Genomic DNA, 251,933 nt, shown 5'->3' with positions numbered 1-251,933 from the left:
TGTCTGTCAGCAGTTTCAGTCCTTTGAGTCATGGACTCCTTGCATACGTTTATCTTGTATTGCTTTCTCCAAAACTGAAAAGCTACTTACCATCCCACAACAGAACATAGGCAGTATGGACAACTCTAATGAGTCTTAAGATGCATACTGGTTGCGTTATATAAAGGAGAAAATTTAATAAGTGATTATCTTTTGTCTTCCTCTCAAAGAAGGCCCAGGAATTGATATCCAAGTAGCTAAATGTAATACCACACTTCTAAATGACATGACATAAAATATGTGTTTCAGATTGCAAGAGAATTCATCTTCCCTCTTGGACATTAACAAAAATATTTTAATTTTAAGTAGGAAGGATCACGGTCCATTAGAATTTCTTTTTTTCTTGAACTAGCTTATAAAATGCTAATTGTTGAACTGGGTGTGGTGGTATCCACCTTTAATTCCAGTACTTGGGAGGCATAAACGCCTCAAACCTCTGAGTTTGAGGTCAGCCTGGTCTACATAGTAAGTTCCAGGACAGACAGGACTACATAGTGAGTCAAAAAAAAAAAAAAAAAAAAAAAAAAAAAAAAAAAAAAAAAAAAAAAAAACCAAAGCAAACCAAAGTAAAGCAAAAACCCAAACCACCACTATCATAAGCACCAAGTTAACTGCTGACTTGAGGTACAGTGTTAACAACAAGCTCAGCTCATGCACCCCACTTCTGGTCATTTTTTTTTCTTTGAGACAGAGTTTTGCTATATAGCCCAGGCTAGCCTTGAATGCAGGGAACTCCTATCTCTATCTCCCAAGTTCTGGGATTAGAGAAACATGACCCAGAAATTTGGTCATGTTTAAAGTCAAGTCAAGGAACAAGGTATCACACCCTTTTAGGCTTATAAAAGAGGACATTTTGGTCCAGTGTGCTCTAATGCTAGTCTTGTTTTTGCTTTAGCTCCTTTTCCTGTTGCTAACTCTTGAAGCGCTGAGTTTCTCCATCTTTCTGATTATCTTTGGATTTGAGTATTTCCTGACATTCACACATCTGCTCCCCCTTTAAGGCAGTGGTTCTCAACCTTTCTAATGCTGTGACCTTTTTATATAGTTCCTCATGTTGTGGTGACCCAATCATAAAATTATGTTCACCTCTACTTCATAACTGTAATTTTGCTCCTGCTATGAATTGTAATGTAAATATCTATGTCTTCCTATGTTCTCAGGTCACCTGAGACCCTAAGGGTAAAAGAGTTGTTTGATCCTCAGAGGGGTTGCAACTCACAGCTCAGAATCACTACCCTGAGGATTTAGTCCTCTTGCTTCGATCATCTTCCAGTCTTTCCATATTTTCTGTGACCTAATTGATGTTTCAAGCAGAGATCAACTCTGATATTTGACCCTTGACCCTTGAGTAGGGAGCAAACACTAGTGTAAGGTTACAACAACACTGGAGAGATTAGGAACAACATGATCTATTCTCTGGGCATACACAGCCTCTTCCCTGCCCTCTCACCCTGTACTCACTGCCTTTCCATGGACCGGAAACTCCCAGCTTCGCAGGACTGTCCTTTCTGTTTTTTTTTTTTTTCCTTTTTCCTGACAACTTTATCAGAAAGCCCAAGTTGTCAACAAGCCTGAGAGCCCTGCAGTATTCTATTTCCTGCAGAGTGCTGATGTGTGGCATGAACTCCAAGGCAGCTGTCACCACACCCTCTCCCTGTCACTTGCTGAGAGCGGCGACTCGGCATGCGACAGGAGTTAATCACTCCCACTTTTCACCAGAGCAGCTCCCTATGCTTGTTCAGCCCCTGGTCATTCATGCTCCACAGATAAGTGATAGCCATAGCCACAGCTGGAACGTGGGCATGTTTCCAGAGTGGCCAGATATAGCCCATTATCACCACAGCTACAGTGCGTGGGCTCATTGAGAAGTTACTGGACACTTTATCAATGAGGGATGTGAGCCCAGGAACACTGGTGCTGGGTTTCCTGAGAAGGAATGGAGGTGAAGATGACGTCTCCTGAGATAGCACCAGCTGCTTATCTGACACGTTTGTCAAGCGTCAATGCGTGGTCATCCCAGGTAGAGACACACTACAAAATGCCTAGCCTGGAAGATGGTGGAGGACTTACAAATGGAGAAAATGAGACCCACGATAGGGTCAGAGTGGACCAAGGTCATATAGGGAGACTGTGACAGAAGCTCTGACTTCCATAAAGCAAGATCAAGACCCTGTGCCCTTTGTGAGCTGTACTGAACTTTATGTGGAAAGAAAGGGTGTTTGAGGTTTGCCCTGTTAACTTGACAAAGCCTAGCATCACACGAGAAGGGAGTCATGACTGAAGGATTACTCAAATCAGATGGACCTATATATAGCATGTTTGCCAGGGCTTGTCTTGATTTTTAACTGATGTACAAGGGCCTGCCCACTGTGGGTGGCACCATTCCTAAGCAGGTGGTCCTGGGTTGTATAAGGAAGCTAGCTGAGCTGGGCCTGAGAGCAAGCTGATAAATGGCACACTCTGTGGTTTCTCCTTCAAGTTTCTTTTTGAGTTCCTGCCTTGACATCCCAAAATGATGGACTGTGATCTGGAAGGATAAACTAAACATGAACCCTTTTCTCCTCCAAGTCAGTTTTGTTCAGAGTATTTCATCACAGCAACAGGATGAATCCAGGATGAGGGTCTTCACTGCTTTGTACAAAGGCATATGGAAGAGTCAGGAAGGACATAGTGGGGAGCTGTGCTTCAGAACCCCAGTTCAAACCTCCAACTGTTGGGTGGTGTCTTGACCATATCCCTGAAGTCCATTTGGATATGATTATATACTTCATCAGTATTCAGTGAGCAACCCTCATTCATTCCTTCAGTGGGCTTGCTTCAGCCTTAGGGACCAGAGAGGACCTACAGTTAGTTTGACTTTTACAGAACTCTTGTTCTGAATGGGAAGGTGGAGCATGAGTAAATGAATAGAGAGAGTATCAGATGGGGGATAGATTCCAGGGTGTTCTGAGGATCCAGGATAAAGGCACTCAACAGAGGCATTGTGGGCTGGAGAGATGGAGAGATGGTTAAGAACACTGACTGTTTTTCCAGAGGTCCTGAGTTCAATTCCCAGCAACCCCATGGTGGTTCACAACTGTCTGTAATGGGATCTGATGCCCTCTTCTGGTGTGTCGGAAGACAGTGACAGTGTATTCACATAAAATAAATTTTGAGAGAGAGAGAAATAGAGAGAGAAATATATATCTCTCTCTCTATATATATATGTATATATATATATAGAGAGAGAGAGAGAGAAAGGTGTAGTGTACCAGCTACTTCCTGATGCTATCTGCAGGAAGTACTATGGGCAGGAAATGCAGTCGTGAAAAAGCCCTGGGATAGAGAGAACTTGGTATGTATTGGGGGACATTCTCAGAAGCCTGAGGAACTGTAGCTGAGGAGGGAGGAGGAGAGCGGGAAAGGAGCTCAGACAGTCATGCAAGGTTGTGTGCATCCTTGCTGGAACCTTTGATTTGCTCAGCATACATGAAAGAAATCACTAGTGTTTCCTGGGTCAGGAAATGAGGCAAACTGTGGTGTCTTTTGAATGAATTCAACTATTTGCCCATAGATCAGGGGGGAGAGAAGTGAGATGACCTGTGGAGAACCGATGGGCTTTTTAAAAGGTCACATGGGCTGCAAGGTTGAGATGAGGAGGGGTGGGCAGAAACAGACCACTGCCTGTCATGCCGATGGGCCAGATATGGGGAGGATATCAAAAGGTCATCAAGCCTGAGCTTGTAGACAGAGTTTTTATTTGCTGAGCCAGGGAAAATGGCAGGAGGAGAACACAGGGTGGGAGAAGGAATCAGAACTTTGATTTGTGTGATAGCTGGAATATGGAATGACCCCTCTAGACCATATACAGAAGGTTTGGTCCCCACCCCATGGTGCCGCTGGGTGTGGCAGGGAAACATTAGGATACAGGGCCTGGTAGAAGGAAGGTTGGTCATGCAGGAAGTGCCCTTGAAGGAGCTCCTGGGATCCTGGCTCCTTCCAATCTCTTTTAGCTTCCAGCAGCAGCCATGCTGTGAGCATCCTTGCCCCATCCCGTCATGCTCATGTGTCTCTTACTGAGCTTTTCTGACTTGTCTTAAGCCCCAGAGCAGCATTGCCAGCTGAGCACAGTTCCAAACCTTGGAGGCTGTCCTTTTTCATAAGTTGTCTCAGGTGTGCAGCCACAGTAGCCCTTGGGACAGGAGGAGCCAGACAGATCTATGATGCTTCAAGGCAAAAGGCTCAGGGATGTGTTCTGGGAGTGGTCAGCCAACTGGAAACATCTAAACTTTCTACACCAGAGCCCCATGAGGGGCAATGAGTGTGTCAGATGTCAGAGGAGTGACTGGGACTCAGCCTGGAGGCCCCCAACATTCAGAGATCAAGGCAGTGAGGATGCTGGCACAAAAGGGCGAGGCATGTTCAGTGAAGGATGTCAAGCCCAGGGAAGTCATCTTTAGATGGGCTGACAGTGCTTCAGAAAGGAGGGAGCTGGAAGCTAACCGACCAAGAAAAAGGCTGGTGTCCCGAGGAACATATGTGTCTCTCAGCTTAGCATACACAAGGCCCTAGATGAATCGACAGTGCAGTTTAACTTAAAAGGAGAGGAAAATGAAAGAGAGAGATAACAAAGAATGACATGGGCGTGGATTTAACTTTGGTGGCATGGTAGCGGGAATGTCTGTGAGACCAGGGCGAAAACAGTCAGAGATGGGGACTCACAGCAGCTCTTTTAAGACATTTGATATCACAAGGGGAAAAAAAAATGAGGAACAAGCTAGGATTACAAAAAGAAGGCAGTCTCCTTATCCCTGGAAATGCCCCTCCCCACCCATCATATCAGACTCTAAAGAGCAGGCCGTGAGCTTGGCAGGGTCCACACCTCCTGCCTTTCAACACTCCCTGCCTCAACACCTCCACCCATTGGCCTCAGACACCTTCAGGACCTGTTTCAACATTTCTGTGTAGCCCAAGTGGCAGAAAGATAATCAGTGCACACACCAGGAATACACCCCAGAAAACGCACACGCAGAGTGTGATGGGGGAACGGAGGAGGCTGAGGTCAGTGACTGCAGAGAACTGGACCCTACAGAATGGAGGTGTCAGCCCTTCAAATGCCCACTCCCTAGGGTTGAGATGAATGGAGAACTCTAGAGGGAGGGAGATGAGGCACAGTATGCTCTAGTCTGGGCTCCCCAAGAGGCAGACAACCAGCCAGGGATTTCATTATATAGCTTATTTCATGCCAAGACAAACGTGTAGAAGAATGGGGCTGAGATAAAGAAGAGAAGGAGCGGAGAAAGCTTGTGTGAACACACACGTTTCCTCAGTGTGCTACGGGAGCCAGCGTGGAACACCCTGGTGTTCCTCCTGAGGCAGGCAGTGAGGGCTGCCAGTATGGTAGATGTTCACTTGGCAATTCTAGACTGCCGTACCTGTTCGTAGAGCAGGTCTCAGCAGCCAGAGGAGGCTCTGGCAGACAGGGTGGGCTGGTTTGCATGGAAATGGAGAGACCTAGGAGGTATGGGCTGGACACTGGAGCCAGTGATGTGCTAGTGCACACTTGCAATTTCAGGACACAGGAAGGAGAGGCAGGAGGATTTAATTAAGGCCAGCCTTGTCTACATGAGACCCAGCCCTCAAAATGACAAAACAGGAGAGTTCAGAGACCCAGCTGCCACCCACTGCTACACAGGCTCTGAGTGCTCCCGCAGTTCCTGGTGTTCATTGTTGAGCTCCTGTTACTTGGACTGCACACAGTGGCCCCTACTCTAGGGGCATAGCGAGTCTTAGTCTGTGCAGGCCTGAGCTCCTGATCCCACTCTCTGCTTGGATGGCAGTTATTTCGTTGTCCATAGTTGTCATCACCGGTCAGAGAAATATCCAGAAGAGCCCCCCACTGGGTCCCTTGAGTTCTGAGCATGTAATCCCATAACCAGCCAATTTCCTCATGATGACAACACTCCATTGTCCCCACTGCTATGTTGGCACAATGGGCCTAATCTGATAAGGTTAGGCTTAAATTCATGTATTCCTGATTCTCATCTTTCTTCTCCTTATATCTACATCTCTCTCTCTCTCTCTCTCTCTCTCTCTCTCTCTCTCTCTCTCTCTCTCTCTCTCCCTCCCTCATTCCCTCCTACACCCCTCTTTCTCATACACACACACACACACACACACACACACACACATACACGCGAGGACGTGGAGACTACTAGTTCAGAACCTAATGTTCCAGGACGCCTGCAGTGAGTGATGACAGCCCCACCTCTCCTTTCTCTCCTTGGTTCTTCATAGTCCCAGCACCAGCTGTGAAGTGCAGATCACATCTTAAAGGACAGAGTCCCAGAGGAAGAACTACAGAGAAGGGGACTACAGAGAAGGGGACTTCATAAGCCTGTGGTCTACAGACAGGGCCAGTGAACTGGTAGAAGCTTCCAGAATTTTACTAGAACTGGAAAACTAAAAGGTCACAAGAATCATGAGAATTCTTAATTAAGCACAACTGAAAAATATAAACCCTGTAAAATCTTAACATTAGAACTTTGTGGTATTTGAACCCCAACATCTCCCCAGCTATCAACCACTCCCATGCCTAGTGCAGGAGCCCAGTGCCCAGGGGAGGAAACATGGCTGTCAGAGAACCCTATCATCCTGCTCTGGCCTGCTGCCCATTCCCTCGAGGGCCAGGCTCACTACTGAGCTTTCTCCAGGAAGAGGCTGAGTCAGCTTCCCAGGTGCCATATTTTAAACAATGCAAGGCAAATGTATTGCTTCTATAAGTCCAGCAGAAAATGCCTGGAGCAAGCTAGAGACAGACCAGATTGGCACCCGCTGAGAGATAAAGGCTTATTCTTCGGCTATGCATTTCTCAGAGCTTCAGAAGGCTCAATGGGCGTTCTCTCTTCTGGCTGACCTTGTGGTCCTCCACAAACAGGAAGTGAAGACAGGTAACATTATAAAACAATAAAGACACGTACCAGCATGCATATGGTTCACTTGCAAACACTGTTTTGTTTTTTTTGTTTTTTTTGTTTTTTGTTTTTTGTTTTTTGTTCCAGACTAAGTGTATAAGTGTGGGTTAAACTCACTGGCTGTGGGCTGGAGGGAAGGCTCAGTGGTTAAGAGCACTGGCTGCTCTTGCAGAAGACGTGGATTTGCTAGCAGCTCACAACCATCTGTAACTCCAGTTCTAGGGGATCCAGCCTCCTGACCTCTGTGGATACTGCATGCGTATGGTGCAGGCATACATGGAGGCAAACCCCTGCCCCAATTACATTTTTAAAAAATAATAAAAACCCAATCACTGGCTGCCTGCCAGGCTAACAGAATGAGCTCCTCGGAGGCTGTGGGAATCAAAGAACATGATGAGCACAAGTTTAATTCAGAAAAAGGGACCAAGGAGAACAACAGAATGGTCACAGCACGTGGCACTGAGCAGCACTGGTGAGCATCAAATGATATGATTTTCAGAGTTGTAATATTAGAATATTAAAAAAAAATTCAGCCAGGCATGGTGGCATAGCCCTTTAGCCCCAGCATTTGGGAGGCAGAGGCAGGGGTATCTCTGTGAGTTCCAGGCTAGCCTGGTCTACATAATGAATTCCAAGCCAATAAGAGTTACACAGAAAGAGCTACACATGGAAGCCAGTTTGCACCCTAGAGACATTACTAGAAGCGGTCCACATGGAGTCAGGTGTGGTGGTACAGGCCTTTCAGCTTAGCAATTGGGGAGCTGAGACTGGAGGATCAAGGGTTTGAGATTTGAAAATGGCCAGGCTGGTCTACTCAGCATGATACATCTTTTTTTTTTCTTTTTTAATGCATGTGGAGAGCCGGAGAAATGGCTCAGTTAACACATACACTGGCCCAGTGGAGGACTGGAGTCTGTTTCCCAGCTCACAATCACCTGTAACTCCAGCTCTAGAGACCCAGTGTTCTCTTCTGGCCTCTGTGGACATCTTCACTCCTGCACAGACCCACCCACAGAACGCACACATGTACACAATTAAACATAAAACAAGTCTGGTTTGTTTGCTTTGTTTGTTTTTTTGTTTCTGAAGATAGGGTTTCTCCTTGTAACCCCAACAGTCCCGAAACTTGCTCTGTAGACCAGGCTGGACCTGAACTCACACCTGCCTCTGCCTCACGAGTGCTGGGATCAAAGGCATGAGCCACCACTACCTGGCTAAAATAAGTCTTTTTTTTTTTTTTTTTAAGTTGTGAGGAAAGCAAAAAATCTGGGTTTAGTAAGCAAGACTGTATGTAGGTAGCTTATATGCAAAAGCCGAGGGCAGTACTTCTCTAAGACAGGGATTGACATGATACCAAAGCCAGGTTCAGACATCACAAACTGCGGACTAGCATCCTCATGGGTAAAAAATGTAACAATACCTTCCACAAATTACTCACACAGGGATCATAACCAGGTAGGATTTCCTTTATGAATGCAAGGATGGTTCAATACACAAACGTTAGTCAACGAGATAGATGAACTACCCTGGTTATCTGATACTTTACAGCACTACTGTTACAGCACCTTCCCACGATCACTCATTCACAGTATCCCTCCCGGACTCTGGCAATTTCCTTTTCCCTACACTCTGAACTATCTGGTCACATTTAATTTTAATTTTAATCTATTTGAAGATAGATTTAAATTTAAAATAAAACACAAAAACTGTGATCATCTCAATTTCTGGAAAAAAAGAACTTGATAAAACTATTCCCTTTTCGTGTGTGTGCGTGTGTGTGCGTGTGTGTGTGTGTGTGTGTGTGTATGTATGTGTGTGTATCACTTGACAGACTAGTAATAAAAAGGAAATTCTTCACCTAAGTGGTGCATAGAATGATTCAGAGTTTGAGTGATGTGTAGTGGTGAAAAGCTGACCCGTCCATCCCTTGAGGTCATGACCCAAGGATGTTTTTCCTTCACTGCTCCTATTCAGCATTGTATCACAAACTCCACCCTGGGCCATTAGGCAAGAAAAGGAAATGAGAAAGTACTTCCCAAGGTGATCAACAGATCAAGTGTAGTCCCTACCAATGACCTGTTTTTGCAGAAGCAGGTGAACAGATCCTAAAATTCCTGTAGAATTAATTGCAAGAGACCCTGGGTAGCAAGGGTAATGTTGAAAAGCATATATGAAGTTGGAGGGCTTGCATTTCCAAATGTCAAAACTGAATGCAATGGTCCAGTAATGCAACGGTCCACAATAGACTGTGATGGGTGTGAGGGTGGGTGTGTAAAGCAAGGGGACAGAGCCTAGAGAGCAACAACAAATCCAGACTGCATCTACATTTAACTGGTTTTCAGCAAGGGTGTTGAGATTTTTGTTTTCTTTTAAAATCATGTTAATTTTCATTTATATGTATGACTGTTTCCCTGTGTGTACCACATGTATGCCTGGAGCCTGCAGAGGGTATCAGAAGAGGGTATCAGATGTCCTGGAACTGGAGTTATAGATGGTTGTGAGCCACTGTGTGTGCTGGGAAATGAACCCAGGTCCTCTGCTCTCTACTACGGAGCCAGCTCTCCAATCCTAGTCATGACTTTTTAATTGAAAAAGAACAGTCTGCTCCAGGTAATGGGAAGAGCCCATGTGGAAGAATGAAGTTGGGTCCATGCATTGCACAGTGTTAGGGACTGCACTCAATATGCGCCAGATACCTTAGCATAAGGGCTGACTGAAATGCTCACACAGTTAAACAAAGGCGCCATCCTGGGTTTGGCCATAGTTTCTGATACCATGACCAAGGGCAGACAGTGAAAGAAATGCAGGCAAGCTGGACAAAAAGGTAACCGATATCTAGGAGAAATCACAGGCAACTCTCATTCCATATAAGGGATTGATATCTGGAATATGTAAAGAACGAAAACAGAAGAACAAACCAACTCCAAACACGAGCTAAGAATAAGCTGGGTGTGCTGCGTGCCTTCAGACCCAGCACTTGGGAGGTGGAGGCAGAGGATCCTTTCAGCCTGCAAATGAGTCCAGAGCCAGCCTTCAGTACTTGCAATACTGTCTCAAAAGAGCAGAGTGGTGGTATATGCCTGTAATCCCAGCTCTGGAGGTGGAGGCAGGAGAATCAGAATTTATTCTCAGCTGCATAGCATGTTTCAGACCAGACCTACATAAGGCTTTTGCCAAAAAAATAAATAAATAAAAGGCAGGGGTGAGGTGGGGTGGGGCTGGAGAGACGGCTCAGTGGTTGAGTGCTCAATGCTCTTACAGAGGATCTGAGCTCAGTTCTCAGCACCCTTTGTGGGTGGCTCACAACTGCTTGTACCTTCGCCTCTAGTGGCCAATCAATCTACAGGCAGCCAGGGATCAGTTAATCCTAGGACTGTAGTAAGACCTTTGGGAAAGCTGGCTAAGATACAGGATGTCCAGCCATTGCTGCTGAAACTATTATGCCACTAGGGGGTTAGAGAACCTCTCTCAGGGGAGTTAGGAGTCTTGTGAGCACAGCCAGGGAAAGCAAGTTAGTTACCTGGGCACTTGGGCACTTGGGCACAGCCACACCTGAAGTAAGAACCAGAATTTTTTTTTTTTTTTTACCTTAAGTTTGTCTATTCAAGGTTTTTTTTTTTTGGTTTGTTTTTTGTTTTGTTTTTTTTTTTTTTTTAATTGGGGGGTTGGGAATGGGTAGTGGTGGATGCCTTTAATTCTAGAGGCAGGGCTATGTGAGTTCCAGGACAGCCTGGTCTACATAGGGACAGCCTGGGTTATGCAGTGAAACGCATAGATAGATAGATAGATAGATAGATAGATAGATAGATAGATAGATAAAGTCTGGATTAAAGTAATCTGCTCATCTCCATACCTGCTATTGGCCTTGACTCTCATTAAAGTTATGTTTTTTTCTCAGTGCTCTCAAGGCTGAGGTATGAGGAACACATACACACATGCACACACGCACGCACAGCCCTTCACCTTCTCAATGAAGCCTCCAGCATCTTGTGGCTTATCTTTACACAGGTTATACCTCCTCTGTCCTGTCTGCTGTATTCCGATCTGCACTGGGCTTCCTGCTCAAACTTGCCCAGGGTTGTGAGAGCAAGCCTCACAGCATCACTGAAAAGCTTCACCCTAAACCAGAAGCTGTTTAGTCTCCATGTTCCCCATGAAGGGATCATGACAAAAACCCTTGAAGTGTGCGATGCCAGGGAGATTATATATATATATATGTATATATATATATATATATATATATATATTGCATTTATTATCCCCTTCCATACATTGGCATCCTTTGAGATCAAGTCTTTTGGCCTGTATGTCAAAAGCACACAGCCCGAGGCTTCAGACTCAAGGCCCACACACCCAGCTCCCCTCTTCTACTCCTTGAAGATGCCTTGTGGAAAAGAAGCCACAGCTGTGCCTTTTCTTCCCCCACGGAGAGGGAAGTTCTCCTGGGAGGAACCGGAGTTGCCTGGTTCACAGTTATCTTTTCGGTATAATAAACTTTAGAATCAGTTTGTCTAGTGCAGTAAAATCCTGGGTCATTAGGCGCTTTGCCATTGCTTGGCTATCTCTCCAATAACTCTTTGCCAACCTTAGCTGGGAGCGGCTGCCGATAAGAGCACTGAACCCAGAGCTTGGAAACACGGAGTCCTAGGCCCAGGTTGGCCATTAACTATGGACGACTCCAGGTCTCCACCTCCTGTCTCCGAGTGCCTTTCACCACATCTTGGATATATCAGTAGAGTCTCAGTAGAGTGGTATTTCTCATTATTTTCCAGTAGGCATATACTTTTTAGAAATTAAAATTAAAAAAAAGGCAAAAGTGACACCCTTTCATACCCACCGGTCACGCAAACATGGTTCCTCATTATGGGCCTTGGGTTCTTAGTTTCTGCTGATAATATCAGATAGGAAGTCACAGCACAGTGCAGGTCCCATGCTTCCCTAACAGAGAAAGCTTGCCCAGTACTGTGTCTTGGAAAGTGTCTTTGTAAAACAGGCTTTGGGGAATATTAGGTTCAGGATCTGTAGACAATTATCAACTTGAAGGTGTTCTTTTCCTTTATGAGTATATGTATACATGCTCTGTGTGTGTATGTGTGTGTGTGTGTGTGTTTGTGTGGGTGTGTGTGTGTGTGCACACGTGCTCAGAGGCCAAAGAGGGCATTGAATTCACTGGAGCTAGAATTACAGGTCATTATGAGCTACCTGATATGGACTTTGGGAACTAAACTTGAGTCCTCTAGACTCAAGTGTAATAAGTGTTCTTAACCACTGAGCCATCTCTCCAGCCCATAAGAAATTATCATTCACAATGTATGGGTTTTTATTGTTGTTGTTTGTTTGTTCATATTTATAGTCTTTTAGTTTATGTGTTTGAAATGTTTGTATACACCTGTATGTGTGCCACATGCATACAATAGCCAAGAAGGACAAAAGAAGTCTCCTTGGGCTTGGAATTACAGACAGTTGTGAGCCTCCATGCAGGTGCTGGGAACTGAACTTGGACCTTCTGCAAGAACAGCAGGTGCCTTTAACCACTGAGCCAGCTCTCCGGCTCTAAGGGAGTGTTGCTTTGACTTAAGACTGTGAGATTCAGAAAATGCATTCAGGATTCTGAACAACAGAGTTTCATGGTCAGTAAAGTTTAGAAGAAGTTCAGTTGCAATTTACAGAAGGCCACTTTGTAGAAATGAGAGTCCCCATGTGGACAAGAGAGCAGAGCTTTGGTCAACAGCCAGTCAATGACTCAGAGCCAGATTGGGCAGTTCTGAGCTGAAATGGGTCTGCCCTTGTCTGGTTGTGCTGGGCAGTTGCTGCAGTGTGCCTGGGCTGTCCTAGACTTACTTACATACTTTTCTTTATTTTGAAACTCTTTAGGTTTCCCGTCTGGTAGCACCAAAATGCAAAAAGCCTATTAATAAAGTTCTGTGGAGACTCTAGACGCAGAAAACTAATCCCACATTGTCCCTGAGAAAGGTAAGAAGCAGAATGAACTAACAGTCATTTTCTTGCACATGCCAGAGAGAAAACTAATTAATTCCTTAGCAACCCTTATGATCAATCATAAAAAAAAATGTGATTGACGCCTGTGTGTGGCACATTCTGTACTATCTTAATCTGGCAGAGATTAAAAATGCCCATGGAAAAAGAACAAATAGATCCACCTTCTTTTCTCTTTTTCACACTTTTTTTTTTGAGACTTACAGAGTCTTACTCTGTAGCCTAGGCTAGCCTCAAACTCATGGCAGCCTTCTGCTTAGCATCCTCCTGAATGCTGGGATTACAGATGTTACCACACTCATATCAATATCCTCATAGTCTACCACTGTGCTCATATATGGGTTTCATATACGGGTTCATCCACCATACATCGATGAGGCCTCCTGTGGCTGAAATCTATAGCCAGAATGATCTCATAGGCCACTGGAATTCCTTTCAGATTTCAGAGTCATTGGTACACACAGCCCTGCCTGATGAGAGATATTTGTTCAAATGCATAGAGGGTATCTACCCTTCTGCTATGGTCGGAATGCCTATCAAAAACTCACTCATTTACTAGCTAGCATAAGAAGACTGAGAACTGGGACCTTTAAAAGGTGCCAGGGATTGATGATGAAGTAATGTGAGTAGGTTAATTCTCACAGGATGGACCTGCCAGGGGTGCAGTCTCTTGTTCTTCCATCCTGGGCATGCTCGCTGTCAGTCCACCTTGTGCACTTGCCAGATGGTGCCTCCGTGGTTTGGAATTTTCCAGTTTGGAATCTGGAGACAAACTTTTGGTTTATAAGTTACCGAGTCTGTGGCATTCTGTAATAGTAGCAGAAATTGGACTGAATCTCTGTGATTCTCATTCCAGTCTCTCTCTCTCTCTCTCTCTCTCTCTCTCTCTCTCTCTGTGTGTGTGTGTGTGTGTGTGTGAGAGAGAGAGAGAGAGAGAGAGAGAGAGAGTCTGTGAATTTCTCATGCCCCAAATCCTTTGTCCTCATGCCCTGCAGCAGGGGGGAGGCACCTTTAGTTGTGTGTGTGGCATCAAGAGATTAAGTTGGAGGATCTCACCTACTTGAACTACATACAGAGCATCTCCTGCCAGTTTGCTCCTTTGCAGTCTGAGGTCAGGAGATTCTGGAAGGGGGATCTTCCTGTCAGCCACTATCCTGGCTCACTGGCAGGTGACGTCATCAGAACAGCCTCTCCTCTGGGGAGCCATCAGTGAGCTGTGCTTCCAACAATAATGCTGTGTTCTTCTCTCCCCCTCCTCAGCTCTGAACATTGTGGCCATTAAAAATAATGGAGCTGTGACATTTTTTTCTCTAGAATAACAAAACTTTGTTAATGTGTCTCTTTTATTCACACACTCTCTGCCACACATTCCTGTAAAGACCGTCCTTCAAATGCCCACAGAAAATGCATTTTCAATTCTTAACATAATTAGCTGGCTTCCTGAAGGAGGGAGAGCAGCATTTATGGGCATAGATAAATCATATCCTTGGCCAAGTACCCTCTTCGGGAACTCAGGGCAATCTCAGGACATGGCTCCTTGTGTAGTCTCAGACACCCCTGCACAGAGATCCGAAGGTCACCGAGCAAGTCCAAGGCAAGGCACGCACTAAACCCCAGGAATCTCAGACCTCCCAGTGCGGTAATTGATCTTCCAAGACAAACATTTGTCTTGCTAACTGTAGTCCTTGCTTTGGAGGCTGAAGATTATAGAGGGGGTAGGGGCTGGTTATGAGTGTAGAGATTAATTGGCAGAGAAAGCTTTCAAACTTCTAGGGAGGGACAAGATCAATGAGCTGAAGAGAAATAAAACATCTTTTTAAGAAATATCCTGTTCTCTTACATTGTTTCAATTCTTCATGCTCAGTTTCTTCTGGAGACATTTTTTTTTTTTTTGAAGTGGGTTTTTGTTTTGTTACTTTGTTTTTCCTTTTTGTTGTTATTGGGTTTTTTCCCCCCTGCCAAGGTTATTTGATTGCATCTCCAACTTAGATTACTTCTTGGGTTGAATTTGACCGTTGCTCAAGCAGAGCAGTCTCGGGTTTATCTAAAGAAAACCGGCCTGAAGGCTGTGGAGTAATGAGAAACACAACCAGAAAGAGCCGAGATCCCGCACGTTCCCTCTCTGCCAGAAGGGTACGGTAGAGGACAAAGGCTGAGGTCGTGGGACACTGGTGGGCTTGTAAGCTCTGAGGGGAGCCACCTGGCACTTGAGCACACTCTGCTCCACTGCTTCTAGTCTTTAGGGTAGCATCTCACCTGCAGTGTAGAGAGCCAAGCAGCTTCCCAGCCCAGCTGTGTATTTGCTACGTGATGCTAGCCAGTTAAGCAACTAAGTCCTAGTGTTTCTCAGCCAAGCTCCTGTTAACGTGCCAAGCTCCTTAGGGACCAGACCCTGGGTTCCCAGTGCTCAATAGGTAGGTGCTCAGTGCCTATCAGCTCATCGAGAATGAACTGAATTCAACGTTGTCAGAGGGGTTGTAGGATCAGGGAGAGGGTTATATGAGAAAGGAAGAGTTAAAGCGGAGGCCCAAGCCAGGCATGGTGGCATGTGCCTATGTGTGCTTGGAGGCTAAGGCAGGGTGAGCTACTGAACTTGACCTCTGCCCAGGCAGCATAGAGAGGTCCCCGGAACTCCACTGAAGCACTCACATCCTCAGATTCTTCATTTCATTGTCAGACCAGGAAAGAGCCTGGCTGTTGGACCCGGAGCTGTTTGTCCTGCAGATGGGGAAACGGGTTCTTCATTTATCGTTCCACATGTATCCATGAGGCGCCTGCGGTCTGAAGGACGCATCAGATGGAGACATTCTCCATGCTTAGGAAGTTTACATTCTGGCGGGAGGAGACCCTAAACACGGAGACAGATATATATAAACAGAGATGGTTTACAACACAGAGTGCTGGGAGAAGACGAAACAGGTGATGTGGGCCGGCAACACGGCTCAGCAGTAAAGGTGGCTGCTGATAAGCCTGAGGACCTAGCCTCGATCCCTAGAACACACATATTGGAAAAAGTCTGACTCCTACGAGTAGTCCCCCTCAACCCCCCCCCCCCCCACACACACACACATAGAAAGACAGAGGGGGAGATAGACAGAGAGAGACAGAGAGAAAGAGAGACAGAGACAGAAACAGAATTAAATACATGTGAAAAGAAAAATAGATGATGGGGCCTGGGAGTGGTGGGAGTGGAGTGGTATGGCGGGCTGGAGGAGTGGCCAGGTAGGACCTCTCTGTGGAAGCCTTCCCACTTGGGTTTTGATTGACAGTTCTGAAGGATTCAGGTGAGATTATACCTGTTTTGGAAGGAGACCCACCAGAGTGATATGGAATCAGCAGTGTGCAGTGGCAGGAGGCACATGGTGCTGATTTGTGGGATAGCTGGGTTAAGGAGGACTCCACCTCGCTGGTCTACTCTGCCATCGGTCTCCTCTCAGTAGTGACTATGTCGCTTGTTGGGAGAAGAGGTGGCGTTTTTACCATCCATCTATTTGGGCCCTAATTCATTTTTACCATTCATGGGCAATTGCCTTTATCTTTGCTTCTCCTTGGTAGTTGTGGGTTAGCCAGCTTTCTGTCACCTGAAAAAATATCTGAGAAGAAAGGATAATTTTAGCTCATGGCTTCAGAAGTGAAAGTCCATGATCACTTGGCCCCTATTGCTTTGGGCCCATTGTAAGCTATGATCTCATGGAGGAGGCATGTGGCACAGACAACCCGTTTGCCTGCTCCACGGTAGAAAGAAAGCAGAGGGATGGGCCAGGTCCCAACGTCACGCCCTCACTTTACTAGGTTCTTCCCAATGGGTCTTGCTTCCTAGAGTTCCCACGGCCACCCAATGGCACCGTAATCTAAGGCCAAGCCCCTTACCCACATGGGTTTTGGGTGCCCTAAGGCTCACTGAACCAAATCTCTACTCTAGAAGTTGGTATTTTACTGTGAGAAGGAGTTTTTGTGTTCACACTTCTTTCTATAATCATCTTATAACTACAAAATCACAGATTCACACATTAATAGTTTGTATCACTACAATCAGATTCATCTAAAATCAGACCACTCTTTAAACTGGCTTCTGGAGCTGGCATCACCCTCATTTTTGAAGTTTCCTTGCTTTGTGTGTATGTAGGTGTGCACACACGTGTGTGCATGTGTACAGATACACTTACTTGCAGGCGGGTATGGAGAGGCCAGAGGATAACCTCAAATGATATCCTCAGGCACAGCCTGCTCACCTATTTTTGAGACATTCCCTCACAGGCTAGGAACTCCCCAAGTTGGTTACGCTGGTTCACCAGGGAGCCCTAGGGATCCAGCTGTCTCCGTTTACCCATCACTAGGATTACAAGCGCACGCCACCATGTCCAGCCTTTTAGAGTGAATACAGGGATCAGATTTAAGTCTTAGTGCTTACAGGGCCATGCACTTTGCTGACTGGGCTACATCCGCAGGTTTTCCCCTGCTCTCTGACGTAGTAGGATGTTTCAAGATTCTCTGGTTCTTTCTTTGCCTCAGCCCTGGCCTGAGCCTTTTCTCTACCAAGCCTGAGCCTTTCAGTGTGCAAAGATAATTAAGATGTGAGACCCAGGCAGGCCAGGCTCTTCTCCCAGTGTTTCATGGCTTCTGAGTCCCTCAAGACAGGGATGAGAGACATCTCAATTCCTAACATGTATGAATCACCAAGAACAGTTGATCCAACAGGTCTTGTTTGCTAGTGGGGATGGCACTGGGAATCTGAACTCTGACAGCTTCGGGGAATTCTTGTGCTCCCGACCCACAAGACAGGTTGAACATGAAGGATGGAAGCCAGTACTTCTCAGAACCTGGTAGGCATGTCACCTCAGAGCTTGTTTAAATGTGTGCTCCTGACTCTATACCCCAAATTGCTCATTTGGTATCTTAGGAATTGGGAAGGAGGTCTTGCTTTGCTATTGTTCTAAGCACATTGAGTTTCTAACACATCTCCAGGTACTGTTGCTGCTTCTACTGACCTGAGATTGCATTTTGAAAAACACTCATCCAGACATTGGCTCTGAAAGCGGCTACACACTAGACTTCTTAGAGGAGATGTTTTACTCTTTTGTTTGTTTGTGTTTAAATATCAACCCAGAAGGCTCTAGAAACTGTGACTTAGTTGGTGTAGGATATTTTGATCATCAAGAATTTTATGAACTTGGCAAGTGGGGCTGTTGCTCAGCACAACTGGAGATGATTCTAAGGGGAGGGAGGGTCCAGTGGGAAGGGACTTAGGAGGCACTGAGCCTGACCTGTGTGAGGAATAGCAAAGCAGCCAGTGGGTTTGGTTTGAAGGAGGAGAGGAAGGTGAGAAAGGCAGGTGGGGTAAGAGGTGGGTGAGATGGGCCATGTATCTGAATGCTGCTCCAGTGGTCTGGGGAGCCTGGGGGTCGGCAGCAAGCTGGGCCTTCTGTCTGGAGAGTCTTTACTCCAGTCAATCCGAGGCCAGCTATCTTTTTACCAATCTTGGATTCTCCCTAGCGATGTGCGGCTGTGATGAAGGATGAAGGTGCTCCACTGTTGCAGGATATTTGATCACAGTGTGAACCCTGAGATTGTTTTGTTCACTGGAAAAACCCGTTTCTAGTTGTAGTGTGGCTCGATCTTAGTACACACCTTTAATTCTAAACAACGAAGAGAAAGTTAGTTTGTAGAAGGAAGCACCCATATTTGAAAGTGAGAATGAGAAGGTAAAGACAGAATGAGCCAGAGAATGAGAAGGAGCCAGAAGATTAGAACAGATTGCTAGAGTTAGTTTGAGGCCGAGTAGGGCAATTCAGTCAGAGACCAAGAGAAGCCAGATTCAATCAGTCAGCTTGGAGAGGAGTTTGAGCCAGAACAGCTGAGTTGAACCAGTCAGCCAGAGCTCAAAAAGAAATAGAAACAGTGAATTTGTTCAGCAGTAAGTTTCAGAAGCTGAGACATTCTAGGCCTAGCTAAGATTGTATGGTTGCTAGAAGCTTCTAGGATTAGGCCTAGGTTAGCAGATTGAGGCAGTAGGCCTTGGAGACAACAATTAGTACAGGTAAATAAAAGTTCCTTTTACACGCCACAGCTTTCTTCTCATATTTTGAATACTGCCCATGGATTTGAAACCTTTGAAAAAGAAGTCTAGACAAAGTAATAAAGTACTGTGTTGTGGAACAGGGACTTGGCAGGTAGGGGACATCTTCAGTCATTCACAACAATGTGAGTGCTTCTACTTATACATTGTTAAGATGGTACATTTTATCTTATGCTGTGTGTGTATATATGTATGTGCACATTGGTAAAATGGTGTGTGTGTATGTGTGTTTGTGTGTATTGTGAGAATACAGGTGCAGGCCACCAGAGCACATGAAATAAATAGTTTGGGACAACTATTTACTTTGACAGAATGATTCCTTACATGAAGTTCTACACGTGGCTTACCTACAAAGCAGGGCATCTGGGCTCCAAAGACATGATTGTTTGACATGCAGCATGGCAGAAACATCAGCCCGAAGAGCAAGGCCGGCTGCTTTGATCCCTCCTGCAATGGCTCTGCCCTCTAAGGATATCGTGCAATCCAGTGTGCTTGAACTAAACCCGAGTGTTGCCACACAATTCTCTCCACATCTATTTTGACTCTGGCAGTTGCTAACCTTGCTTCTAGGAAAAGGTGGGGGTGGGGACCCCTGTTGGTGAGACTCTACTGTTCTGAGCATGTGAGAGCGCTGGCTGAGCGGAGGCAGGGATGAGCTGCTCCTGGGTAGCTTTCAGCAACACTCCTGGGCCCTGATAGTTGGCAGAGGCCTGGCACCAGCTCTGTCACCCTGCCGTGAGGATGACCTGCCCTTTCCCTCCGTTATTTGAGCTCTGGGCCAGAGCTGATGGTGATGTCATCGTCTTGTGATGTTGTTAGGTGACCTTGGTCATGAGGCTGGTTCTGCTTGTTTCTCTCACACCTGACAACTGAGATGAGAAAAGCATTGCTGGGAACCAAAGAGGGAAAGACGGAGGACCCTGCAAGGGAGAACTCTGCCAATCCCCAAACCCTAAGCACAACTGCCTTGGATCCAACCTAGTTTCTAGTGGTTCTAGGCCTGGAAAAGCTGTAAAGGAAAAAGAGAAGAAGACATCAGTGAGGGCTGGGCGCAGTTCAGTAACAAAGCACTTGGCTAGCTCCTATCTTATGAAGGAAGAAACTGGATTGAAGGGACTGAGTCTAGTGTTCAGCTAGTTGTAAATGCAAGGTTTCTTGTCTCCTCATCTGTATCCTTACCTTGTAATACAAATGATGGCTCTCGGGTATCTTTCAATCTCTCTAAACCTGTTGAATCAATAACAAAGTGCCCTTAGGTTGGGAGGACAGCACAAATGAGGACATTCAGGCTGACAGCAGGAACAAGAATCTGCTCAGTAAGATGGCAAAGTCTGGCCTTGAACTCCCTGCCCCACAAAGCTCAGCTCCACCAGCGAGATACACCCAGGACCAGAGTGCTGGGGAAACCATCTTGCCTAGACTGTGTGTGCTCTTGTGGATGGTTCCAGCTCAGCATCACAGGAGCCGCCACTGTTAGGATACTTTGCCTGAAAACGGTCTCCTGGGGCTGTGGAGCATGTGATGTTGTCTGTCCTGTGCTTCTGGAAGCACGGTTGGATTTTCACATAGTTTGCATTTAAGGAATTAAATGGCACAGTTTGCCATCTAATATGTTGACAATGAACCGAGACAAACTGAAAGGGAATAGTGAAGAGTGTAGCACCCTCTAGTGTCAAAACAAGCTCTTGACTGATCCTGGAAACTTGAATAAGAGCAACAGACCTGGTATGCTACATAGTAGGTTGTGGTGATGGCTGTGTGCTTCACAAGCAACAAGAAAAGATTTTAAGTTTTCACCAGAAATAAACTAAATTTAATTATTCTAAAATACATGTTTGGAGATAAACATTTATATTCACTAAGATCCCACCCAATGTGTACCTGTTTACTTATGTGTGCCTATTTTATGTGCTTGTCTATTGAGATTAAGATCTTGATTCATAGCCCTTGGCTGGCCTAGAACTTGTAATCCTCAGCCCCTTGACTGCTGAGATTACAGTTATCCACCACAATGCCAAGCTCCAGTGTTTAGCTTTTATGTACCAGCTAAAAATACATTTAATTGAGGAAGGAAAAAAAAAAAGACATACAAGTTTAGGTGAATTCTCTTAGAAGTACTCTTCATTTCCCCTTGTGTGAGCAAGTGAGACCCAGGAATGGGGGGAAGCTTGCCAAAAGCCACAAAGCGTGTTGGTGACAGAGTCAAGACTGGCAGGTTTGTTACCCACCTCTGCTTTCTCCAGGAGGCATTTACTCCATAGCGAGCACGGACGGAAGACTGGGTCTCATTTAGCCCAACAGCAGCTGCTCACTCAGAAGGAAGAATCCTACCAAAGGGGAAAAGGAGGGGAGGTGGCTGGCATGTGATCTGAAGGGACCACAGCCCTCAGACTATACACTCTATTCAGGGGCTGCGGAGCTGTGTGAACAGCCCTGCTGCAGCTGAGCCCCACAGTGCCCTGGTTCCATTTCAGAGTGCTATTTGTTGGGTGCTGTGACCTAGGCAGGTCTCTTCCACTCCCTAGGTCTTTGTATTCCCACTGTGAGATCAAAGTACTGAGTGAAGTCAGGCTTTCTCACTTTGTTGAATGCCCAACTAGACGCAGAATTCTCTAGCACTGGCCTCTTTGCTGACCTTCAGCCAGGGTGGTAGTGGTGGTGAGGGATCCTCACTGCTCTGACAGATCCTCACAGAGCCTATCATCCTGAGAGACAGACTCCCTTAAGATGCTCTGCCTCCTTCTCCCTCCCTTCCTTGCTTCAGGCCCTTAGTTGGTCCTGTTGCAGATCCTGGCACATGGTAAACATCTTTGTTCCTCTCTGGTGTGGAGTATGTGTTCACGTGTGTGTGTGTGTGTGTGTGTGTGTGTGCTTGCTTGGAGAGGTCAGAGGTTTATGTTTTATCATTCTCCACCTTATTTTTTGAGACAGGGTCTCTCACTGAACCTGAGGCTTACTGTCTCAGCAAAACTAGCTAGCCAGCAAGCTCTGCTGACCTTCCAGGGCTGGCTTTGCAGGTTCGTTCCGACATACCTTGCTTTTCACATGGGTGCTAGGATCTGACCTTAGATCCTCATGTCCGCTTGGCAAAAAAACACTGAGCTATTTTCTCAGCCCTTGCAAAGTACATTTTAACTGGACAAATCAAAATATTTCAAAGCCAGGTTGCCCTGAAAACGACTTAGGGAGACGGCGTAGAGCAGCTGGACTAAGGCAGCTTAAAGGAGTGACTTCTGTCCACTGCTCATGACCTCTCTGTGCTGCTTCCAACCTGGGGACAATTCCTGGGCTGCTCATGTAGACACTCGTTAGTCCTCACAGCTGACCTTAGGGCACTTCATCTGCTTAGCTGGCACATGGCACAGCTGTGCTTTGTAGCTTGGTTATCTGGCTCCATGATACTGCAAGATCCCCTTGCAACTGTGGGAACTTTCCCAACCCACAAAGGACAACTGGGGGGCTCCTGGCAACACCTCACCCTGGATGTCCATGGCACAGGAAGTGGATGGGAAGAATACCAAGAAAAGAATCCCTCAGGGGTAATCAATATCAGAAACCACAGTGGGGCATGCTGTATCCACACCCATGAAACTTAAACTTCAGCCAAGAAAATAAGAATCGACATGCTCTGTTTGAGTGGAGCAACAGGCCTGCAGGAGTTGAAAACATCGGGCCTTGTAGTCCTCATTTCTTGGTGTTTTCCATGTAAACTGATGCCTGGCTAGGTGCCCGCAGCTGGCGCCTGCTGGTAGTCTCAGGCACATGGTGGCAGAAGATGGCTGAGGGGTGAAAGGAGGTAAGCCTTGCTGAGTTGTGGGGACCCCAGTATTGAAGAATGATGTCCACAGCTTGCCTCTCCAAAGTACCACTGGCCCCTTCTGCCTGCAATGCACAGCATAGCACTGCAGGCCCGGTATCATTTAATCTTCACCCATTCAGCATTGCTGGAGGACAAGCTGTTGGCCAGGCCTCAGCCTGGGGTTGTGAAAACAAGCAGTCACTTGTCTGATGGGACTGTGTTCAACTCTAAGTTCTCAGAAGCAGAGGAGCCAATACCTATATCTGGCTTAGGAACCCGACCCAGTGCTGCAGCAGGACTCTACAGGTACCCTCCTCCCCACCACCCCCCACTCCCCGGGTCCTGCTGCCACCATGCTGCCCAGTCTGTTACTGAACAAGCCTAAGCTTTGCCCACCTTGATTTCTTGAGAGGCTCCAGAGCTTCTGATGAGATTTCACAGCAATAGCCTGAGGTGTGTCCCAAGAAATCTGTCACTACTAATTTCAGCAACTTATAACTGACTTATCTATAGAACAGGCCTTCTTTGCCTCTGGCAGTGTCTCATTTTGGCTGCCAATGAGAGAGGTGGGGAGCATCCTGCTCAGGCCCGGCTCACTGAAGCCTCCATTCTCACAGCTGGATGAACAGCCTACGGTTGAGCACAAGATGTTTGAATCTGCCATAGGGAAGTGCTTGCCCTGAGCTCAATAAAGAGCCAAGTGACAGGGCTACCCACAGTGCTTACTTTCCTTAAACAACAGAAATTCTCTGCGTTTGGGGCAAGCCAGGATGGCTTCTTCGTTTCCAGTGGTGTGTGTGTGTTCATCACAGGTAAGCTTTGCTCACTGCTAGTAGCTGCTCACAGGATGGGACAGCAATGGCCGAGTATTACCCCTGAAGAGTAAATTAGAGGTCATGGGAAATATGGCTGATACCTCGTATTGGGGCAGATCTTTGAAATTTACTGCTTAAAACTGTCACTTGTAGCTAATGATTATAGATTAACATTAGTCAAGTTACTTGGATTTCAAATAAAGCACACTGCAAATATAGCTTGGTCTTTGTGAGAAGCAATCACCATTCCGAATTATCTCTTTCATGAAATAACCAACCCAGGAATGAAGGTGTGGCATTTGCTATGCCCATCTAGTTGACAAGAAGCAACTTACAGAAGGGTTTACTTTGGCTTACACTTTGAGGGTACATTACTCAAGTAGGGAAGGCACTGTGGGGGGGGGGGGCTCAGCTGTGATGGCAGGAGCATGGTGCACTTGTTTACATCTGGGGGGTCAGGAAGCAGACAGAACAGGATGCAGGGTTGGACTATAAATATAAAACCTTAAGGTCACCCCTCAATTACCCCATAAAGGTTTCATAGCTTCCCAAACAGCAGCACCAGCCGGGGGCCAAGCACTGAAACACCCGAGGCTTTGGCGGACAGTCCATATTGTAACCATCACAGACGGTGTGCTACAGAAACCACTCTTACTAATTCCAGCAAGCATGGCATATCCAGCTGAGTGTTCTCTGACCATAAGTCTAAGACATCCTTGCTAGGAACCCTTTGCCGTAAGGCCTAGACAGTACCACTTCAAACCAATAGTGGTAGCCCTGGTATGGGGGTCAGCGGCAGGAGGTCTGCTTGAGTCCCAAACCTGAAGAAGCTGCCAACCTTACAAACCCGTTTGCTCCTTTTAAGACTGTGGGACTTCTGAGGACTATGATAGAGGCTTTGCCAGAGGCATGCTAGTCGGTGAGTTAGTGAGGGCCATTGCTGCTAGAATTTGGCTAAGCTGTCTACTCAGGAAGGGGATCTCAAGGAATGACTACTTGACACAGTCAAAATCCCCAGTCCTATGTTTCCCACAGTGAACAGGACATCACCCAGCACAGCTAAAGCCTAAGGACAGTGTCAGGGTGGTCAGGGCCAAGGGAGGGTTCTGCCCCACCTACTCACTGAAGACCAAACTTCTATCAGCTCAGCCACACTTGTTTTTCTCTTCTCTAACTTGTAGGAACAGGTACAATAATGAAAACAGAGACTCTTCAACACAATGTCGGCTCAGAGCACATGAGCAAACTGCACTTGACTGGATTAGCGAACTCAGCACATTTATAGACATGTCCCCCAGTGTGGCTTGTCTACAGTTTTCTTTTTGTGGTGCTGGGGACCACGGCCCTAACACATCCAGGCTGAGGGCCACAGCCCTTGCTCTATTTTCTCTATTTCACAACAGGGTAACCACCAAGTGTTGGCCCTGTGTTCTTGTGATTCTATGTGAAGCGTAGGCTGGCTGAAGCCGGAATGGAAGTAGCTTTGCTTTCACTGCTTCCTGCTCAGACTCCCCATGTCCTTGTCACTGGCGGCCTATGAGCCAGGACTGGAAGACAGTTTCTTCAGAGTCACACAAGTCATGTTTTGCATTTACCCAGTAGGTTGACAGCTGGGGTCACGTGCCTCCCTTGTCTAGTTCTTACTGGGTGCTACCTGAGCTTTTGGGGCCCCTAAGACAGGTAAGGATATTTGCAATGGCCTCCCACCCCAGAATTGCTAGAACAGCACTCCCTCAGATAAGGGCAGGGCAGACTGGCCACTCTCCTTCCTCACACCCAACACGATGCCCTAGACATGGGAGACACACTGAACACACCAGGTAAAAACTTGAGAATCCACAAGACACATTAAAAAAAAAAGTAATAAAAAAGGAAACATCAAATTTAATTTAAAGAAAAACAACCTGAAAGTAACTGCAAGAACAATGGGCAAACCAACTCCTGAAAAGAGCAAGACGGTCACACTGACTGGAGGGCTGGAGAAAGGGACAGGTCATTTAGCTGGAGAGCTTGTGAGTTGCTTGCAAATGAACTTCTTCGAGGGTAGAGTGATCCTGGGGTCATTTCTGACTATCAGGATTCGTGTGAGCGTCTCTCTCTGGGAGTGTCCTGTACATCTCAAGAGGCAAAGTCTCCACTTTCCTACACAGGATCCATCTTTTGTCTCAGCCAACTCTCAATGGAGGGGCGACTAGAACGACGCCATCTCCCCGGACGAAGAGCATAGGGATGTTTCGTTTTGTGGACTGGAGGAGAACAAAAGGGAAAGGCAGGATCAGGGTAAGCAGTCTGAGTGCCTGTTTCCTGGGTGACCGCAGCAGGGACCACTGCGCACCGAGACCCACTCTTCTCTCGCTGTGCACTGCTAGAGTGCACTTTCCAGGCTTCTTTGTGACCAGACCCGGACACAAGGTAGATGGTTTTGTGTTATTTTTTTGAGATGGGGTCCGTCTTGCTGTGTAGCCCATGTTAGTCTGAAATTCCTAATTCCTATACCTCTCACACCTCAACCACAAGTGCTGGATTATTATTAAGATTTATTTTCACTGTGTGTGTGTGTGTGTGTGTGTGTGTGTGTGTGTGTGTGTGTGTGTGTGACTTTTCTGGCACTTGGGTTCTTGTATGTACATGATACACATGAACTCAGATGCACACATACATATAAAAATTAGATAAATGTAAAATAAAAACAAGTCAGACATTATGGCTCATGACTGTAATGCTAGCACGGAGAAGGCTAAGGCAGGCAGGTCTCCATGAATTCAAGTACAACTCAGCTACATGGCACATTTCAAAACTGCCTGTGTTATAAGTAAAGACTGTCCCAAAACACATATTAAAAGGAGAAAAGCAGCAGCAAGTGCTCTTGGCCTCCGAGCCGCCTCTCCAGCCTAGGTGCTGGGACTGCAGGAGTTTGCCACTATGCCTGGTTTTGAACTGACTGGGGGAGAGGGTGCTGGGGATTGAATTCTTTCACATTCTGAGCGAATGCGTTACTACTGAGTTACATCCTCAGCTATGGCGGAATTTTAGCCATGGATTTCAAGAGTGACTTCCTTTGAGTGTCAATGGGTAGTCACTGTTTACCAATGGATGGACCCTGTACACTGAGATCTCAAGGAACAGGAGGGTAGAAGTTTAATGTCCCCAACTTAGCACTATGCTGACTGTAGGCCAGGCCTCAGCCTCCAGTGAGCCCAGTCATCACACCTGCTTCTCTGTACTCCTGGGGGTGCGAATGGGGAACACAATTTCCAAGGCTTTAGCTCAGTGGTCAGGCTTTGGGCAGTCAGCAAACATGGTGCATCTGGAGTCATCACTAAGCCTTGGTAAAATGTTAGCAGAACCTGGAGCCAAAAACCTCCTGAGCCTATAGACTGTGGAGACGAAGGCTGGAAAAAGCCAGATGTTTGTAAGTGCTCTGGTGTGACAGATACATTCAACAGGGCAGTACAAAAATGAGATCAGGCAAGAACTGGCTAGTTATCAGGAAGACAAAAAGAAACAAAGCCAGATGCTTTTAAGCCCAACTATGTAAGTACAAAAGAAGCTGTGATGAATAAGCTTTTCAGTTAAAACCACTCTGTCCTCAGGCAAAGACCATGCAGCTGCTGAAGGGTAGGGTTAATCAGGGTGGTCTGAGAGAGACGCTGTCTCCTTGGTTTCCAAAAGGTCTGTAATTATGTGAGGACTGGTGCTTTAGGATGAGGTCAAGATGGTTCTGCTACAAAGAGGCCATCACCAAGAGCAACCTGTCAGTTAACCACACTGTGGGCTATATGGTGAAGGAAGGGGATGAACATGATGGACAGCAGGAAAAGTGGGCTAGAGCCAAAACACTTTAGCAATCAACAAGAGCAATACTCTAACTGTGGTGGACCGAGAACCAAAAGAACAGGGCCAACCACTTTCTGTCTTCCTATTAGCTAGTTGGTCTCAATCCAGTCACTCAGGAGTTAATCATAAACACCGTGAGGGGAAAACTCTGGGAATCCTAGTGGTCTGTAGGCCCCTTCCTATTTTGGAAATGTTCCTGTTCATTAGTTATGTCAGCTGAGAGAGGGCAAAACATACAACGGGCCAAGGGGAAGCTGCTGTCTGGTTTCCCATCTCAAAGGTAACGAGCGATATAAGGCAGCAATGTCGTGTTCTCCACAGTGCTGCATGATAAGGACTGTAGATACTACCTACAGCACCAGTCTGTCCTGCCTCTGTGTGTAGTCAAGGCACATGACACATTCGTAGAGACCATGAAGAGATGCTCAGCAGTTAAGAGCATCGGCCACTCTTCCTGAGAACCCAGGTTCAATTCCCAGCATTCACAGGGTGGCTCGTGACTGTTTATAACTCTAATTGCAAGGAATCTGATGACCTCCTCTGGCCTCCTTGGACACCAGGCATGCACATGGTACACAGACATACACAGACATCCAGACACATAAATTTTAAATTTAAAAAGAAAAGAAACTATTGCATTTGTGGGCTTGGTGTGGTGGCACAAGCTTTTAATCCCAGCACTCATGAGGCAAAGGCTCAGACCAATTCAGCTGACAGGAAAGGGCACTGTCAAACTCTTGAGCTGCCTCTAGGCTGTGCAGTGTGTGCCAGGTTCCAGCTTTGTGAGCTGTCACCCATGTTGGGGCAGGCTTTAGTGATACAGCTGTCTTTAAGATCAGTGTTAAAAACAGGTTGTGTGACTCCAAAAACACTTGCATTTTAGTTATACAATCTATTAACCGTTCCTAAGTAGGTGCCAGAACATAATGGGCTTTCCACAAATATGTGTTAAGCTGTTGCATGTTGAGAACTGACATTGTCAAAGCAAAGACTTGCAGGACTCACTTTATATATCTCTTCATATGTCTCCTCATCAATCTCTATCGTTGTCACAGTTTCTTCTACATCTCCCAGGATCATATTTAAATGTTGATCATAAGCCTGAAGTGGGAGGGTGAGATATGAGAAACAAGTAACATGGCTCAAAAGATACAAGTGGATTTTAAGTAACAGGTTCAATACTTACACCCAAAATTTTACATGCAAATAACAAACACCCTCTGTGCTAGCCTATCATGTCTTTACAAGCCATTCCCAGTGACAATACTGCTTATGATAAAAAGTGAGTCCACTCAATGCAACCCAAGAACACTTAAGCATCGCCTTCACTTGTTACCCAAGGCGGTCCCACCAGTCACAATAGTTTATTATGAAAAAACAGCAAATTCTGTCAGACTTCTTTTGAGATACTAAGCAGCATAAAGTCCTGTCACTTGCTGTGTGATAGGACCATGGTTCTCAAGCAAGGACACTGTCATTCGATGCTCACAACAAAACAGGTGCAGCAAAATTTGACCCATTTTTGTGGACATGGGTATGTGTGTGGTGTACATGTGTACTACATGTTTACATGTGTGTGGATGCCAGAGGTTGAAGCTGAATGCCTTCCTCAGTTGCTCCCCACATAATGTGTTAAGATGGTGCCTCTCGGTCGAACATAAGAGCTTGCTGACTGTCTAGCTAGCCAGCTTGCTTTGGTGTTTCCACAGGTGCTGGGGAGCTAAACTCTAGTCCTTACACTTTACCCACCAACCATCTGTCCCACCTCCACTTTGCCCATTTATAACTTATCCAGAATTTAACGTGCTTTGGCATCTGTGGGCTCAATCAGGAAGGATTTCAACCGCAGTGTTCAGTGCAATCTCCAAAGTTCATTCCTTTTACTAAACAGCAAACCTCCTGGGGCTTGTTCAGAACCCACTGCATGTTCTTCTAACAAAGTGCTAAGCGCTTTTGCCTGCTCATATCAAGATTAAAAATAGCCTAACAGCCACACTGGGAAGGAACTGCTTGGCAGCTACACAAATGAGCAACTCATCTGGAGAGCAGGGAGGAAACAGAAAGCTGGGCCGTTACTGCAGAGGTAAGAGCTGCAGACAACTCCAAGTTAGAGGCCACAGTCTGGCCTGGGGATCATTCCGTGCACCAGAGTGCCATGCAATTTAGCATCATCCCACATTTCTCACCAAACTGACACTGCTGTTCCCACAAGGCCAGCTTGTAGATCAATTCTTTATCCTTGGGTTTCATGAAAGAACATGAATTTCTAAGACTGAGACTGAAGTGGGATGGCCTGGTCCCCTACAGTGGCTCTGTCACTGTCAGTAGAGGGTTGTTTCTAATTTCTAAGCCTGAACTAAAAGACTTATTTCAATTCCTGTTGTAAACAAACAGCCCTGAGGGAAGTAACAAGAGGAGACAAAACCTTAAGTACACAATGATGGGACCAATTCCTCAGACATATAAATGTGCACAAGCAATATCTGTGAAAGTACCCATTGCAGCTTTATAGCTGGGGGGGGGGGGGGAGACTGAAGTCTGACACAGAATCCTGTATCCTGTGGCGTTGTGTCAGCTGTGTAATTATTCCACACAAAAAACATGTGAAAAAAGTGTGTACATATGAGACAAGGTTTCACTATGTAGGCCAGACTGGCCTCAAATATATGATCGTCCTGCCTTGGTCCTCTAAGTACTGGAACCATGGCACATGCCTCCGTTCCTCACTAGGCTCCCCTTCAGACACAGGTGGCATATACACATGCAGACGACTATGCAGCCAACTTTGAACAGTGGTCAGACATAGAGAAAAATGGAACTTCGCCTTTAATTTTACCCATTTCTATGAAGTTGTTTTTGTTTTTGTTTTTTTTTTTTTGGGTAGTGCTAGGGTAGGGGCTTTGCCGCATGCTAGGCAAACTATCTCTAGCCTGCTATTTAATTCTTTTCATGACAAAACAGAGCTTTATATGTCAAAAGCTAAAATACCCTATCCAATAACTTTAAAAAATCCAGGACAATGCCAAGAATGAAGAGCATGTCTGTAATCCCAGCTCTCAGGAGAGAGGCAGAGGGAGCTGGAGTTTGAAGCTAGCCAGGTTTTCTAGTATGACCTTGTCTAAACCCAAGAGAACAAACAAGTTTATTCATAAATAAGCAGAAGACAAAACTGAAGGAAACGAAAGTGTTCTCTATGGTTGGAGAGATGCTCAAGCTAAGAGCACTGGATTCCTGAACAGGACCTGAGCGTATCAGGCAGCTCACAACAGTCTGTAACTCTAGCTCCAGGGGATCAGATGCCTTGTTCTGTCTCACCGGAGTCCCACCCCTCTCTAAAAAACCATTCTGGTTAAGGAAAACATATTTTAAAAGTGAATAGAAGGATTTTCCAATTCCCAAAAGAAATTCAAAAAAGTAAGTTTACACTGCAGTTCTAATTTGTAAGGAGGTAGGATGCAGCCTCTGGCTCTGAGATGTTTTAACAGACTTACGTGTAGTCTGCCTCGAAGCTCTCGGTCATTTCTCATTTTCACATAAATTCGCTCATCCAGGCTGAGCCTGATCAGATCCAGGGGCTCCTCTACGGTATTGGTGGTCTGTTGCTGAGGAAAGGCAAAGGCTTACTCATAGGATACAGAGGCCGGGTGGTGTTTCAATCACTGGTCAGCTGAGAGAGCAGCATGTGGGTGCTAGTACACAACCAGGGTTGTCTCCAAGATCAGCAAGCGCTCTTATCTGCCAAGCCACCTCTCCAGCCCCAATAAATCCCCATTAAGGAACTTACACTCTAGTTGTGGAAGAAACACTTTAAATAAATACATATTTAAAACAACATGCTCTGGAGAGAAACACAGTAGGGTAGCACGTACGTACGTACATACGTGTGTGTGTGTGTGTGTGTGTGTGTGTGTGCAGGGGCTATACATATTTAAAACAACATGCTCTGGAGAGAAACACAGTAGGGTAGCACGTACGTACGTGTGTGTGTGTGTGTGTGTGTGTGTGTGTGTGTGTGTGTGCAGGGGCTGTGTGTGCATGTGAGGGTGTGAAAGACATTTTGGTGGCCAAGGTACACCAGCTACCTAAGAAATAGGGAAGGGTAGGTGCAGAGGCCCGTAGGCCCTTCTGTTGGCCTGTGTACCAGATCTTTGCTTGTTTTCTTCATACTCCATCTCTAGCAGTTTCTCCATCTCCTAGAACTGCACCTTTCCTCTGACCTCCCCTCGTAATTCACTCCAAGGGAACCACTGCCTGTGCCCCCCGTGTTCACTCGGATTGCTAAACTGGTGTCCTGCTACGACCTCCCGCTTTCTGTCGGAATCCCGACAGCTAGCTCCCAGAGATGGGCATCTCCAGCCGCCTGCATTCATTCTACAGAGAAAGGGCGACGACGAGCGCGATGGGTAGACGGGCGGGTTGAGAAACTCTGGGCCTACGGAGGTTTCAGGAGCAGGCCCGGCTACGGAAGGCCGTGGTGACTCGGAAAAAAAGAAAAGGGCCATCCCACGGGAAGCGTGGAAAAAGCGAGAAGCGAAAGCATTTCCTCTTCGAACGCCTCAGGTCAAACTTACCTGATCTACGTCGTCCGCCATGTTTCAAACGCTGCGCCCTTTCCACCTCTCGCGGGAACAGGAACTCAGAAACCTTAGGCCGCCACGCACTGAAGGCGAACTATATTATTTTTGTCCCTTCGCGCCCTCGTAGTTTGCATGGGGGCGGGGCTTCCTTCGAGGGCGTGGTCCTACCCTGGGCTGGGGGCGCGGCCAGGCGTGGCCCGCCTCCGGGCGGGGCGGGCACGCGGAGACCTGCGGCGTCCTGCGCGGTAGTCCCGAGGAACGCCTCTGGCTAGCATGGCCCCAAAGCGCACCGCAGACGGAAGGCGGCGGAAGCGGGGCCAGAAAACCGAGGACAACAAAGTAGCCCGGCACGAGGAGAGCGTTGCGGGTGAGAGGCCGAGTCTGCAACATGCCAGGCAGTGGTGGCTGAGGCTGGTGCGGGCGGCGGAGCGGATCTGCGCCTGTGGCAAGGTCTCCACGGCCGGGTGCGCGGCGTCCCCGAGGGCCTCTGCTATCAGCCTTAAACCCCTCTGTTAACCATTAGAGCCAAGTTCAGCCTCTAAGCAAGTGTTGAAGGCTGAGCAGCAGAAAGCTTCGCAGTTACCAGGTGTCTCAAGGAGACCCCAAAACCAAGACGGAGGGAGACTCTAGTGCGTGCGAGATCTCTCTCCAAATTCCCGACTGCCATCCAGTGTAACTCCAGAGTTTAGGATGTGCTTTGTTGTTGTTGCTTTGTTTTTCCGGACAAGGTTTCTCTGTGTAGCCCTGGCTGTTCTGGATCTTACTTTGTAGACCGGGTTGGCCTCAAACTCAAGAGATCCACCTGTCTCTGCCTCCCTAGAGCTAGGATTAACCCGTGTCTGCCACTGCGCCCTGGCTAGAATGCGCTTCTTACCTAGATCTTGAACAAAGCAAAACTTCCATCTTCCCTCTTAAACAAATCCATCCTCCAGTTGTTCCATTTCAATAAATCACACCTTTTCTTAACTGCCAGTTCGGCAGCAAGTCCAGTCAGCTTCGGAACCAATGAAATCTGTACCTAATTCTCTTTAATTTTATAGCTGGAGATCCTGTCCACAATTGAGTAAGTGAACTTCACGTTGCTTCTTTTCTGGCTTCCTCTCATCTGTCTGCCTCAGGTCATCATCTAGCAGCCAAACGGATGTAGAACAACAAAACCTCATGCCTCTGTCTTCTTATCTAAAACCCCCTCAGACTTGCGCTCTGCAAGTATAGCATCTTCCTCACTTAGCTGGTTTCCTACAGGATTTAGAGGCTGTCACAATTCTGTCTCCTTTCCAAATATTCTTGTTTTGATTTTTTCCTGTTTATTTTAAACAGCAGGCTGGCCTAGAAATCTGGATCTTTCCGTTTCAGATATTCTTATTTTGATTTTTTTTTTTCCTGTTTATTTAAACAGCTGGCTGGTCTAGAAGTCTGACTTCCGGTCTAATCCTCCTGATCACAGGGATTGCAGATGCCTGGTTCTTTAGTGACCTGCTTTCTGCTCTTTAGATATGCTGTATATTTATCTGGAGGCTGGCCTTTGGTGTTTCTTTGGCTTAGAATGTTCATCATGGATATTTGATGGGGCTAATTTCTTCTCTGCTTCAGGTCTAAGACACTCACTCCATGATCATCATAAAGTAGTCATTCCTGGGAACCAACTACCACAGAATCCCAGTTACTGCCCTGTCAACCTCTTATTCTTCAGTGATCTTCTTATCTGATTGTCTGAGGAAAAAAATGTAACCTTCATAAAACCAAGTCTCATTTCCCTCAATATCCTGTTTTGTTCTTCCTCTTTTTTTTTCTTTCCCTGAAAAAAAATTCTACTTTATTATCTTTTATTTTATGGGTATGGGTGTTTGCCTGCATGCATGTCAGTGCACCATGTGTGAGTTGTGCCTGCAGAGGCTAGATGAGGTGTTGGGTCCCCCAGAACTGGATTTGGGAGCTGCAGTGTGGGTGCTGGGAATTGAACCTGGGTTCTCTTGAAGAGGCAGCAAGTGCTCAGGTGTAAAATGCATGCTGCGAGAGAAGGGAGAACTAGACCTTTTAAAGTAACTAGGTAGAAAGCGGGACTAGTTCAGTGACCCTCACCCCACCCACCCTGTGCCGCCCACTGCCCTGGAATCTGATTACATAGAGGTCATAGCTTCACTGTCCACTAGGAGATGCTGATATTTGCTAAGCTTCAGAGGAGCGGGCTTACTCCATGCTTAAGAAGCTTCAGCTTATTCACTGGCTCATTGCTTCTTGAGTGTCTGCTAGGAGGTTAGGTAGCTTCTACACAGCGGATTTGAAGAGCACCCCTGTGCATGCAAAGGAAGATGAGGCTTGGCACTTTTTGTCCTTGGCTGGCAACAAAGAACATCATACTCACCTTGCTGCTGAGTGGGCGGCTCCTCTTCATTTTTTACCCCCCTCTGTATTATCTTCATTGGGAAATTTATTAGTTTCTCTATTATTTATTCAGGGATTCCCAGCCACTGCCCAAAGTCCTGGGAATATACTAGTAAATGAAGCAGGCAGAGTTCCTGCTGGTAGGATGCTGAGATTCTTGGGGAAGGCAAGTCAGGTGAACATGACAAGATTTTAAAAAGAGAGAATGAAAAGCAAATTCACATGGTGGGGAGTAAATCTGGTTGCTCTAATCAGACTGCCACCAGTATGAGGAAGAAGCTGTCAGTACCGGGTATTATAACCAGTTACTATGTTAATTTTGAGCTCTTCATAAGGAGTTCGGTGGCATGGGGTTGGGGTAGGTAAGTATTCCTATGCAGAGAAAACAGGATGCTGAAAGACTCGTGGCTAGACTCAGAATGAAGAGGTGAGTGCTGGGACTTGAGGTGACCGAAGGGCAAGGACCTCAGCCTGGAGATCATGCTAAGGAATTTGAATTCATCCTAAGGGTCTTGGGAGAAGGTGCTTGCCCTTAAGTCTCAGTAGCTGAATGACCAAGCCACAGTGGTAATTCTGGAACTGTTGAAGTGACATTGAGTTCAAGGAGACTGGTTAGGTATGTTAGATAGCTCTCAGGTTTGGAAACTTATCTGGATATTGTTTGAGAGGCTTCCTTCCCCCGTTGTGTCCTGCAGAAAATAAACACAGCAAAGAATACTGAAAAGCCACCTGTTTCTGTCTTCTAGTGATTACTGCTGCAGAATGATGGTCGATTTCCTTGCTGTGTATTCCATACTCAGCAAAAACAACACTTCATGTTCATATCATGTCATGATTCTTTATTTTAATAATGATTTAATTAAATCAGGCATGGAGGTGCACCCTTAATCCCAGCACTGAGAAGGCAGAGGCAGGTGGATCTCTATGAATTCACGGACAGCCTGGTCTCCATAGTGAGTGCCAGGCCAGTCAGGGCTACACAGGAAGACTCTGCATTAATAACAACACAATGTTATATGTCATAGGGTGATTTAATCATTTCATAGCAGGCTATTCAGGGTTGTTTGGTTTGGCTTGGCGTAGTTTATTTTTTTGAGACAGAATCTTTGCTTTGTAGCCCAGGCTGGCCTATAACTTTTGGGAATCATTTTTCCTCACTCTCCTAGTGCTTGACTCACAGGTGAATACCACCAGGCTCCCCTGGGTATTCAGAGTTTTGATACTTTAAGTGTGCCGGATAGTTTTATATCAAATTGACACAAGCTAAAGTCATGGGAGAGGAGGGAAACTCAATTAAGTGTCTGCATAAGATCCAGTCGTAGGCAGACTTATAAGTCATTTTCGTAATTAGTGATAGATGTGGGAGGGCCCAGAATTATGGGTGGGGTTATCCCTGGGCTAGTGGTCCTGACATCTACAGGACTGAGCAAAACATGGGGAGCAACCCTGTAAACAGCACCCCTCCATGGCTTTTGCATCAGCTCCTGCCTCCAGGTTCCTGCCTTCAGGTTCCTGCCTCCAGGTTCCTTGAGTGGTGAACAATGCTGTGGAAATATAAGGCAAACAAACCCTTTCCTCCCCAAGTTGCTTTGGTCATAGTGTTTTGTCGCAGCAGTAGAAACCCTAAGGATAATAAGTATAATGTAATTCTTTTCCGTTACATCCTCCACCTTTTCAAACACAGAACCAAACTCTGTGCCTTTCAAATGACAAATTTGCTACTGCTTAGGACACTATTTTCTCAGTGTTTTGTTTGCCATTGTATCTAAATGTTTAAAACCTGGAAATTGCTGAGGCAGGAGAATCACCACAAGTTCTAGACCCTGTCTTTGAAATTAAAAAAAAAAAAAAAGAAAGAAAACAAAACAAGAATTAGTGTTTTATCTAGCATAAAAACAAATGTTTGTCTCATGTGAATTTTAGTTTAATTAAATTACTGTTTCATTTAAATCTAACCAAAGAGTCTTTGCCTCCCCCACAAACAAAACTATATTTTCTGAGAAGATAAATACGTACCCAAACAGTCAGCAAGACAAACAGTGAACGATAGAAATGGGTTGATTTAATAATTCAGCACTCCCTTTTGGAGTCTTCGCCAACCCCCACCCTGTTTTCAGGACAGGGCTTCTCTGTGTAGCCCTAGCTGTTTGAAACTCTCTCTTACAAGTCTACAGACTGGACTGGCCTCGAATCTGCAGTGACCCACCTGCCTCTGCTTCCCTAGTGCTGGGACTAAAGACATGCCACCATCACCCATACCTCTTTGGAGTCTTAAAGCTCATCTATCTTCCCAAAGTCAACTGTGGCAGGGTTATGGGAAGCGGAGTTTCTCCTTGGATTCGTTGATAATTTGCACCTGTAAAGTTGATGCAGATGTTTCAAAAGTCGAAAACCTTTTGGTATCTGAGCACTGGAATTGAGGCCAAGCAGCTGAGAAACATCCACAGCCCTCTCCCGACTCTGGAGCCTGCCGAGGCTGTTGACTTAACGGGCACGATCTAGGTTAGATCAGCAGCGTGCTTTGAGCAGAGTTTGGTGTAAAATATGGCAGAAACACAGTAGTAGGAATAAAGTGCAAAGAGGTTTGTGACCCGGAAGCATCTCACCTGAGAGTAGTAGATTCTGATAGGCCTTGGCAGGTGGGTGGTGGGCAAGGTGCGGATGAGTGGATTCAGGCATTTCCTTTAAGGTTGGAATTTAGAGTTTTAGTCACAGGGTGGTTTCAGTTTTAGACGTACAGCAAGAAAGGGGAGTGATCTGGGGGTGTAGCATGATGGCGGTGCTTCCCTACTCTGCAGATCAAGGTTTTGCGTTTGATCTGTAGTTTTCATTGTGACCATGGCGAAGGCTCCGTGTGAAAGGCTGAGCACTGGGTGCTGCCTAGGCACAGGCTGGTGAGCAGGTGACAGACGGGTGACAGAGCCCTGGTTGTGAGGAGACTATGAGCCTTTTCCTGACCCTTGCCCATAAGTCACACCGCCTCCACCTTCCCACCCGCCCTTCACATCTTGCCCTGTGTTGTCACCCAGATGACTTTGAAGATGAGAAGCAGAAACCCCGAAGGAAGAGCTCTTTCCCGAAAGTCTCTCAAGGAAAGAGGAAGAGGGGCTGCAGTGATCCAGGGGACCCCACAAATGGTGCAGCAAAAAAGAAAGTGGCCAAAGCCACTGCTAAATCCAAGAATCTCAAGGTTCTGAAGGAGGAAGCACTCAGCGACGGGGATGACTTCCGGTGAGACGCTCAGGCCCGGAGCCCAGAGACGAAGTGACTCCTTGCTCTCTAAGGGGATGGGGGAGGGGGAGGTTGTTAAGCCTTGCCAGACAGAGCCAGGCCAGCAGGAGCTGGAGGCCTCAGTTTCTGATGAGTTCAATGGCAGCTCACATATAGTCATTTATTCATGGTTTCACAGCTAGCTAGAAGCACACTCGGCCGTCAAATTCAGGGTTCCCGATTCTTGGTCTGGTGTTGTTTCAACTTCACAGACACTTAGCAGAGAGGCAGGAGAGACTTCTGCCATCTGGAAATTGGAACTGGCAACTCATGCTCCGTTGGATTTTGAGCGTTCACTGGGCACATTCTTGTCCCCTGCTGCCCTACTTAGTTTTATGTTTTTGTTTTCTTATAGTTTAGTGGATCAAACCAAAGGCTTCCTGCATTGTGAGTGAGCACCGAGCACTGAACCCCACCTTCAGCCCCCCTCTTCCTTCCATCTGGAGTATTTTCTTCCCCTCTCGTACTGTGTCTGAAGCCAGTGGCTCTGTTTTTTTTTTGTTTGTTTGTTTGTTTCGTTTTGTTTTTGTTTTTGACAGATTCTTGGATTTTTTTTTTTTGCTCCTGTTTCCTGCTGCTGCTGCTTCTGCTGCAGCAGAGTGTGCTATGTCCACCTGGATGATAGTTCTCTATGACAGTGCAAGCTACTCAGGTTTTGCCACCCTCTAGGGTGCTCACACTTCTTGGGCCTCAGCTACAACTGTGAGCTTCATTCATGTTCACAGGGCCTTCGTTCGCGTTCATCTAGGGTGGGCCTGTAGTTTGCCTTAATGGCAGCTGGATATCCTTATTTCAGGATGAGAGACAGTGAACTACCCAACCTAAGCAAGCTGGAGGGTAGGTGAATAGAGGAAGCCGAACTTGCCATTGATGATGGGAGGGCAGTCCAGCAGAGGGCAGTAGTGGGCCAGGGGAAGCGGCTGGACTCTCCACCGTGGCTCCTATGCCTCCTGGTTGCAAGTAGCAAACAAAAACAAAAGTGGAGGTCTTTTTTGAGCTTTATTGGAGCTCAGGACTGAGATGGTCCTAAAATGTCTGTGCTAAAAATCTTGGCTGTTTCCTCTAGATACCAAGTATCCGAACATTTACAAAGGCCAAAGTAACCCAGAACTGTCAACAGGATTTGGGGTTTATATATGACTCTGCAGACACATGTCAGGGTCCTGGCAGCTGTTTACCTCACACCTCACTGTCTGTCGAGCTACTTGTCTGCATGGGTTTCCCTATCAGCAGCTGCCCAGCCTGGACCTGCTTACAGGTTCTTGTGCGATCACACCTGACTTGCCATGTTTGAGGTGTGGCAGCTTCAGTGTCCTTGGGCTACATTTTCTTATGGGAGAAAAGCATTCTCTGAGTTGGGTCTCTGGCAACTCCGGCTCTGCTGGTGTGAGCTTTTTTTTCCCCTCCCTGGCCTCCAGCTCCGTGCTAGTGTACCTAGTTACCTCAGCAGTCCAAGACTTCTGGGATCATGTGATTGCTTTAATTTTGCCCTCACCTTTTCAAGGCACAGCAGTTTTGTTTTGTTTGTGTTTTTGCTTTGTTTTTGATTTTTTTGTTTTTTGCTTTTCACATGGATTGTGAGTTAATAGGTTCTGGGTTTGTTTTGAGAAACAAACTAAGCAAGCTTAGTTGCCAGGGTAACCTTACACTGGAGCTCTTCCCACTTCACGTCTTGAGACTTTTGCGAGCCAGCTGTCCGTCATTTTCATGGATGTGGTTGCAATAAACAGTCAATAGGAGAAGGACTCCTGGAGGTTTGCTTAGCCTGAGTGTGACACTAGGATATGTATGTGAGCCTTCTGTGTCTTTGATCCATATACAGGGACTCACCAGCTGACTGCAAGAAGGCAAAGAAACACCCAAAAAGCAAGGTGGTGGACCAAGGCACTGATGAAGATGACAGTGAGGATGACTGGGAGGAGGTGGAAGGTGAAGTTCTCTTGTTTTCTAAACATTGGTTCTGAGTTTGCTGTTTGGAGCTAAGTCACATGTTGCAATCTTTGTTGTTTCTTTGTAACAAAGACCATCTTGAGATAAGTTACAGTAGGGACTTGATAGAAGCAATACCGAGGAAGAGTGCATCCAGAGGGGCTGTGGAGTCCTAACTTCAGCCCAGTGCCGCCCCACATAGCTGTTTGCTTGCCTGAGGCAGGTTTTTTCACAGGCAGCATTCTGCAAATCGCATGCAGCTGTGAGTTGTGCCTAGTCAGGCTGCAGGATTTGGGGAGGAAGTCTGTAAATGCTGTAGGCCTGAGCCTCAGGTCCACACCCTGAGAGTGGTACTAATGATTCCTTCTGTGGGGCATGCTTTCCCCCAGCCTTTTATTTGACAAGGTTCAAATCTACCAAGAAATGAGAGTAGTCTGATACCTGGTCCTTTATATTGAATGTTTCTTTCTCTATGTAGTCCCAAAGCTTGGCTTTTGAATATTTGAGCAAGCCTTTACTAAGAAGGTAGTGGTGTCTTATCTGACAAAGCAACCTCATCACACCCCAAACATGAAAAACAACCCTCAGTTGTTAAAAAAAAAGTCTTTATATCTCGCTTGCTTTCTTTTTCTCTTTCTAACCCAGGTCCCATGGTTGTTATGAGTTTGTACATGTCTTTTAATCTAAAGCCCCCACCATGTACTACCTTTATTAATTCCTTATGGTGCCTTAGGAATGCTAGGAGGGTGCTCTGCCACAGAACTACGACTCCTATGCCTTGCTTTTTTGGTTTGGTTTTTAAAGTGTGTGTGTGTTTTATGTACATATGTGTGAAAGTTTATGAGTTTTATGTATGTGTCTGTGTCTGTGTATGGTGTTGATCAGAGGACAACTCTCAAGAGTTCTTTTCTGTCACCTTGTGGGATCCAGCCCCAAAGTCAGGACCTCAGGTTGTGTATAGTCTTGCCGGCCTCCAGGCCGTGGTTTGTTTGTTTTTTTTAAGATGAGGCCTCTATTATTGAACTTGCTATGTAGCCCAGGCTGCCCTGGGATGTAGGGCCTCTGGTCTCACTGCTGAGTGCTGGGATCACAGATGTGTGCTACCAGAGCAGGCACTGTCTTTTTTCCTCTTTGTAGAGCAATGCCTGCTTTGAAAAGTCCTGGCCTCTTGCTTTTTAGAATATCTGGTTTTATCAGATAAACAATCAGGAGTCTCAGGGCTTCCTTGTCTACTCCTGATCTTGTTTCCCCAGCAGAACCCTGATTTTGTCCTATATATTACCTCATTATTGTTAACTTTAACTTAGGTGTATAAGTGTTTTGCCTGCATATATGTCTGTACCATGTGCCTGGTACCCATGGAGGCCAGAAGAGGGTGTTGAGTCCTCTGGGACTAGAGTTAATAGCTGTGAGTCACCTTGTGAGTGCTGGGAATTGAACCCAGGCCCTCTGTAGTCAGGGCTCTAAGCCACTGAGGCAAATTTCCAGCCCCAATTATTACTAACCACCTTTAAAATTACCGTTGATAGAGCTTACTGAACCTGTGCTGGACATGGGAGAAAATTCTGCCACCTCACCGTCTGACATGCCTGTGAAGGCGGTGGAGATTGAAATTGAAACACCACAGCAGGCGAAAGAACGGGAAAGAAGGTAGGCTGGGCTCTGCTTCTGGGCCCCTGACCTGAAAATAGGCAGCAGACACACGGAGAAAGCCTTTGCATGTCAGCCTGGTCTGGAGCCACAGGGGAGAGCGTGGGTCTGCAGTGGAACTGATGGAGACACCTGGATGTCCCTGCTGGGTGGGAGATAGAGGTGCATGACACAAACTGAGCACCTGTTTATCTCTGACTACCTGACCCTAGAGCAGGAGTATAAATGAGAGGCTCAGAGAGCATGTGTGACAGTCCAGGAGTCACCTAGCCAGTGAGTGGAGGACCCAAGACCTGAATTCCCGCTGGCTGACACAGCACTTATGCTTTCCCTACCACGAATCTACAAGGCTTGAGATATGCCCACTGTGGAAGGAGCACCCACCCTGCTCCACTGTAGTCTCCTGATGGCCTAGGAAAATGGAGCAGCGAAGCTCGCTAAGGAGGTCACTTCAATGGGAGACATTGTGTGTTTTAGGAAGTGCAAGGTTTTCCTGTAGGTTGATGGGCCAGGGTGAAAGATTTTGCAGAACAGTCATGTAAATGTCTTCTTTAATTTAGCGTCTGTGTGACGGTTTGAGGAGGAAGTCAGTGGTTAAGATTCTGAAGCAAGGGAGTTTGAGGCCTGTGGGTGAGGCACAGCATGCTGGGAGGGGTTGGAGGATGTATTGCCCAAGAGCAGATTACAGATGGGAGCTGCTGCATCTAGGGGCTGCACAGAGACCTGTGAGCAGGTTTGCAGATGAGAAGTGCTACATCCGTCATAGCTGCAGAGATGGACCAGACTAGGGCAAGAGGGAATGAGCAAAAGACAGCCATGTGGACAGAGAAACCTCAACCCTCCAGACTGGAGTGTTTACTACATAGAGGTGATCAGGGAGGCAGGGCTATTACACAGAGATAAACGAGGAGGAAGGGTCTATGGTGTACAGCTGGGTGAAGAGAACAGGTTTAGGTCATCTCAGTAGGAGCAGTCTCTGGAGGGGAGCATTCCTGAGGCTGTAAACATGGTGCAGAGCTATGGTCGACATTTTTTTACGTACACTATTAACATCCATACTTGAACCCAAGAGGAAAGTGAAGCCTTTCCCATTTCTTTGAGCCTCATGGGCAAGGGGAGGCTTTGCCATTTTCCCATGAGTCTGAGGCTATGGGACCCTTGGCATGGCCATGCCTGTGTCAACAACACACATTTCACTCAGACATCACTCTTCTCCCCACAGAGAAGGAGCAAATGGTGGTTGCTTGTTGATTTGGCTGAGTTAGCACAGCCTTGTGTAGGAACCCAGGGAAGTGATCCCCATGTCATGGTGAGGAGTTACGGATTCCCAATTCAATCTTGGGTCTCTCACTGTGTGTTTCAGTGAGAAGATAAAGATGGAGTTTGAGACATACCTGCGGAGGATGATGAAGCGTTTCAATAAAGAAGTACAGGAGAACATGCACAAGGTGAAGGCTGGTAGGATCACGAAGAGCAGGGCCAGATGGGACAGGCAGGTCTGCATGACGTTAGGTGCCATCCTCACGACTGGGCTTACAGGCAGTGCCCAAGTGGGGCTCCTTTCACCTGGGTGTCGAGAAGCCAGATGAGTGGCAGGAAGGAGGGGGAAAGCATTGTGTGGAGATGAGAGAGAGTGGATAGCCTTTCTGTTGTCTCAGTAGGTTAAAGGGTAGAGGACAGGGCAGGAGTTAAAGTGGGGTGCCCAGCAGAGCAGGGTGGGTTCAGATGAGCAGGTTGAGAGGAGAGCAGTCAGGGAGGCTCATGCTTGGCCTCCAGCTGGTGCCCTGAGCAGCCTGTGTTTCCCCTCCCCTCCCCTGCCCAGCTCACTACAGCCTACCCAGGGGATGTGATGCTTCCTGAAAATCCTGCAGTTTGTAAAGGGGAGGCCGGGAGAGGAAACGTTCTCATTTGAACTAGTGGATTCTTTGAGGGAGGGAGTACATGGAGAGAAGAGAGCGGGACACAAAGCCTTGGAATATGGCTGATGACATATTCCTTCGCACTTTGCACTGCTATGTGTAGAAGCACAGCCAGTGTTCTCTGTCCACAGACCATCTGAACTGGGCAGCAGGACCCCTGCTATCCTCAGCTCTCCCTCTATTCTCTACAGGTTCACCTGCTGTGCCTGCTGGCCAGTGGCTTCTATCGAAATAGCATCTGCCGACAGCCAGATCTGCTGGCCATTGGCCTCTCCATCATTCCAATTCGCTTTACCAAGGTGCCACTTCAAGATAGGGATGCCTACTACCTTTCAAACCTGGTAAAGTGGTAAGGCCATCTACTGTACTCGAGTACTGGGTTACAGGATTGGGCTGGTTCAGGTCAGTTCTATAGACCTCTCCTGAAGTGGTCAGTTGGCATCAGGAAGGGGCATGACATTGAGGCAAGGGACACACCAGGATGACCCTATGCTTAAAAGAGAGCCTTGGCTGGCTCGAGTCCCATATGCACCGCATACTCAGGCTAGTGTGAGGAGTTCTGGGGTAGAAAAGTGCAGAAAACAGGGTGCTCCTCTCGGGTGACAGTGGAAAGTGTGCCCAAGGATGTGCCAGCTGAGTTGGGTCAGTGATGGTGAGCACTAGCTAGCTGGGCTGAGAAGAGCCAGTGCAGGCAGGCAAGTTTAAGAGTCACTTCCTGTTGGTTTGCTTGGCTGTAAAAGACTAGAACTTCTCCTTCGCTTTGACTGCTGTATAGAGGAGTACCTGGTCTCTCCCCAGGTTCATCGGAACCTTCACTGTCAACGCTGACCTTTCAGCCAGCGAGCAGGACGACCTGCAGACCACCTTGGAAAGGAGGATTGCCATTTACTCTGCGAGGGATAATGAAGAGTTGGTCCATGTAAGTGCTTCCACTGGTGACACTGCTTGTTAATGGGAACAAAATACCATGTCGTCCTGGAAGGTGCATGTTGTCTTAGTCAGGATTTCTGCTGCTGTGACAAAACTCTATGACTAAAAAGCAAGTTGGGGAGGAAACAGTTTATTTGGCTTATGCTTTCATATTGCTGTTCATCATTATGGAAGTCAGGATAGAAGCTCAAAATGGGTAGGAACCTGGAGGCAGGAACTGATGCAGAGGCTATGGAGGGGTGCTGCTTACTGGCTTGCTCCTTATGATTTGCTCAGCCTCCTCATAGAACCTAGGATGGTTAGCCCAGGCATGGCACCACCCATAATGGGCTGGACCCTTCCCCATTAGTCACTAATTAAGAAAATGCCTTATAGCCATCTCTTTCTTTTTTAAGATAACTTTTAAAAAAATTCATATATTATATCTTGAACACTGTTTCCCCTTCCTCTTTCTCTGTTTCTCTTCAGAAAAGGGCAGGCCTCCTAGGCTTATCAGCCAAACATGGCTTAAGTTACAGTAAGACGAGGCACAAAACCCTTTTATCAAGGCTGGATAAGGCAACCCTGTAGGTTGAAAAGGGTCCCAAAAGCAGGCAAAAGAGTCAGAGACAGCTCAGCTTCCACTGTTAGAGTCCCAAGAGAACACCAAGCTTACAGCCAAACCTTATGGAGGTATTTTCTCAGTTGAAGTTCTCTCGTTTCAGATAACTCTAGTTTGTGTCAAATGGACATAAGACTAGCCACACAACTGACCCCTTGTCAACTTGACACACGAACACATCATTATTAAGCCACACCATTCTTATTCACCCCCAAGATCTCTCATTAAAAACATAAGTAACGTTAAAGTCCAACAGTCTTTCACAAAGTCAAATACATTAAAATCCCCAACATCTCTAAAAAAATCCAAAAATCTCTTTTAGAAGTTTAAAGTCTTTTGGCTGTGGGCTCCTATAAAAGTCAAAATTAAGTTAAATACCTTCTTCAAGAGGAAAGAACCGGGGGCTGGAGAGGTAGCTCAGTGGTTAAGAGCACTGACTGCTCTTCCGAGGATCCTGAGTTCAAATCCCAGCAACCACATGGTGGCTCACAACCATCTGTAGTGAGATCTGACACCCTCTTCTGGTGTGTCTGAAGACAGCTACAGTGTACTTACATATAAAATAGAAATAAATCTTAAAAAAAAAAAAAAAAGAGGAAAGACCCAGGGCACAGTCACAATCTGAATCAAGCGAAACCAAACCGCAGCAGTGTAAGTGACTCAGTGTCCAGTTACCTGGGATCACTCTTTATCTTACCGGCTCTTCCAACAGGCTTGAGTCCCTTCTCCAGTTCTGCCCTCTGCCGCACACACAGTTTATCGTTGGGGCTCTGACTGGCTCCACCTCACCTCTCCTGCTGTTCTTGATGGTTATCCCATGGTACTGGCATCTCTTCAGTGCTGGGGCTCTCTACTGCAACTGGGCTGCACTTTCACCAATAGCCTCTCAAAGGCTCTCTTTGTGGTGCCCAGCCTCAAGGTCTTTGCATGACCTCTTCAGTCCTGGCCCTTTAAAATGTGACGGAGGCTGCACCTTCACCAATGCCTCTCCTGGCCTCTCATAGTGCCAAGACTCAGCTGCTCTCTGTGACCCCTTCAAAACCAGTACCAATTGGGTGACTTTTCATTACCAAGTTCGGCTGCCGGTGTGAGGTACAACCTTGACCATCTCTCAAAGAAACACAGCTTGTGTGTACTCACCCTGAGGAAACATGTCTAGATTTTACCTCGGTGATGCTGGTCTCTTCTCAATCATTGCCAATTTCTTAGCTTCCGATAACCAGCACCATTGTCCCAGCAAAACAAATGTTTCATGTTAGTAGTTCTGCTATCTTGTTAATCACAGCTGATTCTTCAGTCCCAGCTAACCAGAACCACAGGATCTTAATTCAAAATAACGAATAGCCCTGATAGAGTCTTTAAACTTCCCTCTAAAATCTCACCAGTCAGGCCTCTGTCTTTTGTATCACCCTCAATATTGTCATCTTCCAAGCTCCTACAGAGGAGCTCACTAAGCACTGAACACTCGTGGCTTTTCCTGCACAGAGTTGTAAAGCCCTTCCTCCGCCGTGCCCGCCCTGCCTCTGCCTGTCCAGGGCACCACGCTGCACTCAACTGTCGAGTGCCTTTGTTTACTTCAGATTGTTGCATCTTTGGTGATCAGCACAGTTTTTCAGGGAGCTGCCAGGGGTCAGAGCCAGGGACTTGAGTGTGGTAAGCATGCTCTACCACTGAGCTGCTTCCTTCAGCCCCCTTTTCAGACAGGGTCTTTTACATATGGATCTCAAGATGGCCCAAAATCATCACTTCTGCCTCAACCTCCTGGGTGCTGAGATTGGGGGTGTGTGCCAGTACCACGTGACTGCTGTGTTATATGATGTGTTTGTTTGTTTGTTTGTTTGCTTTATTTAACTTTTTATTGATTCTTTGTGAATTTCCCAACATGTATCCCATCCCACTCGTCTCCTCATCCCTTTTTACCTGCCCTCCACCCTTGCAACCTTCCCTGCAAAAGAAAAAAAAAAAAACATCTTGTCATGGAAGCTATAGTGTGTCCCAGTGTGCCCCACAGTATACTTTATCCACACTTCTTGTACATTTTAATTGCAGTCAGTCATTCATTGGTCATTTTATGTTCTTTTAATTGCACATATGACACTTGTCTACAGGGCAATGAGAAGGTATATAAGCAGGAAGAGACTGTGTGACCGGTGCTGTCAAGTGTGCCAGTAGTTTGTATTACATTACATTACATTACATTATGTGTAGTCCTTCTTAGGATCCTGTCCTGTGAGCTAAGTCTCTGCAGCATCACTTACAACAGTCTCCCGAGGGCTGGTGTCCTCTCCTGGGGTGGTTTTCATGCTCGCCCATCCCATTGGATTAGCTTCCTCACACTGTTCAGTTAAATATGTTTTCTCTTATCACCGTATTGTAGATATTTCTTCTGATTCTTCGGGCTCTGCAGCTGCTCACCCGGCTGGTCTTGTCTCTGCAGCCCATTCCACTGAAGTCAGCTGTGACAAAGGTGAGGTCCTTGGGGCATCTAGAGGGATGGAATTGCCACTAGAGAAGAGTAAGGAAATCTATCATGTTTTATTATATTTACCTTACATTTGAGTGTGTATCGTGGCACTTGTGGAGATCAGAAGCAGAAAGGTAGCTCTTGTCTTCCACAGTGTGAGTCCCAGGGACTGAACTCCCATTGTCAGGCTTGGCAGCAGGTGCCTTTACCCACTGAACTACCTTGCCAGCCGATCAGGGTCATATTTTTAAGAGTAGATATTCATGCAGCCTGAGCCCCTTTGTGCCTGCTTGCACATCCTCTGTATTAGAGGAGACGGACACACAGGTAGATGTCTAGCACCCTGAGCTCGGTGTACACAGAGCCACCTGAGCGAGGGCTGGCTCCCAGCTATTGTTTCTAGCCTATGAACCAGGTAGATGGTCACCCATCCTCTGACCACTGTGGGGAGGACTGATGGGTTTGTGTATGTGAGGAAGGAGCTTACTGTGCCTCACTGGGGCATCGTCATCCCACGCCTGGCAATAATGGAGGTTGATGATCATTGTTTAGCCACGGCTGTCCTCATGGAACAAAGAAGACAGAGAGCAGCAAAATTAGTATATCTCTCCCTCCCTCTTCTCCACTCTGTTTTTTGAGAGAAAGTCTCATGTAGCCCAGATTCTTGCCTCAGACTCTCTAGTTCAGGATGACCTTGAACTCCTGATCAGCCCGCCTCTTCCTCCCAAGTAGAGTTACAGGCACATAGCACCATACTCAGGTGTGCCAACATTTCTTACTGTTTCAGGGGAGGAAATCTTCCAAGGAGACATCTGTAGAGGGTCCTGGAGGTTCTTCAGAACTCTCTAGTAACAGTCCAGAAAGCCACAACAAACCTACGACCAGCAGGAGAATCAAAGAAGAAGAAACCTTGTCTGAGGGCAGAGGCAAAGCAACCGCCAGGGGGAAGAGAGGCACAGGCACTGCGGGCAGCAGGCAGCGGAGGAAGCCCTCTTGCAGCGAGGGAGAGGAGGCCGAGCAGAAAGTCCAGGGCCGTCCACATGCCCGGAAGCGGCGTGTGGCTGCCAAGGTGTCATACAAAGAGGAGAGTGAGAGCGATGGGGCAGGCAGCGGCTCTGACTTTGAACCGTCCAGTGGGGAGGGCCAGCATTCCTCTGATGAGGATTGTGAGCCTGGCCCTCGCAAGCAGAAGAGGGCCTCAGCTCCTCAGAGGACAAAGGCTGGGTCTAAGAGTGCTTCCAAGACCCAACGCGGAAGCCAGTGTGAGCCGTCAAGCTTTCCGGAGGCGTCTTCAAGCTCTTCAGGCTGTAAGAGAGGCAAGAAGGTTTCCAGTGGTGCTGAAGAGATGGCAGATAGGAAACCTGCTGGTGTAGACCAGTGGCTGGAGGTGTACTGTGAGCCACAGGCAAAGTGGGTGTGTGTGGACTGTGTACATGGTGTGGTGGGCCAGCCTGTGGCCTGTTACAAATATGCCACCAAACCCATGACCTATGTTGTAGGCATTGACAGTGATGGCTGGGTCCGAGATGTTACTCAGAGGTATGACCCAGCCTGGATGACCGCAACCCGCAAGTGCCGGGTTGATGCTGAGTGGTGGGCTGAGACCTTGAGACCCTATCGGAGCCTACTTACGGAGAGGGAGAAGAAGGAAGACCAGGAGGTAAGACACTGGCTGCACAGACTCAATGTCGGGCAGGAATCAGACTCTATCCTTTTCTGCTCATGACTGTGCCCAGCAGTATGTAGAGATTTTAGTGTGGCTTAACTCTGTATTTCTGAATATATTTATATAAGCCATAGGAAGACATACTTTTCTATTTATTTGATTGCGTTTAATTATCACACAAACATTTGGCTTACACATCCCCATCACAGTCCATCCTTGAGGGCGGGAACTCAAGCAGGAGCGGAGACAGGAACATGGAGGAAAGATGCTTATGGACTTGGTCTCCACATTCACATTCAGCTACCTTTATACCTTCCGGGATCACCTGCTAAGGGGTGGCATTGCCCTACAGTGGGCTGGGCCTCCTACATCAATCAACAATCAAGAAAATGCCCCACAGACATTGTCCATAGGCCTGTCTGATGGAGGCAGTGCCTCAGTTGAGATCTCCCTTCCTAGATATGTCTAGGTTTGTGTCAAGTTGGAAAAAACAACAACAACAACAACAACAAAAACCAACCAACACAATGGTGCCAGTCTGTAGGAGCCTCTTGGTGTTTCAGATGCCAAGAGGAAATTAAGTCAGGTTGGGAAGCAGGATTTGCCTCAAAGCAGTGGGATTTACTACGGATAACTGATAACCCAAAGTTCTTACTGAAGTACAAGACTTGTGTGAATTTCAGGAAAGCTGTAGGGTGGTTGCTTAAGCCCGTCAAGCCCGCTTTTACTATCAGATGGCATTGCCATGAGGTTAGGCCTTACAGTGGGAAAGTTGGTATTCTCTCCCATGAAGATCTTGAGTAGAGTGGGCTCGGTCTGTTAATTGTTACGGCTTAGGATGTTGAAGATTGGAGACAGGTGCCTTTCTGATGTAGGTGCACATCACAGTTACTAGTACTTCCTGGCTTTCCTCGCTGCACCTCATGGCCACAGTGACTGGCGGTGTCACCAAGTTGCTGATGGGTCTGGGCTCCGCTGTCTGTTGTCAGAACAGGCTCATATCTAGCGGTCTATTCATAACCCCTTCCTTGTCAGAAGCATGCTCACCACTGTGTTTGGCCTTTGCAGTTTCAGGCGAAGCACCTGGACCAGCCTTTGCCCACCTCCATCAGCACATACAAGAACCACCCTCTGTATGCCCTGAAGCGCCACCTCTTGAAATTCCAGGCTATCTACCCTGAGACAGCTGCGGTGCTCGGGTATTGTCGTGGAGAAGCAGTCTATTCCAGGTGCATGAGGCATCCTCCTTGTCTTCCTGGTGGCCTGGTACCTTACAGTAGAACAATTGGTATTCTCTCCCATGAAGACCTTTAGTAGAGTGGGCTCAGTCTGCTAAGGCTTGGGATGTTGAAGGATTGGAGACAGGTGGCTTCCATGCTGGTGCACTTCACCATAGGTTTGGCGGTTAACAGTATCCTTGGGGGCAAGCTGTGGTATGTGTATACTGTGAAGAAGAGATGAGAGCGCACAGTCAAACGTGTACTAAAAGACCAAGAGCAAAAAGCTGTGGGGAAAATGATGTAAATAAATACAGGACTGTTAAAATACAAGGCTGTAGAAGTGTTCCTCGAATCTAATGTACACCAAAGCAGAGAACGGGAGTCAGGACCCACTCACGGGCGTGCCATGCCCTGCCATAATAAACAAGTTGTGAAGTGGAGACTGGTGGTTGACACACAACAATAAGTGTGTCTGTGTACTTCAGGCAAAAGAAGTCACCAAAAAAGTACTGTAAATAAAAGCCAAATACACAGTATTTGCAAAGTTAAAACTGAAGAAAGATGAATAGGATTTAGAGCTGAGGAGAGAAAACATAGAAGCAGAGATTTTTGAGCAGTAGTAGTAGAAAGCAAATGAAGGGAATTTGAAAGATATTGACGTGTAAGGACCAAAGCATAGGGCTGCTTTAAAAAATGGAAAACACAGAAGAGAAACATAGGAACCCAGCCTGAGGGTGAGTCCTCTGTTAGGGAGCAGGTCCTGCTCGAGCCATGTTGGGGAGTCACACCAGTCCTTTACTTTTACCTTTGAGTCATCCTGCCAGCCTCTCCTTCCTTAAAACTCTGTTGCCTGCCTGAGAGGCCGCGGTTTGTTTACTCGGGTAGTGCATGCTCCAGCCCCCACTTTTGGCTGTTGGGAGCGATGTTGCCTTGTGTGTTAGTTGAGTCCATGCTTGGCATACTGCAGAAAATTGGGGGGCTTGGGGAGGGTGTGGCTGAACTGTCCTCAGTGGCCACACCATTCACCTTCCCTTCAGCAGCGCACAATGGTACCAGTCCCTCCATGTCCACACAGAAGATGCTGGCCATGGCCATTCTGAAGAGAGTGAAGTCGGCATTCGTTCTGAGTGCCGTGTGCACTTCCTGACTCTTTCTTAGGAGTTGCCTACCCATCAGCCTCTCTGCCTGCTGCCTTGCCTGCTCCTGTCGGAAGTCCTTTGACATGGCTCCAGTGCAGGGTGGAGCCTCTGTCCTCACAGAGCAGTGCTACCTGTGAGATAGAGGGGATGAGCTGCTGGGGCTCAGAAGGCGTAAGGGGACTGGTGTGGCCTACTGGGATTCTGTTGAGGCCCCAGGCTGTGCTGTGGAAGCTGTACTGGGCTGCAGGTTTGAGAAACAGCCATAGAGCGCAAATGAATGGAGCACAGGCTGTGGAGCAGGTTCCTGATGTCATAAACTGATGCCCCTGCTTGCGCCTACCCTCAAACAGGTTAGAGGTGCTAGCTGAAGAGGGGCTGGGCATGTCTGCTGAAGAGGGCCTGGCCAGAGAGTGTTGAGCTTTCCTGAAAGAATTGTAGGCTTGTGGTATAGCTCTGAGCTCAGAGACAGTGAAACAAGAGCAGCTCTGCCCCTCATTACAGGCCTGAAGCATTTGTTGCTGGTGTATAAATGGGTGAGGGTCACATGGGCACAGGGAGTCCAAAGGTGAGGCCATCTGCACTGTGGTGCAGGAAGGGTAAGGAGCAGAGCCTGCTCCAGTTGTGATGTGAAGCCTGGGAGGAGAATTAACATCTGTATACAGGCTTAGCTAAGACCAGAGGTCCTGCATCCCTACAGTGTGCACTGAGTCTTCCCTTTGTCTTCCCTTAGGGATTGCGTGCATACCTTGCACTCCAGGGACACATGGCTGAAGCAAGCAAGAGTGGTGCGGCTTGGAGAAGTGCCCTATAAGGTAACAGTGAGATGCTGCAGAGAGAGAGATCTTGCTGGCAGCAAGAGCTGGGAGGAGAGGTAGTGAGGAAGCGCTGCTGGTGCCTGTCCAGATAGAGGAAATAGCCCGTTCTTTGCCTCGAGCAGGGTTTGAGGAGATAAGCTTTAAAGTATTTATTAATAAGGTATGTATAGGAAACAAGTTTTCCAAATAAGAACTGTAAGCCAGAAAGTAGCCTGGAGACTCGTGCTATAAGCTCAAAGGCCAGCAGCTTAGAGCTGGGTTGCTGGGTTATTCTGAGGTTCAAGCCCTGCTTCATAGAGAAGCCTACTAGCCTGGTTGCCCTGCACAACAGTTCACCAAGCATTTTCTTTTCTTTTTTTTTTCTTTTTGGTTTTTCGAGACAGGGTTTCTCAATTTAGCCCTGGCTGTCCTGGAACTCACTTTGTAGACCAGGCTGGCCTCGAACTCAGAAATCCACCTGCCTCTGCCTCCCGAGTGCTGGGATTAAAGGCGTGCGCCACCACGCCCGGCTACACCAAGCATTTGCTGTTGCATTTCAGGGACCCTAGGAACCAGTACCATAATGTCAGCATTACAAATGAGAAGGCTAGAATTTGAACAGGCTATGTCTTGCCAGGAGGCTTTGCGTTAGTGCCATCCTAGGCTCAGCAGGACTCCAAGGCCCTGATCTCAGCACTTGCCTCTGACTCTGACATCTTTAGGTTAGTTGACTGTGAGAGACATGAACTCAGCAAGGTGTTCCAGACGTTTCTCTGGGCATTGGCTCAATCACACTAGCAGAGCACAGTGGCCCTTATATGCACTTACGTTCCTATGTCAGATGGAGGTAGAGCCCTGGTGGGGCTGTAACTGGAGCTGGTGGTGGGCCCTCAGCTGGTGGGAAGGGGTGGCAGGTTTCAGAAGTGGTGCTGCCAGCAGTGGCCTGAGTGCATGGAGTGGCCTGTTGGACCCAGAGGCCTGCTGGGTCTGCCCTAGACCTTCTCCAGCCTAGTGCTGTTCAGTTGAGTTATAGTTAAGAGTCACACATTTATAACTTTTAATAGCCATTTCATAAATTAATAAAATTATCAATAAATTTATAATTTATACAAATTATTATACTTATAATGGAATTATTAATAAATCAATAAATGAATTTTATTTAGTCTTTATTTGTAATTCTGTGTTTGACTTTCAGTATCTCAGTTCAGACTAGATCCATGGTTGCTCATGTAACACTTCTTGAATGACTCGATTTCTCCTTTGTTCTCCTTTGTTCTGATTTCCATCATCCTGCCTCCTGCCTCTTTCTCTTCCTAGAGTAACAGTCACAGCCTCCTTTGGCCCAAGCTGCCCATCACTTCAGCCCGTGGCCTCACGTGATCATGGTTAATGCTGTACTACCTGTCTCCTCCTCCTGGGGCCCTAAATGTCCTGCTCTCCAGCGTGTTCTGATCAACATTTCCCTGTCCCACTCGGCTTCCCTGTAGCCTGCTCATTCTACCCCACATTCCTTCCGTCTCCCCCACAGCCTGAGCTCTGTCGGCAGGCACTGCCACTTCCCCATGTGTCCGTGATTGCTGTCATGGCATGAAAGAGATGCGCAGTGACTTCGCTGAGCACTGCTGGATGGATGGACAGTGGCCTAGTGTGTTTCTGGCGCTGTGGTAAACACCAAGACCAGAAGCACGTTGGCGGAGGAAAGGGTTCTTTGGCCTACACTTCATGTCACAGTCCATCATCGAGGGGATTGAAGGCAGGAGCCAGGGAGGAACTATGCTTGCTTGCTTGCCCAGCTAGCTTTGGTACAAACCTGCCCTGGCATGGTTTCAGGAACAGTAGGCTGTGCCCTCTCACATCAGTCTCTCAGGTGGTAATTCTAACGTGGAGGCTCGCTCTTTCCAGGTGACTCTAGGTTGTGTCAAGTTATAATAAAAACCTAACCAGAGCAAACAGCTACCTTAGGAATCTCTCAGAACCAGAAGTCAGCTGAGTCCCACAGGGATAACTACGGTTATGCCTAGAGGAGTAGACAGTAGCTTGGACCATGCCAAGCCTGAGAGCCTTTGGTGGGCTCTTCATCTAAAGAGTGATTTTCCAGAAGTTTTTAAAAGGAAAAGAGTGGCAAAGGTGAGAGAGGCCACATGTAGCCTTTTCCAGCAGCCTTTGCTGAGCTGACCCCTGCACAGAGCAGCCTGTGTGCCCAAGCCCAGGCGCCAGTCCTTAGCCATTGCCTATGCTACCCCTGTCTGTGATGCAACCTCTGCTTGCCGGTACTTTCCTTCCACCCCTTCACTACTCAGGAAAAACCTAGGTCTTGGCTGCCAGACATTTGTGCAGTGTGGGTGCGGGCCAGACACTGCTTTCCACCGGTGACACTGGGTGGATAGCGATTCTCCACTCTGCAGAGACATGGGGAGTTACCAGGATTACATCCTGCCTTTTCTTAGCAATAATCCATGGTACCTTAAGTGAGTCACTTCATCTCTAAGGCCTCTTTCTCACTGTAATGGGAGTCAGAACTTAGGACAGAACTTAAAAAGCCTTCATGGGCTGTGGCTTCGGGCACAGAATAGCACGTGGGCTGCACCTCTTGGGCTCATTGAGATGAGTGGTTATCCAAATCATGGAGGGCAGGCATGATGGCACAGCTGTGATCTCAGACTCAGGCTAGAGACCAGCCTGGGCTACAGAGCAAAGGTCTGCTTCACCTCTCTCACAGAGAGAGAGACAACCATGGATTTCCCTGCATGGGCTAGCTAGTGCAGGCCCACCTGTGTCAGATTGACAGCACTCAGTGCCTGGCGTGGGCTGAGTCGTCAAGCAGGAAGCATTTCTTATAACCAGGCCGTTTCCTCTGGAGCAGATGGTGAAAGGCTTCTCTAACCGTGCCCGGAAAGCCCGGCTCTCGGAGCCCCAGCTGCATGACCACAACGACTTGGGCCTCTATGGTCACTGGCAGACGGAAGAGTATCAGCCTCCTATAGCTGTCGATGGGAAGGTAAGGGCAGCTCTGGAGGTGGGAGTGAGGGTGGGGGTCAGAGTGGGCTGCCCTGTCTCCCATCCAGCTACTCTGGCATTCCAATCTCCACAGGTGCCTCGGAATGAGTTTGGGAACGTGTACCTCTTCCTGCCCAGCATGATGCCCGTCGGCTGTGTCCAGATGACCCTGCCTAACCTGAACCGGGTGGCACGCAAGCTGGGCATCGACTGCGTGCAGGCCATCACTGGCTTCGATTTCCATGGAGGCTATTGCCATCCAGTGTGCGTGAGGGGTCTTGGGTGGCAGTTGGGGAGGCTGAGGCTGGTGGCACACACTTTTTAGATTTGACTGTGGGTTTAAAGTCAGTCTTATCCCCTGATCAGCCCTAGCTTCTTGCAAGGAGCAGTAGACTCAGAGCACTGAGTGTCCTGGTCCCACTAAACTGAAGCACTGACCCCTTTTGCAACTCACAGGCCGGGGACCAAGGCATGGGCAGTGCCCTTGGCTCCTGAGTGCTCCTGGGTGAAGTGGGGACTAGGGTTGGGAGTTCTCTAGCACTCAGGCAGGTCCTGTGAAGGAAGAGGTACAGGCTCCCATAAGCCTGCCTCCTGCATGGCTAGCATCTATCTTTGGCTGACCAGGAATGTCCATCGGGGCCCCAAATACTCACAAAGGACCATTGGCTTCTGAATAAGGGAGGAGGAGGGGCTGGGTGGGTGGCCAGCTCAGGGAGCTCATCTGTATTAATGTCCCCACAGAACTGATGGCTACATTGTCTGTGAGGAATTCAGAGACGTGCTGCTGGCTGCTTGGGAGAATGAACAGGCCATCATTGAAAAGAAGGAGAAGGAGGTGAGTTATATGAACGAGGGCCTTGGAAGAGAGCAGCAAATTTCAGCTGGGGTCCCTTGCCCCATACACTCCCTGCATCATGGAAGAAGGTGGGCGGGTCCTTATATTAGCTCTTCTGGTGCTTGATGAAGAACATGATCCTAGGGGTGAATGCTGGGTAAGACAGCTCCTACCCACATTCCATGTCCATTGTCCTGTCCCCTACCTGCCTGCATGTATGGCTGTGGGCCCTGATTTGGAAGGGCCAGATTCTAGACCTGATTGCTGCCTTCCCGTCAGTGATGATCACAAAAAGACTTTGTTGCTGGTGGCTTTCTCTCTTTTTTTCTTTTTTTACATGGTGTGTGTGTATGTGTGTATATGCATGCTTATGGGACACAGGGGAGACACTCATGCATGTGGAGGCCCAAGGTTAATATCTGGACTCCTCAGTCATTCCCCCACCTTATTCACTGAGGCAGGGTCTCTCAATCAAACCCAGAGTTAGGCCAGGCAGTGGTGGCGCACGCCTTTAATCCCAGCACTTGGGAGGCATAGGCAAGTGGATTTCTGAGTTCGAGGCCAGCCTGGTCTACAGAGTGAGTTCCAGGACAGCCAGGGCTAAACTGAGAAACCCTGTCTCGAAAAACCAAAACTAAACCAAAACCAACAATAACAACAACAACAAAACCAAGGTTAGCTCACTGATAGCTAGCCAGCTTGCTCTGGGATCCTGTCTCCACTCTCTGAGGCTGGAATTACAGGCAGGTTACCATGCACACCCAGCATTTATGTGAGTTCTAGGGACCCAAACTCTCAGACTTGTGCAGCAAACGCTTTAACCACTAAGTGTCTCCCCAGGCAGGGAGACTGTCCTAACCTGAATTGCACAGATCCAGGTGTCAGAGCATCAGGCTCCGCCTTAATATTTTTCTGATGATGTCATTGCTTCACCTTCCCTTCCTTTACTTTTGTCTGCAGAAAAAGGAAAAGCGGGCGCTGGGGAACTGGAAGCTGCTGGTCAGAGGACTCCTCATCAGAGAGAGGCTGAAACTCCGCTATGGGGCCAAGGTCAGCATGGGGCCTTTGTAGACAAAACAAACCTGGGGTCAGATTCCTAAGATTACCACTCAGCTGCTGGCCCAGACTAACGTGTGACATCACGTTCTAGGTGGCTTTATATCAGGAAGCCTGCCTGCTGACCTCAGCTAGCTGCTCCTGGCCTGCCTTGTGTCCTGTTACCCTAAGCTGTTACACTGACACTGAGTTCCATGTCAGCAGTTCAAGTGTGTTGGACCTTTTGTGTCTGCACCTCTTGGCTTCCAGGACTCTCAGTACTGTGACCAGCTCTCAGCCTGCACACTCTACATATCTGTAGCACCTATCCACAGTACTGGGTATGGGGGAGGGCTTTCATCCCTGTATAGGCAGAACTTAGAACAGTTGAGGGATGGGTACTAAGTCAGACCCAGCAGGCCATGCTCTGAATGTTCTTTTCCCTTCCTGTTGCCTCTTGGTCTGCTAAAGACATTTTAGTCATGTGTTCCCTTGAATACCGTTAGGGACCCCTTCATCTGGCTTATTCTCACTTGTTCTTGCCTACCCATTTACTGTCTTACTGTCCATCCAGGACCCCTCCCCAGCTAACCCAGCCAGCCTCTAGGGGTACTGCCTTAGGCCCCTTAGTGCTGAAGGTTGGTCATAAGTACTGAACAGATGAAAATACCATGCATTTGTGTAGAGTAAGGTGGCATGCACAACAGCAGCTGTCTGCCCCTTAACTTGACTGAGCTGCCTGCCTGGGCATCTTCTTTCTACCAGCAGTTCTCACTTACGTACCTGCTTGGACGAGCTCCTAGACTGGAGAAGGCCAGCAAGGCAGCCTGGGCTCCCAAAGTACCACCCACATGCACCCTTGCCTTCCAGGAGGCCCAGGCAGGCTCAAGACTGGGTTCTTCAGGCCCTTATATAGTCAGTTATCTGCAGCTAACCATTAACTGTGGCCCCTCCACTGTCTTTCCCCAGAGCGAGGCAGCAGCTCCCCATGCTGCTGGAGGCGGACTCTCTTCTGATGAAGAGGAAGGGACCAGTTCACAAGCAGAAGCAGCCAGAGTCCTGGCTGCCTCCTGGCCACAGAACCGAGAGGATCCAGAACAGAAGTCCGAGTACACTAAGATGACTCGGAAGAGGCGGGCGGCAGAGGCTTCCCACCTCTTTCCGTTTGAGAAGCTGTGAAGCCAGTGTCCTCCAGCCAGAGAAGGCAGACAGCAAGCAGATGGGCTGAGGACTACAGGCCAGATGGGAGCTGTGCAGCAGATCAGTCTGACACCAACCCAGCCGGATCCCCATAGGCTGGTGCTGGTGAGCTGCTGTTTGGACCACTTTCCTGGGAGATACCTTCGGATCCCTGGACTTTGGTATCTTTAGAAATGTGAGTTTGTTTTAGAGGGTCTTATTTGTTACCCCAGCTGGCTTCAAATTCAAAATCGCCCTGACTTATACTGAGGGCTGAGATTACAGGCGTATACCACAATGCCTTATCTGTCCTTTATTTCTGTTTTTAAATAGAACTCACTGGGAAATTATGGGTACTGGAGCACTGAGACAAATCTTCCTTTAGTGCCGTTCACAACGCTTGCTTTCCTCTCCTTCAGACCCAGGGCATTTGCTTTTCAGGCCTGCCTTCCTGAGTCAGGTTTCCAGTACTGCCTGCTGCTCTTTTGTCAGAGAACGCAGGTCACCTCTTGTCAAGGCACTTTTGGGATTTTACACTGACAGAAGACTAGAACAAAGAGCTAAAAATCAAGAATGAGAAAAGAAAACAGAATTATGAAAATGTTCATAAAAGATTAGTTTTTGGTTACATTTTATTCAATTCTGGATACATTTACTCTGTACTGATGATACATTTTCTAAGCTGCTGTATGCTCTTCTCAGGAAAGAGTTCTTTTATAGGACCTCCAGGAAATAAAGCATTTACCTAAAAACCCCTGGCTGCAAATTTATTTTTCAGGCCTTAAACCAGCTAAGAAGGTTCGGCTAACAGATTTCAGTGTTTGGTGAGAAAGCACAGGTGTTTTCACAGGGGCTGGGAACTCCTCACACACCAAGGAAGCGTTTTATGTGTGGCCATATTTGATATTGCTTCATCTTTGAGTCTTTAAAATGTTGAGTCACTCTTACCAAGGCAAACAAACAAAACACTTGGGGTATGACTCATGTTGGACACTGGAAGAGAAACAGACTAGGGTCACCATGGAAACTGCACTCTTGTACTTTCTGCACCAGAGCCCGACAAGCTTCCCAAACAGGATTTCCTTTCTGGGGTTTTGGGTAGGCATGGAGGTGTCCCTCGAGATGCAGCCTATTCTGGGAGGTGTCAGCTGTGAGAAGGCATGATGGGAATGACATGTTAGGCTTGGAAAGTTTGCCTGCTTGAGAACAGCGTGGCAGTGCCTCAGATGGGAAGGAAACAACAAAGAGGTGCCGTGCCCCAGGTTGATTTACCCATCACAGCCTTGTATGGTGACAGGCTTGACCCCATTTTACAGATGTAGCAGGGTGGCCCAACAGCATGAGTCAGGAGGTCAGACTTCATCTGTGTGCCACTCAAAACCAGTACTTTGAGCTGTGCATCATGCTTCTGACACATTCTCAATGTTCATGAAGCATGAGTCATTTACTTTAAAGCCAAGACAAAGTAGACTTAGAGTGAATATCGAGCTGCCCTTAACAGTTTAAGAACTGAAGCCACTTAACAGCGACGAGGAGCTGAGTGGGTTGGAATGAGTCCGATTCCTTAAAAGAATGCAACAGCAAACGACTGGCAAGATCCAATACCAAAAGATAAGTAGAAATTTATTTCAAATTTTAATACAAAGAAACCTCATGGTTTCTCAAAGACATCAAATTATTCTTCCATAATTTGCTCTTAACTTTTGAGCTGGCTGGTAAAAAACACAGAAGAAAATGTTACACAGACTGAATCCCAAGCACTGTGTATTTAGCCATCACTAATTGCACTGTATTTTCCCAAACCATCTTAGGAGTTTCTAAGAGATTGTACCAGCATGCACTGAACAGTAGTGAATGTTGTTTCCATTCTAAACCCAGTAAGCCGTCTCTGGCTGTACTTTTACCCAGCCAAAAGCACAGATACCATAGGACATGGGAAGAACTGTTAAGTATCGCTAGGGTCAGGGATCCTGACACCTTGGTCAGCTACCAAACACTCTTGTTGCTACAGCAACCAGTTGCAAACAGAAATGACAGGTACAGGATAAACCAAGGCTCTGTGACGACATCAGAGCTAAAGCATCCGTTCAAAGGGTGTAACAGTAGCAAGGAAACTTAGAAATGATGTCCACTAGTATGAATGGATTTTATTTGGGATGAGGATAGTGATGGGCATTAAATGCAAAAAGAACCACTCTGCAGCAACTGCTTGAGGCCGGAGTGTCAAGGTCAGAAGTGTCCCACAGAAAAAGGCCAGACGTGGGCCTCCTGCAGCAAGCCCGAGTCCTGATTCTTGACTTCAGTTGCCTGGAGGTCACTGTAAAGGGCCTCGCTTAGTAGAAATGCTTCCAGCCTTTTCTTGTAACACTGACTACAAGATAAAAATCACCTTCAAGTGAACAGATCATCTGTGATAGCAGGGGATAAAGAGGGTGCCGCCTCCACAGTCCCAACCCAGCACGACAGGGAATCCCCCAACACTGGTTCAAAAGCAGAGCAAAGCTAAAGCTTCCCCTTGGCCTCGGGAACTCAAACCAGTCAAGCCGCACCCGCTGAAACACCATTCCTGCAGAGTTCATTTCAGTAACAGCAACTGTGAGTGTGACCCAGTCACACTCTCCTTGGGATAGAAAGAACCGGAGAAGTGGCATAATAGAACCAAGAACCAGAAGCCTGCGGGCTTATACCGAAGCACTCTGTCCCGCCACAGTGACAGTGACCTTCAGGGTTTCTTCAGGCCACATCAGATTCTACCCAGAGGCTTGGTGTGGCGTGCACTCCTCCAAGCCTGGGTATGGGGTGTCCTACTGATGTGGTGTGGCCCCGCAGTAGAGGGTGATGTCTGTTTTCTCAGGTTGCAGTTGTAGCTGATGGTTGTGGTAGTCTTGGCACTTGGTTCCAGCAATGAGGGATGGGTGAGAAGGCTGAGCCCTTCACCCGCAGGTCAGCTGACAGCTGGGTGGAATGAAGCCCGAGAGGGGAAGGCATTAAGCAGGACACCGAATCCCTACATGCAGGTGTGGACACTGGCCCCTGGAAGAATGGGGTGTGTAGATGCCTGATCCAGCTGAGCTGGGCAGAGGTGACAGGGAATCTGGCCTCTCAGGCTTCACTCCAGCTTTTTGGCTGGCACCCGGGTCCGTGCAATGATAATGGGCACCAGAGCCAGGCAGCCGATTAGAGCAGCCCACAGCGGTCGGTAGAAGAGCCAGCCAGCAGCCACAGTCAACAGGGTCAGGGAAGTGGCCACACAGAAGGCAAAGGCTTTCAGGCCAATGTTGACAAGGTCTCGGAAGACAGGAAACCAGTCCACTGTGGGGAAAGGGAAGACCATGAGTCCCCGAGGAGACTGTGCTCCCTGCCCTAGACTGCTCCTCTCTACCATTTGAGGGAGGAAACAGTCACTAAGTAGAGCCATACATAGCCACACACATACCTAAGATACCACGGGGTGAGGGTGGGGGACTCAGCAAGCTACCACAATACTATTCTGTGCAGCCCAGATCCAAGTGTGAGTGCTTTGGACTTTCAAAGTCCATGCTGAGGCCACTGAAAAGACACCCATAAAACCCTCTCTCCCAGAGCCAGCACTGACTGACAATCTACACTGTTCAGTCAGAGCCTGAGCTCTAAGCCTCTGTGCAAGCCTGCAGAGGACGGGCTTGTCTATCCTCACTGCTCCATGCCTTGCATAGGAAGGACCCAGGGTTCAGCAGGTCATGTTTACTGATGGACAGGGAGGGCCACTTGGGTCCTGCCACAGCTCACATTATCCCTCTATAACGACGTCTGCCCTGAGTGCCAGCAGGCCTCCAATGGAAGAACCCAGGATCACAGATAGGGCATCTCAAACATGGAGGGGACTGAGACTCACAGGGATTAGCCTGTCCTCAGTCCCATGGCCAAGAGAGTTTGGTTTAAATTCTGATCCTTCTCTGATGTGCTCACAATGTGGCTGGTATTTGCGAGCACACCTCAGATGTCCAGGGAGAGTCTGAGGGATGGATGACCTGTTTCCCATCTGTCAATGGGAAAATCCTCCCGAACCCCCACCCAACAGTTACTGCCAATCTGTGATGCGCTCCATCGACACCTCTCTCAGCTCATAGATCTCAGTGGGAGAAGGGTTTGGCTGGATGGGGCCATACTGAGGCCATACTGGGGCAGAGGCCTTGTTACTGGGTCTCCCTGAGCAGGCTCTCCTCCTGCACGGACAATGTCAGCCTGGCACACTCCATGTCCTGGGCACCAAGACTTGAACCAAGTTGGCTTAAACCTGGGCTCTGATGTCAGACTCAGGACAAGTGGGCATCCGCTCCCCAGGCTCCAGATGTGCTAGCCGCTGCACACCTGGTCTGGCTTTGGAGGGTGTTTTCATGCATGAAACTCCCAAATAGGGGCAAGAAAAGGAAGCCTAGGCAGGAATATCCATGACTGTCCCTCACGCCTGCCTTTCTCTGCTCGTTCATCCTAAAGCTACCTGGGGGTGGGGGAGATACAGATAGGCCGGATGTTTGCTGTCTTTCTCAAGGATCCCACCAGGCTGAAAGGTTGACTGATGGCAGTGTGCCTAGCACAGGGCTACCGGAGGGAAGGCTAGCTCCTGCACCTTCCACACCTACCTAGGGTGTAGAGGATCCGTGTCATGAGGTTGAGGCCCATAAACATGGCCATCCATCCAGCCGCCCGCAGGCCCCATGTCTTCATGGAATTGCTCTTCTGTTCTCTACGAAACACCTCCTGTAGGACAAGGTGGCGTGGTGTCAGGACTTAGACAACAAGCAGCAGTGTGGCGGTGGTGGGGGTGCTGTTGGCCATTTCCATACAGAGCACAGGGAGACAGGCAAACCTCTCACCAAAGACTCTAAGACTCAGTGCCTAAGTCTCTGCCTGTCTGGCTCAAGACCATGGAATAAGAGATCTTTGTGGCTTTAAGTTGTCTCATCTGGAAAAAGGTCACCTTCCTTCCCACTGCATCTATCTCATATGTGGACACCTCCGGTCCTTCTGAGTGGACAGTTTGGGTGTGCACGCTGATCCTAAGTGAAGCATTAGCCTTCAACCCCAGGATAGTGCTCACCGCTTCAGGCACACTGACCCCAACTGACTCCCTCCTACTCTGTAGGGGGAGCCTTCTGCTCCCTTGCTGTCCCTGGTTCTCTTCCTGGTCTGTAAATGCTGATATCCTTTGGCTGCTTCATTCCAGGACCTGCCATGCACCCCATGAGCCCGTAACTGAAACATAATATTATACATGTAGCGCTGCTATTGGGCCACACTGCCCAGTTCCTACCACCTCCTAGACATTGTCGCACCCTCTTGACATGCTGAGCACTGACTCAGAGCCCCACCCCAACCTGACTCTGTCTTCTCCATGGCAGCACATAACCTGACCTATCCAGAGGCACAACCTGGGGTCAGGTATGGCCTGGTCCCCCTCACTATAGAAGCCAGCTCTGTCAGCTGTTTCCCTGCTGTCTACCATGATCCACGCCATCATTGCTCCACACCAGGCTCTTACATTAGCTTCACTGGCCTCTTTGTTTCCTCACTTCATTCTCATACAGCAGCTGCCATAGCTCCAACCCCCTCTGATCCTCCACCAGGGCCAGGGCCACCTATGGTGCGGCCAAGTCAAGTGTCCTGTCCTGTGCAGTCTGTGTACTTCCCTCCAGTCTCGGCTTAGATGTGACTTCTCCTCAGTCTTTCCCAGCCATGGATTGAACACTACTCTATACCGTCCAACTCTAAGACAACACACAATGATGGACAATGCCTGTCTCAGCCTCTAGCTGTCACTGCCCTGTGGTTAACAAGCGCACTGATCCGACTCTTAACCCAATTGGAAACTTCTTTGCTGTTTTACAGAGACAGGAAGCTGAGGCTCTGTGAAGTTGTCACAAAACTCCATGGCCTCGCCATAGGCAGTGAACTTGAAAACTGTTCTGATATGCCTGCGCTACCCACATGAGATACGGATGGTGGCGGTGTTTTTAAAATGTTTTATTTCACAGATGAGGATAAGACACTGGCTCATGGTTTGTAGCTGGTGGGAGGCAGTGCCAGGATGAGGAGGGGGCTTGACAGGCACCTGTGGGCAGTGCTGTGGTCTGGACCCCTGAGCTCTCCAGACCCTGAGTTCCAGCATTCTGACTTTGGGGCCCAGCTCTCTTCTCAGTTCTGTGTGCCCACCGCCATGTCTATAGCCAAACCTTCCCTCTCGGGTCTCCTCAGCCACACATCCTGCCTACCACTTTCTGGAGGATAGCTCTGAGACCTGGGACTCTGCCTGAGGAGGCTGGAAACCAGGGGCTGGGCAGAGGAAGTCCTGGGAGAGAGAAAAGGACTTTCTAATTTTAGTGCGGTCCCTAGGGTGACTCAGCCCAGGCTGGGAGGTAGTAGCCCCACCCTAAGCCTGGTAACCAGGCTCCCCAACAACAGACCAACCACACCCTATCTTGGCCAGGTAAAAGGAGCAGGTTGTGCCCAGACACCATGACACACTGGTTGTAGCTGGAAGGGAGGAGAGAGAGCAGCTGAGCATCCAGAAATAGCAGCAGAAGGGCTACAGCCATGCTCTGAAGCCAGCTGTACCCTTGGCCTTTTCTGTCTGTTCTGGATTGAAACCCGCACATTGGCTTAATATACACAGGGAGGGCCTAGCAATGATCCTCTGGCTGTCTCAGCAAGAGTGAGAATCAACCACTGTCTCACTGTCTCAGGCACAGAGGTGAGAGTCGGCATGCCTCCATCTCAGCACTGGGTAACACATGGCCCTTCCCAAATACAGCTGGAAAAGGCACACCCGGTGGATGGTGGGACCTGTGTGTAGGTGATCATCTCACTCCCATGGCCCTGATACTGCAGTTCCAACCCTGCACTGGTGCCCCTGAAGGAAGAAGAGGTACCCCAGAGTGGCCGCTTCTCCTCCTGGTGCCCACTGACAAAGTGCACCCTTTCCTGCCTGACTTGATTATTCTAGGGTGGACCTGTCCATTTTGAGGCCTCCGCAATAATGGCTTGTCACAGAGGCCCTGGCCACAGAAACTGATTGTCTATTAGATATCCATCATGCTGGACCATGGCTGCCCACACTCCTATCCTCACTTCCTGGCCTTTCTCATGATCTCCCCACCCCAAGGCTGACAGCCTGAGAGGGCAGTGCCCGTCCTCAGGTGCCTGCTCACACAGGAGGCTGCTGTCGAGTTCCCCTCTTGCCTAAAGGCTGGCCATGACCTCTAGAGGTCACTGGGAAGAAGGGCAGGGTGTGCCCACACAGGCAGTCTCAACTCACCTCAGCTGAGAAGTCCCCATGGTGCAGGAGCAACAAGGTGTCCCCGGACTTGGTGGAATATGGGATTAGTTGGTCACCTCGTTGCCGGGCAATCACAGTAACCTGGTCAGAAAGTCAGTATTAGAGCTGAGTGGGATGACCTGAGGGACAGGGGCACGGGGTGAGACCCACAGCCCACCCTTCAGACTCCACACCAGCCAGGAGGTGAGGAGACCTGGGGCTTGTCTCTCCTTGTGTCTATGGGATGGCGCTTAGGACGAAGCCCATGTTGGGGCAGATCTACACAGGGAAAAGCCCCTGCTGGCCTTCTGAAAGTGCCCAAGAGCAGGCCTGATGCCTGTGCAAATGGGTGAGGCACAAGGTGGTCAGGACACATCCCAAGGTGTCTGGGCCCAGGGAGTTGAGACTGGGGTCAGCCCTTGGGAAGCAGTTACCACGTGAGCCGGGCCCAGGTCAGGGTCATCGCTGCTCAGTCCCGCATAAGAAAAGGAGACTCGCACATCACCAACCTGAGGGTGGAAGAGAAGTGGGACGAGTTAGTGAATGGTGATCCCATCAACTCTCCAGCGCTTGGATGTTCACTCTTTTGTCCTGACTGTCCCATCCCCTGGTCTCCGGTCTCACTGGGCAAGCGCAGCCTGGGTCCAGCTGCTGCACACACTGAAAAGCCATGGCCTCTGCTGTCTGAGCAGCCCGCATGCCCACGTACCTCCGGGTATTTAGGGTTTTCACTGTGGTAGAAAAAGTCTCCGCGGCGAATGATGTCCACATGGGGGTCCTCCAGCTTGGCCAGGCTCAGGGCCTTGAAGTTGTCAATCTTGTCAATGAGGCCTGACGGAAGCAGAATGCTCAGAAACCATGGACTCCACTCAGAACCCCTGATCTGCTAGCCCTGTAGCCTGATACTCTATCTTTGGTGCCCTCAGACAGCAGGGCCAAAAGCCTTCACCCTCTAGCTTTGACCTGTTTGTCTCTCCCAGATGGAGTGAACTTTTTTTAGGTAGTTGGTCTCATGTAGCCCATGATGGCCTCAAACTCGTTATAAAGCTGAAGGTGGCCTTGAACTCTTGACCTTACTACCTTCACTCCTCAAGTGCTGGGACGACAAACCTACGCTGTCAGGCATGGGTTCTTTATGTTTGTTTGGTGACAGACTTTCACTGTAGGCCAAGTTAGCTTCAAACTTATGATCCTCCTGCCTCAGAACCCTGAGTGCTGGATGATAGGCATGTGCCACACCAGCTGCAATGCCCTTTTCTCTAATCCCACCCCTTCTAGAACTCCCCTGTGTCGGAGTCGGCCTTACTCAATCACTAACTCCTCCTGGATAGCTTTCCCATGCCCTCTCCTGCTCAGCCAGTTGGGCTACAGTTCGAAGGGTGGCTTGGTTTCAGCTACCCCTCTTCAGAATATACCCATCCACATCTAGGCTGGAGTCCCCTCCCCCCAGCACCAGCTGAGTGGCAGAGCTATTGAGACAGCCAGGCTAAGCTTGGCTATCTGGGTCTCAAGGGTCTGTCTGTCACCCTCCCAGGTTAGGTCCAGAGTTGAACCTCAGTTACTATGACTCATGGTGCCACCTTAAACCTTGTGGGTTTCTCCTTACAATCGCAACGGAGGCTGCAATGCACCTCCCTGTGGCAGAGCTAGATGCCAGGCAGGGCTCACAGGTGGAGCCAGAGGTCGGAGGGAGGGAAGACCTTGTCTGAACTCCTGGCTGAGAGCTGGTTGAGGCAGGTCTCTGGTGCAATATCTGCTCAGAACAGACATGCACTAAAATGTGACAAGGATGTAGTACCTGGAGTAATTTCTAGAACAGTCTAGGCTTCAGAAGAACTGGCTAGAGTGGGGGGGTTCTACCCCCTGAGGACTCACCTCCCTCTGGCCCCTCCCAGAGTATGACTCTGAGATGGGGGCCAGCTGGACCCTGATAGCAACCATTGGCTGTGGGCCTGCTCGGTGCTAGGGACCCAGCCCTGGAAGAAGCCAAGGGGATGGAAAGGCCTTTGGGTGGGCACCTCCACAGGAGGCCTGAGACTCACCTGCTGAGAGAAAAAACCTGCCAATCTGGACAAAGGGGGCGGTCGCTGTGAAAGACTCCACTGCCATGGCACTGTAGGAGAGAGGGAACAATCCGTATTGGGGCACCAGGATGGGATCTGCTTCCCTTTGTGTTGGAATGGAACCAGGAAGGGGATCCAGCAAGACTAGGCACAGTATGGCCTCTAGGGCTCCCATTTCCCTCTCTGGGTTGAGCATCTCTACTCTGTCTTATTACCATACTGTCTTACCCAGACCCACCAGCCTGCCCTGCCCTATTAGCCATGACCACATACCACTTGCAGCCTGGACAGCTTCCATCTGGACAGCTTTCCTGGTCAACCTGGACCATCTTCCTGGCTCTACCTGGACCATGGCTGCAAATGATCTAGCCAAGGCCAAGAGCTACATGATTGTCTCCCCCCACCCCCACCCCATGCCATGGCAATAGAGTGAGTTCTCCCTGAGGAATCTTAACAAGGCTCAAATGTCACTACTCCCTAGTGTCCCCAACCTGAGCTAAGAGTAACAAGGCACTTCAGTGCGCAGAGAGACCTCTCAGTCGGTCACCAGGTCTGTGTTAACTTGAGGGTCAGCAAAGACCAGCTCTTGTGTTGTGGCATCAACACGGTGTGTGGTTAAAACGGTGTCTCCTGTGTTTGCTAACCTGTGGGGAAACCTGTGGGGTTAACTCGACCCATCACTCAGATTAAATGAGGCTGGAGCCTGCAAGGTAAGCAAGGCTGGACTCGGACCCAGGCCAAGTTCTCACCTGGGGTTTTTGTGGCCAATCTCTCGGTCAAAGTTTCTGCTGTTGACAATTTCTGACCTCCACTCTGTGTCTACATGAAGAGAAAGAAGGGACAATTCAGACCAGTTAAGAGAGGCCTCAGCATCCTCTTACTAGCACCCATGGCCCTTGGGGATCAGGCTGGCTGCTCAGGCCTCCCTGGATGCTGGGCATGCAAGACTCTGAAGGTGGGTGCCGTGGCCTTTCACACTTGCCCATGGCCCCACTGTACTGCCCACACTGCCAGCCTGGACTAGAATGGAGGTCACGTGTCCTGGGGATGGACAGAGCTTAGAGGTCCAGGACTCACTGTAGGAGTACTTTGTCTCCTTCTTCACCTGTCCGTCCTCCGTGTACTCACTGCAGAAAAAGCACAGTTAGCAGCAATCAGCTCAGGTGCCCAAAGCCATCTACTCTCTAAGGGTCTCAGGGCAGAAGTGGCTTCAAGGCCTAGCTCCCCACAGGGAGTGAAAGCCTGGTGGGCTCAGGAATAGACAGTCCCCAGACTCCATGGAGCAGGTACTAGCTCCAGAAAGCCTGCCTAAAGAGATATGTTTTCTCAGCTAGCCTGACACACTCCAGCTGGCTCACCCAAAGGCACCTGGCCTTGGGCTCAAACAGATATCCAGCTGCAGCCTCTGGGAGAATCTAAGGTGGCAGGGAACCTTCTCCAGCATCCCATGACTACTCTTTTCCTGGTATAGGTCGTCGTGTAGTTCAAGTGGGGCTGCGTCCAGTCCTGTCTGCAGGTGACCCCCTCTGGCCGCTGAGAGCCTGCCCTGGGCCTTCTGATAGGCTGTGAGTGAATTGAGAAGCAACTTGTACCCTCTGTGAGAAAATGGACCAATGAAGGAAAAGCTGAGCAGCAACTGGGAGTGGGAGGGCCACAATGATCCCAGTGACACCAGTTAAGCCTTGGGCTGCACCCTGGAACGTCCAGGTGAGGCAGCTTTGGCCCACTCTGCACTAGATTATTGCTAACCATGCACTAATGCGGAGGTTTGACACTTTTCTGATAGGCAGACCCTGCACTTTGAATTTAGTTAAATGGTGCCGGCAAGAAAGCCACTGCCCTTCAGCTTAACACCTGAGCTCTTCATGCCCTCCAAGTCCTCTGTGCCTGGCTCCTCACCTGGACTCTTCTGTCTCCACCCACTGGTACATCTCCACATGCCGTCGCAGTTTCACAGCTGGTAGATGGACCCCATAATTTGGGTCAGACAAGAGCTTCAAACAGAATCAAACAAACAAACATGTAATGACCAAGCTCACAGCAGTCCAGAGTTCCCGGCCCATAGTAACCTAAGTAAGAGAGACAGAGGTGGCAAGACCAGAAGTGGGGGTGAAGGAGACCAGCATGAGGCTGCCAACCTCAGCTCTCAACACAACGCCTATGATGCTGAGCTCAGACAACAGCAGAGATACTATCATCAGACTGTCTGAGTGCTAACAGTAATCTGAGATACTGTTGTCATTAGCACAGGGGAAACTGACTGAGAAGTGACCTGTCCACACAGCCATGGAGGTTCTGTGTCTGAGGCCCAGTCCTTGACTCCAGCAGTTAGCCACTACCACCCAGTCAGCCAGCCTACCTTGGAAGTCCGCAGGGCCCCGATTATGTGTACCAGTCTTCCTTCATTCTCCGGAGCTACACTATGGATGCTGTCAGGGGACACCACGAGTGACAGCCCCTCTGCAAGCGATGTGGCTGTCTTCAGTGCTCGGCCCTGTCAGAAGTAGAAGAGTGGAGTTCAACAGCTCGGGTGCTGCTTGGCTCCTTGCTGTGGGCACAGCAAAGGCTGGGTGGGCCTCAGTGAACAGAGATGTTGAGGTCTAGCAACTGCAGACTCGAGACTAGAACCCAGGATCCCTGCTTTCCCAGGAAGACCCCGCTAATCTCAGACTGCCTGAAGCTGGGGGAAAGCTGCATATCTCCTTGCCCTGACCTAGTCCTGCGCCTCCACTTCCCTCTACCATCCACTCCCCTCGCCCCCAATCCATGTGGCTTTCAAAGACCAGGCTGAACCCCTGTCCAAATCATGTGATCCAGGCCTAACCAGCCAGATGTGTTCTCTGCTTAGCTGACACACTTCAGCGGGCTCACTCAAGGTACCTAGCCTTGGTCTCAGGGAGATATCCAGATGCAGCCCTTGGAGAACCTAGGGTGGCAGGGGACCTTTTCCAGCATCTCTTGCTTACTCCCCTCCCTCACAGGTCATGTAGTTCAGGTGGGGCTGAGTCCTGTCCTGGTTCAAAAGACTGAGACCTAAGCCAAGAACCTGAGACATGGCTGTTAAACCGATTTATAAATTCATGGTTCCCTTTTTCTCTAAGTCTAAACTGCTTGGATGTGAGACTGGAAATGCTGGGTCCATATCTGCTCCCACAAGGGAAGGGGCTGCCCGAGAAAAGTGTCCCTCGCTGCCGCCCTGGCTTCCACTGAGGTGTTTCAGATTACCTCAGCACCCCCTTCCCTCCTGTAAGACCTAGGCCCTTTGTTTCAGAGCCCAGCCACTGGATCCTCAGCCTGCATCTTACCTCGTTGGTGAAAATTAAGTAGAAGGAGAGTAAGAAGGTCATTAGCCCCACGAACATCCCGCCCGAAGTCTCACTCAGCCGCTCCAGGAAGCCTGGCTGGGGCTCAGAAGTCACTTTGACATGTTCTTTCCTGCTGCTGGTACTGGAATACTGAGGGAGGAATTGACAGTTTGATGAGTTTTGAGAAATGATTTTGATGTGCAAGGAGATTCCCAGAAGAGACTCTCTTCCCCACAGACATTGGTAGACAACTATCCTTTGGCACAGAATTTCTAGACCGTAAGTTAGCGTATGTTAAAAAGACACCAACAAGCTATTTTACAAAGCAGCTAGAAATATATTTTTGATTAAACCTGAGAAGTAACGGCTGGGTTTCCTGAGGACCATGCTGTGCTGTGAGAATGGCAGGTGGGGCCAAGAACTACTGGGAGGCTGTGCTGAGTGTCCAGTGAAAGGTGGGCTCAGTGCTGGGTACACCTTCTAGCTAGGACATCAAGACAGACTACTTGGAGGAGGGGGCATAGAGGCAGACCTCAGGGAAAGGGTACCCTTAGCAGGGGAATGTAGAACAGCATAGCCTGTCTGCTATGGCTGTGGAAGGCTGGAGAGACAGAGCAGATGGGCATGCCCGGGCAGCTTTCCATAGGCCACAAGCCACAGGTCAGTGGAGCAGGCTTCACCCAACTCGGTACTGTCTGAAGTATGTCTAGTGTTCATCACCAAGAACAGAGACTAAGCCTGAATCCTGGCTCTGCCATCCACTAGCTGTGGGCCTTCCATTTCCTCATGGGTAAAGTGGGGGTGAAAATCCCAAGCTTGGGGTGGTGGCTCAGTGCTGGGGCCTCATAGGCACCTGTGGGAGTTACAGCTAATAGGAACATTATCAGATTTCTCCATAACTGAAACTAGAGCTGCCACCCAGACTGTGGGTGTGGATGAAAGTCACAGAGATACAAAGTGGTCACCTGGCAGGTACCTCAGAGAGCCAGGCCCCTTCCTGCCCAGTATCCAAGGATGGATTTGAGACAGAATCCTTGAGCATATCAAATGCCACTTCTTCTGGCTGCTCTCCACTGTTGGCTCAGGCCTGCTGAGGACACCCACTGTATCCAGAACAATACCATATAAAACTCAGTTGAGACAACTGTTGCAGACAAGAAGACAATCTCAGCCAGCAGGATGCCCACAATAGCATATTCATTTGTTACAGGCCAACCATGGGCTGGCTCAACGGTAAAGAGACTACTAATACCCATTTCACAGATGAAGAATTCGAGACTCTGCTTAGGTTATCTGCCTGGATCAATAACTTGTAAGTACTGAGTAGATGTTCAACTCAGGCAGGCCCCTCTACCCTAGACTGTCTTCTTCATCACTTAGCTGAAATTGAAGCTGAAGAATGGAAAAAAAAAAGTCCTGTGTTCCTGCTGGCTCCCCTTAAGGCCAGGAAGGAAGGGAGGCCAGGAAGATGTTCCTCCAGCTGGGAGAGAGGTGAGGTGGGAAATAGCATCTATATGTATATACCTGTGTATATGTACACTTATGTATCCTAAGTAACACATTCCACTTCCAGCATACTGGGCTGAGAATCAATAAATGATGAATCAATGGGTGGGAACATACTGGGCCTGGATATTGGCACACCAGGGTTGGAATCCTAGCTCTGTTGCTTTGGAACCTGGCAACATGTGCTCCACCTCTCTGGTCCTGACTCCTCACTTGCTGGTGATAATACCTACCTGACAGGAAAGTTGTTATACTGAACTCAGGAGCTTTTGTTCCACTCACTGTCTTAAGATTTTTCTTGCTTACCCTGCCTGGTGACTCAGCTACAGTATGGATGCTTTGGTATTGTCTCTAGGCATGACACAGCCATGGTCATATTGAGACCCAAATAGCTTAGATGAACCCCTCACATGATCAGGCATGTTCCCTGGAAGAGTGGACGAGGATCTTTATACCATCACCTGAGATTCTAGCCTCTCACCTCCTCCTATGTCACACCCCCAGCAGTGTACAGTACTGCTAGAGGATACAGGAGACAGGGGGCTAACAGAAGGGACGGCACACACCTCCATCAGTCACCCAAGATAACCTCTTTGGTTCACCAAGATGGAGTTGGTCTATGGCTATCCTGCTGACATTAATAAAAGCTCAAGTCTTCCCAGGAAAGTAATATAACAATAAATGGACAAAGACATCTGAAGATATCCCATTGTGTCTATGTTTGTTAGTGTGAGAATCCAAGATGGTCTCTGCCTACCAAGACTGTGTGGGCTAGCCTCTAAGAGTAACTTTTTCAAGGATTAAGTACCTCCCATGTACCAGGCTCTGTGCCCAGCAACCTTCCTCAAATTTCAAAGTAACTGATCCCATGAGAGAGTAAACCCAAAGGAGTTAGAGTAGAAGAATCTGGATTTGCCTCCGGGCTTGTCTCCAAAGTCTGCCCTCATCAGCACCTTCCCAGGCTGGGGATGTAGCATGCCAAGCTGGCTACGAGCCCCCAAGCAGGTGTCTTCTTCTGGGGAACGGTGAGATATGACGCTGATGAGATGGATCAGAAGGGGTCTGCCTGCTCTTGCCAGGCTGGCCTGCTGGTTGCCTTCTCCTCTGGCTCCAGTGCAGCATTCCTAACCTTTGGTTCTCTTCCCCTGCCAGGGCCAGACAATATGCCAAACAGATATTGCTTGCACAGTGGGTGAAACAAACTCCGGCCTCCCAGGAGGTGAAGTCTGCCGGACTGAGGAGGGGCCTGGGAAGAGGGTGTAACAGGCCCAAGGAGGGCTGTAGTGACACTCTACCAAGGAGGGAGTAAGGGTGTGCCTGGGGCTGGCAGTGCTCCTGAGATGGCTTCAGAGGCGCTTTCACCAGAGGCACTGGTGACTCACCGGCTTCTCCCACACCCAGTCCCCTAGTAGGTGGTGTTGCTCCGTTTGTTGAATGAATGTTAAGATTCACTAGGAAAATTCTTAAGGACTAGTTGCAGTAGGAAGAGGCCAGAGGTCTGGGTGAACTATCCTCAGCTAGGGGCTCTAACCAAATCAGTGCACCAGGAACCCGGCAGCAGAGAAAAGTCTCCCTCTCCACGTCATCCAGCCAGGCTAGTCCAGCTACAGTAGCATCACACAGCCTTTGAGTACACACCCCCTAGGGAGCGAAGACCAAAGAAGCATTTGCTGGACAGTTCCACCTGGGCAGGATCACCTCATCAGTCTGCTCACCAATAGACACTTTCCCCGTGGTCCTTCAGTTCCCCAAGTTCCCCAAGTTTCGTATCCCCAGGGGCCCAGAGAGAAACTAGGAGTGGAAGAAGCAGCCGTGCACGAGCGGACTCGACTAATTGCTGAGGCCCACAAACGCGCAGCCCGAGATGGAGAAGCTCAGAGAGCTGAGGGCAGCTGCACCCACTGGGGTAGCACCCCTGTAAGACCCAGCGCGGATCCAGGGAAAAAGCGGCCCGGATGATGGTGTCACCCGGGCATCAGGAAGCACTTACGTTCGCTGCCATGGTGGGCTTGGTTCGCTGCCGCCGTCTTGCTCTATTCCGCTAGGAATTGGGCTGACGACCGGAACGCAGAATACGGTGACCTCCTGTCTGCCACAGAGCTGCAAGACTTCTCGTGGAATCCAGGACCTGGCGGGACGCAGGACAAAAGTTACCGCCCTGCCTAAGCCTCAAGTTGTCTGCGCGTGCGCATCTTAAGGGCTGCTGGGAAATGTAGTCCGACGTCTGACACGTTCGCCACAAAATTACAAACCACTGTATTTCACTGGTGCGCGTGCGCGCTGCAAGATTTCTGGGAAATGTAGTATCGGTCTAGTTGGAGAGGCGCAAGGGCTGCTGGTCAGTGTAGTTTTCGACTGAGAAGCGGTTCTGGTGCTTAGGACGCGCGGAGGCAGGCGCGCGGCGGGCAGGCCTGGAGGGGGCGGGTCTGTGCGGGCCTCAGTGCCACCCGCCAGGCCTGAGAAGCGGCGAGGGAGGTCACGGCGAGAAGGTGTATCCGCTCCAGCCGCGCCCGCTGCCTCTGCGAGCTGCAGAGGACTGTCGGGAACAACCATGTCCTACTGCCGGCAGGAAGGTGAGTCGGGCGCTGCCATGGAGACCGGCCGGGACGGGCCTGCGAGAGACACGCGATCAAGTGGTCTCCACCGAGCGGCTGTGGGCCCTTTAGTGGGCCTCACGCGGCGGTTTCCAGACGAGAGAGGCAGAGGCTCCGTGAGGAACGAGGCCGGTCCAAGGTCAAGGTGAAGCCCGAACCCGGGCCTCGGAGGGCCTCACGTGGGCCTGGCCAGTGTGGAGCACGTTGTCTCTGGCTGGGAATCGGGGACTGTTAGGAATTAGACACCGTCGCTCCTAGCACTCCCCACGTGGTTCTATCCCGCCCAGGCTTTTTAGCTATCCCGAAAAATTACCGCTTGGGCTAGAGTGGGCGTGCTGAAGTGCATCTGGCAGGAGCATTTAGTGAGCGCCTTCTGTGTACTAGGCACGCTTTTAAACTTAACGTAGCCATTTTTATATGTCGGGTTCCCTTACTGTCCACGTCTTATCAAACGGAAAATTAAGACAGGTTACTCGATCCAGGAACCCACATCAGGTCACGAAACCGGGACCCGCTATGAAAGAGCTTCCTTTCTTCCGTCATTTCTAGCCACGTTGAGGACCACTCACTACCTGTTGTTACCTGTAAGCAGCAACCCAGAAGAATCCAGACCAATCTGTTGCTCTAAGGTCTCCCAGCACTGACTGGCTTCTTATGTCTGAGCTGCCAAACCCGCCAGGCCCTAGTTTCCACTCCTGTAAATTGAGAGATCAGGCGTCATTTACTCTGGTATTCACGAAGCACGTGCCCAAGGCAGGAAAGAGTTGGAGGGCTCTTGAGAATACAAAGCTACAGAGAGACTTGGTTCACCCAGAATTCTCAGCTCCTTTACTCTTAAGTCTAGAGAACATGAGGTACAAAGGAGGAAGTGATCCACCCAAGGCCATACATCCAGTTAGAAGGCCCCAGTCCGCTGTAGAACCCCCTCCTTCCCAGCATCATCATTGGTGCCTCTCCCGAGGACTGTTTCTGTTGGTTAGCACTTGGTGTTCCGCATACGAAAGTCCTTGACCCAGCACTGTTAGGCGGATTCCTAGGATGACTTTTGTTTCCTCCAACCTAGTTGGTAGGTTGATGACGAGTCTTTGAGTTAAGGAGGCTATGCAGATAAACATTTCTACCCCTCTTGATGGATTTACAGACCTCGGGTTTTTCAGGAAGGAGGATGGGTCCATCAGCTGCTAATGCAACATAGAGCCCGTCTTCTTCCTGGTTCAAAAGGTGTGTGTGTATGTGTTTAGTGGTTCTCCGTTTTTGAGACAGTCTCAGTATGTGCCCCTAACTCAAATTCTTCTCTTCGTCCCAAATTCTGGAATTAAAAACACATGCCGCTACCTACAGTCTCTGTGAGTTCAAGGCCAGTGTAAAATAAATTGCATGTTCCAGGCCTGCCAGAGCTACATAGTGAGATCCTGTCCAAAAACAAACCAAAAAATAGTATGTAAGGACTTAGGAGACCATGCGGTGTTATTCTTCCAGTCTCATGTTCTTCCTCCTGCTCCTCAGCTCTTCTGGCTGTGCCCTTTGTCAGGTGCTTTCTTCCTCCAGCTCTCTGAATTGCTAACTTATCCTTTAAGAACCAGCCCAAAGCCGGGCGTGGTGGCACATGCCTTTAATCCCTCACTTGGAAAGCAGAGGTGTGTGGAGTCCTCTGAGTTCTAGGACAGCCAGAGCTATTTTACAGGGAAAACCCTGTCTCAGGAAAAAAAAAAAAAAAAAAAAAAAAAAAAAAAAAAAAAAAAACAAGAGAAATGGGCAGGAGACATGGCTCAGTGGTTAAAAGCACTGACTGCTCTTCCAAAGGTCCTGAGTTCAATTCCCAGCAACCGCATGGTGGCTCACAACCATCTATAATAGAATCTGATGCCCTCTTCTGGTGTGTCTGAAGACAGCTACAATGTACTCATATAAATAAATAAATCTTTTTAAAAGAGAAAGAAAACAAGCAAAAAACCCAGCTTCAATGCCACCAGGTCTTCCCTGATACTTTGTGTCTCTATAAACACACTGAAATTATCTCCCACCAAGCTGAGAGATGGCAGAAGGCCTAGTATACTGTGGGTGTTCAGGATTTAATAGAGTGACCCCAGGCTCATGCCTATCCACCATTCTAATTAGGCAAATGGTTGCCTGGACAGTTATGTCAACAGTCCATACATCTAGTCAGTCTCCAGGTTAAAGACCTCATTGACATTAAGAGAGTCCCACCGTGTGGATGAAGCCTCAGTCTGGCCTTGTGCTCTTGGTGTTTCTGTCAATTCCACACATGGTTCCTTACTTTCCTCCTAATAATAAACAGCCTGCCTCTTTCTGTTCATTCAGCAAACTTTTTTTATTGCAGTGTGATGTGCACTGAGTGAGGTGGCACTTTGGATCTTTACAGAACAAGAAGAAGTTGGCATTAAAGCACTCCGGGATGGATGGGTAGTTACAGACAGCAGGAACTGTGCTGAGACACTGAGGTTCTGCAGGGGTTGCCAGGGCTTGGAAGACCATTTCAGATGCTCTTTCCTCAAACCCTTCCCAGTCTTCAGACCAGGAGAGAATGAACACTGGCTTCTTAGAGCCACCTTTTGCCTCAGGTTTCACTTGGTCTTGAGTTCCTAATCTTTCCTCTACCTCTTTTAGGACTTGTGCGGGCTACTGTGCCTCCTTTATTTAGTGCAGGGATCAAACTTGGACTTTTGTGAGCATGCTCAGCCAGCATACTACAGACTGGGTGATGGCCCCAGTCCTTTTAAACTATCCTATCCCCGGATGGACTCCCAACCCTGGGATTTCCCACCCCACCCTCCACCCCCACTTTCTGTAGACATTCCCTACCCTAGTCAGTTCTTCTCCACTTGATACATGTAAGCTCTGACTTGCTTCCCCCTCAAGTCCTGATACAAGCAGAAAGTATTGAAAGTGTATGGGTATAATAGTTATTTTCCTTTTAAAAAAGGTTTAATTTTTGCATATAAATGTTTTGCCTGACTGTATATAGGTGCATCAATTGTGTGTCTGGTGTCTGGGGTGGTTACAAGAGGACATGGGATCCCATAGAACTGCTCTCAATCACTGAGCCTTGTCTCTAGCCCGATCCTAAACTTTCATGTTTCTATTTGGAGTCAGGTTCTCACTGTCTAGTCTTGTCTAGACTAAAACTCATCATTGTAGACCAGATTGTCCTTGAATTCACAGAGACCCACCTACCCAGCTTCAGATATCAAACTCTTAATCCTTACCACCTGAATTTGGGTCCTAGCACCCATGCCAAGAGCTGCACTCTTACACACAGCATTTCCATAAATCACATAAATAAAAAAAATTAAAAACAAAAGCCCTTACTTCAAGCCTGTTGTGGTGGTTCACACCCAAAATCCTATCAACACAAGAGGCCAAGGCAAGATCATAATTTTATGCCAGCCTGGGTTACATAGGAAACCCTGTCTCAACAAGTAAATCAGCATTGATTTTGTATCCCTTCTTGCATCTGCTCTTATTTTTAATTTTACCATGCTGGAGATGGAACCTAGGGCACATACTAGCCCAGAGTCACACCCCACCCCCTGGCATGTACTTTTAAACATTCCAGAAAGCAGAGGTCTAGTAGGACCAGGCTAGCGGTGCACAGTATTTTTAAAGGGACACACTTAGGATCCTTCAAAGCACAGGTCACACCCTTGCTCTGGCCTTACTATTTGCTTAAGTTTGTTTCTTAGCACCTGTGGGCTTCTGGTTCCCTTTTAAGAAAGGAGATTAGAGGAGAGCTGCCCCTGCATGGGTGTGAGGGCTAGCAACTCACAGATGTAAAGGAGTCCTAACCTGCTTCCTCCCAGTCTGTCTGGGTGTCAGTGTTCAGGAGCCAAGGAGCCATGTGGGTAAGCCAGAGGGTCTGTGCTTTACTGGGTGAGGTCTGGCCTCTGCATATATCACCTACTGGCCCAGGTATTTCAGAAACTTGTCCAGGTTTGTCCCCTTCCGTTTGGGTGTGTGCTCAGCCCAGGTCACAACTGTCATGGCTGAGCTGAGAGCTTCAAGTCTGCCCATTTTGCTTAGCACTCAGCAGTTATGCAAATTGCTTTTGGGGGTTCTGGAAACTGGCCAGAATCTCCGGGGTCACTAGGTACTCTAAGGTGACCCAGTGGCCTTGTCCAGGTGCTTTCTTTATCTGTAAGAGGAGTAATCTGGCATAGTGTCAGGTGCTGAGACCAAAACTGCCTCGGTGCAGAGAGCCCAGGTTGAATCACCGGGGGATAGTCCTATGTACTGAGACCTAACCATTGCCACTATCCACCAGTGCACGAGACTTGTTACCTAAACTGTCCTTTTCACTAAGGTAATCTCTTAGACATATCCCCTCACTTGCCTTCTCCAGACCTCTTCCTTGGGTATTCCAGTCTAGCATGGGCCCAACATTTTGCCTTACTTTTCCATCACATGCCTGGAACTGACCTTTCTAAAATGTAGGTGGAGGAGTGGGCACAGTGCTTGCAGCTTTCAAAGAGTCACCTGTCCACAGCCTGACCTCAGCTTTCACAGTAGCAGCCTTACTCGGGGCAGGTTTACTCAGGCCTGAAAGTCTTCCAGTGTGCCCTCTGTATGGGGGTCCAGTGATCCCAGGTGCCCTGGGGTAAGGGTGAGCTGTCAGAAGGCTCAGGAAAGACATTGGTCCTTTCCTTTCCCTCTTCCTCCTCAACTTGGGCTGGAGTGGGTGGGTCTCTCTTTCCTTTATTGTGATGCTCAGTGCTCAGGTCAGGTGTCAGTCATATGCTGTGCAGGGGAGGTTCCAGTCCCTGTGAGGAATGGTGGGTGGAGGGGGTGGTTGCCACAGGGATCTAGGATTGAGTCAGTCCAAGTCTTCCCCAAGTGACCACCATGGAAACAGATGAGTCCCTGTGCATTGTGGGTGCTGAGGAAAGGTTGGATGCCAAATATAGCTGTGTAAATAATAACATGGAGGCTTCTACAATAGTTTAGAGCTTAGGCAGTGTCCCATGCTAGCTCATCTAACTTAACCTGACTAGCTTGCCCACTACTATACCTTTCTCTGCTCCATCTGTGCCCACTATAGAATCTTCCTCTGCTTTCTCCCAGCATCCCTCTCTTTCAGAAGTTCCACCCCCTGCTTCTTGCCCAGCTGTTGGCCTCAGTTCATTACAGCCAATCAGCATCAAAACAACCTCTGATACAATTCTAGATTACCTCTAGGCATAGAGGGATGTCTGACCTTCAAGTATCTGAGCTGGTGTGGAAGGACAAGGATTCACAAATATAAGGCCGGTGGTAGGTCATAGGGCAATACCAATATTATGCCAGCAGAGCAAAAACAAGAAAACAAAACAACAAATAAAAAAACTTGGTTAACCCAACACCTGAGTGCCTCTCATTCTTGCTGCCTCTCATCAGTGACCACTGGGCTGGTTAGTCAGTGATTGGGGAGAGACATGGGGACCATCTTCAGATTGGCTGTTCTGTGTTTTACTTTCCCCTCCCCCCCAATGAATCTTTTCCTTTGCTTCAAACCCTAGGGAAGGATCGGATCATATTTGTGACCAAAGAAGACCATGAAACTCCTAGCAGTGCCGAGCTGGTAGCTGATGACCCCAATGATCCCTATGAGGAGCACGGTGAGAGATGAGGGACCCCAGACGCACCCTGGGGAGGCTTAGTGTTGGACACTGCTTTCCCACTTTGTTTATCTCCCTTGGCCATAGACAGCTGTCCCATCTCTGGTTGCTTTCTCCCTCCAAAGGGATGAGATTGTGTCAAGCCAGCAGCCAACAGTTTCTTCTTAGTAAAATTCTGTGTTTTTTTTTCTTCCATGCCTTTGTACTGAGGTGACTAAGAGTGACTGGGAGGCTGTCTCAATTCCTGAAGTGAGAACTGGCAGGGATCTCTGCTCTGTCAGGTTATTGGGGTGAGCCCTGCCCTGTGTCCTAGCTGATTTACATGCAAAAGAGCAGCAGCCAGGCTGCGTCCTGTTCTCATGAGCACATGGTGTAGTGAGGTGTCTTAACAGATCCCAGTTGCCAGGAGCAGGACTCAGCAAAGCTGCTCATAACTGTCACACACTTCTAGGCTCACCTCCAAATCTAAAAGTAGCCTCTTGGACACAGGATGGCACTCTATAAGCTTTGGGATGGGCCTATTGATACTTACTCTAGTCTGTGTGGGGTAGGTACATATGGCAGCCCCAGTCCACATTGTCAACAGGACTCAATTCAGGACTGGAATAAGTGCCTCGGGTGAAAGTTGCTGGTGAGTGACGTTGAGGAGCTTAAAGCAGGCAGTCCTGGAGGACTGGCTTGTGGTTAGAACTTTTCATACCTGATCTAAAGCAGACACATGTTCCTAGGTGGGACCCTTCATCTGTTTAACTTCTGCTAAGCTAAGGGTGAATACCTAGCATCTAGTTGGGAATATGGCAAGTTAGATGTCACAGAGAGAGTGTTGGTGTTCTGAAAGTCACAGCTGTAGCTGATCTCAAGTTAGCCTTTCTTAATGAAGAAGAATGAACTCATGTCAGTTCTAGTCCTTTGTTTACCTAGAGTCCGAATTAGCTACTTATATGTTACATTTCTTCTGGAGGTATGAGCAGAGAGGGCATGTCTGCTTGTGTTTCCGTGTACTTCTGCACCGTAACTGCTAAAACTGCCATCTTGTGGGTGTGTGTTGTATATCCCAATTCACATTGTCCTCTGCCAGGCTCTGCAGACCCGAGTTGTCTTTTGTGGTGGTGGTGGTGGTGGTTGTTACTATTATTATTATTTCATGTGTATGAATTTTTCCTTGTATATGCCTGAAGTGCCTGCCAGGTCAGAAAAGGGTGTTAAGAGTCCTCTGGGACTGGAGTTACAGATGGTTGTGAGCCACCATATCAGTACTAGAAATGGAACCTGGGTCCTCTGCAAGAGCACTTGGGAATTCAAAGCCAGCCAGTGTATACTTTGAAGGAGGTTCCAGTACAGCCAGGACCCTGTCCCAAAACAGCTCAGGCTGGGGTCACAGTGTGTTCTACCACAGCTACCATCTGGGCTTTTTGAATGTTAATCTTACTTCTTTTGAAAGCTGTTCTGTGGGTTAGCATGCTGGAACCTACAGTGCTAGCATTTTATTGAGTCTCTTGAGTGGTTGCAAGTAGTGTTGGGACTGTGGGGATCTCATGGGTCCTGCTGCTGTCCTGACTTGGCCTGTGAACCAGAAACCTGCAGACAGTGTCAGAAGGACCATTCAGTTGTCACATAGCTTTATGTACAGGAACTTACTCTGGAGGTGTGGTGTTGGTGATGAACTTCCTGCTCAGGGACACCAGTCACATCATTTGTAAATAAGCAACAGTTGGGACAGATTTGCTGATCAGTGCAGCTTTCAGAGCTGGAGTTGAGAGGCAGGATTAAGCCTAGGACTTTGGACGCTAGCTCTGCAGCCTCTCCCATACTTGCTGCTGGAGTAAAGGATCATGTGGCATTTCAGTGGGCTTTGTGTAGACCTTTTCCCTTTTTTGTAGTGCTGAGACTCAACACTGGAGGCAGGTGCTCAAAGGAACGGAAGTCAGTATAGTGATTACTCAAAACCTATCTATAGCTTCATTTTCCAGCTCATTCATAATTAATCATTTAACTTAAAATTTTGATTTATTTTTTACAGGTTGGGGATGGAACTAAGGGTCTCATGAATGCCAGCTCTGATCTACCTCTGTGCTATACCCCAGCCCTAACGATTGATTTTTTTTAATAGGAAGAATACAGCCCCACTAGTCTAACTTTGTACTATCAGAAGTATGGTGAGGGACTGAGGGATGGAGCAGGGCCTGGGGGATTAGTACTTGGCTTAGGAGATTCCTGGTATTTAAGTCTCAGAATTCAGATTCTAGGTCAGGGAGGTGGCTTAGAGCGGTCAAGGGGATGCCTCCACAAAGTAAGGACCAAACAGGTTTTGCATGTTCGAGATCATAGAGAACACCTCTCATCTTTCCCTGTCCATCTTTCTGTTCCAGGGTTGATACTGCCTAACGGAGATATTAACTGGAATTGTCCATGTCTTGGGGGAATGGCCAGCGGCCCCTGTGGGGAGCAGTTCAAGTCTGCCTTCTCCTGCTTCCACTACAGCACAGAGGATATCAAGGGGTCAGACTGTATAGACCAGTTCCGGGCCATGCAAGAGTGCATGCAGAAGTACCCGGACCTCTATCCCCAAGACGAGGAGGAGGAAGAGGAGGCAAAGCCAGTGGAGCCGGTGGAGGAGACAGCTGACACTAAGGTCTCTGCAGCCAAAGAGCAAGGGACAAGCTCTTGAAGGCCACATGGCTGCCACTCACCATGGGACTTTCTGTACAATGCCTTTTGGTCACTTTTGTGAAAGTTCTTTCCCTCTGTGCACTGTAATATACAAAATAACTTATTTTAATGATCAGGGGTCTTGGCCGTATACACTGAAGAAAAGGGCGTGTGTGCACCTGTGTCCTGCATAAACCTGTCCTTAAACATTAGTCCACTCCTGGATGTACTACTCTGTGATTGCCCTGGATTTTGCCACTTTGAAATAATGTGTTGAGACTTCTCAGCAACCAAAAGTTGTTACTCAGGAAAGTTTATCGTGAGAAAGCTGATCTATTCTGATCCATTTTGGTATCCCTTTTGGTAGATTTTACACCTCTTTTGGAAATTAAGTAAATAGATGCCAAAACTCCTTTAAGAGTGGGTCCATTCCTACTGGAAGAGGCTGGTGGTCAGGTGCTTGCTGGAGTACATGGGGCTGCTGCCTCGTTCCCGACAGCTAATTGTCTGTTTGCTGTCCAGGCTCCAGTGCCTACAGCTGCAGGGTGGCATTGGATCCTGTGACTCCCGGTCCTTCCTAAGTGAAAGGATGGGCTGGGTTTGCAGTTTATTGTTTTGCTGTTCTAAGAGCCCTGGTTTGGGGCCCATGTTCACTCAGTTGTGATATTGAGGTGGGGACCTAGCTGCTTCCAGAGCAGAAGCCAACAGAGGAATGTCTGAATGAAGTACTCAATTAAAAAGAAACCATTTCTATCTGATTTTGAATGGCTTTTTTTTCCCTCCCTTTAACTAGTTAGAAAGTTGTTAGCTTTCTTATGATGGTGGAGACTGAACATGTCTGAGGCTTGTGTGCCAGGCAGAAAGGTCGCCATGAAGCCACATCCCAGCCTTTTGTAATTTTGAGACAAGGTTGCCCTTGATCTTCCTGCATTAGCTTCCCAAATACCATGCCAAGCTGTTAGTTTTGTTTGTTTTGTTTTTTTTAATTTTTAAGATTTATTTATTTTTTTATGTATGTGAGTACAATCATTCTCTTCAGATGCACCAGAGGAGGGCATCAGGTCCCATTCATTACAGGTGGTTGTGAGCCACCATGTGGTTGCTGAGAATTGGACAGACAGTGTTCTTAACTGCTGAGCCATCTTTCCAGCCATGAATATTTTATATAAATTTTAAAAAAAAAGGAAAAATTTAATTCTATTGAAAACCCTCTTCAGAGATAGTAGTAAAACCATTTTGATGGTGGCAAATGCCTCAATCTCAGAGGAGTCTGGTAGGTGGATCTCCGAGACTACAACGTTGGTCAGCTTGATCTCTTAGTGTAGTGAGTTTCAAGACAGCCAAGGTTACACAGTGATACCAGTTCTCAAAAAATAAAGCCAAACCAGATTAAGTCTTTAAGAATGTTGAGTGAATAGCAAGCTTCTCTTTCTTCTGAACACGTCTACAGATAAGGCAATTGAATATGGCCAGGGTAGATGGTCTAAGAGGAGGGGTCTACTGATCCCTCAGCTTGAAGTAACTGGCTGTGTGGAAACCTCTGAGTGCATCAGTTGCTGTTATGTAAAGGTAACCTTGAAGCAATGACGATTTCCTTGCAAGATCTGATGCTGGGGGCTCCCAGGCATGACGTCTAGGTCCTTCCTTCAACAGAGTCCTCTCCAGGCTTGGCCAACTCCTCAGACACTCTAGAGCCACTTCTGGCAGGACTCAAGGGAGTTGAGTCTGTGGGTCTTTGGATTGAGGCGTCAGTTCATCCTTGGTTCTCAGTTCCTGGCAGTGTGGACCTTACCTTAGAACAAGCAAAAATAAGATGGGAGGGAGGCACAGCCCTTTTGTAACCAAGGGACACGCACCAAGCTACCCTACAGACCCTCAGCCAGTGGCATTGCCTCCGCTACTGCTATAGCTGTTTGTGAGAAGTGGCCCAGCCCATACTTCATCCTGAGTACCAGGATGCTGCCATACCACACTGGGACAGGTGCCACTACTGTAAAACTCGAGAGCACAGAACTTGGTGACGTTAGGGCTGGGTGTAATGGCTCAGTGGTTAAGAGCACTGGCTCTTTCAGAGGACTCAGATTCGGTTCCTAGCACTCACATCTGTAACTCCAGTCTTGAGGAGTCTGATGCTCTATTCTGGCCTCTTTGGACACTTCATGCACACATATGTGCAGGCACTCATACCTAAAAATAAAGACTTTTATGTAAATGAGTATTTTGTCTATACCATAGTATGTCTGGTGCCTACAGAGGCCAGAAAGTATGTTAGCTACCCTGTAACTGGAGTTAGACAGTTGTGAGCTTTCATAGGGGTTCTAGAAATCAAACCTGGGTCCTCTTAACTACTGAATTATCTCTCCAGCTTCTAAAACAAAGATAATTTTAAATTATGTAAGTGGCTCAAACCATGGATGGAGCTGACCAAATTTGAGAATTGTGACAATGTAGAGTTCACTGAATGCAACTTCACACATGGAACAATAAAACAGAGAGAAAGAAAGAAACATGCTTTTAGGTAAAATTTTGATCATAAGGTATTATTGATGTACAGACTTGTCTGGTAATACTCATTTATGGGTTCAAGAAACCTGAACGCCCATATAAAGTGTGACACGTGGCATCTGCCAGGGTAGCTAAGTAGGAGTGGTGCTCACACATCTAAAAGCAAAAAGGAATGATGGATAGCACACTGTACTGATAGAATATATATAAATAATTGTTATCTGTAATTACGTGTGCACATTACCTGTGGAAACCAGAAGAGGGTGTTGGATTGCCTGGCGCGGAAGTTATTAACAAGTGATTGTAAGCCATTTGACATAGGTGCTAGAAATAAAACTCTAGTCCACTGGAAAAGCAGTTTATGCAGTACATGATCTTAACCACTAAGCCAACTCTCCAGCCCCAATAGTTCACATTTAAACTGCTGTCTTCATAAGAAAAAACAATGGATGAGAACAAATGACAGATAAGTGTAGGGTTGATTTAAGGAGAATTGAATCAAGGGCAATTCAATGTGAGAAGCAGCTGCTTACAGCAATGTTCTGTTATTTAGTGATGATGGCCAGCACCCAATGTCCACTTGATTATTTTTGTTGTTGTTGTTTTGAAGTGGGGTCTTTCTAAGGAGCCCAGGCTAGCATGAACTTGGTATGTAGTCCACAGGACATCATCAAACTTGCCACAATTCTGCCTCAAGTGCTGGGATTACAGTATGCACAACTATGCCTAGACAGGCTTCTCAGCAGAGCACTGGAGGCGGGGAAGGAAATAGTATGTCATGTCAAAGAAGGTATTATGCCAGGTACACAAGACAGTGGGTCACACTTCCAGCCAGTGACACTCCGCCTCCTAGGGTTCTACAGCCTTCCATAATTGTACCATTGGCTGGTAACCAAAGTTTGAATCAAAGTTCAAACACAAGCCTATGGGGACATTTCACATTCAAGAAAAAAAAAAAAAATCCACAAGCTGGAATATCTTATCCAATGTGAGCAGACAGCTTTGAAGAAAACAGGTCAATAGGTGGCCCTGGAAACTAGCCACGCTCTTTATATCAAGTTTCTTGGTCTTGTAAGTAAAGAATGTCAAATCCCAACAGCCCCCAGGAATTTTCTATCCTGGGGTCCTCAGAAAACCCATCCGAGTTTCTACAAGTCAACTTGGATAGTCTTCCCTTGAGAGTCTTGTAACTTCAGCATGGCTGGGTGTTTGTTTGTTTGTTTGTTTGTTTGTTTGTTTTGAAGCCTGGATAGGGGCTGGAGAAATGCTCAGTGGTTAAAATGTATACTACTCTTGTAGAGGGCTTGAGTTCTGAGTTTGGGTCTCAGTACCCATGCCACTGCGCAGCTGGAAATCACTTGTAACTCTAGTGCCAGCTCCAGGAGATCTGACATCCACCTCTGGCCTCAGTGAGCAACTACATACATGTGCATATACTCGCACACATACACATAATTAAAAATAAGTCATGGGTCCTTTTTAATTTTTTTTTTCTTTTGAGTTGGTGTCTCATTAGTCTGTCCTGGAACTCTGCGTAGACCTGGCTGGCTTGGAACAGAGACCTGCCTCTGCCTCATGGTGGTGATGGGAACATATTTTTTTTATTAAGTTATTTATTTACATCCGGAGCAAAGCTTCCTCTCCCTCCTATTCTCCCTCCCTCTCCCCTCACCTCCCCCACACCCACCTCTCCTCTCCTCCTATTCAGAAAAGGGGATCCAAGCCTCCCATGAATATCAACCAGCCTTGGTATATCAAGTTGCAGTAAGAGATTAGCACATGTGTTGAGGCTAGGCAAGGCAGCCCAGTTAAGAGGAGGGAATCCAAAGGCAGGCAATGGAGTCAGAGACAGCCCCTGCTCCCACTTTAGAATTTCCACATGAAGACCCAGTTGCACACCTGTTACATATGTGCAGAGGACCTCATCCTATGCTCTCTGGTTGGCAATCCAGTCTCTGAAAGCCCCTACTAGCCCAGGTTAGTTGATTGTGTAGGTTTTCTTGTGGTGTCTTTGACCTCTCTGGTTCCTTCAATCCTTTCTCCATCTCTTGCACAGGATTCCCCAAGTTCCACTTAATGTTTGGCTGTGGGTCTCTGCATCTGTTTCCATTCAGTTGCTAGGTAAAGCTTCTTTTTATAGTTATGCTGGGCTCCTGTCTGCAAATATAGCAAAATATCATCAATAGTGTCATGGGTAGGCTCCCTGTCGTGGCATGGGTCTCAAGCTGTGCCAGTCATTGATTGGCTTTTCCCTACTCCTGCACATCTTATAGGCAGGACAAATTGTGAGTCTTAAGCTTTGTGGCTGGGTTAATGTTCTACTTCCTCCATTGGAAAGTCTTGCCTGGTAATAGGAGATAGCTGATTAAGGCTCCATATCCCCCATTGCTAGGTGTCTTAGCTAAGGTCACCCTCATAGATTCCTAGGAGTTTCCATTGTCCTAGATTTATAGCTTGTTCCATAGATTTCCCCCACCCTCCACCCCAATCCAGTTGTCTCTCCCAATACTTGTTACAGGATATTTGATTGTTGTACCTAGAAAATCTAATTGTTAGCAAAATATAAAAGCTTAGATAGATGTCAGGTGCAGTTAAATATGTCCTATAGAGATGAGTTTGGGTGTTCCTCCAAAAGCCTCCATAGATAGGAATAATGAAGAATGGGAAGTTCCTGCCTAACTTAAGGCAAGTTCCTTGGGAAAAGTCTTGTGGTCTTTACTCTATGACCGGAGGCAAAATCAGCTGGATGGCCTTGAGCTGCCCCACTGTAAAGGTGAAATGGTTCAACCCCTACTGACTTGGCTTTGAGCCACCCACTATGATGGTGACATGGTTCAGCCTGCAAGGGTGTGGGGGAGGAGCTACAGACTTCTTTTATAGCAAGTGGACCTTTGAGCTCTCTCTCTCTCTCTCTCTCTCTCTCTCTCTCAAGAAGCCCTCTTGTGGTTGGAAGTGCTCAAGAGAAAGGCAGATTTGTTCAGTAGAATGATACAGAAAGATTTTTAAAGAGCTAGCAGTTTAGTTGTAGAATCAGCCTTATAAATAGGTATTTTGTATATAGTTAATAAAATTACCTTGCTGAGCTAGCAGGTTTTTACTTCAGTTTCTGCCTCCCATGTCTTTACTGGCATTAATATTAGATAATTAAAATTTTTCAATATACAAGAGATTACAGATTACAGATCTGTTCTCTGGTAGGAACAGATCTTCAAAAACAAACAAACAAACAAACAAACCAACAACAACAACAAAAAACCCATAAAGCTTCTGTGACCATTCTTATTGTTGTTGTTTTTGTTTTTGGTTTTTGGTTTTTTGAGACAGAGTTTCTCTGTATAGCCCTGGCTGTCCTGGAACTCACTCTGTAGACCAGGCTGGCCTCGAACTCAGAAATCTGCCTGCCTCTGCCTCCCAAGTGCTGGGATTAAAGGTGTGGGCCATCACTGCCGGGCGTGACCATTCTTATGATGCTCAAGATTCTACTTGCTTTACAAATAAATCTGGGAAACTGGGGAAAGAAGAAAACTACAGAGCATGAAAGTTCTAGTTTTCAAGGTTTTTTTTTTTAAATATTTTATTTATATGAGTACACTGTAGCTGTCTTCAGACACACCAGAAGGCATTGGATCCCATAACAGATGGTTGTGAGCCACCATGTGGTTGCTGGGAATTGAACTCAGGACCTCTGGAAAAGCAGTTAATGCTCTTAACTGCTGAGCCATCTCTCTAGCCATAGCTTTCAAGTTTTATTATTTATCTGCAATTTCTACTTGATCCTGTATTCTAAGTATTCCCTACATTATTCAACTACAAAAATATAAGCCATGCTCTCTAGATCTTCCCAGGTTTATGGTTGTAATCCTTAAATTTGAGCTGCCTTTCTCTGTGCAGCTTCGGCTGCTGAAGCTCTAGGGTGTGACATCACCTTAAGAGAAACCATCTGGCAGCCTCGACCTGCTAACTGGGAAAATCTGCTAGATGACCTCTGCCTGCTTCCACTTCAACCTGAAGACGCCAGGTACCCAAATTGAGAGGAATCTACCAACTGTCGTCCGGACTGTCGGGACAGCTTCAGGCCACTCCAGACATTAGCCTATGCTTTGCTCCTGAGTTCAGAGATAAGTTGAAGTCCTTGTACATGGACCAGATCTCTGGCCTTTCATCCTGGTGACTTTTTTCCCCCCGTTGCCTACTAAAGAGTCTTGAAGGGGAAGGTGTCTGGGATTGAAGAGAATTGTTTGGAAAGTGGGAAATGAAGTAGGAAAGACATGACCAGGAAAATAAGCTTCAGAGGAGGCATATTGGGAGGTCCCAAAAGGCAGGTAAAGTTTTATATGGTTCTTAGCAAAGTCAGGGTAACAAGGAAGGAAGTGGTGGGTAGTCCGAGTGTAGTTAGTTCCATTTGAGCCTAACTGAGTACTGAACCCTAGTCCTTTGGAAGAACAACCAGAGTTCTTAACCTCTGAGCTATCTCTCCAGTTCTCAATGAGATTTTGTTTATTCTGCTTTTAAACACAATAAATATGTTAACTAAAAGCCTACTTATAGGGGCCAGAGGGGCGACTTAGGAGCTAAAAGCAGGTATTACTCTTGCAGAGGGCCCAAGTTTGGTTCCCATGCTGTGTCCAGGGGTTCGGCCTGTAACTCCAGCTCCACAGGATCTAATACTTCTGGCTTCTGTGGACACCTGCATATATGTGGCATACACATTAATTAAAAATAGATCTAAAGACAAGTGAGTTATGCTACATGGGGAGAGGGAGTCAGGGATGCCTATGGAGGTCAGATGACAACCTTCTGGGAGCTGGTTCCTGAACTATGTAGCCAGACTTGGCAGCAGGCACCTTTTCCTACTGAGCCATCTCATTGGTCCATGTGTAGGCAGATTTTAATCTAGCCACAGGCCTACTCTGGCTGAAGTACAGATATACCCTTAGTACATACACCTTCAATCCCAAGAAATGAAGGTAAAGTTAGTTCGTAGATGAGGCACTCATGTTTGAAAGTGATGTCTAATTAAGAGGCAGACAAAGCGACAAATCAGAGAAAGATTTGACAAAATAGGATATGCCCAACTCTCAGGAGAATGGAGAAAAAAGGAGAGGCTACCTAAGAGAGAACAGTTTTGTTGAGGCCTGCCCCTCCCTAGCATAGCTATAGCCGTTTTGTTCCATCCCCGTTAGCTGTTTCATATAGTTGCTGTAATATACCTGCCAGTCATTGACACAAAACAATTACTCAGAATCTTCTGCGGCAAAGCTTTATTGCTTACTCAGGAGCAAGAGAGGAAAAGCGCGGCAGAAAGAGGCAGAGAGGAAGCGAGAGAGACGCAGAGAGAGGGGCAGAGAGAGAGAGAGCAGAGGAAGAGACGAAGAGAGGGAGTACCAGAACCCCATCCCTTTTAAGGAGAATTATCCTCCGCCTAGGACGTGTCATTCCCTGATTGGCTGCAGCCCATCGGCCCAGTTGTCATCACGAGAAAGGCAGAGCACATGGCGGGAAAACTGCCCCTGCACATGTGCAGATTATTTACTACTTAGAACACAGCTGTCAGCGCCATCTTGTAATGGCAAATGTGAGTGCGGCTCCCCACAAGAGACTCTAGACTTAGGAGAATTCCTCCCCCAGGAGTAGCTAGAACGTCTCTTGTGACTCAGACACTGCCTGGTCATCTGCTTCAGTGGCAGACCTGACTTACAATGTCTACCCTAGTACATTTTTGTGGATAGAAGATCTTTCTGTCCCCCCATTGCACACTGGAGAAGCTCTGGGTACCGAGTGTGGGGAACCCATGGACAGTACCATAAGGCTCCCTGCTGAGCCACTATGCATTGTGGGGTCAGAGCTCCTGTCCCTCCTTGGTGACTGGGAATCCCTGCTGTGGTTTTGTTGGACAGGCCCAGGTGACTGCTTGCCATCCAAAGCCATCGGTGGAATGTCTGTGGGATTCTTTGCCAAAACCCCAAGGCAAAATCCAAGGTCCAAGGCCATTGCCAGCAGCTTCCCAGTTCCCTTTCCCATAGGAACTTTTTTGTTGAAACCTAGCTCCCAACATGCTTCCAAAGGCCATGTTCTGTCTTTCCTGGATCACTACAGTGAAGTATGACAGTTGTACAGTTTTCCAATCTGGCCTTGGCTTGCTCGGGTAAAGCTTTGTTATGTATTTTGTAAGGCATAGATTCTATATTGTAATGTCCTATGCAAAAGAAAAAAAAATTAATGAAATTGTAAATTTTATTGCTTTGACATGTATGCATGTTTAGTGATGTTTACATTTTGAAAGAAAATTTATGATTCATTTAAAAAAATTACTCAGAACAGGGTCATGCTGACCATATACCCTGTTATGTTCTGTATGAGGGTTTTTTAATCTTAAGAAATTCCACAACCATAAGCTTCATGTAGGATAGGGTTAGGGCTAGACCCAGGGTTAGGGTTAGGTCAATATGAGCTGTTATGTCAGAAGTGACCACTGGGCAGCACTGATAGCACCTATGTATAAGCTTATTGTGGGTTTTGTGGTTTTAGCCCTTATAAGCTGGCCCTGGGAAATGTCCAGTGCACAGCTTTCAGCTGTTGCCCTGGTAAATCAGTCTTTAAGTGTGTGTTTAATAAACCATTCCTGTTGACTGAGATCGGTGTTCGTGTGGTTTGTGGGGTGACTCCTGAACAAAACAAGCTAGACACTGAAAGATCCTGACAGAATGTAGAAGGTCACAGAAGCCTTGAAGTTGGCAAAATAGATTTCATTGTTAGCAGAACTAGCTTCACTGATTTAGAAAAATAGAGGTGCACAATGCTCTGGCCACTCCTTGAACCCGTGTGTCTGCCAGTGTTTTGACCGTTCCTTGAACCCATGTGTGTGCCCACTGATGAAGCCCATTGCCAGGTGTTTGTGATAATTAGTTGCTGGGGAAGAGTCGAAAAATCTCCCCAGCAACCACAGCTGGGCCAATCCGGAGTTGCTGCACCTGCACCAGACTCTTTCCTTGTACTCCTCCCATACCCATTTCTTGAGAATAGACATTGTTTAGATCTGGAAATCCCCTACTCCCCGCTTCTCCTCCCCCCCCCCCGAGGGCCTATAAAAACTGGGACCCCTTTCCCTCGAGGTCAACTCCTCTACCCCTGTGTGGGATATGAGTCGTCCCCAGAGCTCTGGCTTTCCCCGAATAAAGCCTCATGTGGTTTGCATCAAGCTTGGTCTCTTGTGAGTTCTTAGGGGTCCGCTATTATCCTGAGGCTCGAACGAGGGGCTCCTCTAGGGGTCTTTCAACACAGGTGAAGACAGAACAACCCAGAGAATAAGAAGGAGACAAAAGATTAGAACATATTACCAAAGTTAGTATGAGGCCAAGCAGAGCAATTCAGTCAGCAGCTAAAAAGAAGCCACTTTGAATCAGTCAGCAAGGAGAGGGGTTTTGAGTCAGAACAGCTGAGTTGAACCAGCTAGCCTGAGTTCAGAAAGAACTAGAAAGGGTGAGATTGATTATTCAGCATTGAGTCTCAGAGCCTGAAAATATTCTAGACCTAGATTAGATTGTATGGAGGCTAGAAGCTTCCAGGACTAGGCCTAGGTTAGCAGACTGAGGCAGTAAGCCTCCAAGGTGACAATTACAAATAAAAGCTACTTTTACACCCATGGGTGGGAGTGTTAATTGGACTTAGATTTCCAGGTAATGCAAGGCAGAGGCCCACCTCTCTGGAGGTCACGCTGCTGGGCTGCTCAGGTCTATGATTCACACTGTAGGAATGTGGTGTGGGAATGCACTTAGGGATTCTTCAAAACTGTTCCTATACTTTGATGTCAGGAAGTCATCATAGCAGGGAGACTCGTGCGTGAAAGCACGAAAGCGTGGTAGGAGAGAGTGCAGCCCAGAGGGCTTGCCCCAGTGAGTGTGGTTTAAAGGGATTTTCCAGGAAATACAGTGAGAGTGTTACCAGGGAAGTGGAGGTCTCTGTAAATGAGAATCTGAATTTTAATTCTGTAAACTATCTGCACATGATAATTTTAATATAAATGTATGTAGTAAATTAACACAGCAACTGTATTTTTTTGCCTAGCTAGTTCCCAATAATGACACTTATTTTCAAGTTTCTCCTCAATACCTGGGCAGTCTATCTCACTCCCCTAAACTAATCTGGCCTGGCTACCTCCTAGCCAAAATCTCCATAATAGTCGATTTAGGGCCTTCCGTTCTCCAGCTGAGCTCTATAAACCCCTTCCTCTTTACTCCTATGCTCAATCCCCTCTCCCTCCCCCTCCCCTCCCCCTCCCCCCTCTCCCTCTCCCCCTCCTCCTCCCCCTCCCCCTCTCCCACCCCCTCCCCCTCTCTCTCCTTGCTCTAGCCTTATTCTCTCTTCTGCTTAGCCATTGGGAATCAGCTTTTATTGACAAGGCAGAGAATAAATGGTAAGAATTGTTTACACAAGCTTGAGACAGGAGGCTCTTGACATTAGCATTACAGTGCCATGTCCGGATGAAGCGAAACAAGGACAGATAAATCAGTATTTAAATAACACAAGGTTAACCTTTACACAGTGCATAAAAACATTATGTCTACACCGCTCAGTAATAGAAAAACTTTTTTTAAATGGAATTGGAAGAGATTCCCTAGAAAATGTTATTAAAGTTTGAGAGAAAACAAGAGAAGCAAGTGAATAAAATCTCAGCAACCGTCAGAATGAGTAGTGATAAGAAAAAAACATGCCTTTTACGTTAGATATGGGGTCGGAGGATCCGTTAGGAACCCTGGAATGCCAGGGGAGGTATGCATAGCCTCTTGGCTGGTGTCTGAAAAGAGAAAAGAAAATGAAGAACATGTCCAGTGTAGCTCTTCAAGTTGAGTTCAGAGGTAACCCATCCCAGGCTCATAAATCATGATGCAGAATAAAAGATAGTACCAGGGACACAGAGTTAGAAACAAGTGGAGGCAGAGAGAGAATGAGAGGAGATTGAGCATAGGAGTAAAGAGGAAGGGGTTTATAGAGCTCAGCTGGAGAATAGAAGGACCCAAATCGACTATTATGGAGATTTTGGCTAGGAGGTAGCCAGGCCAGATTAGTTTAGGGGAGTGAGATAGACTGCCCAGGTATTGAGGTGAAACTTGAAAATAGAATAGTGGGATAGTGAACTAAGTGGGGAAGTCCCAAAAGTGCTGGGCCTCCAGGGGCATGGCCCTCTACTGGACGTTTACAAAGCCATGTTTGTTTTTCCTGGGCTTTTCTCAAACATGCTGTTCATTAGGTGACACCCAAGTAAAGAAGGGCCTCCACTCTTCCTCTGCAAAGTGGCTGCTTTCATAGGTTGACCTTGATGTTTCAGCCTCTAGTTCCTATTCACAAGGAGAGTGCCTTCTTACCATGCTGACAGGCTACTGGGAACACACAGCAAGCAGGCAGACAAGACCATTGAGAGGCAGGAAGGGATGGTCAGCCTCTAGGACAGTGCATCATAAGGTGAACTCTGGGACACAGCAAAGAAAAACACAAATGAAACCAACCTATCCTGAGAGCTGCTCAGCACCAACCCAACGACTGTACAACCTCCACTTACCAAAGGAAACAAGTCACACCTGATAGTTCAAGAAAGGTGTATCCTCCAGGGTGTCCCCTTCCCTTTTATAATAAGACCCTGGCCCAGAAAAACCCTATGAGCCACATGCTTGCTACACTCGCACCAGAATATTCTACATTCTATGTTCTTTCTCTCCCTCTTTGTATGCAAGTTTGGAGGCTAGAGGACAACCTCAGGTGTCATTCTTCCTCGGGTGCCAACACTCTGGTTTTTGAACCATTGGGGTTGTACCTTAGGGCTAGCCTGGCACATTTGGGCTAGCCTGGCTACTCAGCAATTCCAGAGATCTGTCTCCACATCCTTATTATAAAGGCTTCCTTTTTTACAGGTTTCCTTTTGTGTGTGTGTGTGTGTGTGTGTGTGTGTGTGTGTGTGTACTTTCCTCTTCGATGAGAGAATTTAAAAATGAACTCAGAAGAAAGCTTCAGGACCATCTTATTAGATCTAGAGAGGAAAAACAACAGGGCAAGTAAGCTTTTGGCTGGTATCTAAAAAGTAGACTGAGAAGGAAGAGTTATGCTTGCAGGCAGGCTTAGCAGTGAAGATTTGTAAGCAACTGCATGGGGCGGGCCTTAGGGGATAAATAAGTCTATTTTCTCATAAGAGAATAATTATTCCTCCTGTCTGAGCATGTCTTCAAGTGAATCAGCATTCCTGAGGGGTGGCTCTGCCAGGATGATTGACAGGCCCACTTAAATGAACTCTTAAGGGAGGGACAATAGTATACAATGCTTTGTGAAACAAAGAATGTCTTGTTTTCCCTTGGCCAAAAGGAATTCTTTTGCCCTGGAGAAGGTGGCCTTCTCTTGATGGCCCTCTTACTTCCACTTTTACACATGCCATGTTAAGGCCTTGGGAGGGGCAATTGTGATCCTTCCTTTTCTAGTGTTACCAAGGAAACACATGGTTGAATCCAAAATGGAGGGTGGGGTGGGGATCCATTTTCAACAGCCTCTAAGCCTGTCTAGATAGTCTAGATACCTTTATGTTCCCAGCCTTGGGCTACAAAATGCAACATAGCAGAACTTTTTATGTGAATTCTGGTCCTTGTGCTTTAGCACCTTAGCAACTGAGGCATCTTCCCAGCCTTTACTTTCATTTAATAAATCTATATTACTATCCTGTTACTATCCTGTGTCTTGCTAAATTCTTTGAGACACAAAGGTGTTGTAATATGATTTTTCTTGGGGGGGCATTACTCTGCCCTCTTTTGCTTCTTAATATCTATTGGGGATTTCTACTCCACTTTTACCCATTAGCTCTCAGAAAAATGACACAGAGACATTATGATTTATTGACAAGCCATTTTCATTATTCTGGGCATGTTCTAAGCTATTCTAATCCTCTCAAGATGTTAAAACCCAAATAAATGCTCCGTCACTTGCCAATTAGACCCGCTGGAAGCTTCTGATATAGTTGTCTGTCTTTAGAGTGAGTTTCTCTTGGTCGTGTGCTCCTGGTCCATCTTATTTAATGGTGACCTCCTTCTTTTGTCTTCCTCTTCCTTCTCCCTCATGGTCTCTCCTGACACCCCTTATTCAATCCTAAACTCCTATCCTCTATTCCCAGTCATAGGGTCCAGCCTTTTATTAACCAATGAGAGATTATTGGGGAGCATTCTTTACAGCCCATTGATCAAGGCAATGCCCATGTCCAGACTGCAACTTGATCTTGGGGTACAGAACTTAGCATCTGAATACATAGACATGAGACCTACCCCAAAATCCAATAAAAGGCTCTTTTCTTACAATAATAAACTATACCCAATGAAACAATTATAAAACAACTATGAAAATTATCATGTAAGAGTTATAATGTTCAGTCCATTTGTTTTTGGCAACTTAGAAAAAAAGTATTATCTATCTTTTCTGTGTCTAAATCATTTTTTAATCCTAACTTGCATTACCATCCTAAAAACATCATGTTAGACCTAAAAACACTTTCTTAAATCCTAAACAACTTTAGCTTAATGTGAGATTATAACTATCCAGTCTTCATCCTCATCAGACACTTAAGATAGAATAAATATTACCAACATATGCAGGGAATGCAGATCAAGCAGCTTCCAAAACTATAGAAATAACAAAGAGGCTGAGACACGCCCCCCCCCCATTTTTTCTGCATTGTGGGAACATCCATCTTCACCCTTCTGGCCCAGTATATCTAACAGACTTTTTGTGAAGCAGGAGATATGAAGGACTGCTTACCTAGTTTTGGTAAAGCTCAGCAGTCAACTTCTCTGTCCATAACGCAAAGGACCTGAACTTCATAGGACAACACTGAGTCTGGTAGCACATGTGATATCTCAGCTAGAAGGTAAGTCTTTCTCTAATCTTTTAAGAATTCTAATTTCCCTCTTCTGTAACAAACTTGTATTTTACCAGGAAACCCCTTCCTTTCTTCCTTCCTTCCTTCCTTCCTTCCTTCCTTCCTTCCTTCATTCCTTCCTTCCTATCCTTTTCAGTTGGAAATAAAAGGCAAGATCCCGTGGGAGCTCTTAATATTCTTGGGTTTTGACATCCAAACCATCCCTTTCTCTCTCACTCCTTCTCTGCCTTTGTGAGCTGAGGGTATTCTTGACTCTCTCTAGTGGGATCATAGCAGAGTTTATGCGTGGACTGAAATGTGCATGCTTCAACTGCACCTGCTCCAGGGTACAGCCTTGCCCTGGGAGTGTTACTCAGGATTCTCTACAGAAACAGCATGGTAGAATGGTTATAAATCGCAAAGGAGATGTGTTAGACTACCTTACATGAAAACTGATGGGTACTCCCACAATGGCTGTCCACTGGAGAGCCTGGGAATTAGGTACCTGCTCAGTCCTCAAAGTTTGGTTCTTGAGTAGTGCTAGTCTGATATTGAGGGCCTGGAAGAATCCTAGAGAGCCACTGGCTGCCAGTTCGTGCTTGAAGGCCATAGAAGATGGGTTATGTTAGAGAGGGTGGCAAAGGGCAGGTAAGGAGCAATAGCTTTCTTATAGGACTCCCTATATCAAGGCCACCACCTGAAGGTGCCACATACTTTGGGGATGGGTCGACTCCATTCAGTTAATCATTTCAGGAATTACCCTCAGAGACTTTCCCAGAGGCAAGGCTCTTAGTTGATCCCATGTCCAGTCAAGTTAACCAAAAGACAGCACACTAGAGACAGTACCAGAGGCTCTGTTCCCCCCACAAAGGCAAATTAGTGGCCAGCAACATAGCTTATCATATAAAACCACTTACACAGGTCTAATGATCTGAGTTCAATCCCAGGAACTCATGGGGAGTGGAGAGAACTAATTCTTATCTCTACACCCGAGTCATGGTGTGTGCCAGCACACACACACACACACACACACACCACATACACATGCACACACTCATGCACTAACAATAATAATAATAAAATTATTTATTAAGTTATAAATAATATATTAAGTTGTAATATAATGTATGAACATTATTTTATGATACATTATAATATGATATAATATATTAATATATTATATTAGAGTGCATACTGTTAATATATTATATGATATCAATATAATATTTTAATATAAATTTTATTAATATGTACTATATTGTTATAATTATATGCTATAAATATCACATGATACATAGTATATGATATTATACTGTTATAAAATAATAAAAATGAAATAACAATCTAAAATAGATGCAAGTTCAAGGTAACAACTTAACTTTCTTCTTTCAGCTTTCCTTGAAAGCTGTGTTCATCTGTATAGGTAAGTAGGCCACTCAAAGGAAAGGAAAGGAAAGGAAAGGAAAGGAAAGGAAAGGAAAGGAAAGGAAAGGAAAAGAAAGGAAAGGAGATTAGAGGGGAGGGGAGGGAAGAGGAAAGACACACAAATTAACAGCAGCAATTCCAGACTTCTCTTTCTGCCATTTAGTGAGACCAGATGAGAAATAAATGCATTTTAACATAAGGTTTCTAAATCCGCTATAAAAGGTCTTAAATTCCTAATAGATTGGTTAATTGGTTACTATGTTCCAACCCAACAGTGAGTGAAATCCTCCCCTCCAGCCCTCCCCCATCCCCAATGCTTGTGGATTTTCTCACCTCCCACTCTCTTCATGCATCGGACTTAACCTCCTCCCTGGAGTGGCAGCATTCTGGCAGGCACAGGTAAGTGGGGACATCTCTGTGATGGGTTAGATTTGAAATGTCCCCACAGTCTTCCTGTGTTTGAACAGTTGATCCCCAAGGTGGTGCTTGGGGACATTACAGAACCCTGGAGCCTTCTCTAGTTTAGAGAAGTGGGTCACTGGGTGGGGTGTGAAACATAGTATGGCTGGCTACCTCAAGCAACCACAGCCTCTTTCTTAAGCACCAATGTTTCCTACTGCCATGTCTCCACTGTTCTCTCAAAGCATGAGTCCAAGGAATCTCTTCCTTTTCTGAGTTGCTTCTTTTCAGATCTTTGCTTACAATAAGAAACCTAATATAGCCCTGTTGATGGTAAAGTGGGAACCCCCCTGTGGAGTGTGGCCTCAGTGGGGTATGCATGACTGGGATTGGTCTGTTCCTTGCTCTGACATTACCTGGAGCCATTGTGAGCAATGCGAGGTCCCTGTTTGTAAGAAGCAAGGGTTGCGGCTGGGTTTTACAGTTCAGACAGCTGTTAGTTGGAAGGTTGAGGACATGGACATTGGCATTTTGTTGGATTTGACACTGATGTTCTGCTGGGCTTTGGCATAATGAGTTTGTTTCCTGACTTGTTGGGTTTAGGTATTTAGGGCTCCACAGATAGATAGGTAATGGAGTTTTTTGTCATGTTTTTTACATTTGTTTATTTTGGTGTCTGTTGTGCATATACCACAGCATGCATGTGGGAGCAGGAGGACAGCTTGTGAAGTCAGTTCTCTCCTTTCACTGTGGGTTTTGGGGGCGCCACCTGGCCAGGCCTGTATAGGTTTTTACATAATACATGATCTCTAGTTCCACACATTTTCTTGAAAATGACAGTTGTTCTTTATGGCTAAGTATCATTCTTGTCCTGATTCCACTGCCTCCCTCTTTCCTGTCTCTGTCTCTGCCTCTGTCTCTCTCTGTTTTTCTTTGTCTCTGTCTCTCTCTTTTTCTCTCTATGTGTTATCAATTCATGTGTGTTGCAACATTCTTATTCTTGGATTAGTTGGTGAACTCATCTTGGTCATACAGTATGGCCTACTTAATGTTTATTGAATTTGGTGTAAGTATTAAGTATTCTTATAAAGGATTTTCATATCTACATTTGTCCTGAAAATTAGCTTATAGTTTCCCCTTTGTATCTCTATCTAGATTTGATGTCAAGTCATTCAGGCTGTGTGGGATGAGCCCTTTCCATTTCTGCTTTAAGGAATAGTTAGGTGTTGCTGTGGTCCTTCTGTAAAAGGTCTTCAGATTCCTCAGTGAATCCATCTGGACCTGGGGCTTTCTTTGCTGGGAGATCATTTAATCACTATTGATCTTGTTGCTTGTACACAATATGGTGTTTTCTCTTGGTTTGACATTGGTGGGCCATGTGTGTCTAGAAACAGCCTTTTTCTTCCAGACTTTTCAGTTCGCTGGAATGCAGGTTTTCAGAATAGTCCCACATATGCCGTGGTTGTCTGCAGTATTGAGTATAATACTGTAACCTTTCTTGTCTCTCGTTTTACTCACATTCTCTGTGAGCTGTGGTCAGGCTTTCAGCCCTGTTCTCAGGTAATTCTCCAGCTCGCCAATCCTTCACTTCCTTTCTGCCCTGTGTCATTCATTCCTGCTCTGCTCTTTTTTTTTTTCCATTTTTCTTTTTCACTCTATTGCTTTGGTGCTTGGTTTTCTGTTTTCTGTGGCCTTAAGGAGCATCATTAAGTTGTCTCTTTGAGATGTGTTTCTTTTAGGATAGTTTGTTTGCCAGGCACACAGCAGGTACAGCAGGCTGGGAGGTAGCAAAAGCACTGTCCACTCTGCCTTCCTGAACTGGGAATTAGAGCCACATCTCGCTCTGGGAATTGGTTTCAATTATTTTAATTTTTAACCTAGCACTGTTAATTGCTGTGATAATGGTGGTGTTGGACCTCAAGGTTATGGCTCCTAAAGAGGCACCCTTCAGAAATAGTTACAGGATCTTGAACACCATTTACCAAGGCAGCTTTGGCAAAATAAAGGTTGCCTGTCACCTCCTTACCCAGACCCAAGTGGCCTTGAAAGTCCTGCCAAAGAACTCTTCTATTTTTATGTCAGAAATTGACATCATGAAATCCCTCAATCATCTAACTTTATCAGATAATCAACACTACTGTCAGCACCTACCTTGTAATGGAGCGTATGATTGGGGGGGGGGTGTTCTGTTGGACAGGATCCAGAAAGATGGCCATCTGCAGGAGGAGGAAGTCCACTGACTTTTCCAGCATATTGGAAGTGCTGTGCATTAAAGTCATTCAAAAGATACATGCCTTTAATCCCAGCACTTGGGAGGCAGAGGCAGGTGGATTTCTGAGTTCGAGGCCAGCCAGATCTTCAAAGTGAGTTCCAGGACAGCCAGGGCTACACAGAGAAACCCTGTCTCGAAAAACAAACAAACAAACAACAACAACAACAACAAGGTACAGTGCACAGAGACCTAAGGCCAGAAGATATCCTAGCAGATGGCGAGGGCAACATCAAATTCAGTGACTTTGGGTTTGGCATTCAGGTGAGCCCTGGGAAGAAGCTGCACTCTTTCTTTGCAACCTCTCATTTTGCATTCCAGAGCTCCTGGGGGAAAAGATTATGATGGGCCTGCAGCTGCCATGTGGAGCCTGGGAGTCCTCTTCTACTTTGTGACCACAGGCTGCTTCCCTTTTCAAGCACCTACCAATCTTAGTATAAAGCAAAAGATCCCACGTGCAAAATACTATGGCTTACCTTACCTTTCTGCAAATGTGCTAAAAGTAATCGGCCAGTTACTCACTCTGGACCCCAGCAAGAGGGCCATAGGTATTGCATCATGTACCACTGGTGGCTTTTGCAAAGAGGAGTTGTCCTTTGAATTTTCCTTGGAGGAGTTCCTCAGTCTCCCAAACCCCATCATCATGATCATCATGGCTAATTTAGGGTATGACCCATATGAGGTCTTTAAAATCACAAACCTTCAATAAAACAATGGCTACATATTTGATATTACAATGCAAGAGCCCCTGGGAGAATAGTCAGGAGAACCAAGTGAACACTGCAGCCAGATGTTACACCTTGTACAACCTCTGCAGATCTTTCTACCTTCCCTCTCCCCCATGAACAGGAGAGACAGTGAACCTGCCCTTCACACCTTCCCCCATAAATATCGGCTTCTTGACGATAAACAGTTAAGGATGGGCAGAAGGGCGATTATGTGTTCTGCTCCCCAGTGTTCCCTGCCAAAGAGAACCATCTCTTATTCAAGGGCAGCCTGTTGTCATGGTGATGAGGTTATCCTCTGTACTCACTGCAAGGATAGCTGTGATGCTGAGTCAGAGAGCCATGTGGGCTCTCAGGACAGACAACCAGAAAACTCATTTCTCAGGGAGGAACTTCTGGCTTTGACCACCAAGTGTGCTTGTACAACAGACAACAGCTCATGCTATGGGGATCTATCACCAGAACCAGTGTTCTTGTCCAGTGACCAGCCTGAGAGTGTGATGATGATGCCAGGACTCAGGCACTGCCCAGGCTGGAAGGGGGTGAGGATGGTCGTGAACTGTGCAACAAAATGGTGCTGCTGTGTGTCTGTCCAAAGGAAGAGTCAAGTCTCTAGCATCAAAGTGCTTCCAGTCATGGCAAGATATTCAAAGCCAGGCAGTGAGGCAGCAATGTATTTGTGCATTGACCTCATATGCACTGTTATTCTGTGCTTTTCAACTGACATCAGATACTGGGCACCTACAAGGGGTATGTGACTTTATGTTTCGGTCACCTCAAGAGGACAAGTCCTCAGGACTCACTCATGTAGAACTTGGAGCACATGTGGACAGCAAAGGGAAGTGTTTAGGACTGGGGGCAGAGTTTGAGGGGGTGAGAAATGGTGGTAAAGAAGACAAAGTTCTAGACCTAAGGAATCAGTTGGGCATCTACCACACGGCGAGGAATAAGTTCTGTGGGTCTCAAAGTCACTAAGGGATTCTCTCTCATATTTCTCTGCTTTGAAGTAGTGAGGGGCAGCCCTCCAGCTTCAAGGATGATCAATTGTAAGTGAGTTTAGCCTGACAAGGATTGAGTCTGCCGCAGCAGTGTGCCAGGCTGGGAGTGCAGGCTGCTGTGTGCCCACATGCACAACCCAAGTCACTGAGGCAGGCCCGTGCAGGGAAGTCCCAGCTAGTCATGGGGAAATATGTCCTGACCCCAGCCTTTCATAATACTTAGTGTGGGACATTGAGAAGGCTGGATCCTCCTGGGGGAAGGTCAGACTGCCTTTCTCTGTCCCCACCCACTTGTCTAGCGTTCCATTAAAGTTTCTGGGGTTAGGGTAGGTGGTCTTCAGTAAATGATCTCTGTCACCTGAAGTAGAAATTTCTGGCTTCTTAACAACTCAGCTGTGTCATGTGATACTTTTCTGAAAGTTGTCCTGTGAGAGGGCTTGTGATGTTTTGCTGAGAAAAAAAAAAACACTTCAGAGGGCCAAGAATATAAATAGAACCCTGCAAACAGACCATCTAGAGACTGCCATATCCAGGGATCCATCCCATAATCAGCTTCCAAACGCTGACACCATTGCATACACTAGCAAGATTTTGCTGAAAGGACCCAGATATGGCTGTCTCTTGTGAGACTATGCCGGGGCCTGGCAAACACAGAAGTGGATGCTCACAGTCAGCTATTGGATGGATCACAGGGCCCTCAATGGAGGATCTAGAGAAAGTACCCAAGGAGCTGAAGGGATCTGCAATCCTATAGGTGGAACAACAATATGAACTAACCAATTACGCCCCCCCCCCACCCAGCTCGTGTCTCTAGCTGCATATGAATCAGAAGATGGCCTAGTTGGCCATCAGTGGAAAGAGAGGCCCATTGGTCGTGCAAACTTTATATGCCTCAGTACAGGGGAATGCCAGGGCCAAGAAGTGGGAGTCGGTGGGTGGGGGAGTGTGTGGGGGGAGCGTGTTGGGGACTTTTGGGATAGCATTGGAAATGTAAAAGAAATAAATACCCCCCCCCCCAAAAAAAAAAGAACCCTGCAAACAGAGGACACTCTTGCACTGCTACACCATGCAGTGCTTTGCTTCTTCACTGGTCTTCATAGCTGATCTTCACCAGAGAGAAATGCACCAAAGAACTTCTTATGGTATTCCAGCCAATGTCTGCTTCTGCTGAGTCATGCCAATTTGGTGGAGCCTTGCTGTTTCTTTTGAATCATGCTGCTCCTACTGATTCGTGTTTGGTGTTTGCTATTGAACTGAACTGCTGACAATGAAGAGTGGAATCTCCCCCAATGAACAACTTCTAAACAGATCCACAACACTCTTCCTATTAACCTTCTTTTCCCCTACTGTTGGTCGGTGGGTTAGAAGAGAGATTGAAGCATTTAAGAACCCTAAATAAAGTAGGTTTTGAAAAAAATCTAAACCTACAATCACCACCAGATAACTCCAGGTCAGGCTAGCCTGCTTTTGTCAAGGCTGAGTTCATAAGAATGAGAATTGCAAGGCCCCAGTAGCAGATCTGTGGGATTCCTCTGTAATGCAACCAACTGCCATCCTGTCTACAAAGTAGAATGCATGTGCATGAGTCCTGGGAACTAATGTAGCATAAAGCTTGGGAAAGACTCATCTGGACACTGGAATACTTGTGTTTTCTCTCCTAATGCTGCCCCCTCTGACCATCTGCTTCTCGCGTCTCTTGTTTTTGCTCCATTTTGGGTCCTTCCATCAACCTGGTCATACCAGGACCCCATGGCTAGAACCAACAGCTGCAGTATCTCACAGTGATCAAGAGATGGGTGTTTGAAGCTGATGCCCCACTGATGGTGGCTGGGTGAGGCTGGAAGGGGCTGAGGAATGGAGTGGAGCTGAGAATGGCTTCATGCAGGTGATGATCTCTGATGAGCAGAATCTATAGGGCCCATGTTTTACCTTCCAGGACCTGGTGCTGAGCAGGGAATGAATAAATGAACACAAACTGGGTGAATGAACTGTGAACACACATCTCCTCAGCAGAATGGAGGGGCCCCCACCCAGTCTGAGGCATAGAAACCGAGCCACACAGGGGAAATGTACAGACTCCTCCTAAGAGTCTCTGTAACTTTTATGCTCACACTTGCCTACACTTGTGTTGGGGGAGAAGTGAGGTGGTATGTGTGACTGTGGATTCGACTACAGGGCCTGGCTTATGGGAGGCAAAGCTCTACCACTGGGCTGTATCATTAGCTCTTGAGGGTTTGGGTTTTGTTTGTTTTGAGAAAGCGTCTCACTCTAGCCCAGGCTACATGAAAACTTGTGTCCTTTCTGTCTGTCGGTTCCCAGGGCCTCCTGATGGTCTGCATCACTGACCCCCAGGCTGTGAGGATTGAGAGATGCCCAGGAACTTTAGAAACACACATACCTGACTGTGTCCGATATAATGGTATTTTCCAGGGGTGTCCATTCACATCTCGACATCGTGATTGACAGTATGTACAGATGTGTTGGATAATACTCATAGCTCCTGTTATGCCTGTGGGCCCTGAGTTACAGGCTATATACAACTACTTAGGGTGATATTTCACATGGTGATTGTCAAATGGCAGAACTAGTAAAAGTAGGCCTACTTGTTAAAGTAAGTGACTTGTATGGGTATGTTTTGATCATGGTCCCTTCCTTCTCTCTGCTTTCTGTCCACCTTAAGACAAGTCACTCTGCTCACCAGCCACCACGATGGTTTGCCTCATCACAGGACCAGCCATAAGGGAGCTGGAGCCCTTGGACAGAAACCTGAAGCATGAGTCCAGGTGTGATTGTGGGGATTTTGGGAAGAGGGATAGTGGATGTACATCCAGAGGCAGTGAGGTCCCAGATGCCTCCTCTGTAGTGAGGGGGTCAAGCAGAAGAGCTCTCGAACCTGACAGATTTGTGAGCTGTCCTTGCTCAGCAGTCATGAGCACATCTCTGTGCCAAGAACTGAAGGGATAGCTGGAGCCCTCAGGCCACAGGGACTCAGGACACATGTGACTCCTGACAGTTGACCACTAACGTGGTCTGGCAGCCGCATCATTCCCCAGAAAATGAGTGTAGACAAACATCATCCAAACAGTAGTTTAATGTCCCAGGACCTTCCTGACCCTTTCAGCTGCTTCCTGAGATGAACAGGAATCACAGGGTAGAGGAGACACAGCACACTTCACGGGATACCAAAGACAGAGGAGAGAGGTGTGGATAGTCAACCCATGTGAACTCAAGTTGGTCTGGTGTCCCCTGGGTCTGCTCCCTCCCATGCAAGACAGGGAGCCTATGCGTGTGAAGGAGAAACAGCTGCGGCAGCGGGCGATCGCGGCGATCAGGGAGGCACATTCCCGCAGTGACTGACAGTTTTCTGTTTAGCACAGTCCCTGCGCACTGTAAGAAAGCGGAAGAGATGAGGGATCTGAGGATAGCCTCGGGATTAGTAACAAGCAGCAACCACTAGACCTGGCAGTGGATATGTGAACCCCATCACGTGCTACTGATAAGGAAACTAAACAACACCTGGAGTCAAGCCTCCCGCATCAGGAGGAAGACGAACTCGGGGGTGGGGGTGGGGTGCGGCGGGGAGGAGGCTATTTCTGAAGCCTATGAGAGCTGTTTCTGCCATGGCAGAAATATGCCTGCTCGCTTTCCCTTTCCATTTGATACTTAGTACCATGATGTTCCTTGGAAGTTATTTTTCACACATGTTCATCTATTGGGCAGTGTTCCTTTTCCAGATCTCAGGCAGAAGTCAGTGAAACATCTCAGCGTAAAGAGCCGCGGGAGCAGTCAGCACCGAAGGAGGAAGGGTCGGAAGACGGTTCTCAGGGACCAAGGCAAGGAAAGCGGCTCAAACTGATGACGCTACTGGCCAGCGCCTCAGGATGACGTCATGTAACCGCGCCGTCGCCGCTACTGCACTGGAGGCTCCGCCCAGCTTCTCCATTGCTAGCGCTTCAGTCTAGCAGGAAGGTCCCGTGCAGCTACCTTGGCATTCTAGCTGTCGGTTCATATTCGGGTGGAACTGGCCGTTTGAACACTCTTGAGAACTGTATTCTCATATCCGTAGCCCATCACTTGACTTCTAGGTATTCATTTTTTGAGTCTTTGTATATTCTAGACATTAACCCTGTCCTGTTCAGCTAGCAAGGTACTGCACGGTCCAAACTCGCCCTCCCGGGCGACCAGCTCATAATGACCTCCCGCCCTCAGTCTTATCGCTCATTTTTTTGTGGGGTGAGTGAGCAGGCCCCGTAGCACTAACTCCTGGAACCAGAGTATGTGGAACCACATGAGAGTGAGCTCGAAAACTGTAAAACAGTTGGTTTTACATCTATGATACATCTTTTAGTATGTTTAAGAGCTAATCCCATCCATTTGTAATTTTGATTGTAAACTTTGGATAAGATTTTTTCCAGAAGAAACACTGACATTTGCTTTGTGATTGAGTGAGTGTTCGCTGAGAGAACAGGTATTCAGCACGAACTCCTTTTTTTTTTTTAATCAAACATTTAATATCCTTTAAAATTCTTCAAGATATATCAACAGCCTATTTTATGTATAAAGATAAAGGAGGAAAGCAATGTATGTAATTAATGTGAAATTAAGACAACTTTCCTGAATATATATATACTATCTCAAATCAATAATAAAGATGAGTACTGCTTTTTTGCCTGTTAAGGAAAGTCATCTTATTGAAAAAACAAACAGCTGAAACGAAGTTTTCTCATGACACAAATGGACTAATTATACAGGTCTCAAAAATGTTTTAAAAAGTACCCTAAGAAGAAAATTTTCTCATTGGACTACACAGAAGCCATCATCTGTGGTGGGGGTGTATATGGAGGGATGTGTGGCAGCTGTTAGGGCTGGCAGCCTCTCCTGAAAACATCTAGAGATTTAATCTGACTCCTTTCATAACTTGCCCAGGACTGTGCCACGCCTGAAGGAATATAAACTCCTGTACAGCACTTGTTAAGTCATGGACTCAGTGTGGGTGTCCATCATTGGATGAATGGCAAAACAGCACAAACACACAGACCTAACTCCCCAGGGCACACACCCAACCATTCTCTCAGTCTGATTCTAGTATCCTGTCCCTCATATCTATTCTCTAAGACTGATCCCTAGTTTAAGTCAATTGAGGTCTGTTTTATGGTAGTGGTGCCTCTCCTATCTGGTGAGACTCCTGGTACCTCCCGTGAGTTTGCAGTAGACTCAAAGGTCCTCTCCCTATGCATGACAGGAGCCCCCCACCCCATCCATCCTCACATGCAGATTTGGTTTATAGGTGTTATTGGTTGTGTTTCCCATGATTTCCAAATTGTGAATTGTGCAGCTTCCAAACTGCAAGTCAGATCTAAATGTGAACTTAAAAGAAGTCAAAAATAAATTTGGAAAAAGGGGCTGGGTGTGGAGGTCAGTGGTGTAGTGTTTGTCTAGTGCATAGCGAAGCCCTGGATTCTATTCCTGAAAATAAAAGGGACAAAGAAGGAACTGGGGAGGAAGAAATGGAACCAAGTCACCAACCTTGTGGTCTGCAGCAAAAACAAGGTCCACATGTAGATTTGTAACACTAGCTGTGTACCCCGGAAAGAAGAAAGATCTGGTGCCAGTAATTTAAACTTCCTCCTGAGAATATTAGAAATCAAACAGTAAAGTAATAGAAAGAAACCGAGGAAAATCATTTAAAAACTGGAAACAGAATTTCAACAGCGAAAAAATGGGAATCAATTTTAGGTTCCTAAAAGGACAACACATCAAAATGCTGCGAGAGGGATTACCACTGTTGATAACATGACTTTCTAGGAATATGCTTAGAATGCTTCCAAGACTGCTAATAATGGGCCAGCACTGGCTGACCCTTACAGTATTTTATATGTAAACAATAAAAATGCATGTATTCCTTCAAAAATAGCATTTGTTCCAATGTATTGTCTTTTTGTATAGACTAGGACATTTCCTTAAAATACTGAGTGTACAAACTCTAATATTTAAACTGGAAAAAAGTGCGTTCTTTTAGAAAGTTTTGGGAGAAAATTGTCTTAGCTGTTTATTTCTATATTGTTAAGAATTTTCTACTTAATGATTAGATGGCAAATGCAAATAAATAATTAGTACCTATTAAACAGTCATAAGTCAAGTAATATCAGAGGATTCTGTTGGGCAATGTGGAACATAAGATATACATATATATCTTAGTCATAATGTTTTAACAAAAAGTGGCAGTGGGGCAGTATTATTCTCTGGAAGACTTTCAATGAAACTGTATTGATTTTTCTTTTAGAATAGTTAAAGAAAGCATTTGTAAATTAACTGCATTGTATTTTTGCTCTCTTTGTAAACTTTTAATTAAAAGTTAATTGTTAAAGGCTTAGATGAAGCTGATCAATTCCTTCAGGCACTAAAACTACCAGAGGAGAAATAGAGAGTATAATGGAATTATATCACTGGGAAAATTGAATGAATGAATAATGTGAAAAAAAAAACAACCAAAACAACCTATCACCAAATGGCTTCTCTAATGAATTTTACCAAACATTTAAAGAAGCAGCACTGTCAGTGTGTTACCAACTTTTTCAGAAGATAAAGGCAGAGAGAAGCCCTGCTCATTTTGAGAAGGAATCACCCTGACAGTGAAACCAGAGAAGACTCCAAACCTTGAGCAAGTGTGAGTCACTCCAGGTGTTTAAACCAGCTGGAAGGTGAAAATCGACTAATAGAGTCCATCTCAGAAGCTCAAGGAAGAGACATAGAATTGTTATCAACTGATGCCGAAACAGCATTTGGTAAAATCCAGGACCAATTTGTGAGAAAACAAGCAATAGAGGAACACTACCCCAGCCTGCCAAAGAACACTTAGGAAACTCCGGAGAGCCAATGCCACGGTAAACAAGTAGAAGCCCAGGGCCTTCGCTGAAGGAAGGTCATGGATGTGGTGAGTTGTCCCTCCTTACAGGCCAAGCTCCTCCTACTCAGCGCCAAGCTGGAATCTTGTCTAGTGCAATAACTAATTTTCTTTCATTTTCCCTTCCTTCCTTCCTTCCTTCCTTCCTTCCTTCCTTCCTTCCTTCCTTCCTTCTTTCCTTCCTTCCTTCCTTTCCTCCCTCCCTCCCTCCCTCCCTTTCGACCTCTCTCCCTCCCTCCCTCCCTCCCTCCCTCCCTCCCTCCCTCCCTCCCTCCCTCCCTTCCTTCCATTAGTTTTTCTAAACATGCCACAACACAATTGTGGAAATCAATTGTGTAAGACAAGTTGTAAGAATCCAATCTTTCCTTCTAGTCTCTCTCTTGGGATCAAGCCCAGGTCATCACGCTTTACCTGCTGGGCCATCTCATTGGCCCTATAACATTAAATGGGAGAAATACTGAAAAGAAATGAAAGGAATGTTGGTGGGAAAGGAAGAGATAAAACTGCCCATTTGCAAGTACCTTTTTCAGAAGGAGAGCTCCAGATGGTTAATAACCCTTCTCCCACTTATAGCCAATCGAAAAACAAGACTGTCATATCGAGGCCGACAGAGAAGAGCCAACTGCTTCTCCACTTCAGTAGAACACTGAGATTGGAGACACAAACTGAAAAGCATCTTTATCAGCACAAAGACACATTTTGGTCCCGCTCAGAGAAACATGTGCACAGCATCAGACTGAAGACATAGGCAACACTGATGGGAAGACATGGAAAGAAGTTCAAGTTCCTCTGACATCACTTCTCTGACTTGGTCATTCCAAAGTCCACCCAGAATGCAAAAGAACCCCTGCAGTCAGGCTCAGTGCCGGGGAAGAGTCCAGGCTAAATCTTCCTGGGTTCCACCCTCACTGCAGTCTACAGTAACTACCAACACCGTGTTTTGAAGAGAGAACAAGCAAGCAGAACAGAACAGAGAGCTCAGAAAGTGACCTGTACCCAGCCAGGGCTGGTCTTTGCTAAAAGAGCAGAAACAACCAAAGGAGAAGGGAGTTTTTCAGATTTCAGAACTGGAAGAATCAACATTCTTACCTAAAAAAAAAAAAATGAATGTAGATGCGCTGACCTGCAAACTTTCACAAAAACTAATGATAAATTTAACATTCGAAGGCCTGAATGTCAAAAACTACAAGATTTCTAAAATGATGACATGAGGGAAAATCTAGGTGGCCTTGGCTTCACAAGGGGATTGTATATTCAACCACAAAATCACAATCTCAACAGAAAAAAAAAAAACCCCTACATTACACTGCATTAAAATGTAAAAGTTCCTGAGTGATACTTTGAATCACAGCAGACAGGGAGAGACCATTTGCAAACAATGTGTACGATAATGTATTTGTATCCAAATACAAAGAACCCTTAACACTCAACAAGAAGAAAACAAGAGAAATAGCAGATGAAAAATCTGGATACACCCCTAGCCAAAGAAGTTACCAGAAGGCGCATGGCACACGGAAAACTCTGAGTATGGATGACCACAGTGACACACAGCATTTCTGGGTGCTCTGGGTCACCTGGGATGTTGTTCTGAAGCTATTGTTAATACTGTTTGAAAGGACCAAGAGTTCTACATGGACACGGACACACACACTGAAGGTCAGAAATGCTAGATCCCAACATGGCCTCCTCCAGCCCTAACATTTGATGCATATTGTCAGCACAGCTCTTTGTTTTGGTTAACTTTCTCCATGCTTTACATGTTTAATGTTCTTGTTTGTGGAAGAAGCTGGAACCCCATGAGTTTCCACAGGCAGACAATTTCTTTGAGGGGACTGATAAACTGCTTTTTGTCTTTTATAAAAGGCTCTGAAATGTCAGCTGCTTAAGACTGCTGAACTATACTGTGTCTGATCATTTCTGAACATAGTGAGCTCCTGTCTTCTGCATCTGTCACTAGCATGGAGTCTCACTGGTTCTGTCTGTTCTCTAGGAATCCCCAGAAAGGCCCTAGCCAGCAGTCTTCCACTGGGTTTTAGGCTGTGTCAGTATTTGCAAGGAACTCCCTTGTCTGATTATCCTCCATGTTCTGACCCTGTGTGACTTCCAAGTCCTTTAATGGAATAAGGACCCACACAATCAGAGATATAAAGTACCTCCAAATAAATACTGTTGTTGAAACACATTTTGTAACCGATAGGCAGAGAGCATGAACACTTCCATTCCACAGTACACTAAGGTGAGGCTCACCAATAAAGTGAGCTTTAGCATGCTCAAGGCCCTTTGTCTAATCTCAGGGACATACACTGGTATAAGTAAAAGAAGGGATGAGAAAGTGTTTGAGATTGGTTCTAATGCTTTGATTCAATTGGGAATCTGTGTGTCCAAACCCTAACGGTCCTTGTCCCCAATTGTTTTTTGATAGATCAATAAAGATGCCAGTGGCCAATGGCTGAGCATGGGGTGGGATCCTTAGAGTTGCGAAGGCTAGGATGCACAAAGGAACAGAGGAGAATCTGGGACGCAGGAGCTGCAGGAAAGAAAGCCAACCAGCCATGTGAGAATTTGGGTGAGTGGCCACTAGCCACTTCCCAGATTGGGCCTGGAGTAACAGGGGAAGGTTTAAGAGTGCCCAGCCTTTGAGGTAGCCAAGGCATTTAAAAGTGACTGGTGTGTGTGTGTGTGTGTGTGTGTGTGTGTGTGTGTGTGTGTGTGTATGTGTGTTCCATTCGGGAATTCAAAGTGTTCCTGCATGGGTGGCTGGAAGCACTCGACCCACCAGGAGCACAAAGCAGTGTAGCCAAAACTCACTGCTACAAGAAAGGGAGGAAGGTATATACCTGAGTAAATCATGATGAGAGCTCAAATGTGCTCCTCTGTGGTTTGTGTTGTTTTGAGTGTGATCCTTAAGTCCATGGGCTGGAAGCTTTGTCCTGTATATGGTGGTATTAAGAGATGGTATGTACTTAACAAGATTGCAACTTAGTGTAAGGTGATTAGGGTAAGAGGGCCACCATTCTTGGAAGGAATAAGTGTTGCTTTTATATGAGGGGCTGGTGTAAAAAGAACAAGTCTGGTCTGAGTCACTCTGGCTCCCCTGCCATCTCTCATACTCACATGTACTCCCATAATGTCATTCTCTACGATGAGACACATCCAAATGGGCATCACCAAGGTCAAACAGAAGCCACCACCATGCTCTTGGAGCTTCAAATTCTGAACTAAATAAATCTTCCCTTTATAAAGTACCAGCCTGGGACTGGTGAGAAGGCTCAGCAGTTAAGAACACTGACTGCTCTTCTGAAGGTCCTGAGTTCAAATCCCAGCAACCACATGGTGGCTCACAACTACCCATAATGAGATCTGACACCCTCTTCTGGAGTGTCTGAAGACAGTTACAGTGTAGTTATTTATAATAATAAATAAATCTTTGGGCCAGAGTGAGCAGAGGTCCTAAAATTTAATTCACAACAACCACATGAAGGCTCACAACTACAGTGTATTCATATACATAAATAAGTAAGTAAATATTTAAAATGAATAAAGTACCAGCCCTGGCCATTTTGTTAGAGCAACATAAGATGGACACAGTCACAGTCAAAGCCAGAGCCCAGCAGAGCTGAGAATCCCATTCTACATTTCCTCTTCACAGCCCTTATACTGACATAACCAGATACCCACTCATCATCACTATAGTTGTTATTGTCCTCCCCTCTCCAGGAAAGAAGGAAGAGAATACCAGAACAGGAATAGTGTGCCCACTTCTCCTCCCCAATCTGGGTAACAACTGGATATTAACCTTTAATAAACAGCCGGTAGGTTTCCTCTTATTCTGAAAGACCTCTCCCCATTGTGCTTTGGTGTTCTTTTGTTGTGCAGAAGATTTTCAGTTTAACACACATTCATGCATCAATTCTTCCCATTATTTCTTGAGTGATTAGATATCAATTCAGGAAGTCCATGTTTGTGCTTAAATCTCAAACGGTTTCCCCAGGGCTTTTCTCTAGCAGGTCCAAGGTTTCAGCTGCTACAATGTAGTTTTTGCCCCATTTGGGATTGATTTTTGCACAGGGTGAGAGAGAGAAGGATCTAATTTTCATCTTCCATGCAAGGACACTCAGTTTTCCCAGGTTGAAGCCTCTGCATTTTGCAAGTTGTGTGATCTTTAGTTGTTGGGTTTTTTGTTTTTGGTTGTTGTTGTTATTGCTGTTGTCTCATCTCTGAAACTTTGTGAAGAGATGGAATGGAATGGACTCCTCTTGTTCCTGATGCACTGAATGCACTGGGAGGGAGGTTAGAGCTGCTTAGCAGCAAGGCCCAGCCTCCCAGGAGGCGTCACTGGGTGATGAGGGAAGGAGGTTGTACTGCAGCACTGTGCAAGGTCCATGTTGATGGCTGGAGTCTGTGCCATGCTGCCTTGCTGGGTATCTGTTCCTACTGTTTTTGGAGGTTGATTTAGAAACACCAGGTAACATTCCCACTGCCATTATAAGCAAAAAGACACAGCTACAAAGGCTTTAAGATTTAAAAAACAATTCTTACACAGTCTTTCAAAAACAGCTGCCCTCCCTCAGCCCAAGGGCTCTTCGTGGTTTGCCCGTCACATTCCCACAAGTCATTTACTTCTGGCATCTCTGGAAATGGTGCTGGCATCTGCTGGGTGATGGTTTTGTCTTCCCCGATGAACCAGCCATTCTTCTCTAGTGTCTAGATCCACTTGCTTCTGCCTTCCAAGTGCTGAGATCAAAAGCATGCACCACCACTGCCTGAGCATTTGTCATCTGTGTGAAGCTCCTTTGGTGATGCAAGGCACTACAGGGCTCTCCCTGATTGCAGTAACTGCAGGGTGGCACTGTGTCTGCAATCCTGGCTTCTTTGAACACTGCAGTGCAGGGCAAGCTAACACTGTCATCTTTTAGGCTGACAGCTTATGGCTGGCTCTAACAACGAAAGCCTCAGGTTTCTCTGGGTCATTTCTCCCATCATGCGCATTCTGTTTTTTTGGTATGTTTATTAAATCTTTCTTTTTCTACACTCTTCATGCAGGACCATTTTCCCTAACTCATGTCACTTTTATTTCTTTATATACAGATTGTCAAGAGTTTCTGAACCAAACTGTGTTTTCGACTGTGCAAAAGGTGATTTGGGCTCACAATACAACAGGTTATCCTAGGACAGCCATGGGACAGACAACCATAACTTTTCTGATTGAGGGATGTGTCTGTCTTAAATGACATTGCTGAGTGTGGACAGTTTTTGTCCCTGACTTCTGAGGCCGTGCTCTGCTGGATTGGTGTGAGCAGAGAAGACTCAGCTGGGAGGGGACAAGCCAGAGGACTCCTATGGTTTCTGAAGAGTTTATCTTCACCAGACTGCTCCCCATGAAATGACCAGTCTAGAAGATATTTTTTACACTTCTTCCCATCATATATCATTTAAAGATGCTTATACCACATACGTTTGCTTTGCATGTCTGATTGACAAAAGTGTGGAACAGTATTAGCAGATAGCAGGATGGCTGCAGAAATGTCAGCTGTGTCTCTCCTTGGCACTAGTGGTGGCAAGATGGCATGCCCCCTTCTAGGTCAGTCTTCTGGATCAAGGAGGCATCTGTCTTTACCTGTGTCTAGCTCGTTCTCTCTTCAATCTTTCCCTGTAACTCCCTGTTACACTCTCTCCCTGCTCCCTCTGTCCTGCTCTACTCTCCCTCTCATCTCTACTGTGACGTCCCCACGAACTCTCCTGTATTCCCGTACTGTACTCTTTTCTTCCTGCATTGTCTGATTCTCCCTTAAGTAGCTTCCCTTTCCTCTCTCTTCTCCTGGGAGTTGGGCATATTCTATTCTGTAAATTTTTCTCTGACGTGTCACTTTGTCTGCCACTCAATTAGACATCGCTTTCAAACATGGGTGCTTCCTTCTAACTAACTTTACCTTCATTGTTTTGGATTAAGAGTAAATATTAAGGGAGTGTCTGGATGTGTTCTGGATGTTCACCTCCAGAAGAGCAACATTTTCCAATAGTTTAAATGCCTCATCCCCTAAAGTCATGGTTTTATGAGATTGTTCCCATTTTCCTAAATCAGAGTTTGCAGCTGTAGCTTGTAAATTAAAAGGAAGGTAACAGAGTTCACTATCCTGGTTACAGATGCTGAAATGAACCATTTGCAGAGTTTTGCATAGTGTTGTGGGGGTGGAGTGTTAAAGCTCTCTTTCTGTCTCTGTCTCTCTCTCTGTCTGTCTGTCTGTCTCTCTCTCTCTCTCTCTCTCTCTCTCTCTCTCTCTCTCTCTCTCCTGTAGATTTGTTTCTGACTCTTCTTACTGAGAATAAGATTAGGAAATCAAGACCATGTGTTATTTAAAGGAAATAAAAAATAAATTAATGAAAAAAGACAACGATAATTTAAGGGGAGTCACTCAGTAAAACTTAAGTTAAAACGCTATTATTACTATTACTCTTCAATTATTACACTATGAATCTTAAATAAAGTTGACATTTTCTTTACGATGCTATACAATTTTAGTTAGAAGATCTCCATTTTTAAACATTTTATTTTATGTGTCTGAGTGTTTTCCACACATATATGTATTTTCACCACATTCGTGCCTGTGGACCTCAGAATTGTTTTTTGTGGATCCCCTAAAACTGAGTCTACAGGTGATTTGGGGATGCTGTGTGGGCACTGTGAAGGAGCCTGTGTTCTCTGAAAGAGCAGCAAGGGCTCTTAAGCATGAAGCCTTCTCTCCAGGCACTAGTTCTCATTATTTAAACTGACCATCTCCCTTAGCTCTGGTTTCTTTCTTTTCATTTCTTTATTTTGTGTGTGTGGAGGGGTGCAGAGGTATGCATACCACAACGCACTTCTTGGGGTCCTCAGTGTTGGTTCTTCCCTTCCAGAACGTAAATTCCAGGAACCAAACTCACGTCATCGGTATTGGCAACCAGTTCATCTGCGCTGAGCACACCTGTAGGCCTCCTGCTCTGAGCCTTTAGCTGGCGCTGCATGATCTGGAACATGGACACGTCTGCTTTCCCTTCATATCTTACAAGTTCCACAGTCAGGACAAGATAAAATCAACATACAACCTTGAATTTCAGACAATAATTATTTTTTGCTACATGACTAGAATTTTTTATATTATTAAATAATTCAGAAATATTATACTTGAATTAAAGTAAAAGCTTGCATCGCATGAGAAAAAATCTTATATATGGATGGGGCACATGACTTGGAGCAGCAGAGAGAGTGGGCGTGACTTCTGGACACCTTGAAGTGGAGGTTTTATTACGTGGAATAAGGCTGAACTGAAAAACAACAACATGTCTGCCTGAGAGTAGTGGAGCTGTCATTGTCTGAAGTTGGCGAGCAAGGCTAGATCTGGGGTAAGGAATCTTCTTGCTGTTCTCCCTGCACAGTTCCCACCCGCTTCTCTCAGTCTTAAAATGAATAAAATGAATAGACTGTCCCATAACACCGAGGTAAGAAATGCTATTTATTCTGGAGTTGGCATTGGGATCTCAGGCAACAGCTTCCTTCTTCTCTTCCACAGCCTCAAGTACATTCGTGAGCAGAGGTCCAGACCTATTGACCTGCCCGTTGGCCTCTTGTCCCTAATCCACCTGATAGCCATGAGTTTAGTAGCTACAGACATCTTTATGCCATGGGGGAGATGGGGTGACACCACATGCAAATGTGTTATATCCTTGTACAGGTTTTGTAGGAGTCTCTCTCTTTGTGCCACCAGCCTGCTCAGCATCCTCCAGGCTGTCACCCTCAGTCCCAGAAACTCCTGCCTAGAAAAGTTCAAGCGTAAATCTCCACACTACATGCTAGGTTGTCTTCTTCTTTTTTTTTTTTTTTTTGGGTGCAGTGAACTTTATTGATGGTATTCAAGAGAGTAGGGAGGGCTCCCTAGGCCCCTTCTGTTATTATGGGGGTCTGGGATGGAAATTGTGAGGGAGATGCTCAGTGTTGGGGGCCGAGTTGGGATAGGGCCTCTCTCTTGCTCAGTGTCCTTGCTGGGGTGGGTGGTCCAGGGTTTCTTACTCCTTGGAGGCCATGTAGGACATGAAGTCCACCACCCTGTTGCTGTAGCTGTATTCATTGTCATACCAGGAAATGAGCTTGACAAAGTTGTCATTGAGAACAATGCCAGCCCCGGCATTGAAGGTGGAAGAGTGGGAGTTGCTGTTGAAGTCGCAGGAGACAACCTGGTCCTCAGTGTAGCCCAAGATGCCCTTCAGTGGGCCCTCAGATGCCTGCTTCACCACCTTCTTGATGTCATCATACTTGGCAGGTTTCTCCAGGCGGCACGTCAGATCCACGATGGACACATTGGGGGTAGGAACACGGAAGGCCATGCCAGTGAGCTTCCCGTTCAGCTCTGGGATGACCTTGCCCACAGCCTTGGCAGCACCAGTGGATGCAGGGATGATGTTCTGGGCAGCCCCACGACCATCACGCCACAGCTTTCCAGAGGGGCCATCCACAGTCTTCTGGGTGGCAGTGATGGCATGGACCGTGGTCATGAGCCCTTCCACAATGCCAAAGTTGTCATGGATGACCTTGGCCAGGGGGGCTAAGCAGTTGGTGGTGCAGGATGCATTGCTGACAATCTTGAGTGAGTTGTCATATTTCTAATGGTTCACACCCATCACAAACATGGGGGCATTGGCAGAAGGGGCAGAGATGATGACCCTTTTGGCTCCACCCTTCAAGTGGGCCCCAGCCTTCTCCATGGTGGTGAAGACACCAGTAGACTCCACGACATACTCAGCACCGGCCTCACCCCATTTGATGTTAGTGGGGTCTCGCTCCTGGAAGATGGTGATGGGCTCCCCGTTGATGACGAGCTTCCCATTCTCGGCCTTGACTGTGCCGTTGAACTTGCCGTGGGTGGAGTCATACTGGAACATGTAGACCATGTAGTTAAGGTCAATGAAGGGGTCGTTGATGGCAACAATCTCCACTTTGCCACTGCAGATGGCAGCCCTGGTGACCAGGCGCCCAATACGGCCAAATCCGTTCACACCGACCTTCACCATTTTGTCTACGGGACGAGGCTGGCACTGCACAAGAAGATGCGGCTGTCTCTGGAACAGGGAGGAGCAGAGAGCCCTAGGTTGTCTTCTTTTCCTGAGTGTCTTCTATACATTCATTAGCAGTCCCCTTGCAACATACATAACTGCAAAGTCTAATTTGATCTCACCTAGCTTTACATATATCACTACATCATGCTCTCTGGCACACCCATGAGTTACTCTGTCCGTCTCACAGTTTTTATACTGTTGACCTCCGGGGATGTCATCTTTGTAGGTCTCATGCTCCTCTCCAGTGGGTACATGGTGACTTTCCTAGGCAGATATAAAAAGCAATCCCAGTTTCTCCACAGCACCAGCCTTTCCCTCAAACCATCTGCAGAACAAAGAGAGATGAGGACCATTCTGTGCCTCATGAGCTTCTTTGTGCTGATGTACACCTTGGACAGCATTGTCTCCTTCTTAAGAAGACCAAGTGATGACCCAATGTTTTGCTGAACATTGACTCCCATAGGCCATGGCTATGCCATCAAAGTCATTTTTTTGGTCCTCAGTACTGAAATAAACATATAACTAATATTTTGAAATCAGAGGACACTAAACACGTGATTGTTCAAGGTTGGATAAGTTCCCTTAACATGAGCTGGTGTGCTGGTATCAGAGCCATGCATCATGGTGTAGCTCACATTGGTTTCAGTTTAAATGGAAAAAACCTGAGTTATTCTTTTTTGTTGGTGTTAAGCCTATTTATTGTGATGTGGGTGGCAGACATAAATGAAAAGCCACATACCAATTACATAAGTATTTTATACTCTCCTGTGTGTCTTCAAAGAAGACATGGTAAATGTATCTCATGGCCTGTATTACCCATAATAACCACAAATATCTGACAGCTTGTGATAGGCTTCAATCGTTCAATTTCTTCAGCTATCTCTGTTTTGCCAAACAAAGTTTGTAAACATTTATTATTATAATCACAATATAATCAGAAAACACAGACAGGCAGACAGACAGACAGACGCCGACAAAAATAGTTTCTATGTATAAAGCAGTCCTAAGGACGGATAAACAAAGCGCAGGCCCCCTACATTGGACTTTTATTCAGCTTTAAAAGAGAAGGGGATTCTGCACACAGTAACACATGGATGAGCATGAAGCTGCCATGCTGACTGACATGAGAGTCACGCAGAACGGGGTCTGTGTGGATGACATGGAGCAGGAAAAGCTTAGAGACTCACATGGGGAGAAACTGAAAGAAAGATGAAATTTCAAGACCTGTAAGTCATATAAAGTACTCAGAAATTGCTGGTTGTTTGTGAGCCTAGAGGCTGCCTGGGGCTGAGAAAAAAAGAAAAACAAACCTGGGTATGCCCCATAGTTAAAACATTCCTGGGAACAGCTTAATGGTAAAGATAAAGAGGAGTGTGAGGACATAACAGGGCTATCTGAACTGAGTCAACAACTCACAGAACTCTGACACCCTGCACGTATATGTAATTTTTCTGCTGATGTTTGAATAAGCCAATAGTGTGTCACTATGCTGAATTCCACATCCTTAAGCCCCTTACCCCATAAAAACCCCTAGCTTTCGAGCCTCGTGGCCGACATCTGTTATCTCCTGTGTGGGATGCATGTCGGTCCGGAGCTCCGTCATTAAACTGCCTCATGTGATTACAGCAATGGATTCTCATGTTCTTTTGGGTGCTCTCTCACTCCCAAGACTAGAGTGGGGGTCCCCGAAAGGGGGTCTTACAAAACAAAAGCAGACTGCAGTGCTCAGCTCAGGCAGGAAGGCCATGGCGGTGTACTGGGGGGAGGCCGGATGTTGTGCATGAGGAAGAAGTAGTGGTACAGATGGTGGCAATAATGTACATGACTCTAAGCAGTAGGCTCAAGATGGGAAATGCTTGTGTGTGCGCTTCATCATAATAAAAATGTGTTCAGTTACTGCAACCCAGCTGTGAAGACTATTCTCCATGAAATAAGAAAGTAGAAAGGGGGCTGGAGACACGGCTCAGGGGTGAAGAGAACGGGCTGCCTTTGCAGAAGACCCATGTTCAATTCCCAGCACCCACATAAAGGCTCACTGCTGTCTGTAACTACAATCCAAGGGGATCTAACAGTTTCTGGTCTCTGCAGGCACCAGATGTACATTCATACACACAAATAAAAATATTAAAATAAAAATTTTAAATGTGAAAAAGACTCAAAGTGTCAGAATGTAATTTTTCAAGTCTTAAAATGAAACAGGTTTTCCTCCAACAATTTTTCTAATAGTACTAGTGGTAGTCTTTTTCTAGTAGTCTTGGTCTCAGTTTCTCACAGCAAGCAGAGACAGACTCCCTAGAGACCCAGGGGCTACCACTGCCTGTGCTCAGCCTTTGAAAGATCTCCAGGTCTGCCAGCCTTGGCTACAGGGAGTTAGGCCAGCCTGGGCTGTATGATAACTTGTCTCAAAAGCAACAAAACGTAATTTTCAAAAGCTCTAAGCCTCCTCTTAGCTCCAGGGCTCTGACTTTCTGGATCAAGCATTTCTTATGAAGTTAAAAACTGAAATTCAGTATAAATCAGACACGAAAGTCACCTGCCTGTGACAGCAGTCAATGCCATGGAAGCAATACGTTTGTCACGTGTGTTTAATTACAAAACCAAATAAAAGATCAAGGTGCTGCCATAGGTATATCTTATTTATGTGATAGAATTATGTGTCACTCAATATTTCAAAAGAGCAACTAAAGGGTATGTGACAAACTGAATGTCATTTAATCTCTCTGACCTAGTGACCTAGTGACAGCCACATTCACTCTTCACTTCCATAATTTTGATTTTAGTATTTTTTCTTTCTTTCTTTTTTTTTTAAAAGATTTATTTATTTTTATTGTATATAAGCACACTGAACTGTCTTCAGACACTCCAGAAGAGGGAGTCAGATCTCATTACGGGTGGTTGTGAGCCACCATGTGGTTGCTGGGATTTGAACTTCGGACCTTCGGAAGAGCAGTCAGGTGCTCTTACCCACTGAGCCATCTCACCAGCCCGTATTTTTTCTTTTTTAAAATTTATTACGTATTTTCCTCAATGACATTTCCAATGCTATCCCAAAAGTCCCCCCATACCATCCCCCACACTTCCCTACCCACCCATTCTCATTTTTTTTTTTTTTTTTTTGGCCCTGGCATTCCCCTGTACTGGGGCATATAAAGTTTGTGTGCCCGATGGGCCTCTCTTTCCAGTGATGGCTGACTAGGCCATCTTTTGATACATATGAAACCTGTGTGTGCATGTTGTCCTAGCATTCAGGAGGCTGAAGTCCAAGGGTCAGAAATTCAAGGCCAGCCATAATACAATCTATTCCAGCATTGACTACCATGTCTTAAAAAGAGAAGACATGGACAGGCCCTTCAAAAATAAGATATCCAAGCAGCAAACATGATTTCACTGAAAGAGGTGCATAATGTTAGAGCCACAAGGAGATACTTGTCCTCCATCAGATCAATATCAGTCACTGACCCTCAGAGGGAAGAACAAACCCAGATGCTTTTGAGAAAACTGTGGTAGATCCTTTTCTGTCACACACACACCATATGAACCCACAATCACACTTCTGGTTCCACATAAATCACATGAAAACATGCATCCACATAGTCCTTCAGGCCAGTGTCTCCAGTAGCGTTCTTCATTGTTGCCATAAAGCCTAAAGAGTGATAATGCCCCCAACAAAAGCATAGATGAACAGACGGACTTCCATACAACGAATTTCTGTGCAGCAAGAGGAAAGAGTGGGCTAGTGATAAATCAACACACACGAACCTTAAATGCATCATGTTAAGTGGAATGAGACCACAGAGGCAGTGTTTACTGGTTCACTTCCTAAGACAGTACTTAAAAGGAATGTTGGCAGGCAGGCAACAGACAAGTGGATGTTGATGGCTGATGCAGGGGTGGGGCCCCATGTGAATGAAGTAAGGCTGCTCATCTGGGGACTTTCAAAGTGAAGGACTGTTCTGTATTTGACAGGGAGATGGGTCCATAACTATATATTTGTCTAAACTCATAGTATTTCCTATCACAAAGTGTTAACCTCAGCCTTTATAAACTCTTTAAAAAATGAAGAATCTTTAGCAAGTGGTGATTTTTTTTTGTGTGTGAAAACAATAAGGCCAAAGGTGAAGGACCTTGTGGGGCTGCGTATAAACAGCACTCTCAGCAGCAAGACCTTGGCTGTTGGCTTGCTTGCTTTGTTTGTTTTTAGCCAGCGTTTCAAGTAGCCCAGCTGGCATCGGACTTCCTGTGTAGTCAAGGATGGCCTTGAACTCCCAATCTTCCTGTCTCTACCTCTGAGTGCTAAGATTACAGGCTTTGGCCAGTATACCTGGGTAGCAAATTAATTATTATTAGAATTAATAATCTAAAATGGCGCCTCTGTCTAAACAATAAATACACAGATGGTCTAGGTTGCACCTAAATTCTCTGAAAACACGTGCCTACACACGCCACCTGCATGCACGCATTGCCAGCAGCTTTCTTCACAGTCACTGTCAAGTGTGAGGAATAATGGCACTCCAGCACAGAAAAGCACAGGCAGAGGGAGTTGACATTGAATACCTACAAAACAAAGCACAGGCTGTGGGTTAACTGTTTCAGTCATGGAACATTCTTTATGAGGAGCATTGTAGAGAAGACAATGCTTCTACTTTCTTTTCCTCTCTACCATCCTCCTGGCTTTCTCTTAATGATTCTATGTTCACTTCCTGTCAACTGGTTTCTTGCTTTACCTCTTGACTTATGGTTGACTTTATTTAATTCTGGTTACAATATTCAAGCAGAGTTGCATTAAAGATGTGTGCTAGGGCTGAGAAACACAACAACTACAAACAAGTTTTTCCAGTAAATAACACAATCTCAGGGTTCACTGTGTGATCAAACATCCTGCAACACATCAGAACTGGGTGTGGGCAATATGCCTATAAACATTATCCTGGTCTATTTGTTGAGATACACTAGAGAAATAGTAGCTAGTAATATCCAGATCTCCACTCGTAAGTACCAAGACCAGAGTGTACTTCAGATGGGCTTCAGAGAAGTCCCAGAGCTCCTTCCCCCGCAGGAAGCATGTAGTATAGAGTATGGTGGCTCATGTCTAGTCTATAATCTTAGCAATTAAGAAGCCAGGACAGGAGAATGGATTTGAAGTTCAAGACCAGGGTAATCTACATAGTGAGTTCAGGACAGCCTGGACTACAGACAGACTCTGCAGAACTCAATGAAACAATGTATCCACCCCTCCTAGGGTTTGCTGTCTAGATAATCTAAACTAATAGGTGAATTCCAGGTCAATGAGAGACCATAGCTCAAAGGAAGTGAACAGAGTTCCTGAGGGTGACACCTAGGGCTGTCTTCTAGCTTACATATACATGTGCACATGCACATGAACACACACACAGAGAGAGAGAGAGAGAGAGAGAGAGAGAGAGAGAGAGAGAGAGAGAGAGAGAGGGAGAGGGAGAGGGAGAGGGAGAGGGAGAGAGGGAGAGAGAGAAAAATTGATAGTCTTCAAGAAACATGTTTGACTGGCAAAAACTTGGGTGGAAAAGATAGCTCAGTGGTTAGAAGCAGTTGATGCTCTTCCACAGGATCCTAGTTCAGTTCCCAGGCCACACATGAAATGGCTCACAGCGTCACCCCCACCTCACCCACACGCGCTTGCACACACACATAAATGATAACACAAAAGGAAAAGGCATTCAGGGACCAAGAATCCGATGATAGAAGTCAATCTATCAAAAGCAGAAGGTGAAAGCAAGCTGGTGTCATTATTCTGGAATTTGATAAAGTAGACTTCAAAGTTAGAAGAGATAAAGAAGGCCATTGCATCTTAACACGGTGACTAACTCATCAGGAGGACATAACAGTTGTAAAGGTATGTGCAATGAATATTAGGGCTCCCAATTTCATTAAACAAACACTAATGAACTTAAAGGTAGTTAGATTCTACTATAACAATAGTGAGAGAGCTCAACACACTCTTATTTAGACAGACCATCCAAATTAAAATGAATCAACAACGGCAGAGTTAAACTACGCCACAGGTTAGGTGAACTTAATATTAGGGAACATTCCATCCAAGAGACACAGAATAGAAGCACATTTCCACGGCACATGGGTATTCTTTAAAATAGGTCATACTCTAGCCTGCAGTGATCACCTAAAAAAGAATGAAGAAACTGAAATATCCTCTTGTGTGTTAGTAGATGACAGATCATAGGCCATATCATAGATCATAGATCACAGATCACTGTAGATCATAGGAATCTCTAGCAAGAGAAACCACTTAAGTACTTGAGGGCTGAACAATACACCCATGGAAGACACCACAGAGTAATTCTAAAGTTTCTAGAATTAAATAAAACTGAGAACACCTTCCTTACCAGAACTTTTGAAGTACAGCAAAAGATACTCTTAAAAGAGAAAGTTTATGGCTTTGAGTACTTATCTTAAATAAGCAGAGAAATCATAAATAAATAACACGTTGATACTCTTCAGGTGACCGTGACCCTATGATGACATCTGCCCCTTTTCTCAGGGCCTTTACCTTATAGTGGCCTCCCATCTCCTCTGTTGCCCGTGTGACGTCACCAGTGGTCACAACTGTTCCCTCAGGTCTTCACAATCGCCTGTCCTAGTTGCTACCTCGGGTGACTTACTAGCTTCGACCTTTGAGTGCCCTGCACTTTCTCTCCCTGGCCTAACCTACTTGAGGTCTGCCAGTGCCAGCCAGCCCCAACAACCCTTTTGCCCCACCCATTCTTTTGCCTGGGACTTTCCCCTCGATCTGTCCACCCCTTCAGCTCAGCCTATTTAATTGCTCCACTCAAGAGGCCCTGCCCATCTTCATCTTGGCTACGCCTACCTTCATCTTGGTCATGCCCATTTTAGCTTGGCCCAACTTGCCTCTCCAACCCTTCTTCCAGGCCATCCTTTCCTTTTCCAAGCTCCTCTACCCTGTCAATCCCAGCTCCCTCACTTCTGAGCCCCTCCCTTCCCTCAAGCCTGCCCTTGCTTCAGCTCTGGGTACTGCTCCTTCCTATACTTCCCATCACTTCAATCTTGGCACTTCAGCGCCACCCAACCCTTAACACCTCATCTTAAACCACCGTCAGGTCGTTCATCCCCATCCTTTCAACTGTACAGCATCTGACAGGGCTCTACCTAACCTCTTCTACTCAGAACCTGGGTTTATGGAATTCTGGGCTCCCACATCAAAACTTGGGGTTGCCCTCAGCTCTGTCCAGTCTGTCCCATCTGCAAAACACACCTGCGGACAGAACTGGATTAGCAGTCTGTAAGCATCTGTTGAGTGCTCTTGGTGTACCAGACAGTGTGAAGGTGTACCAGACATAGAAAGGTCTCTCGCCTGAAGGGAGTCCTTCAAAGTAAAAGAAGAAGCAGATGTTGGAAAGAGTCCAGGCCTCTGCTTTTTCTGGCTATATGACTTTGCCCTTCTCTCTTAGCCTCTTATTCTTTTCCTCTCCTCTACAGAATGGGCACACTTCTTAGCAAGTAAGAACTTTCCCTCCCACCTTAGAAGGAAGCTGTTCAGATACGCATGTTCAGATACCATGCCCCATCTTTCCCAAGGCTGGCATTCAGGGCGAACAACTTCTAACAATGATCTTTGGGTAATTTCAATACATTCAGCAATCCTCTTGCAGCACAGACTCAACACTTGGGAGTCAGGGCAGCAGATGGGCACTCAAGCAAGCACAGGAAACTGACCTGAAGTTCAGGGATAAGGGAAGCCCCAGGGCTGAGTTCAATAAACAGATGCTGGGCTATACCATGTGAACTCTGTGCCGACCTTCTGCCTGAACAGTCTTCCCTGGACATTGCCTGAGAAATGTTTCGCATTGAGCTGGGTCTAATAAGAGCTGAAATTTGGTAATGCATGGGGGAGAGGGCATCCCAGGTAGAAGGAACAGCCTGTGCATCACCAGGAAAGGATCCCAGGCTGTCTCAGAACTGTGCCTGCCAGCCTACCCCAGGCGCTTGTCTGATCCAGCAATTCAGTGTCCCGTCCTGCTAAGTGGACATTACAGAATTTCTGGAAATTTTATTGAGTTACTTTATTAAAATTCCAAATGCAATTATAAAGAATTCAAATTATATACAGAATCATATTTTCAAATGAGGATGTTCTGTCTCCTTCCTTTCATACTTGCATCACCTTGATCTCCTTCCCTTAGGATATTGCTTTAGTAAAGACTTAAAGTCCTTTTTTGAACAGGAAGGGGCAGAGTGGACGAACATCCTTGCTTGTTTCTGATTTGAGTAGAAATGCTTTGAGTTTTTCCTCTATTTAGCAAGATGTAGTCTGTGAAATGTGTCCTCTGTATCCCTAGATTTTTCAGGACTTCTATCATTAAGGGATGTTGGATTTTGTCAAAGGCCTTTTGCATTTGATGAAATGGTTTTGTGGCTTCCTCTCCTTGAGTCAGATTATGTGGTGGATTATATTTGTTGATTTACATACGTCGAGGCACTCCTGGGATGAAGATGACTTGGTCATGATGGATATTATTTTTATGTGTTTCTTAATTCAGTTTGCAAGTATTTTGTTAAGAACTTTTGGGTTCATGTTCATGATAGATGTTGATCTATACTTTTTTTGTTGTTGTTGGGCCATTATATGGTTTTGGTACCAGGATTCTATTGCTGGCTTTGTAAAAATATTCTGGAAATGTTCCTTTTTTTTTTAATTTGTGGAATAATTTGAGGTCTATTGCTGTGAGTTCTTTGAAGATCTAGTAGAATTCTACACTGAATCCATCTGCTCCTAAGCTTTGTTTAGCCAAGAGACTTTTAGTTACTGTTTCTGTTTCACTGGCTGTTGTGGGCTTATTCAAATTATATATTTCCTCTTAGCTTAGCTTCAGGAGGCCATATAGATCTAGAAATTCATTCATTTCTTTTAGATTTTCAAGTTTGGTGAAATACAGCTTTTAAAATTTCATTTTAAACAAAACATTATTTAATGTGTATGGCTGTTTTGCCTGCATGTGTATCTGTGAGGTGTGTGCATGTCTGGTACCCGCCGAGGCCAGAAGAGGGTGTCTTATACTTTGGAACTGGAGTTACAGACAGTTGTGAGCCACCATGTGGGTGCTGGAAAGCAAACCCATGTCTTCTGGAAGAGCATCTTGTTCTCTCAACTGTGGAGCCACCTCTTTAGCTCTATCTTTTTTTTTCTTTTTCTTTTTGCTAATTTGGCTAAAAGTTTGTCTAAAGTCTTCCAAAGAACCAACTCTATGCTTCATTGACTCTCTTTGCACTTTTTTTTTGGAGGCCAAGTTTGCTTGTCCTTGTTTTTCCAAGGTCTTCAGGTGCATCATTAAGTCATTAAGCTGAGGGCTGGAGAGATGACTCAGAGGTTAAGAACACTGGCTGTTCTTTCAGAGGTCTGTGAGTTCAATTCCCAGCAACCACATGGTGGCTCACAACCATCTATAATGAGATCTGGTGCTCTCTTTTCTGACCCACAGACATACATGTAGGCAGAACACTGTGTACATAATAAGTAAATAGATTTTACTCTTTTAAAAATGTTATTAAGCTAAGATCTCTCAATTGTTGTTTTTTTTTTTTAATGTAGGTACTTAGTAGGCATTCCCATTGCCTTCATTTTGTCCCATAGATTTTGGTATGCTATGCTTTCATTTGTAACCAATTCTAGGAATTTGAAGTTTCCCTTCTTGATTTCTTCCATGTCCATGACAGTGGCAGGCATGGTAAGATGTGCCTACCGGTGCGGTGGTACAGTAATAGCAGAGGAGTAACCAACCACTATCTGATTGAATTGAAGACACACTCCACTAGTTGAAAACTATATCTGTCACCATTATCAGGAACAAGAACCTGTGACCAGACAGGTCATAGACTTTAGAGGAGAACCTACTATTACTTCTCTAAAGGGGCATAGGATTAAACAGACTCTTAAAGATGTCATACTATGCTCATAGGTTGGGGGCATGTCTCAACTCTCATCATTCTTTTTGCACTAGACAGAGATTAACACAGAGACACAGCTGGTAAAGGCACAGAGGACAAGAGAGTGGTGAATGTTCACTCCTAAGTAGGTCATCTATATCACACCCCTTCCTGCTAGAGTTTAAGGATCATTATGGAAGAGGGTGTAGAAATATTGTAAGAGCCAGAGGCAGCAGATGAGTACAAGTTTTCTGGGCACAGCTGGGCAGTTGCATATATGAACCCACAGCAGTTGTAAAAGCATGCACAAGGCCTGTGCAAGCTCAGGTCACGGGAATTCCCAGCATGGTCATGGAAGGTGGCATGAAGTCCCATCTCTAATTAAGGAAATATTGGCTACTGGTAGCTGTTGGGAGAGGGAGAGTCAGTTTTCTTTAAAAGTGAGACCCCTGGTAGGCTGACCATGCTCTAATGAAAGGCTGTCCATCCAAGAGTGTTTGGGCATCACACATTGTACTTGAAGGGGTTCACAACAAAAGAAAGCAGCACAACGTTGGGTGTGGAGTTGGCGGGGGCTGAATCCAAGAGGAATTGGAGAGGTAGTGAATATGATCAAAACAAGTTCTTAAGAGACAATAAAACACAAGAAAACTAGTAAGATGAAAAAGTAAAAACAATAGACTGAGAAAAAGAATTCAAGATATATTCCAAAATTGAGGCAGTAAGGGACATACTATTGCAAAACCTAGTGCCCCAAGCCACAAATTGGTATCAGGCAACATTATTCTAGATATGCTTATAGACATAGATATGGGAGGAAGGAAGGGTGAGAAGAAAAGGAGGAGGGTGAGAGTAGGAGGAAGAGAGACTGGCAGGTGGAAGGGAGGAAGGAACAGAAAAAGCACCCAAAGGTCACAGTGAGTGTGCTGGCTTTAAATTAAATGTGTGCAACGTCTTCTCACTCAAACCTAATATGAGATAAACAAATGTGGCAGACTCAACAGTTACTAACTTTACACGGGGTTTGTTACCCAACTGCACCTGTTACAGATCTCAAGATGATGGACACTCTTTCTTCTTGAGTCCCATGCACTTTCTCTCTGTTCAGGAGGATTTGGAGATCCAGTCCCTCACACCTCTTCCATGCCCCAACATACTGCTGCTGGACTGTGGCTATACCCAACTCTGCCATGCTTCCTTTGGACGCACGCATCCTGGTCCTGGTTGATTTGATGACACTCTCACCAGCCCGACCTTGACCTTTCCCTGTCTGAGCGCTTTGCTTGGCTATCTCTCTGTTGCACAACTCTGCCTCATAGATGGGAAGAAGAAAGCCTGCTGCATGTCTGCTGCTTCTGGCAAGTCAGAGCAGTTTGGGGATGCTGAGCAGCATTCGATGGATCTAGAGACCATACTCAGGAGAGCACCAGGAGCTCAGGGTCCTGGACTTGGGCATTGGTACCTAGAGGAGACCCTCTGCACATGAGCCTCCTGAGAAGGCCAGAGTAGCCTGTTCAGGGCTCAGGAGAGGGCAGGACAGGTGTAGTGCATGTATCCCAGCCTCAGGAGGGGAAATAGTGAGACAGGCTGCTGGTCTTCTGGGCTTAGTTTTTGTCCGGAGCCTGGGGAATAAGAAACAGACACACAGTACTCAGGGCCTTTTCACTAAGAAACAGACAAGACCAAATGGAGAGATTTTCCTTTCCCCTGGAAAACCAAGCCCCAACGTGAGTGGTGTGGATGGCGATGGTGCTCGCTAGGCCACTGTGGATCAGAATCTTTCTGTTTCCATTTCATAATTTCACTCAGAAGCTCACAAGATCAGGGGAAGAGAGTTAACCCCAAAGTTGTCCTTTATCTGATCTACCACCAGAAGATGCCACCCACATTTAGGGTGGGTCTTCCCATTCTAAATAATCTGATGAAGAAAAACCCCTCGCAGGAGGGCACAGTGCTTGAATTTTAATTCCAGATGCAGTCAAGTTGACAACTAGAATTAGCCATTGTGGCATCTTGTGCTACTCTCAAATCAGCAGAAGAAAGTGTGATCAATGCTACAAAGCCCAGCTTTGAAGTGGTTGATACTGACAGACGGCAGCGTTGACCCACTCAGGCAAAAGGCAGTTTATTCTTGGTCCTGTACAGCCCCAATGTGCTGATGGGAGTTAGCGTCCCTAGCCCTCTCCACTTGCCTGGCTCCTCCACGGCATGGCTGACGGTGGTGGGTAACTCACAGGCTTTCAATCTGCTTTCTTCCCAAGAACCGCAGACTACAGAGTGGGTTTAGCGTGAACACAGATTCATTCGTGGGAGCACTGGGAGGGGACATTGGGTTTGTGTCCATCTAAAAGCAAGAATGCTTTAAAGTCTCACTTCTGGGGACTCGAACACTTATTTCCCAAAACACAGCACTCTGGGGAGAGCCAGACTCAGCACCAGCATGCCAGGCACCGATTCTGAGTTGGAGAGATGAGGACCAGCAAGGGGCTGAGGGCCTGCTCTCCTTCATCTTCCAATGTCACCTGTATGAGGAGAAACTGGGCCCAAGCCACTTCTGTCCCCTGTGCAAGAAGTTAACCATGGACTGCAGCAGGCTGCTCTCCCTGACAGCACTGAGCGGAAGTGGGAGTCCTTCCCCCTCTTAACCAAATGGAGCGTCCTAGTTTGGATTTTAGCTGTCCCTACAGGCCCATGTAAAGGCTTGGTTCCTAGCTTGAGGTGCTACTGGGAGGGAACTGGGCCTTCCAGTGGGAGGATGTTAAGTCACTGGGGGCAAGGCCTTGAAGAAGAGAAGAGAACCTCAGCTCCTTCATGTCCCTCTCTTGCTTCCTGGATGTCATGACGGGAGTGTGTTTTTCCCCAACAGCCTCTTGCTATGATGAGCTGCCTAACAACAGGGTTAAGCATCCATGGACCTAAACCTCTGATATCAAACAAAGCTTTCCACCTTTAAGCTAAAAGCTGGGGAGGGTAATTTGTCACGTGGCAGCTGACTGTCATGGGGCTCTGGGTTTCTGCTGTTCCCCAGCTATGGGAACAGGGTCTCCAGGCCTCATTGTCCTGTCCTACCTGCTCTCACCCTGGGGGATAGGATCTGCAGGCAAGAGCTCCAGGGCAGGAGGCCCAAAGCTTTCATAAGAGAGGCCTGGGTGACTCCTGTCACTTCTGACTGCTTCTTTCTAACCGTCGCTCTCCATGGGCTGGATGCTCAGGCTCTTGAAAGAATCACCTGGGTGTCACATCCATCTCTTTGGTGGATGCTGGTGACACAGGCCACATCGGTGAAGCATAACAGCCACTATGATGGGAAGAAGTGTCCTGGCTAGGGTCTTCAGGGTGGTCCATGGGTGCTTTTCATCACCCTGTACCAGCACAGATTTCTTTGTCAGAGACGTTCTTTGCTGCTAGTTGAGGTTCTTCGCAAGCCACTGAGTCACATCAGCTGTGCTTCTCCTCTGAGCACCAGCATACTTCACTTATTCTTTGTCAGTAGTCTGCCTAGCACAGGCCCCAGCAGCTCGATACTTCATTAATAAAAGGGGTTCTATAGCCTATGATTTTTTTTTTTTTTTTGCTTTATGACTCTTTTTTTTCTCTCTCTCTCTCTGTGTGTGTGTGTGTGTGTGTGTGTGTGTTGTGGGGGGTTATGTGTGCACAAGCGTTTACTAGTGTGTTCACCTGTGTATGAGTTACAGAGGCTAGAGGAGGATGTTGGGTGTCCTACTGTGTTGCTCTCCATCTTATTCCCTTGAGACCAGGCACCTCTTAGTAGCAACTGTTAACTGTGGTTCTGGGACTGGGCTGGTTATTTCTTCTGCCCCCAACAGGTGGCGACAAAGCCCAGAGTGAGCGCCTGCCCAGGTATGCTTGGTTTGCCTGAAGAACAAGAAGCCCACCGGGACAGCTCTTTCAATGATCCAAGTAGTGGTTGCAAATGGGGGTGGGGTGGGGTGGGGGGAGATCCTGGGCTAGCAGAAATTTGCAAAAAAAGAACTTCTGCAGACAGTCCCAGACAGTTGATCTAGGGCTCAGGACTTTGGGATGCTTTAAATAAAGTTTCTCCTTCAGAACTCTCAACCCCCTCTAGTAATTGACCTAGAAGTTACTAGCTGCAGAGCATACCCAACAAACAAGCGAATGAAAAACTGTCTTGGACCATGAATTTAATAAGTGGCAGAGCTGGCACCAAACCCCATGCTTAGCTGATCCCCAAATGTGCGATCTCTTCAGCAAGCCATGGTTTTGGTTTGACATAAGCTCTGTGCAGTTGTGTAATCAGAGCAGAAGGACTTTGTTATGAGGAGATTGTACTCTAATGAGAGGCCTCTGGGGTGAGCCTGGATATCCTTTAGGATGGGAAGGGCTCTGCCAAGACAAGCCCAAGGGCACTGGAAACCCAAGGAAGAATTACAATAAAAATATGCTATCTACAAATACAGACCTGGTCCTATGTAGGGATATGTGTCTGACTCATTCAAAGATTTGCAGAGAATATCGGACCCTCTATATCTCTAGATTCTATAGAGCCTGGAACACATTAATCCTTGATGAATATTTGAAAAATGGATGAAGAAGAAACCAAGAACCGTGGGTAGAAGCCAGGTGGGTCAAGGCAAGCTTTTCAGGTGAGTGGGGATGTGGGTGGGTTACAAACTTACCAGGTGGAAAGGGAGCTAAAGGCATTGGAGTTATACAAAGAGGAAGGATAGGGTGCGCCTTTGCCCATGTTCAATGTGCATCTAATGCCTTTAACACACACACACGCACACGCACACGCACACACACACACACACACGTAACATGGGAGCTATGGCTAGAACCAGTGCTTCAAGTTCAAATCTCAACTCTATCATATACTACTGGCTGTGAGGATATGGGGATATTTAATACTCCACGATCGCGTTCTTCATATAAACAGGGATGTGATAATGAGAACAGGGCCTCACAGCATTGTCAGAGGGCTCTGAGGTAACATAGTGCAGTTCTGAGGGCAGTGCAGACATGGGGGGCAGTGCTGCCTCTGGGCTTGGCCATTCCGCCATCCTCAGAATGGCTCCTGTATGCATCTGTGTACCATCACCTGCACCATTCCTGTTTCCCTGACACCGAGGAAGCTATCACAGGCCTGCCCAGAGGCAAGTCAGGAGGGCACAGAGAACTCCTTGCAGGAGAAGGGCGGAGACTGGGTTCTTCCCACCCACTCTTCTGTCTCAGCTTGTTTTCCAATCAGTTCTTCCTCCCCCCCCCCCCCCTTCCCTTTCCCAGCAGATGCCCTCAGCCTTTGCCAGGGCTGTTGCTGTCACCACAGCTGCCACAGGACTTGCAGGTCATGTGTGTCCCAACATCCATGACGTGCATGACTCTGCTTTAAGATGACAATGGTGCATATTGGAAGTGACACACCAGAGAGATGTTCTGGAGGAGACCTCAGATGACTAGACAGAGGAGGAATACAAGAGAATGTGCTATGGGTAAAGAGGACACCCAGACACTGTCCACAATGCCTCACCTGGGCAAATCTGAAGCCAGGAAGACTGAGTGGATGGCTGGTGGCATCTGGAGGGCCTTCAGTGACCTGTGTAGCAATCATAATGGATCCCACCAGTCAAGGTCACAATTAGGACTGTGGGCTGCAGTGGCTGTACATATTCCTGGTTTCCTCACAGCACAGCAGTCATTAGGGTGGGTCAGGGCTCCTGTATGCATCCATTCACCTGCACCATTACCTCTTCCCTGTTATTGAGGAAGCCATCACAGGCCCACTCAGAGGCGAGCCAGGAGGACACAGAGAACTTGCAATGGAGAACGTCTGAACATTGTAGTGGCCATGTTCTGAAAGCACCCCCAGGCTTGGGGGGGGTGATATAGCTTAGTTGGGAAAGTACTGGTTTAGCACTAGAAAAGAACTAGGTTCAATCCCTGACATCCTATAAAGCAGGGTGGGAGTGCACAGTCTGTAATCCCAGCACCCCTGAGGTGGAAGCTGGGGGACCAGTGGGTCAAGGCTATCTCCACTTCAGTCAGATTCATGCCAAAACGGCAATAAAAGTTCTCCAGCACAAATGTCCCATCTGTCCCTGAACCCATGTTGAAGTCTCCCTAGTCCAACAGGCTCCCCAGTGTCCAATTCCCTTCCCAGCCCCCATCAGTGTCTCCATGGGACACCCAGAGATACACACACACACAAATGAGTTACCTGCTTTATTCTCCAGGGTCTCCATTGGACTCCAAACTCTTCTAGGAATACAGTCCCCCTCTCTTCCCTCCACATCACTGGCTTTCTTTCTCTTCATCCTTGCTCCTCCTTCACCCACTCCTAGCTTCTACCATAATGGGCCCAAATCCTGTGATCTGCTGCGGACAGCCCAGCCACTTCCTCAGAGCTAAAACAAACATTTTAGTGCACAGAACCCTCTTTCCCATTGCCCGGTCCCCGGTCCTGTGACCTTCTCACCAGCCGGTGCCATCTGAAGCTATGCATGTGCTTACTGGACAGGGCTCCTGTACGTATCCATTTACCATCATCTGCACCTGTCAATGAGGAAGCTATCACAGGCTTGCCCAGAGGCAAGGAAGGCGCGCACAGAGAACTCCTTGCAATGGAGATTGGTTGAACAATGTAGTGGCCATATTCTGAAAGCGCCCCCCCCCCAGGCTGTACCCAGACCAAGGTCTCCCGTGTTCCTTGAATCCACGGTTGTCAGCATGGCTGGCGCCAGTAGCCCGTGGACGCATGCGTGAACAGCGGCTGTACATGAAGGTATGCATGAAGAACTGCAGTCTGGAAGGCTAAGCAGGCCTGGAGTGGAGAGAAGAGTAGGGGTCACTAGAGTTGGGGCTACCTTGTTCCAATCTGGCTATTCACCTGTTAGTGACTTTGAGTTTGACTTCACCTCCTCAGTTTCTCCAACTGAAACTTGGGCTGCGTGTCTCTGATCAGAAAGACAAAAGGCCAGAATGCACCACCTGCCGCACCCAGCAGGTGTCGCCGTGAGAGCGCTCTGAGCTTTCACCTGCGCGTGTTCTCAGGTTCTGCTACTGGTCATTGGGCTCCAGTCCAATTCCAAGTCTCCACCGGTAGCAAGATTCCGGAGGATCCTGTCACGTCTCGCCTTAGGTGCAATCAGCCCCTCGCACAGACGAGGGTGAGGAGAGAATGTGTGGGGTAGTAGTTCTGCAGGAGTCTCCACCCCAGTTCCCTGTTTCTGGCCCGTGTGACAGAGCTCTAACAAGGCGTGAGGGTTCTGAAATGAGCCTATATCCTCTACACCCAGAGGATGGCCCTTGGGCACCTGCTGGTCTCAACCTGCGAGTTAGCGAAGGATGCTAGGCAGGCAGGATTCCACCGCCCTCCACCCCCAACTCCGCTCCACGCCCCCGCCTCCCACCGCCGCGAGCTCGGAGGAGCGCCGCGGGAGCGCGCTCGGGGCAGACATCCTCGACCCGCGGGCGCTTGGGCGCGGGGCGGGCGCTCCGGGAGGCGGGCGGGGGAAGGGCGGAGAGGGAGGGGCGGGGGCGGGAGGCAGCAGCGCCCCGCAGTCCCCGCGCCTCAAACACTTGCCGCGATCGCTGGCGCGCAGCGGCGCCCCTTGTTGCGCTTGTTCTCCCCTCCTCTGGCTCCGCGGCTCCCGCGCTCTGGGACAGTCTCCAGTGCCTAGCGCGGACCGACGCACCGACGGACCGCCCAGGGAGCCTCGGCCCGCGCCCCCTGCGCAGGCTATGTGGATTGCCCCGCCGGGCCCGGCTGGCGGGATCAGCACAGCCCGGCCCGTGGCACCCGCCACCAGCGGGGACTATGACCCGGAAAGCGCGGCGCTGCCTGGGCCACCTCTTTCTCAGCCTGGGCATAGTCTACCTCCGGATCGGGTAAGCACCGCGCGCGTTCTTTCCGCGCGTGCGACGGAGGCAAAGTTGACTGGGCCCGGGAGGGAGGCGCGCTGCCCAACTTAGCTCAGGAGAGGCAGTGGGAGGTGCAGGAACCCTGAGGGCACAAAGGCTCCCCGTGAGCGGACAACCCAGGGGCGCACGCAATTCCACAGACTCGGGCAGGGGATCGGCCATCCCAAGGATCTCAGAGTCAGGGATACCTCCAGAAACAGACAGTTAAGTGTTTCTGGAAGCGAATATCTGCTCTATGGGGTCCCCAGGAACCGCCCCACCCCCCGCCCCTGCGCGCAAGCCACAAGCACAGTAGATCCGGCAGGACCACAGCCACCCCTAGAGAGCTCAATTCCCAGCAGGAATTCTACGCGCGATATTGTGAGCGCAGCCCTTTTGCAGACAGGGCTACTCATGTAGCAAACGTGGGCCCAGGACTGGGGGTGTTCCCTGGCAAAAGCATAAACCACCTTTCAGAGCTCTGGCACCGCCTCATTTCCAGCGGCCCTCAGACCCCCTTCCCAAGCTAGGAGGACAGCACATTTAACAATCAGAACCAAATAGTACGACCAGAGATAGTTAATGGCTAGTCGGAGACACCAAGGAGAGACGCTCTCTAGCCGCCACCCAAAGAAAGCAAGACAGCCGACCCTGGGGTCGCTGGGGTGGGAGCCAAAGAACCCAGGCGTCAGGAGGTGGGGCAGGAGACACTCTAACTGGAAAGTGGAAGCAGGTGGCTTCTTGCGCTGCGTTGCGCGGCCTCTCTTTGTACTTAGGAAGTGACTTGTGTGCAGCACGGTTTTGGGGACGTGGGGGGCTTTAATCATAGACAGAGGTCCTAGCGCCAAAGGGCTACCTTGGGAGGCTTCACACCTGCCTCTCTCTATACACCCCTACTACCTGTGAACCTCCTGTCGCTGCCTTGGGAAGAACTGGACCCAAGGCCAGGGGGCGTGTGTGGCAGACCCTTTGTGTTTCTCCGCCGCCACCCTCAGGGTTCCCACTTCCCCAACCCCACCTCTCTGGAATGGGATTTCAAAACCAAGTGCGCTCTGAGTGGACTAGGCGGCCTCCAGCCCAACCGCGGATCGAGAGGCGGCTTCTGGGCTCGCGCGCTGCCTGCCTGCGGGTGTGTTTTAAGTGTTATTGATTCGCCCGCGTCTGGATGGCTTTTCTTTTCTTTTCTTTTTTTTTCCCCCCCACTTGCTTTAATCTTCATCTTGGCCCGCGCACTACCGCCCTGCGCTCATCCACTCATCCAGCATCCAGGAAGCGAGGTCGGGCTCATTGGCTCTGGCCGCGTTAGGTATTATCTTCTTTTTAATTAGAAACGAGGGGCGGAGACACTAAAGACTGGAGCAGGGGAAAGCGGCAGAAAGTAAAACTCCCTGATTTCTCCGGGACCTGACACCTCATTGGCTCACTAGGGGCTACCCTAGGGGAGGAGGCGGAGGTCAGGGGGCGTGGCCTTCTCTCAGGGCAGTTGGAGGGAGGTCCCGGTTAAGAGTTTCAGTGACTTTGAACCGCTCTGCTGGGTCCGAGGGTTAAGGTCCCCAAGTCCCTTGAGGTTTCTCAGTCTGGTAGGTAAGACTGGCTCCTGTGTCACCTATGTGTGACATATTTGTGGTATTCTAATTTTACCTGGGCTGTTCAGATGACTGCAGTACTAGCCCTGGGAACCATAAGTTCCAAAAGCGATAAAAATGGCACCTCAACATGTGCTTCCTATCGACCCTCTGAGGTGCAGACGGCCTCTCAGAAGCTCTTGTTTAAGCAGTGCAGGCTCTGAGATACATAAGGGGGGTTGTGAACCTGCTCCAGGTTAGAAAGTGAAGGAAGGCTTTGATGGAAAAGGGGCCTGCCCCCTTGGGCACTAGAAAATTGCTTCTCTGAGATTCGGGTCCCATGGTATCATGGCTCTCTGCAGGGACAGGTATTTCCTGGTCATCAGCTAGGTGTTTAGAAGACTTGTGGCCAAAATCCTGCCCTGCCCTACCTCAGACTTCATCTGGACTGTGGCTCTGTGAGAGGTCCTCTGTAGTAGCTGAGAGGACACCACCCCCTCTCCAGCACCTGCTAGTCAGAGCCCTCCTCCAGGTCTCACCCCCTATCTCTGTGTCCCCTCCAGTGGCTTCTCTTCGGTGGTAGCTCTGGGTGCGAGCATCATCTGTAACAAGATCCCAGGCCTGGCTCCCAGACAGCGGGCAATCTGCCAGAGCCGGCCGGACGCCATCATCGTCATAGGAGAAGGCTCCCAAATGGGCCTGGACGAGTGTCAGTTTCAGTTCCGAAATGGCCGTTGGAACTGCTCAGCGCTGGGAGAGCGTACTGTCTTCGGGAAGGAGCTCAAAGTGGGTATGTGATCATCAGACACCCTGCACAGGGTCTTTGGAGCTATAAGGAGCCAGTACCCTTTGGGAGCTCTATGTGATCCCTTCACTTGCTCTAGTTCTAGTATCCTTGATGACTGTATCTTGTGCATGGTTGACTTAGACTGATGTCCAGGACTGCATCTGGAAGCCATGCCACTTTGCTGGTTACAGGCAAAGCTCGGGCACGAACTAATGGCCTAAAATCTTGCTGGCTGATCTAACATGTTTTCAAATGAGACCTGAATTTAAATGTGGGGTGTTTTACCCAAAGGTGTTGCAGCCTCTTTTGGGAAATAGGCAGATCTATTGGTTACTTAATGTGCGTAGGGAATCATTGTGATGGTTAGAGCTGAGATACAACCACCCGAGGGTAAGGTATGAGTGACCTATTCTCTGCCATAGTCCCCAACACTCCCTACTGTGGTCCAGCATGCACAGTCCTATGACACAATCCACCTGATTCCTACAGCATTGCTTGGGGGGAGGCTTGGCATGTGCAGATGTGTATGTATGTCTGAGCACATACACACGTGCATTCAACTTGTAAGGCAGTCATGATGTTTGTGATAGAATGGTTGTAGAGAAAGTCAGTGATCTTCAGGAGATCCTGGGCTGTAGGAAAGAATGTGGAGACATTTTCTTCCTTGTAGGTGTCCAGACTTGGGGGCCAAGATGTCAACAGACTCACTTCTGCACTGTGACCTTCCCTGAGGCACAGGGCAATACAGGTCCCTCTGGGCTGTGCTTATCAACACAGCTCTGCTGAAAAGGCCCCGTTGAATGCTCTTCTCAGCCTTAGCACCAGTATTTGGATGCTCCAAATCCCCAGTCCATTCCAGCATCCTCCACATTCCCCAGCCTCCCTGCTGTCATCTGGGTTCCCAGGCTAGCCCACCTCCTCCTTGCTCCCAGCAGGAAGGAACAATTTTAAAGTAGAAACTAGGTCACAGTGTTACTCTAGGAAAGATCCATTAAAGGGCCTCTTATTCCAGCCAGCAGGAAACCATTGCCCACCTGCTGTTGAGACCTTGGGGTCTTCATGACCACCCAGCCTCATCCTCTTTTAAACACTGCCTTCTCTTAAGGGCCTCAGTGCTTCTGTAGAGATGGGTACCACAGTCCGAAACGTCTGTGTGCACTCAAGGCTCTTGAGCCTTCCCCTGCCCGCTCCCTTGGATCTGCTTCGGCCAACTTCTCACATTATCTCAGTGTGTTCTACCTACTCCAGGAGGGCAGGGGCTCTGGCCAGCTCACAGTGACTGCATCCTTCCCTGCCTCCATACAGTCTTGCCACAGCTCTGCTTTGGTCACTAGACTGTACTGACTATAGAACTGGGCCCTGTGGTCCTCTCCTGCAGAACCCCTTTCCCCGCACTACCTGTCTGGATCTTGGCTACATGAATTTCCTTCTCCCCTGTCCTCTCCTTCTCAACATCAGAATCAGGTTTTTGGGTGTTTTGTTTTGTTTTGTTTTGTTTTGGTTTGGTTTGGTTTGGTTTTTGTTTTGGATGAGAGAGGAGTGGACCAATCTAGCTCAGGCAACAGGATGGTGCTGACACCAAGACTGCAGTTGAAATCCCTGCCTCCCGAGCCTTCTGCTTGTTCCCTTTCATCTTTGTCCTTCTCAAATGTTCTATCCCTCTTCAAACCCCAACACCCAGGATGGCACTCTGACATCATTTTAAACCTGATGGCCTTGCTGGGACATAATGAGCAAATGTGCTACAGATGAGTAAACTGAGACTCAGAAGGGACTTGGCCCAAGTGAGTGACAGGGTCTCCCAGGACAGAGTTCATCTCTTATGGCTTGCTGTTTTAGAATGAGTACAGCCACCCCATGGCCACACTGTGATGATGCCCATTGGGCTGTGGCAGAGGGGATCAGGATGGAGGCACCCCTGGATCATAGCACCCCCCATACCTGGCTGCATACTGTGGGATTAGCCTCAACACAGCCTCCTGTAAGGAGGAGGGATGCCACCAGTATTCTGGGAAGCAACAAAGGACTGGGTTAGAGGAATGCCAGTTAGGACAGGTAAAGCTAACCAGGAGAAAAGATATGACCTAGCAATGTTGGGGTACCATGGAGGGAAGTAGGAGCTAGAGCTCAAAGATAAGGTAGCCCAGACTAAGGAGCTTGAACTTCTAGGACTTAGGGTTTGTTGGAAGATTCTGCCCATAGCCACACCTACCAAAGTATGGGCTGAGCCTTAATCATTGTCATGATTTGATGGTTATTGACCCACCATTGACTTCATATGAGTCAAACCTTTTTCTTACAGTAACCGGTATCCTGTTATCTCTCAAGTTTGGGATTTTTGGGTCCCTCAACCAAGTACCCTCATCCACACCAGCTGATTGCCTCAGCTGACTAGAGCGTCTCCGAGGGGTGAGAATCAGGGGTGAAGTCTCCCTGACGTATGGAGCCCCTCCCTCTGGCACTCTAAACCATAAAGCACACATTGTTGCCTTTGTAGGGACTTCTCAGAAGCCCCACCCTCCGTATCTTTATAGATCCCATTGGCTAGAACTTAGTCACATGGCTTCACCTAGCTGCAAGTGAAGCTGTGAAAGGAAGTCTTGCATGGAGAGCAGCCATGTCATCAGTTCAGGATGTTAGGAGTTCACGTGTAGATTGTGAGGTAGGGTAGGTAGCTTCGACTTCCCTGTGCCGAGGTCTGAAGACTTTCTTTCTCACACCTGCTCACGCCCATCCCAACTGTGATTCTCCATTCTGCCTGAGCTCCCTGGCTCTGCCTTCCCTTCTGGGTGTCTGGATTTTCATACAGAGATCTGAGAAGGCTGTGAGCATGCCCAGACAAGGCCTATTGGAAGTGGAAATTGAAACCAAGTCCAACACACCCAGGTGAAAAGGGGACTGTTGAAATGCCCAAGGAGCTGACAAACTAGGAATGGTGCTAGCCTCAGAACAGCTGGACCAAGGGGACAGACAGATGGCCATTTTAGTCTCAGGACCACAAGTTCAAGACCTCAGGAAAGCGCCTTGGGCTATCTCCAGCCACACTGTGCAAGCCCTGATACTTCCTCTGATTACATAGTTTGACAAGGCTGGACTTTCAGTCATGTCCTTCCCAAGGGCAAGATGCTTTGCTGGCCACCAGCATGAGACCTCCACTCTGTCTGTCTTTCTCTGATGGAGAAGAAGCAAAATGCCAAATCTGGGGCTTAAATAGATGGAGTTATTCCTATCAGAGACTGAGATTCAAGATCAGGGCCTGGCAGTGTTGGTTTCTCCTGAGGCCTCTCTCTTGGACTTGCATAAGCCCCCCTCCCCCAGGTTTTCTCCCCTGGTGCTGGAGATCTAATCCAGGCCTTGAACTTACTAGAAAAGCATTCTACCACCCATGGTAAAGCTGTTTTGTGGATGTGTCCTCACATGGTCATCCTTCTCATGTAAACTCTTGTGGTTTTTTTAAAAAGACACCAATCTCATGGGATCTGGCCCACAATTGACCTCATTTTAACCTAACCACCTCTTTAAAGCCCTCTCCAATTGCAGTCACATTCTGGAGAGCTAGGGGTCAGAGCTTCAGTGTGAGTTATGGGGGACATGACTGAGCTTGTAGCAGCAAGCAATAGCATGGTCTATAACTTGATACAGGTGCTAGAGGGCTGAAAGGGGCCCAGAGATGGGACCCCCAAAGTGGGAAGAGTAATCTGGGTCTAAGAGCAAGGGAAGAGACTGGCTATGACTGAGGTCACAGCCAGTGGGGAAAACCAAGGGAACTATGAATAGGGCTCTAGGAGACAGGAAGACGGCCCAGGTAAGAGGCTTCTAGACAGCGAGTCTTTCCTGAGAGTGGTGTGTGGCATGATATGTTTAGTCAGCTGAGACCTACCCCAGGAAGACCTCCTGGGGCCCTAAGGAGGCCTTTAGCCACACCCATCCCCATCTCTTTCTTCTGTGCCGGGGATTGAACTCAGAGCCTTAATCCAGCTAGGGAAGCTCTCTGCTACTGCTCTCTGCTACTGCTACTGCTCTCCAGCCCCTATCTTCTTAAAAAGTGTGTCTCTTCCTCAAATCCAGTGATGAGTGATGGTCCTTCATCATGGGACCTGACCCTCCCGTGAGTGCAGAGGGTAGAAGGGTGTCCCTTCTGGCTTATATTTTATTCATCACGACACATACACCTCCCCATGACGCTATTTCATTTCAGTTGTAGTTATTGATGACTGTGGCAGAGTCCACCTCTGTCATTCCATAGTGCTACTCACAGCCTCCTCAACAGGACTTCTCAGACCTCTACATTCTCGTCAGGCTGAATGGGCACCCCTCAGGGAGCTCCTTGACACCTGCCTCTATGGTTCATACTTCCTACTGAAGGGAGAGGGTTGCATTTTCTTACCCATGAGCTGCCTCTTCCTGTCTTTTGCCCATTTCTCCATTGCCTTGCAGGTTTCCCCACTGGGCCAGGATGACATGGTAGTACCGACAACACGGAACAGGGATCCAGGGCTTGCCTTAACAGACCCAGTGGGGAGCTTCACTCTTTGCTCTTCTTCACTGAGATTCAAATATGGCCTGGGACTGAAGCAGCCCTTTCTTATGCCCTGTCCTTCCAGTGTAATAGTGAGGCAAGAGTCAGCTGCATCTGTGGCTGCTTTGTAGCAGGGCTTAGACTCAGTAGTGAGTTTCCCATTGCTGGAGGGATTTGTCTGCGCACGTGAGTCAGGCTCGAGACCTTCAGTGTCAAGCTGTGTGTTTTAAGAGTTTTTGGTGCTGAGCTGTGCAGGGCAGCTAGATGTGCTATTGAGTTGGAATCACACATCCAGGTTTCTATTCTGCTCCACCCATGACTTTGGGAGGGCATGCGACATTTCCCCTCTCACTATGCCCATCCAACATGGTCCACCATGCCAGGTGGCAGAAACACCACATGCTACAGGATGTAAAACCCTGGCACCTGTGGGTTGAATCTCAGAGGATCTCCTTTCCCTTTTCAAGGAGTCTGTGCCAATCTGATAGGGACTCAGCTCAGGAGTTAGGGACTCATGCCTTAGGTTCCATTTTGTGTGTGTGTGGCAGAAACTGTTGGTATTGTGGCATGTACATGATCCTGTATTCTAGAGAGGATGGGCCAGCAGGATGCTGGGGTGATGGACAGGGCTACTGATCTGAATTCTTTACATTGACTTCGAATTGTGTCCCCAAATCTGCCTGCTTTTCATCACCTCCTGTTCAAACCATCTTCACACAGTCACTGCCCGGACATCACTTTCCTGATACCCTCCACTCTGGTTGGATCTCCAGTCCATGTGGCAGGGGTTTGGTTTCATGGCTGGTGATTGGGGGAAATCAGTATGTAACACTCTTTGCTCTGAGAGGGCTAACGTATCCACCAGTATCCTAAAGGCACTAGAAATAGCTTAAGCAGCCCCATATAGCCTCCCAGCTGTTCCAAGATATAGTGCTGCGGAGGCTTGCATCCTGGGAATGGCCACTCTTCAGATCACCAGCAAGCGAACTCAGAGTATGATTTGGGGCCACCTGTCTCTCAGGTCCAACATCTTTTCTATGGGTCCAGAACAGGGGCCTTCCTAGTATCTGATGTGGTTGGGGGTTAATGAGATCTGTTTCAGTCAGCATTCCTCAGCAATTCCCAGAAGGTACCCAGGAAACTCAGATGCCAGACATCTCACACAAGGGGAGTAAAAACTCACAGACACGTCTGACATATATTCAGGAATGCATGGCACAGCCTAAGTCCAGAACATTTCACTGCTTCTGAGGAGTGTTTGGTTAAATCCAGGGCTGTTTAATGCTAATGGGCTAAGGTCCCCTCATACCTATTTGCACACGCTACACTCACCTGTCCCACAGATAGAATCTCTGCAATAAAAGCTGGTGAGCAATACCCTAGTCAGCCACAGGCTCTGACCTGGTACTCTTACCATCTGATGGGAACAGATAAAGCCAGGATTGAAGTACACTGTAAGTGGAGGGCTACAAGGTCTGTAACACAGAACTGCCTACAAGGCCACCTGAAGTAGGGGCTGGTCAGGACAGGATGGGGGGGTGGTGGCAGGGATGGCTGATCAGTGCTATTGTGACTCATATAGGATCCTGGATTCTAGAGATGCTGGGCCAGCAGGATGCTGGGCTGATGCACAGGGATGGCAAGGAGGCTTCAGAGAGAAAGGGAGAACCAGGGATCCCAGGTGGTTCTTTGTTTTGTTTTCCTTTATTTTTGAGACATGGTTTCATTTAGCCCAGGCTGGCTTTAAACACACTATGCGGCTGAGGACGGTGTTAAACTTCTCTCCACTCCCAAGGGCTATGGTTACAGGCGTGTTCTGTCATTCCCAGCCTTCCCATGGAAAGGTTCTGCCCATCACATCCAAAGGTTCTGCTCTGACAGGGAGCTGTCCAAGAGATTTGATCAGGATGTTGGGTGGTAATCACATTCTTTGTACACTCAGAAATTTGCTATGTCGCCAGCATTATCAACAAAGAATTGGTGGTTTCCCATCATGTGCTCAGGGGCTGCTACATTCCTTTCCAAATGCTCATGGCCTCTGATTTGGTACCCTCCTGCAGAATTTTTCCAGGGATGGGCACACATGACCTAGGACTCAGCCTCAGGTCCACCCGCCTCTGTCTAGTGCTTGGAAAACTCTGATGCATTGCTCCCAAGAGTGTGTCATCCTTTCTCCCTGGGGTAGTTGTTTGAGCCTTGCACTTCTTTACTGGAGGGGACTATCCACATCCCTTGCCTGAGAACCCCTACAGGTCCCCAAAAGGCTCTGTCTTTTACCCACAGCCTGTGAAAGTGGAGCAGTGTTTGGCTGCTTGGCAGGATGGATGGGAAGTCCTTTCCAGGGAGGGAGATAGAGAGAGGGGCGGCCAGCTCCACTTTCTCTCTGCCTTTCTTAACAATGCGCCATCTTGCCCAAGCAAAAGCCCTTTTCTTTACCCATTCTCGCTTAGAACACAGCCAACAAAGGGCTTTTTGTCTCGTTTGCATTTTTTTTTTTTTTGCAAGCCTCAGTTCATCCTGGATTTTCGCTCTCCTGACACTATTCTTTGAGATGAGCTTTTTGTTGCATGGTCTTCCCAGCTTCCCTATGGTAGACAGTCCAACACACACACACACACACACACACACACACACACACACACACACACACACACTTGTACATGCACACTCACACAATCACTTTCCCACAGTCATTCATTCAACCTGGAGATTTCATAGGTCAATAATCTTAGGTCCCCACAACCTCATGGGGAGAGAAAGAAAACTCAAGTCAGTAAAAAATGCATATGGATAAAGTGCTGCCCACAAATGAAGGGAGAGGACATTAGGAAGGGCCTCAGAAATGAGGACACTGCAGCTATGTCATGGTAGATGCCACTCTAGCCAACAATGCCTCTGCTTTGAGGTATTTACTGATACCTGCCAGGTGTGGGTCAGGCTCCTAACAACCTCTTCAGGAAAATTGTTCATAATTCATAGTACAGAAATGAAAAGTTAACTCTCACGGGGTCTTGCCATGCCAGAAAGCAGAGCCAGGCTGTGACCCCAGGTTACCCAGGCTCTGGGTCCTGCTTTGAAACCACCTGGATACATTTATGGTGCCTCATAGAGTGGCAGAAAGGCACTTAGGGAAGAGTCATAGTGGATGGATGGTGACCATTGGGGGACAGTTAGCAGTGTGCCGTGGCCTGACTCTGTAGGAAGGAGAACCCACAGACAGAGTCTCCTTCCCTGGATTGGGGATTGGAGCAGCAGGTTAGAGTGGAGTGAATCCATCCTTTCCCCATTCCTGTCTCCTGTCTCTACACCTGACTCAGCCTCCCACACATGATTCCTAACCCTTACATCACCTGGCTATGCAGGGAGCCTCTCCTAACTACCGTGTGGCAGAACACTGGGCTGTGAACAGCTATCACACCAGTCTGGCGAGAGCAACCTTTTTCCATCTGCCTGTTTTCCCGATCACCGGACGTTTCTGCTGGTGTCACTGTAGACTGCTCATTCTCTGACCCGTAGGCTTTAAATAGCAAAAGAGAGAAAAAAAAATCTACAATGCACTCTGTGGTTTCCAGTGAGATACCGTAAATACACCCAGATAATATTCCGGTGCAAACCACGGGCAGCGATCGCAAAGGGCGGAGGATGGAATCTTTGGGGCCAGCTTGGACAGGGCTCATTTCCTCTGTCCCCATGGGACTGCTATGGAGCCGAACACAGAGGGCGTCAACCAGGCTCTGGCTCACCTCTCCAGGAACATTTACCCCCTGCCCCCATCCCCTTGCTAACATTCTCCTAGAGGCTCCTGAGGAGCCTCACTGGTCTTCAGGGCAGCCTGCCAGTGGCCTCCTGGGTTCTAAGTTCGCAGATGGGAATGTTGAGGCTCAGGGACTCAGGGTGTGGGCTCAGAGTCACCCAGCTAAGTGTGGAGTAGTGGGAATGGATGGCAAGCACCCTGTCACCCAGGCTGAAATGGAGACACTTTGGCTTGCTTCCCCGGGTTTCTGTGTAGAAACCCCTGATATGTGGCCAGTGAGATTCGAGGGTAAGGTGGAAGGGAGGGAGGGGATTCCTCGATGGGGGCCCAGGGGCTGGTTCTAGTCTGGTCTCTGGAGTCATGGGTGACCTCAGGCAGGCTTTCCTTCTGTCTGTGGCTCTGGGAGTCACTTCTTTGACTCTAGGGACAGGAGAAGGCTCTGCTCAAGACAGGATTCTGACACTCAGCAGGACTCCCTATGTTACCTACTCCGTCTCCTCCTCTGCATCCCTGGCTCACCTGGTCCACACCAGCCAAAGACATGGTCTGGGTGCCCCTGTCTGGGAGACTCTTCTCCTCACAGAACTTTCAAACTCTGACAGCCCCAGTTCTTGTCACTGGGGTGTTTTTATTTTTCCTTGAAGTCCTCAGCTGACAGAGTGATGTAATCTGCTTTCTGTCTTCTTGCAAAGGCAGAGCCACACCTGAATCCCACATCTTAGTTCATCCAGCCTGCAGCACAGTGCCTAGCACACAGTAGGTGCTCAGGAAATGTTCACTGAGGGCAGGGGCTGGGCACATGCTTGGCTGAGATGACAGAGGTCACTGTTTGGATGAAGACCTTTCTTCAGCTACTGGTACTTCAGGTCAGATTCATCACCACAGGGGACAGCTTCAGCCGAGCTGGCACCCACTTACCAGATGTGTGGAAGGTCTGGTGGAGAGGTGGGCTGTGAATTGGTGGGCTGGAATAAGAGCCAGGAGCCACAGGAGAGTGGGTCATACCCTGCAGCCCAGCTGTCAGGGCTTGTGTCTGGGCCTCATGATCTGCCTTCTGTGAAAGGGGTAACAAGGGCCAGTCTGCCTCTCAGAGGTAGGTTGCCTTGGTTTGTCCTTCTCGGCAAGGTGTTCAGACACAGCCTCACCTGCAGCCCATTTCTGAAGATTTGACATACTCTGTATCAATGAGGTGCCATCCGATCCCATCCACCATTGTTGCAGGAGCTGAAGGAACCTCTCAGAACTTCTTTTTTTTTTCTATTACGTATTTTCCTCAATTACATTTCCAATGCTATCCCAAAAGTCCCCCATACCCCCCCACTCCCCTACCCACCCATTCCCACTTTTTGGCCCTGGCGTTCCCCTGTACTGGGGCATATAAAGTTTGCGTGTCCAATGGGCCTCTTTCCAGTGATGGCCGACTAGGCCATCTTTTGATACATATGCAGCTAGAGTCAAGAGCTCTGGGGTACTGGTTAGTTCATAATGTTGTTGCACCTACAGGGTTGCAGATCTCTTTAGCTCTTTGGTTGCTTTCTCTAGCTCCTCCATTGGGGGCCCTGTGATCCATCCAATAGCTGACTGTGAGCATCCACTTCTGTGTTTGCTAGGCCCCGGCCTAGTCTCACAAGAGACAGCTATATCAGGGTCCTTTCAGCAAACGCTTGCTAGTGTATGCAATGGTGTCATTGTTTGGAGGCTAATTATGGGATGGATCCCTGGATATGGCAGTCTCTAGATGGTCCATCCTTTTGTCTCAGCTCCAAACTGTGTCTCTGTAACTCCTTCCATGGGTGATTGTTTCCAATTCTAAGAAGGGGCAAAGTGTCCACACTTTGGTCTTCGTTCTTCTTCAGTTTCATGTGTTTTACAAATTGTCTCTTATATCTTGGGTATACTAAGTTTCTGGGCTAATATCCACTTTTCAGTCTCTCAGAACTTTGCAGACGTTTTGCAAGTTCAAGGAGATGCACTCAGTAAGTGCCCCAGTGAGGGCTTCTTTGGACTGTGCTGGGAAGAATATGGACCATCGGGATTTGGGAATGGCTCAGGTCATGAATAGGGACACCCTGTGACCTCTCAATGCTTCTGGCTGTACCTATGTCTGTGACATCCATCAATACCTTTCTCTGAGCCTCACTACCCCACCCCCAATCCAGGGAAGGAAGCCTCAGAGTACTGGGTGGCTTCTTGAGAATGGGACTTGGGGATCTAGGGCCCTTCCTTGCTAGATCTGCCATCACCTTATTTCCTTCTCAGGGTGCCAGGGTCTGACCTTACTGACAAGTATTAACTGATAACTAGATGTCATCTCTTGACAGAAGTGATGCATTCTGGGGAGAGCTCTAACCATGAGTTTCACATACAGTGACAAGGCAGGTAGCAAGGCAGGGCTAAGGGGAAGTGCTGTCCAGCAAAGGCTTTGATTCACAGCTCTAGTCTATCTAGGTAGGAAACCTTCATTACCAGTAAATTTGGGTATTGTCTTACATTGGGGGCTGTTGCAAAATATAGCGCAGAGACCCAGATGTGAGTCTGTTACCTAGTAGGTGCACAACAAATGTTTCTCCTTGTCCACCTTTGTCTCTCTGAGTCTGCAGGGCCCACAGATGACTGTGTTGGCTCTCTGGTTGTGGTAGACAGGATGGGCTAAGAGGCACATAGCCTGTTCGCCATAGTCTCCACCTCTGCCTGGTCAGACATACCTGAGCCTCAGTCTTTTCATCTGCAAAGTGGGTGTGCTGTCGCTAACTCATTTGATGGCTGTTTATTTATTTATTTTACTTTATTCTATTTTATCTGTATGACTGTTTTACCTGCATGTATATATGGGTACCATGTGCTCGTTTGATGCCCGTGGAGGTCACGAGATCCCCTGGAACTAGAGTGACAGGTGGTTGTGAGTGCTGGGAACTGAACCTGGGTCCCCTGCAAGAGCAGCAAGCACTCTTAACTCCTTAGCCACCTCTCCAGCTGAAGGGCTGTTCTTGAGGACAGTATCCTCTTCACATGAGCTGTGAGTGAGCCACATCCTGTGCACCCCAAGGCTGCTGCTGCTGCTGTGGATCGTCTCCATTCCTCCTCTCCAGGGCAGGCATCTATGCCAGAGTGCTACACTGAAGGAAGTTATATTCTCTAGGGACAGTGGGAACGAGTGACCCGGGACAGATACAGTAAGAAGGGCTATGAGGAAACTAAGGTGGGGGTGGCAGAGGGGGTCTTGGCACCTTCCTAACAGCCCGTGATTGCACCCGTTACAAATCTGGTGTTACTCCTGATCCTTACGGAAGTGTGTGCTAGGAACTGGATGGTGCCTACCTCTCATCCCGTTTGGGTTAGAGGTATTCACAGAGAAAGGACTAAACAAGGCACAGCAAGGCTAGGTGCATTCTTTGAGGTCACACAGCAGCTCTTCAGCATCCCAGAGGGCTGAGCATGGGTGCAAATAGCACCTGCCCTTGAGCACCCAATGCTAAGCGAGGGTAGCTGTCCCTCCTTGCTTCTCAGAGCAGGGGTGCTAAGCGCCATCTTGTCAGGAAGGTAGACACCATGCATGGCCCAGGATCAGACTCCGTGTGGTCAGGTACACCTTTAACTAGAAGTGTGGCTACACTTCCTTTGCCTCAAGGAATGTGAGGGACAAAAGCCATGGCCATAGCTGTAGCCATCATTCTCAACAGCTGACTACCATTCACCACCTACATCAATTTGTGGCTCAGGAGACCCAAGAGAAACAGATGCTCACATGCTGGGTGGCAGGCAGGCACACAGTTACCACAGGAAGCATAGGGCTCACAGGGTGAAGCCAGAGAAGGCTGAGGCTGAGGCTGAGGCTGAGGCTGAGGGCTCCTGGTCACCCCTCAGTTTGCATATGGGTCTGCTTACTTCTTCCACCTGCTGGACTCTGGCAGCAACGACCTCCCCTATTCTGAAGTGATCTAATCCCAGGACAGCCTTTGTTCATATGAGATAGCCAGGGGCAGGTGTGAAGCTCTGCTCTGGGTGCCCTGAATAAGCCAGACCACTCTCCTGGCTTCATCAAATGCAGGCAAAAGAGCTGCTCTTCCCCTTTAGCTTTGTGAGAACCAGCTAGTGCTGTCCCCCATAAATGCTGTAATGGCTACTGTTTGGCACGCTTTCTCCTACTTTAACAGTGGCGACTATTTTATCTTCCTCACAACCTCATTGGAGAGCAGGTGCTGTTATAACCCCTTTAATAGTGGAGGAGTTGGGCACAGAGACACCGTTGCTTCACCTGGGTTACACAGCTGGAAAGAGTGGACCAGTCACCTCTGATGGCCCCTGTCTCCAAAACCCTTACAGGTTTGACATTGACATTAGTGCCTTTCCTGGAGTTTTGTGTCTTGTGTGTTTGGTTTTCTGGAGTGAGTTGGTACCCAGGTTGGGGCAGGGGGGCTTTCTCTTTTCCTCCTTATGGACCTGGGGAACTCGGCAGGTACTTTAAGTGTCTTCTGCAGGTCACAGTGTTGAGCTGCAGTTTTGAAGAAGGACAGGGGCTCCACTCTGAGGACCCCAGTTGTTAAGCCAGGCTCTGGGCTAAGCATTTTTCATGGGACTCACATTCCCCTCTTGGCTAGGCACTGGTATTGTTCCAGGCTCACAGATGGAAAGACCAGGGTCTTGGAGAAGAGAGACTATCCCATAGTAGCCAGTAAGTGGCAGAAATGAAATCTGACATAAGCCTGTGTTGACAGCAATGAAAGGCAGAGCAATACCGGCTCTGCCCAGCCAAGAAGACACCAGAGCAGCAATGGTTGAGGGCAGGATAGATGGTGTGTGAAGCAGGTTGGAGGGAGCCCCAGGTGGAGGCCAAGGTCTAGGTTACTTGTAGGTTTGTCATTGCTTCCTCAGTTTCCCCAGCAGACCCTTACCAGCTCTGCCCCAGCTCCCAGAACACACACCCTTCTGAGGTGCACTCCCCTACCTGTGCACCTGCTCCAGCTCCAGCTCCTTCCTCAGCGCCCAGGCTGTGAGAGCCCAGGGCTCATTCAGGGATCACCACGGGCAAGTCCGGCTCTACTTCACCCCACAGTGCACACAAGTCCCTTGAACCTAGTTGGCAGAGGGGAGACTGAGGCTCAGAGAAGCTAAATAGCAACGTGATACTTGCATCCACTCAAGTATTGGCTACATCCTGATGCTCGGACCCCTCTACCCCTTACAGTGGAACAATGTCCCTGCTGAGTACTGGATAGAGCTTTGAAGACAAACACTTAATGCTACTTGTCATTGCCACAGCCGAGGAGACAGAGGCACGGGGTGGGGGTGGTCACTGGTCAAGTCACAGAGGCAAGGATTAATGGCCCCAGTTTCAGCCTTCAGCCTAAGCACTCCACAGGTGTTTTATAAATGTTGCTTTTCTGTGATCTGAACATGTACAAGTGACATGGTCCTGTCAAGCTTGCTGGGAGAGGCAGTGTGTGGACATGGGATAGACGCTCCCCACCCCCATGTTCAGCTTTGCTGAGGGTCAGGGATTTCAGGAGAGTAAGCGTGAACTTGATTACTGTCCCACGTATCGTCACCACCCTAAGGAGCTCTCTGCACAGGCAGCATCAGACTTTTGCTTGAGTTTTGGAAAGCCACTGCACTATGCTCAGCCTTTCTCCCGAGCCGGGCCTCACCTTCTCCCTAGCTGCCCTTGCCAGAGGGTCTCCCAGACCAGCTCTTACAAAGCTCTCTCTACTCTTCTGCCCCCAGGGAGTCGGGAGGCTGCCTTCACCTATGCGATTATCGCTGCGGGCGTGGCCCATGCCATCACTGCTGCCTGCACCCAGGGCAACCTGAGCGACTGTGGCTGCGACAAGGAGAAGCAAGGCCAGTACCACCGGGACGAGGGCTGGAAGTGGGGTGGCTGCTCTGCCGACATCCGCTACGGCATCGGCTTCGCCAAGGTCTTCGTGGATGCCCGGGAGATCAAGCAGAATGCCCGGACGCTCATGAACTTACACAATAACGAGGCGGGTCGGAAGGTAGGCTGCAGGGAGGACACTGCAGTGAGGTCCTTGGTGACAGGGGTGGGGTCTGGCATAGCCCAGTGCTGCACTTAGCTTCCTTCTGCTCCACTCTGGTGCCAGGGGTGTACAATATGAAGCTTATTGGCTGAATACTAAACATTCACATAACCAACATGGTTGCTTCTCAGCAGGAGGGAGGAAGAAGTCTTGTGGGGTCTTTAGGGCTCCAGGGCCAGCTGTATAAGCGGACTCTGGGGAAGAACCGAGGCAGCTGCTGGAGGCATCCACATGGATCAGCTTTTAGAGCAGCTACCCACTTCCTGTCTTGTCAACCAAGATCTATGTCTAGCCTAGAAGAGTAGGGCAGGATTTCTCCTGTGTCCAGCAGCCTGGCTGGGAAAAGAAGGGAGCTGGCTGGCCCATCCCATGAAGAGAAACATATGGGACCGAAGGTCCAGAAAATAAAACCAAGGTGCCATGAGATAGGGACAGAGGGAGGCAGGTTCTGGCAAACCTAAGGATCTACCATGGCTGTTGAAATGCACAAAAGGACCAACGCAATGCTGGGAACCCCATTCCAGAAGTATTCACACATCAGCAGCCTGACCAGGCATTGACCTAGGCGAATGCTGCCTGAGTGGGCTGTGCACCTGGTTGAGGCCTAAGGCTGGCCTGGATCTCAGAAGGCCTACGAGACATTTGAAGTGGGAGGGAGTTTGTGCTCTGCTCCGTGAGGTATGAGTGAGTGTGGATAGGGAATTCACAGACACAGAGTATGGTGAAGTGGGGATCGGGGCCCATCCGCAGGTCTGACTGACTAGCTGGGTGGTTTCTGGGAGCAGAATAGCCAGGCCTTGGGTATACGCCTCTGGTTTTCTGTGCCGTCATCACTTCATCTTTTGAGATGCTCTCAAAATTAGAGAAGCAAAAAAGCAAAGACAGTTCCCAGAAAAGCTCAAACGTGAGAGTCTGATGTTTGGCCTGGTGACAGTGACAGTGTCTTGTCCTGGTGGAGCAGATCCCACGGGGCTACACATCTTCTGGCCTGGATATTTCAGCTCATAGAATCCCCATGAGCTGGTGTCACTTGAACCCTGCTTTACAGGTGGAGAAACTGAGGCACGGGCAGAAGGTCATATGTTAAAGATCCCTAGTCACTGGGGCCAGGCATGTTTGGCCACAGTGTTCATATTCTCTGCACAGATGTGTACATGGCTGCAGGGGTTGAGAAGGTGGCAGGGTCACTTGAGCTCAGTTTGGCTCTGTCATTCATTCCTCAGCCAGGGCTGAGGTGAGAAGAGAAGGCTGCCCACCTAGGACCTGACCCACCGTCCTCTTGCACTCAGCCAGGGTAGGTATGGGTTCATGTTGCAGACATGTGCAGCACTCAGAGGAAGCTAGTCAGAAGTGTGGCTGGGAGCTTACATACTGTGAGAGCATAGATGGTTTTGTATCCAGAAGGGTAAGAGGAAGTGCCCCCTTTCTAGTGCCCCTCCCCCATCATAGGCCTCTGAGCAGCCTTGGTGAGTAAAAGAGACCTTGTCTGCCCCAGAGTGATATCCAGGTAAATTGGGTGGCCTGAGGGATCATCTGTCCAGATGGGCCATCCCTCAGGCATCTCAGCTGTTTGTTCCTTTTCACTGCTGTAGTCCAAGTCCCAGGGCACGTCGGTGGTCACAGGTGCTACCCCTCCCAGAAGGTCTCACTCCTTGGAGGCTGGCACAAGGTAGCAACTTCCTTCCTTCGTCACCAGTCTCCTTACCACAGATGCTTGCTTGGCCTGTAGTGAGGTAAAGTGTGAGGCTAGCCCATGGATCAAAGTGAAGCTGGTTAGCAGCTCTGGTAAGAGAGCTTCCTAAGCTACACAGTTGGTTCTAGGCACAAGGCTTGAGGCTGCTGCTCAGTCATGCTGCTCTGGCGTGTGGGCACTACAGGGTCACAGGAAAGCCTCAGAGGGCTTCTTGGAAGAGGGAGGCCCAAAGACAGCTGAATTTGTCTGAGAAGGGAAAAGAGGTGACGTTCCCAGAAGGATGAGACCTATGCCTGGTACGTAGTGTATTCTAGTTGGTCTGTGGGTTCCTGGAGGATCCCAAATCGACAGGATGTCTTGATGTGGTTTCTCCTTGTCCAAGTCTCAGCCAAGACACTCCCTCCCAGAGAGAATCCTTCTTGTTCCTTCCTCACCTCTTCTGGGATGCAGCTGTGTTCCCTAGCTTTCTCACTCAGGACAGACTGGAGTACTCCTTACAGCTGCACCCCAGACCCTGGAGATGGCAGTGCTGCACGCGGGACATTGATCAGGGCCTATGGCAGCTCGGTGGATGTACTTTGGCCCCAAAGCAGAGAAGGGTAGAGGTCATAGAAATGGACTGTGGAGACAGCAAGGTCCAGGTAGACATTGGGTATGGATGGAGCTCAGGCTGGGCCTGCCTGAGGTTTGGGGGCACAGAAAGGGAGATTCTCCACACTTGCTGGTGAGAACCTGTCTTAGTCACTGTTCGGTTGCTCTGAAGAGACACCACAGCCAAGGCAACAGTTATGAAAGAAAGTATTTAATTAGGGCTGGCTTATGTTTTCAGAGGTGTAGTCTCTTATCCTCATGATGCTGGAACAGTAGTTGAGAGCTACATTGTGATATATATATATATATATATATATATATATATATATATATATCACATATATATATATGGAGAGAGAGAGACAGACAGACAGAGACAGACAGAGACAGAGACAAACAGAGAGATAAAGAGACAGGGAGACAGACACAGAAAAGGAGTATGAGGGGGAGAGAGAGAAGAGAGAAAGAAAGAAAGAGAGGAGAGAGAGAGAGAGGGAGAGAGAGAGAGAGGGAGAGAGAGAGAGAGAGAGAGAGAGAGAGAGAGAGAGAGAGAGAGAGAAACTGGGCCTGGTATGGGCTTTTGAAACCTCAAAGCCCACCTACAATGACTCCAACAAGGCCACACCCCCTAATCCTTCTAATCCTTTCAAATACTGCTACTTCCTGATGACTAAGCCTTCAAATATGTGAGCCTATGGGGCCACTCTCACTCAAATCACCACAGCACCCTTGGGGGCTGTTTATCTAGGGACCATTTTCTATCTTGAGTGTGAGGGTTAGTTGGGGACCCTGTCCAACTATAAAGCAAACCCCTTCTCAGGACCCACCAGGCTGCACTGGACTCTCTGTATAGCTGGTGGGGAAAGGCCTATAGCAGTTGAGCAGAGATGGATAGTGAGGCTTAGGAAGGATCACAGTCTTGTTGATCACTCAATGCCTCACAGAGACAAGACTCAACCTGAGCACAGGCTCTGGGGCTCATCAGCAGTCAGTGTGAGAGAAAGGTGGGCCAGGAGAGCCAGGAGAAAGGCCACAAATACCTTCTGCAGGCCCCTGAGGGTCCATTGAGACAGGAGTACCCTGTGTACCCTGTAAAGGGAAGGGACCAGTGTGATGCTTCAGGGGACTCCAAAACCAGGCTATGGCAGCCAGGGCATGGTGGCCGATGTGCTTCAGCATCTGCCATGGTGGGGGTCGTTACAAAAAGGCAGGCCAGAGATTGTAGGTGCCTCTGGGGAAGATGACTGGCAACTGAAGTCTCTCCTGTTGTTTTTTTTTGGGGGGGGGCACATTATTTCTAGACTGATGTCACAGGCCACTCCACTCAGGTTGGTAGAATACTAAGCTCACTCATTCTGGTTGGTGGTTCAAGTCACAGGACACTGGAGGCAAAGAGACATTTGGAGCATGGTCATAGTAACCCTTGTGTTGTTGAATGATCTCTTTCCTGTCCCTTGGGTGGCAGGGAGAGAACTAACTACTCCATGGTCCGTGTCCTCAAGGTACTCAAGTTAGCATGAGGGCCACACGTCTGGCGTTGTAGGAGAACCGTGGCTCTGACACAGCAGCAGTGCAGTTTCCTACAAGAGATGGCTGAGAGAAGAGAGGCATCTTTAGCTGGGCCTTGATGGATAAGCAGGGGCACCCCAGGAAGAAGGCAGTCAGCATAAGTAGGCCTGGGATTCAGAGGTGCAATGTCAGCATTCATAATGCCCTGCACTCAATAAAAAAACTTAAAAAAAAAAAGAGGGGAGGGGGGTTGTTAAATCCTAAAAGAGTAGTAGGGGCTCCCTGTCTGAAGCTGGTAAAAGGTGGTGAGGTTGCTGAGAATGCTGGAGTCAAATGCAAGCCTTATGTGTCAGGAGTAGTCAGAGGCAGCTTAATGGGGTAAGTTTTGGGTGGGTCCCTCTCCCTCCCTGGTAGAGGGAGGTGAAAGGTCTTAGAGGTAGCAGGTGTAGACTCCCAGGAGTTTGGGAAGTATAATAAGCAGCCTTTGGGCTAAGCTCGGGGGTGTGCCCCTCACTGGGTTAGGCAGAGGAGACAGGTCTTAGAGAGCATAGTGGGGTTCTCCTGGAGGTTGGGGGTGGTGAAGGCTAGTGTTCTGGTACCTTGGAGCAGGCCCAGGAACCATGGAGGGAGAGAAGAGCAGGAACTGCTTAGGACACTAGGCCTCTGGGGGGGTGGGGGTGGGTTCAGGGAAGTAGGGGTAAAACAGAGGGCAGGAGGGCTTTGGGGAGGGAGGGGCTGGCAGGAATGTGTTCAGAACAGGGACAACCTGGGACCCCACTGGACTGCATAGGAAACATTCCCTGTTCCTCATGTTAAGGTGGCTTCTGCTATCTCTTGGCTTGGTGACGGTATCTCCAAGTCCCCAGGACGACATTGTACCTTTCTGTTGGCTGTGGAGGCCTTGCTATACCTGCAGGGTAAAGTGTGCTAGGTGCTCTGGAGGGTCCTAAGGAAGGACGTGCTGTCAGCAGCCCCTGTCTACAGTGAGGAGTGAGACCAGACTGGACAGACAGGCAGCCTGAGGACAGGGCCCCCCCGGGATAGGCCAGCTCTGCTGGAATGTGACTAGCTTCAGGGAGGTGAGCTAAGGGGGATGGAATTCCACCTGAGCATGGAGTCACCTCTTGCTCACAAGGGGTGTTGGTCTTGTCCCTTCCTGCCCTGCCCTGTCTGGTCTGGGTGCTCCTGGGGGCTGGCTTTCTATTCTGGGCATGGCTCTAGGGCGGCCAGCATATGGGGGACAACAGGGACCCAGCCCCAGGCAGTGAGGGCGAGGCCCAGATAAGACTAGCTCCACTTAGTGGCTGCCCAAGCCACTTACATACTTGACTAGAGAGAGTGGACAGTGTGGCATGTCAAGGGCCCCCAAGAGGCCAGGCCCCACCTTCCCGGAAGCCAGCCAGCAGTCCTCAGGCTACTGGGCTTGCAAGCCCTGCCCCACATCTAGGGTGGATGTGGGGCTCACCTTCAAAATTCGGAAAAGCCTGCATCCTGGGCTCAAAGGACCAGGAGGGTTTGGGGCTTCAGAAGCGTTTCTAGGTCTGACATGTCAGGTAGGAAAAGATGCAAACCTCTCAGGAGTCTTGCCTTCTCCAGCTCATTAACCCTAGTCCTGAACTCCTGAGACAACCATCATGCTCCCACCCAGGGATTTTGTACACGCTGTCCATGAGGGTGAAGTTTAGCCTTTTCTCAGGAGGACTTCTCTCCCCAGTGTCCACCTAGCCTCAGTGTACCACGCTGCTTTTATCTTCCCACCATTTGAGCACACTCTCTTTGCACAGCCCTTTGAGTCTTTATTGCTCATTAGCTCCCACTACAAGGTCAGCAGCATGAGGGTCAGGACAGCTGAATCCCCTATGCCTAGAATGGTACCCGGCACACAGTAGGGCTCAAGAAAGGTGTGGAGAGGGCATGGATGAATGGCAAGTGTCTGCTCTTCCCTGGGTGGAGTAGGATGCCAGGTGTAACTTGAGATTCCCAGTTAAATTTGGCTTCAAGATAAGTAAGAAATCAGTTTTATTTATGTGTGTCCCAAATATTTTATGGGACACCTACTTAAACATCTTTGTTTATGTCAAATTCAAATTTAACCGTTTAGCGTATTCTGAATCAAGCTTATGCTGTGCTGACTATGGACTCACATGCAGTTGAAAGAACACCGAGACCCCAAGGACCCCCAGGGACCCCAGGGATCTGTAGTCCAGCTCCCTCACAGTGACAGCCTGTAGAACTGTAGGACGCTGTCACCCCGGGACACTGACATTGATACTACAGAGATACAGAAACATGAGGACCTCGTGACACCCTCTCTTCCTCGGGGCCACACACCACTAACCCACTCCCTATGCTTATAACTGTGTCCTGTTAGAAGGTTGCATAAACCGAGTGGTGATGTGTGCAGCCTATAGAATCCCTTCTTGCTCGATGTAATCGCCTAGACTCATTCAAGTTGCTGTGTGCTACAACAGTTCTTTCCTCTCGGCAGCCACGCAACAGTCCACAGCTCGGAGGCAGCACACTTGGCTTAGCTATCCCCCTGCTGAAGGACAACTGGGTTGTTGGCAGGCTTGGGCCATTGTAGATAAAGCTGCAGTGAATGTGTGTGTACAGATTTTTTTCTACAGATGTAAGTGTAGTTCTCCGTGCTAAATGCCAGGAGTGCCAGCATACTGTTGCTGAGAATTAGCTTCATGATAAAGCCCTAAGACATCCTGTGCAGGTGATGTCCACTTTGCATCTCAACTGCTGAGACCACCGGGCTGTGAAGGCAAAGGGCTGCTTTGGCTCTCGGTTCAGGGGTCTAGCCCGCAATGGGTTGGTCCTGCTGCTTTGGTTCTGAAGCAGCTCATCACAACAGGGTGATGGAGCCAAGCTGCACGCTTCGTGTCTGAATGGTGACAGACAGGGACGGGCTGGAGCATATCCCACTGTCCCTTTTGATGGCACCTTCAGTGACTTGAAAACCTCCTATAGCCTCACCCCCTCATATATCTACTCTCTCTTGGGAACCAGCCCTTTACTACATGGGCCTTCTGGAGACATCCATCCCAGGTTGATCTACAGCATTGCTGTCACCCTCTTCTGTTCCCATAAGCAGTCTGTGAGTGACCTGGCTTCCCATCCACGCCACACTCGCTGATAACACAGGTTCTTATTCTGTCATTGTGATGGGAGTGTGCCCTATCTCACCAGGGTTCTAACCACATCTCTAGTGTCTGATAGGGTGAGCCTTTTTCCTTGTGTGTCTCTGTATACCCTGGTACCCAGGTATACTCAGACACAGGGTGGGATCGTGTCTGTTTGTCTGTCCTCTGGCTCACTTTTTGGACTTATTACTTTTTTTTTTTTTTACTGTTGGTTTGTACACCTTTTTATTTGTCTATTCACATGCTTTGCCAGGTGTATGGGTTGTGAGTCTTTCTCCAGCCTACAACTTGTCTTTTATCCTCATCAGGGCTTCATAGAACAAGGGTGGGCCCATTGTTACTGCTGGTGTGGCCTCACTGTAGGTCAGCTGGCCTTGAACTTGTGGGAGAAAGTGCTTTCAGGGTTAGCTGAGAACCCTTTGCTACCCTGTGTCCCTGGGTGCTTTCATTCTAAAAGCTTTGCATTTAAATCCCTGGTGTGGTGGCAGATGCCTGTAAGCCAGGACTCTGAGAGCTGTGGCAGCGAGAGTATGAGTTTGAGTCACCCTGATATATACAGCAAAGCCCTGACTCAAAGAATTAAGCATTGAAGCCCATGATCTATTTTATAACTCGTTGTTTTAAGCCTACAAGTTACTGTTTTTACAATTAATTAAAGTTTTAATCTATTTTAAAAACACTTAATCTAAGGATTTCCACTTCAATCAAACTTTTGTTTATGATTAAGCAGCTCAAGGTCCATTAGTACTGTAAAATATCACCATGTCTGAGCACAGGCTCCATCACACTTGTCCAGAGACCCAACAACCATCATACCTGTGTGTGAGACATCCCCACACTTGTACCAGAGCCTCCATCTCCAAACCTGTACCAGAGCCTCCATCCCCACACCTGTAGCAGGGCTACTATCCCCACCCCTGTACCAGAGCCTCCATCCCCACACCTGTACCAGGACCTCCATCCCCACACCTGTACCAGGGCCTCCATCTCCACACCTGGACCAGAGCCTCTATCATCACACCTGCACCAGGACCTCCATCCCCGCACCAGGACCTCCATCCCCACACCTGGACCAGAGCCTCCATCATCACACCTGCACCAGGACCTCCATCCCCACACCTGGACCAGAGCCTCTCCTCTATGTTAGAGCCTCCATCAAATCCTCTGATGTCAGCAACTTGGAAGCCTCAGGCTCAGCCTCAGCCCTATCATCCCAGCCCAAGCCTTCAGTCAACCCACTGAAGCGACAAGCCACAACACAGATTCTCCACTTCCTGTCACAGCCCAGTGACATCATTTTCTTCTCTACTTCCACAAGCTTGGCCATTCTGGGTACTTCACATTAGCTAGATTGAAGTGTTTTCCTTCCGTGTCTGACTTGAACTGGCCTCGAATCTTAGGAACTCTCGTGCTGGAGGTGTGACTTGTATATCAGCATCCCTGGTCCTCATGGTGACTCTGTCTGGTTCCTCTGCCGGGCCCTAGTGCCCAGACAAGGAGTGCAGCCTCTGGGTTGGGCCAGGAGAAGGATCTAGGCCTATTCTGGATTTAGAGACTATTTTTCCGAGGGCCTGTGGGTGAAGAAGCAGGGAAGGATTGGCCCCTGGGTCCAGCTTAGACCACATCAGGTCTGTGGTAGAGAATGGGAGGCGGGATCATGATGAAGATGAGAGTCTAGGGAGAAAACGAGGCTGCTGATACCAAGGGAGCTCAGGACAGGTCAGAAGGGACTGGCCATGGTCAGGGTGGAGGGTGCTTGTGCTAGGGTTTTCCCCTGCATCGAATGACATAGCTGGGGCTGTGCCCAGCTGGCTCCTGTCACTGATGCCACAGTGATAACCATGACCAGCATCCAGGGAAAGAGGGATAAGATAAGAGAGGAGTGGAAAGCAGTGACAGGACAGGGCAGCTCTTCCTGGAGAGACTGGCAATGCCTGAGGGTCCCCAGCCCCCACATTGCTCTGGGCTGCCAAGGCTGCCTCCACTTAATCCCATGCAGACACGACAGCCTACGCTTAGCCCAGAGAATTTCTGAACACCATGGCTCCGAAGGAACTTAGGCCATTCTTCCAGGAAAAAGGTGACTTTAGTGAGAGGTTGCTGTCCCTCGGGCCCTCAGGTTCAAGCTCAGGTGAAGCAGTCACAAGGCCCTTGTCAGGGGAGTTGATACAGGCGGACATAAGGTTCTCTGTTGGGGGACACAGGCAAACCTAATATCGGCACCAAAAGTACAATCTTCATTTAATCCCTACAACTGCTAGCCTCTCGCCTGGTCACAGGTCTGCCTTACCTACTTTATGCATAGGAAAATGGAGGTGAGGAGAGGTAATGGAGCCCAAAGCTGCACAGCTCGCAGGCTGTCCTGGAATGTGAACTCAAGCCGGATCCAGACTTATCAGTGTCCGGGGCTGTCCCCATTCAATCCTGATATCCCACGAATGATTCCACAATATTATCCAAAAGTTCTGGAACCTTCTAAAGAAGCTTTGGTCTTCTGCCCCTAAGACCCTACTCTAATCACCTGGAGATTGAGGGTCATTCAGGTACTGTGTCCTGTCTTGCTCTGTTCATGGGGCTCTGAACATTGTAGGTTGAATAGAAGGGGACACTTGGAGGGCAGAGGAAATAACTGTTTTAGAGGTTGTATGCATTGTCCCTTGAAGCAGAGTTCTGTTGCTTCACAGCCAGCTCAGGGCTGGACAGAGGGCAGGCTGGGAGCCATGAGCCCTCACTTGCAGTGTCTTTCTCACTCTGCTAGGCAAGCATGAGCTTTAGCCTAGTCTCTGCCAGAGCCCAGACTGGCATACCCGTGATGTGGTGGCATAATCCAAGGGCTAGTGTGGGCTGCAGGGTTGGGATTGCTGGTCTCGTTCCTATTCACAGTGTGTGCTGCAGTTCATTCATCTGGACTTGGCCTTGCTGCTTCTGGCCAGAGTACCCATAAGGCTCTCAGTTTGATTCTCTGTGCCATCTCTTTCCATCTGTGTACCTGGGGGCTCATCTCATAGAGTGTCACTAACCAAATGATCAAATGAACTGCAAGTGTTTACGGTCACACTGTTAAATAGTCTCCATAAGTCACACGTGACTGTCTGAACAGACTGCAATTAAGTATGATGAAAATTTAGTCCTTTGGTCCAGGTTTCTAGTGTGTGGTGGCTGCATGTGGCTCATGGCTAGCATATGACTTCTGTGGTACAGGAGGTCACCTAGACAGCTGGTGGTCATGGGGCATTCAGAACTTAGCATTATTAGAGAAACTTGGGAAGGCCTAGGTAGCAGGCCACCTTCCTGGCCTCCAGGACCAGCCATGTGATTTCTGCCAGAAAGGCTCCCCCCATGTGGCTGGTCCTGGCAGGAGCTTACTGGAAAGTAACCAGGGGAGGGGAGGGGCAGCATGGGGAGGCTTAGTCACTCCACAGTGAGACCACGTCAAAATGTGCTCATTGGTCACATAATTCCTTCTTTGTCCTCAGAAGGAGGACTCGAACTCAGGCTGTTATCAAGTCAGTGAAGGAGGGCATTCAGCAGAAGAGGATATGAGAGAGCTAAGAGGCATGGCATGGTCTGGGAGGATAGGAAGAACAGGCTCCTAGGAGCCCAGCTGCCACTTCTTCTGATCCTGGACACTTGTGTCCTTTGCAGAAAAACTCAAGTGTTGTAATATCCCTGAAGAGAACTTTCTGCCTAGCCAAGGGAGACTCACCTGCAGTTTGCATCTGAACCAAGAGAGATAGCTCAGGGAGTGTCTGCCATGCATAGGGAAGGCTTTCCCTGATCCCCATGGGATGATATGTCACCTGCCCACTTCATGGATGTAGGGGAGGTCCAGGCAGCAGATAGAGGAACATAGCATATCCCCCTGGGGGTGGGGTTCTCCTGATACCAGAGTCTCCAGGGCAGCATGACCTGGGTATTAACTGTGAACAATGCCAACCTCATCTGCTCCCTGCATGGTACCATATGTCTTCTCTCAAGACTGGAAATACCACGTGTGCTTGTTCCAGTCCACAAGTACCTCACAGCTACTCTCTTATCACAAGAGAGGGCCTGTGGTTATCCTGCCACAGGAGAAAATTGAAGTATTGAATGACTGAGTGGCAAGCTTGAGGTAGCCCAGTTACCTACCTTGGCATGCCACATTCTGCCCATCCCCCGTATACCTGTTTCTCAGGTATGTGTGCATGTATGGAGTTTAGATGGTGAGGTTGGGATGTTGCAGTCACAATGACTAACAAGTTACACGTACTTTATTCCTGCAAGATCTTCACTGTTTACAATACCATTTCCTGGCCAAGCTTTGCAGCTCCATGTGGGTGAACAGTGTCACTGGACCTCTGCTGTAAGCGGGCACAGCCACTGAGGCTCTGGTGGGAGCTGTTCTCCTCCGGGCAGGTGGGGTTGCTGGCCACACCCCGCACTAACTCTCAAGAATTCCAGTTGGGCCTTTGTTCTGAGCTGGCAGTAGAAAATAGCCTGGGTGTGGGAAGAGCTTCCTCCCAGCCCTGATAATGCCGCCTATTTGCTGTGTGATCTTGACATACAGCCTATCTCTGAGGCTCAATGTCCCCACACACACCCCAAGAGGGAAGGCACCAATAATAGACCTCTTGGACCCACAGTGCATGTTCATTGCCTGCAAAGTCCTAGATGCCAGTCTTCCACTGTGGAGCATCTGGATCCCTGAGCATCTGCTTTGACCCAGTGCATGGGTCTTAGCAGCAGGGGTTTCGGACGTAACATAAAAGCCAGCGTTGTGTTCTAAGCTCTAAGTTGTTTCAGTGGTGATGAGGGTGAAACAGGGTCTCACTTTGTAGCCCTGGAGGATGTGGAACTCAGATCCACCTGCTTCCATCTCCAAGTGCTAGGATCAAAGGCCTCATGCATTGCTATACCTGGCTAGACTCTATGTTCTGCTCCTCAGGCTCTTGCTAGGTCTGAGATACACCTTCTCTGAAGCCCTGTCCATACAACATGTTGGAATTATCTGAGGGAGAAGGAGCTGTTTGAAAGCCCTTGAGATTTGTAACTTCTGAACAGGGGAACGAACCACAGGGGACCAAGCCATCATGTGGCACTGTGAATTTCCTGGGATGGGTCTCTAGGTCGGTCAGTCATATTTGAGCAACATATCAGTAGAGAGCCCTGCTCTTGTCCTCTCCTGCTGCCTCTGTTCACATATGTCCTATGTGCTCCAGGATATGCAAACTTGTCCATAAAGTCCTATCTACACCTAGACCTTCTGTCTAGGCCCCTGCCTGCTGCATCAGCTGCTGTCTTCCTCCTGCCCCTGCCTGCTGCATCAGCTGCTGTCTTCCTCCTGCCCCTGCCTGCTGCATCAGCTGCTGTCTTCCTCCTGGCTACAGGCTGTGAACATCCCCTCCTGCTCCATCTCTGTATCATCTTCAGGGTGCATCAGTGCTACCCTAGGACAGAGCCTTGGCTCTGCCTCTGGCTATACACTTCCTTGCATGCCCCACGGGAGGGATTTCACCTACGGACCTGCTTCTGCCCTTCTACAGCTACCCAGGATTCACCTAGCCATCAGACCCTGAGTTCAAATCTTCTGCAAACAGAATCTGCCCCTGCCAGGTGTTCCAGTTCATCAACATCTCTTCCTGGCAGCAGTATGGCAGCCCTGAATTGGGGCAGTATTCTTTCCAAATGTGACTTTTATCCTTCCTCCTGTGTCCACAACTTCACACTGGTTCCTTTCCATTCTCAGTGTAGATGGTGAAATCTTCAAAATAGCAAACAAGACTCGCCATGATCTCCATCCTCCTCTGTTCCCGCCCACCTCCCGCTCCCTTTGTCGATTCCCTTCCCCCTCTGCTGCTCTCCTCTCTGCTCTCAAACTGCTGGGTATCCCTCTGCCTCAGGCCCTTTGCACTGGCTAATTTCTCTGCTGTAGCAGGGAGAGCCTGCTGCATCCCCCAGACTCACCCCACCTCACCTCCTCAAGTCTCTGCTCAAATATCACCTAAGGAGGGTTTTCCTGACCACCCTGCTGGAAACTGCTCCCATCTGTCTCCCCACTTCCTGTTCCCACCCATGTTTTGTTTTCCCACATAGCACTTTTGACCACCTGACATAATATTGGGAATTTGCCAGAGGTCCCAACATGACTGGGAAAAATCAGAAGGCTTGCTGTGGAAGGCCTTCTGCAGGAGGGCTGGAGCCCAAAGCTTCCCCAACACATTCAAGAGTCTGTGCCTTCCATCTCTTGTCCCATTGAGCCAGTGAAAAGAATTTGTTCCAATATAGCACTCCTCATATGGCAGGCATTATCCTAAGTTTTCTGTACATATTGTATCACACTGCGCTCATAATGACCCAGGAGGTGACCACTCTCAAGATCTTCTTTTATAAATACAGAAACTAAGGTGCAGGTTCAGTGACTTGCACAAGATCACACAACCAATAAATCAAGAGCCTGTATCCAGGAATCATGGCCAGAACCTATGTTCACTATACCTACTTCTCACTGGACCTTCTCACTCCTTCATTTGTTAAAATATGTGTCTATTTATGTTAAATATTCATTTTGGAGATGAACATAAAAATAGATGACTAAAAAAAAAAATGATGCCCTCCATCAAGGAGTTCACAGTCCAGTAAGAAATACTTAAGTCAAGACCTCTGGGAGAATGTTCCCATTCAGTAAACATGTGCTGGCACCTGCACGGTGTCAGCTCTGGACTCCAGAGATGAAGCATGGCTGCTGGTTTTGAGGGCTGCTCACAGTGACGATATAGTGGGGAGGTGAATTATTGCACAGAGAGCAACTGACAGCAGAAACTGATTCTAACACAGAGAACGCAGGGCATTGTGGGAACCCAGAAGAGGAGGTCTCTGCTTGGGGATTGGTTGAAATGAACAGATGGCTAAGTGGTAGCATACATAGAGTGTGGTGGGTAGATGGTTGTGTAGATGAATGGAAGGATGGAAAGATGGATAGATATGTGGGTGGTGGGGATGGGTGCATAGAAGAATGGTTGGATAGATAATGAGGGGTGGATAAAAAGGTAGGTGAAGGGAGAGATATAGGGATATGTTGCTATATAGATAGAAAAGGATTTGGAAAGGATGAATGGATGGATGGATAAAAATGTGAATGAATGGGTGGGAAAGTTGGTGGATGGATGAATAAGTATGAGGGCGAATGGATAGATGTATAAGTATGTTACTGCACACATATATATATATATATATATTTGAAATATAGACAAGTAAGATTTGAAAGGATGGCTGGATGCATGGATGGGTGGGTGGATTGAGAGTCGTTTGGAAGGATAGTTAGTTGACTGAATGAATGAGTAAAAAGCTGAGCTCATTGCTAGGAAGTTGGACACTTTCCCAGTGAGATCACCCGACCAGCTGAAAGAAAGGGTTGCAAATCCACACATTCATTCACTCAACAAACACCAGTAAGCACCTATTTGTGTGTCCGGTACTGTGTTAGGCTCTGGGATTAGGTGTGGCACTTGCCTTTATAGAGCTGGCATTCCAGGGGGAAGTCAGACAACAAATAGTCAGATGGAGAGAGACCCATTGTCAAAGAGTAATGAATGCTAGAGCAGAAAGCTAAAGCAGAGAGAGAGACAGGGTAGAGATGCTGCTATTAGGGGTAGGTGGAAGAGACCTTTCTGAGAGGGTGAGGTGTGAGCAGAAGGTGAGTCAGAGCATTCAATAACCCAGAGGCCAGTATGGCCCCACCAAGTGAACAGTGAGGAAAGAGGTGACGAGGTCACAGTTGTAGTGTTGGGAGCAGGGGTGCACTGGGGGAATTCCTGTGAGGGGTCTCCTTGGTATAGACACACCTGGGAGACAAGCAGTGCCTCTTGGGCCTAAAGGCTTTTGAGGGCACTTGTGTCTGGCAGTCCTGGAAGCCAGTGGAGACCACTGGGTTTGGGATGGTTTGCCTAGAGAGCCCCCCTTCGGTGCTCCCCTGGAATGGTTCCCAGTTGGGAGGCTAGCAGCATTTTAATTACAGCTCCCAGTTTTCAATGGTTTGCAGCCCAACCGTGAAACAGGCCCTGGGCAACATGTGGCACTTCGGTGATTTATTCCCTCACCATGTCTATATTTAGTGGCCCTGGATGTTGTTGGCCAAGTTTTCAGAGAGCAAAAGAAAGTGGAATGAGGTGGGATGGGGGTTAAGTCTGGGGTTTTGAGTGCATACTTCCATTTTTCATTTGTCCTCCAGGATAAGATTCCCCAGCCTGCCCGGAGTTACTGGTATCCAGTGACATGAGGCACAACTGTCCAGTGTCTTGATTCTCTTCTCTCTGAGAGTATGCATGCTTTCTGCCAAATGGTGGCTTTGGAGGCCACCACACATCAAGTGTATCTACAGGCGTGGGCTCCCACTCTCTCTGAGGCTGTACCTCCCCAACCCCAGCCCCATCAACCCAAAGCCCAGGACCCTGCAGGGCTCCTCTGACTTCACACGCCCATAAACCATCTGGGGAGTGGAAATTCCCTCTGACTCCATGACAGGACTGAGCAGGGCCTCAGGCTCTGTATCCTCCAGCCACCTCCCTAGGTACCCTGCAGCTGAGTGCTGTGGCTGGAATATGCGTCCCAAAAGTTTAGGAGTCCATGCCTGTAGAAACTTAGTTCCCAAACCAAATGGAGATCTGGAGGTAAGGCCTTTGGAAGGTGATTAGGGATAGATTAAGTCCTGAGGCCAGCCCTCAAGGTGACATCAGTGGCTTTATAAGAGGAGGAGAGACCTGAGCTCCCACACTGTTCTGTCTTCTGTGTGACACCCTCTGCCATGCTGTGCCACGGCACAAGGTCCTTCTAGATGCGGTGCCATGCATCTAGGATTTCAGCCTCCAGAGGTAAGCTGGATAATTCTGTATTCTTTAGAAGCTACCTACTCTCTGATATTCCACTATGGCCGTGGAAAACAGGCTGGGACATTGGCTTTGGGACTACAACTGGGTAGCAAGAATCTTGACCTGTATCATCCAATAGAAATCTATTATAAGCCACGTGGCTAACATGTTCTAGTGACCACATCAAAAAGGCATGGGGATATGGGTCAGGGATAGAGAACACTTGTCTAGCATGCATAAGGCCCTGGGTCTGATCCCTAGCACTGAAGGAAAAAAAAAAAAAAAAAGGATTCTCCTAAATGGACTAATCTATTTTATTTAATCTATTATCACCATACGACGTCGAGGTCTTATGTGCTGGTTTTCCATAATAATTGTCTGCGATCTCGTGTTTATACTCATAGCATAGAAGGACATCACATTGCTTCCAGGATGTCTGCTCTACTCCTCTAAGCTCTGAGTCTGACTTAGGACTGGTGAGGGAGATGTAACTTCACTCTCTGGGTCCCTGAGGTAGCTGTAAATTTCTCCTGAGGACAATCCTGGAGGAACAAAGAGGCCATACTAGGTCCCTGCATCCTCTTTCCCACCCTGACAGGCCAGCAGGTCTGTTCACTACCTCATTTAGCTCACATAACCCAGAGGTGGGTTCTCTTACCAGTCCCTGATTTTGTGGTTAAAGAACCGGGTTCAGAGAGGCTGAGCATCCTCAGAGTGACCGCGTCAGTTGGTGATAGACCTGGGGCTTGAATCAAAAACATTGAGAGCTCTTTCTCCTCTGCAATAAGAGACTCTAAGTCTTTTAGCATGACACCGTTTCAAGATAATTTTCAGGCCCATTCACTTCTGCAAATCTGTGGGGGTGGACCCTGAAGCCAGAGAGCCTCTGGAGTGGCAAAGAAGGCACAGCACCTTTGGTTGGCAGGGCTAGGACAGCCCAAGTCCTTGGGAGCTCTGGGTCCTGGCTCCTGAAGCAGCACCAGGAATTCAGTGTTCCCTCAGCCACGCCACCATCTGTTCCTGAGTAGGGGGAGATTCATTGTATTCAACTGGAAACTTCCATGGGATCAAGACCAGACACTCGATCAGAAGAATCCGAGTTCCATCCAATAGAAATCTAATACAATCCCCAGCTAGCAAAGGGTATTTCAGAGGAGATGCCCAGCCTGTATGTCCCAGCTACTTGAGGCCAGCCATTCCTAATTCACAGATGTCTGCTGAGGGTCTCCCAGGAGAAAGCTTCTTCTACATGCCTCATGGACTACACAGCAGAGGGCTCTGCATAGGCAGACTAGCAAGTTCTCTAAAAATGTGTGGCAGGGAGGATGGAAACTAGGATGGTGTGAGAGAGCCTGACAGAAGAAGGTGACAAAGCAGAGGACCCAGGGGGAAAGCTGCCACAGCAAGACAGTGGCAGATATAGGGGTCTTTAGTGGGAATAAACATGGCTTCCCAAGAATGCCCGGTACCAACTGTTCACTGAGGGTGTTTGGCAGAGCTGAGCTGCAGCAGGTGTCCTGGGCACTAGAGAGTAGGATGAGGATTTTTTTAAAGAGGTGGCCACTTGGCCTCTTATGACTGACCCCATCCCTGCCACAGCAAAGCCCAGCTATGCCGGATGTGTATTGGCTTCCAGGAGGGGAGTTGGCCCAGTATAAATCTCCCACCAAGTCGTCCAGAGTACTGTGAGGTATTCAGGTATCCTTTCTTTCCTATCCTAGCCATTGCTAAGGCATACCCAACTTCTCTCCTGTAGCTCCCTGACCCTTTGATCTTTGCAGCTTCTGTCCAATTACTTCTGCTACTAGTGATGCCCTGACCTTGTTTCTTTGCTCGCTTCAAAACTCACAAGTCCCTTCTTCCAGGAAGCCTCTCAGGCACATCATTTGCTTGGCGTATACAGAATGCAAAGGCTTCTGTGTGGGCCAGATAGATCTAAGGAAGAAAGATCCACTGGCTTGTTTGTCTCCCGAACTATGCAGAGTCTTCTGAGAAGAGAGACCTTGCTTGACCAGTCTTGTGTCACCAGCACCTGACATAGGTCTTAGCAGAGGGTAGCTCTCAAATGGCTCTGAAAGGACAGACTGGAGTTCTGTCCCATGCACATGTATTAAAAGCACCTGAAGAGCTTAGGATGCTCTCCCATACCTTTCCAGATCTGATACTAAGTCAGAACTTATGAGAGCCTGGGCCAGGCTTCTGGGCATTCCGCTCCCATTGATTCTGCAGGGCTGGAAAGTCCAACCTGGGAAGAGAAGCAGGTGCCAGCCATACACTAGACTAGAGCCATACTTTGCACACCCATTGCATCAGCAGCTATGCTCAGGGCTGCAGGCTCCACAGCATTTTTGCAGCAGCGTTATTGAGCCATTCATGTGTCACACAATCACACAATCACCCAATGTCAGTGGTTCCTAACAGGTTCATAGAGATACACACCCTTAAAAGAAAGTTAAAACCTTCAACAACCAAAAGAAACTTTTTGGTAATCACTGATAGTTGTGGACCAAAAGGCAAGCAAACTAGCTGGTATCCCAGTAGAGAGGAGGTATAAGCAGGAGGATCAGGGGTTTAAGGCTAGCCTGGTCTATGTGAGATCCTGTCCCAGAAAGACAAAAAGCCAACCAATCAGTCACCATCCTGCTCATTAGTCCCGACTTCCCCAGTTTCCTGATAACTATTGATGTATCTTCTACTTTTGTGGATTTGCCTTTCTAGACATTTCGTGTAAATGGGATCATACTGTCTGTGTGTGTGTGTGTGGTATGTGTGTGTGTGTGGTATGTGTGTGTGTGTGTGTGTGTGTGTGTGTATGTGTGTGTGTGTGGTATGTGTGTGGTATGTGTGTGTGTGTGTGTGTGGTGTGTGTGTGTGTGTGTGTGTGTGTGTGTGTTTCAGTGACAGGCTTTGTATATTACTAGCACGTGTGTAGGGCACATCCATGTTGTAGCATGCTGCTTAGACTCGGAGCATCCCCTAAAGCCCATCTGCTAAAGGTTTAGTTGCCAGCTTATTGAGGGGTCACCAGGTGTCTGGGAGGATGTCTTTGAAGGAGAGAGTGGAGCCTCTACCTATCTAGTCTCTAGCCCTGCCCCCCCCCCCCCCGTTTCCTGGTTGCCAGGAGGTAAGCAACTTCCCACTGAGCACTACCATGAAGGACTGTGACATCACAGCCCCAAAGCAGGAGGGCCAAGCAAGCATGGAAAGAGTTAAGGAACCATGGTCAATGTAAGCATCGATGACCTTGGGAATTTTGCCACAGTGACAGAAGTCTAGGTAGCAACACTTCTTCCCTTTTCATGGCAGAAGACATTATATGGAGAGTTTGTTGTGTCAACACCAAGCAAAATGCAGAGATAACTCTCCAATTCAGATCTTATTAGGGGAAATAAACTAAGGATAGGAACGGAATCTGGAACGCATAGGCTCGTGCCTTAGAGGCCTCTGATGTTGGAAAAAGCAAAGCAAAGTTGGAAACTATAGGAGAGAGAAATCTACACGGCTTGTTTTGAGGTCAGGTCTGATAGCACACTGGGTGCCTGCAGGAGCTCTGACCGTCATGTGGTAGGTAGCATTGCCTACAGAAAGATAGTCTTTAGGTTACAGTGGTTATTCTGTGGTTGGCTGCTTAGTGAAAATAGCTCTTAGGACTGATGGGCCATGGTGGGGTATCCCCATTTTCATGGCCCCTTGACTGTGTTAGTGGAATATGACAAGATGCCCCCATTTGCAAGAAGTTATCAAAACCTATTTGTCTAGTGAGGGCCTTGGGAGTTGTTCCATTTGAACTTTAATGGCTGTTGCTGCGAAGAACACATGCAGACTTGGGTATCTGGCATGACCTCTGTGCTGTTGATGTGCCTAGGCACTGCCACCTCAGAGCTCTCTCCGAAAGTGCATAAGTCTAGGGCCAACAGAGGAAGAGGAACTGATAGACTTCAGGCCTTTGAGAGGGCTGCATAGGCCAGCCCTATCCTACATCTCTAAGGGCTGTCAGAGCATCAGGTTGGTGGGTGCTGGGAATGCTAACTATCTCACCGTTTTGCATTGGTCCCCACCCCCTAATTGAAGGGTTGAGGAGAAATCTATTGTTCTACCCACAATCCCTTTGTGATAGTAAGGACTTTTGAGAGCTCAACCCCAGCACTCTTAACAGCTTGAGTGAGGTGAGCACCATGGCCTAAGGCTGCTACCACCTCATTTCTTCTAGATTGGTGTGTGTGTGTGTGTGTGTGTGTGTGTGTGAGAGAGAGAGAGAGAGAGAGAGAGAGAGAGAGAGAGAGAGAGAGAGAGAGAGAGGTGGTGATGATGATGATGAGAGAACAAGTGTGCTCTATTACTGGAGATTGAACCTAGAACCTCATGCATGCTGGTCAAGTGCTCTGCCACTGAGAGACAACCCTAGAAGTAGATTATTCCACTCTTACAAATATCTTCTAGGTTGGTTGTAGGGGGGAGTCTATTTCCTTCAAAGCTACCACTGCTAGAAGCTGGCATCTGCCTATTGCCAGTGTGACAGTTGATCTGCAATGACTTCCCAGTCCAGACTAGGTCTCTCACTGTGCACCTGGCCGCCCACCTCTAATCCTAGCCTAAGAAATAAATCATCATGTGCTTCAAAGATGAAGGAGAGTGAATAAAAGAGGAAATGAGGCAAAAGTCCACTCACGGATGCCCCAGAGATGGCTGGAAGCACATACGTTTGTTGACTCCACATTCTTCTATCACAGGCAGGACCACCCAACCGTCTCACTCAAAGCCACAGTTCATAGTCTCCACTCAGCTTGGACCATGGGACAGTCCTGTAGCCTCTCTGGTTTATTTATCATCTCAGGAGAGATGGCAGGCAGGAGCACTGTGAGCAGCTACCGTCCCCAGAGCATAGCCACTGCCTTTTGGAAATGGCTCCAAGTGTCCATGAAAGCCCTATGAAGGGGTTATAGCAGCCTCAGCTTGCAATGAGAGGACCTGAGGCCTGCCCAGGCCCACAGCCATGCAGGAGCCTATGTGCTGTCACCTGGGCTCCCACCATGTCAGAGGGTGTGCATATGTGTATGAATGTAGAGGAAGATGAACACATGTGCATGTGCGTGTGCGTGTACGTGTGTGTGTGTGTGTGTGTGTGTGTGTGTGTGTGTATGTCTTTATATAAGTGTAAAACTACACAAGTGTGGCTTGGTGGTGGTGGTGGTGGTGGTGATGCCTTTAATCCCAGCATTCCAGAGGTAGAGGTAGGCAGAAAACTTAATTCAAGGCCAGCCTGGTCTACAGAGTGAGTTCCAGGACAGCCAAAGTTACACAGAGCAAAGGCATGTGAACATGTGGGTCACATGGTTTTGAGGGAGGGTGTGAATATATGTGCAGATGAGACCTGGCACTGCTTGTATGGTAATGAGTACAAGGGTGTGTAGCCTGTAGAGCTGGGTTGGGGCACCCACAGGAAGGGGTGTTGTGGGTTTGTAAGCATTCCTTGCTTCTGGCTCTTTGACCACAGCAGACCTGTGCCAGGAATACAGGAGGAACATGAACCTCAGAGGAGACAAGACTGGGGCCATTTATGAAGTTTCTATAAGACCCCAGAGTTAGAGGACAGGTTTCAGACAAGTCTATAACTCAAGGACAGCAGGGAGTCACTTTGTCCAAGCCTCTGTAACCCAATAGACAACGATTTCTAGAGGCCTCTAGTTTACACCAGAAATCCTCTCTGGCTGGGTCCCAAACCCCTTTTCCTGGCCATGCCTTCTGTGCTCAGGTCTGTAACCCTTGTGCTGCAGTGTGGCCCCAGTCTGTGGAATGCAGCTGTGCCTGCACCCACCTGAATCAGGTAGGGACGCTGGCTTCAAGTGAGTGCACTCAGTATGGCTTAAAGAATGCAACCAAAGAGAAAATACCCCAAGTATTTACAGAAAAAGCTGTTTCCCCTCTTTCATCTGAGTTGCCCAGAGGAATACAGCTGCAGTTAAGTGCAAGGCAGCTTTCGGCTCATGATGGATGGGCCCAAGGATGAGGGGAGGGGAGCAGTAGGGGAGGAGTGAGATGAAGAGGAGCTGTGAAGGATGGGGATCAAGAGGAGGAGGAGCAGCAGCAGGGGGAGGAACAGTGGAAGGAGGAGCAGCAGGAGGAGGAGCAGCAGGGGAGGAGCAGCAAGGGGAAGAGCAGCAGGAGTAAAGAAGCAGGGGGAGGAGCAGCAGGGGAGGAGCAGCAGGGGGAAGAGCAGCAGGAGTAAAGAAGCAGGGGGAGGAGCAGCAGGGGGAGGAACAGCAGGGGGAGGAACAGTGGGAGGAGGAGCAGCAGAAGGAGGGGGAGCAGCAAGGAGAAGAACAGCAGGGGGAGGAGCAGTGGGAGGAGGAGCAGCAGTGGGAGGAGCAGCAAGGGAAAGAACAGCAGGAGGAGGAGTAGTGGGAGGAGGAGCAGCAGTGGGAGGGGCAGCAGGGGGAGGAGCAGCAGCAAGAGGAGGAGGAGTGATGGAGAAAAGTAAGTGCTCCCTGCCTCAGGATGTTTTGTTATAGCATGCTGTCACAAAGAATCTAGTCACCTGGATCCTTGCCCACCACCTGAGAGGTACAAATGGCCCAGAACTGATGCCTCAGAGGGGACCAGGGAAGGAAGCAGCAATGTCAGCTTACTTAGATTCTCACTCTTCAGCTCCCAGGGTCCTGACCTTCTCATGTCTTTTGAACTTATAGTTTAGGGTGGTGGTGGTAGTAGTGGTGGTGTGTATGTCTGTATTGTACACATGTGTGCTTGATGCATACAATTATGTGTGCAGATGCACATGTGCTGTGGCATGCTTATGGTAAGGTCAGAAGGTCTTCCGCTGTCTTTGAGTCAGGGTCTCTTTGCTCTTCATTGTGATGTACACAGGCAAGTGGCCTGCTAGCTTCTAGGGAGTCTCCTGTTTCCACTTCCTACCTTGCTAAAGGAGCATGCAGACTCTGATGCACATGTAACTTTTCCCGGTGGGTTCTGGGACTCCAAACTTCCCTCCTCTCCTACAGCAAGGGCTTTACCCACTGGCATCTCACCTGCCCCAAGCCCTATTTAATATGCAATCCAGTCCCAGCAACCCAGGCCATGTTGGTTGTACTCTCAGACTTATCAACTAGGGATTGTTTCTCTCTCTCTCTCTCTCTCTCTCTCTCTCTCTCTCTCTCTCTCCCCCTCTCTCTCCCTCTCTCTCTCTCTCTCTCTCTCTCTCTCTCTCTCTCTCTCCCCCTCTCTCTGTCTCTCTCTCTCTCTCTCTCTCTCTCTCTCTCTCACACACACACACACACACACACACACACACACCCTCTCCGGCACAGATGGAATGATTTCTGTAGCAGTTAGGGTCCTTTACAATGTATTAACACAACACAAACTAACTCAGGGACAGAGAACTCACTGGTTCTTGGAGCTGAAGGGTCCTATGGCAATGAATGCTGGCCCAGCCTGATTCTGGGCATGAACACTATTCCCAGGAACCAGCAGCACACATCCCCGCCTCTTAGCTCACTTTCTCAGCCAGTATCAGACTCCGTTTCCCAAGCTGACAAGTTGTCTGTCCACAGCTGTGGGCTTCTCTTTCCCCTTTGTTTCTCTCTGCTGAGAAATGGCCAATGAATCTTCAGTTCACACCTAACTCCCAAGACTTGCTCTGGTTGGCTGTGATGGGATCAAGTCACCAGCTGCTCCTTAACAGTGATTGGTGGGAACTGGGAGAAGTGATTGGTGGGAACTGGGGGGGGGGGGGAGTGACTTTGGAAACTAGAAGGGGTGAATGGTGGGAATTTGGAGGATAACTTCTGGGAAGTGGGGAGGTGACTGGTGGGAACTGCAGAGATAGCTGGTGAGAATTGGAGAGGTCACTGTGGGAACTAAGAGCAGCGCCAGGTGGGAACAGGAAAAGGGAGGTGGCTGGTAGAGAACTGAAGAAATGGCTGTTGGCGACTGGAATCAGTAACTAGTGGGGTGACTTCCATTTTGGTGGCTGAGGGAAGCTGAGCTGGGCTGAGGAGCCAGTGTCAGCCATATTAGCCTTGCTAGAAAAGGTAATACCAAAAAAAAAAAGAGTGTCCTGACAGGGTAAGCCAGACTTGTGCAGGAGATGAATAGACCCAGGGTCCTGGAGGGGGGTACATTCCTAGACTGAGGCACATTCCTGAGGAGGGCTCAGCAGAGGTGATCCATCCCAGGAATCAGGAAGTCCTGATCATGCCGAGACGCTCAGATAGCTTCAATGGGGGCATAGAACAGTGATGTTCAGCATAGGGAAACAGGGTAGGCTGAGATGGCCCTCTGGATGCTGTGAAGTGTGAGCCACACTTTGGTGATGGGTACCCTGTGGGAGCCCTAGCCAGAGGTCATGTCTAAACTCTCTCCTCTCAAACCCCCTCCTGTCCTCCAGATCCTCGGTGTCACTGCCACTGTGAGGGTTTGGGGCAGGCCCAGCAGTCAGACTCTGATGCTATCTACTTGGCATTATGTATGAGTCAAAGAATTTTCTGGAGCCAAATTTTTCCCCAGACCTTCCTAGACCTGAGCACCCCACCCTGAGGAGTTCTGGGCTCTGGGCAGCACCTGGTACATTGTCTGCACTTCCTGGAGGACTTGTCAGAAAGAGATTGATGTCTCGCCCTCCGGCGGTGCGGAAAAGCCTTGCTGCTGCTTTAGACCGATTTGGGGCACCGCTGGGAGACACAGAGGGAGCTCAGCTGCAGCCCCACCCACTGGGTGCAGGAAGCCCCTCCAAAGAGCTAGTTGTTAGTTGTATACACTCCAAGACAGGGAGCTCACTCTTTCACAAGCCTCCCCCCAGCAGGGGTGAGCTTGGTAGAGAAGGCTAGCCTCTCAAGGAACAGGCTCCTGCTAACTTTGGACCAGCTTCTACACCAGCCCAGTTGGGTCCTCACCCAGTGTTGACAGATGCCACAAGTTTGGCAAGGAATCTGAAAAGCCCATCTTCTGGGCTCAACCCACCTGTGTAGTAAGCATGGCTCAAAACCGATCTTGGACCCACTGCAGAACAGTATTCTGCAGCCCAGGAAGACTCCTCCTACTAGGTAGGGTCCAAGTTCTGTCCTTTAGTCACATCTTCCTTTCTGCTTACCCTGTCCCAGACAAGAATGCAGAGCCTGTGGGGCAACGCTCACGGACCCTGAACATTGCTTTCTCTAGGCTAGGCTGGGTTGACCCCTTTTCTAGTTGTGTTATGCCTGATTCTCGTTTCTTTTGAACAGATAGCATCTCGCTATGTAGCAATTCTTTTAACCCAGCTTCCCAAGAACTGGTGTTACAGGTGTGTGCTACAAGGCTTGGCTGCTCTTTTTCCGTTCTAGAAATCACAAAGGATGACCACTCGTGTGTGTGTGTGTGTGTGTGTGTGTGTGTGTGTGTGTGTGTGTGCATTAGGCATCCATCAGCAGGACCTCAGACCACTGGCTTTTTAGCAGTTTCTTGCAAATCCTGGGTTTGTGGCCATCAAAGCGCTCAGTTTTTCTCAATCTCCCATTCTGTGGTTTTTGTGACCAATTTCAATATAAAAATTTCTTAGGTGTTTGCCTCTCTTCTGGCTGTACTGACCAACGTGCTAGTCTGTAGGAGGGACGGCATTCTTCCTGGGGCTTCACATGACCCCTGCTAGGCATGCCAGGTGATGGGAGCCAGGGTCCAGTTGTACAAGACCCCCCTGCTCCACAGAGGCACTGAGTCCTGGCCACTGGCTCAGCCTGAATGTGCTCCCTATGTCCTGCACACATACTCTTCCTCAAGCCCAACTTCCAACCTCCTGCCTCAGCGCACAGATTCCCCACCCACCAGTCCCCATGGCAGGTTCACTTGCAGTCACTATGGATTTTGCCGCTTCCTTCCTCCCATGGCTGTTGCCTGTGTTAGAGCTACATCGCCTGTGGTCCCCTGGGCACTGAGGACAATATCCCTCCCTCTACTTCATCCAGAATGAGTTCTGGCTGCTTGCAGTGTGCCCAGATGCTTCCCTGCCTTGAAGAGAGCCCTGATGGCTCCTCAGCTCTGTCACTGGAGCCTCGGCCCTCCATCCACAGGGCCTCCTTCCTGTTCTTTCCAGGGGCTGCATCCCACCCACGCAGGCACGGGCAATGCATCTCTAGTCAGTCCCCCTTACTCCCTGGCTGCTGTGAGGCTCTTGCCTCCCTGGGGGCCCATCCCAACCCTTCTCCCAGTGTCCCTTGCTACTCCTGCAGCACACAATGCTCACCAGCTTCTGTGAGCTCCATGGTTACCTTGGGTCTGGAACCTTAAATGCAGAGATGGAAGAGGGTGCACCTCAGAGCAGGCAGGACCAGTGTTGGCTGCCAACAGGCCTTCTGGAGGACCCCCTCCCCCCAGCCCTTGGTCACAACACAGGTGACACAGCAGCACAGAGCATGCATTCTTTGCAAAATGAACTAGTTGAAAGAACACACCTGAGGCCAAACAGCCCTCCATTCTCCTTGCAAATAGAAATGAGCACGTTTGCTACACTAGGCCAGTTGTCATGGATTGATGACTGTCCCAGTTGGGGTATTCTGGGAAAGGAGGTCGAGTAAGATTCAGATCTGAGCTCTGTAGGAGACGGGTGGACCCTAAGCCTTGGAGTGGGTGCTACCCACCTGTGTCACTGTCCCAGTTGGAGTAGCCAGGCACTTGTCCCCCTGGCTCTAGGCCACTAGGGCAGAGCTTCTCTGTGTGCTACAGAGCCTTACTGGAGAACACATAAATATGGATGGCTCATAACTGTCCTGGAGACAGATGAAGTAGCAGACTGACGGGTGGAATGATTCTACCTTGATAAGCAGGGGAAGCTTTTGGGAGGAGGTAGCATTTTTATGGCATATGAACTGCATCAGAATGGAACTATTCAAATATTCAAACAGGTTTCTTAATCCATAGGACAAAATCATTGTGTCTAAAAGGTGGCATCCTTTCTGGGACTGGAGGTCTGATGGAGTCCAGACAGGATGCTCAGCAGGAGCTGGAACTTTTGATAGTGGGGACACAACCTCCCATGGGGTCCAGTGGGAATCAGGCAGGGACAATGACTCCTCAGCATCTTCCAGGGGCCAGTCTGCTGAGGCTAGACCCAGATGTGTATTTATTTCCTCCTGGGTTTCCCTTTGGCCTTGTGAAGTGCTGCTTTGAGTAGCAGACCCTAGCATGCCTATTCAACCCTCCTTTAATGTGGGAACCAGAGGTGTGACCTGATAGGGAGTGGTTCAGATGTCCTTCTGATGAACTAACTCCCTTTGAGCGTGTTCTGAGCACCTGCTGGGGACCATCCCTCAGAAGGTGCTGGAGACCCAGTCACTACAGGGCCTTCAAAGCCTCAACTTGTTTGACCTGACGCATGGAAGAGGGCTAGGAATCCTGATAGTTCAGAAACCAGGATGTGGCCTGGCCTCAAGGTGGGGAGCTAGGATGAAAGGGTTTGATTCTTCTGCTGTTGTCATTGCGGGGGTGGGGTGGGGTAACTGGCTGCCCAATGAGTGACCAGTCCTGACCAGGGCAGTTCTGTGACTGTGCTGAGTACAGTGAGATCTCTGAGACTTTGATTCAGAGTGCAGAGTTAGCAGAGCTAGGCTGGATGTCACCTGATTAAGGGCCCATTCAAGGTCACCATGGCTCCAGTCCAACAGTGGCTGCAGAGGAAGAGAAGAGGCCTAGAGGGAGAGGCAGGTTGCATGAGGTGGTGGTAGCCATTATAACCCTAGAGCTTTGGAGCCTAGTTCAGCTAAGGGACCCACTGCCACAGGCTCCTGGTCAGTGTCTAAGCCACAGTTGCTATATCTGCACCATAGACAAGCTCTGCTAACTTTGGGCCAGCTTCTACACCAGCCCAGTTGATTCAGGGCTTAGGTCCTCACCCAGTGTTGATAGATGCTACAAGTTTGGCAAGGAATCTGAAAAGCCCATCTTCTAGGCTCAACCCACCTGTGTAGTAAGCATGGCTCAAAACCGATCTTGGACCCACTCAGACCAAAGAGAATGAACCTGTGTTTGGACTGAGCTGGGCTGATCTCACCAGACTTGGAGAGCAGAGCAGAAAGGGGTCAAGAGTAAGCAGAGTACACTCATCAAGGGAGGGTACTGCATCGAGGCTGTGGAGACAGAGGGATTAGATGTCAGGCCTACGTTGCCTGGACCAAAGAAGAGAATGAAAGCCGTAGCTGGCTAACAGGGCCTAGAGGATAGGGCCAGGCTTGCACTTGGCCATGAGCTACGGTGACAATTTCTGTGCCTTTCCCTGTTTTCCCTGCAGATCCTGGAGGAGAACATGAAGCTGGAGTGTAAGTGCCATGGTGTGTCAGGCTCCTGTACCACTAAGACGTGCTGGACCACACTGCCACAGTTCCGAGAGCTAGGCTACGTGCTCAAGGACAAATACAACGAGGCCGTCCACGTGGAGCCTGTGCGTGCCAGTCGAAACAAGCGGCCCACCTTTCTGAAGATCAAGAAGCCCCTGTCCTACCGCAAGCCCATGGACACTGACCTGGTGTATATCGAGAAGTCACCCAATTACTGTGAAGAGGACCCAGTGACAGGCAGCGTGGGTACCCAGGGCCGAGCCTGCAATAAGACAGCCCCTCAGGCCAGTGGCTGTGACCTCATGTGCTGTGGCCGTGGCTACAACACACACCAGTACGCCCGGGTGTGGCAGTGCAACTGCAAATTCCACTGGTGCTGCTACGTCAAGTGTAACACGTGCAGCGAGCGCACGGAGATGTATACGTGCAAGTGAATGCGGTCACAGGTCAGATCACAGGCAGGATACAGTTTCCCTGCAGGCCACTGCCTGGATGCTCACAGGGAAAGAACCACAGAAGCACTGTCCTTGTCTTTTCTGCTGAGGGGGGAGGGGTATTCTGGGTTTCCTGCAGACTCCCGTGGGAAGCATCTCTCAGAGGCCCGCCCATTCTTCTCCACATGGATGCTGCTCAGCCACCCTCCCCCAGACACCGCCCGAGCCTCTCCAGGGCTGGAACAAAGTTTTCTACGGCAGGAGCTCTGGAGCCTCGGGCCTCGTCATAGCAATATTTAACAGTTTATTCTGATATGAGATAATATTAATTTATTTAATTAAAGAGAATTCTTCCACTTCGTCGGGATCCGTCTTCTGCAATCAAAGTGGACTGCTTGAGGTCCTGGTGGGATGACTTGCTAGGACTGGGAGCTGAGAACAGCTGTACATAATTATTCTTTATGCAGATGTTTCTACTAGTTGATTTCACAAGTACCCTTCTGCAGCGCTAGGTGTTAAGTACAAAGAGAAGACGGTCTTTATACACATATAGATATATATATGCATACACATTTGTAACTTTGTTTTGTTTTGTTTTTGCTGTTTGCTGCTACCTATCCAGACTCTAAGCTGGTCCAGATCTGGAATTGTTTTTCTCCAGGACGTGCTCCTATCCTTTTGCCCTTTACAGTTCAAACCTCTCCGTTAGAAAAGTTCCATTGGGAATGGCGTGTGTGTGATGGGGACGAGGATCACAAATTCCCAGCAGTTTCCATCCTGAAACGTGAACCACTGGATAAGAGGCTTTCTAAGAGACTATTTTTCTATGGATATTTTATTTATATGGAGTCTGCCTGCGGTGCCCCATGGCCCATGCCTCTTCTTAACACTGGTACTCACTCAGGGGCAGAAGGACAAGGCCAGGTGTGTGGGCAGGTCCCCCGGGGACCCTCACACAGCTGGAGCCTGGAGTTCTATTTGCCAAGGGGGCCATAGCAGTTACCAGATGCCTGGGTTGGGTATCTTCTGTGTTAAACAAGAGGGAACCATCCCCTGGCTTTAGCCTGCTAAGCTCAGGGCTTGGAATGGGGTCACTGGATGGTTATCTTGGGAGATGACCTCTGGATGAGCCTCAGCGGTGGGTCAGTCAGTGTCTCACACACTTTGAGAAGCATGGGACCTGGCATTCATCATCAGGCAGAGGCCAGCTCAGGGATGCCGCTATCCCATCAGGACAGCCCAGGCACTGCCTCTAGGTGAGGTGTAGTCCTAAGAGAAGGGGTCAAGGAGGGGGAAGGAGGAAGCCAAGGAGTGTTGGCCATCCTCAGTGAAAGCGATGGGAGCGTTCTCTCAGCAGCAGAGACACAGCTGTACCTGTATCTCTCCAATGGGAAACCCCTCCAGAAGGCTGGGGATATTTTTTATGTGTTTCCACATGCATTTCCACCTGTGTGCATGTAAGCACATGCGCACACTCCTGTGCCAGCACTCTGCGGCACCTCCAGGGTGCTCACGGGTACATGTGCTTACATGTATCTCTCTGTGCTTGGGAGATCAGACCATGTGCATGGAGCTGTATGCCTGAGCACTTGTGGTCTCAGGGGTTATTTCCAGGTATCTGCATTTGTGGGTGGGGTGCAAGGTAGACAGCAGGGAACTGATTTGATTGTGTTGAGCCACAGTGAGACTGCAACTCTGAACTCTGTCTCCACAGCTGCTGGTGAAACTCAGATGCCTGTGAGACAACAGCCCTGAGCCTCATGGCCCACATGCTGGGAGCCCCTCAGTGTCTAGGTCATGTCCAGTCCCCCACCTGGGTTACATCACGACCAATAAACATGGCTGTATGGCTGATTTCTTCCCTTGAATGTATTTTTTAATTTCTTCTTTTGTGTAGGTGTTTGGATGTATGGGCCTGGAACTAGAAAGATGGAGTGGATGAACAGATGCGTGGATAGATAGATGGATAGGGGAGTGGGTGGGCAGATGGATGGACAGACAGATGACAGATAGATAATAAGTGAGCTTTGGCAAGTAGGTGAGTAGATGTGTACGTGGATCTGTAGGAGGATAGACAGAAGGATGGGTGTCTAGATAAATGTGTGAATGGATAAATATGTATTTGGTAAGGAGAAAACTCTAGAGCATTTCTCAAATTCCCACATCACATCCTCCCCCCTTCTCTCCACACATCTATAGGATCTCCATTGAGCATGGGCTTTCCCAGATATCAGTCTTTCTGTTTCTGGCCTCACTTGTACCTGGAAATGGGGGAGCTCCAACTAGCCTCACCAGGTGACTGTTTCATTAATAATAGCAACATAAACACAACGCAAACGATGCCCTGCTTCAGCATCCAAATGAACAGAGGGCCCGCACGAGGGCAGCTGGTCTTGCCAGACCAGCACAGGGCTTGCTGCTAGCCTGTCAGATGATCCCATAATGCACTGCAGGCATCCAGTCTCAGAGCCTGTTCTCTCTTTGAATGCCAAGCGTGACTGTGCTCTGAGCCTCAGTTTCTCCATCTGTGAAATCAAGGAACTAACACCTTCCTCTCAGACTACTGGAGGATCCTCCCAGGAATAACCACGTGGCATTCAGAGTGGCAAGACAGCACATGAAGGCTAGAGCTTGCTACTGTCAGTCATTATCAGGATGTCCACTGAGAGCCCTGTGGCCAAAGGAGTCTTCTAGCCCAGCTTAATAGGGTACACCCTTGACTCTGTGCTGGCAAAGCCACCCCTGTCCCATCTGTTGTACCCCACAGTGGTTTTCCAGCAAAACTAATGCTTAAAAGACTGGAATCTTAAGTCACTCCATCAAACCATCAGCCAGATGGCAGAGGACAGTGGGCACACGCCAGGTAAGCAGTTCCACATAGGTCTTTCCTGTCACATGACAAGGTAGGCTTGTGAGGCCAAGTCCACAGCCCTGACCCCAGCTCTGATTCACCAAGCAAAGCTGGCCATCTGGGTTTCTAAATACATCCTCCCTGGGACCCACCATGCTCAGAATAAAACAAGATAGGACTGTGGACAAACTTGATCTTGGCATGGAGAAACTGAAGCCGAGAGAGGAGCAGGGAACCCCTCAACAGGATTTAGGTCAAGAGAGTCCCGAGCAAAGCTTTTCTCCAGGAGGTAGAGGCTTCCCCACACACAAGCAGGTCTGAACTGTAGCCCAAGCATCCAGGAAGCTTTCCTTCCCCAACCCCAACCCCCGGCTGACAGGTGAGAGCATCTTATGGACGAGAAGTCTCACACCAGGAAGGGAGAACAAAGACTGCAGCCTATGTGACCTCACATCAGCACCCAGGCCCGAGCCTTCTGCTACTTCCAATGGAGGACTAAGGGAGATGAAGACAAAGGACCACTCAGGCTTTGGAGACCCACATAGGCTGTTAATGCTAGCTCCTCTCCATCTGAACACATCCCACAGGCAAGGAACTCTGTCACGGCCTCCCAGGACAATACGTGGGTCCCCTGACTGGCCTCTCCACTTGCCTTTGTTTTTTTTTTCCTGCTACTGGAAAAAGCAACTTATGAAGGACAAGATTCATTTCAGTGCACAGTTCAATGTACAGTCCATGTGCTGGGGAACTCAAGACAGCAGGAGCTTAAAGCAACTGGTCACGATAGGTCCTCAGTTGGAAGACAAGAGCAGTGGTTACATGCCTGCCAATACTCACGATGCTTGTTCCACATACATAGCCTAGGTCCTGCCATACTTAAGATGGCCAGGAGAGAGAGAGAGTGAAGAGCTGGCCTGTTAGGCTCCACCCACCATGGCCAACCTTCTTCTTGACTTCACCTCCACCTGCCTCAGCCCCCCACCCCCAGTACACTGTTCTTCCGACCTTCAGGCTGCTCCTCCCTAACTTGATTCAAACACCAGCTCCTCACTATCTCTGCCCTGGCTCCCCATACCTCTCACCCACTATCTTTTTGTTCTCTCATAGCAGTTACCCCTAGCTGAAATGGGAGCTTCTATATCTTAGGGGCTGTAAAGAATAGTCATCAAGAACACAGAGTCCAGGGGTGGCAGCACATATAGCACTTGGGAGGTGGAAGCAGGGATTTAAGGTTATCCTTGACTACACTGTGAGTTCAAAACCAGCCTGAGAGACAGGAGACCTTGTCTCCAAACAAACAAACAAGCAAACATATTAAGTAAGTAAGTAAGTAAGTAAAGTGAGAGCATGGGCCATGAAGCTGAATTTCCTGGGTTCAAAACTGACTGTGTGCTCTAGAGCAGCCCACTTAACCTCTCTGTGCCCATCTTTTTCTATTGGTCAAACAGAAGCTGCAACACAACGACAGTGACCCAGTGTAACTAACACAGTGCAGGCTCCTAGGAGCTGAAAGCGGGAGGCTATGGAGCAGAGACCTGTGAGGACGATGGTGTGTCCCCAGTGCCCAGCACATGGTTAGGACTTGGTGACTAAGAATTGATGCCTGAAGGCTCAGGAGGGCATCAGAGGTGAGGACCTGGAGACAAGAGGACGGCTTGTTTTAAGGGTTGCAGCATACTGGAGCTGGCTGGTGCCTATGGATACAACCACAGACACAGCTTCTCCACTGACAGATAGTACTGGTTACCACAGCAACGCTCATGGTCTCAGAAGAATGAACTGAAGACAACAGGAGAGCTCCCTGGCCACCCCAGCTCAGTGCTGAGACACCAGAGCAAGAATCTCCAACGCATGCGCAACACTGTTCCACAAAGACACTGACGGAGGTGGAGAACCAGAGAGTCCCCACAGCCAAGGGAGAGGACAGACAGACACTCAAGAGCCACGTAGCTCCAGGAAGACCTTTATAAGCAGCTACAAAACACAACACACACACACACACACACACACACACACACACACACACACATGCTGACCATTTTAGCCGTACTAGGGTGCCTGCCTAGGTAGCAGGCTCAGAATCCCAGTGTTCAGGATGCCAAGGCAAGAAGGTGATGAGTTCCTCTCTCTAAAAGATGAGTGGGCAGTGCCATAGGCATAAGGATACAAGATGCACACACCCAAGCACAGGTCACACACACGACATAGAAAAAATGGCTGCAAACCCATTTTTGGGAGCCATGCCTTGGATTTTACTCTCTCACTGTGGCCTCCGGTGCCTACTTAGACACAGACCCTCAGTGCTCCCTTTTGAGTGCCTGGTTAAGTGAAGATCCTCATGTGAGGCTAGAGAGAACTGGTGCAACTTGCCTCAGGAGGCCACACCAAGGTGGGAGGCACCGGGGTCTGAAGGGCCAAGAATACTTCTGAAGTTTAGCATCTGTGCTCCCTTGGGGCCCTGGCTCCCAGCCCAAGCATGAGCCCCAATCACAGGTCTTCCCTTTCTTGGTCTAGAAAGGTTGACGTGCAAGTCAGCTGTCCACTACTGTGATGGAACAGCCAAGATCGTGGCTAGAAAGGAGGAAGGTGCTACTTGGTTTTGGCCCCTTTGCTTTGAGCCCATGGCGAGGCAATGCATCATAGTGGGAGTACTTACTTGGTAGGAGCGGGTGGTGGAATGCAGGGTGAGGCACGTAGTGGAGCACCTGGTGAGAGGATGAGATGGGAGCACATGGGACAGCATGTGATGGAGCACTTTGTAGAGCATGTGATGGGAACACATGGTGGAGCAAATGGTGGGAACATGTTCTGGAGCACATATATGATGGAGCAAAGCTGCCCACGGCACTGGTTTCCATTTACATAAAGAGTTTTAACAGTTTTCAGCCGAGTGGCCAGAGGCTTTCAGAGGGCATGGCCCTGCTTAGCATCTCTGGGACCTTCCTTAGCTTCCCTAAGCTCCTTAGCTCAATGACTCAATGCTCAGCCTACCCTCCATTATCCCAGGCAGGCACCCTCTAGCATCACTACCTGAAATACCAGCTCAGTGCCTACCCCCACATGATACCCTAATTCCTGCCCAGTTCCATCTGTCTTCCTGGCCCTTACCAAGCTGATTGGCAGAGCGTATGTGCTTGTTGACTAGCTTTGAGAGGTGGGCAAGCTGATCAATGCCAAACGCCCAGATGGGATCCCAGAAGAGAGAACAGAGACCATATGCTGCCTTTCCAACCCTTCCTATAAGAAATTCCAAGGCAATTCACTCTGGGCTATCCTGGCATTTCTAAGAGTTCACGTCACTTCAGAGCCCTTTTGGCTGCTCATAAGCAAGAGAAAGGACATACGTTGTGCAGCAGAGGAAGAAAGAACACTGTGTTTGAGCTTTTTCAGACCAGAACCGTGTCTTAGTTGGCTCAGTAGGAGCAACTCCCCAAAGGAATGATGGGAAGGACCAGAAACCTGTTATACCCATGCCTGGATGAGGAGAAGCAAGCACCTTCCTCTCTCTAACAGCCGCTTGGGTCTGCAGAACCCTGGGGATCCCTCACTCTGTCCCTCCCTAGTGCTGAAATGCAAGGAGCCAGTGGTATCAAGCCATAAAGGGCCAAGTTTTAGCTACCCAAGCAACTGGGATGACCAACTAAAACAGGGGCACAGCCATCTCATTAGCTAGGAGGAAGGAAGGAGCAGAGGCAACTAATGCTAAGTCAGCATCTCAGGGAGGGAAGGAAGGAACTGTAGGGCAGGTTACGGCAGCTACCCCTCTCTATGCTCTCAGCAGTGTGTAGGAGCAGCCATCCTTTATACTTGCTAATGGCAGATGCTCCCTAGTTTAAAAACACACAAAAGTGTCTAAAGTAAATGATGAAAATACACACGATCCCTCTGAGTCTCTTATGCTGAGAGATGGTTACTGTTGCCAGACTTGACTGTGGGAATAGAAACCTATTCATGTTACAGAAGACGTGAATGGGCCTCAGGCTGCCTTCTGCTCTCTGTAGCCAACACAAGTCACAGCACCTCATTCTCCTGTTGGTTTTAGTGGGATCTGCAACTTCTGGGGAGAGTCATCTGTCTAGCTACCATCAGAAGCAATGTCTTTCTGTGCAAGCATGCAGATTAGCACAGTGCTATGACCATGTCTCAGAAGTGGGAATTCTGCGTCAATCGATGCTAGACATTTTTGTTAATTCCCCCACTAAACTCTGACTGATGGGAACCCAGGGCAGGGAGTGGGGTATAACCCTGCAGAGCCCTTGGAGAGTGAGTTTGCCTCTGCTGGAGATTGCAGTTGTTGGACCACAGATAGGTCCCCTTTTCCAGTTCTGGATTGTCCGTGTGACCTTTTTGCCTGTCCTCACCAGCAGATCTTGTTTACATACAAGCCCTCTGGCAGCTGAGTCCAGTTCCATCTTCATGAGTCACTCTCACAGCTATTAACTGAGGTCTCCAAATAATCAGTAAGCAAATGATGGCCCTACCCTGCCCAGGGACTCCAGCAAAATACACACAAGAAACACAACATCTGAGAACCAGTGCCACTGTTTGTCACCACAGATCAGGGGTGCAGGTGCTAACGTGTGCAAGCTAGCAGGGAGGCAGAGGAGTATGGAGGGATCAAAAGATGAGGGGCAACTTGAACCAGCTGCAGGGGACAGTTCCAGCCAGGACACAGAAGCTCCGCCGCCACACTGGGGAGGCAAGGTGTCAAGTCTGGAGCTGAAGGCTACAGAGATCACAGGCGGAGGGCACTGCACACCGAGGGCCTCTTCTGATATGGACGTGTGGTGAGAATAAGAGCATGAGGCGTAGGGCTTGTTGCCAGCACCTGTAACACAGGTGCAGCACCTATAACACTCAATCGTCCGGTGCTGGTCCTCACATCTCTGCTCTGTGATGTTCAGCAGGGAAGCTGCCAGTTTAAGCCTGCTTTAGGATCAGGCTGGTCCCTTGGGGAAACGGACTAGGGCCAGTATGTTCTGTGCCTCCATTTTCACAGTAGTCCATGGAGCTAGCACAGTGTGTATGTGATTGAGTGTATGTGATTCAAGGAACAGTGCTGCACGGACTCTCAGAGGGGGCCTGGCATGCAATGAGCCACAACCCACGGTGGTTTTGGAGGCTCTGCCCTTGGCTTTAGCATTGGTGAGTCCAAGAGCAGATTTGGGAGGTTCAGATGTCCCAGATGCTTCTTCAGGTCAGGATCCAGAGCCACCCAGGCCTCCGGGGCTCAGGGCCACCAGGTGGCCAACCCTCCTCAGCAGGCAGCAGCTAGAAAGCAAAGCAAACACACGGAGGGCAGGAAGCTCCTGGGCCGCAGGAAAGCAAACACGCTACTTCCTCCTGCCACACGCTGTCGTCGCCAACCTTTCCCAGGGCCCATCCTTGGGAGACCTCCTCAGGCCCCCGGCCTGTGTTTGGACAGCTTGTCGGAGAGTCTGGGTGGAGAAAGGGGAGAGGCAGATCCAGGCCCAGGCTTGCTGAGACCCCATCTTGTGCCCTAGTCTCCCAACCGATCCTCAGGGCACTGCATGGAACCACTCCCTACCCCCATCCACAGCCTATGCCCTGCACTGGGCCACAGGCCTTGTCTGTGTGTGATGTCAAGAAAGAGTCACGGAAATAAAAAGTAGTCATAACCAGTGTTGGCCAAGTGCTCCCTAGAGGCCCAGCACAAGTCTCTATGCCACCTGCCGGGTGCCTAAGAGCAGCAGTCCCGGCTGGGTCTCTTGGTGACCCTGCAAGACTGAGTTTTCTTTTGGTGCTGGAGATAAAACCCAGGGCCACAAACAGGTTAGGCTTATGCTAACCTCTGCTACTAAACTCTACTCCAGCTCTGTTAGCCCACTTTTCAGATAAGTAAAGGAAGCAAAGAGAAATGAGGCCACTTGCCCAAGGTTATCCAGTTGGAAAAAGACATTTCTATCCAATGCCCAAATTAGTAATTATAGCATCTTTGTAAATGTATACGTTTCCTCTTGCTGCTGAAACAAACTCACCAACTTGGAAGCTTGGCACAGCATACACCTGCTTGCCTGGTGGTGAGAAGTCTATAATCAGACTCCCCACAATGAAGTGAAGTGGAAACTTAAGGGGTCTTTGGAAAGTCAATTGTGTTGAATGGTGTTTTGCTGGGGCAAACACGTGGAGTGTTTTCCTGAAGCAGACACAGGTGAAAGGATGTTCTGCTAAAGCAAACACATGAAAGGACACATGCCGAAGGATTCTTTGTTAACAACACACATATATTGGTCCATCTTACATTATTGTGTAGTTGAACTCCATTTGTTGAGACTCTATAGAGAGAAATGCACCGAAAAACTTATGTCGGTGTGCTGCAGTTTCTCATTGCTTTCACGGACTAGGGTTGATTACCAGAGTGATGTCAGCTGAGACAAGACACGTGCTGAGGTAAGACCCATGGAGGACACATGATATTTAGAGGGCATAAAAAGGCCCAATGGACAGTGACAGAGGCTGTGCTGTGCTTGCCTATTATAGAGCTAGCTGTGCAATGCTTGTTGGTCTCAAGTCTGCTTCGCTGAGAGAGGCACAGCCAGCTGAGAACTTCTGGCATTCCTGCTGGTCCTTCCTGCTGACTTGTGCTGAGGCTGAGGCCTGGCTGTCTCTGCTAGGTAGTGACATCACTGCTGATTCGAGTTTGCTATCCTGACTCTACCAAACCGGACTGCTGGTGTATCCATGAAGTGTTTGCGAATGGATCGAGCTGCCGCTGCTGACCTTTGAACTGAACTGCCGATTTCCAGACAACACAGACTGGAGTTGTTCCAAAGAACCTTTCTAAACAGGTCCACTTCTTCCATATCCTTTCTTTTCTAGTACCTCTGGTGGGTGATGGGCTAAAAGGAAGATTAAAGCGTTTAAGAACCATTATTTTAAAAGGCTTAAAACATTAAAGTTACACTGAAGCATGGGTGAGAGCAGTGGCTCTCTCCAGAGGCACTGAGAAGAGACACCCTTTCCTGCCTTGTTTGGCTCCCAGAGGCCACCTGCATCTTGGCTGGCAGTCCTTCCTTCCCTCCAGCTGCGGAACACATTGCTCCAGCCTCTGCCTCTGGGTCCCTCAGCAAGGGCCCTCATGATGAATTGGTTCACATGACCAATCCAGGACAGCTGACTTGCTCTCTTCTGTGCATGCATACGTGATTTTATGTCCCTGTACATTCTAGGAGCTGCAAATGAGAGAAAGCATGTGGTTTTTCTGAGACTGCCTTAGTTCACACGCTGTGGTTGGCTCCACTTACATCAAGTTCTGGAAAATGACATAATTCTCTCACTGCAGTGTATGTGCATGCTTATGTTTTCTCTATCTGTCCCTCGCTATAGGCTGCATGCATTATCTACTGTGAGTAGGGCTGCAATGAGCACGACTGCATAGTGCCTCTGAGGTGCTGACTCGGAGTCCTTTGGGTAAATACCCATGGTGGCACACTGTGACACAGGGTAGACCATACCAACTTCTATCACGACTGGGCTGGTTCACACACCGACTAGCAGTGAATGGGCCTCCCTTCTGCACATGACTACACCAGCATTTGTTGTTTTCTTAATGACTGTCACTGTTTTGTGTTCTTTATTCACATAAGACCCCTTTGCCAATTACAACAGTATAATCACAGGCAGCAGCGGTCAGGACATGGGCATACCAAGTGGGCTGTAACCCAGTGTGCAAGCGCATGGCCACCTGCTGAACACCCTGGTTCATCACTCTGAGATCTTACCTTGAAGACTTGGAATTTGCTCTCAGCTCACCTTGCACCTTTCCAGGTGAAGAGAAGGGAGCCTCCCCCTGCCTACGGGAGTTTGTTCTCACCAGACTCTAGCATGTGGCCAGCCTCAGAGACCCAGGGTTGGTGTGGTGTGTTGTATACCATACTCCACTGCTGACTTGAGCAGAGGGAAAAGTCCCACCTCCCTCCGACATTGACCCACAGTCAGGCCTCAAGCAGGTGCTTGCAGAGAGCGAGCAACAGAAGCAGAGTGTGACTGTCACATCCATAAGCACTGCAGGCAGGGCAACAGCTAGAACTTTCCGAGGGGACACCTCACAGCCAAGCTGCCATCATGGTTTGAGGGAGGGCTGAGGGAGGTTCATGTGCTGGAGGCTTGGTTTTCCCTGTGGTGGGTAGAGGGATGGGATGCTGAAGTGGTTAGATCACTGGAGAAGGTGGTAGGTCATTGTCGGGGCCGAGAGTGGGGGTAGTTAGGCCTCTGGGGAGAGGTGGTTAAGTCACTGGAAGAGGTCATTGGAGAAAAGCAGGTAGGTCACTGAAGCATTGCCTTTGGAAGGGTTTAAGGTAGTTTTCTAGGGACTTAGTTAGTTCCCCAGGGAATTATTACAAAAAGCACACCTAGCCTTTGTCCCTTTGGTTTTCTTTGTTGAAGTATGCACCAGCTCCCGCCATTATGATGCCAACCACCTGGGCCCAGAGCAGAGTCTGAGATGCCAGAGCACCGTGATCTTGCCTGTCTAGCCTTAAAATTACAAGCCTATTTTCTTTCTTTCTTTCTTTCTTTCTTTCTTTCTTTCTTTCTTTCTTTCTTTCTTTCTTCCTTCCTTCCTTCCTTCCTTCCTTCCTTCCTTCCTTCCTTTCTTTCTTCCTTCTTTTACTATTTCTCTCTTTATGTTTTTGCTGTGCTAAAACATGTGACCAAGCAACTTGGGAGGGAAAGGGTTTGTTTGACTTTGATGAACAAATTACTGTTCATCATTGAAGGAAGTCAGGACAGGAACTCAAACAGGGCAGGAACACGAGTCAGGAGCTTATACAGAGTGATGCTTACTGGCTTGCTCCTCATGGCTTGTTCAGCCTGTTTTCTTATAGAACCTAGGGCCGCCAGCCCAGCGTGGTACCATCCACAGTGGGCTGAGACCTTTCTCTGTCTTACAACCAGATCTTATGTAGATATTTTATTAACTGAAGTTCCTTCTTTCAGATGACTCTAGCTTGCATCAAGCTGACATAAAACTAGTCAGCATGACGCTGAACTTCTAATCTTCTTCTTGCCTTCAACTCCTGGGTGCTTGGAATTCATGCATGCGCCACCACACTTGGTTTAAGCCTATTTTATACTTTCCAGCCTCAGATATTTAGTTAAGCAACACAAAAGAGGCTAACACAGTTGTTCTGTGTGATATCCAGCAGGCACATGTGGTTGCCGAACACTTGGAAAGTGGCTCAGCCAGGGAAAGTCTTGCATGATAAAAGCCTCACGTCTTTGAAGAAAGAAACCTAAGAAGCTAGGTGAGATCTTGCATGCTCATGGATCAGTAGGATTAACAGTAAAAATGGCCATTCTCCCAAAAGCAATCTACAGAGTCAATGTAATTCCCATCAGAATTTTAACACAATTCTTCACAGACATTGAAAGGTCAATTCTCAACTTCTTATGGTCAAACAAAAAACTCAGGATATCTAAAACAACCCTGGACAATAAAAGAACTGCCTGAGGTCTCGCCAGTCTCAATTTCTAGTTTTACTACAGAACTGTAGTAATAAAAAAAATGTATGGTATTGGCATCAAACCAGATTGATCAATGGGCTCAAATTGAAGACCCAGACATAAATCTAAGCACATATGGGCACCTAATTCTTAATAAAGAAGCCAGAAATACACAGTGGAAAAAAGACGACCTCTTCAACAAATGGTGCTGGTCAAATTGGAGGTCAACATGTAGAAGATTCTGAATAGACTCATACTTATCACCAAGTACAAAACTCAACTCTAAATGGAACAAAAACCTCAACATTCGGCTAAATACACTGAACCTGACAGAAGATAAAGTGAGGAGTAGCCTTGTACTCATTGGCACAAGAAACAACTTCCTGAACAGAACACTCATACCACAGGCACTAAGACTGATGATTATAAATGGGACCTCATAAAACCGAAAAGCTCTGTTAAGACAAAGGACACTGTCATTTGGACAAAATGGCAGCCTAAAGAATGAGAATTTTTATTTTTAACCAACTCCACATCCAATAGAGGACAAATATCAAAATTAAATACATTTTAATAAATTTTAAACTCAAGAAACTAGATATAAGAAACCAGAAATAATCCAATTTTAAAATGGGGCACAGATATAAACAGAATTCTCAATAAAGGAACCTCAAATTGCTGAGAAACACTGAAAGAAATGTTTAATATCCTTAGTCATCAGGGAAATGCAAGTCAAAACTACTTTGAGATTCCATCTTACACTTGTCAGAATGGCTACAATCAATAACACAAGAGACAACTCTTGCTTGTGAGGATGTAGAGCAAAGGGAATAGTCCTCCACTGCTGGTGGGAGTGCAAATTTTTACAGCCACTATGAAAAGCAATATGTCAATTCCTCAGAAAGCTGGGAACCAATCTACTTCAAGATCAATCTATTTTGGCAACATACCCAAAGGATGCTTCGTTCTACCACAAGGACACTTGTTCAACCAAGTTCATTGCTGCTCTACTCATAATAGCCAGGAGCTAAAAACAATCTAGGTATTCCTCGACAGAAGAACAGATAAAGAAAATGTGGTATATTTACACAATGGAGTATTAAGAATACTGTTTAAAAATATGACATCATAAAATTTTCAGGCAAATGGACAGAGCTAGAAAAAAAAAGTCATCCTGAGTGAGCCCCCCCCCCCCAGCAAGATATATATGGTATGCATTCACTTATATGTGAATATTAACTATTAAATAAATAACCAAACTATTATCTATAAATTCAGAGAGGTCAGGCTTAGAGGAAAGGACAAGGGAGGACACATGGGTCTCCTTGGGAGGGGGAAAGAGAATAGATTTTGTGAGTGGACTGTAGGCAGATGAGGATTGGAATGGGTGGATCAGGTGTGGAGGGGGAGGGGAGATGGAGGTGAGGGAGGGAATCATTTGAACAACGATATGGAAACCTACTGCAGTGGAAACTTCCTACAACATACAAAGGTGATCCTAATGAGGTCTCCTAATGAGGGGGGGGGATACAGAGCATCAATTGGTCATCTCTTGTCACCAAATGAGGCCTCCAGTAGCAGAACTGGGTTGCATTCAATTGAGTTTCTGGCCAAGGGGATCCAGTGGAAATCCCCAAACAACCCAGGCTGTTGCTAAGACAATGGGATGCTTGCCACAAACTGACAGTGGGTCCCCATCCCCCTGCTGAGGACAACACCCACACAACTTATTCAACATGGAAAAGTCAAGCAGGTACCCACATGGAGTTTTCACTCCTACAGTTCAGCGTCTTCAGTGCAGGAAGATACCCTGGAGGCTACCAACCCAGCCACAGTCTGCCCTCCCTGAAAGACAAGCTAGAGCAACCGTGACACAGAACTTATGGGAGCAGCCAACCCATGCCTGATTTGACCTAAGGCTCACTCCATGAGATGGAACCCATACCTGACAGTGAATGACCAAGGGCCAGAGATTAGGTAGCCCAGAGGTTTTATATGTGTGTGTGTGTGTGTGTGTGTGTGTGTGTGTGTGTGTGTGTGTGTGTGTGTGTATGGTATATGTGGTATATATGGTATATATACCAGATCCTCTGTGTACATATTATAGCTTTCAACTTAATATATTTATGTCACTCCTAAGTTTGTGAGCCACTGGGCCTCTCTGTTCTCAGGACCCTTTCTCTTCTGTTGGGTTGTCTTGTCCAGCTTCCATGTGATGGCTTTTGTTTTACCTTACTATATCTTATTTTGTCATGTTTTGTTGTTGTCTCTTAGAAGCCTGTTCTTTTCTAATGAGAGACAAAAGGGAGTGGATCCAGAGGTGATAGGAAGTGGGAAGGAACTAGGAGGAGTAGAGGGGTGGGAAACTGTAAATAGGATGTGTTGTATGAGAAAAGAATCTATTTTCCATAAAAGAAACAAAACGGAAAAGAAAAAAAAAGAAAAAAAGAAAAAGAAAGGTGGTTTGTACAACTGAGAGAGTACCTTTATATTTCTGTTTTAGCAAATAAAATTAAATAAACACAATCTCCAGGATTTCATATATGTAGTCCCTGTCTCAGTGGTGTGATGGTTTAAATGAAAACAGCCTCCATAGGTTTGTAAGGAGTGATATTCTTTCAAAGGTTTAAGATACATGGGCTTCTTGGAGTAGGTGTAGCTTTATTGGAGGAAATGTGTTACTGGGGGTGAGCTTTGAGGTTTCAGAAGCTCGACAAGCATGGTATCTCTCTTCCTGCTGCTGCTGATACAAATGTAGAACTCTCAGCTTGTTTTCCAGCGTCATGTCTGCCTGTGTGCCACCATGTGTTCCTGCCATGATGAAAATGGACTAAACCTTTGGATCCACGAGCAAGCCAGTAAGCAGCATCCTTCCACGGCCTCTGCATCAGCTCTTACCTCTGGGTTCCTTCCCTGATTGAGTTTCTGTCCTGATTCCCTTTAATGATAAACAACAATGTGGAAGCAAAAGCCAAATTAACCCTTTCCTCCCTGACTTGCTTTTTTGGTCACGTTGTTTCATCACAGCAATAGAAACCCTAACTAAGTGGCTAGCCCAGAATTATCCCTCAAGCTTCCCAGATCCCCATCTGAAATGAGGACTTGTTGGCCTCTCTGGTCTGTCCCTTCTGTTAGCTGTATCTATAAAGGTCTCAACCCCAAGTTTTGAAGCTGTGTCCCATCTGTCTCGCCATCCGGCTCTGCCAGATTTGCTACCTCCACCAAGATCAGCATTCATGGGGCTACTATGTGGGGGAGCCTGGTGTTGCCATCATCTTGCAAATGAGGAAAAGCATCAGTGAGGGAAAACTTCTCCAGCCATAAACTAATAAAGCCACATTGGGGCCACTGCAAAGAAATTTCTAGAACAAGACAGCTGCGCATTTGGAGACAGGATTACCTGCCATGACAGTGGTATGCCCATCCCTTCAGCCACTATGTCACCTAACACCTGGACCAGCACTGGTTCCTGAGAGTGGCCCAGGGTCTGAGCAACTACCCACAGGCAGATGGCTACTTTGGCAGAAGCTGGGCAGCCAGGGAACAAAGGGCTTTCATGGGGTGTAATCCAGGCTGCGAGAGGAAAAATGGTCAGGTGCTTGGAGAGGCAGGTTCACACGAAGGGAAAGGGCAAGTCTTGCAGGACTGGCTGGCACGGGGGCCCAGGTTCCGGCCCACATTCCCAGGGCAGCAGACGGTCCCTGGCAATGGCTGAAGGCCCCATTTGTGTGATATGTCAGCAGGGAGGGTAGGCCTTTTAAGGGTTGAGATCGTGAGGCCTGATAGCATGCTGGGGCCTCTCCCTGGGGGAGCCTGGCCCTTGTGAGGACTGTCAGCCATTGTTAACTGTGTCCCGGTGTGAAGGAAAACGGGGCACTGGCAGTCACTGATACCTGTGCGATCTGGCCACCAGGACTCGGCCACACCGCCACAGCTCCAGTTACAGGCCGGATGGGCAAGGGGGCCTGCAGCCCTCTAGCATACCCGTGGCAGGCAAAAGGCAGTGGAAGGTGAGCAGTGTGAGGCCACAGGGATGATGGCGAGTCACAGGGTCCTGTGTATGAAGTCACACACTGCCAAGGGTTGCCCATGTTTCATTGCCAGAAAGGGGGCTATGAGAAGAATGTGGTGGGATGAGAATGTGAGAGGGCAGAGGATGGAGGGACCCCCAGCCTTGTGTTAGTAACCAGTGCTCTGGGCTGAAAGGCTTGCCAGTCTCCGTGGATCGAATGCCAGAGTTGCCTGTCACTTCCCCCAAGGCACACGGTTTCACAAGAACTTGGTACGGGAATCAGGATGAATGCCTGTGAATCACTGAGTATTTAAGTGTCATTTGTTACTTACTAGTATTCGCTGGTCCTGTGTTCAGTGGTGCTAAGGGACTTAGTCCTCAAGGCAGCCCCCTGGGATGGGCATTATAGTTACTACAAGTGGGCCACAGAGAGGCAAACAATTTCCCAAGGTCACAGAGCTTTGACAGGGCAGATCACAGTCTGTTAGGGCTGGGATTATAACCCAGTCATCTAGCTCCAGAATTCCTACCTCCAGGAACCACTAAAAACGGACAGAAACTGAGGGCAGGCTCAGGCCTCAGATGGACAGGAGACAAACTAATGAAGACCGCCAAAGCAAGAGGCACATGGAGGTGTGACAGCAGGGAGCCCACAGGACCGAGAGACAAGCTGCACACAACCCTTGCCATTCTGGGTGACAAGACAGAGGAGAAAGGGGGTCACCGAGCTCAGATCTGGAGCCACAAGAAGGGCAAAATCAAGGACTATGGCTAGAAGGGGGGTGGGGGCAGGGGGCGGGCTCACTTCCCTGATGCTCTACTAAGGGAGTGGCAGCCTCCTGAGTAGAGAGTAAGGTGGGGATGGGATGGGAGGGAGGGGCTGTGAAAACCAGCTCTTCCAGGGCATAACTTAACAGCTCTGAAAAGCCATTTACACCAGGCCTGGGTCAGGGCAGCACCATCCTGCAGAGGGCTGTGTCCTGCTGCTCCCTCCCAGGTGCATGTGGCTTCTGAGATGCTGGGACAATAGTGACCAAAGGCCAGGGTGTAACACAGCTACCAGGAAGCTGGGAACCCGTGGGACTGAGTTGTCACTAAGTAATCACAGTGGAATAGCAAGGGGGGGACCTGCTTCTTAGAGCCACCAAAGAATGGGATGAAGTTGGAGGTCTGAGGTCATGTGGCTGAGGTGGATGGACTTGGTTGTCACATCAAGGGACACATCTGACATTCTGGATGCTTGGTTAGTCTCTGGCCATCATTACCAAACTGAGGGCTGCCAGGAACTGTTGAAGTGAGGGGTTGATGGGGGAGGAAAGGGGATGGATGAATGAATGAATGAATGAATGAATGAACAAACGAACAAATGAATGAATGAAGAGAGGCTGTGTGAGGAAGAAATGAATGAATGAAAGGATGGAGGAGGGAGTAAATGGCGCATAAACAGGAAAGAAGACCAGGAAGACAAAGGAGGAGAGGGATCCTGCAGAGCCCTGGACTTAAAAGATCCAGCTGCATCCTACTGCTGCTTAAAATGCTAGGCCTGCCGTCACCATGGTAATGGGAGAAAATCACAGAGCAATTTGTAATCAGCAGGAGGCGGGGGACTCCCGATAGAGCACTCTGGGAAGGAAGGGCCCTGCGGGTCCCAGAACTGAGCTCCCTCTCAAGCCTGAGGCCAGTTGCACTTCCTTCACTAGGGTGCCTCCCCCAGCTTCTGTAGCTGGCTGAGTTCTGCCTCAACACTCAGCCCGCTCAGATCGGAGGTGCCTGCTGGGAGGTGGCATCCCTTCACCAATATGTAGCCTGTCTCTCTGTGCACTGCACACTGGGGCCACAACCCCACTTTCTTCTCCTTCCTCAGGGAAGCCTTCAGAAACTGCCATGAGCCATGCTCTCCAGATGGAAGGACGTTGCTCCCGTTTACCATGTGGCAGCTGCAAACTCTTCCTGGCTCTGGTGAGCTCCTCTCCACCATCAGCCCCAGGGATTCAGGATTCAGGAATCATCCTAGCAGTAGAAACCATAGACCGTCCACCCTCGTTCATGGCACAAACCTTAATGAATGGGACCCGAGTTTCAATTGACCCAGGTTCTACTGTTCTGTCCACTGAACATCTTACAGGCTTTCCCAACAGTAAGAGACAGAGAAGGAACTTGGGGTCTAAAAAGCCACATGTTCAAAGCCATACATGCACATAAGCACATTAGCCTCCTAATGTAGCAGACTTGATCCTGGATCTTCAGGCTGCTGAGAGGGTTCCCAAGATCTCCCAATCTTGGGAAGAACGGCCGGACCCTGCAGAGTTCACTTATCATGTGACCTTAAATAAGTCATCTTTGCCCTTTGAGTTTCAGTCACCAACTCTGGAAAGTTTAGACAGCCAAAGATGTGCCCAGCTAAGGAGAGAGTAGATGAGAGTCCATGGGGCAGGAGGAGAGGTGTCCCACAGCTCAGCTGCACTGGGGTCCAGCCTCCACTGTGTCTGCCCTTGCCTCCGTGACTCTAAAACTCAGTCTGTGGTCCATTACTGCCTTCCCCAAATCCGGCCCTGGAAGCTGTCCAGCTGCAAATGGAGAGGAGCCGGGGGCTGGCAGAGCAGGCTGGCCTATGGTTTAGGGGCAAGGAGACTGCTTTGATCAATGGAATCTGGTTTGGTCTGGGCAGGACGGCACAGAAGGGAGGAAAGAGCCTCAGCCAGACCCTGCCTGTGCTTTCTCTTTGTGTCCTGAACTACCCTCTGTAGCTCAGGAGTGTGGACTCTGCCTTGCTGTGAGGCTCATGCCGTGCCCTGTACACACTAAGAGATTTGACTGAAGTGGCTTCATGCATGGTTATATGCACACCCACACACCATGTTTGTGGCTTCTCAGCTTCCAGAGCTAGTGGCCTTATCTGCAAGCTAGAGCAAGAAATTCCCTTCCCCAGGGGCTGTAAAAAGAGCTGGTAGCGTATATACAGCTCAAGGCAAACACTCAGAACCTCCCTTCCACGGAGGTACTGCCAGCCAAGGCCCGGAGGGGGAAGCACCCATCCAGGACACACAGCAGGGCACCAGGACCGGCACCTTTGCCCAGGCTGAGTCTAAACACTGGTGAAAGGGGGGGGGGGTGAGGGAAGGAGAAAGGCAGTTAAACCCTGTGCAAGCACCTCACACAATGGGGTCAATGGCCAGGCCAAAGAAGGTGGTTGAGGCGGGCTTGGCCCTGCTTAGCATATGAGCTGGAGGCCCCGCCCCTTCCTGAGAGGGTTCCAGGACCCACTATAATGTCCCAATTGTCGTACAATACCTTGATGGAGGGCCCTGTCACATTTTTGCCACCGTTACTGGGGTCCCCATTCATGGCCACTGTCACCATGCTCAGAACAAGCTGGCTAGGCAGCCTCCTTTGCATTAAAATGGGTGAGAACTAAGCCTTCCTACTGCTCAGCTGGGCAGAAAACAGGATTAGGCCAAGGACGGCTGAAGGCCCCTGGTGGGGGCGGCCCCAGAAGGCCAGTGTCGGCCACTGCCCTCTGGCCTGAGCCATGCATCAGTTCCCTATAGCCCTCAGTGAACATGAACAGTCCCTCCCTGTATCTAACTGTCTCTAGCTCTCAGTGTGGGGTTAGGGGCATGGGTTTCATCCAGAAGGGAAGACACGCCACATTTATAGGAAGAGTGATGTAAAGAGTAGGACAGAATGGGCGGATGAGGATGAATGGATGTCCATCCCGGTGGCATCTCTGTTAGTTTCCAGTCACAATAACAAAATACCTGAGAGGAGCCACTTATAATGAGAAACATTTTCTTTGGGGTCAACGTTTCAGAGATCAGGGGCCATGACTGTCAGCCACTGCTTTCAGGCCCCTGGTTGGGCAGTGTCACCACTATGGAGTGGTGACAGATGTCAAAGCACAGCTGCTTTACTCATAGTGGAGAGTGGAAGGAACCGGTGAGATGGACCTGGGGTGCCATACGCCCCTCACAGACACGCCCCAGTGACCTGGAGACATCTCTCAATAGTGTCACTTGGGAACCAAGTCGGCACCCACATGTCAGCAGCCTCTGAGCATGCCTGGAGCTCCTGGTCCACGGGGAGAAGCCACAGCCTGAAGGCAACTGAGACCAGGTTTCCAGTGAGGGTTGGCTGACATGAGAGCATGCTGTGTCAAAGGCTCAGCATCCACGCACGCCACCCTACAGGCACACACAGAGAGGAACGAGGCAGCTCCCATACAAGAATTCAGAAACATCCCACATTTCCACAGGTGGGGGAGGGGCACTAAATACATCATCCACACCTCAGAGCCCATGTCACTCAAAATAAAGACCTGGTGTGACATTAGAAGTGGCAGAATGTCCGAGACTGCTAGCAAATGAACAGGACAGCTGTGGATAGGCATGTCCAGGGTCATTCACAGAGAATGGTATGTTGCCTGTGAACCCATGGCAGAGGCCACAGTGAGGGACAAGGAGCTAAGGTAGCTGCCTCTGAAAAACTTAAGGGGCTCAGGAGGAAACCTTGGCTTTGTGCCTTATGTGCTCTTTACCACTGTATGTCCCCAATGTGTGATGGTTCACTTTTTCACTTTGGTTTTTTTTTTTTTTTTTTTTTTTTTTGTCTTTACAAACATGCAAGTCACATGAGTTCAGAAAAAACAAACAACCCCCCCCCCCCAGCACTTAGAATGTGCGTATGTGTGCAGTGCTAGGGATGTGCATATGTGGGCAGTGCTAGGGATGTGCATATGTGTGCAGTGCTAAGGATGTGGTCTGAGCTGGTATTCTAGGCAAGGCTCTACAGGAGCCATAGTCAGCCCCCAAAACTTTATCCTGACTTCCATTCTGGAACCGGCAGTGCCCATTGCTCACCACTGACACTGAGTACCCCTGCTTGCAGGCACTCCTTTGACGTGCCTCCACAGGCTTTTTGCCCAGACCTCTGAGGTGAACACTCCATTATTATGTAAGAAGACATCCTGGGAGATGCAAATGCAGGATGTCCCAGGAGGCCACTAGACAGAGACCTGCAGTCTGTACCACAGCTTCACTAAGTGCTGGCCACAACCCTCTTGCCTGGGTACCCCACCTGGGCATCTTCTCTCATGCACACAAAGGAGATGTGCACAGAGATTCCTTCCTTGCCCACATCAGGACAAAGAGACAATGTACACATCCACGGGGCTGTCCTGCTCCAAAGCCCTTGTCCCTCTGACCAGAGACTCTCTAGACCACACTGACAAATCAGACCATGACCAGGCAGTGACACGATGACGGAAGGATGCGGCACAGGATGAGAGAGCAGAGGGGTAAGAAAGTACACAGCCTCCCCTAGGGCTTCCATTGTGTTCTTTGAGAGCTTAGTAAAGGGACAGGCACTGGTAAGACCCCCCCCCCTCCCAGGAACAGAAGAAGCAGTCAGATTATCAATGCCCCTGCCTCTGGGATCCCCTGACCCCAGCCAAACAGGCACAGGCTGCATGACCCAAGTCAAATCCTTCTTGCTGTAGTCCAGCCTAGAGACTTGAGAACGCCACACTTCACAGTTGGTAGGAAGTGCACGTCCCCCAGATTCATACCATTTATCTTGCTACAGTATTTATTAAGAGTGTCCCGGAGAAGAGTATTCTCTGCCCTGGCTTCACCCGAGCCTCAGCCACTAACTGGAAAGTTCCACATTGCAGAAAGCTGAGCACTACTCGGGGGTGGGGGGAGTACCCTGTAATTTGTATGCAGTTGCAGGTCATTACCAAAACGACAATGAAATGCAGGCTCCCTGTAATTAGATGCTTTTATGAATTGGGTTCCAAGGTATTCATGGCAAAGCTATAAGATCTGCTCCTCCCTTGATTCCATGCCCTTTCTCAGCCATCCTCAGGCAGGCAGAGGCCGGAGGGCCACTGCAGAACACCTTGGCTGGCTCTAGCTCGAGGATCTGTCTGTTCTGGATGGTAGGTTGTGACTCCCAGGAGCAAGCCTCAGAACCAGCCCAATTGTCTATACATTGGAAGGAATGCCTCGAAGTAAATCATGATCCATGCAGATCTTGGAACATGCTCCATCTATGATCACTAGAGAGGCAGCTGACAAAGCAAACAGAAGGATGCCCAAGACAATCCAGCACGGGAAGGAACAAAGACCTGAGATGAGCGTTCCTGCAGAACTCAGTGGAAGTTTTCTGCCTGCTCAGGCTACTGTACCTGGCCCTGCCGCCCAAGATCTCACACTCACCTTGCCTCCCTTTATCACACAAGCACTGCTCCTTGGGAAACCCATCAACAGATCAGCAGGAAAAAGAAGATCCTGAGAAACCTACCTGCCACGTTGGTGCCATGCCTGGTTGAGCAGACACGCTGGCCCAGTCTCATGCTACCTGCCTGCTTTAGCCACACTTCTGAATAAACAGGACACAGCACTGTATCCAACCTAATGTGATTTCTCCTCTCCACTCAGGGTACACCAAGCACAGTCCCTTCTGGGAATGAGACACAGCCCTTGTCAGCTAATCTCCTCTGTATCACACACCCCCTTAGTATCTACAGCATCTACTGCCATAGATCTCACATCTACTGCCACATTTAGTAGGCTGGAAACAAAATGGAGACTAAGAGGTAATGGATTAATGTACAACTGCTTCTCTACATAAAATGAGCATTGAGCCAACAACCTCCCCCATACCCCCCAACTTGAAAATACCCTAATATGGAGGCAAATTAAATGCATACAACCCTCCCTAACTCACAGCTTAGCAGCAGTCCACCAGAGTGACCACTTAACTGCCCAGTGTTTGGAAGAATGTCATGCTGAACATTGCTAGGCTGGGAAAGAAAACCAAAAACTAAAACTCATAGGTACAATGTCTATGGAATGTATATTGACTTTTGCACAGTTGTAAAGTTGGGGAAACAGTAAGTTGAGCCATCATTAGGCTGGGAACTGTCTACATACAAGGATTCCCCTGTGAGAAAGTCAAGTGTGAGCGTCAACCCTGCGGCTCCTCCTGCGCTCAGCCGTGTGAAGCTATCTGGCTAAGCAATGCCCCATAGGCCTACATGCTTGGCTATCCAGCTGGGGTTACAGATACTTCAGAATGCTGTGGTCCACCCCATGCTGCTCTTCCTCACTGTATTGCTGGTGTATTAGTCAGGGTTCTCTAGAGTCACAGAACTTATGGATAGTCTCTAGATAGTAAAGGAATTTATTGATGACTTACAGTCGGCAGCCCAATTCCCAACAATTGTTCAGTCGCAACTGTGAATGGAAGTCCAAGGATCTAGCAGTTACTCAGTCTCACGCAGCAAGCAGGCGAAGGAGCAAGAGCAAGAGCTAGACTCCCTTCTTCCAATGTCCTTATATTGTCTCCAGCAGAAGGTGTAGCCCAGATTAAAGGTGTGTTCCTTAAACACGGAGATTCAATCTTCTGGAATCCATAGCCACTATGGCTCAAGATCTTCAAACCAAGATCCAGATAAGGATCTCCAAGCCTCCAGATAAGGGTCATTGGTGAGCCTTCCAATTCCGGATTGTAGTTCATTCCAAATATTGTCAAGTTGACAACCAGGAATAGCCACTACAGCTGGCTAAGAGAGATGAGCACTCACCAAGCCACAGCCTGATGCTGTGGTGTCTTGACATTTCACCACTTCCTTACAGAGCAGGGTCTCACTCTGTAAGTTTCAGACATGGCAGATGTTTTAGTGGGATGTAGCACAAATGGCCTTTTGCCTGGCTTCCAACACAGTCCTGTTCGCCATCTTTGTGACTGACTTTAGAAAGGAAGGATTTTATTTGGGCTCATGGTTTAAAGGGATACAGCCCATCAGAGCAGGGAAGGCATGACAGTGTGGCCCTGTGATGGGTGGAACAACACTTTTACAGACATTGAGCCAGAGTCAAGGCTGCCAGCTGTGCTCCCAGTGACCAGACTTCTCCAGGAGGCACACAGGAGAAATGGAGGATGAACACGGAGAGCAGTCCTGAGAGAGATGAGAACTATTACAGAGAACACAGGGACAACAGGAAATGTGCCCTGAGGGAAAGACCTGCACCCACCAAGAGCTCCAGACGGTAACAATGCAGATTCATCTGAAAGGTGGGTACCTGAGAGTGAAGGGGCTCTGGGGCACCCTGTTCAAGTGTGATCTCCTAGGGAATTATTTTTCTAGACTCAGCTATAAAGGCACACTAAAGCCAAGGGGGACAGACTACAGTTTGAGCTGCTAGTAGAAGTGTCATCCAAGAGGGCTGTTTTATTTTTTTCAGGACACCATAAAGGCTGACATCAGGCTTCAAAAAGTTTCTGAGGCCAGGCAATGTGCACCAGGGCTGGGCTCTCTACATGGAGTCCCAGCACGGGCTATGAATGAGGTTGTGAAGGTATGGACTAAGCTATAGTCCAGGCCTCAGGACTTTGGATATGATGGGAACACTAGCCAAGAAAGAGAAGCCACATGTGCCACAGGCAAAATGGTTGTAGGGGAAAGCTGTCCAAACCCACCAGAGCCCACAGATGATACCACTACAAGCCCCAGACGCTGGACATAGAACTGTAGGGTTTGGTATCTTCCCTGCTGGGTTTCAGTGCTGCCGTGGCCTGATCTTTCCTCTTTGTGCCCTTGCTCCTCCCTACTGAAATGGGAAATGTATACTCAGCGCATCGTACATCCGAAGTATGTACCTTAAAAACAAGTCTACATGGGCTCACAGTTAAGAGATTATCGGAACGCCTTGAGACACAGAAGAGACCTTAGGCTTTCAGCAGTGCTGGGACAGTACAATGTTACAGGAACTTTTGAAGTTAGACAGAATGAACTTTGCATTAAGGTGAACACGAGCCTATGGGGTCAGGGTGGAATATTATGGTTTGGGTAGGAGATGCCTCCTGGGCTCCAGGCTGGTGTAACTGCATGGGAGATTGCATGACCATTGGGAGATGGGGACATGATGGAAAACTGAGTGTCTTGGAGGGATGGGCCTTGAGGTTTAAAGCCCAGCCCAGCCTAACACAAGCATGCATATTGTCAGGTGTTGAGTATCATATACAGCACATGAAATATGTACAGAAAGTGACAGAGTGGCCACAGAGAACAACATCACATCAAAGTATGGCTTCTAGTGAGCTTAAGTGCCTTTCACACCATCCTGAAGTCAGCACATCAGCAGTTAGGGATAATAGGTGCATGCGTGGTGTGTACAAAGATTCTTTCTCAGGGGGTGTGTTCCTTGCCACTCAAGAGATTCTGAGTTCAAGTATTGGTTCAGGTTAGGCTCCCAACCTGCCCTTGTTAGGCACTCAGCTTTGCACTAAATTCATTAAGCCACCTGCCCAGTCTCTTGTAAAGTCCCAAGAATCATACAGCCATCCATATATCACCCACATGTTACATATGCACACATACTCCCAGCTCACACCATATACACATGTTCGAATGCTCAGTCATTCATGGAGAGCCCACACCCTATGGCCCTGCAAGCAAACAGCCGTCCACTCCTATTCCTGCTGACTCAGCACCTCACTCCGCTCCTAAGTCCTTATGGGACACACACTCCTTACTCAACCCCTTTCAACTTCCCGAATACTTGCCTAGTGCAGGCAGACTTCACCATCTGGTACCTCACACACTGTGCCAGTAGACCAGTCTCTCCCAGAGCACACTGCCCAGAGGCTGAGCAAACCTCTTCAAGACCTACTCAAAACATACTCTGCCCTGCTGAACTCTCTCCCGCACGGTCACATGACCTGGTCACAGACCATCTGGCTGCCTGGTGCTCTACAACTCTCTCACCCTCCCTCCTGGGGACAGGCAGGTTGCTATGGCCTCAGACAGGGTTCCTAACCTTCCAGTGGAGCTGTGAGACCCAATGTGCGGCTGGATTGGGAAAACTCCAGTACCAGGTGCCCTGAAGGGATAGCAGTGAGAGCGAGCCAGAGCCCCAACTACCCACTTTCCAGGCCTTCCTGGTCTGGCTCAATTTATTTGGAACCCAATAAAAGACTAAGATAAAAATAACTCCCAGGAAGTGATCACTAATTACATGCAGGTGCTAATGGCCCCTGGCTCACTGGCTGCCCCAATCCAGAGAGAGAGAGAGAGAGAGAGAGAGAGAGAGAGAGAGAGAGAGAAGGAGAGAGAGATTCCAGTCTAGCTGCCTCCTGAGAGAGAGAGAGAGAGAGAGAGAGAGAGAGAGAGAGAGAGAGAGAGAGAGAGAAGGAGAGAGAGATTCCAGTCTAGCTGCCTCCTGATCTACATAACGGTCCAGGCTTGCTTACCCACCTGCCTCCCTGATTGACCTACACTCGGACTCTGATTCCCAGACAGAAGGACACACATCCAACAAGCCAAGGCCAGCTGGGCACTCAGGCATCATCTTCAGGGCAGTCCTCAAGGCCCATAGAAGGAAACTCTGAGTGACTCAAACTCACTTCCTGGGGCAGGACACTCAGGCTGACTACAGGGTGACACAACCCCAGAGATGGTCCAAGGACATTTCTCCCTCTGGTCCTTCAGGACAGGACTTTGTCTCCCTTTGCATTTCCTGATGTGAAGGGCAGAGATAGGCAGGGATAGACAGAGACACAACCATACCAGGGTGGGACTGTAAACTAAGCAGCCAGGCAGCTTTGTTAATGGGGTTTAGTCCAAGATAACGGGGATGCTGTAACTGAGTTTGTGAAGGCAGAGCTGAGGTCTGCGTGGTCAAGGAGGTCACAAAGAGCCACCTTCAGCATCCACACAAGCTTGGGCTCCTTGGAGGAAGGCCGGGAGGGATAGCTGCCCTCATACTGAGCCTCTTGTCCACTGCAGAGGGCCAGCCACTCTCTGAGCAACCAGGTGAGTTGTAGCTACCTGCCCTGGACCCTGTCGGCAGAGCTGTCCTCCATGGCTCACAATCTGCTAGATAGTTGGTCCTTTCTGAACAGTTCTCCAGCAATAACCCCTTTTCTCCTCTACCCCAGACCCAGCATGCCAAGTCCTTCTCAACACAGCCAGATCCTCAACAAGGCTTGTGTTAGCTACCACCACTGCCCAGGCACCAGTGTTGCAGCCTAGTGTCTTCTCAGCACATTGGAGTCCTCTGAGCCTCTGCTGTATACCACTTCTCTGCCATCTTAAAGCCCCTTTGGGATAGGTCTTTCTAGGGCTACAGCAGAGAGCTGACAAGTCTTATGCCCACTGTGGGTAGCCGGCATCTCTGGGAAGACAGACACCAAGCAGATAGACATATGGATGTGGCAGTGACTGAAAGTCTACACAACAGAGGTGATGGTTCGATGAGAGAGAAGCAGAATGGGACAGATGGAAGAAGCTTGGCTGATGAGGCATCTCGTCAACTCAAATGCCACTGTGTAGACCTCACTCTACAGAGAAGACTGCCCCTGAGCTGGTGTACGCTGGCTGGTGTCCTGATCTTCGAAACTGTTTCCCACTTATAGTAGGTCTCAGTGTTCTGGAGGCACACATGACTGGTGGATGTCTTAGGACAGTGGGAGCAAAGTGGGTGTTTCTAATATGAGAGGAGTCAGGGAAGGCCCCAGAGTAGGCGACTTCTGAGCAGGATCCTAAAGACAAGGGAAAGACTGGAACAGCTAACTAGGGGAAGAGTTCCCAGACAGAGAACAGCCTGAGTCGGCAGCTAAGGCACCATGCATGACCAAGAGAAGAGGCCAGAGACACACTGACTAGTCAGCTCTGCAGCCATTGGAGAAACATTGGCTCTTCCTCTGAGAAGATGCTAATGGGCAGCAGGGCTCCAAACTGGGTTTTAAGGAAAGTGCATCGTCATGGTGCAGACCTTTATTCTAGACTATTGGATGCATAGCCTTGATTTTGCTTTTCACAAAATCAAGGGTTGTGACTTTAGGCACAACAGTTACAGCCATGTCCTGTCTGTCATAGAACACATGGTTGTTCTCTCAAAATGAAAGTTAACCAATGGAAACTGGACAGCACCTAAGAGGCCAAGACAGGCTAGTCTAGGACTAGGACTAGGGTGTCCTAGGCCAGCCAGAGAAGGAAGAGAGGGTAGGGAGGAAGGGAGGGAGGGAGGGAGGGAGGGAGGGAAGGAAGCAAGGAAGGAAGGAAGGAAGGAAGGAAGGAAGGAAGGAAGGAAGGAAGGAAGGGAACTCATATCACAGCCCAGTGCTAAGTCCTGGTTTCTGTGGAAAAGGACTTGCTGTCTTCTGCTACTGGTGGTCCCTTACCACCCTCTAGCTTGGACCTCTCTCCCCACATGCCTCAGATAGCTGCAGGAGGTGGATAGCCCTATAGAAAGGTTACCTTCAGGCATCTTACTTGGCAGTTTCCACTTCTCTTGACCATGCAAGAAGGGGTGCTGGGAGGGTCCTTCTGACCCTACTAGGAAACTGTCTATCAGACACCCTGCCCCACCTGAGCCCCAAACTCTCTACCTTCCCCCCCCCCCCACACACACACACAGCCTGGCCTCTCATATGGGACATGCCCAAGGCCTTCTGCTCTCTGCCCATAGCTCTCCCTCTCCCTCTGTTCTACTCACTCAGCCATTCAGCAAACATGTCGACGAAGTCACCTTCCTGTCAGCGGGCATTTCCAACTTGGTGATGGGAAACTTAGTATCCCCCCCCCCACCAAGGCCTTATTTAGTGGGTTATCCAGAACCTTGTCCTGTGAGAGGATTCCAGGAAAGAACCTGTTTTCTACCCTCAGGGTGGCAGTTGCTCAGGACTCCTACCCATTATGGAGGGCATGGTCTATTGCGAACTCCATTACAAAAAAGGAATTTGTGTTAGATGCAGGGAGAACTTATGGATCTCTTATGAAGGATAAACCCTGAAACTGGAAAAGATACCTTGAAACTGTTATTAAGAAAAAGAAAGGAGGAAAGGCAGAAGGAGATTGATGTGATAGGCAGCCCCATTTGTAAACAGCCCTACATCTTGGGGAAAGGGTGGAACCACTTAATGTTCAGTTGTTGTCCAGCCCATGTGTATGTACCACACACCCAAGGCTTTAAAAAGGAAAAGTCAAAATGGGGTTCTACACTCCCCTCCCCTATTTTGAAACCTGGCATCCCTCACACCTCCGTGGTGAATAGAGGCTGCCCTAAAGTTGGGATGGTGACCAGAGGAAGGAGTTGAGTTTATGGGTAGAGAAAGCCACACGAGATAGAGCAGTCTGCAGAGGGGGCAAGGCCAGCAGCCCAGGGATTCAGCTGGTCTTCAGGCACTGAGGCACCCAGGTGCCACTGCTGGTAAGAACGGTGGGGTGTGGTTTGGGAATGACATTGAGGTATCTCCAGAGTCCTCTCTCTCCTTTACAACAGGAGGACATTATGTCAGGACAGGTCTTTTGCTACCTGGGAATTCTCAGTCTTCTCTGAAAGGTAGGAACGTTCAGTAACTGTGAGTGAGAGCCCACCAGCCCAGGTACAGACCCAGCTCTGAGCCATGCCAGCGATTCATGTATGCTCAGGCCCATCCTAAAACTGCACTTGGTCATAAAAGATTGCCTCTGGTGGTTGAGAGCATCATCTGGGTTAACTGTCGAGTGTCTGAGATACAGCAAGTGCTCAACTCAAAGCTCAAGTGGCTTTGCCACTACCCTGCTGGCATGTTTAATGTCCTGGATTAACATCACACCTCCTTAAGAGTATAGACAGCTTGGGCCATGCCTGCCGAACAGATGCTGCCAGTCTGTGAACCCAAGGAGTAAGCAGTCAGTCATTTCAGCTCCCTATAGGGGACAGATCCATAGCACCTCACCACCTTGCTTCAAGCCTTGCACAGAGTTATAAGAGACCCCACAACAGAGCTACACCATAGCTGCTTCTGCCTGTCCTTTCTCCTCCTTAGCAACCCTGGCAACAGCCACAGTTTCCATTTCACAGAGGCAAGAGCCTGGCTCAGACCAAGCTAGCTATTTGTGCTAGGCTCAAACCTAGCGTGGCCATTCTGTCAAAGGACCCCACAGTGTCCCTCAAGGCCTGGCACCTGCCAGCTGCTTGGAAATCAATCTTCCTAGGCCAAAGAGACCTGACTGGAGAGTGCAGGGCCCAGGTTGGAATGAGAGAGAGAGCTCTGGTTTCCCAGGATGCTGGGGCTGAGGAGCAGTAGGTATGGGGCACCCTGGCTGAAGCCCAGCCTCCTCCCCCTCCCCCCTCAGTGGGGGGCCCATGAGTGTTCACCTGGAGCCATAAACAAGATGGTTCTGAGCCCCACCTGTTGCCTGGCATGTATGCCAAGACCTGCAGGGGTGGGGTCCCCAAAAAGGAAGCATCATCCCTCCTGATGTGCCCATGCCAAACTTTTGAAGCCCTATGAAAGCTTCCAGACCATTGCTCTGCCAAACCTCACCTGTGTGCCAGGCAGCCACCCTCCTCCAGCCCAGCTGGGGTTGAAGCAGAAAACCCAGCTAACTCTCAGTAAGCCCAAACCAGCCTCTGCAGCTTCAGTTTCTGCCTTGGGCAAGGGTGGGGTGGGGGGAGCATTCTGGGGCATCTCAAAGGATAGCCCAGGGGTCTGAGGAGAAGCCTCCGAGCCACTCTGTGGTCTCCCTGGGGCCTGGTAGTAAGCATGAAGACTTTTTTAGGGTGCGGGGAGTTGGCGTACACCCCACCCAGGGCTCTCAGCTGTTCTGAGGCTCTGAGCAGGAGTTTGCCCTGGAGCGGCAGGCAGCCTGATTGGGTGGTCCCTGGGGAGGCAGCTGAGTTCCCAGACCCAGACTACAGGCCTGCCTCCACCTGAGCTGTGAGGACTGTCTACCCTGTCCATGGTGGAAGGAAAGGCTGTGAGTTTTGCCTGGGAGAACCTCTTCCATGCCAATTCATACATTCTGCTGAGACATGGGCTGTATAACCAGGCGGTAGCCAAGAGTTTCTAGTCAGACCCTCAGGTAGATCTGAGGCCCAAGGCCAGCACAAGAGAAGTCCCTTTTTCCCAGGAGGCCGACAGACAGAACACAAATACCCTTTTCCTGAACAGTAGACAGAGGGCCTGGCTTCCAGCACTTGGGTTGTCTTAGGGACCAGATATGAGGTGGAATGGGAGTAGACCGAGCCCTGGCATGGAGAGATGTGAAGACTTGGATATTGACCTTCCCAAGAAAGGGCAGGCAAGCATTTTTCTTCTCTACTTCCCTTCTCACAACCACTCCCTCCCTGCCCCCCATTTTTTTTTTAAATCTTCAAAGTGATTTGCAGAACCAAGCTAATTAATTTCCCAAAGTGGTGGGGCCATCACCTGTCTCCCTCCTGAGTCCCGCCCCAGCCCCCAAGCATCTGGGGAAAGAGATGGCAGAGGGGATAACTCAGCTGGCAGAGGCAGAGGAGAAGGGAGGGCGGGCCGGCCTGCAGCAGCCCAGATGCAGGGAGAGGAGATTAGAAAAGGCAGGAGGCCAGTGGGCAGGCCTCCACCTGCCCTTCCAGGAGCAAGCTGCAGCCCAGCTCTGCAGTCAGGTCTGTCCCTGCAGCAGCCACTGTACCGCATTACCAGGACCACACTCTCCGTGGAGAGAGCCTCCTGGCCTCCTCTGCCCTGGATTTCATATATCAGCCCATTTATTCATCCACCCACTCATCCCCACACCCTCCCATGTAACTATTCAAGACCAATGTTAACCTTTCTCCCAGCCCTTCTATCCCTGGGTTAGACACAGGGGTCACATAGAAGTGAGACACAGGCCTTGGATTAAAGAACCCGATGGATGACAAGACAGACTACAGGACAAGGGGATGAGTTGTGGGCAGGACCAGAGACGCACAGACATAGGCTGCAACTTCACTGCACAGGCATTTGGTCTCACACCAGGGAGGAATGAGTTAACAGACAGGACATTTAGACAGAGAGGATGTCATTCACAGAACAAGCAGGCAGAGGAGTCTGGGCAATTGAGTTCCTGATGACTGGGGAAGGTAGATCATTGTAGATGCAAGAGTGGCCACAGGAAGACATGGGCTTGCAGAGTCTCTGGCAATGCCCTGGCCTTTACTCACCCCCTCCCTTGTGTACAGAGATGGCAGTGGAGTGGGCTCCTGTGGGAAGCAGAAGGTTCTGAGTGAACCAGAGGCTACCTACCAGGGGTCCAGTCACTTGGCTCTTCCAGTTGCCTGAGGGTGGAGGGGATCAATGCTAAGGACCTGAATGAAACCTGGGTTTCATTGACAGATAGGAGGTTTTGCCTAGCTGCTCTAGTTTCACCTCTGTTGACGTGATAAAACACCCTGACTCGCATCAGCTCTGGGGAGGAAAGGGTTTATTTCAGTCTACATGTCAGGAAACCACACAGGAGCCTGAAGCAGAAATCATAGAGGAATGTTGCTGCTGGCCCACTTCAGGCTCATACTTAGCTAGCTTTCTTATATCTGTTAGGGGATGGTGCTACCCAGAGTGGACTGGGCTATCATAATACATCCGTTAGCAATCAAGATAATTCCCCACAGACATGTCTATAGGCCAATCTGATCTGGGCAATCCCTCAATTGAGACTCCTTTCTCAGGTGACTCAGGTTATTGTCACATTGGCAATCAAAGCTAACTAGCAACAGAACACGAAGTTTGGAGGTCATGTAGGTAACACTTTGAGCCAGCTGAAGGGCTTACTCTCTGCATGCCTTAACCTCTCCCTTCATAGTCACAGACAGCTGCTCTTGCTCCATTATCACAGCCAGTCATGGTGACAGTCAAGCAAAGAGAAAAGGAAGGTCTTGCATCACGCATATCCCTCTCTGGGGAGAACCACACCCAGAAGTCCCCAGCAGTCTTTCCCTTAAACCCTCTAGGCCAAATGAAGTCACACATCCTTCCCTGGGCCAGGCCTGGTCAAGGAGAGTAAGGCTACTCAAATTGGCCAAGCTCGATCTGAGCCTATTGCCTGAATTAAACACCACACTGTCAAACTGAGGAAGGAGTCTGGGTTCTTTAAACAAGAAAGAGCAAATAGCATCTATCTACGGTTAACATTCTAAATGCATTAAAAAAAAAAAAAAAAGATGCCAACCCTCCTTCCTCACATTGTGTCGCTGACCTTGAGGCATTTTTCTTAGCAGCTCTCAACTGCAGCAGTCAGCTTGTTTTCAAGAGAACTAACTGCATGGAACCACGCCACTCCACTCAGGCATTCGTGTTTGAGCCCAGCCTGCACAGCTGAGTACCTGGCAGGGGACCCCAGGGAGGGAAGGGTGGAGACTGTCATCACCCTGAACCCATAGTCAGTGGTTCCAAGTCACCAAAGGCCAGAGTCCCATCAGGAGACAGATACCATCTTGGCCTCCACAGGGACTGGACCAGCAAGGTTAAGGATGGGCCTGGGGACCCTTTATCTCTTGGTGATGAGAGAAAGTTGCTTTGGAAGGTAACTTGCAGCAGTGGGCCTCAGGGAAGCCGGACCCTGTTGCAGACCGCTTTGTGGAGAAGAGCCAGACAATGGCAATCATTCTAGACAAAGAGCAGCAGCCTGGGAAACAGAGCATGAACACAGACAACACCGCCGGAGTGAGAAGTGAGGCAGGCCGGTGCTGTGCTAGACTCCTCACTGCGATTCTCAAATCGGAGATGAAGGTGAAGCAAGAAAGCCATGATACACAAAGGTCTAGAGGCTGGTTTTGGGGTATTCACTCAAGTTCAATTCTGGCTCAGCTGCCCACTGCCTGTGCCATGACCTGAAACGAGGAGACAGACTATCTATCTACCCCTTAGTACCTGGTCTCTGTGTTGGGAGCCATGGAAGCAGCCAGCACAGGATCATGGTGAGGCTTGAATGTTTGTGGCATTTGACGCACAAGGACACTCTGATGCAGGGCAGCAGGCATCAACTGGTCTTTGATCCTAGTAAATGCTCTCAGATGCATTGATGTGCCAAATCCGGTGCCAGGGCTGTGAGGACACAGAGAAACCTCCCTGTTCCCTTAAGCCTTTACCCATCACACCTTTGTCCGGGTACTAGGAACATCTTGCTATGAGCCTGGGCCAAACAAATGTAATGAAGTGATTTATTGGAAAAACCGAGACGTGCTAAGAAGCTAGAAGGAACCAGGACCTGGACATCTTGAGAGAGCCTAAGCAGAAGACTTTCCCTCTTTCTCTGTCTTGCTTGGCGCAGAGGCACTTGGGGTTTAAGTTCTGGGATCTGCCCCAGTTCTGCCGCTGGCTGCTGGGTGACTGACTGGCTCATCTGTCTCTCGGAGCTTCAGAGTCCTAAGCACCCAATAGGACCACGGTGAGAATGCAAAGACCACAGGAGAATGGAATGAGCCCTGGGGTGGTGTAAGAATGATGGGGTCGAGTGGAGGACCAGGAGCTCTGCAAGGCATAGGCCCGCCCCCTTCTGTCAGGCCCTAGCTCCTGATTGGGACTTTTGGCTTTTGCTAGAAGGTTGTGTCTCCTCACTCAGTCTAGCAAGCCTGTAGATAGATCAGCAGCCTTTGAAATCTCTACATCAAGTGTTTCAAGATTCTCAGGGAGGAGTCTCTGGCTCAAGTGGAAACACAAACCCACCCCCCTCCAACAGTGCATGATAGCAGCTCACTGCAGTAGGTGTCCCCCACAACTGTTACTGGGAGAAATGAGGGTCTTGCAGCATGCCTGCTGCCTAGCACTCTACAGTCCCACCTCTGCCCAGTGAAGACAAGCTTTGGTAGCCACTAAACTCCACCCTGCAGATGAAGGTCAGCAGACACAGAAGAGGGTGTTCCAGGCCACAGCGAGAACCTGGGGATCAGAGTGCAGAATTATCTCACAGGCGGGCAGGCATCTTACTTAACTGGTATTTCCTTTCGCCCTCTTCCTTCTCCCTGCCTTCAAATTCATAGAATCAGAGGAATTTTAACCCTTGGTTGAATCCCCTCTGGGGATACAAATAAAACAAAACAAAATAAAATAAAATGCTTACAGATACATTACTAAACTCAACACAAGAAATGAGAAAAATTACTGACAACATGCTGAATATAAACACTAGCAGTATACTATATGTGAACAAAAACCGTCCCAAAAGATTATCTTCTAAGATCATCATAAAGCCAAGAATATATGAAAACACAGACGACCTAGGAATTCACAGACGATGTCGGCCCCAGAGAACTAAGTATACTGAAAGATGTCAGAAATGTTAACAATGGCCCAGTGTGGAAACAGTTCATAGTCATGGGTAGGGACATTTAATGTTGCAAAATAATTTGTTCAACCCTAAATACAATTTGAAACAAAATCCCAACTAATTTACCTGGTGATTTTGACAGATTAATTTTATTCCATTTGTTTTTTTATAAGAAAATTAGAGCTAATGTAATTAAGAAAAAATTTTTTTAAAGAACAGCACATAACACTCAGGTGTGCTCTTACACAGCAGCAGCAAGCAACAGGAGCTCTGGGGCTCCAGCATAGGACACTGACCACACTTCCCTAGAACACTCCAGGGTTGGGTTCCAGCCCCAAACTTTCCCCTCCCCTTCCAAAACACAGGAAGTCCAGAGACAATTCCACTTAAGAGTAAGCCACAAGAAGAATAAGCCACACAGGGATACCATGAACAGAAGGTGTTGAAGCTTACATCTGGGAACTGCAAACCACTGTCAAACAGGTCTAGGAAAAGACAGCCCGTGGCCATGATGCAAAAATGGTTGGTACTATCACCATGGCAACAAAACCAGCTGCTCTATACTTTCTGTGCAATCCAGATAAAAGTATCTAGTTGTACCTTTTGCAGAAATTGACAAGCTGATTCTAAAATGTATTGAGAAATGGAAGGGACTGAGTGCCTAGTGCAATCATGAAATGGAACCGGTCTGTAAAGTTTCAAGACATATCCCCAGTGGTAGGTGCATATCACCAGTGGTAGGTGCACATGGGCCAGCACAGTAGTGCAGGGCAGGATAGGAAAGTTCTTTATCTATCACCAACGGGCTTCAAACAAGGACACTGAGACAGTCTGGTGATAAAAGAGCATGCTTGCCCACAGCTGCTTTTAGAACAACTGCTATCCACGATGCAAATGGACAGATGTGGAACCCACTTCATATCACACTTGAAAATGAACTCAGAATGGGGCAAACCATAAATGCAAGTTCACTAAAAACCCTAAGAAGAACATTCAAGAGAAGGGTTGTAACCTTGGGTTAGGCAACAGTTCCTTTAGCACAGGTTACCCAAGGGAAACACCAGTGAATTGGACTTGATCAAAATTACAAGCTCAGTGCCCCAAAGGAGATTCGAGCCACAGCACTTACCTGATAGAGGGCTAGTATCCAAAAACAGAACTCTCACAATTCCGTAGCAAAAAGAAACAAAAAAACAAACAAAAACAGAAATAAAATGTAAAAACAATTTGAACAGAAATTTCTTCAAAAAAAAAATAGACCCCATAAACAAAAAATGTAAAACAACAGCCATAAGAGAAACATTAACCCAACATAGCACACGCACAAGAGTGAGTGTCATCACTGGACAGACAGCAGTACATGCTGGCAAGGATGCAGGAATTAGAACCTCACATGCTCCTGTAGCAACATGAAGTAGTACACCCCACGTGGAAAGGTCGGGCAGTTCCTCAAAGCATAAAATTTACAGTTGTCACATAACCCATGCTTACTACTCCCTGCTGTTCATTCAAGAGAATTGAAGACATAACTTCATAGAAAAGCTTGTACATATGTGTTCAGCACACCATTATCCTCAGTACCCAAAATATACAAGCAAGTCAAATGTCTATCCACTGATGAATGATTGAGTCACACAATGAAATATTATGCAGGCATGAAAAGGCATTAAGTATGGCACATGTCAAGACAAAGAACCTAAGCTACACCAAAGCCTGGCACAAGAGCCGTGTGCGTGTGCGTGTGTGTGTGTGTGCGTGTGTGTGTGTGCATGTGTATGATTTCATATGCATGAAATGTTGGCAACAGACAAATTTATCAACACACAGAACAGATCAGTGGTTGCTAGGGGCAATGAGGAGTACTGCTAATAGCAGGGTTACTTTCAGAGAGAAAGTTCTTTGCCATGGCAAAACTGTACAGAAATGGAGCTGTACAATTTAAAATAAGTTGGATGGAATGTCGAGTGACTCACAATTAAAAAAAAAAACAGAGAAAAAGATACAAACTATCTATGAATGAATGGAAGCCAAGGGCCAAGACATGCCAGAAAAGAAGCCAGGCCTGCCTTGCCAGCTGCCAACATGCCCTCTCTCACTCTAATCTCAAGATGGGACACCTGGCTCCTTGCTGGCTTGGTGCTGCTACAATGCTACTGTGTATACCTACTTAGTTAGCGAGGAGGCCCCTTAAAAACACCACTGGTAACATTCCGTAGATGTTTGCAGATATCTCCATCCCCTGACCTACAAGGTGATAAATCATTCTGTCAGAGCCACAGCAACATTAAAGCCCTGCCCCCAGACATTTAACAGGCTAAGGACACCCAACATGTAAGGAAATAGGCCGGAGCTAGCTGGTCCCAGATCTGACTGTGGTCCTTGGGCTCTCTGGGAGATGTAAGGCACGCAGCAGCACCCTGGCCCACTCAGTCCCTGTGACTTGGATTTCCCATATGAGCTTCTGCAAAGGGCTAAGAAGCATTGCTGCAAAGGTTATCACAGACAACTGGACAGTCAGAGACACCCTAGATAGTACAGTTGACTCTTCTAGGAGGACCACTCAAGAACAGGGGTGTACCTGGATGTCTTTAAGATCCAGGGCTGGGATCTGCATCCTGCTAACATGTTGAAGTCGTGAGGGTTTACTCAACCTTCTCAATTATGAGAGAAGCCCCACTCGGTACTGACAGCCAAGGGATAGGCACCCAGATAAGAGGGCCACTGGGGTTCTGCTGGAGTTGGGGACTGGCCATAAGGGATGTCATATCCCGTCCTGAGGGAGTGACAGAAATGCTGTTTGAATTCACTTCTCAGTCACACCACAAATGGTCCTGAGCTCGATAACATCACAGAAGATTCTTGAGTCATCAGATTTTGTCTGTCATCTGGAAATGCTGGGATGAGGTTCCTGCAGTTGATTTCCAGGACACTTTGCCTGGTGCGTGCTGTTACAGAGACAACAGTGAGAACCCACGAAGAGCCTTGCAGCTGTGGGGCTCTGCTGCACAGTTTCATGGCCTTTGGCTGTTTGTGGAGTTATTCTTTCACTGTCCAGAAAGCCAGACGGTCATGGGTTCTGACACCAGAATTGTGTAAAGGCAGATGCCACTCCACTCCACTTCACATTAAGGCCCTAGGCACATATTTAGCAAGCTGCTTGGTGTCATTCTGTTCTGACCTGGTAAAGCAGGACATGTGCCTGGCATGTATAAGAGCCTCTGTTCAGGCACAAGAAAAGAAAGAAAAGGGAAAGAGAAAAAGAAAGGCCCCTTCGTCCATTTTAGAGGTGGCAATAACACCTCAGTCATGTAGATTGTCTCATCACAGCTGGCTGATTACAGGCAAACCTCTGATAACTTCTTACCTGACAGTCTGCTTTCCCCATGCCTGAGCCATAAATATCCCCCAAACCCTGCCACCCTCAGGAGGTTCTGAGACCTGCTGTCCTGTCTCCACGCTCAGCCTTGTGACTACATTTTCCTCTCTGTGATAGACTGCTAGCATCCTCACCCATACTTCACAAATGAGAAAGCTATAACTCAGAGAGATGTAGCAACTTCCCCAAGGACACACAATGAAGACAAGGCAGCCTGGGTGCTGATTCCACGCCTCCAGTCACCCTCTCAGCACCTGGAACATCAGCTCACTGAGCACTGCACCTCAGGAAGGGATGTCAGTCCCAGAGTCTGTGTAGGGACATCACTGAGTGACAGACTAACACATATGAATGAATGCCCCAGTCTTTCTCCTCTCTGTTTATTCCATATACCCTACAAAGGTAAATCTTCAGTATTTATCACTTAAACAATAAATACAAACAAATTTTACAAATATAAACTAAAGCTAGTAGATGCTTTAAAAATGAATAGATTTCAGGAAGTGAGATCTAGAACTTTTTTTATCATAGAACTTTTTTTTTTTTTTTTTTTTTTTTTTTTTGCTAAGGGCAATTACCTCTTAACCCATCTTCTGTTGCTATGATAAAGCATGGGAAACTGGATAATTTATTAAGGAGCTCACAGTTTGGAAAGCTGTGAGTCCAAGAGTGTGTGGCTATACCTGGTGGCGACTCTGTGCTGTGTAACAACACAGCAGAAAGCAGAAAAACAACCCCCCGAAAGGGACAAAGCCCAATGGGTAGCCTCCTTTTAGCACAATCCACGGTTGCAGGTACTAACCCAGTCCCATGAGAACGTCATTAATCTCTCCTAAGCCCCACCTCTCAAAGTCCCGCCACCTCTCAACCCACTTACATATGACTTCAAAGGGATAGATCATATTCAAACCAGAGTATGCTACCAAATTTTGGACCTCACTGGTTAAAGGAAGTGCTGTGTGGGGTACAACAGGGAGGTTGAGAGCAGTGCCTTTTGGGTCATTTGCAGATGGGTGCATGGGAGCTCAGCACATGGCCTGGTCAACAGGAGCTCTGGATTAAATCCAAGGCCTACTATTTATTGTCTTATTGCATTGCTCCTCAACACACCTAGCCCTTAACTTCCCCCTCACCATTCCTATGGGGATCCCAAGCTCAGACAGTTCTTAGAGACCCAGAGGAGGATCACCCAGCCCCAGAGGAATTCACGGTGACAGATTCAGACATAGGTAGTATCTAGAGAAAGAAACTGCCTCCAAGAGCGTCTGTCAGATGCACTGGAGTCCTGGCTGGCTTCCTGGAGGAAAGGGCCTGACGAGAGCCTTCTTGACAGCAACACCTGAGTCGAAGCAGGGAACTAGCAAGCAGTGAGGCCAGCCAGCTGGGTTAGCAGTGTGCACCTACTGTGTGATGAGCACTGTCTGAGGTAATAAGGATACAGCAGTGAACCAGCCAGAAGACAGCCTCTGAACTCAAGAAGCTGACAGCCTCATAGGGTGGGGGAGACAGTAATTAGTAAAATATATGGTGGTTGAGAAGATGATGAGCTAACAAGAAAAACAAGATAAAGCAGGACAGGTGGGCAGCAAGTGCTGGGGGCTTTGGAGTGCATTCCCGAGAAGGGAGCGTCCACAACAGGACTTAGGAGATGCAGGCAGAAAGCATTCGTTGGGTACTCTGGAAACAGAGGGAGGCCAGCAGGCTGGAGGACACTTACAGGTCAAGGCTCATGATGCCGGCCTGCAGGCCGTCCTGAGAGCTTTGTCTTGTCTCTCACAGAAGTGGAAGCAGTGGGGATATAAAGCAAAGGAGGGGACATGATTCCAGTCAGCTGCATATTTCCTGACTGTAAGGGACAGAGCAGGGAAGATGGACCAAGAAGCTGTGTCAAAGCTCAGGCTGAGCTGCAGGCTCAGACCAGCACAAGGGAGGCTCCTGCCTCACCTCTTAGGAGGCTCCCGAAGCTCGCCTCACCCTTCTCCAACCTTTCCTGCACCCAGGCCCAGGCAGCGTTAACTCAGAAAGCCCTGCCAGCTCCCCCCAGGAAAGGCCCAGGCTAGCGGAAAGAGACATTCAGAGCCCGCCAACCCTGCAATTAGTGATAAGATGGATTCTTCCCCCTGACAGGCATAGGAGATACAGGACCTGTTATTACCCAGCATAATTACAGCGTCTAGGCTGAGGAGGGCCCTGTGAGAGAACAACCTCGGCAGGCGTTCATGTCCTCCTCCCTTCTGCTCTTCCGCAGAGGCAGAAGCATTCAATGGGCCTGGGGTCCGTACTCAGACTCTTTCAAGGGCTTCAAGGCAGGCTCGCTTTCTCCAGGGCTAGAGTCAGCTCCCTGCATCAGAAATGGCACCATGGGAAGGCTGAGTGGCTCTGGTTGTCCTTGCTGGGCCTCCGTCTCCCTGTTCCAAGCCAAGTCTGAGTCCCAGTGGCACCTAGTGCCAGTGAAAAGCCACCAGTTTACTGGCTCTCCCAAGCACATCTTGGCGCTTAAGTGGATGACATATATTCAGCCTCAGTTTCCCTGAGCTAAATGGGTATTCTCCAGGCAGACAAATGAAGCACCTGCCCACCTACTGTGTGCTGGTGCTCAGAAAACACTAATGCACGGCTCTTTTTACACCACAGAGGCCTTGTTTAGAAGCAAAAGAGAACCCATGAGCTAGGAGCCTACTGTATGTTTCATTCATGATAGGTACATGAATATCTTCTTATATCTTCCTGGGAAAGAGAGAGGTGTTTGTCCAAGAGTCCCCACCACTGTGCGTGCGTGCGTGCGTGCGTGCGTGTGTGTGTGTGTGTGTGTGTGTTACTAAAACCTTATGGACTGCTGCTGCTAACAGAGTCAACTGTGTGAGTGTTGAGCAGGTGGTATCTTTGGGCCCAGATACTCATAGAACAGGGCTTGGAGTTAAATAATTTTAACACAATAGATAATCCTTTCTTCTGTCCTGATCATTACAAAGAAAACCACCCTTTGGTACTTGTCTGTTTCTGCTGCTCTCCATACTGGACTTGGCACCTAGTAACCAAGAAGACAGAGGTGAGGCTCAGAGACAGAGGAACTGAGATCTGTTAGTGTTACCTCTCACTCACTGCACAGGTTGATGGGCATTTGCGTGAAATCTCCCTGGGTGGGTTTTAAGATAGTTTATCAAATTTCCATTTGCTAAGAAGCAGATGTTCTTAGAAGAAGGATAATTCCAAGGCAAGGAGGAGCCAGTGCAAGCCAAGGACACATGGGTGGTGACACTCAGGCAATCTTCACAGCTCGAAGCCTGATGACTTTTGCCCTGACTGTCACCTGCTCCAGTCTCTGCCATTGAGGCTCATCAGGTCCCCTGGACCCCCCCCCCCTTCCCTCCTCTGCAAAGATGGCAGCACTGGCCACTGTGGACCTGGGTCCCTGCCAGGTATCGTGCTGAGTGAGATGTCAGTGTGCTGTGGCTTCTGAGAGGCTGATGGGCTAATGAGGGGGCACCTGACAGCCCTGAAGACCTGACATGTCTATTCTCAGGAAGCACAACATCTGGTTTTAGCCCGGCCTTCTCCGCTCCATCTGCCCGCCCCTTCGATGGCCTAGCAGGGTCCACCTGACAGATCGCCCTCCTGATATCTTTATTATGGCTTTGAAAAGTCTCTGTGGGGGCTCCTGACCCCATCCCCTCCTGGAGAAATGCTCCCCGAGGCAGTGTGATGCAGGTCGGGTTAGGGACGAGATAGCACCTATGCTTCCTGGGCAGGCTGCTCCCCTGTCACTGGGCCTGCTCCATAAATAACAGCAGCCTCCTGCAGAGGTCCCACTGGGCCAGGGAGGTGCAGATGCTCACAGGACATGCTCAAGGCGGCGTTTCTACATTTCCTGACAGAGGTCAGCCTGAGATGAGCTGCAGGAAGTAACGATTTCCGAAAACAAGCCCTAAGTGGATTTGTGCCGCCTGGGCTGGGCCTACAGTGGTCTTCGGTAGTCTCTGATTCCCTGTACTCAGAAGGACCACATACAAGCTACCACGCACTCGCTCCTCCATTCCCTGATCATACATTGGTTTCTGGAACAAATGATCCTGTTTGTTCAAGAAAACCACGACATGAAAACAAGACTGGAGAGGTGTGTGTTAGAGAAAGAGCCAAGTGTTGGCTCTATACCACGGTCAGGACAGCAGCTGGCCTCAGCGAGAGCCACCCTTGCTATACAGGCACACCTGAACACAGCGTGGAGTCAGGACTGGCAATTCTGTCACATTTTGAATGGCCTCATCTATAAAATCCAGAATTACCCTGGCAAGATTCCAGCCTCTCCCCTGCTCCACACACACCCCAAAGTATCCAACTGCTATCACTAGGAGAGAGGCGTGGAGCATCATGGGCTGGAGTGGCTGCACCAGTCCTGGCTATAAAACTCTGAGCATAGGCTACCCCATACTCCAGGGTTTCCTGAGCAACCATAAATGGAAAAGAAGCCTGAGAGAGCACGCACTGCATGTGGGTTATATGCTTGCACTGAGCATGTGCGAACCTTTCTCCATGTCATTATCCACACAATGCAGCATAACAGCTATTTAGCAGCATTTCTCCATGTCATTATCGCTACACAATACAGGGAGCAGCATTTACCCTAGCATGGATACTGCCGTGGCATTGTGAGCAGTCTGGCATGTACATGAACAAAGGGTTGTGTGGGTTACAAGCGCAAGCCACACTATTTCACAGAAGTTACACGGTGGTAACTGGGCTTCATGGTATGGTGGTAAAAATCTAGTGACATCCAAAGGGTGCCCATTAACTTTCACTTCCTCAGTCCTTTGCATGCAGTCACCCCACAGCTTGCCTCTCCTTTGTGCAGATGAGGAGCTGAGTCCCAGAGGCACAGTGATGGTCTCAGGACTGGAGCCAGAGATAAGCTTCGTCTTGGTCTCAGAGGTCAACGACACCTCTCATACCCCACAGGAAGCTGGCACTCACCTGCCTACTGAAGGTGAGAAGTTCATGGAAGTGGCAGACTGGGAATATGCCATGACATGCTGCAGGTGGCTTGCTGCAGGTAGCTGCTGACCCCCTTCACACTGCTTGTAGTCATAGGCTAGACTTATAGGTTGTCGCCCAATGGCACATCAAGCACACCCTGTGCATGCTAAGTCATATGATGCTATGTAACAACCCCAGTTGTGCATCTGCAACTCACCCAAGTGCAGGTGAGACATGGTTTTAAAAACTGGCATCATCTTCACTCTGAGCATGTGCACTTCTGGTCAGCACTCCCTGAACAATGCTGCAGAGTCGCCATCTGCAAGCCCTTTGACTTCACACTGCGAGCTCCAAGCCACCTATGATGCTTAAAAGCATGTGGGAGAACATTTAGAGTTTCTGAGCAAATACCTTACATTAGATGAGGGACTTGAGCAGCTGTGGGGTTAGGAATCCATGGAGGATCCTGAAACCGACACCTCCCAGATCGGCAGGAACGATTATGTAATAAATAATGTCGTCGGGGAGCTGGTGAGGGTGCTCAGTAGTTAAGAGCGCTTGCTGTTCTTCCAGAGGACCTGGGTTCAGTTCCTTATTGGGTAATTCACAACTGCCTGTAACTCCAGCTCCAGGCAATCAGAGGCCCTCTTCTGGCCTCTGAGAGTACCCACATACATGCACATGCGCTCGCGCGCATGTGTGTGTGCGCACACACACACACACACACACACACACAGAGGGAGAGAGGGAGGGAGGGAGACAGAAGGGGAGGGAGGAAGAGAGGAGGGGATAAAAACAAGGAGTGGAGAAATGGCTCAGCAGTTAAAAGCATTTGTTGCTCTCTACAGAGGACCCAACTTCAGTTCCCAGCATCTACGTGGTGGCTTTCACCTGTCCAATTCCAGGGACTCTGACACCTTCTCCTGACCTCTGCAGGTACTAGGCACAGGTATATGTGCCATACTTACATGCATGCAGGCAAAACATTCATACATATTTTAAAACTTTTTAAATTATTAAATAAAATAATTTTTTAAAAAAATGAAGCATGCTGGAATTAGGTGGGGCCAGCCTTTTCACCAAGATGGCGCCAAAAGCGAAGAAGGAAGCGCCTGCCCCTCCCAAAGCTGAAGCCAAAGCGAAGGCCTTGAAAGCTAAGAAGGTGATTCTGAAAGGCATCCACAGCCACAAAAAGAAGAAGATCTAAACGTCCAGCGGCCCAAGACCCTGCAGCTCTGGAGGCAGACAAAATATCCTCGAAAGAGTATGCCCAGGAGAAACAAGCTTGACCACTATGCTATCATCAAATTCCCACTGACCACTGAGTCAGCCATGAAGAAAATAGAGGATAACAACACTCTAGTGTTCACTGTGGATGTCAAGGTCAACAAGCATCAGATCAAACAGGCTGTCAAGAAACTCTATGACATTGATGTGGCCAAAGTCAATACCCTGATAAGGCCCGATGGAGAGAAGAAGGTGTATGTTCGCTTGGCTCCTGATTATGATGCCCTAGATGTTGCCAACAAGATTGGGGTCCTCTAAACTGAGTCCAGATGGATAATTCTAAATATACACTTTTTTTTTCACCATAAAAAATGAAGCATGTGTTATTTCTATAGTGTCAGAATGAATGAATGAATATGTATACCATGTTATATTCTAGTTGTATTTGTACATTATCGCCTCAGGAAACACACAATTATTGTAAGTAACAGCTGCTGCTCCCAGAGCTTTTAGCCTGCCTCTGTGTGTTCCTACCTGGAAGGATCTGTTAGATTATATAAAATATTCAATTATATTCTATAGTAGATCTGATAGAATATAATTGAATATCATATATAATCCAACATGTATATATATATATATATATATATATATATATATATATATATATGATATATAGTTCGTTGTACTAATTATTTAATCTTAATTGGGGGTAAGGAGCAAGGTCACATAGCATCCCTTGGTATATTGTGGGGATTCTTGTCCCTGAAGTCACCAGGGCCAGCATTTAGCATTACAATACATAGCAAAACTCAACAACAGTTTGTCCAAAACAGTATGGAATTCAGTAAGTTTTATTCACTCCTGGCTCATAAAACAAAACAAGACAAAGCAAGCAAACAAACAAACAAACAAAAGAAAAACAGAATAGGGAGTTAGACAGGTCTGAATCTGTCCCCACAATGCCCCTATCTGTCCCATCCCAGTCCTCAAGCTTCTATAAAGGCACTAAATGAAGGTGCTCTCAGGTGGTGGGCCCCCATCTCACCCATGGCTCCCTCTGTGTTGTGTGCTGTGCTGTGTTCACCTGCTGTGGCATCATGGTGCCTACCCTGCATGTCCCATGTGATGAGAACACACTGTTACCACACTGTCAGTTTCCTCTCATGGAGAGTTAAACATCACCAACAATCCCAGAGGTAGGTGTAATGCACAGCCAGGGAGACTCCTCTTAGATGGAGTGATGGGAAGACATCCAGAGCAGGCAGCACTTGGGGTAGGATGCTGTGGTTTGCATCTGGAGTGTTCACAAAGGCCTTGTGTTGAAGGTTTCATCCAAGCTTGGCACCACTAGAAGGTGGTGAGACTGTGAGAAGTGGACCCCAGTAGGAGAAGGTAAGGATGTACTCTTGGCAGGGAATAAGAGAACCCTGGTATCTTCCTCTCCTCTCCCCCCAATCCTAACCATCAGAAAAACAGGCTTCCACACCATACACTATCACCACACTGCTAGATTAAAAGCAACTTGATTAACTGACCAGAAACTGAAACTCTAAAATTGTCAGCCAAAAGAAGCATTTCATCTTTTAAAATTGATTGCTATAGGTATTTTTATATCAATGGAGAGCTAATTAATACAAGACTGTGACAGCCTATTAGAAAAGCATCCCAGGGGAAAGTGCTCCAGAAAAAAACCTATGCAATTGCCAGACAAGAGGCTTTATTTCCTACTTATCCATTTATTTTTGAGACAGTCTTGTTATGTAGCACAGGCTGGCCTCAAACTCATAACTCTCCTGTCTCAGTCTCCCAAATGCTGAGATCATAGGCCTGTTCCACCATGCTTGGCTTTGCTGGATGACTTTTAAGCCAACTGGATACAGGGATGATACTGCCATGACAAAGTGAGCTGCTTTGCACACCATGGGCCCCACTGTGATGTGCTACCAAAAGTGAGGCATGGGTGGCTGAGGCTGCAACGTGCAAAGCTTGCATTGTAAGGTGACATGCTCAGGAGTCCTCTCTGGTGACCTAAGATGAATGGCCACACAGAGTTACTATAGGATCTAAAATGTTTAGCAAACTCTGGGACATGAAAAAAATGATAAAGTACAATCCATGTTCAGGAAGAATAAAACCAACACAATAAAAATTGCTGGGTTTCCCTTGAATTTGCTTAGTTGAAAAAAACTTAAAAAAATAAAGAAAACTTAAAGAACTAAAAAGTTATGACAATAAAGGATCAATAGAAATGGATATTGATTAGGAGATATGAATTACCTTTAAAAAGAAACAACATGAAGTTCTTAAGTTGGAGAATGCAATTACTGAAATAAAACAAAAGTTACTGGATAAGTTCAACAGCTGATTTGAGACCACAAGTAAAAGAATCGGCAAACATGGAGAGAAGCCAGGCAAGCACTCCAGCTGAGGAACTGATAATGTATAGACTGAGGAGAAATGAGAAGAAATGAGCAGCACCTCAAAAGTCCACTACTCTTTAATAAGTGTTCCAAACAGCACAGACAAGAGTGCAGGGAAAAGGAGGATAAGTGGTCCAAACTCCCCCAAATAACAGATACACTGTATATCCAAAGAGCTCAGTATCCCACAGGAAACATCCAAAGCAACACACAGAGAAAAATCATCAAACTCTTGTAACAGAGGGAAAAAAGGAAGAAGAAAATCTTAATGCAAGCAGAGGGGAGGAGAAAAGTCATGTTCTGCAGTATGCAGGCTTCTCCTCAGAAACAGAAGACTATGAGGGGAAGAGGCAGAGCCAAGTGATGAAAGTAGAATCTGTTCAGCCAAGACTTCTATATCCAGCAAAACTATCCTCCAAATTTCCAGTCAAAATAGAAACATTTCCAGGTAAACAAAAACTCAGAGAGTGCATTTGCTGAATGTTTTGCCTTAAAAGAAGTTCTGTAAGAAGTCTTTCAAGCAAAAAGGAAATGACTCCAGAAGTTATTAAAAACCCCCAGGAAGCAATAAGAAAACAGCAAAAATGGTGAACAAATGACTTTACTTTAAAAATGCATTTTTCATTTCTTTTTTCATTTTTTTTCAGCTCTGTGGGTAGAACCTGGGGCTTCTGCATGCTAGATGAGCACTACCCCGTGATAGTAATTGTCTCCTCCTTCCCCACTATCAAAGCATACAAATGTATAAAACAATATTAGCACTTGCTCTTCTTGCAGAGACTTGTGGTTTAGACTCTCAGCTCTCACAAGGTGTCTTGGATTCTCTGCACTCACAAGGTAGCTCACAACCACTGGTCAACTCCACTTCCAGGGGCTCCAATACCTGCTTCTGGCCTCTGCAGCCATGGTGTATATGTGGTACATAACTGCACACACAGGCAAAAATATTTGCACACATAAAACATTTTTAAAAGTGGCAAACTTAACTGCAGATACATTGGTAATTACACAGAATGAGTGGTCTGAACACCCAGATACAAAGACTATTGGAATGACAGAAAAGAAGAACTCCAATGGAAAACAAACTGGCTTTGGGGAACAGAGAGAAGCCCAGAGACGTTTCATTACTATATCCAAAATAAATAAATAAATAAATAAACTCTATGGCAAAAAATATTGCTAGAGCAATATTTGTAGATGTATCAGGATAATACAATGCTCATCTACAGAAAAAATGCAACAAGTACAAATGTATAGATTCTAAGCAAGCACTTCAAGATACAAGAAGTAAAAATTCCAGCACTTGGGAGGCAGAGGCAGGCAGATTTCTGAGCTGGAGGTCAGCCTGGTCTACAAAGTAAGTTCCAGGACAGCCAGGGCTTCACAAAGAAACCCTATCTCGAAAAACAAAACAAAACAAACAAACAAAAAAAGAAGTAAAAACTACAGTTAGAAGAACAATAGACAATTTTACAATAGTAGTTGGAGATGAGAACTTAGCTTTAGAAGCAAATAAGAACCCTTTGTAGAGACAGAAGAGTCAATCTGTCAGGAAGATGTAACAATTATAAACATAGTTGCTTCTAGAGCCCTAAATAAAAAAATGGACACAAAGAGAGAAGGACAGTTCAATAATGGTGTGGGGGATAAGAGAATAGCACTATAAACGGATAGATACAGTGGCAGAACCCTCATCCAAACAGCTATGAAAGATTCACCTCAGGCTCAGAGGGAGCATCCCTTAGGACAGAATCCACCAAACCATACGCCAAATCTCAAAACATCCTGAAAACTGAAATCTTACAACTTTTCTTCTCTAACTGTGAAGAAATTAAATTGGAAATTAACAACAGAGAGTTGAATTTGGGGAATCTCCAACCACTTGGAAATTAAGCAACACACTTCTCAATTTACGGTGGGAAGACACATCTTTTATCTCTTTAGGAAAAGTCCACTCAGCCAGGTTCCACCTCAGCCAGGCTCCACCCTCTGCAAGGTTCCACCCTCTGCAAGGCTCCATCCTTACAGGACAGAAATGAACAGCAAGCAAAGGAACTGAGGAAGAACAAAACTATTCACACAGGACAAAATGGAGAAAACCCATGGCCCATTCTACTCTCAAAGTACAGGTGAGCTGATGCTTCATGTATAAAACTGCATTATGACAGTGAAAGGTGAAAGGTGAGAGCAAACACCCCAGCTACAAACCTTAAGGTCCAAGAGACAGCATATCCCTGTGCTCTGTGGGTTTTCTCAGTGCTTCACCAATCTCAGGCTGGGTGGTCATTCTGCTTTCTGTTGCTATGTTAAAACATTCTGACAAAAAAGCAACTTGAGGAGGAAACAGTTCATTTCTGTTTCAAGTTTACAGTTTATCACAAAGGAGAGCCAAGGCAAGAACTCAATGCCAGATCCTAAGGCAGAAACACAGAAGAACCCTAATTGCTGGTTCATTCTTTGGCTCATTCAGCTGACTTTCTTATATGTTTCAGGACCATGTGCCCACAAACAGTGCTGCCCATAGTAGGCTGGGCCCTCTTGCATTGATCAGCTTTATTTTAGAGGTAAGATGTAGAAGAAAATCTGTAATATTGTAGGATGACAGTTATCGATGAATGGGGATATTTAAGATGATTATTAGATAAATGATGGGGAATAAAAGAATTTTAAGAGAGATTAGACAGTTGTTTTGGCAGTTAAGAGAGCACTTGATGCTCTTGCAAAAAACCTGGGTTCAGTTCTCAGAACTCACATGATGCTCACAACTGTCTGCAGTTCCAGGTCCAGGGGATGTGATATGCTCTTCTTACCTTCTCAGGCACAAGACATACAGGTGATACACAGATATACATACCTACAGGAAAACATTCACACACATAAAAATAAACAAACAAACAAAGTTTAAAAGAGTATGAAGAGATAAGGTTTCTACACTACTAAAAATGGGAAGCATAAAAACTAGAAGACTGTTGTTAAGTTGTATATGTATGTACTAGTACTTCACTTCCTAGAACAACCCCCCACACAAAGATTTTATATATGTGTGTGTGTGTGTGTGTGTGTGTGTGTATAATGTACATATTAGGTACAGCAAAACACACTGCAAAGAAATAAAAATGGAATTCCAATAATTGTTCAATCGACCCAAAGGATATAGACTTAAAGAAATGAAAAACAATTACACAAACAAAAAGAGCAAAGAAGTAGACAGAAAATGAGATGGCAGATTGAGCCCTTACCTTTCAGTAATAAATTAACTTTAAAGCATTGCATTAGATATAAATTAAAAGACAGATTCCCACAATAGTTGCAAACACAGCACAACTGTATGCTTTCTACAAGAAACTCACTTCAACAGTAAGAGCATAGATTGGCTTAATGTAAGAGAATGAGGAAAGTCCAGTACACAAACACTGATAAAAAAAAAGGAAAGTATCAAGTAAAGACTAACTACAAAGCTCTGATAATGAAAACTGTGGTACCCTGGTGACACACAGCATGCAGAACAAAGGAAGGAACAGACCAGAGAACTCCAAAATAGCCCTGATTATGGAAAATGAAGATACATCGCTCCCTCCCCCCAACTAAACTGCTAAACAAAGCAATAGAGCTAATTGCACATCTTATCCAAAACTCAAAGCAAAGCAAGCTTAGGGTACAGCTTAATATTAAAGTTCTGACTACCATAAGGCCCTAGGTTTATAGCAAAAGTCCCTGGATTTTTAAGAAACCAAATAAGTAACTTAAAGTTGCACCTCAAGCACTTAGAAAATCAGGAACAAATAAAACCTATAATTAACATGGAGCAGAATCAAGTGAAAGTCAAAAATCAAATAGGATAATGAAACAAACAGTTCTTTGAAAAGATAAAGCAAACAAACTTTATCTAGACTAACCTGGAAAGAGAAAGTCCAGATAAAAAGAGATGAGAAAGGAGACATCACAACAGATACTCAAGAATTAAAGGAGTCATTAAAGATTATCTTAGAAAACTATATTGTAATAAATTAGATAACCCAGAATAAATGCACAAATTTGTGGACACAAATGATCTCCTAAAACTGAAATAAGATATTTTTTAAATAACCTGAGCAGATAGATGACAATGAGATTTGGACAATAAGAAAGTCTCCCAATGCACAGAAGCCAGGAGCTGGATAGCTTCTCTGATGAATTCTAGCAAGCATTAGACACTCTCCATGTTACTCTTTGAGACAGGGTCTCTAACTGAGTCTAGAGTTCACCATTCAGCTAAATCATGTGTCCAGGGAACTCCAAGGATCTCCAGTCTCTGCTTCTCCACCACAGGAATTACAGATGTGTGTCATCAAAACCAGTTTCTTATGTGAGTGCTAGGGGTTCAAACTGAGCTCCTTGGACTACTTTATTATCAGAACCATAATCCAGACCCTCAACAAATATTTAAAGAACTAACATGGTGCTTCTCAGAGTATTCTACAGAGTCAAAGGGGAGGAAACCCTTTCAAGACCCATTGTGTGAGGACAGTTAACTCTACTACCCAAACTTGAGGGCACAAAACATTTAATTAAAAATAAAAAGCTATAGACTAATATCCCTGGTGAACAAAGACACAGAAATCCCCCCCAAAAATACCAATGGGTTAAACTCAGTGGCCTACCCAGAGGACCACCAACGATCCAGTGGGTTTCTTAGGGATGGAACAGTATTCCAATATAGCATGTCATCTTAACAGGAGAAATTACAAAAATTACTTAACCATCTCAACAAATGTAGGAAAAGCATCTGGTGCATTCAACATTCCTTGGTGGCAAAAAGCCTTGAGCAGAGTAGATGTAGGTGGAACAGGCCTCAGCATAGCAAGGGAACCATAAGATAAACCCACTGCCATCATCGTGAGAAAAATGTACAAGTGTTTTCTCCCATATCAGGAACAAGAGCAGAGTGGGCTTGCCCTGCTCTTCCATAGAGTACAACAGATCAGGGCAATGAGACAAGGCTTACAAACTAGAGGGAGCAAGCAAACCAGCTGTGGCAGATCAGAAGACAGAGAGTACGACTCAGGTAAGAAGCCAGGCCTGGCTAGAGCCTCCAGGCCTATTCTCCAAAGGACTACTTCCTCCAGTGAGGCCCCTCTTCCTAAGAGTTCCATGTCCCATAACAGTGCCACCAGCTGGGAGCCAAGTGTTCAAAGACATGAGACTGTTGTGAACATTTGACACCCAAGTCCTAACAATAGGGTTTGAAAAGTGGGGGGTGGGGGATAAGGGATGGGGGGTGGATGATGCTGGAAAGATGGTTCAGTGGTTAAGAGCACTTGCTGTTCTTCCCATGGACCTGAGTTGAATTCCAAGTACCCACATGAGATACCTTACAACTGCTCGTGACTCCAACTACAGGGGAATCCCATGACTCTGGCCTCTATGGGCACCAGGTTTCATGTGTACATACCCAGACACAAACACCACACATACACATAACTACAAAATATGGTACAAAAATTAAAAACAAAATATATATGTGGAGGTTAAAAAATGAAAGGTGTGTGTGTGGAGGAGGGTCATATGTGGAAGGGGGGGTCAATTCTTCTGAGTGATCCAATAATTATAAATGTGTGCTCACCTAACTGAGCCCCAACTACATGACAGAAAAGCTGACAGACTTGAAGATGAGAGTGTGCAATTGAACCCAAACAACTGTAAATTACTACTTCCTGCTTTCGGTAATGTCTACAGCAACCAGGCAGAGGATCAAAAGGAAATCAATGGGGTGGAGAGGATTGTAAATCAAGTAGACCCCACAGCTCTACAGAGCTCCACCCGCTGGTGGAATGCGCAGGGGACATTCTACTAAAGGCTCTTTGTGGCAAGCCACGAGGCCCGCTCAAGACATTTGAACAGAGAGAAACAACAGCATGTTCTCCAGGTGCCACGGAGTAAGCTTACGGTTCAGAGATAGAAGCATTGGAAAGTCACGAGGCATGGCTTGTTAGTATGCGGAGAATCAGAGAGGAAATCGGACAACGCTTTGAATGAGTAATTTCCCAAAACTTCCAGGATTCAGAAGAAAGAAAAAAATACTCACTTCTTATACTCAGAAAACAGAAAACAGTGGAATACTACAAGTAACTATGCAACATCAAACTAGACAAGCTAGTGAGACAGGTCTAAGTGAGAATTTTGACCAAGGAAGATGCTGATCAGGATTAGAGAAGAACATGTTTGAGAACTGTTCTCAAACAAAGGCCATCCTGCTGTCCCCTGGCTACAGACAAGGGCCTGGGAAACAAGGTCTTATCCAGGACCTGCCACAGATAGATAATTTTAAGACCTCTCTCCCTATGAGCCTCAGGTACCCCTTTAAGTACCGGGATGGTTGGATGATGACCGGCTGGGCTGGGCTGGTCGCTGAGCTGTGGGGACAGAAGGTCCTTCTCTCTCCAAGTCTTTTCAGTCCCTACAGTCTTTTCCCAATACTGCTTCCTGAGGTGCTTAGCTCCCCCTAACATCCAGAAGATCCACAAATGGGAAAAGGCCAGCCTTGAGCTCAGGGCCAAGAGACGCCAGGGCAAGCTGGAAGCAGCAGCCACACCTTGTCCTGGGTGTTATACCCTCCCACTCCCACCCTCATTGAAAGGAAGTGGTGGTATATTGTTCTCAGTTACACTTAGATGGAAAAGTGGCTAAAAACAAGGTTAAGTGAGAGAATCCTGCTATGTGTGTTTGCCACAGCAGAGGGCCTTTACCTGGAAAAAGATATCCCATACATAAAGCTGTTACTTGTTGCTGTTGAACAGTAAGTAGCCCTGGTTTCGGAGAGCAGCCAGGTGGCAGGACACCAGCTGGAAGCTGACTTTACCCACACCTATTAAACGTTTGATTTCTGAACCATGTGATCATAGATCAGATGCAACAAAAAAATTAAATGAAAAAATAAATTGAAAATTAAGACAAGCATGAAATAAATTAGAGCAGTGCCCACTCCTCCAGTAGAAGTCTCAGTTGTGGCGCCCGACTGACGGAGACTGAGCAGACACTGGCCGGCCACCGACCTGAGGCACTGGCTGTGGCAATGGACTGGATTCCTGGGCACTCAGCCCACTCCCCACCCATCAGCCTGTTCCCAGCAGGTGCCAGAGACAGCTCACTTAGCCCATGGGGTTCCCATCAATGCACAAATTCTTTGCCTGTTCCCAGGGCTCAGCCAAGTTAAGTCTACCCATTGTCAGATATACCTCCCAAACTCCAGAGTCCTTTACCTGCTAGTTGACCACAGGTTTGGACTAAGACTTAGGCCTGCCAGCTGGAGCAGTGCTAGAGAGCTCGACCTGGTGATGTGGATAAGGGAAAACTGTGCGGCTGACCAGCTCAGCTGCCACCAGACCCAGATCCAGGGCTCTGAGTTGGCACACCTCAAAATCTATATCCTCTGTGAAAGATTGGGATACATTCTATTACTCCAAAAATGCAGGATCTCCATGACACAGGATGACAGGGAGGAGTCCTGGTGAGGATTCAATATTGATGGTGTCACAGAAGCCAGAGACCTCAAATCAGACCAATGATTCATTGCAATGAACATTTGCAAGTGAAGATGTGTGGGCAAAGGGATGTACTATGGAACACATAGGACGTACTACAGCTTCCATGATGAGACATCGTTTTCTATGCTTTGTCTTTGTGTGCATGTGTGTGTGTGTGTGTGTTTATGTGTGTGTGTGTGTGTGTGTGTGTGTGTGTGTGTGTGTGTGTTTTATTTGGGGGAGAAGGTTGTAAGAGCAAGGGGGCAGATATGAGGGGACAGGGAGATGAGCAGAACAGGACTTTAGTGCATGATGTGCAACACAAAAGAATCAATAAATAATCAATAATAATTAAAAAAAAACCCTTAGGCCTGAAGATACAGAGCTGCCTGAGGTCGGTGTGTCATGTATAGACCCCATTGAAGGCTAGCTGCCTCTCCCCTGGGAGTGTGTTTTCTCATAGTTACCCCTAGAAAGAATGGTGAACGCCCACCATCCTCCTCTTGCCTGCACAGCCACAGACCTCTGCATACACCATATCTGCTTCCTCTGCACAACAGCCCAGCGAGGGGTTTTGTGCTTCACCTCTCATTCTGCTTCCTGGATGAGTGCACTCAGAGGCAGGGGAAACTGCTGGCCTCTAGGACTCACATGAAATGACTCCAGGCCCCACAATGCAGAAGCCAGAGTCCCTCACTACACAGCCAGCTCAAGATCCAGAGCTCCAAGAGGCCTTGGGTCTCAGCCCTGAAGCCCAGAGAGAGAAGACCTGTACAAATTCCCATGAGAGCCCCAGGTGATGGGAGTCCTCAGAAAAGAACCTGCCTGCCATCTTGGCATGTTCCCTGCTGACTCTCTAACCCAACCCCAGCCACTGCCTCTGCTCCGACCACCAGGTCTTACACGATTCCTGTTTCACCTAGAACATACATACACATTCTTCTGTTGTTGATACGTTTCTCTCCCTGCAGACTCTCTCATGGATAGAGGCTGCTGGAAACTGTTATGTCTACATTGGTTTGGATCTGGAATGTCTACCGTGAGCCCCAATGCTGAAGGCTTTGTTCTCAAAGCAACAACACTCAAAGGTGGGGATGTAGGAAAGAGATTGACTCATTTCTCTAACCTTACCAACTGATTAATCCCCAGTGGGTTCATAACCTGATGGGTTATTTACTGGGAGATGGTAGAGTCTGTTGAAAGAAGTTGGCACCAGAAAGAGGTTAAATGTCTTTGACTCTGAAACTCTGCCCACCACATCTGTCTCTGCCCTGTCTATGGAGATAAGATGCTAACCAGCTCCTCCATCCAAGGGTCTCTGATTCCTTCCGTGCATCACTAGAACACACCTCAGGAGCGCACCTCTTTTCTTCTCCCTCTGCAGGCAGGGGTGGGGCAGATGCAGCTGTGGGCAGGAAGGCCTCCGGGAAATGCAGGGCTGGTACCTGAGACAGTCCCAGATGGCTGTGTCACACACAAGCCCAGCAGCAGCATCCAGTAGCCTCATTTGCTTGTCTCAACAATTGGAGAGTTCAGTCCTGGCCCAGGTGTGTCCTCTGCCTACTTCATTTGGCTCAGAACATCCTTGGTCCAGGCTGCATTTTGTAAAGACTCTAGTGGTACTGGCATGCCAGGAGAAACCAGAGCTTCACAGGAGCACAGTGAGAAAACACAGAGGCATAAGCTAAGGAAGGGTCCAGATTCAGAAAGGGGGCCCACAGCTATGTAAAGAGACAAGGAAGCCAAGCCCAAGGGACTAGGACAGCACCAGGACACAGACCCTAAGGCCAGGAGCTGGCAAGTGGTATGATGGAAAGGCAGCCCAGAGGAAGGAGGAACAACCTGGCAGGAGTGAGCTGACCAGAGACAGGGAAGGTACCTACAATCCCAAGGAGCTCTGTCCTGACCCCACCAGACAGACCATATGAGAGCAAGCAACAGTCAACACAGCAGCTGGGAGCAACCACTACAGGCTGAGGGACTGTGTTCAGATCCTTCCCATTAGCTGTCTACCTGTGGGCACTGTCCTCTGTCTCAGTTTCTTCATCCACAAAATGGAGCTAAAAGGAGGTTAAATATTAATGTGGCACAGCACTGGGTCTGATACTCACGATTGGCTTCCAGAAAGTACTTCTTATTTATGGAGTTTCGTGTTCTAGAATTGAATGAGCAATGTGGGGTGGCTGGAGCTGAGCTGCGGCAAGCCCCTCTGGCAGGTGGGGGCCGGATCTCCAGGCTTTCCTCAGGAATGACCATTATAGCTGAATACCAAGCTCTTGCCAATTCCAACAAGGCATTGAGCCCACCCAAGCCCAGTGTAGACGATCCAGCTGGTGTTTGAATATGAAAGAGTGAAAAAAAGAATATGCCAGCAGGTAAGCCAATGAGGCTAGGCCCCATGCAGACGCACACAGTGTGCATAGACCTGTATATACAGAGATGGACATGATCATGGAATGTGTGTGTGTGTGTGTGTGTGTGTGTATGTGTGTGTATGCCATCACACACACACACACACATACACACACACACACCCCAATTCCATCTTGCCTCCAGGGTTGTAGAGCCATATCCTTTAATATTTCAAATTACATACATTTTATCTGCTGGTTGGACACATGAGAACCTTTTCCCAAGCACTTGTGAGACTAAGCTGCAAGGCATAGCCCATAGCTTGCCTACAATTCCTCACACCTCCCCTCATGCTCCAGGAAGTGTTATCTGGGAACACTGCTGCCTGGCTAGCTCCAGAGACTACATTTCCCAGCCTCCCTTGCAGCTCATTAAGGTACTCCAGGAAGGCAGGGAGGACTAATGGGAAGGGAGCCAAAAATGAGTGCCACTTGCATTCCATGAAGGAGTAGGCACTCTCCCCTCTTGCCAGTCTTTCTTTTCAGCTGGCTTGGGGTAGATGAGCCTGAACTCACAGGCGTTTCTGAGGATGCCAGGCTCCCCTCCAAGTCCTAACACAACTTACTGAACCATAAACTGGGAAAGCTGTCAATGCTTCCAAGTGCACTCATTCTGTCTTGTTTAAGCTTCTGGGCTTGGAGGGTTCTTCTTTACGGCAGCCAAGCCCAGGCTCTGTGTAATAGGACCAAGGAGGTGAACAAGCTACAGAGGAGGGAAGGAATGGACTCTATCTCTATCTCCACTCAGGCACAAGCATTTGGAGCACCTAGAGGCATGGTAGAGGAAGGAGAGAAAGCACACAGCAAAGCAGCCCAGTCTCAGATCTCTCTGCAGCAACACTCACGCTCACACTGCATCTCAGTCTGCACAGAACCTCCTTCTACTGCAACACTTCCATCCCAGCGCCTGGCACTGCCGCCACGCAGGCTCCAGGCCCATCCTAGGAGATCACCCTGCTGTCCTGCATCTCCTCTTGTTCTCAAATCCCACCAAACTCTACCTGTCTCTAGTCTCAGCCACTCAGCAGCAAAAGACATGGTTTAGATGCATCGGAAGACATCTTTCCACTGCTCCCAGGCCCCCATGCTTACACCCGGTTGCCTGTGCTGCCCTGCTCTCTTGCTGCTGGCTGCCTGTCACATGATTGCTCTATTTTGCACACATTTCCATGATCTATGTGCAGTAATGTTACCTAGTCAGTGGTCCTTTTAACAGCTGGCACCAGGCTGTATGAACTTAGCCTCCAAAAGTATGAGCTAGATAAATCTCCTTTCTTTATAAAGCATCCAGACTTGGGCATTTTGTGATAGTAACAGATAATAAACTGATAGTATAGGAGATTTTTCCAACAGAAGGAACACAATTGGGGGAGAAAACAGAATGGGGTAGCTCAAGATGAGAAAGCAAGCCAGTGTGATGCAAAAACAGAGACAGGAGACAAGAGAGGGGACCAGGGGCTAGCATACAGAAGATAGCCATGTAGGTCCTAATAGAAGAGCTTAGGACAGTGTTGTGAGGGATGAGATTAGCCACAAGCTTTTCTCAGAAGGCTAACAACCTTTCAAATGCCATGATCCCTTGATGCTACAGCAAAGAGAACCCAGCAGAGCTTTGTAAACTGTGGGTCTCTACCCACACGGGCTTATGTGGCTGAACATGAATGCTGAAAAGAAATCAGTAACAACAGTAAAATTCTTTCTGAACACACAATTGCCAAATTCAATTCAAAATCCAAAGCATAATGAAGCCAAATTCTTCTGCTAGTGTTCACTGGGCTGCACAGCACAGCCTCTCCACAGCCTTGGTTCTGAGCACACATGCACACACTACACTGGGTATCTGTTATATTGAACAACACTTACCCAGCACTACCTGGAACCAGGAACATCACAGCTTCTCTGCACAACGAAGCTCTCTGCTCTGACAGGAGCATAATGTCTGACTTATGGGAAACAAAAGCTCTGTATTTCCCTACTGACATTCCTCAGAATATAAGTGACAAACAATTTGGACTGTATCATGTCATATTTTACTTTTAAAATTGTTTGAGTTGCTGACTTGGGTCCCCTTAAATGACTTTTTTGGATTGGAATTAGGGCAGAATTACCAACTTCTGAGATGACCCTAAACACATTTCTGGTGTGATGTGCTACATATTTATGTGAAGTGGTGTCCTCAGCACTAATGATGTAAAATCAAAATATTGATCAACTCTGAAGAAACTGAAGAAGCCCTACATTTTTCCAGTATAAAATATTCAGTCAATATTTAATCTTGATGCAAAAATTAAAAATCCACAACATCTCATTAGTAGTCAAAACTGCTTTTTTTCTTTAATATATGGTAAAATTATATGTATCCCAAAGAAACATTTAAATTATCTTTATGATTTACAGTAGATACTTAATCTGTGTAGCTTTCTTTTTTTCTTTTTCTCTTTCTTTCTTTCTTTCTTTTTTTTTTTTTTTTTTTTTTTTTTTTTTTTTTTTTTTTTTTTGAGACAGGGCTTCTCTATGCAACCCTGGTTGTCCTAGAACTCACTACGTAGACCAGGCTGTCCTCAAACTCATAGAGATCTGCCTGCCTCTGCCTCCCTAGTCCTGGGATTAAGGGCGTGCACCGCCACCTCCCAGCTTGCATAATTATTTTTATATTTCTATGTACCTGAGGTCACACATGCACTGTTGTGGTGGCTCAGCTTCCATGCTATGCCACTGCACACCAAAGTTTTCTTGGGCAGAAAGGATTACCAAGCAAAAAAGTTTAAGCATCTCTGGGTTAAAGGAGCTAAGGGTTTTAGCTCTCCTGTCACTGCCTGGTGAAGGCTGTATGAGGCGGTCACATACAGCAGTTCAAGAGACTCAGGCTCCTCTCATCCTCCGTCTTACGCATGTGGCCACCAAGGCTGCCTTGCTGACATCCAGCAGGAGAATATGGAGAGGAGATTACAAGACCCCAAGCCAAGCCTGGAGCCAGTGAGGAGCACCCCTCTGCCCATACACCTGTGGCCATGATTCATGCAGTGCTAATAAAGAACAACAGTGACACAGACATCACCATACACTAGTGTCTCCACGGTCCACCCCTCGGTCACCAAATAGCTACAAGTGTCATCCATGCAGACACAGATAAAACAAAACCAAGACTTTCTGATAGAGAGACAGAGACACAGACAGACAGACAGACAGACAGACAGACAGACAGACATGGACACGGACACAGAGTGAGAACCAAAATTCCCATGTACACATGGCATGGTCTGATGTCCTAGGCTATAGAGGCTATGTGTTTGTTGCCCCTTAGACATGTAGTCTCTCTCTCTCTCTCTCTCTCTCTCTCTCTCTCTCTCTCTCTCTCTCTCACGCACACACACACACACACACACACACACACACACACACACGAGGTGACAGAGGAGCAGGAGCAAGAAGCTCAGAGAAAGACCTACTCAAGAAAAGGAGAGAGTGGCAGCCATCCAGCTACAGCAAGTGGTCCACAGTACAGGGTGACCTCATGGATGTACCCTGGTAGCAAAGGCTAGCCCCAGACTCTGCTTTTTTGGAAAACTACTTTGAGCCTGCATCCATGGCTCTGTCTTTAAGGTTTTCTTTCTTATCTGTCATTCCATGGTCGTGGCCAATGGAGTAGGGCATGCTGCTCTCGTGGGATGCTGTAGATTTCCCAGTGCCCAACTTGGAGAATTGGAGGCCAATGAGATAGCTAGTTTAAGCTTTGGTCAAAGATTCTCTTTAGAGCAAAGTCATCATTTCTTTTCTGCTACAACTCACAACTCACCTAAGTTTCCTGTCTATTTGCCTCTGGTCCATTCTGTAAAACATAAATGTACTTACTAGTCTTTCCTTGACTGTTTCTTTCCCACTTCCTTGCCTCTCTACCTCTTCCTCTCAACTTCTTCATGACAGTCTTAAGGCCACACTGTGGAGGGAGACGTTACTTCTTCACTGCAGGCTGAGAGTCTTCACGTTTTTCCATCCCTGAGTGTCCTTTCTCTGCCCCTTTTGATTCTGCTTCAGCCCAGCTGTTACCATCCCAGCTCTGCTCTTCCCAACACTGACAACACACAGCTCACTCTCCATCACTCTTCCCTAGCGTGCCTGCTCAGCGCCCTGTGCTCTGCTTCCAGCCCTCTCAGGCAACTCTCATCCCAGACTTGTCACCACCTCCGAACACAGGCCACAGCATTTCAAAGACTCTCAGTTTCCACACTGCTACTCCATACCAAAGCTATCTCATAGAGAGGCTCATGGGAGCTCTGACTTCTGTGTAAACGAGAGATAAACAGCTCCACACCTCACACTCCTCACCATACAGGTCTACTTCTTAATCTTGTCAGTTGGCAGAGGGTTGGCCAAGGAGTGAATAGTCGTCATCAGCTCCATGCAATTATCCTGGGCTTGAGTTCCTCTTGTTTAGGTCACCTTGGAAATATTCAAGGGATGGAGTCGAGCCACACCTTTCCAGAATGGACCCAGGAGCAGCTGGCAGCAGTGCTGCTGTCCACAGCCATGTGGCCAGAGCTGTCACTATCATGCATGATCCCAAGGGATATATATGTCTCTCCAGAGAGGAATTCAGATCTTAGGTTTGGGTCTAACCTCTGTCCCTACTGTCTCTGTCATGAGGCCTCCACACAGGGGATGAGAGTCCAGGCCAAACCAGCCTCCACAGCTCTCTAGCCCATGTTTGAGATTTCCTCAGCCAAGGCAGAAGTGACAAGTCCCTGCCCTGTGCCTGGTATTGCCTCTTCCCAACATTCCTCACCTGGGACTGAGGACATCAGACCCATGGCCTTGTGCCCAGTGTGACACAGCTCAGGGCAGAGTGTGGAAGAAGCTTTGACAGGAGTCTGTTCAGAGTATGCACTGGCCAGGACCAGAGTCCCTGAAGCTAGCAACTGTTTTTGCACTTCTACTTGCTTGGAAGATGCCCCAGGATCCTCTTGTTTCCTGTTTCTCATCCTAGTTTCAGCTGTGGCTCTCACAACCAGCTCTGTAATAGCAGTACCTGGAGTATCTCACAAGCCACTCCAGTGTTACCTCGTAGGTGTGACACAGCAGACCCAAGCCTCGCTGACCAGGTCAGGGGCAAGTCTGAAAGGACTATAAGGGTTGTTCAGTCCATGAACACTTACTCCAAGAGAAACGGGGTCTCTTCTGTCCTTGAGAAACTATCCTGAGGCATTTGCCAAACTTCTCTGACGGGCCCCAGCAGGTACAAGTCCTCATTCCACACAGTAGTGACTGGCTCAGGAGCACGTTCTCAGATTAGCCTCTTCCCCAGCCCTGCCTCACCCTTATCTTCTACTTCCAGTCCCTGAGATTGTATCTCAAATAGACGGGTCTTAAGCACATGGTGTGGGTGACACTTTAAGAGTGGGAGCCTTGGGAGTCTCCTTAGTTGGCCTGCTCACAAGGGCCCACAGGCAAGTCAAACATCACTGCAAAGATCATGAGGCTGTGGGTCCACAAAGCCCATGACCTGCTCCATTCCAACTTGATCCAGGATTGTGGCTTGACATGTCCTTATCCTGAAGCCGCTAACACTGGGAACTGTTATACGTGATACCAGACCCACATCACTCAACGCTCCAGACCCCAGCTTAGTCTCAACTTCCTTCTCCCCTCAGTGTCCCCACCAACACTGTAAGACAGGTTATATTATGATAGGCTGTGAAAGTCTAGCCTTCAAAGCCTTAGCTAAGACTAAGACTTTGTTGGACTTATTTGGAGACAGGGACTTTGAAGAGTGGCTGAGCCAAAATAGGGTCATAGCATAGACCCTTCATGTCATTCAGTTGGTGTCTACAGACATGTAAAGACAGCAGCCTTGAGCCATAGGGAGGGAGGGGCCTCAGAAGAACCATCTTTGAGGGCATCTTGGTTTTCGACTCCTGCTCTGTGGATCTGTAAGGAGTGGGTCTCTGTGCTGTGATGTCATGATAGCCTGAGGAAATATCACACTCGTCTACCCTATGTCCCTACCTCTGGGCCAGGCATGCAGGCCCTGCCATGATCAGAAGCCCATCTCTCTCCACCCCCCACCTGGTGTGCCAGCTGTAAAGCAAGTGCCCACCGCCCATCCATAGATGAGAAGTACCACACTTCTTCACAGGAGACAGTGAGATAAAGCCCACAATGGATCAAAAACAAAGGAGTCTGTCCTGACAGCCCTGCATCCCAAAGAATGCTCTAACTGATGGGTGGAACTGGAATCCACCCTCTCTGACTGCCCAACCTTACATATCCAGACCTATGTGGGGCTCCTCAGAGACATCTCTGGCCAGCCTGCAAAGACCTGTGCTCAGCAACAGCTGCCCATACCTCACCACTGTGGCTCAACTCAGACCCTTTTATCCTGTCCTGCAGATGAAGAGACAAGGCACTCACTGTGTCAGCCAGCCTATTCTGGGAGAATCCAGAGAAACTTAATGAATATGCAAATTGATGCAAATGATCCAGTGTGAAGCAGAGAGCAGTTTCCTTGACTCCCTTTGAGAGCTGTGCTGGTGAATAGGGGAAAATGCCTGTGAGTGGCAAGGCAATGGTCGGCATGGAAACAGGGCTGCCAAGGTGCCTAGGAGACTTCAGTCAACCCCAGAACCAACTATGTCAAGCATCCCCCTCAGCAATCCTGCTCACACTTGAGTCCCCACTTGAGCTGGAGAGTGCCCTAGACACTGGAGATGAGCTTCAACCCTGAGCCTTGAGAGCAGACTCAGGACATGTGAGTCCCAGAAAGCAAAGCTGGAAGCCCTGTAGCATCTTTCCTGTCATTAGGTAGAAGGTCTAAATTTCGGGGGCACCATCATAGGGACAGGGACCAGCAGGGCCAGAGACCAGGTCCAAAAGACTTACTCCACAGAGCCCAGATTTAGACCAAGGCAGAATAAATTCCCCGCAAACACTCTGCCCTTCCTCAGGAAGGACTCCTCTCCCGACTCAACCTATATAGCATGGTGGGCTATTTTTATTTGTGTTCCGGTGAAATAAAACAAGTTAAAGCAGAACATGAAATTTGAAGATTCCACCTTAAGGGGGAAAAAAATTCCCCCTTGCAATAACAAATCTCTAGAGCTGGTGCACTGCGGAGTGGAGCCCTCCCCGCTCAGACAAGTCCAAACGCTTCAGTGTCATGAAAACTCGGAGGACTGCTATGCCACCGAAAATTTATGACCCCCCAAATCATTCCCAAAAGACTGTGCACATTCCCCACCGAGGGCCACCTTCTGGTACAACCAGCTCCTCTCTAAGTGAGCCAAGAGGGCCACAGCTGCCACGTCAGACACATTCAGGTTGCCTGAGGCATCTGTTCTGTGGGGCCAGGAAGATTTTGTCTGAGCGCATCTGCCTAGAGACAGTGCTACCACATCCTGGAAGGTCCCCTTCCGGCCCCTAGACATGGCAGTCACCTCCACCCTCAAAGACACAGAGCATCTCAGTTCCAGCCTCAAGCCCTATGGCTCCCCACCTTCCAGTGGGGAGCTGAGGTGACTGCCCTCACACTCTCCTCTGAGAACTGCTTTTGCCTTTGAAGACGATGAACTGGAACACTTCTAGTCTGAAATTCTAAATTCTGAGCTTTGGAGATGTGGAAAGGATTTGGGGGGGGGGGCGGGAAAACTCCTCGGCCCACAAAGGAATGGAGCTGAGATGGACCCTTAGTCTTTGGGAACCCAGAACCATGGGTCTCACGCAGCAGTAAGTAAAGCAAGCTGGAAGGCAGACAGGAATTTGAATCTACAGACCCAGGTCCAACCTCCTCTAGCGCCAGACTGCCCCTGACCCAGGAACATATTTGAGATGACTTTTCTGTCAACCCAACGCTACTACAGCAAGTGTGTCCTTTTGTGCTAAAGTTGCTTCAGCGACAGATTGCACATCTGGTCCCAGTTTTCCTGCCCTCTGTCCCTAGACCCCTACCTCATCCCCCTCCCAGATCAGCAGTGGACTGACGATGCTCTTGGTCTCCCTTTGGAAGGGACTATTGCCACACTGCCCCTGTTTCTGGTCTCAGCAGACCTTCTTAGAGTCAAGTCCTTCTTCCACAGTTCCCCCAAAGTAACAGCTACACACCAGACACTTCCCTGCGGGAGCTCCTGAGACCCTGCAATCACCTGTCATGAGGCTTAAAAACAGGGCCAGAGAGGTCACACAGCCCAGTGGCAAAGTGCCAACATTAGGGCTCTTTCCCTGCTCTGGCTGACTTACCATCAGCAGCAGTGGCCCCTCCCCCTGTCCACTGCTTCCATCTGGCAAGCATGAGGGTAGGCCCTGAGCTTACCAGGCTCAGATGCAGATAACCGTGGCATTCCCTAACAGACAGTATGCCAAGGCCTGCGCAAAGCCCTCTCCATTCACACTCTCTAATCCACTCTAAGGCTCAGAGATGCTACATAACTTGCCTGAGGCCACACAGTAGGTAAGAAAAGGATTATGATGCTGGTTAGTTCAGGTGAATTAGAGGTCACACTGTAGGCAACTCAGAGGCCGATGGAGGGCCCCACAGGGGAGAGGGGTGCACAGAGCACGCCCTCTATGTAAGAGGATCACTCCTCATTCAAGTCTACAGATGGAGACACTGGGATGATCACGCCTTCTGATTCTTCAAGAGAAGGTAGAGAGGATGGGGTGTGGCTTTGTGATGGAGTACTTCAGGTAGCCAGGAAGTTCCAGCATCAGCATCAAAAGAGAAAGTATAAAACAGACCTTTGTGTGGAAAGCCACATACAGAAAAGAGCAAAACAAACAAACAACAACAAAAGTCATCAGGTTGACTGGGCACTAAGGTTGCGGGCTACATGAGGCTTGGGACTCTTCCAGTTTGAGAGGGTGAATGTGCAGCCCCCCACAGATGAGGAAACTGAGGCCTGGATGGGAAGGCAGTAATATTTATACCAGTTTTGACAAAGCCCAGGGCCAGCAGGTGCCTCAGCAAAAAGAGTGAAAACAGCATATGCATGCGTCATTGTCCCTAGCCCAGGTACACAGGCTGTGAGGCGGCTTCAGAGGGAGGCCAAAGGCTAAGGCTGCAGACCTCTCCGGGTGGCTGAGACACACTAATGTCTCAATGTCTCCATTTGCAAAATGGAGAAGAGCAAAAATGAGAAGAGTTCCTTGTGAAGACAACGAAGGATGATGAGTGTAAATAAATAAACATCCCTCAAATCGTAAGAGGGTCTCCCCTTTACTGAACAGAGCTGGCTGGGCTGCAAAGCGGGAAAGGACCCATGTCACAATCCTCAGGTCTAAAATGTGCCACAGAGCTTGATTGTGTGTGACCCTCTCAAGAACTAGCATTGGGACCACTTGCTGCAGATGAGAGGCTAGAGCTTCACCAGTGGCTGGAGACCCAGGGCCAGTGGCATCTCAGACTGTGCACTGCCAGCCCCCAAGTCTTTGGGCTGTCACCACAGCAAAAGCTCACTCCCTGCCCCTTTGAAGTTCAAAGAATGGGCCTCACCCCTCCAAAGCAGGCAGTAAATCAGGCCGGAGAAAGGAACCTGTCCATCCTGACTGAGTTATGGCAGCCGCGGCGAGACAGCCCTCACCCTCTAGGCCTGGCAGCTCCACCCTCACTTGCCCCTCTGCCGCTTTTCTGGACCTGACCAGATCCTCCATCCCCTGCCAGCCTAGGACCCCAGAGCATCTGACTAACGGCTCCACAGGGCCCTTCCTCTGACCCCATCTTTTACAGGATGGGTTGGGAGCCCCTTTATTTTCTATCAAGGAGTAAGTTAGCATTTGCTTGCACACCACTGGTGTTGGGGGCTCACTCCTATACCCAGCTAGTTTTGTGATAGGGACTCAACAGATTTCCTGTGGCTTTCCCATTTCCCTCTGGATAATAGACTCTCCATCCCAAGGTGGCTGTGCAGAGATAGAAAGAGGGCAGCAATTATAGCCTCTGGGCAGCTCTCTGTGTCTCAGAGCTACTGAGGAAGGTAAAGGTCACCCTGCCACTGTGATGGAAGGGCTTGCTGGTGTGGATGCACACATATGGTTTATACACAGAAACAGTGAACAGGTCTGGAAAAAGTGTGCACACCTAGGGAGATGAGAAGTGTGTTTGCCTGTGATCTCAGGGCAGAGGCAAAATTTTCAAACAACCCATGATTTGGTGGAAAGAAAGAAAGCAACTAGGGGTAGGACTCTCATATTTCAGCACATAGTCCCAGGGGATGCCAGACATCAGGCGCATACACAAATGCTGATGCTCCTCTCATAACCATCTGTCTGTAACTGGCCAAGGAGTGACCATGAGGGATTCTGCTGGAGGCTTCTGGGAACAGGTGTCTACCTTGATTATGGAAGTGTGAGCTAAGCAAGCCCCCTTGTACTCCCATTCTTGCACTTCCTAGTTTGAGTCTAGGTGGTGGCTGCTGCTTGGAAGTCTTGAGAGCAAAAAGCACAACCCTAAAAAAGATCGGTGGACACACTGCGGAAACTCCATGGGAGGATGGAAGGAACTGGGCCCCTGATATCTTGGTTGAGCCCTCAAGTCCTCATAACCCATTCACCTGACCTTCTAAGGTAAAAGTCAATGCCCTTGGTGAGTGGGCTCCCACAGCATTCTAAGTAACTCAAAGGCACGCCAGAATCCACCAGGTGAGCAGGACACAGAAATGCTTCCTAAGCAAAGAAACCAGTGTGCCAATAATGGGGACAAGGGTGACACTGTACCCTGACACAGGACAGGAGCAGGCAAGGCTGTGGGTGCAAAAACTGGGTGGAGCAGGAACCACCCAGCCAGTGTAGAGTCTGGATGTTGAGGAACGGCCGAGACAGAGGATAAACCTGAGTGGGAGACAGGTTAGCAGAGGAGACTGGAGGGAAAGGGGTCAGGAAGACTAAGAGGAGAGCCTCTGAGGCCAGATGGGGAGAAGAGCAGAGGAGCACAGAGATGTGGAACCACGGGGGAAGATGAACAGAGGTGCCAAAAAGAAGGTTGACAGAGCAGAGAAGGGCCATCGTCCCAGCCCTCCATGTCTACCTAGCCCCCACCTTATTCCTACAATCTATTTTCTAGGAGGTCAGAGAAACTTCAACTAGATCCCATCACTTCTCCCACCACTCTCTGAGCAAGATACAAACCTTCAAGGCTATCTTTGGTGCCCCAATGATCTGTCAGCTCCTCACTATCACCTCCTTCTTTCCTGGTCAGTCCCTGCTGAGGTGATGCTCAGCCATTTGGCTCTTCCATGCCAAGACTACCTGAGTACCTTTCCTTCTGCTGTTCCCACTGTTCGGAATACAACCCTTTAGGAGCTCCCAAGTTCCATTCCTCACCCCGTTGGTGAGGTCTTCTCGACTGCTTTCCAGAACACAGTCCCTCACTCTACCATCTTCATCTTCTGCCCCACCGTTTTTCTCCACAGCCCAGACGTGAAGTGCACCATGCATCAACTGTATATCCCCCAACTACTCCACGAAGACAGGACATTGCCTGGACTCTGGTGTGTCCAGCAGCCTAAAGTCAGTGACCAGTGCCCAAGAATGAATGAATTCTTGAACGTATGCATGCATGGTGATGCAAGGGCAGTAAGAGCTGTTGACAGTCCTTCTGGGTCTCACAATGAATCCAGACCATGGAAGATGCAGAGGTTGAGGTAGCCTTGTGTGGCTATGTTTTCAAGAAGTTTGTCAGCAAATAGAGAAAAGAAACAGCAGGGAACTTAAGCTTTGCTCTCAGGTGCAAGTCACCTAAGCATGTTTGAGGCTCAAGACTCAGGAGAAGGAACTGATAGAGTGGTCCAGAGGAGATGGATGGAGAAAGGGGTCCAACCCTTGGAAGTAGGGTGGATTGAAGAATTTACAAAAGGCATCCCTGCCATGGGTGACACACCCAGGCACAAGGCCAAAGTAATCACATGCAGATGTGGGTCATTCTGAGAGGACTAAGGTGCCGCAGTCTTGACGAGCAGGAGCAACGACAATGCTTTCTACCAACATGCATCAAATGCCCACTCGATTCCAAGAACGGGGGAGGATTTCACTTGTGGCACAGTCAAAAGTCGGTGCCGTAAAACCTATGGCTGTCTCTGGGAGTAAAAACAGTTATGCCACCTCTGGTTTCTCTTCTTTTATAATCTGTGGACGCTTCTAAAATCAAAGCCCAAACTGCAGATGGATTTCCAATGCTGTACCCCACAGGGCTCTGTAGCCGCGCATGCGCATACACATGCGCATGCTCACGTACTGTCCAGTCTTGTTTCCTCATAGCTTTTTTTTTTTTTTAAACTCCGCTGTAGCCCGGTTTTTGTTTGTCTCTGCAGTTGTCTGTGGGGCAAGCAGACTGCACAGAAA

At 48.1% G+C, this 251,933-nt stretch overlaps 5 protein-coding genes, 4 long non-coding RNA genes and 3 pseudogenes across 10 annotated transcripts; 6 read left to right on the top strand and 6 right to left on the bottom strand.

The window, feature by feature from the left end:
• Positions 1 to 25,545: 25,545 nt before the first annotated feature.
• On the bottom strand, positions 25,546 to 32,131 carry Lsm3 (LSM3 homolog, U6 small nuclear RNA and mRNA degradation associated). Its single transcript, NM_026309.2, has 4 exons — positions 32,088 to 32,131; positions 31,008 to 31,118; positions 28,522 to 28,617; positions 25,546 to 25,925 (listed from the first exon to the last, which is right to left on the bottom strand). The coding sequence occupies exons 1-4, from the start codon at positions 32,106 to 32,108 to the stop codon at positions 25,845 to 25,847; spliced, it is 309 nt and encodes a 102-aa protein (NP_080585.1). The 5' UTR covers positions 32,109 to 32,131; the 3' UTR covers positions 25,546 to 25,844.
• A 146-nt stretch (positions 32,132 to 32,277) lies between these two features.
• Xpc (xeroderma pigmentosum, complementation group C) lies at positions 32,278 to 58,861 on the top strand. The gene is made up of 16 exons (NM_009531.2): positions 32,278 to 32,460; positions 37,508 to 37,709; positions 39,571 to 39,677; positions 41,207 to 41,327; positions 42,691 to 42,775; positions 43,438 to 43,595; positions 44,045 to 44,165; positions 47,155 to 47,244; positions 48,029 to 48,901; positions 49,976 to 50,136; positions 51,997 to 52,078; positions 54,927 to 55,061; positions 55,155 to 55,324; positions 55,802 to 55,895; positions 56,856 to 56,945; positions 57,900 to 58,861. Exons 1-16 carry the CDS (start codon positions 32,367 to 32,369, stop codon positions 58,107 to 58,109), a joined length of 2,793 nt encoding a protein of 930 aa, NP_033557.2. The 5' UTR covers positions 32,278 to 32,366; the 3' UTR covers positions 58,110 to 58,861.
• Gm52912 lies at positions 49,039 to 57,936 on the bottom strand. The gene is made up of 2 exons (XR_003956468.1): positions 57,714 to 57,936; positions 49,039 to 50,351 (listed from the first exon to the last, which is right to left on the bottom strand). It is a non-coding gene; the product is annotated as a predicted gene, 52912 (long non-coding RNA).
• Positions 58,862 to 59,702: 841 nt separating the features above from the next.
• Positions 59,703 to 74,459, bottom strand: Tmem43 (transmembrane protein 43). The gene is made up of 12 exons (NM_028766.3): positions 74,268 to 74,459; positions 70,772 to 70,921; positions 69,826 to 69,960; positions 69,366 to 69,460; positions 68,544 to 68,593; positions 68,216 to 68,285; positions 67,446 to 67,516; positions 66,113 to 66,234; positions 65,838 to 65,912; positions 65,404 to 65,505; positions 62,732 to 62,849; positions 59,703 to 61,421 (listed from the first exon to the last, which is right to left on the bottom strand). The coding sequence occupies exons 1-12, from the start codon at positions 74,277 to 74,279 to the stop codon at positions 61,219 to 61,221; spliced, it is 1,203 nt and encodes a 400-aa protein (NP_083042.1). The 5' UTR covers positions 74,280 to 74,459; the 3' UTR covers positions 59,703 to 61,218.
• Positions 74,460 to 74,742: 283 nt separating this feature from the next.
• On the top strand, positions 74,743 to 83,890 carry Chchd4 (coiled-coil-helix-coiled-coil-helix domain containing 4). The gene is made up of 3 exons (NM_133928.2): positions 74,743 to 74,850; positions 80,385 to 80,483; positions 82,853 to 83,890. The coding sequence occupies exons 1-3, from the start codon at positions 74,829 to 74,831 to the stop codon at positions 83,149 to 83,151; spliced, it is 420 nt and encodes a 139-aa protein (NP_598689.1). The 5' UTR covers positions 74,743 to 74,828; the 3' UTR covers positions 83,152 to 83,890.
• Positions 83,891 to 106,410: 22,520 nt separating this feature from the next.
• Positions 106,411 to 107,179, bottom strand: 1810044D09Rik (RIKEN cDNA 1810044D09 gene). The gene is made up of 2 exons (NR_038153.1): positions 107,008 to 107,179; positions 106,411 to 106,724 (listed from the first exon to the last, which is right to left on the bottom strand). It is a non-coding gene; the product is annotated as an RIKEN cDNA 1810044D09 gene (long non-coding RNA).
• A 132-nt stretch (positions 107,180 to 107,311) lies between these two features.
• Positions 107,312 to 117,706, top strand: 4930471M09Rik (RIKEN cDNA 4930471M09 gene). Its single transcript, NR_045980.1, has 3 exons — positions 107,312 to 107,805; positions 115,330 to 115,376; positions 117,136 to 117,706. It is a non-coding gene; the product is annotated as an RIKEN cDNA 4930471M09 gene (long non-coding RNA).
• Vmn1r-ps36 (vomeronasal 1 receptor, pseudogene 36) lies at positions 117,682 to 118,083 on the top strand (annotated as a pseudogene).
• On the bottom strand, positions 118,101 to 119,301 carry Gm4575 (predicted gene 4575; annotated as a pseudogene).
• On the top strand, positions 119,360 to 119,894 carry Vmn1r-ps35 (vomeronasal 1 receptor, pseudogene 35; annotated as a pseudogene).
• Positions 135,450 to 136,838, bottom strand: Gm30437. The gene is made up of 2 exons (XR_377869.4): positions 136,155 to 136,838; positions 135,450 to 136,060 (listed from the first exon to the last, which is right to left on the bottom strand). It is a non-coding gene; the product is annotated as a predicted gene, 30437 (long non-coding RNA).
• Wnt7a (wingless-type MMTV integration site family, member 7A) lies at positions 136,813 to 184,185 on the top strand. Of its 2 annotated transcripts, none has more exons than NM_001363757.1 (4): positions 136,813 to 137,127; positions 139,268 to 139,494; positions 153,486 to 153,602; positions 181,838 to 184,185. In NM_001363757.1, exons 1-4 carry the CDS (start codon positions 137,057 to 137,059, stop codon positions 181,867 to 181,869), a joined length of 447 nt encoding a protein of 148 aa, NP_001350686.1. In that variant the 5' UTR covers positions 136,813 to 137,056; the 3' UTR covers positions 181,870 to 184,185. The 2 variants fall into 2 exon arrangements, with proteins under 2 accessions (NP_001350686.1, NP_033553.2); NM_009527.4 differs by having other exon boundaries at positions 153,486 to 153,757.
• The last annotated feature ends 67,748 nt before the right edge of the window (positions 184,186 to 251,933 follow it).

Source organism: Mus musculus, chromosome 6, assembly GCF_000001635.26.
Source record: "Mus musculus strain C57BL/6J chromosome 6, GRCm38.p6 C57BL/6J".
Taxonomy (NCBI): Eukaryota; Metazoa; Chordata; class Mammalia; order Rodentia; family Muridae; genus Mus; species Mus musculus.
The sequence above is the reverse complement of the archived record's forward strand: the minus strand, read 5'-3'. Positions and strand labels throughout refer to the sequence as shown.

Bases quoted from the DNA above. Each gene is read 5' to 3' on its own strand.
- Lsm3 (NM_026309.2), bottom strand. From the start codon at position 32,108: ATGGCGGACGACGTAGATCAG. The intron at 31,119-32,087 runs GTAAGTTTGACC...GCCTTTCCTCAG, and splicing joins TGGCGGACGACGTAGATCAG to CAACAGACCACCAATACCGT. The intron at 25,926-28,521 runs GTGAGTCCTGCA...GTTCTCCTCCAG, and splicing joins CATATGAAGAGATATATAAA to TCCACAAAACGAAACATCCC.
- Xpc (NM_009531.2), top strand. From the start codon at position 32,367: ATGGCCCCAAAGCGCACCGCAGACGGAAGGCGGCGGAAGCGGGGCCAG. The intron at 42,776-43,437 runs GTGAAGGCTGGT...TATTCTCTACAG, and splicing joins TACAGGAGAACATGCACAAG to GTTCACCTGCTGTGCCTGCT. The intron at 44,166-47,154 runs GTAAGTGCTTCC...ACCGTATTGTAG, and splicing joins ATAATGAAGAGTTGGTCCAT to ATATTTCTTCTGATTCTTCG.
- Tmem43 (NM_028766.3), bottom strand. The intron at 69,461-69,825 runs GTAGGCTGGCTG...TTCTGTTTGAAG, and splicing joins GGGCCCTGCGGACTTCCAAG to CTCTTGTCTGACCCAAATTA. The intron at 62,850-65,403 runs GTGAGTTGAGAC...CTTGTCCTACAG, and splicing joins ATGGGGACTTCTCAGCTGAG to GAGGTGTTTCGTAGAGAACA.
- Chchd4 (NM_133928.2), top strand. From the start codon at position 74,829: ATGTCCTACTGCCGGCAGGAAG. The intron at 74,851-80,384 runs GTGAGTCGGGCG...TTCAAACCCTAG, and splicing joins GTCCTACTGCCGGCAGGAAG to GGAAGGATCGGATCATATTT. The intron at 80,484-82,852 runs GTGAGAGATGAG...TTTCTGTTCCAG, and splicing joins TGATCCCTATGAGGAGCACG to GGTTGATACTGCCTAACGGA.
- Wnt7a (NM_009527.4), top strand. From the start codon at position 137,057: ATGACCCGGAAAGCGCGGCGCTGCCTGGGCCACCTCTTTCTCAGCCTG. The intron at 139,495-153,485 runs GTATGTGATCAT...TTCTGCCCCCAG, and splicing joins CGGGAAGGAGCTCAAAGTGG to GGAGTCGGGAGGCTGCCTTC. The intron at 153,758-181,837 runs GTAGGCTGCAGG...TTTTCCCTGCAG, and splicing joins ATAACGAGGCGGGTCGGAAG to ATCCTGGAGGAGAACATGAA.